The following is a 271,522-nucleotide window of genomic DNA, read 5'->3' as shown; positions in this document are numbered from 1 at the left end:
GCGGGCGCCGGAAGAACGCCAATGAAATTTTGATCGGTTCGTAGATCTTCATTGAGAGCCGGGGTCGACAAACTTTGTGAGCTAAATGCATGCCGATCGGCGGCGGGTGCCTCGCATTGGCGGATGGGCAAGTTTTAATTTGAATAAATAGTGGCGAAAATATGTGTTGATTTTCATTCCATGGGAACGGTTTGTGATACGAGTATACAAATGCACCGTGTTTGCCGCAATGCGCCACATTTGTCTCAGGGCGTCATTTTTGCCGCAAATCGCACAGTTTTGTCGAATATGGTTCGATATGGGTGCAATTTGGTGCAAAGATGCATGCTCAGTCACCGGGTGAAAATGCGCCGCGTTTGCCGGAATGCGCCACAATTATCTCAGGGCGTCATTTTTGCCGCAAATCGCACAGTTTTGTCAAATATGGTCCGATATGGGTGCACTTTGGTGCCAAGATACATGCTCAATCGCCGGGTGAAAATGCGCCGCGTTTGCCGCAATGCGCCACATATGCCACAAAGCGCCATTTCCGACAAATACGATTAAGCGTAATGGAATGGCACGAATAGGGGCAGGGCTGGGAACACTTTAAGTCTGATATTTTAGTACTGATTGGATCCAATTATTCTGTGACCTGACATGACCCGGCGGTGTTGGTAGGGGTAGGGGTAGGGGTAGTGGTAGGGGTAGGGTAGGGGTAGGGGTAGTGGTAGGGGTAGTAGTAGTGGTATGGGTAGTATTAGGGGTAGTGGTAGGGGTAGTGGTAGGGGTAGTGGTAGGGGTAGGAGTATGGGTAGTAGTAGTGGTAGGGGTAGGGGTAGATGTAGTGGTAGGGGTAGGGGTAGGGGTAGTGGTAGGGGTAGTGGTAGGGGCAGTGGTAGGGGTAGAGGTAGGGGTAGTGGTAGGGGTAGGGGTAGTGGTAGGGGTAGGGGTAGTGGTGGAGGCAAAAGCAGAACAGTGGCCCGGGCTGATCCCAGCTGGACGAGAGGTGACCTATGTGACCTGGCCTGACCCAACGTGACCGGGGCTGACCCCTTTGACCCGTATTGACCCCGTATCACCCAAATTTCATCCAACAACGCCCTCAGAACAGTTCTTTTTTAAATTCTCTTCACATTTCCGTCCATATCTATGCTTCTAGACGACACATCGATTTGAATCGAACACCATTCGAAAGCAAATTGGCTGGTGCCGCAATTTTTTCCTACCACGCAGCAAAGCAAGTGGCGCAGCCGCTTGTTTAAATATCCATTTGAGTAGGATTGCGGCTTTTTTGAAACGCTGAGTTTTTGCAGCGAGCTTTTTCTCTTAGGGCCTGCGAGATACCCGCGGAAACACATATCTCTTCAGCATTGCGCGCCACACAGGAATGCGGCTGATTCACGTGCTTTTGTGAGCGAGGTGCTTCCCTCCGGGAGAAATTCGCCGTCCCCATATGCTTAACACGGAGCCGAGCGGCGGCTGACAGGTGGCCGGCTCTCGGGAGATCGGCAGCCGACACTCGAAAAATCGACAAGCCGCCGCTGAATGCGCGTGCGAAGATGAGCGGGGTGCCGCCGTTCCGGAGAGACGGCTGGAAAATTCCACCGGCCGGCCCGGCGGCAGTGTGTTGGGCGGCGGGCGGCGGGGCGGGGTTTCCCCGTCCAGCGGCCGGCAGCGCTGAGCCGAGTCGTTCCCACGGTCTGGCGGCCAGCTGGGTGGGGGCGGGGTGGGGAGTGGGGCGGCCGATTGCCAGCCGCTTCTCCACGGGTAGGTGCTGCCACCTGCGCAGTAGTTCCACTGGCGGCCGCCAGGCCCGTGTGCGGGCCGTGCGCGGTAGTTCCGCCAGCCGCCGCCAGAGGTCACGCGCGTCGTGTCTAACCTGACGAAGCTACAAAAAGTTAGATAACTTTGATAAGAGGGACGGTAAAGCCACAATTCCAACGCTGAATGTTGGGCAAAAGCAAAGGGATCCAACACAGCCATCTGTATTTACTGTATTTACCCTTTTCTGTCAGCGATAAGCCCCAGCAATCGCACCGCTGTAAAACTCGCAAGCTGTTCACCGTGCAGGGTATTGCATTATAACCACCCACCGGCACTCTCTACGTATGTGTAATCGCTTAATAGGTAGGACGCTAAAACAAGTTAGAAATGATAGGTAGGTGAAACAAAATACAAATTGGGAACAAGTATAATTCAAATTACAAATAATTCATTGGAACAAATCAAAATTATCTGAGACCAAGGCAAATTCGCAAAGTCTTTGATCGACTAAAGACGTCTGATTTAAACGTCGGAAAGGAACAAGTTCTTTGCGGTATTTAGGCAAGTAAATACCAAGTACTTTGGCAGGTTTTCAGTACATTAGCAAGTTTTCAGTACATTACCAAGTAGCAGGTGATACAGCAAGCTGGCAGGTACTTTGGCAAGTTCAACAAGTTTTTCGTGAATATCTAAGCTTCTAGACGTCCGATTAACACGGGACGAACACCAATCGATCCCAAATTTTCTCCCTCATACTTTGATTGCCAAAGCGACGCGGAGCGAGCCAAGATATCTTGTTTAAATATCCATTTGACTAGGATTTGGCGTTATTTGAAACGCTCAGTTTTTGCAGCGAGCTTTTCCTGTTAGGGCCTGCGAGATACCCGCGGAAACACATATCTCTTCAGCATTGCGCGCCACACAGGAATGCGGCTGATTCACGTGCTTTTGTGAGCGAGGTGCTTCCCTCCGGGAGAAATTCGCCGTCCCCATATGCTTAACACAGAGCCGAGCGGCGGCTGACAGGTGGCCGGCTCTCGGGAGATCGGCAGCCGACACTCGAAAAATCGACAACCCGCCGCTGAATGCGCGTGCGGCAGTGCTGAGCCGAGTCGTTCCCACGGTCTGAGGTACCCCCAGTTTGAAGATTCGGCCTTAGAATATGTAGTTTTAAATACGTAGTTTGACGTACATCTCGGAAAAGTGAGATACGGCCAGAAATGAGTGTGGGTCCCTCCGTTCTGAAGATTCTGATCGACGCCGATTGAAATAATTCGCCGTGCATATCTCGGCTTATTGACGACCGATTGACACGGGATAAACACCGATCGATACCAAATGGCTCTGTGTGTGTGTGGGGGGGGGGGGAGGGGGTAGAGTGGCAAGTTTTCCTACCCGACGAACCCGGAATTATCCCGAGGGGGTAGGTGTGGGAGTAGAGTCGGGGGAACGGGGGGGGGCGAGTGCAAGTACCAAGTACTTTCGCAAGTACCAAGCAAGTACCAAGTACTTTTACAAGTACCAAGCAAGTACCAAGTACTTATGCAAATACCAAGCAAGTACCAAGTACTTTGGCAAATACCGAGTACTTATGCAAATACCAAGCAAGTACCAAGTACTTTGGCAAGTACCGAGTACTTTGGCAAGTACCAAGCAAGTACCAAGTACTTTTGCAAGTTCAACAAGTTTTTCGTGAATATCTAAGCTTCTAGACGTCCGATTAACACGGGACGAACACCAATCGATCCCAAATTTTCTCCCTCATACTTTGATTGCCAAAGCGACGCGGAGCGAGCCAAGATATCTTGTTTAAATATCCATTTGAGTAGGATTTGGCGTTATTTGAAGTGCTCAGTTTTTGCAGCGAGCTTTTCCTGTTAGGGCTTGCGAGATACCCGCGGAAACACATATCTCTTCAGCATTGCGCGCCACACAGGAATGCGGCTGATTCACGTGCTTTTGTGAGCGAGGTGCTTCCCTCCGGGAGAAATTCGCCGTCCCCATATGCTTAACACAGAGCCGAGCGGCGGCTGACAGGTGGCCGGCTCTCGGGAGATCGGCAGCCGACACTCGAAAAATCGACAAGCCGCCGCTGAATGCGCGTGCGAAAATGAGCGAGGTGCCGCCGTTCCGGAGATCCGGCAGCCGGCGGCCGGCCGACGGCTGGAAAATTCCACCTGCCGGCCCGGCGGCAGTGTGTCGGGCGGCGGCCGGCGGGGCGGGGTTTCCCCGTCCAGCGGCCGGCAGCGCTGAGCCGAGTCGTTCCCACGGTCTGGCGGCCAGCTGGGTGGGGGCGGGATGGGGAGTGGGGCGGCCGATTGCCAGCCGCTTCTCCACGGGCAGGTGCTGCCACCTGCGCAGTAGTTCCACTGGCGGCCGCCAGGCCCGTGTGCGGGCCGTGCGCGGTAGTTCCGCCAGCGGCCGCAGGAGGTCACGCGCGTCGTGTCTAACCTGACGAAGCTACAAAAAGTTAGATAACTTTTATAAGATGGACGGTAAAGCAACAATTCCAACGCTGAATGTTGGGCAAAAGCAAAGGGATCCAACACAGCCATCTGTACTTACTGTATTTACCCTTTTCTGTCAGCGATAAGCCCCAGCAATCGCACCGCTGTATAACTCGCAAGCTGTTCACCGTGCAGGGTATTGCATTATAACCACCCACCGGCTCTTTAACGTATGTGTAGTCGCTTAATAGGTAGGACGCGAAAAGCAAGTGAAAAATGATAGGTAGGTGGAATCAAATACGAATTGGGAATGAGCATAACTCAAATTGCAAATTAATCATTGAAACAAATCAAAACTATCCGAGACCAAGGTAAATTCGGAAGGTTTTTGGTCGTCTAAAGACGTCTGATTTAAATGTCGGAAAGGAACAAGTTCTTTGCGGTATTTAGGCAAGTAAATACCAAGTACTTTGGTGGGTTTTCAGTACATTAGGAAGTTTTCAGTACATTACCAAGTAGCAGGTGATACAGCAAGCTGGCAGGTACCTTGGCAAGTTCAGCAAGTTTTTCGTGAATATCTAAGCTTCTAGACGTCCGATTAACACGGGACGAACACCAATCGATCCCAAATTTTCTCCCTCATACTTTGATTGCCAAAGCGACGCGGAGCGAGCCAAGATATCTTGTTTAAATATCCATTTGACTAGGATTTGGCGTTATTTGAAACGCTCAGTTTTTGCAGCGAGCTTTTCCTGTTAGGGCCTGCGAGATACCCGCGGAAACACATATCTCTTCAGCATTGCGCGCCACACAGGAATGCGGCTGATTCACGTGACAAACTCGGTGGCGGTCCCTCCGTTGCGGAGATTCGCCGCCGACCGCCCGACGACGGGAAAAACTGCCGAGTCTGCCGGCAGCTGCTGCCACCTGGACCGCAGTTGGGGCGGCCGGACCGGTGGCTGCTGCCACCTAGCGGTACAACCGCAGTCTGGCGCATACAAGACCGCAGCGTACACTTATCAAAGCATACATGGAAGTCGTAACATACAACGTTCAAAACATACAAAACAGACCAGGTAGTCGAAACATACAAAAGTGCAGTACCAAGTACATTTGCGAATACCAAGCACTTTCGCAAGTACCAAGCAAGTACCAAGTACTTTTACAAGTACCAAGCAAGTACCAAGTACTTATGCAAATACCAAGCAAGTACCAAGTACTTTGGCAAATACCGAATACTTATGCAAATACCAAGCAAGTACCAAGTACTTTGGCAAGTACCGAGTACTTTGGCAAGTATCAAGCAAGTACCAAGTACTTTTGCAAGTTCAAGTTTTTCGCCAATATCGAAGCTTCTAGACGTCCGATCGTCACCGGAAAAACACCATTCGGTCCCAAATTTTCTCCCGAATCTTTTTATGGCCAAAGCGACGCGGAGCGAGCCAAGATATCTTGTTTAATTATTCATTTGAGTAGGATTTCGGGTTTTTTGAAACGCTCAGTTTTTGCAGCGAGCTTTTTCTCTTAGGGCTTGCGAGATATCTGCGTGCACACATATCTCTTCAACATTGCGCGCCTCACAGGAATGCGGCTGAATCACGTGCGATTGTGAGTGAGGTACCCCCAGTTGGAAGATTCGGCTGTAGAATTGTAGTTTTAAATACGTAGTTTGACGTAGATCTCGGAAAAGTGAGATACGGCCAGAAATGAGTGTGGGTATGTACCTCCGTCCTGAAGATTATGATCGGCGCCGATTGAAATAAGTCGCCGTGCATATCTCGGCTTATTGACGACCGATTGACACGGGACAAACACCGATCGATACCAAATGGCTCTGGGGGGGGGGGGGGGGGATAGAGTGGCAAGTTTTTCTACCCGACGAACCCGGAATTATCCCGAGGGTGTAGGGGTGGGAGTAGAGTCGGGGGAACAAGGGGGGGGGGCGAGTACAAGTACCAAGCAAGTACCAAGTACTTTCGCAAGTACCAAGTACTTTTACAAGTACCAAGCAAGTACCAAGTACTTATGCAAATACCAAGCAAGTACCAAGTACTTTGGCAAATACCGAGTACTTATGCAAATACCAAGCAAGTACCAAGTACTTTGGCAAGTACCGAGTACTTTGGCAAGTACCAAGTACTTTTGCAAGTTCAGCAAGTTTTTCGCCAATATCGAAGCTTCTAGACGTCCGATCGTCACCGGAAAAACACCATTCGATCCCAAATTTTCTCCCGAATCTTTTTATGGTCAAAGCGACGCGGAGCGAGCCAAGATATCTTGTTTAGTTATTCATTTGAGTAGGATTGCGGCTTTTTTGAAACGTTGAGTTTTTGCAGCGAGCTTTTTCTCTTAGGGCTTGCGAGATAGCTGCGTGCACACATATCTCTTCAACATTGCGCGCCTCACAGGAATGCGGCTGAATCACGTGCGATTGTGAGTGAGGTACCCTCAGTTTCAAGATTCGGCTGTAGAATATGTAGTTTTAAATACGTAGTTTGACGTAGATCTCGGAAAAGTGAGATACCCCATATGCTTAACACAGAGCCGAGCGGCGGCTGACAGGTGGCCGGCTCTCGGGAGATCGGCAGCCGACACTCGAAAAATCGACAACCCGCCGCTGAATGCGCGTGCGGCAGTGCTAAGCCGAGTCGTTCCCACGGTCTGGCGGCCAGCTGGGTGGGGGCGGGGTGGGGAGTGGGGCGGCCAATTGCCAGCCGCTTCTCCACGGGCAGGTGCTGCCACCTGCGCAGTAGTTCCACTGGCGGCCGCCAGGCCCGTGCGGCAAGCGGGCCGTGCGCGGTAGTTCCGCCAGCGGCCGCCAGATGGATACCGCCGCGCGCGTCGTGTCTAACCTGACGAAGCTACAAAAAGTTAGATAACTTTAATAAGAGGGACGGTAAAGCCACAATTCCAACGCTGAATGTTGGGCAAAAGCAAAGGGATCCAACACAGCCATCTGTATTTACTGTATTTACCCTTTTCAGTCAGCGATAAGCCCCAGCAATCGCACCGCTGCAAAACTCGCAAGCTGTTCACCGTGCAGGGTATTGCATTATAACCACCCACCGGCTCTTTCAACGTATGTTTAATCGCTTAATAGGTAGGACGCAATAAACAAGTGAGGGATGATGGGTAGGTGAAACAAAATACGAAATTGAATTAAACAAAACTCAAATTGCGAACAATTCATCGAAAACAAATCAAAACGAATAGGTAATTAAATACCTTTGACAAGTCTCAGCATATTAGCAAGTTTACAGTACATTACCAAGTAGCAGGTGATACAGCAAGCTGGCGGGTATTTTGGCAAGTTCAACAAGTTTTTCGCGAATATCTAAGCTTCTAGACGTCCGATCAACACGGGACAAACACCAATCGGTCCCAAATTTTCTCCTTAATCATTTTATGGCCAACGCGACGCGGAGCGAGCCAAGATATCTTGTTTAGTTATTCATTTGAGTAGGATTGCGGGTTTTTTGAAACGTTGAGTTTTTGCAGCGAGCTTTTTCTCTTAGGGCTTGCGAGATAGCTGCGTGCACACATATCTCTTCAACATTGCGCGCCTCACAGGAATGCGGCTGATTCACGTGCTTTTGTGAGCGAGGTGCTTCCCTCCGGGAGAAATTCGCCGTCCCCATATGCTTAACACAGAGCCGAGCGGCGGCTGACAGGTGGCCGGCTCTCGGGAGATCGGCAGCCGACACTCGAAAAATCGACAAGCCGCCGCTGAATGCGCGTGCGGCAGTGCTGAGCCGAGTCGTTCCCACGGTCTGAGGTACCCCCAGTTTGAAGATTCGGCTGTAGAATATGTAGTTTTAAATACGTAGTTTGACGTAAATCTCGGAAAAGTGAGATACGGCCAGAAATGAGTGTGGGTCCCTCCGTTCTGAAGATTCTGATCGACGCCGATTGAAATAATTCGCCGTGCATATCTCGGCTTATTGACGACCGATTGACACGGGATAAACACCGATCGATACCAAATGGCTCTGTGTGTGTGTGTGGGGGGGGGGGGGGAGTAGAGTGGCAAGTTTTCCTACCCGACGAACCCGGAATTATCCCGAGGGGGTAGGTGTGGGAGTAGAGTCGGGGGAACGGGGGGCGAGTGCAAGTACCAAGTACTTTCGCAGTACCAAGCAAGTACCAAGTACTTATGGAAATACCAAGCAAGTACCAAGTACTTTGGCAAATACCGAGTACTTATGCAAATACCAAGCAAGTACCAAGTACTTTGGCAAGTACCGAGTACTTTGGCAAGTACCAAGCAAGTACCAAGTACTTTTGCAAGTTCAGCAAGTTTTTCGCCAATATCGAAGCTTCTAGACGTCCAATCGTCACCGGAAAAACACCATTCGATCCCAAATTTTCTCCCGAATCTCTTTATGGCCAAAGCGACGCGGAGCGAGCCAAGATATCTTGTTTAATTATTCATTTGAGTAGGATTTCGGGTTTTTTGAAACGCTCAGTTTTTGCAGCGAGCTTTTTCTCTTAGGGCTTGCGAGATATCTGCGTGCACACATATCTCTTCAACATTGCGCGCCTCACAGGAATGCGGCTGAATCACGTGCGATTGTGAGTGAGGTACCCCCAGTTGGAAGATTCGGCTGTAGAATTGTAGTTTTAAATACGTAGTTTGACGTAGATCTCGGAAAAGTGAGATACGGCCAGAAATGAGTGTGGGTATGTACCTCCGTCCTGAAGATTATGATCGGCGCCGATTGAAATAAGTCGCCGTGCATATCTCGGCTTATTGACGACCGATTGACACGGGACAAACACCGATCGATACCAAATGGCTCTGGGGGGGGGGGGGATAGAGTGGCAAGTTTTTCTACCCGACGAACCCGGAATTATCCCGAGGGTGTAGGGGTGGGAGTAGAGTCGGGGGAACAAGGGGGGGGGGCGAGTACAAGTACCAAGCAAGTACCAAGTACTTTCGCAAGTACCAAGTACTTTTACAAGTACCAAGCAAGTACCAAGTACTTATGCAAATACCAAGCAAGTACCAAGTACTTTGGCAAATACCGAGTACTTATGCAAATACCAAGCAAGTACCAAGTACTTTGGCAAGTACCGAGTACTTTGGCAAGTACCAAGTACTTTTGCAAGTTCAGCAAGTTTTTCGCCAATATCGAAGCTTCTAGACGTCCGATCGTCACCGGAAAAACACCATTCGATCCCAAATTTTCTCCCGAATCTTTTTATGGTCAAAGCGACGCGGAGCGAGCCAAGATATCTTGTTTAAATATCCATTTGAGTAGGATTGCGGGTTTTTTGAAGCGCTGAGTTTTTGCAGCGAGCTTTTTCTCTTAGGGCCTGCGAGATACCCGCGGAAACACATATCTCTTCAGCATTGCGCGCCACACAGGAATGCGGCTGATTCACGTGCTTTTGTGAGCGAGGTGCTTCCCTCCGGGAGAAATTCGCCGTCCCCATATGCTTAACACGGAGCCGAGCGGCGGCTGACAGGTGGCCGGCTCTCGGGAGATCGGCAGCCGACACTCGAAAAATCGACAAGCCGCCGCTGAATGCGCGTGCGAAGATGAGCGGGGTGCCGCCGTTCCGGAGAGACGGCTGGAAAATTCCACCGGCCGGCCCGGCGGCAGTGTGTTGGGCGGCGGGCGGCGGGGCGGGGTTTCCCCGTCCAGCGGCCGGCAGCGCTGAGCCGAGTCGTTCCCACGGTCTGGCGGCCAGCTGGGTGGGAGCGGGGTGGGGAGTGGGGCGGCCGATTGCCAGCCGCTTCTCCACGGGTAGGTGCTGCCACCTGCGCAGTAGTTCCACTGGCGGCCGCCAGGCCCGTGTGCGGGCCGTGCGCGGTAGTTCCGCCAGCGGCCGCCAGAGGTCACGCGCGTCGTGTCTAACCTGACGAAGCTACAAAAAGTTAGATAACTTTGATAAGAGGGACGGTAAAGCCACAATTCCAACGCTGAATGTTGGGCAAAAGCAAAGGGATCCAACACAGCCATCTGTATTTACTGTATTTACCCTTTTCTGTCAGCGATAAGCCCCAGCAATCGCACCGCTGTAAAACTCGCAAGCTGTTCACCGTGCAGGGTATTGCATTATAACCACCCACCGGCTCTCTCAACGTATGTGTAATCGCTTAATAGGTAGGACGCTAAAACAAGTTAGAAATGATAGGTAGGTGAAACAAAATACAAATTGGGAACAAGTATAATTCAAATTACAAATAATTCATTGGAACAAATCAAAATTATCTGAGACCAAGGCAAATTCGCAAAGTCTTTGATCGACTAAAGCCGTCTGATTTAAACGTCGGAAAGGAACAAGTTCTTTGCGGTATTTAGGCAAGTAAATACCAAGTACTTTGGCAGGTTTTCAGTACATTAGCAAGTTTTCAGTACATTACCAAGTAGCAGGTGATACAGCAAGCTGGCAGGTACTTTGGCAGGTTCAACAAGTTTTTCGTGAATATCTAAGCTTCTAGACGTCCGATTAACACGGGACGAACACCAATCGATCCCAAATTTTCTCCCTCATACTTTGATTGCCAAAGCGACGCGGAGCGAGCCAAGATATCTTGTTTAAATATCCATTTGAGTAGGATTGCGGGTTTTTTGAAGCGCTGAGTTTTTGCAGCGAGCTTTTCCTGTTAGGGCCTGCGAGATACCCGCGGAAACACATATCTCTTCAGCATTGCGCGCCACACAGGAATGCGGCTGATTCACGTGCTTTTGTGAGCGAGGTGCTTCCCTCCGGGAGAAATTCGCCGTCCCCATACGCTTAACACAGAGCCGAGCGGCGGCTGACAGGTGGCCGGCTCGCGGGAGATCGGCAGCCGACACTCGAAAAATCGACAAGCCGCCGCTGAATGCGCGTGCGAAGATGAACGGGGTACCGCCGCTCCGGAGAGACGGCTGGAAAATTCCACCGGCCGGCCCGGCGGCAGTGTGTCGGGCGGCGGGCGGCGGGGCGGGGTTTCCCCGTCCAGCGGCCGGCAGCGCTCAGCCGAGTCGTTCCCACGGTCTGGCGGCCAGCTGGGTGGGGGCGGGGTGGGGAGTGGGGCGGCCGATGTCCAGCCGCTTCTCCACGGGCAGGTGCTGCCACCTGCGCAGTAGTTCCACTGGCGGCCGCCAGGCCCGTGTGCGGGCCGTGCGCGGTAGTTCCGCCAGCGGCCGACAGAGGTCGCGCGCGTCGTGTCTAACCTGACGAAGCTACAAAAAGTTAGATAACTTTAATAAGAGGGACGGTAAAGCCACAATTCCAACGCTGAATGTTGGGCAAAAGCAAAGGGATCCAACACAGCCATCTGTATTTACTGTATTTACCCTTTTCAGTCAGCGATAAGCCCCAGCAATCGCACCGCTGCAAAACTCGCAAGCTGTTCACCGTGCAGGGTATTGCATTATAACCACCCACCGGCTCCCTCAACGTATGTGTAATCGCTTAATAGGTAGGACGCGAAAAGCAAGTGAGAAATGATATCTCGGAAAAGTGAGATACGGCCAGAAATGAGTGTGGGTCCCTCCGTTCTGAAGATTCTGATCGACGCCGATTGAAATAATTCGCCGTGCATATCTCGGCTTATTGACGACCGATTGACACGGGATAAACACCGATCGATACCAAATGGCTCTGGGGGGGGGGGGGAGTAGAGTGGCAAGTTTTCCTACCCGACGAACCCGGAATTATCCCGAGGGGGTAGTTGTGGGAGTAGAGTCGGGGGAACGGGGGGGGCGAGTGCAAGTACCAAGTACTTTCGCAAGTACCAAGCAAGTACCAAGTACTTTTACAAGTACCAAGCAAGTACCAAGTACTTATGGAAATACCAAGCAAGTACCAAGTACTTTGGCAAATACCGAGTACTTATGCAAATACCAAGCAAGTACCAAGTACTTTGGCAAGTACCGAGTACTTTGGCAAGTACCAAGCAAGTACTTAGTACTTTTGCAAGTTCAGCAAGTTTTTCGCCAATATCGAAGCTTCTAGACGTCCGATCGTCACCGGAAAAACACCATTCGATCCCAAATTTTCTCCCGAATCTTTTTATGGCCAAAGCGACGCGGAGCGAGCCAAGATATCTTGTTTAAATATCCATTTGAGTAGGATTGCGGGTTTTTTGAAGCGCTGAGTTTTTGCAGCGAGCTTTTTCTCTTAGGGCCTGCGAGATACCCGCGGAAACACATATCTCTTCAGCATTGCGCGCCACACAGGAATGCGGCTGATTCACGTGCTTTTGTGAGCGAGGTGCTTCCCTCCGGGAGAAATTCGCCGTCCCCATATGCTTAACACGGAGCCGAGCGGCGGCTGACAGGTGGCCGGCTCTCGGGAGATCGGCAGCCGACACTCGAAAAATCGACAAGCCGCCGCTGAATGCGCGTGCGAAGATGAGCGGGGTGCCGCCGTTCCGGAGAGACGGCTGGAAAATTCCACCGGCCGGCCCGGCGGCAGTGTGTTGGGCGGCGGGCGGCGGGGCGGGGTTTCCCCGTCCAGCGGCCGGCAGCGCTGAGCCGAGTCGTTCCCACGGTCTGGCGGCCAGCTGGGTGGGGGCGGGGTGGGGAGTGGGGCGGCCGATTGCCAGCCGCTTCTCCACGGGTAGGTGCTGCCACCTGCGCAGTAGTTCCACTGGCGGCCGCCAGGCCCGTGTGCGGGCCGTGCGCGGTAGTTCCGCCAGCGGCCGCCAGAGGTCACGCGCGTCGTGTCTAACCTGACGAAGCTACAAAAAGTTAGATAACTTTGATAAGAGGGACGGTAAAGCCACAATTCCAACGCTGAATGTTGGGCAAAAGCAAAGGGATCCAACACAGCCATCTGTATTTACTGTATTTACCCTTTTCTGTCAGCGATAAGCCCCAGCAATCGCACCGCTGTAAAACTCGCAAGCTGTTCACCGTGCAGGGTATTGCATTATAACCACCCACCGGCTCTCTCAACGTATGTGTAATCGCTTAATAGGTAGGACGCTAAAACAAGTTAGAAATGATAGGTAGGTGAAACAAAATACAAATTGGGAACAAGTATAATTCGAATTACAAATAATTCATTGGAACAAATCAAAATTATCTGAGACCAAGGCAAATTCGCAAAGTCTTTGATCGACTAAAGCCGTCTGATTTAAACGTCGGAAAGGAACAAGTTCTTTGCGGTATTTAGGCAAGTAAATACCAAGTACTTTGGCAGGTTTTCAGTACATTAGCAAGTTTTCAGTACATTACCAAGTAGCAGGTGATACAGCAAGCTGGCAGGTACTTTGGCAGGTTCAACAAGTTTTTCGTGAATATCTAAGCTTCTAGACGTCCGATTAACACGGGACGAACACCAATCGATCCCAAATTTTCTCCCTCATACTTTGATTGCCAAAGCGACGCGGAGCGAGCCAAGATATCTTGTTTAAATATCCATTTGAGTAGGATTTCGGGTTTTTTGAAGCGCTCAGTTTTTGCAGCGAGCTTTTCCTGTTAGGGCTTGCGAGATACCCGCGGAAACACATATCTCTTCAGCATTGCGCGCCACACAGGAATGCGGCTGATTCACGTGCTTTTGTGAGCGAGGTGCTTCCCTCCGGGAGAAATTCGCCGTCCCCATATGCTTAACACAGAGCCGAGCGGCGGCTGACAGGTGGCCGGCTCTCGGGAGATCGGCAGCCGGTCTGAGGTACCCCCAGTTTGAAGATTCGGCCTTAGAATATGTAGTTTTAAATACGTAGTTTGACGTACATCTCGGAAAAGTGAGATACGGCCAGAAATGAGTGTGGGTCCCTCCGTTCTGAAGATTCTGATCGACGCCGATTGAAATAATTCGCCGTGCATATCTCGGCTTATTGACGACCGATTGACACGGGATAAACACCGATCGATACCAAATGGCTCTGTGTGTGTGTGGGGGGGGGAGGGGGTAGAGTGGCAAGTTTTCCTACCCGACGAACCCGGAATTATCCCGAGGGGGTAGGTGTGGGAGTAGAGTCGGGGGAACGGGGGGGGGGCGAGTGCAAGTACCAAGTACTTTCGCAAGTACCAAGCAAGTACCAAGTACTTTTACAAGTACCAAGCAAGTACCAAGTACTTATGGAAATACCAAGCAAGTACCAAGTACTTTGGCAAATACCGAGTACTTATGCAAATACCAAGCAAGTACCAAGTACTTTGGCAAGTACCAAGCAAGTACCAAGTACTTTTGCAAGTTCAGCAAGTTTTTCGCCAATATCGAAGCTTCTAGACGTCCGATCGTCACCGGAAAAACACCATTCGATCCCAAATTTTCTCCCGAATCTTTTTATGGCCAAAGCGACGCGGAGCGAGCCAAGATATCTTGATATAAATCCTACTCAATATCCATTTGAGTAGGATTTCGGGTTTTTTGAAACGCTCAGTTTTTGCAGCGAGCTTTTCCTGTTAGGGCTTGCGAGATACCCGCGGAAACACATATCTCTTCAGCATTGCGCGCCACACAGGAATGCGGCTGATTCACGTGCGATTGTGAGCGAGGTGCTTCCCTCCGGGAGAAATTCGCCGTCCCCATATGCTTAACACAGAGCCGAGCGGCGGCTGACAGGTGGCCGGCTCTCGGGAGATCGGCAGCCGACACTCGAAAAATCGACAACCCGCCGCTGAATGCGCGTGCGACAGTGCTGAGCCGAGTCGTTCCCACGGTCTGAGGTACCCCCAGTTTGAAGATTCGGCTGTAGAATATGTAGTTTTAAATACGTAGTTTGACGTATATCTCGGAAAAGTGAGATACGGCCAGAAATGAGTGTGGGTCCCTCCGTTCTGAAGATTCTGATCGACGCCGATTGAAATAATTCGCCGTGCATATCTCGGCTTATTGACGACCGATTGACACGGGATAAACACCGATCGATACCAAATGGCTCTGTGTGTGGGGGGGGGAGTAGAGTGGCAAGTTTTCCTACCCGACGAACCCGGAATTATCCCGAGGGGGTAGGTGTGGGAGTAGAGTCGGGGGAACGGGGGGGGCGAGTGCAAGTACCAAGTACTTTCGCAAGTACCAAGCAAGTACCAAGTACTTTTACAAGTACCAAGCAAGTACCAAGTACTTATGGAAATACCAAGCAAGTACCAAGTACTTTGGCAAATACCGAGTACTTATGCAAATACCAAGCAAGTACCAAGTACTTTGGCAAGTACCGAGTACTTTGGCAAGTACCAAGCAAGTACCAAGTACTTTTGCAAGTTCAACAAGTTTTTCGTGAATATCTAAGCTTCTAGACGTCCGATTAACACGGGACGAACACCAATCGATCCCAAATTTTCTCCCTCATACTTTGATTGCCAAAGCGACGCGGAGCGAGCCAAGATATCTTGTTTAAATATCCATTTGAGTAGGATTGCGGGTTTTTTGAAGCGCTGAGTTTTTGCAGCGAGCTTTTTCTCTTAGGGCCTGCGAGATACCCGCGGAAACACATATCTCTTCAGCATTGCGCGCCACACAGGAATGCGGCTGATTCACGTGCTTTTGTGAGCGAGGTGCTTCCCTCCGGGAGAAATTCGCCGTCCCCATATGCTTAACACGGAGCCGAGCGGCGGCTGACAGGTGGCCGGCTCTCGGGAGATCGGCAGCCGACACTCGAAAAATCGACAAGCCGCCGCTGAATGCGCGTGCGAAGATGAGCGGGGTGCCGCCGTTCCGGAGAGACGGCTGGAAAATTCCACCGGCCGGCCCGGCGGCAGTGTGTTGGGCGGCGGGCGGCGGGGCGGGGTTTCCCCGTCCAGCGGCCGGCAGCGCTGAGCCGAGTCGTTCCCACGGTCTGGCGGCCAGCTGGGTGGGGGCGGGGTGGGGAGTGGGGCGGCCGATTGCCAGCCGCTTCTCCACGGGTAGGTGCTGCCACCTGCGCAGTAGTTCCACTGGCGGCCGCCAGGCCCGTGTGCGGGCCGTGCGCGGTAGTTCCGCCAGCGGCCGCCAGAGGTCACGCGCGTCGTGTCTAACCTGACGAAGCTACAAAAAGTTAGATAACTTTGATAAGAGGGACGGTAAAGCCACAATTCCAACGCTGAATGTTGGGCAAAAGCAAAGGGATCCAACACAGCCATCTGTATTTACTGTATTTACCCTTTTCTGTCAGCGATAAGCCCCAGCAATCGCACCGCTGTAAAACTCGCAAGCTGTTCACCGTGCAGGGTATTGCATTATAACCACCCACCGGCTCTCTCTACGTATGTGTAATCGCTTAATAGGTAGGACGCTAAAACAAGTTAGAAATGATAGGTAGGTGAAACAAAATACAAATTGGGAACAAGTATAATTCAAATTACAAATAATTCATTGGAACAAATCAAAATTATCTGAGACCAAGGCAAATTCGCAAAGTCTTTGATCGACTAAAGCCGTCTGATTTAAACGTCGGAAAGGAACAAGTTCTTTGCGGTATTTAGGCAAGTAAATACCAAGTACTTTGGCAGGTTTTCAGTACATTAGCAAGTTTTCAGTACATTACCAAGTAGCAGGTGATACAGCAAGCTGGCAGGTACTTTGGCAGGTTCAACAAGTTTTTCGTGAATATCTAAGCTTCTAGACGTCCGATTAACACGGGACGAACACCAATCGATCCCAAATTTTCTCCCTCATACTTTGATTGCCAAAGCGACGCGGAGCGAGCCAAGATATCTTGTTTAGTTATTCATTTGAGTAGGATTGCGGCTTTTTTGAAACGTTGAGTTTTTGCAGCGAGCTTTTTCTCTTAGGGCTTGCGAGATAGCTGCGTGCACACATATCTCTTCAACATTGCGCGCCTCACAGGAATGCGGCTGAATCACGTGCGATTGTGAGTGAGGTACCCTCAGTTTCAAGATTCGGCTGTAGAATATGTAGTTTTAAATACGTAGTTTGACGTAGATCTCGGAAAAGTGAGATACCCCATATGCTTAACACAGAGCCGAGCGGCGGCTGACAGGTGGCCGGCTCTCGGGAGATCGGCAGCCGACACTCGAAAAATCGACAACCCGCCGCTGAATGCGCGTGCGGCAGTGCTAAGCCGAGTCGTTCCCACGGTCTGGCGGCCAGCTGGGTGGGGGCGGGGTGGGGAGTGGGGCGGCCAATTGCCAGCCGCTTCTCCACGGGCAGGTGCTGCCACCTGCGCAGTAGTTCCACTGGCGGCCGCCAGGCCCGTGCGGCAAGCGGGCCGTGCGCGGTAGTTCCGCCAGCGGCCGCCAGATGGATACCGCCGCGCGCGTCGTGTCTAACCTGACGAAGCTACAAAAAGTTAGATAACTTTAATAAGAGGGACGGTAAAGCCACAATTCCAACGCTGAATGTTGGGCAAAAGCAAAGGGATCCAACACAGCCATCTGTATTTACTGTATTTACCCTTTTCAGTCAGCGATAAGCCCCAGCAATCGCACCGCTGCAAAACTCGCAAGCTGTTCACCGTGCAGGGTATTGCATTATAACCACCCACCGGCTCTTTCAACGTATGTTTAATCGCTTAATAGGTAGGACGCAATAAACAAGTGAGGGATGATGGGTAGGTGAAACAAAATACGAAATTGAATTAAACAAAACTCAAATTGCGAACAATTCATCGAAAACAAATCAAAACGAATAGGTAATTAAATACCTTTGACAAGTCTCAGCATATTAGCAAGTTTACAGTACATTACCAAGTAGCAGGTGATACAGCAAGCTGGCGGGTATTTTGGCAAGTTCAACAAGTTTTTCGCGAATATCTAAGCTTCTAGACGTCCGATCAACACGGGACAAACACCAATCGGTCCCAAATTTTCTCCTTAATCATTTTATGGCCAACGCGACGCGGAGCGAGCCAAGATATCTTGTTTAGTTATTCATTTGAGTAGGATTGCGGGTTTTTTGAAACGTTGAGTTTTTGCAGCGAGCTTTTTCTCTTAGGGCTTGCGAGATAGCTGCGTGCACACATATCTCTTCAACATTGCGCGCCTCACAGGAATGCGGCTGATTCACGTGCTTTTGTGAGCGAGGTGCTTCCCTCCGGGAGAAATTCGCCGTCCCCATATGCTTAACACAGAGCCGAGCGGCGGCTGACAGGTGGCCGGCTCTCGGGAGATCGGCAGCCGACACTCGAAAAATCGACAAGCCGCCGCTGAATGCGCGTGCGGCAGTGCTGAGCCGAGTCGTTCCCACGGTCTGAGGTACCCCCAGTTTGAAGATTCGGCTGTAGAATATGTAGTTTTAAATACGTAGTTTGACGTAAATCTCGGAAAAGTGAGATACGGCCAGAAATGAGTGTGGGTCCCTCCGTTCTGAAGATTCTGATCGACGCCGATTGAAATAATTCGCCGTGCATATCTCGGCTTATTGACGACCGATTGACACGGGATAAACACCGATCGATACCAAATGGCTCTGTGTGTGTGTGTGGGGGGGGGGGGGAGTAGAGTGGCAAGTTTTCCTACCCGACGAACCCGGAATTATCCCGAGGGGGTAGGTGTGGGAGTAGAGTCGGGGGAACGGGGGGCGAGTGCAAGTACCAAGTACTTTCGCAGTACCAAGCAAGTACCAAGTACTTATGGAAATACCAAGCAAGTACCAAGTACTTTGGCAAATACCGAGTACTTATGCAAATACCAAGCAAGTACCAAGTACTTTGGCAAGTACCGAGTACTTTGGCAAGTACCAAGCAAGTACCAAGTACTTTTGCAAGTTCAGCAAGTTTTTCGCCAATATCGAAGCTTCTAGACGTCCAATCGTCACCGGAAAAACACCATTCGATCCCAAATTTTCTCCCGAATCTCTTTATGGCCAAAGCGACGCGGAGCGAGCCAAGATATCTTGTTTAATTATTCATTTGAGTAGGATTTCGGGTTTTTTGAAACGCTGAGTTTTTGCAGCGAGCTTTTTCTCTTAGGGCTTGCGAGATAGCTGCGTGCACACATATCTCTTCAACATTGCGCGCCTCACAGGAATGCGGCTGATTCACGTGACAAACTCGGTGGCGGTCCCTCCGTTGCGGAGATTCGCCGACGACGGGAAAAACTGCCGAGTCTGCCGGCAGCTGCTGCCACCTGGACCGCAGTTGGGGCGGCCGGACCGGTGGCTGCTGCCACCTAGCGGTACAACCGCAGTCTAGCGCATACAAGACCGCAGCGTACACTTATCAAAGCATACATGGAAGTCGTAACATACAACGTTCAAAACATACAAAAAACAGACCAGGTAGTCGAAACATACAAAAGTGCAGTACCAAGTACATTTGCGAGTACCAAGCACTTTCGCAAGTACCAAGCAAGTACAAAGTACTTTTACAAGTACCAATCAAGTACCAAGTACTTATGCAAATACCAAGCAAGTAGCAAGTACTTTGGCAAATACCGAGTGCTTATGAAAATACCAAACAAGTACCAAGTACTTTGGCAAGTACCGATACTTTGGCAAGTACCAAGCAAGTACCAAGTACTTTTGCAAGTTCAGCAAGTTTTTCGCCAATATCGAAGCTTCTAGACGTCCGATCGTCACCGGGAAAACACCATTCGATCCCAAATTTTCTCCCGAATCTTTTTATGGCCAAAGCGACGCGGAGCGAGCCAAGATATCTTGTCTATATTACTATTTGAACAGGATCCGTCTGTTTGTCTGTCTGTCCGCCACGCCGTGTAGTGGGTTCAATTTAGCCGGCCTACAGGGCAGGCGGTATATCGTAGGGGGTTGAAATTTGCACACCTTATAGGTGACAGACCGGGTCAGCGCCTTTTCTAGGTTCCGACTCGCTGGGGTGCACGGTTCGCGCGTGGGGCGCGCTGGAAGAACGCCAATGAAATTTTGATCGGTTCGTAGATCTTCATTGAGAGCCGGGGTCGACAAACTTTGTGAGCTAAATGCATGCCGATCGGCGGCGGGTGCCTCGCATTGGCGGATGGGCAAGTTTTAATTTGAATAAAAAGTGGCGAGAGAATGTGTTGATTTTCGTTCAATGGGAAGAGTTTGTGATATTAGCAAAAAATGCACGGCGCTTGCCGCAATGCGTCACATTGGTCATAGGGCGTCATTTTTGCCGCAAATCGCACAGTTTTGTCAAATATGGTCCGATGTGGGTACAATTTGGTGCCAGGATGCATGCTCAACCAACAGGTTCAGATGCGCCGCGTTTGCCGCAATGCGCCACGTTTGCCACAAAGCGCCATTTCCGTCAAATTCGATTAAGGGTAATGGAATTGCACGAATAGGAACAGGGCTGGGAACACTTTAAGTCTAATATTTTAGTACTGATTGGGATCCAATTATTCTGTGACCTGACATGACCCAGCGGTGTTGGTAGGGGTAGGGGTAGGGGTAGGGGTAGGGGTAGTGGTAGGGGTAGTGGTAGGGGTAGTGGTAGAGGTAGGGTAGTGGTAGTGGTAGGGGTAGGGGTAGGGGTAGTGGTAGTGGTAGGGGTAGTAGTAGGGGTAGGGGTAGGGGTAGTGGTAGGGGTAGTGGTAGTGGTAGGGGTAGTGGTAGTTGTAGGGGTAGTAGTAGGGGTAGTAGTAGTAGTGGTAGGGGTAGTAGTAGGGGTAGTAGTAGGGGTAGTAGTAGGGGTAGTGGTAGGGGTAGTGGTAGGGGTAGTGGTAGGGGTAGGAGTATGGGTAGTAGTAGTGGTAGGGGTAGAGGTAGATGTAGTGGTAGGGGTAGGGGTAGGGGTAGTGGTAGGGGTAGTGGTAGGGGTAGTGGTAGGGATAGGGGTAGGGATAGGGGTAGTGGTGGAGGCAAAAGTAGAACAGTGGCCCGGGCTGATTCCATCGGACGAGAGGTGACCTTTGTGACCTTGCCTGACCCAAATTGACCGGGGCTGACCCCTTTGACCCGTCTTGACCCCATATCAGCCAAATTTCATCCAACAAAGCCCTCAGAACAGTTCTTTTTTTAATTCCGTACACATTTCCGTCCACATCTATGCTTTTAGACGACACATCGACTTGAAACGAACACCATTCGAAAGCAAATTGGCTGGTGCCGCAATTTTTTCCTACCACGCAGCAAAGCAAGTGGCGCAGCCGCTTGTCTATATTACTATTTGAGGAGGGTGCGTCTGTCCGTTACCGAGGTCCCGACTTGGTGGTGCTTTGCGTGGACTACAGGTCAGACCCTTCCACCTAGCCCGTTGAAATTTGCACAACTCATAGATCAAGGATGCGCGACGTGCCTTTGAGGGGTCTGGGCTCGATCGGGTCGTTAGTGAGCGCGTGGCGCGTGCCCTAAAAGTGCAAATTCGCGTCATAGACTTTACATGTATAAATCGGCGTGCGAAATCGGGCGAAAACGGCTAATTTTGGCCGACACGGGTCCGGTCCCCGTGCAATATCTTGGTGACCAGGGGTCCGACCGGCACGGGAAAAACAGCATCGTGTAGATAATTGAACGGGCTATCGAATGGTGTACGATGCAGAGGATGGCACGCGCCACGTGCACCGGAGAGGGCACTTTTATGTGGAAAATTGCGGTTTTTGAGGGATTTTGGAATTAATTTTATTTTTAGGTGACCGTTAAATGGAGCGAGTTGAATCAACGCCTATTTGCAAGAGAAAGGTACCGCCTCTCATATAAAAATTGTGAAAAGCTGATTGATCCAAATCAAGGTGGTGCAAATCACAGGAGAAAATGGTGTTTGTCAATTTTGTGCCATTTTATTAATCACACGGGGTTTGCTGCATAACCTGATACCTTTGGCAATTGAATATGGTACCATTGGATAGAGCATTCAATTCTGTCCAATATTCACTCTTCATTTTTGCATGATTAGCAACAGTATCCTTAAAAATGTAAATGTTCCAAACCATTACATTGTCATTTTTAGGGAAATTCATCGATGGCCCTCAAAAGACTTCACGCCAGTTTTCGAATCATTCTAAAGTAGAACGCATGATAATACGACACGGGCACCTCGATGCGATGTATCTTTTTGTTTTCTTACAAAATGCTTGGCCGTCAAAAAGCAATCGAACGAAATGGATATCTACCAACCAAATCGACACAGACCAACCCAATACCCACGGGTCAAAAAATCCCCCCTTCGCGTTGCGGAGCACGCGGGTAACCCTAGTATGTGACTGTTCGCGCAGCTTTGCAAAGCCTGTGGGTATGTAAGAAGGCATTGAATGTGGTCGAACAACGAATATCCAGCGATGCGTTGCCAAATTGCGCCACAGAAATCGATGTAAAACTCAATGGAGGTAAGTCAGGCCACTTTAGATGAAGAAAGTCGCTCCTTACGGCTAACGCACCAAATTATACCGCATTTGTTTATATCAAATCATTATTTATTTCAACTTACACACACCAGCACACACATTCACATCACATAATGTCCATTGCTGTTAAATCTTCACTGCCGTGGTGTTCAGAGAGCAGTTACATCGGTTGTCAGCAGATTACAGGTAGTCGTATCCGCGGCCCAGGCCAGCGAGGGGCGCTCCCGCCAGTCCAACGCGTCCAAAACGTCCACCGACGAGAGGACCGCCATAGCCGCCGGCACCGACGGAGCCGACGCCGAGGGGGGCAACACCCAGACCGACGGGGCCACCCAGGCCGAGCTGGCCAACACCGCCGTAGCCGTAGCTCTGGCCGTAGCCGAGACTTCCGACGCCCCGGCCGAGACCTCCGACGCCCCGGCCGAGAGCGCCCACTCCGCCGAGAGCGCCCAGGCGGCCGTAGCCGGGACGCAGCACGGACCGCTGGGTGTACGGGTTGACCGGGGTGCCGGCCGCGCGGACCGCTGAGATGCCGCTCACTCCTCCGACGCCGGCGTAAGAGGCGACGGTCGACGCCACCAGGCAGACCAGGATAGCCAGCTGGGGGGGGGGGGGGGTATGTAGTCAGATAAGAAGGTGGTATGAAAACTGAACAGTTCCAGTTGGCACATACATAGAAGATAATATTTAAAAAAAAAACTCCGCATCCTTCCAAAGAATACAAGCTATTCATTAGGCATCGCAAATATGAAAAACTGCCAAATAAAATTGATATTTTGTTTCAGAATGTTGGAACTACACAAATTGGACATTGCAAATAAGTAAGCTGGGTCAATCTGAGTCAGAGCTTTGCGTGAATGACTTGTAAAATATATTCATTGCAAAACTAAAAAAACGAAGAACAAAAAAATATTATGCATGCATAATTGAGCCAAACAGCTCAAATATCATCATCAACTTAAAAATTATTGCAATTAAAAACGTTATCATTCAAGAAAGCCATTCAAAGAGAGGAACGACTATGCATACAGTTCATAAGAATAGTGGTTGTGAAACGACGCTGTGTCGCGCTGTAAGCACCACCAACACATACCTTCATGATTTCTGGAGAATTGTAGCGGTGCTGGAGAGCTGAGATCAGGAGCTGACTGCGGTGAAGTTGGAGGTGCAGGTGGCCTTTTATACCCACCTCATGCGGTGGACCACCCTCTGCAGAATCGCCGCACGAGATGCCCCGCCTGCGCCAGAGCGTGGGAGCAACGGTGCACAAGGTCTGCAGAGGCCGGGCCTTTGTCCCAATCTCGAGGATATTCGTGCGGCGCGGGAAAATTGGTCAGGGTTTTTAATAAGTTGAGATGAAATACAGCTTCAGCTGAGCGATACCAGGAAAGTGAGCGGCATGTTGCAAAATAAAAAGTTACATCCGTTCAGATGAATTGACACGATCCATTTGAGGTTTGATTCATATAAAACCGCAGGCTGTGACAAGACACGACAGGTTACGCAGGTCAGCGTCGTTACAGACAGATGGACTATGAGTCATAAATTAGTCAGGTTATCAGCTGCCGTAATGATCTATTAATCACAGCATCCATGGCGTTCGCTGTCCGTTGGATATCGTCTTTTTTATAAAACATTTTTATATATGTAATATGTACACAAACGCACCAGCGGATGTGTTTGGTGGTAGCATATGTATGCACATTTTGCAAAGCTGACGCACAATGCGCTCTCAGTAACATTCGTAACATGTGCTGCATATAACCGAGTACTTATCACGGGAAGAGTGAATAGTGCAGACTTAAATCTGACTTCGAGTGGCGACCCTTATTACACTGATCATTTAATTCGTTTTTTATCACACCACCTTCTTGTGACAAGGACAAAAAAACGTCTCCCTTCTCGCCTTTCGAACTTCCAAACGATCGTTCGAAAGGATGGTTTAAAGGAAAGCGTATAATAACAATTGAAAAAAAAACACTTTCGGAAAGGCAAGCATAACACGAACACAAGAATCCTAAGTAGGCCTAAGTATGTAAGTAATCCTAAGTATGTAAAAAGTCGTCGTCGTGAAAAAGTCGTGATAAGTCGAGTTTAAGGGAGAGAAAAACTATTGACTTTCGAGACGAAACGATGATGAGTTGATTGCCGGATTTCAGCCAGAATTAGCACTAGGAAGACAGGCATGCTTTCTACCACTTTGCTCTACCATACACAATCGTTCGGCAATCGCGAAGCAAATATGACTCCAGTCTTGCACGACTCCTGTCCATGTACTTGACAGGATAAGGTAACCACTCACGGTCTCGTTAAGTTTCATTAATACATACTTTGCGGTGCGTTCACTGGAGATTAACCGTGCGTTAATTCGAAGGTAACCGTGCACCAATTTAAATTGGTGCACGCGCGTGCAGTGATGACTTTCTCGACTGAAGTTTTTCGGAAGGGTCATTGACTTTATTCTAAGATTTCCCATAAAGGGCCCTTTTTAGTGGCATGGACTAGGTTTAATTTTAATTTAAATTCGCACCGTTAAGCATGTATTAATTAGTTTAACACATGGTTTCCGTGCATAAATGGTTTTAACGCACTCGTGGATGGAATGGAGCACTTGTGCGTTAATGCACTCGTTTCACTCGTGCATTAACGCACTCGTGCTCCAATCCAACCACGTCGTGCGTTAAAACCATTTACACACGGGAAACCATGTGTTAATATATATTAGTAGCGAAATAATTCGATTCAAATGACCGTTGTGCTATGCTTTATCGTGCACCAATAAGGTGCAATGTGTAACTTTGAAAAATAATAAAGTGGTTGAGTTTCCACACTGCAAGCAAGAACAGCCTGCAAACTACTTTCGAACATATTGCTTCATCGGAACCTCAACATTTCCGGTGCGTCGATAGTTAATGAGCTGAACACAGAGCTGCTCCGTTCATATTTGCTAGTTTCCTACCACATGCAAATGACGTTTCCTTTTCAACATCCGCGTGCCCGTTGCCTAATTTTCCCTTGAATTCCCGATCGTCCGTATTGGTGACCATTGTACGGGCCATGTTGCCAAGGTCGCCACCACGATCCAAGCAAGGAAATCTCGGTCAGCGGCGGGGTGGCCGGTGTCGAGCTTCACCGATTTATGATGGGTGTGAAATAGCAGCCAAACAATCAGTTATAGGTATGGTTTTAGTGGCGTTTAAAGGCAAAGTCACAGTGTTGCAAGACCGTTATGGGATAGTTGGAAACACCATTTCCTTCTGAACTCGAAAGCCTAAAATGCTAAATCAGCACAGTGCAATATAAGCTTGAACACAGGGTGTAACAAACCATAAGTAACCGAAATATATACAGTACTTGACGTGTTGAAAAAGAATAGGGTTTTGGGATTGACACCGGTTGCACGTTACAGACTTCTGGCGTTGGTATTGTGTAGGGTAATGAGATTACCGTCCGTGGAATATTATTACCTCCGATGACCTAGAAAATATTCACGCACAACTCATATACCGCACGCACGTTGCTCGCTCTACATACGTTTTCCTGCTCTCATCCGAGCCGATTTTCCTACGCAGACAGATCGTTTACCCGACCCAACCCTCGGAAATGACTCACGGGTAGGAGAAACCACGCAGTATTATCGGTCTATCGGTGAACAAGCCCCGCGCCCGTTAGTCGTCATTCGTTCAGTGATTCGTCAGCACCCATTCATCGTAGAGAACGGCGTGTCTCATAGGAAAACACGCCGAATATCTACAGCTGCACGGTGAGATCAGGACAGCACACATCATTACAAGACTGAGGCGGATCTTCGGCTCACACGGTCCGCACTCTGCAAGATGCAGGGGCTTTAGGCACCGCTAAAACGGCGCCTGTGGCCTACAGACAATGGGGGGGGGGGGGTAGAGATGTGTTGGCAGTTCTGCAACACCACCAATGAATCAGCACTGGAAGCTCGAAAATCTGTATGTACTTTCATAACGCCACCCGATCAAAGAAATAGTTCGCAAAGGCACTGGGTCCAACCACTAAAAGAACGTTCATCAGTGCACACGATAAGATCTTTTGACGCTATCGTCTTCAAGTCGATCATAGCAGTCTCTATATCGTCATTCAGTGTGAGACCTCACTGCAGTGCGTCAAACCGGTTAGGGATGGGACGAAGGCCGTGTGACTGTCTGCCTGCAGAACACAGAGATGACGGAATCCTGGAATCGCAGTGTCGCAGGGACGCGCAGAGATTCACTTTCCTTCACTCTGATTAAAGATGGTGATTGCTGACCTTGACCCTGATTAGTGATCACGCAAAACTGGCTGAGTTTTTGGTAATAAAATGCGCAGAGTTGTAGTTTCCTGTGGACAAGGTCAACTTGTACGCTGAAGTATGTAGAATTCCCGTTATGGGTATCATACAGACAAGGCACGATTTTCTCATGAGCCCATCTTTACATACGAACACTAAAAAAGGAGCCACGTCGACGTGCAGAAAAAGGACGCTTAGCTCTCACAGCAAGGGCGAACAGCTGGTCGAACCGACTGGCCTACCGCCAGATTAACATTCGATAGTCAATGTGCGCGACTATGTGTCAACTAAAATGGTCCCACTGCGCAAATAGCGCTGTACACTTTCAGCATTATAATCAATAAAACATGTTACCCAAATACATTCATTTTCATTTGCATACCCTGCAACACATCACAAAGCGTTTTGATTCCGATAGACAACAATAATATGCCCATTGTAAGAAAATAAAGGTAAGAAAATAAGCCTAAAAGAAGTTTAGGGTGAAGGTCCTTTATTTGACACCTGCAACAAATTTTTGTAAGACTAGCGGTCAGAAACAGTTCATCGATTAGATCTATGCGAGAACAAATGTGGATATACAGGGTGTCCGAGAATTACCCGAATATTTATTTTCTGGCTAAAAGTACGATTGCGCTCGATACTAATGATATACAAGCATCATACTTTTATAAGATATCCCTTAGCTAGAGCTTGGGGACTGTGTGCTTTTGGTGACCGGTAACGACTCGAGTCAGTTATTATCCAGAGTCAAGTAAGAGTAGTCCTTTTCCGTTTTCAGCTTAACCCTCGCCGGACCTATTGGTTTTCTACATACGCGCCGGCCGAGGGGGGGGGGGGGGGCGAGTACGACCCCCCTCGCCGTTTCGCTCCTGGTAGAGCTAGCGCGTCGCGGAAAAAACGAGCGTGTGCGTCGTTACGAGACGCAGAGATTGGTACCCGATTTTAAGGTCCTAGGTCAACCGGTGACCTCTGAGCTCAGGTCAAGTGCCCCAAGGTACGGTTCAGTTTTTGGTGAATAACTTCGCAACAAACGGCCGCAGAGCCGCGATTTTGGCAGCATCGTGTTCGTCTCGCTCAGGCGCGTCGAATGATATACTTTTTGTTCGGGTCAGGTCAACTTGGGGTGTTGACCTCAGGTCAAGGTCAGGTCAGCACCCCCAGGTCACGAAGTTGGTCGGAAAAGGTCATGTCGCATATCATTCGATTCGGCAGGTCTTCCTGAGTCCATTGGTGGCTTTCCCAACTCGCTAGCTCAATTTGATCAAGAGTTATTGACGACAAACTAATATGACCTTGATGACGTCATAAATGACGTCACGAAAGGTCAACATTGCAAAAGTGGCGCATCTAACCTTGCAAGAAGTGCATCAAATCACGATTCTGTGTGCTTGAGATAGTTGGAGATCGTTCCCGGCGCCAGAATAGCAGTTTTTATTTTTCCCCATTGACTTATAGTGGTGAGGTCACGAAAATGACCTGACCTCATATGACCGTTGGGAAAAATCCGAGATATACAAGTTGTGAGACTCATGATGGATACTAGATCCTGCAAGTTTCATTTCCCTGTGACATCTCCTCTGGCAGTGAGGGCGTTGCGAAGTTGCGACATCTGAAGACCGTGCAGTGCAAAGGTCAGGTATGCCAAGTTTCAGCTCTCTATCGCCAGCGTGTTCGGAGCTATCGCGAAAACCCCTATGGGGGGGGGCGGCACCCGCCCCCCCCCTCCCTCGGCCGGCGAGGGTTAAGCCACTAATAGGCAACCATGGTAAATCAACTCCCGTTCTCAACTTTGTAAACGGACTTTCGGCATGGTTTTTGCTGGAGAGCTTCAGCAGCTCATCTGCAAGCAGTTAGGATTGAGCAAAGCGCAATTATATCAGCTAACGAAGCCAGAGAGAGCAAGAGATAAACCTGATTGATAAGCTTGGGCTCGGCCAAAAAGGGCCCTGCACCAGTTGTCAAACGGGTGGTTGTCAAAAATGGACAACAATCGTCACCGATCTAGCTAAAAACTAGCCAAACGATACATCAGGATTATCTAAGAAAATATCAGTCTATTTTGCACCACTATCTTCGACAAAATTTTGGAATTTGGGGTCCTCCGCCTAAAAAAAAATATGCAAGAACTACGGGAAAAGCAGCGAAAATCACTACAATTCATCCCAAAACATAACATACCTATACAACAAAAAAGTATATTGAAGCACACTTTGTGGTCTAACGAAAGTATTCTACCGCCCGAAAAAGGCGTGTGTGAACGTCAGATGGCTACAACGCCCCAACAGCAGAGACGGCCAGGCACCCGTCCAAAATCAAACTGTGAGATATTTTGAGCCACCGTGAACTCATTGAGCTTGATCTGATGGCCCATAGACAACCGCTAGCACAGAGTGCTACTGCGGTAATATTCTACCAGTACAAAAACTGGATGCGTGAACCAAATGGCCATGAAAGGGTTTGTTTTGGAAATCAAATCTGTTGGAAGCCAAAGATCGCGCCATGTTCAGACACAGCTTCTCCACTTCAGATGTAAAAAACGCGGCAAAAATGGTGTAGGCAGAAATTTTTGGTTTGGGGGATAATGCCTTATGGCCTGGGAACACTTTGATGTTAAGTTCATCTTATACGATCGTATTATCCTTCGGCAAGAGGTCAAAGAAGGCCTACACCCAGTTTCGGGAGACCCGTAAAACAAATGAGTCCAGCAATGCTGGCATTTTCCATAATTGTCGGCTGATCTTGTAACAAGTGTATCTATTGCATGTGCTATTTCACAGCCACCCTAGTTGACTATATAGGACGATAAAAAGAAAAAAAGCGCAATCATGTTTGCCTTATTTTATACGCTAATTAACAATGTTCGGGTAATTCTGGGACACCCTGTACGCACAATACACACTTCACAATTCTAGCTTCGCCCTTTTCTTTTGAGTTTATTAGCATATCTCAAGCACTGTCGACGGGTGACCCACCCATTGTGACACTCTTTATGCACAGCAACACGCAGGCATTCGATGCAAAGCATCAACACGGATCTATTTCCTTTGTTACCTTGGTGAGTCTACGGTCATTCATTGTCCTCAGTCAAGTTCATGAGCTTCACAGCCACAATGAGGAAATTTCCAGTTAAATAGTCTGAGTACGCGCCGACAGTGCTCTTTGTCGTAGTTGCAGGCTTATAATTAAAAATTTAATCAGCATGCACTGATTTTCTACAAATAGATAACGGTTACCGGCGGCTAACTACTGTGCTAGCTCAAGGTTTATTTTTTAAATTGGAGTTTAAAATTCTAATGCATTTATTAGCCTAGAACTGATGAGACGCAACAGTATGGTCGAAATCTTTGAAGCTGCGTTTCATAAAAAGGGCGCCGGAACCCTTTACATCTGTGCACCGGTAGCCAAACGGGCCTGTTTCAAACACACCGCCACACTTGGTTGACAACTATGGCTCTGACAATACGGCGGTGGTCGTCACGTTTTCCTAACCGCAGGTGGCTGTAGTCACGATGTTGGTCGTGTACCAGACAGATGTGCGAATGTCACAGACAAAGGAGCTCGAATCGATTGACCTTGCATAAGCAAGCTCGTCTAGACCTCAACCTCTGCCTCAAAATTCCTATGTCGGTGTATCCGTGGTAAAAAAGTAAATTTTAGAACAACAATCACAAACGTTTCAGGTAATGTAAATAGAGTGAATAACCTTATGCTCATGTTATATGTTGCAAATTGATATAATTAAAACTAAATTGATATATTTCGATATTGCACCGTCATCAGAATAAGAATGATTTTTCTATTTCTTTCTTTCTATTATTTCTTTCTATATTTTTCTATATTTTTCTATATTTTTCTTTCTATATTTCTATTATTTCTTTCATCTATTTACATTATTAATCATGCTCAGAAATACCATAGCTTACCTCCAAGAAGTTTCAGGTAATCTTAACACGGTGGACATGATTAATGGGTCAGGGCTTAGCGTTAAGGGTAACGGTGCACGCATAATGCGCAGTTCCACTCAATGCCTCATTTGAACAAAACGGTACAATGCGGTGCGGATCCGGATGCATTTGAGGCCATTTTCCTGGCTACGTGCATCGCCAGCGTTACATTATTTCAGGGTCTTCCGTTAAATATTCTAATAATATCAGTGGGAAAAGAACTGTTAAATTCCTTGCCAGGTATAGCCCGCACGGCTCATGGTTTCCTATACTATCCTATAGGGTGAACAACTGTCTGGTCTCAATCGGGAAAATTATGCATGCATAATTTTCTGATCGGTGCCTCTCAATTTCCTCAAATGTCTTCCCGAGGCGTTCCCCATTGCCCATGCATGAAGTTGAATTCTTAGGTATAGGTTTTTTCTTTCTCAAATCCGTCACAAAATGTTAGAGAAGAAACTATCAATAAAGCATTTGCTCGAAACATGAGCAACGTTTTTTTTAGGCCCGCGGAGCTCGGCGCGAGTCCATCAAACGCCAGTGCGGACCCTCAGGAGTCCGGATACCGCGTGGAGCCCCAAAAAGCCAGTATACTTATAACCAACAAAGGCCCGCATATGATGTAGGCCCCTCAATGCCGTGAAATGCTCTGGAAACAAGTCATCGCAGACGAGAGCACGCCGCAAACCATCAGTGCCGCTCTTTCTTTGGGATATGACCGGAGAGGGAGACCTGGGGCGGCCCCCTGCAGGAGCGCTAGGTTCTCCCTAGAGCGGGAACGGTGATTGGGTAGGTTGCTTGAGCAGTTCCGGCTGTACCAGCGTTAGCTAGTCAATCACTATAGTGCGGCAGGACACAGGGTTGTCCATACCTTATTTCGAGCGAGCGCAAAGTGAGTCTTTTCATTATAACGGAAAAATCTAAGTATGAGCGGCCCTGCCCGGCCCGACCCGGCCTATGTATAACGCGTTTGAGAGGCCTGTATCCTATCTTAACTCAAAGCTAATGTTAAGGTGGGATGGTCACTTTAAGAGGACCGATTTTCCAGCTATATTATTTTCACCTGCCATAGCAAAAACCTAAGTCCAATATAGATCAACGGTAAGAGTTTGTGCACATCTCAGACATCTCGAAGAAGGTAATTCGCTGCTTTCTGTTGTGAGTCGCTGCACCTTACTTAGAACGACGACCTCTCCGCGTAAGCCGAGACCTCAGTTAATTTGTTTGTTTGTTTTGTTGGGTTAGGCCCTTTCGGTCGACAAGACCATTGCAGAGCCGGAAGGATGATAGGAATTAGGGGGAGACATTGGTCTGGGCAGGCACCCTAGTGAGTCGCCGGGGCTGAGCCCGTCCAGAGGACAGGCCACCCAGCCCCAAGGCACTCACTGCACCCGGCTACGGGGTGCGCTCCCTCAGGAGCAGCGGTGCCGCTCCAAGGGAGCAGCCCGCATGAGATAAAGTTGCCTGTCCAGCCCGGAGGGGGGTTGCGGCGTGGAGGAGAAGGATTTTTGTATCCTGAGGATAGAAGCACGGAACGGTGGACCTCAGTTAATCTCCCTGCGGAGAAGCGTTGCTCGGCTCCAGAGAGCTAAATTACCGTAAAACGGGGTGAAGTGAGACAGTGGGGTGAAGTGAGACACAAGATACACTTCTTCCTATAATGAACAGTTTGTTTAGGAACTGAGCAAAACGGTGCAGACTTCCATGAAGTTTGCCCGGAAGTTTGCACCGTTTTGCTCAGTTCCTAAACAAACTGTTCATTATAGGAAGAAGTGTATCTTGTGTCTCACCTCACCCCACTGTCTCACTTCACCCCGTTTTACGGTACGTGCATATATTAAGATGGGAAGGATCGGGACCGAAGTATGGTGTAACGTCGAAGTCATATCTTACTTATTCAGAACCAATGGATAATATGCGTAAATTTACTTAAGCATGGCGCGTGCTTAAGTCTGTCAACTTCTTGGGCATGCCACGACTCATTCTACAAACTGCATATTCCCGGAGTCGGGGTCGAGGCAGTTTGAATAATTCCGGCTCCGATTCTGGCTCGTTGCCACGACTCCGGGCGACTCCGACTCCGATTCCGAATCAGAAACTCTTCTGCATTCTAGTCAGTTTTGGGATACGGTAAAAGTTTAAGTCAGTTTTCAAGCTTCCTTTCAAGTCATCTTGTTTTTACCAGGGAGTGAAAATCTCTTTAGCAGAGTGCATTGGCATCTTCTTATTCAGTATTTTATGCTGAACACTGATGTGGTGTTGTTTCGTGCTTTGAATTTCGATCATACGTTGTTCACGCTTAGACTTGATGTGTGTATGTAGTATGTACCACGCCTTTCATCTCAAGGAGCATGGATCGCATCGCTGAGATCACTGATCTGGGGAAACTGAAACTTGTATCTAAAATATGGTGCTCGAACCGTGATCTGAAATCTGTTGAGTGAACTGCGATATGGTGTTGCTCGCTACAGATATCATGCTAGTTATTTAGAATAAAAATGTCTCCTCGATGCCTTTGGAATTTGCATAAGCGCCGTCACCTGCAGAGGACAGGGAAACGAGTCCCCAATTCAAGATTTTGAACGGGGGCCTCCCTAACTTTTTGGTCTCTTACTAACGCTTGTTTTCTGAAGCTTTGGAAATACGTCTTTGTCATTTCTGCAAAAATAAAGGGGCCGATATCCGAGAAGAAAATGGATGAACGACTGATTTAACCCTCGCCGGACCTATTGGTTTTCTACATACGCGCCGGCCGAGGGGGGGGCGGGTACGACCCCCCCCTCGCCGTTTCGCCCCTGGTGGAGCTAGCGCGTCGCGGAAAAAACGAGCGTGTGCGCCGTTACGAGACGCAGAGATTGGTACCCGATTTTAAGGTCCTAGGTCAACCGGTGACCTCTGAGGTCAGGTCAAGTGCCCCAGGGTACGGTTCAGTTTTTGGTGAATAACTTCGCAAAAAACGGCCGCAGAGCGCCGATTTTGGCAGCATCGTGTTCGCCTCGCTCAGGCGCGTCGAATGATATACTTTTTGTCCGGGTCAGGTCAACTTGGGGTGTTGACCTCAGGTCAAGGTCAGGTCAGCACCCCCAGGTCACGAAGTTGGTCGAAAGAGGTCATGTCGCATATCATTCGATTCGGCAGGCCTTCCTGAGTCCATTGGTGCCTTTCCCGACTCGCTAGCTCAATTTGATCAAGAGTTATTGACGAAAAACTAATTTGACCTTGATGACGTCATAAATGACGTCACGCAAGGTCAACATTGCAAAAGTGACGCATCTAACCTTGCAAGAAGTTCATCAAATCACGATTCTGTGTGCTTGAGATAGTTGGAGATCGTTCCCGGCGCCAGAATAGCAGTTTGAATTTTTCCCCATTGACTTATAATGGTGAGGTCACGAAAATGACCTGACCTCATATGACCTTTAGGAGAAATCCGAGATATACAAGTTGTGGGACTCATAATGGATACTAGATCCTGCAAGTTTCATTTCCCTGTGACATCTCCTCTGGCAGTGAGGGCGTTGCGAAGTTGCGACATCTGAAGACCGTGCAGAGGTTCACTTATGACGTCATAGGTCAGTGACCTGACCTGACCCAAAAATGCGGTTGGTGTCAAAAGATGCGGCTTGGATCAAAGGTCAGGTATGCCAAGTTTCAGCTCTCTATCGCCAGCGTGTTCGGAGCTATCGCGAAAAAAACCCTATGGGGGGGGGGCGGCACCCGCCCCCCCCCCTCGGCCGGCGAGGGTTAAAGATGCCGATTTTCGAGCCCAGTCGGATAAACATGACATGCGCAAGAGTCTATGGTGCAGTCCCGAACATCCGATGGGAAGAGTCGATGTTAACTTCCAGTGAAATCGATAGAACTCTTCTGAACCACTGAAAATACCAAATCATTTCTGTTTCAATGCAGCGTCATTCGTTTCACCGCGACGCGACTGCTGATGCGAATTTAACGGTCAGCTCGGTGTTGGGCAGAACCGCTCCCACTGAAGTGTGTCAGCAAAAATAATAAAATCACACTAGATTTGATGCCAAAAAGATTGGTTGCTAGGAAAGTAGATAATTTATGCTTCGGGAAATACATAAAGGTGACACATCCACCCAGGGAGTTCCCCACCAAAACTGAACACCGTTCCACCCTCTCACTCGGTGCTCTATCGGGCAGACCCGCTTACCCCCAGGGTCTCGCCACATCTGCCGTTGGAAGGTGGGGCTGTCGACGGCTCAGGAAACTGGTGGGCATCCGCCATGGACGGTCGGTCACTAATTTCATCCTCGGTGTCGCATTTCCTGGCAGCGGCGCGCACGCTATATAAGGGCCGGTGTCCTTGTTGGTCACTGTGCAGTGTTCCACCGGAGCGGCACCATGAAGCAGCTGGTAAGTGACATATATCAGAGGTGTGAACATCAAACCATGAGGCATGAACATGCATGGAATGATCAACAAAGCGGAATTGCAAGACTAGTGCAGTGATTGATGAAGCGACGCCAAAAGCGTGATATAAAATAATGCGGAAGGGAGTGACGCAAAGAGGTGTTGTGAGCCATATTTGTTGTCAAGAAACTTGATATGTCTGATGAACTTATGGACTACATTTATTGGACATATTTCACTTTATGTGTATATTTGAGAACTTTTCACTTTATGTGTCGCTGTTTGCCACTCAGATGAGCTTCATCAAGTACGGCTAGAAATGAATGTGTGCCGAAAGCCGATATCTACCGCTTAGATAAACCTATCTCGTGTGCTTTCTAACAAATAAATCGCTTGTTTTCCCTTAGGTTCTGCTTATAGCAGTTTTAGTGACAACAACAATCAGCAATGGCTTCATCCTGGGACCTCTTGGCGGGTAAGTTCGGGCTCCAGCTTAATTTATTGACGGTCTGCTCCTTTTCATAACACATTCATTTTCCACTGTCGACTGAATGACTGTCACCAGGCATTTGAAAAATGATATGCATATGGATCAGGGTATCGGTTTTCGATGGATGGGAACAACGCCGTTCAAGAATGATTTATACACGAGTTAAGCAGCATCAAAACATGAAGACATCGTTAAACCACCAGCGTAATTAAAGACAAAGATTAAGTCTCACAATAACTTGTAAATGCCATACTCTGCTATCAATCAAAATAAGTGTTTCTTGCCCTCCTTACATTGTTTATAAAAAGGAAAAGATGCGTGATATAAGAGACATAATCAGAGCAATTCAAGATAAAATGCGCCAAAAAAGCAAACTTATCGTCGGACCTTTGACTGACATTTTCTAAGAATTTCAGTGCATCGGTTTCGCTGTTTAAGTTCATTTGTTGGTCACGGGCCTGAATGACAGGAAACAGTTAAAAAAAAAAAACACTAGAGGCACTACTTTTTGTCTTTCTTATTTCGAATGTTAATCGTAGTTGCAGCAGCGAAAAAAATTATTTTGCTTAGATGGCAAAGGGCTCAGCCATTCTCTAGCAACGTCTCCACCCGAAACTGGTTAGTCCTGAAAGTCAATTGCTATTCGTGAGCAATTGGCGAAGATGTTCAATAAGTAAGTTATTAAAGAGATGAGGTATGCACACGACAGGATGTGTAAATAAGCCCCAGGAATAAGATAGTCGTGCCCTTGAGCGGCGCAGACACTTTGAAGTTTGAACCAAGCTTTGGACGGAAGCGATCTCACATCTAAACGCTTCCAAAGCGTGGACAATTAGAAAAATATAGCCATTCTCGCTATGAATCATTTGCCATTATGATTATGAATCATAACAGATCGCAGCAGATGCATGACATTTTTCATTGCATCCTCAATTACCGCTGAAAAAGTTAATCAAGCAATCGTTGCAGATAAAAAACGGGTCTGAAGCTGAACCCAGGGCAACGCCTGCCAGAAAATGAAAAAGAGAACATCAAAGTAGCTGGATCAAAATCCAATTTCGCTACCTCAGCATTCTAACATTATCTTGTAGTTTAGTTAGTAACTGGGAGTGGGTGGCTTCGAAGGCCAACCAACTACTCTGGAAAGAAATTAGGTATAAAGCATCTCAATAATAATAACTATAGTAAAAGTAATAGTTATTATGCTATGTGGTATTAACAATAATAATAATTATTATGTGGCAACATGTCTTGACGCCGATGAAAGTTGGTGAGTGTCCAGTTGACAGGTCTGACGTATCCCTGTACCTCTGACCTCCCGATTTGTTTGCGCTTCAGCGTGTCGCCGATCGTGATCAAGGCACCCGAGCCGCCGAAAAAGGAGCCGCCTCCTCCGCCTGTGGTGGTGCACGTGCACGCAGGTCACGGCGGAGGTCACGGCGGAGGTCACGGCGGAGGTCACGGCGGAGGTCATGGTGGAGGTCACGGTGGAGGTCACGGAGGAGGACATGGCGGAGGTCATGGCGGAGGTCACGGCGGACATGGTGGAGGTCACGGACCTCCGCCACCGCAGATCATCATTCTGAAGGGCGGCGGCGGCCACGGCGGAGGCGGCCACGGCGGCGGCGGCGGCGGTCCTCCCCCACCACCGCCTCTGACCATCCTGCCCATCATCATGCCGCCCCATGCGGGAGGTGGTGGAGGAGGTCACGGACCGCCACCAGGAGGACACGGACCCCCACACGGACCCCCGCCAGGTGGACATGGTGGTCCCCCGCCCGGAGGTCATGGTCCCCCGCCCGGAGGTCACGGTCCGCCACCCGGAGGTCACGGTCCTCCGCCCGGAGGTCACGGTCCGCCACCCGGAGGTCACGGTCCGCCGCCCGGAGGTCATGGTCCCCCGCCCGGAGGTCATGGTCCGCCGCCAGGAGGTCATGGTCCGCCGCCAGGAGGTCATGGTCCGCCGCCCGGAGGTCACGGTCCCCCGCCCGGAGGTCATGGTCCGCCGCCCGGAGGTCACGGTCCCCCGCCCGGAGGTCATGGTCCCCCGCCCGGAGGTCATGGTCCCCCACCAGGAGGTCATGGCCCCCCGCCAGGAGGTCATGGTCCCCCGCCCGGAGGACACGGAGGACCCCCGCACGGAGGACCCCCGCACGGAGGACCGCCCCACGGCGGTGGCGGTCACCCGCCGGGTGGCGGTGGCGGCGGCCACGGCGGTCCACCGGTCCACGTGGTCCCGATCCACCTCCCGCCGGGCGGCGGCGGCGGCGGCGGGCACGGCGGTCCCCCGGGCGGCGGCCACGGCGGCTACGGCGCGCCGATGGTGGTGCCGATCCACCTTCCACCGGGCGGTGGCGGTGGACACGGAGGTGGACACGGTGGACACGGCGCGCCGCCCCCAGTGACGGTGATCGGCGGCGGCGGCTACGTGGGCTGAGCGCGCCGCGCGCCCATCAGGGGACTGTTGTGGGGCCTGCATTCTTCTCTTTCACCGTCGACGGAACGCCCGCGGCGTGTGAACCATTGTTACTCATGTTGTCGTGTGCAAATAAATGTCATGACTCGCCGTTGTTAACTCGTGTTTCCTGCATGGCACTGCCAGACAACAAGGTCCATCGCGGTCAAGGAAACTGTACTTTTGGTGGAGTGAGTCAACCAATTATTTTCATCCAATCGCTTCAAGGAGACGCGTAGGAAAATTAAGCTTGTTCTTTGGTGTTGACACAATAAAATTTCAAGGATCAAAATATTTGTTTCTTTTTATTGAGATGAATTGAGATGTTTGGCTTTATTACAGAATCGAAACCACAAACTAGAGAACGTCACAGACTAGAAAACTTGAGGAGATATGCTTTACAAATGACGGGTTTTAAATGCATTTGAAATTGCAAAATGAATCGACTGATTGAGAAACTCAGGTAATTCTCATTCATAATGATACATGTGCATGTCAAAGCAACAACATGCATGTCAAACTGGTGATAGAGGTCATTTTCATTCAATTAAGGCATAGCTAGCAGAAGGCGCTGTATGGGAACCTGATATCCGTTAGCTCTTTCCTGGGAAAATGTACCACACTATTCAATTTCGAAAGTGGCGTGGATTTGAAATACCTTGATCTAGTTATCGCTAGCACTTTTTTATTAAATATAATTCGATCAACTTTTCAAAGTCAGGCCATTAACCTATACAGTTGAACACTAAATCCATGAACGAGGTCAGGCTTGTAGATGTTCATGATTGTAATTAGCTTTGTTTTTCCAAAGATAGCAGTTAACAAAGATAAACTTTGTCCCTTATACATAAGAGTGTTCACCAACAGAACATGAGGTGATAAATATCATTATAAAACTCAAGTAGAAATAAATTATAACTATATAAGTGTTTCCTGCTATACTCATCACGCATAAACCAAAAGATAACGGCCGTCTCGTATTGATATCGCAAGACAAAAATAAAGGTGCCTCGTCTAGATGGCAGCACCAGTCAATGGCTAACGATTTTACAGGTAAACACCGTCTGAACAGGAAAATATTGGCAACGATTTCCTAACGAGACCTTAATCCCTTTGATAACAAGGAAAGGGCATGTGGGCCATTCGCACTTCGCTGAACACTAATTACAAGTGATTGCACTTATTTAACAGTCAATGCCACGGGAGAACTTCTCAAAGTGAACTGGACACAAAAATCGCTGAGCTTCGCATTCATACTTATCATTTATACTGGCGAAATAATGCAACTATTTCTAAAGCAAACAATAAATGAAAATGAATAAAGAAAACGCGCAAACATTATAAAGAAAAATAAGATGTTATGTTTATCATTAAAAGACGTAATAAAAGAGCACTAATCGAAAAATGAGCAAATAAGGACCTTCATCGAACAAATGCCATTTACTTATTGGCGATCTGCCGAAGGTCAATTGGAAAGCGAGCAAAACTACAGGCACAGATATGGCAGGCATAGAAAGCACTATCGCAAATGGAAACTATAATTGTATCGGAACCAGCAACGAGCCTACATACTCCTAGACTGACTATGCAGTATGCACTGGCTTTAAATCCTTCTGATCTATAACATTGATTCGCACAGGTTTGAGGGCGAGACAGAGAGGAGAGGAGAGAGAGAGAGAGAGAGAGAGAGAGAGAGAGAGAGAGAGAGAGAGAGAGAGAGAGAGAGAGAGCGAGAGAGAGAGAGAGAGAGAGCGAGAGCGAGAGCGAGAGCGAGAGCGAGAGCGAGAGAGAGAGAGAGAGAGAGAGAGAGAGAGAAAGAAAGAAAGAAAGAAAGAAAGAAAGAAAGAAAGAAAGAAAGAAAGAAAGAAAGAAAGAAAGAAAGAAAGAAAGAAAGAAAGAAAGAAAGAAAGAAAGAAAGAGAGAGAGAGGGAGAGAGAGAGAGAACATGAGTAGATTGCCTAGAGCTGTCCTATCATGAAACCGACAATGAAGAGGATAATGCAAAAATGTATGCATTTAATAATATATTAATGCGAAGGTCCTGTACCTAACGATTAACTGCTCTTTTTCGGTTTGTATAAGGTACGCTGAATGAACAATACGCGGCAATGTTCTGTGCACCGTTTGAAGTTTGCAATGCCCATTGTTTCCCCGACTGTGAAAAGACGCAACACATAAGCATTGTTATTATTCCCATCCATATTCCGACATCTTTCACCACCTTCCAAAGCTACCTTTCAACCCTTCTACGCTCGGTTTTTGTTACAATCTGTTTGTTATTTGCTACTCATCTGTTATTTACCACATAATAAACATTCATGCATAATAATATACCGGAAAGGAATACATCAAGTGAACGTAGTGTATTCGAAATGTCTATGCTAAAATCGGATTCTTTTAAGCCTGTCTGTTCGCTTTAAGTGCATAAATAAATAAGAAATGAATCGAACTATTACAATGAATAGAGAGTCGAAAGAAACATCCAGATTCAGATGAAAATTTAAAGCGGCCAATGTTATAAGTATTGAGTCCTTACAAGGGCTTTCCATATGAGTGCCTTAAACGATTAGAAAGGCTTAGAAAATCTGACTTATGTAAATACCGGCATATGTCTTTCTTTTTCTCAAGCGACATATGTCTTTCCTTTGTACTACTAGTAGAATAAGACGTCTATCAACAGAAACCTCATCGACTTTAACCCGCGCCGGGCCGGTGCTCCGCGACTTCCGCGCCGGGCCGGGGGTGTGTGTGTCTGAACACCCCCCCCCCCCCCCGTCTAACTCGGCTCCTGGGCCACGTAGCGACACGCAGTAAGCGGAATTTGAAAGAGCGTCAAAAATAATGACGGAAACACTTCGGCCATTTTTTGGAGGCAGGTCAAAGATCAGGTCGCCAGAGGTCATCAAAGGTCAAATGTAGACCATTATAACAATTTTGGAAACTGCCAACGGCGAACTCAGGAACCAATACAGCTACAGCGCCGCGGAAAAGCGCATTCGATAGCCCTTTTACAGACCTTTCTGAGTATGTTCTCAGATTTGACCTCAAGTCAACGGTTTAGCCTCCAGAGGGCAAAAACTGTAAAAATAGCAGTTTTCACGAAAATGGTTTTTCGTAAATAACTTTTGACTCAAGAGAGCCACTACATTACTTTTGGAAGCATCGTGTTCCTCTCGTCGAGACACGTCGAATGAACTATTGTTGACCTTGAAAGGTCATTTGGAAAATTTGACCTCAGGTCAAGGTCGTGACCTGACCGGAATGGGTCATGTTGCATATCAGTTGATCCGTATCGTCGAGCTGAATACATCTGACGTGTTTCCATCGCTTTAGCACGTCTCTATCAAAAGTTATAGCCAAAAAACTGCTGGTGACCGTTAATGACCTGAGATGACCTCAGGGGCACCCAGAGGGGTCACAGGTGCATTTTTACCGATTCAGTGTGTCATGTTTACCTATGAACCGATGTTTGAGAGGGTTTTGAACATCATTCGTCCAAAAGAGGCGCATTTCAATTTTCTCCCATTGACTTATAATGGAGAGGTCGCAAAATTGACCTGACCTTAGGTCACCGATATCAAAATTCCGAGACAAACATTTTGTTCTGTTACTCTTATCAATCGCTGAAAGTTTCAAGGCGATCGTTCAGTCGGTGTAGCTATGACGAGGATTGAAACTTTTTCTGAGGTGAGGTCACTTAACCTGACCTGGTGACCTGACCTTGAGAGCCCTGGGTCTGAAATTTTCACAACATGTGTGGAAGCGATGCATGAACAGGTGTACCAAAAACAACTGCGCCGCCGTTTTTGAGATATCTGTGAAAAACTGCAGGGGAGTGTTCAAACACCCCCCACCCCCCCGGCCCGGCGCGGGTTAATAACCATTTGCTACTGTGCTAAGGAGAATATTTTTTTCAATTCAGTTAAAAATTAAGAGTTTCAGCAATATACTGAGATATCTGCAAAATTTAGATAAAAATTGCAAAGACAATGAATTAACTATCTGAATCGCAAACGATCTTTTTTGTCACAATGTAGAGGCATGAGACATCACGCATGAATAACGACGCGATAAGTATGGAAAATGAATATCATAACACGCACAATGCACAATTCAAAGAAAAAATTGGCCGTCTATTAAAGGGACCCTCCCACCTTCAAAAAAGTTAATGAATTGGCATGAAAGTGATGTCGCTCGGTTCAGAAAGAGCGAAAACGAATATCTACCAAATTTCACCGAAAAATATTCACCGGTTTTCAAGATATTAGACTTTTACTTTTGTTTACTTTTTGGGATCTCCGCTGTTCCTAGCGACTTTATTTGAAAGTGCGGCATTTGTTGCGCGCAAAGCAGCATATACCACCGCGTGCTACAAAACGTTTTAGTCAAACATTTAACGGACGTTCGAGAGCCTGATGACGTCATCAGATTCCCGTAATGGTTAAGAGATAGGGACCACGCTGGTCCCACCCTGCAAGTAAAGGGAAGAAATTTCTTGAACACCATAAAGCTGCGGGGGTTGCGACCAGGATAAATGGTGGTTTCTGAGCCTGGCCGCAAACTTGGCTATCTCAACTCAAAACTAATGTTAAGGTGGGAGGGTCCCTTTAAACCCACTCATTTCACTACCATGATGAAACAGACATCCCCGTCAAATACAACACAATACAAGGAAACAAGTGACATTGATGACAATTCAAAGCATTGATTGCACGCGATTCCGTAAGCAAAGGCTGACACCGAACCGAAAACATCTCCAAAAAGAATCGGCGACACAATGGGAGTAGGCTCGTCTCTCGGAACTCCACTCCCGGCTTAATCAACTCGCAGAATGAGTAGGCTATTCAGCTCGTTTTACCTCTTCAATTACCTGCTCGACCGGAACAAGAGGCTCGGGGTGCCGGCGCGGCACCAGCGACCACTATATACAGTTACGGTCACGTCTAGATCGGTAAAAATTAGCTTCTGAAAAAGTGTGAACAATATGACTCACTGAGGTGCTTCACCCTGCACCCAGCGTACTTTTGTTCGTTTACTCCTAGTGATGCAAACCATAAGCTTATTAACCCTCGCCAGACCTATTGGTTCTCTACATAGCCCCGGCCGAGGGGGGAGGGGTACGACTCCCTCATCGTTTCGCCTTTATTGAAGCCTCGTGGAAGAAAAAGGGCGACTGCGCCGTTACGAGACGCAAAAATTGGTACCCAATTTTAAGGTCTAAAGTCGACCGGTGACCTCTGTGGTCAGGTGAAGTGGCCCAAGGCACGGGTTCGAACTTCGCCAAAAATAGACGCAGAAACGCGATTTTGGCATTATCGTGTTTGCCTTGTCGGGCGCGTCGAATGGTATACTTCTTGTTCGGGTGAGGTCAACTTAAGGTGTTGACCTCGGCTCAAGGTCAGGGCACTGGGCAGAGCCCCTCAGGTCAAAAAGTTGGTTGAAGTACATGTACATCATGTAGCATGTCATTCAATTCGGCAGGTCCTACCAAGTCCCAAGTCCATTGATGGCTTTCCCGACTCGCTATCTCAATTTGATCGGAAGTTATTGACGAAAATCTCTTATGAAGTTGGTGACGTCATAAATAACGTCACGCAAGGTCAGCAATGCAAAAATAAAGTATCGGACCTGACCTTGCAAGGGGTCCATGAAATCACGACTGTGTGTGCTTCAGCAAGTTTTAGAGCATTCCCGACGTTAAAATAACAGTTTCCATATTTCCCAATTGCCTTATAATGGTGAAGTCACGTGACTGACCTGACCCCATGTGAGCTTTAGGAAAAATCCAAGATATGCATGTTGCGAGATCTCTTAAGGATACTAGCCTAGGTACTGCAAGTTTCAACTCCGTGTGAAAGCTCCTCTGGCACTGAGGGCGTTGCGAATTTGCGACAATTCACGACCGTGCAGACTGCAGAGGTTTACTTATGACGTCATAGGTCAGTGACCTGACTTGAACTGAAAATTCAGTTGGTGTCAAAAGCTCTGGATTGAAGTAAAGGTCAAATAGGCCTAATGCCTAATACAAGGTGCCTAATGGAAGGCCAATCAAGGCCTAATGCAAAGTGCAGCTATCTATCTCCGGAGTGCTCCGAGCTATCGCGAAAAAAAAACTATGGGGTGCCCCCCCCCCCCCCACCTAGGCTGGCATGGGAATTTCATCACCACAGATTAAGTTGAGGTCAAGTGTATCAGCTAAAATCTGCTGGAATGACCCTGAATGAATGGCCAATGAATGGACGACCAATGAATTAAACTGAATGAATGACCTGTTGAAGCACTTGTTGTATGTAAGGCATAGGTATAAGTTCTATGAGAAAAAAAAACACTTTTAAATGGCCTCCTTACAATGAAATACCGAAAGATGAAATAATGAAATAATGATTTCATTATTTCAACTTTCGGTATTTCATTGTAAGGAGGCCATTTAAAAGTGTTTTTTTTCATAGAACTGAATGAATGACCAGCTGAACGAAGCTGAATGATTAACTGCTGGCGTCTCGTCTCATTTCATTTGCTATTTGTTGCATGAGAGGTAAATAGAAATCGGCCACCTGTCATTAGTCATTCAGGCGAAGCTGCAATTATGTAATGAAAGCAGAATTGACCCAATTCACACGGAAAACGGTTAAAAAATCGGTCCGGGTTGTATGTACAGTGATCAACACACCACTAATACCGTTGTTTATGAGGTAAATATGGAAAACTGCACATACCAGATGATTCATTCAGCCGTGACAAACAGATGAATAAACTAGAAGATGACACCTAGAAAAACTTATGAAGCTTACCTACAGAACAGCGGAATCATTGCCATAGTTTGGAAATGTAATGCCCTTGACAGCCTGAGGAGAGAAACGTGTAAGCTGAGTGCAATGTGCACCGATGGGCAGGAAGCATCTGCAGTAATGCTAACACTACATAGATGAATGGACACAATCAATTAACATCGTCCGCCTCATGACAAGAACATTGACAAACCATGTCTGTCCCATGATACTAATACTGACAAAGACATAGCCTCTATTTCTGAAAAAAAAAATGCTGCTGAAAATTTAGCCCCCTTTATAGTCTCTTTCATGGCAAGACTGTTGAAATGAAAGCAGCTGTCTAAACTTCTATTGCCCAGGTAAATATTCTATGAAGTGTATGTCCTACCTGACCATTGACAACCAGACAATTGCTAATCACACCATGTTCTAAGTTGCCACTACTGATAAACCAATGCGCCACTACAGCATTCTCGATAGGAAACGCGGTTTCAAGAACCGTCTGCCATTTATGGTATCGCCATTTTGTTTGCACGTGTTGCAGTTTTTTGTTGTCCGATGCCGCATTCATTAGTGTACAGTCACGCCATATAAAGGCCCGGCCGCCCAAACGAGGAGCGCAGTGGCCCCCCAGGCTCCAGCCATGACGCGGCTGGTAAGTCGCACCGCATCAGCCCAATATGACACATGCATCCAGTTTAGCTGATTTTATCATAAACCGTGCTTCTCTCTGTGACACATAGATGTTTAGATATTTTTATTCATAATAAGGTAGCGATTTTTTAATTACAATGCATTCTTTGCGATATCATTTCTAAAAGATGATGATCGATAAAAAAATAAAGTTTTTTTTAATATTTGATATGATCACATATTTCCAGCTAACGTGAAAGCTATATTTTTATACTATCACTACATTGGATCAGAAATGAAAGAGTAACTGAACTGCAATGCCGAGTTAAATTGTCGATTAACATACCGGATAGGTAGTCCGAAACTAATGCCGATTGTCCACTGCAATGTTGCACTACAGCTGATGTTATCTGACATTGTATGGACCTCTGTCGGACAGGTGCTACTGCTCGTGGCGCTCGGTGCCATCTCGGTGGCCGACGGCTTCTTCCTTGGAGGGTGAGTTGAGTGGCGCGGGGAGAGTGGCTCTGCTGGTTTTTAGCATCTGAGCGGTTAACGTAACGCAGAGGGAGGCGCATGTGAGCTTTGATTAAATAAGAAACTTTAAACAGCATCATAAAACATGGCCATGGGTTTATGCCAAGATTTTAGGCGTTCTCGTAAAAAAAAAAATGTTACAGCCTTATGACAGAAAAGTGTGGATGTTTTATTGCCTTTTTTCATTCCGTTGCTCCCGTACCTTTTTCTTATACTATGGTCACTAATGTTGGGCTAATTTTGTTCTTATTGTAAAAGTGTGGCTAAAAATAATAGTTATAAGCGAGGGCCGGGAATTGAATAAGGAGAAAACGAAATAAGAATAAAAGGTTATTCTTTGGAGCGCTCTTGCGAGGAACATCATGAACATTACGGCGAAAAAAAAAACAGAAAAAGTTGACCTCCACTCGACGCTTAAATTATGTTTAAAAAACAAAACAAAACAATTTGGTCTTACCATGATTTAAATGTCGTGTAGAGGTCAACTTTTACTCTATTTTTTACCTCTAAAAATACATTGTCCTAAATTGCATTGATCTGTTTCATGCATAAATACGCTTTATTGGCGCAACCAGTAGTAAAGGAATCTTGGGCGCAACCACCTAACAAACATATTTCATCGCAAAGCGCTACTCACTTCTTTGACTTCATGAAAAGTTTTAAAGTTCAGGGACGCGGCATGGACCATCAAAGAGATAGATGAACGTTCAACATTGAAAAAATATATATAGAAACCTTCTATTGACCCTCGCCGGCACAGGCCATTTTGCGTCCTTCGACGGCAGCACAAGTTGGTACGACCCCCTCGCGTTGAGCCCCTGATCAAGCTAGAGCTACGCGGAAAATCGAGCGTGTTGCCCGTCACGAGAGGAAGCCGATGATACCAAATTTTAATGTCCTAGGTCATCGGTTGACCTTCCAGGTCAGGTCAATGGCCCGTAATAATTAGAAATTAAGCAGCCCGAGCACGTTGGTGCTCGGAATTACCAAATGAATCGCATGAAGGCGACAGTTTTTATGATGCCCACAGGTGCCCAATACCTAATCCAAATTATCAATAAAAATTTCTAGGTCGACAGTGTAAGGGAGTGCAAGACTCAAAAGTTGAGGATCTGATCAACTGTATCCAATGCAATCAATTATCAAGGGATGCAATGCCGAATGCAAACTAAGCCAATGCTCGACCCAGGTTGTTTGGGTTCGGGTTTCAGATGTCGCCGCACTGTGCCGCCAACTGATGTAGGTGGCGCTTGCAAAGCGATGGACGACAAGAAACTACGCTTAGGGATCGACATCGGTTAATTGAGGAAAATTAGCTCTGTTCCGGGCTGGACAGGCAACTTTATCTCATGCGGGCTGCTCCCTTGGAGCGGCACCGCTGCTCCCGAGGGAGCGCACCCCGTAGCCGGGTGCAGTGAGTGCCTTGGGGGTGGGTGGCCTGTCCTCTGGACGGGCTCAGCCCCGGCGACTCACTAGGGTGCCTGCCCAGACCAATGTCTCCCCCTATATCCTATCATCCTCCCGGCTCTGAAATGGTCTCATTGGACCGAAAGGGCCCCAACAAAACAAAACAAAACAAAAAATCTGTTATATTTGCCACTGACAGTAACTGCGTAAGGGAGGGGTGCGGGGTTCAGATCTCCTTGTGAGAACCTAAACTTGGTATAGTGTCATTGGTAGTGCCATGCAAATTGAAAAAAAAACTCTGAGCCATTTATTTTAGCATTTGCATCCTAATCTTGGTATAGTGTCAAAAAACTTTTACCTTTGGCAGGGACCACCCAAGGCATTTGCTCAATAACAGTAGGGTAATAAGTAGGGCAATAATACAGCCAGAGCAAATAAATTACATGAACTAAACAATAAAAACACAGCGCATTTCATTCTCTCCTCTGCAATCAAAAGTGTTGTTGGAATTCCACGGTCCATTGTGAACAAACTCAACATACGAACGGACTTTTGTGGCTTGCTATGTGATCTTACGGTTAACTTTACACACATGACCAACGATCAAGGCCCAATCTAGCAGTATTTTTACACTTATAAGAAAGCCGAGAAGCATTGCAATGTGGATAGGTAAACGTAAACAAATTCTATCGATGGTGATTTCAAACGATAAAATAACCGACGATAGATATTGTTGTTGTTGTGTATCGGTGCTTTAGGGCGCGCCGACTGCAAAGGTCATTTTGCGCCCATGACAATAAATATAAAACGCAATTTCAATTCATAAATTTCACGAGTTAGAACCCGCTTCTCCGTGACTGATCTCCCACTAACTAGGCAAAATGTGTCCATTTCAGCGGTATCATCACCCCGATCATCATCAAGCCTCCGGAAGAGAAGGAGCCCGAGGGCCCGCTGGTAGCCGTGCATGTGCACCACGGGCCGCACGAGCCGCCGCACGAGCCGCCACCCGAGCCGCCCGGCGCTGTGGTGCACGTGCACGTCGGAGGGCATGGCGGAGGGCATGGCGGAGGGCACGGTGGAGGGCACGGAGGAGGGCACGGACCTCCGCCGCCGCAGATCATTGTGCTGAACGCCGGAGGCGGCGGAGGAGGCCACGGCCCGCCGCCGCCGCCGCCTCCGCCACCAGTCATCGTGGTGCCCATTTAGGTGACGCAGTGATGAGCGGATCGGAGATACAAATATGGAGGTGGACAGTGTTGACAAAGGACGCAAAGGAATACGAAATAATGTGGACTGTGAAACGTTTGTGAAGATGTAGACAAGTTAGAATTGGAAATGTAATTACTGACGTTGGATTAGTTACTTGAAAGTAGATATCACATAACAGGACCATTATTTCGACTAATGATTGATTATTGCATATCAAGGACCGTCGAAGCTCTGAATGTTGCACCTGTGCATCCTGTTGCTTTTTAGATTGCAAGTGTAGTAGTACATAAAAGTACCGATGTTTATTGCGCTAGATGTCCTTTTTGGCAAACAGGATTCTTAAAAGAATCAAAACGTGTTGAACTGTGACCATCAATAGCGAGTGGCGTGTTGAGAAGTGTCTGAGACAATGTCAGCACACAGTGTTTCCCTGCATTGTGTGGACTCCGGAAGGCAACTCAAAATGGTTCGCATGCGTTGTGAACTAGCCTTTTTTGTTATTTTCCGCGTCGCACGTTACTGATGAGTCACTACCAGCCATTTGAGTTTGACAGTATTGTATGTGTGCGTGACAGCATGAGGCATATGATATTAAAAACAATCACTGCAACTTCGGCACTACCACGTTGTTACCGTTGCCAATAAACGCTTATTTTTGTGTTCGTTATTTTTCATGGGCCGTGCTTGTCACCATTAACATTTAAGAAAATGGTGTATGGTCTACTCGTATGTGGCAAATGTCAGGAACGGTCTTCCATTTAATAACATGTAGGTAACACATATCGAGGTCCTCCCTGTTGCCTAGTCGATTATGGATAGTTCCAGGGCAGCAAGTTCGAGGCCGGTGAACTCCAGTCTCCACGTCCCTCGCATCCTTCCAGGGAAGGACTCCACCCACATCCTCCCGACTATTAGCGTTTCTATATCAAGCCAGCCGTGCTGGCAACTGGCGAGAGGACCACTCTCGACCCGGAGGGACCGTGTCGCCATCTAAGGGGTGTTCATGCAAATGACATAAAGTTAGCCTCCGCGGAAGGCATATAATATACATTTTTACATACAAACAGCACACTTCACGTTACCTGTAGGTACCTGCGGTACGTTAAACTTTCGGTTAAAATGATCACCGATGAATGGGACGCGGTCAAGATCGGGTGGTCGGTCCGCAATGTTATTTGCACAAGCACCGCAAGTGCGTAATTGACATGAATTGAGGACATGGCATATTATTTCAACAATTAAAGTATTGCTTATCTGGAGTGATAGATTGATAACCGTGTGGCATTTATGTGTGAGCCATCGCGCTAATAAATGGAACTTCTAAATGGCGCCGACTTTATAGTACTTCTATGTCTCCTGAGAAAGAGGAAAAATACCAATCAACTAATCCCAAGTTAATCAACTTTTCCTATCAACTTTTCCTCTCAGCCAATTAACGACAGCAAGAGCGCCAAAATATAAAAAAGACAGTATTTAACTGATAAAACTTGCATTGTCATACTTTATTGTCGGGTTTCAATAAACTAACGTCGATAATTTTACCTGCAGTACCTAACTTTGTCGGGTTTCAATAAACTACCGTCGATAATGTAAAGAGCAAGTAGCATACGAATATATTCAAGTAGCAATTACATATAAATACGCGTATTTATATGTAATTGCTACTTGAATATATTCGTATGCTACTTGCTCTTTACTACATACCTGTCCAATATATCAACATAACGTCGATAATTTTACCTGCAGTACCTAACCGCAGCAAGGTAAGTCATTTCTTGCCGGTCGCTAGTGTAAATACCGTGCATAATAGCCATCTTCTGGATGTTGTTTGCATTTTTGTAAAATAAATTTTATCCCAATGGTTGAATGGGTGGCTGTGTGTCCGGGTGCCCCGCTAGGCAGCTGCTTGTTGCGAATGACACCACGGATCCACCACCTGCCCTCGCCCGCGCCCTCACCGGTGATAACTTGAATCGAATGTTTAACGTACCGCAGGTAGATGGCGGCACGGTCCTCCCGGGTCTAGCATGGGCTAGAGTCGTCTCTAACTCCGTCAGCCTTGCTCCGTCTCTTGCGAGTTGCCAGCTGGCTGAATATAGAAACGCGGGTCAAACGAAGTGGAGCTTCCCGGCTGCGAACTCGCTTCCACCGAGCTAGGTGACGGACGCCTTATCCACTAGGCCACGGGGAGGACAAATTACCTAATAAATATGTATGTCTGCTATAGACTAGAGTTCTTAGTTCTAAGAGCTGTGAGTTCTTGGCTTACCTTTTGGTCAGCCAGCCTACAGGTAAGGTCTACAGCATAGACCTCTCCTACAGTAAAAATAGGTAAACTATTTTTATGAGCACCCACATTTATAAATGAAACATGTCAAGCGTGTATTCGGCAGGAGCCGTTTTCACGACGGCTAGCTGGTACACATTTGGTGCACATCAGTGACGTACCCAAGGGGGGGGGGCCACGGGGGCCAAGGCCCCCCTGAGCGCCTTCGGCGCTCAGGGGGCCCCTCAGGCCCCAGGATATTTTTTAAACACTGGATAAAACGTCTTTTACTCGGAAGAAAAATTGATTACGGAGCGAGCGAAGCGAGCGTAGTCTTTCCTTAGATTAACGGAAATTTCTGAGTATGAGCGGCCGGCCGGCCGGCCGGCCGGCCGGCCGTGGTCACGCTTTTGCGACGCTTATATCTCAGCAACCACTTGACCGATTTACACGCGGTAATTTTTGTAGGGTAGCTTCATTCCTTCTACCAAGTATTGGACTATTCCCGATGCATGTGGGTGACCCCTTATGCACGTGCCACGTGCAAAACGAAGAGGTGTCACTTTTGTAATTGTTGCAATATCTCGGTAACTACTTGGCCGATTGCGCTGAAAGTTGGCATGTAGCTAGGCACCCACTAGGCAATGCATATCCATGTGCCAGAGTTGGGGTGCTGCTGCACGTGCGCACGTGCAGGGGTCGATTCCAGATCTCGAGAACGGCTGGACCGATGGCGCTCAAATTTGGTACATGGTTAGGGACCGGTTAGTAGGGTGCAGTGCAAAAGTCAGTTGGGACCCATTTTGCACGTGCGCACGTGCAGGGTGCCGCTTCCAGATCTCGAGAACGGCTGGGCCGATTGTGCTCAAATTTGGCACATCGCTAGAGACCGGTTAGTAGGGTGCCGTGCACAAGTCAGCTGGAGGTACCCCCTCGAAATTTCGCACGTGCAAGGCTCACCCTCTCGCTCGCTCCGTTAGTCGCCCCAAAAGGCGTTATACTGGTATTAAAGTTTCATTTATGTGCCCTGGGTACCCGAGGGGCCCCTGCAGTCATCCAAGGGCCCCCAGTTTCCTGGGCCCCTGGTCGCCTCGGGGGCCTCTGGTAGCCGGGGGCCTGGTCTCATGGGGGCCCCTGATAGCCTGTGGCCCCTAGTCGCCTAGGGGGCCCTGGTCGCATGGGGGCCTCTGGTCGCATGAGGCCCCTGATCGACTGGGGCCCCTAGTTGCCTAGGGGGCCCTGATAGCCGGGGGTCTGGTCGTATGGGCCCCTGATAGTCTGTGGCCCCTAGTCGCCTAGGGGGCCCTAGTCGCATGGGGGGCCTCTGGTTGCATGATATTGAGGCCCCTGATCGCCTGGGGGTATAGTCTCTCTTGAAAGTATCGCGTCCTGGGCTGCGGCGGCTCAGCGAACTATTCCATTCAGTTTGAGGACCCCAGTAGGGAGGTCATGGCCTGTATCATAAAAAGTACGCTGTAACACGATTTCACGCCAGCGGTAGAAGGAAAACTACTATATGACGCAGGCCCCATCGGCTGACAACTGGGTCAAAACAGGCGGAGGCCGGCCAAAGGTCATGCTCGTATCGCTCTCCCTTGACCCCGTCCACCGCCCCAGGCGGATACCGGTGCCTCTTGGGCTCACCAGCCGGGTGCTCATTGGTGTGCCTTACTGGGCGCCAATCACTCAGTGTGCGTGACGCGTAAAATCACAACGAAGCGAAGTTCCGCCATAACCCTTACTGTGATGAGGCCTTGTGAATGACGTTAACAGGTCATGCGGGGGGGGAAGCCTGGCATAAAATAAGTTTTTAAAAAGAACATGGCTGAACAGCATTTCTTTTCTTTTTTGTCGCCGTTCACTAGCCGGCTCATTAAAAAGAGAGAACTTCAAATATAGGACTAAATGGCTAGTCAGCGAATTGGCGAACTGGCTAGAGAGATAATTTTTGTTTTTGAATCCGCTTACGAGTGCACGTGCAAGCACGGATGCATTCTGTTTGCGGGTGCAACTGATGATTGTTTGGGTATATGGGCACGGGTTTCAGGATTTTACCCCCCCCCCCCCCAAAAAAAAAAAATGTGACAGTCGTGCCGATGACGAGTCAAATTGCTAACTTTGCAATGAAACAAATCTCAACAAATCCTCTGCGAGTAGGGTGGCTTTCGTTGATCACATGCTTAGCTGCCATCACAAGTTACCGGATGGCGACTGCCACCTCCCCCTATCCCTCCGCAATCCGCAACCACTCCCCTCGGCCCGGCCCGCCGCGCCGGCTGCCTCCGCGTGTCAGGCTCCGGTCAGTGCTACCAGCGGCTCTCAAACTTTTCCGCTCAACCGCGGCTGGGACAGGCAGCGCCTGCCCTCAGAGTCGCGATACTTTCAAGAGAGACTATACCTAGTCGCCCAGGGGGCCCCTGGTAGCCGGGCGGCCTGGTCGCATGGGGGCCCCTGGTTGCCTGGGGCCCCCGGTCGCCCCTAGTCGCCTGGGGGACCCTGGTCGCCTTGGGCCCCTGGAAGCCTGGGATCCCCTGGTCGCCTGGGGGTCCCTGATCGCCTGAGGGCCGCTGGTCACCTAGAGGGCCCCTGGTCGCCTGGGGGCCCCTGGTAGCCGGGGGCCTGGTCGCATGGGGCCCCCTGGTCGCATGGGGCCCCTGGTCGCCTGGGGGCCCCTGATCGCTTTGGGGACCTGATCGCATTGGCCCTTGGTCGCCTGGAGGGCCCTGGTCGCCTGGGGCAGTGGGGCCCCTAGTCATCTGGAGGACCTGGTCGCCTGGGAACCCCTGGTCGACTGGGGGCCCCTGGTCATCTGAAAGTACGCTTATCACCTGATTGATCCCAAATCATCTGAGTGGCTACTGGCTACTGGATATAAGTAGTGACTGGAGTAGGCACTCATCTGAAGGAGCCAATGTCTTTCACGGTGCCGGAGATATCACAGAAAAACAAAAAGGCTAAACTGAATACCCCCCAACCTTGGCCCCAAAGGCGTCATTGGCTAACACAGGGATGTGGGTCGATTTGCAGTCGCATTTCCTCCTAAGTCCTATTCCTCCAATTAATACAGAGTGTCCCAGAATTACCCAAGCATTTATTTTCTGGCTTAAAGTACAATTGCGCTCGATTCCTAGTGAAACATATAATAGCCGCGTTTACATAGGGCTAGTTGCCAGATAGTGGAAACTGGAATTATTATACCTACATATCCGGAATCGGAGGATGTTCAGTAATTGAGGCGCTCGCTCATAAAATGCCGTGCGTTTCATGCACACTCCTCAAGCAAAAATATTTTTACTTTCCAATTTTCCACATTTTCTCAAGGCTTAGACCGTTACAGAGACCGTTTTAACCCATTAATGCCGGAATTTTTATTTTTTGATTCTTTAGTTGTCCTTAACAAATGTTAGCCACACGGGTCCCAGTAAGAAAACTGTGCAAGCTTAAAAAAATTGTTCCATCGGTTCTCAAGTTATAAGTACGGGTCATAAATGACCCAACCGGCATTGGCATAGTCACAAATAAGGAGTTATCACGAAAACCGATTTAGCTAGATACCTTATTGTGTATACTGTATAGCGGTCTCAGCCAAACAATATTAAGAGGCACCGCATTGCAATGCTTTGCAACGTCTCATTGACGAGGCCGTTGGTGCCGCTGGCAGGCCTGTGGTGCCCCTGTTAGGCCTCTGGTGCTCCAGAAGGGACACCATAGGCCTGACGGGTCTGTGGTGTCCCTGGAAGGACTATGGTGCCCCTGGGCCCTGACAAGCCTGAGGTGCCCCTGACAGGCTTGTGGAGCCCCTGACAGGTCTGTGGTGCCATTGCTAGGTTTGTGGTGCCCCTGGCAGGCCTGTGGTGCCCCTGGCGGGTCTGTGGTGCTCCTGCTAGGCCGCTGCTGCCCCTGGGTCCTGGCAGGACTGTGGTGCCCCTGACAAGCCTGAAGTGCTCCCGACAGGCCCATGGAGCCCTTTACAATCCCAAGGTGCACGTGCGAGGCTGGTGGTGCCCCTGTGAGGTCGATGGTGCCCCTGGCAGGCCTCTGGCTGGTGCCCCTGGCAGGTCTGTGGTGCCCCCTGACAGACCTGTGGTGCTCTTGCTAGGCCGATGGTGCTCCTGCATGCCTGTGGTGCCCCTAACAAGCCTGTGGTACCCCTGACAGGCCCGTGGTGCCCCTCGGCCGGCCGAGTCGCCGGCCCGCCCCGCGTCACGGCCCCGGACAACCGGTCCGCTCATGATATCCCAGCATCGCAACACTAGGCCTGTGGTGCCCCTAATAGGTCGGTGGTGCCCCTGGGTCCCAGGGGAGGTCATGAGTGACCCATATGACCCCCCTCCTTTGGATCCGCCACTGTGATCTGATCACAACCCCCAGATATAAATAATCGTATAATCATTAATTGCTTCCCTTGTATTCAACATACGAGAAAATTGACAACACTATTGCCGGCTGGGTCATTTATGACCCAAGGATATTCATCGAGGAAAAAAGTTTTCCGATGGCGAAAAGAAGGGCAAAAAGATACATCATGTCTTTTTTCAGACAAGTTTAGATGCCAGGTGGACGATCATTCAATAGATAGTAAAGTGCAAACATAACATAATATTACTTTTTGGGACGGCGCGCCATTGCCAGTGACCGGCGGCTGTGCAGTCCCGTCGTCTTTGGCTCCAGAAACTTCAGTGGACGAGCTCACACGAGTTTTATGCGGCTCCGACGCTCGTCGCTGAACCCACAAATCCAACAAAACACACGCACAGGTTCATCAAAGTGGCACTTGCCTCCATTTAGAAAAAAATGTTAAGATGTTGCTTTTGGGTCATATATGACCCAAGCGGCATTAATGGGTTAATTTACTTTGATGAAGTTGAACGCGAGAAATCACAACCAAATGCTACATTAGGTTATAAAGAACTGAATTGCGTTTTCCCACACACGTGGCGTTTTCTCACCTACGTCTGCAGGAGAGACCGGACCCACTATGCCCCCCCCCCCCACCATCGAAACCCAGCCAGCAATTCGGTTGGGGAAAGTGCGGGGACAGTGTTGGGGAAAGCTTGGGGAGAACGTACAATTCCCCTATCGGATCGGGGAACGGTCCGTGTTCCCCATCCCTTCCCCGACTGTATCGGTAATATGTTCAAAAGACATGGGGAAATCACACCGATCCCCGTACGGGGAAAGAGCAGCATTCCCCAATCAAACCCCACTGTTGGGGTTCGGTCGGGTAAAAGATCAGATTCCCCGTACGGGGAAGGGTGCGTTATCCCCGACCCATTTTCAAGAACAGTTTGATTGGGGAAAAGTAGGGGAACTGTTGAAATTCCCCGCTCGGGATTTTACACTTAATCCCTAGACGAACCCCAACCGCCAGTAGGACGTCATGAGATCGACTTCCAGCATGTAATATAACAAGTATTCAATAAAGAAAAATTGAATCTTGGGATTTGGGAATGTTAAAAGCAGTCTTAGTAGCAGTTCTAGAGCTATAGGCTCATGCATCGATTGAAGGGAGATATAGAAAATAAAAAATATAACGATATAACTATTTTTTATAACCGTTTTCATGACAGGTGATCTGGCGAATGCATCAAACAGTGACCAAATTTGCACCAAATCTCTTCTTCATATCTTCATGTCATATACTTGTTTATTTCAGTGTTTTAATCGAAAATAATGTCTGATAATTTTATCAAATCGGCACCGCATCTGGACCAAATGTCTACCAATTTTGTACCAGTTACCTATCATGAAAACGGTTATTCGCAGACATTTGATTGTAGACATTGGATCTATGTAATTTTCGACCTAAAGGAGAGGAAAAACCGTCTTGGTTTACGGGGCCTGCTAAGCCGTGTGGATGAGGACACGCATACGCCAATACTTTGAACGAACGTTGTTGCCCTTATTTCATGAGGTAAAATCAACTTTGACAACTTTCAGGATCTATGTTTCTTCTCGCACTGCTGTGGCATAAACATTACGTTTTCTTTTTTCTGTCATCACTCATCGCATTGAAATTACAAAAGCATCAAAATTTCAACAACACACTCACACACAGAAATATTGAGCGATGTCAAGTTCAATATACTCGTAAATAGTTCAAAGAGCTTCAAAGTTCTGCTTCACGTAGTAAAATATCTTTAGTTTAAGTATTTACGTGATAAACAAGCAAGGTATCCGTCGCACAACGCCATAATAAGTAAAGGCATCAAGAATAAGTTTGTTTTTATACGACGTTTATTGGTTAACTAACAAACATCAGCAGTTTTATTACACCACACAAGCATCTTTACGCAAAACAGGATAATGTAACAGCATAACAGATGTTTAAATACCTAACTAATATGTTTTCATGCAAAGCAAGTGTATCCATAAGCGAATGAGTGTTGTGTCACACTGGTAATTGCGGTACACATCCAGAGCACCGTTCGTTTACGTCAACCCGTGTAAATTTAGCGAAATTTTGAGCTAAATGCTGACGGCGGCGGCGCCATTTTCGCAATCTGTCAGTTGTGCGCCGGGGACCGCGGGGGCCGGCGGGGGAGTGTTGTGGCTGCAGTGCGCAGAGTGAGTTTGCCCATTCTTGTGACATCAGTGAGATAAAACAGTGCTGTGGTGTTTATCTAGTTGGATAATAGGCTGAGTAATGAGTGAATAAGTGAATAATAAGTGAAATACTGCATTGTGGTCATCGTCTGATAACTGCAATCAAGACCGAGTCGGAAATCTGAAGCGGAGCGACATTGGAGGAGCTGCTGGAAATTATCCAGCTTTGTCGGAGTGCTAAGGTGGGCTTGTAATTTTTCAACTGAGCTGCTGTCGTGTTATGAAAATAATGGATGCACTTTCATGCTTTTCTAGGGTTAATTAGGTATAGGTATGCTAATATTTTGCCAGATAGGCAACAGAGAGCCGATGGCTAATTAAATGAACGATAATTTTGGCACAGTGAAGTAGTGCATACAGATGACATATTTTTTATTTATCAATTACGGGCAGTTGACGGGAGACGGGCGGTGGCAGCGGCCTGTAGCGGCGCCCATGCGTTGTGAAATATTAACTTATATACATCATAAGGTATATACGCTAATCTAACTTTTATTTCCGTCAGATGTCATGTCGATTCTTAATAATAAACGACAAACAAACAAACGTGTTTGCAGCATGGGGTAGGCATTGAGCATCACAATGTTTCGTTGCATTTAGCTAAGGCTCGCGGCTGGCGACAACGTCCAGCCGTGTGTCGCTTGCGTTACAAATTTTGCGGGCCCAACATTAGCTTTACCAGAAAAAATCGTTATAATAACCGTCATATTTGTGTAAATTTACCGCCATGAATTTGTGTACGATTACCACGCGAGTGTTCCTTTTGGTACTTTTTACCAAAAACACATATTTGTGCGTGAATGTAACGCGAGATCCGCGGTAAAGGTACACTGAAAGCGGTTCTCCTACACAATAGTGAAGCACTCCGAAGCTAGCAAAACACACATATAAGTGTTCTTTTACGCAGAAAACGGAGTAATTTTACACCAAAAAAATGTTCCTTTTGGTACTTTCAATTACACCGTTTTTCCGCTCAATATTTCTGTGTGTGCTGCTTACGACTTAGAAGTGTCGCCTCAACGCAGCGAGGGGAGGGGAGGGAGGGGTAGCAACGGCCGGCCGCCGTCGGTTCCGTCCGCACATCTGGTTGAGGGGCGTCTCCTGTCGCCATCTGTCATCGTGAATGGGGCCGTGCCGACGCGTCAGACGGGACGAACGGGGGAAGTCGGTCCAGAGTCACTGCGCCGCGCGGTTGTGTGAGCAAGCCGTGGGCTAGGTACCGCTCCAGGTCAGACAATGGTTGGCACTGAAGAGTGCGGCGACACTACAGAGCTGTGAACGAAGACGGTGAACGGCGAGATGTGGTGACCGCTTGACTGACCTGTGCCCAAAGTCGTGATCTACCGCTGGGGTCAGTGCGTGAGAAGCTGGACTCGGCACCAACGGAGGACGCAGCTCGACGAGGAAGATATGCTGTGTTGGTAATGAACTAAAGCACTTAATTGTAACGAATCTTTCTTTTATAAATTTAGTCCGAATGGTTGAATGGGTGGATTTGAGGAATCAGCCCGCACTAAGCATAGCTTTTTGTGCTGACCCTGACCCCACCACCCGATCGCGCAATTCCAGTTGTATGGCAGAATCCATGATAGATATAAAATGACGATGATACTAACTCAAATTTATTGTAAAAGACAAAGCTTCCGATACACACAATATCTTGATCACTGTCTAGGGTATACAGAATATGACGTAAAAATGACTGAGGTCATCAACCTCCGTCTGAGGTTATCCTTAAATTGCCCGGACAATATAATGTCATCAGCCTAATGCTTTATCGTTTCTGTTCTAGAGGGACGTCTGCCGGTTACGACCGGAAGGTTTCCGACGGGACTTGGCAGAACCCACAACAGCAGTATGAACCCGGCGTGGAGTTAATGCGTAATTGCTCGCATGAGTAACCGAAGAGCGACTTCCAGGCGAAGCTGGTAAGCAGTTTATGGGGGTGGGGGTTAGCTTAGAGCTGTTGAACAACCTGTCCTTCACCCAAGTCTAAAGGCTGAGACACACTCTTTCTACAGCCAGAAAATCTCATGCGAGAGCCCATTAATTAAATACATGAAATCACGATCGCTTACAGGGATGTGCGAACGATTGACGCGATTGTAATAAATACATGTATTTGAATAGGCTTTCGCATTCCATTTTTTTTTTTTTTTGTCTTCGGAAAGAGCCTGTTTCAGCAGCTCTACTAGACATCTCTGTTTGTGAAAGGGACTTCATTGTTATCTTGATAAACTAGCAACCGATTTTAATTGTCAAACGGCGTTCATTTATCTGTCAAGTGCTTTCGTGAGGAACTTCGTAAGGCGTAATATAGACGTAAAACATTTATTACCTAATGACTTTCCTGGAATGAGAAATGTTTAGAAGTACAAATTTCATTATTGAATTTTTATTTCCTGTTTTAATTAACTATTCAAAGTATATCACATTGATTTTTTAAGCACTTTTCGTGAGAAAAAAGTTATAAATAAGTGTAATTTCATAAAATGGCATGCAACATGTTTCAGCGTAAGCTGAAGTTTCCATAAAAGGACATTTCATGTAGTAGCTAGCTGTAAACCTGATTGATATACCTACAAGTGCACATATTTTTGTTTTTGTCCACAGCCGCAGAATTCCTGGAGATGCGCTGGGACATGGATCATAGCAAGGTGGCTCTCAGCGGCAGCTGACCGCTGAGATGTGTCTGAAACAGCCAAAAGGAAGACTCGAGTTGTGGATCCAGGGCACTACTGAACGGAAGGCCGGACCAGCTGTAGGGAGACTACAGAAAAGCCGTCGTTCTCAATCTGCTGAACATAGGTACTCCTACTGCAGAGGATCAACTGGGGTTCGACGTGTTAGAACTGGGGTTAGACCGGTTACCAGTGCTCGTGTTCGTCACCTGTTGTTTGATACTGCTGCGCTGCTGCTGTAATGTTTGCCACCTGCTAAGCGTTCACAATGTATTTTAAGTGAATAATAACTTTTTTTAGTGTTTGTCTTGATTTGTAACGAGTATATCAATTATCAAGCATGTTAACCTTTCATCAAATGAAGGACTCCACATAAACATAGTATAGGCTGTGGTGGTACAGACACATACCATGCTTGGCCGACTGTTGTGTATTGATCTAGTCGTTGAAGCGTCCTGAAAGTCTGGAAATAAACAGGCATGCCCAAATGGATTGGTTCTAATTATTTTCCTGTGTGGTTTTATCGTTTCCCTATTGCGGGGAAACAAGTGGACAATTTTGTTTGTATATAAACAAGTATGTTTATACAAATATTTGTATGTTTACAGACAAAATAAATAGTCATTGTCAATTTTAATGGGACCCGATTTGTTTCCCAGTGCGGTTTTTACTGGCTTCTCCGTACGGGGAAAAAAGCAGACAAGGCAGTAGGGCCATTGCCAAGTCGGGGAACGGCCGGGGCTCGCGCGGGGAAAATGTCTGGGAACGTTAGGGGAAAATCACGGTTTCCCCGATCGGGGAAGGTCTCCAGTAAGTATAAACCCGTATAGCTGGGTGGGGGAATGTGCGGGGCTCGCACAGGATCTTCTTGGGGAAAATGTTCGATATCCCCGTACGGGGAACCGACTTTAACAACGGGTTTTAACCATAGTCGGCGCGGGGGTAGCTTGGGGGACGTTTGGGGAACGCTTGGGTAGTTATACCGTTTCCCCGTACGAATCCCGCACAAAGTTCCCCGTACAAAGTGTCTCAAATCCCAAGCGAACGCTCCGTTTTCCCCAAGAGAACGGTTGGGGTTTCCCCGAGCCTGCCCCAAGCTCGCCATAGGCCTTCCCCGTACGGGGAAGCTCCGATTTGCTGGCTGGGAAGGATCTTCATGACTCCGGGGGCCCCCGGGGAACCTGGGGGGCCCTATACACTGTGGGGGGCCCCTTCGAAAGCAGGTGGCCCCCTCCTGGGCGAAATCCTGGGTACGTGCCTGGTGCACATCTGGTGCAGATCAGGTGCAGATTTGGTCAAATCAGGTTCAGTGTGTCTCTTAGTAGCTATCAGCTAAGGTTACACTAATTGCTTATATGCCTGCTTTGTCGTATTATCAGAGAGCATCATCGATTAAAACACTGAAATAAGTTCATAAAATGAAGATATTTGCTGTAAAAGAGATTGGGTGCAGATTTGGTCAAATTAGGTGCACTCGCCGGATAGACCGTCGTGAAAACGGTTAATATATTGGCAACCGCTGTCGGCATCGGCCATCTTCCATGAAGAGCAATTGTGAAGCTTTGACCAGGCAGTGACCTGATATACAAATTCTCGAAAAAAGAAACTCCACATCTTTCCGTCTGACGTTACATTTAAGTGTATTTATCAATTCAGTCAAACTCATTCCAGCCACGTTATAGGACTAACTGCACATTAGGTTAATTACGTATGATGGTAATACAAATAGGAGAATGATACGGGGTAATTTGTTATTGCATTTTTCCCTTTCTGTGACATATATCGCATTATATCTATCTGTGATTCATCAATTAATTTGTGAGCAGTGAGATCAGTGTTGTCAGCCAGGGAAAATACTGAAGACCACGGTATAAAAATGCATTGACCGTTATCGCCGTCGCCCATTCGGCTGTGATCCGTGATAGACAAGGCAACAGCAAACAACTATTGAGCAGTGTTATAAATATGTATTCATTAAGTCGTCTGAAGGATTTCCGTTCAGGACCGGCGACATCAGACATGGGAACAGTAAACACAGACGGCACTACCTGCATAATCCTATTGTACACGCAACGGGTCGGGTGATGACTCAGGCACTTTCAGGAAGAAGTGCACAATGACATTGAAAAACACAGGTAAATGAAGATCTAATCGGTCGCACTCGCACAATTAAATTAGTATTTTTCTAACGGGCATGAATTTAGCTAGCGTGACAATTTAACCGTAAGCAGCAACCACAGGCGGGGGTCCAGCGCCGTGGCCTCCAGCACCGTGGCCGCCGCCACCGCCCTGGATGGGGATAATGATGGGGGCACCGCCGCCGCCACCGCCGTGGCCACCGCCCGGAGGACCGTGGCCGCCGCCGCCGTGGCCGCCGCCGCCACCGCCCTGGATCGGAATGATGATCGGAGCACCGCCGCCGCCGCCGCCGTGGCCACCGCCGGGCGGTCCGTGCCCACCGCCGCCGCCACCGTGGCCGCCGCCGCCAACGATGGGAAGAATGATGGGCGGTCCCCCGCCGCCACCGTGGCCGCCGCCGCCGTGGCCGCCACCGTGGGGAGGTCCGCCGCCGCCGCCGCCGCCCACGATGGGAACGATGATCGGGGGCGGTCCGCCGCCGCCGTGGCCGCCGCCGCCGCCACCGTGGCCGCCGCCGCCATGGCCGCCGCCGCCGCCGCCGCCCACGGGCAGCACAACGATGGGCGGACCCGGGGGCGGAGGGGGAGGAGGTCCGTGCCCGCCGCCGCCGCCGCCACCGCCCGCGATCAGAATGATCGGGGGAGGCGGGTGTGGGTGCGGCTCAGGGGGCGGCGGCTCGTGGTGAGGGGCGCCCTTGTGCACGTGCACCTCCACCTTGGGTTCTGGGGGCGGCTCTGGGGGCGGCTCCGGCGGCTTGACCACGATTGGCTGCACTACGGGTGATGAAACCACGCTGTGCCCAAAACTGGAAAGGAAAGAGAGAGAACACACGCGTTGGCAAGAATGCAGGTTTCATCACTGAGACATTTCCTAACGATTTTGAAATTGCAGGGTAGATAGTCTAGCCGCACACACGGAAGCACGGTCTGGAGCATGGCCCGCACTTATCCTATGAATCAAAAGAATAAGAATAAAATCAGCAATAATCAGAAGCCTGAACAGTGCCCAGTCGTTCGTTAGCCACGAGGTGTTTTATATAAAAAAACGGGATATGTATTTATGCCCAAATCCAATCAACGTTACTTTCAATTGTTAAATTTGTCAAATTTCGTATACTCTTCAAGTTCCTTTATGTAGGCTCATCCAACAATTTACGTAATTTATTTTTTTTTTCTTCAAATATTCTAGAAGGGTTCAACTTTATCTTAGCTACCATGATGATTATTTCAGTAGCTTTTATCTGTAAGAAACTTTTTGGCAGGACTCGAAACATACGGACGGTCCAAGCGCTAGCAGAACTGGGGAATCAGGGGTATCTATCTTTATCCCGTCCGGACGGGGGACGCGTCCCCAGCAGTGTCTGAACTTCCTGATCATTTTTCTCATCAATTCCCACCTCCTTAGCATATTGAGAAAACTTTATTTTTTGTTTTTGTTTTTTGCATTCTACAGCAGCAAATCAAGAAGCGGAAATCGGTTTTTTATTGAATTTTGAAATAACTATTGGCGTGTACCTACGGTATGTCCGCTCCAGAGTCCAATGCCGCCTTTCTAGATCCGCCAAAGAGATAACAAAAGATCCCCAAAGTTCAAAAGAACAGAAGAATCATCTCTGTCCTGTTTCTATCGTAGACCCTGTCGTGTGAATATTTTTTTCTTGTGGTAGAACCGGATCAAACCATCCGATTAGAACCGCACCCAGCAGGGACTTGAGATTTCAGCAATTTGCGACGGTAACTTTTGCTATAGACATGCTAAGGCAAAGGTTAGATAAATGTTCATTGGACGCGTCTTGACGAGAGAAATGCGATGTGAACTCAATGCTTCAAACAAGTTTTGCGTCGTTTCAGAAAATAGCATTTCCCCTAATGTGTCAATTTCGATCAGTTTTGCCGTCTTTAGCTAACTGATGATATGAGGTCAAATCCCAGGACATTAGTCGAAATAACTTAAAAAGATCTATCGAATACGCTTTTCCACAGTGCCATAGCTCGTCTCATTTCAAGGTTATGAGTCGCATTGTCAGAAAAAAAAAATGTTGAGATAGGCAAAGGTTAATCTTTGATGACCTCTGGTGACCTGGCCTTTAACCCTAGAACGCCTAGGGGGGTTGTATCAACCCCCCCCCCGAGGTTTTTCTTAGCTACACGCCGAACCGTTTCAGAGAGCCTGCTCAAATTTTCAGTACCCTTTGGGGCATCCTTTGCGCAACTTTTGGTAAAAAATTTTTGTCAAGGTCATGTCAGGTCACGGAGTTATGACGTCATAAAGGGAACAACCTCCGGCCAGATTTACGCTAAATTGGAGATTGCTTCACATTGGTACAAATGCCGACTGACCTGACGCACTGATGGATTGTTTTATAGAATCACAACTGGCTGATTTGACATTGGCACAATGTCCGTTGACATTTTGAAGGTCACTAAAGGTCAAGGTAAGGTCATTGACCTCGGTTGACCTGTAATGACTTCTTGCACTTGTATGCCATTTCGGGGTATTTTGATGCCCTGAATTCGAATTTGCTATCCATTTCAGGCATCGTCGGTTGTTTCTTGTAGTTCATTTTGGGTCAGGGTCAGGTCAGTGACGTCACACGCCTGACGTGACCCAATGGACAAATGACCTTGCAGACTTCCGATGCTCCCAACGCATCATTTTTAAAGTTATGACATCGAAATACACACCAAACGATAGAGAATTGATCAAGGATCACGTTAGTGAAGGTTTCAAGTCGATATCTCTTACCGTTTTGCCGCAATCGGCGCGGAAATCTGAAAAAGTTAGATTTTTCCGAAAATTTGACCTTTGACCGGTCATAAGTAGGTCAAATGTTGACCGACCTAGGACCAAAAAATATACCACCAATCGCGAGATCTCGTTGAGAGCAATCCGTTGGTTTTTTCCGCTAAGCTCTACGACCTTCCGTTTCGAAACGCCAGGGGGGGTCGTAACAGCCCCCCCCCCCTGGTCGTTCGTGTTATGAGAAATGGCCTGGTCGTGCGAGGGTTAATTTGCCCTAAAAATGATTCAGATGGTTTCTTCATTATTTTGACGCTCTTTCGAAAGCTGACTACCGCGTTTAGCAAGTGGCCCCAGAAAACACCTCCCCTCAGCATGGCGTGGCAATTCATGCGGTTAACAGCTTTAAGTAGATTCATGAATCACCTTCATATTGCAATAATAATCGTATAAGATATAGCAGTTTTTGACCCAACCAACTTACCCGAGGCTGCCATATCCGAGGCTGCCAAATCCGAGGCCGCTATATCCGAATCCGGCAAAGGGATCAATGTAGAACGCCCGGGCGCCGCTGATTGCCGCCAGGGCGATGGTGAGCAGAACCTGGAACACAGATCAAATTAACATAATATACTGGCAAATACATATAAACATGAATGAAAAATACATTTGAAAATACATCACACAAAATCATGCCAAAATACAATAAAAATATATTCACAAATGCATGACAATACATGACATGACAAGCCCCCGCAAAAACACATAATCAATGATTGAGTAAAACATATGGTATTCCAAGTTGATAATAGGTATTCCACGGCATTTGACCGCTCAATTTTCGATGTACATATGTAGTTCTCTGGACTGCACTTACCAGCTGCTCCATCGTTGGAAACTGGGGGCTCACTGCTCCGTTCCAGGACCGCTACTCCGTCCTTATAAAGGGTGACTGATGGGAAGGAAATGTGAACCATTAAAAAAGTCCACATACAAATAAATGGCCGGCGTATGTCGCGCTAATTTCCTGAAGCGCCGCCGGCTCGCTCAGGATCTGAGGAAGACGTGCCGCTAATATGCTTGTCAGCATTAGTTGAGTGCCTGACGGTTGCGTGAGAACCCTTCAGGACAGTTAGACTGCTGAATAGCGTAAAGGAGGGGTCAAAACCAACGGTCTGCCGTCACGTTGGTAGCGGGACCTCAGGTAGTAACACTTTGTGAGTAGCAGAGCTGCATAGCGGCCCGCTCATGCGACAGATTTCTTTTCCGAGATACACGAGCTTAGTGAATGCGCACTACAAACGGATGTATGGCCGTATGCCACATTCATTTGAAACGTGCTTACACGTCTGTGCATCGACTCGCTTGCTTTGATTCCATTGGAAGTACTTTTTCTGAGTAGCGCAATTAAGTCCGAATACACTACAAGCTTCATCAAACTTCTCTGTTGTGTGCGCACTAGAGTTCTGCGCGGCTGCGATTTTCCAAGCCTAGCCGCCCCACAGCCGTGGCAAACTGTGGGCAGCCAGCCGTCAGCCGGCCGGAGATACTTAAAAAAAAAGCAACGCAATGGTATATAATTAGTTGTTTTTAGTTATAGCATATAGACAGAAACACATTGCAATGGTCTATAGATTCTCAAGCTCATCAAGCATGCCTACACAAGCTTGCAAGGGGACAAGAAAGATAGGTATAGTACCTATGAACAGAAAACAACGAACCAGAATAGAAGCACATGTAGACATCTAATGCTAAGCCATGAAGTATGGTTGTGGGACAGAAGACCAGACCTGGTACTTAACATTATCAATGTTTTGGAAACTAGAACTAGAGTTAATGAACTATTAACCCTCGCCCGCACATGCCATTTTCCCATCCTAGAACGCACATGGGGGGGGGGGTTGCCACCCCCCCCCCGCGCCATTTCGTTCCTGTTGGAGATAGAGCTTAGCAGTAAGACCAAAAAGATTCTTTGGGAAGAGACGAATCCAATGATACCCAGTTTTACCTTCTCAGGTCAGTCATTGACCTTCCAGGTCAGGTCAAACTAAAAAATGTTGCTGTTTTGGGTCACCGTTGGATATCAAGTGTGCTGCTTATCAAATACCGATGACGATGCTGTTTTCTGGTGCCAAGCCAGCTAGAACCTCTTTGTCACACTACCCGACCAGAATTTTGCTGCTGAAGTCATTTCAGGTCAAGTTAGGTCAAGGTCAATTATATGTGTTTGTATGTCTGTGTGTGTCTGTGTGTATACTGATGTGTGCACCGATTGTTTTTGGGTCCATATTACATGAAATCATGATCTGAGAAGCTTTTACCAAAAATGCAGTCAAAAAACTTCAAAAAAAGTAAATTTAGCTTGCCTAAAACGCAATTATCTTAGGTGACCTAGGTTGACCTTGACCCTGACCTTGACCCCTGTACATCGTCGAACAACATGTTCCATGATAGGTAGGAGGTAAGACTGGCAAAAACGGCCGAAATCAGGGTGTCAAAAGCTCATAAGGCCCATGGCAAACGCAAGATGTTGAGAATTGGCCATTTGGGTCATGACATGACCTGAAAAACAAGGTCATATCTCCGAAACCAAAAATCACAGAAACTTGAAATTTTCAGTGGACATCAAGAAAGGATAGAGGAGCAGCTATACGAAAAATCAGCCTTCTAGCTCTAAAAATGTGGAGTGCAGAGCAGAAAGACTACCTGGGGGGGTGGCAACCACCCCGCCCATGTGCGGGCGAGGGTTAAACAGTGATTGCCCTGAAAGTTGAAACTCTTGCTTCTTTCTTACCTCGCATATTTTCTGGGGTGTGATATGCCAGGCTTGAACGCTGAAGCTATATACCTTCTGAGCAAGCGTTTAACTAAGTTGATATGCAAGGCATCAAAACACTAGTGAGCATCAAAGCAACAAAAACATCCTTCATCTATTTTGATTTCTCATGCTGCCCTCAACTCCAATCATGGATGTTGGAGCAACAATAGTTTATTGGGGTTTTCATTGACGTCAATAACAAAGAAATAGCAAACTTTTTAAAGCAGAGAACACCCACCACTACCTCCTGATTTTATATTTAACATCGCACATTATTTCAAAAGCAATCTCACATCATTTTTTTCCGAATGAGTAAGCCGTGGTCCACATTCAACAAATCGTCTACAACACCGTTAACACATACATACCAGACCGCTAAGCATAGTGTGAGCTCGGGGTGGGAGGGAAAATGGGGCCCCGAGAGTACCGGTTAATTGAACCGGTTCGCACCCGGATGGCCCCAGACCGGATCCCCATATAACGACAGGACCCTTCTGGGGTGGGTCGGCTAATGGTAGCCGACCTTCACGACAAAGAGGAAGCTGAATCGAACGCCATAATACCATACAAAATATCATCCTTAGCTTAAGCTATATGGCAGCAATTATGAATACATTAAATCCCTCATCAATGTCATCAAAATCATTCGATTATGCTCAATAACTTAGCATGGTTGTAAACTACAAAGGTTTTCGCTTGTAGCTATTAGCAAAGTCGCGATAAGTGCGATACCATGGTCCTGTCACATAGCATGTCAACGCTTACGCCCTCAAACGGAAGCGAAAGGCCACTGAATGCGCAAAATAACGCATCAGCAACATGGTTATTGCTGTGTAAGCAGGAGGAAAATGTGAGCATGCCTTACAAAGTCACACCACAAAGAGTGCATGAAGTAAGAATGATCATGCAACAGGAAGCACGCGAGCTGAAGTTCTGAAGTTGCTGATGCCCGCTCTTGTAGGCATGTGACATCACCCGTATTTAAAGGTCTAGCTATGTTGCACAAAGGTTATTGGCACCAAACCTAGTGAGACGTGACGGGGAAAATGAGACAAAGGAGAAAAACGTGACATTGAGAGAGAAAGAAAGAGAGAGAGAGAGAGAGAGAGAGAGAGAGAGAGAGAGAGAGAGAGAGAGAGAGAGAGAGAGAAAGAGAGAGAGAGAGAGAGAGAGAGAGAGAGAGAGAGAGACAGAGAGAGACAGAGAGAAACAGAGAGAGACACAGAGAGAGAGAGAGAGTTCAAATACCGGCATTGTATTAAATAAAATGATGGGCGGTTCTATTATCAGTTGCATGATGGCAGCCAGGCTGCCGTAACGTTATAAGGCGCCTCCATTTCGCAACGGAAGCTCGATTCTTGGTAATCATTCATTGCTCCATACATTCACCAGAAAACTGAGCTTCGCTCAGAAGAAAATTGGATATGTCGTCACCACGGGAGTATTCGATCAACGACGCCAAAGATGTGGGAAATGCACTTTCCCATGCCATCAACAGACATAATCGACTCAAACGCATGAGCATGTGAAGGAAAGTACTGATCGACCACGCAAAAAGTACAAAACTCTGTCTAAATGCATCATTGTTGTCACTTTACCTACATCATCAGATTACTCTCGGAACACTGGCTAACAGCATTCGGAAGCACTCCGATAATGAAAAACATCTCAATACCCTTCGCTCCGAACAGTTTTCAGATGTCAATCATAACACGGAGCTCGAGTTCACGGACGCAGTTCGGCTGGAGGAAAATGTCGGCCGTTTTCCGGGATGGATGACGATCCTAAGTTAATTCTCCTCTTCACTGATTGTTAACAATCATTTTAGAATCAATACAAGCTAGAGAACAAATACAATCAATACAAGCTAGAGAACAAATACAGTGCTAAAAATTTGATTAAGATAAATCATCAACGCGTCGCCTTCACCCCGGTAAAGCGTTTGGGCCGCAGTCGTTTTTTTTGCGAGTGTCAAGAAAAACGCGGAGCAAAACACCGCAAAACTTGGTAGAGCTTGTGCACCATCAATTTCGCATCGTATGTACAAATTTTCACCTTAGGTCACTTAAGGTCATGCCACTAGTTCAAGTTAAGAAACCATGCAACTAAAAAGAGCTTGCGATCCTGCCATTCCTACAGCTCCTTTCCACTTTGAAACTCGGTGGACCGCATGAAGTCTGACGGTACAAATACTTGTACATCTCGGATTTTGCATTTCTGCGACCTAGGGCTAGGTCAGATTTGTGATTTCACCATTATAAGGCAAAAGAGTAAGGTAAGTACAAACGCCTCCCACTTTGAGTAAACACTTCAAAACCGTAATAAGCTCAGGTCATCAATACGAATCGGTGTATAATCGGTGTATGCAAAACGAGCTTTCCGGTCAGATCATGACTTTGAGCTGAGGTCAAATTTTGAAATGGGTCTTTTTCAGCTCAAATTATAGCTATCGACAGCCTAAGACCAGCTAATTTCTTGATCTCTCCTTTATAAGCCAGTGGGGGAAAAGCGCATGCCTTATTGTTTCACAAAAACGCGTCGACATGGCCAATTCTAACATTAATAACATTACTCATTACCAACCTCGACTATCTTGATGCCCTGTTTGCTATTCAACAACTTTTACGTCATATGCCCTCATGAAAGGTCACCAAAACGTTTTTGCTAATAACTTTGAACAGAAATGAGCTGCATCTGCGCGCATCCTCTCATTGTGCTCGGCTCGTCAAGCTCAAGACGCATCGAATGATATGTTGACCGTAGTCTATGGTTGACCTTGAGGTCACGTGACTTTCAGTCAATTTTTGGCATTGACCGTTCGAGGTTAACACTTAACGTTCGATGCAGGTTGACAAATGGACCTCGGTGGTACAGTCGTGTACAGGTTGATGGTCCCCTACTCTTTATCCACCGGGTTCCTATGGCTCAGCATTGGCAGCAGCCGCCTGGTACCGGTAGGCTGTGCCGCATGACCCGAGAGTGAAGCGGCACAGCCTACCCACACTGTTTGACACCGGCTCGGGTCGCCTGGTAGAGCGATTTGACCGGACGCTGCGTTACACCGGCTGGGGGGAGGGGGGGGGGGTAAAGGTCAGGCCTGTCTATTTGGCTCGGCTCGGTGGATGAGGCGGGCTGGAGTGTGGTGTGGGGCGGGGGTGATGTGGGGAGGGAGTGAGCGGACCTGGGGCTGGGTGTGTGTGTGGTCACTTGTCGCATAGAACCGATCGTAATCCACCCTCCAAAAATTCGCTTTAGAGATATTCACAAAACCCAGGGGGTTCAAACACCCATCTCCCAAGTGGGGTGCGGAAGGACAGGTAAGGGTCCATACTCCATACGGTCTCCTCATGAATTGCAGCAAAGACAGAAAACAGACCTGTCACCAAATAATCTTTCTGAAAAGTGGACTAATCGCATAGCCTCGGACACAGAAATAAACATCCAGCACGCGAAGCGTCCCGAACCGGGCCTCTCACTACCGGTCAGTTTGACAGTCTAGCACTCCTACGCTGAGCTACACCGGATGGTGACCACGGCCGGGGCAAAGTCTGGCCGGGCGGGCGGCGGGGCCGGGAGGTCGGCAGCAAAGTCAATGAATGTTTTTGTGGCTTCGGGTGCCGATCGCTCTAGCTTGGTGGAATGATGATGGATCATTGGCAAAACTTTCAACGTGGAGTCCCGATTCGAGCCTCATCGGGGCTCCGGCTACTTTTCCGAGTTAGGATCTGGTTTGATTTTAGTGGTTGCGAGCCATTTATACGGTTTTATATCTACATGTCGATTGTCGATTGATTGATTGATTCATTCATTCGTTCATTTATTACATGTCGACATTTAGCATACGAATTGACATCCAGGATCAATCCGATCAATCTACCATTTTCATAAGCGTATTGCCTAAATATCGTGCATATATGTGGCACAAGACCTATGGTTGCCTCGATACCGTGCCAAATCACGTTTTGCACAATGCACAAGTAAATTATATTCGCTGGGTCTTCCGTGCATTGTGCATAGCAAAAACAGGAATGCAGTTGTTAAGCGACGCAAAATGTGCCATGCAGCAAGTGACCACACAACCCGCCCAGCCCCCACGGTCCACCAACACGCCCCACACCACTCCCCAGCCCACGCCAACCACCGAGACGAGCCTCTCCCCCCGCGCTGGTCTGACGCAACAGCTGGTCTACAAAGCGCTCCACCCGGCGACCCGAGCCGATGTCAAACGGCGTGGGTAGACTGTGCCGCTTCACTCTCCGGTCATGCGGCACAGCCTACCGGTACCAGGCGGCTGCTGCCAATGCTGAGCCATAGGAACCCGGTGGATAAAGAGAAGGGGACCATCAACCTGTACACGACTGTACTATTACTACTTACTAGTTTTGCTCTACTTTAATTAAGTCAAGGGCTATTCTTAAAAAAAAAACATCTACATGCCTATGACCCTTGATGCCGCAACTATGACTATGTTGACCCTTGTGACATCATTTTATACCTAAGCTGCAAATAACCTTTGTATGCATTGTAGCCGTTGTCTGTTCGTATCTAATGCCGTCTACCACTTGTCGCTAGTTTGTTTCGTATTCGAGCGCTTGGGGGGAGGAGGAACCCCATCTCTCCGTCGCTGCCGCACTGGAATGAAGTAGGAAGTCAAATCGAATCCTCTGTCCTGATCCCAATCGAAAACCAATGGGGAATCATGAAGGAGGAGCTCAGCAAGATTGAACCAGCTCCCACAAAAAACGGACTTAAGAGGAAACTGTGAAAGGTGTGGCTGAACATCAGCGCAACACATATTGGTCTATGGAATGCCAAAGCGGATGAGAGAATGGGTACGACAGGGCAGGGGATAAATCGGTAAATAACCATGACCCGGAAAATCTTTGTTTATTGAATATGGCCGTGAGCTGATGGAGGGGCAAATAATTTTCGGACACCTGCGTTCGGTGATCCGTCGATAATATTATATTTTAAGGACATATCTGTCTTCGATGTGTTACATCCAATGTTTTTTAGTGGGGGGGGGGGGGAACGAATGAGTAGGTACCTTCCGGAACCCAGTGCGGAAATATATAGGAAAAGTAATATTGAAAAAGCAAAACACGTAAAACTCTCGCCATGTATCTAGACTTTTAGACCTTGACTCCCTAGTGTTGGACACTTGTCCCAGTAACGTTACATAGACAAGTTGTTTCGATGTAACAAGCCAGTTCTACAGTTAGTTTACATTATCATCGCTGACAGTTTTTGATATCGTCTTGTTCTTTCCTTGGAGTTCCCTCCCTCGGCCGCTTTCACACAGTTGTCCTGAGAAAGAAAACTGGTTTCATTTGCCTGAGCGTCTCTCCCACGCCCGGTGCCACACCGACGCGGCTCTCTTTACCGGACCCGGCGGCTAAAGTGTCCCCGGCTGTTTCTGCGGATCTGCGGTCGGTCGGCCGCTTCACGAAACTGGTGCGCCCTCCATCACCTTCCGCTTGTTTGTGTGTTTGTTTTTCGCTCTGTGTTTCCTGCGTCCTGGTCACGCTATATAAGTGTCCGGATTGGTTGGTGGGTTGCTCAGTGGGCCCGGCAGCTCACCATGGAGCCAAAGGTAAGCGGACGGGCGCCAACCGCAGGCTTTCGGTGACCCCCATTGTCCATGATTTATGGCCATTGTCAGGTGTCCAGTTCCGGAATACGGGCAGTGAACAGAGGTGACCGTACGTGACGGCATCCCAGTGCGAGTGTGACTGAAGACATGCCGTAATGGTTCGTGATATTGTGTTCGAATTTAACAAAACAAGGATGATTGAGAATATGTATTGTGGAAGAAAGACGCTGTGGTGCAGCATTGTGAAAGAAAGACGCTGCGGTGCATGCAATTACAAGCACTGTATGACGGTAGAACACGTGTGCCTATCTGCATCAGTTTCGCGGGATACACCACCACCTGGTGAAACCAATGAACCAGACTTCATATGGTCCCATATATCCAGCAACAAGCACAGATACCAGTAGGTACTTCAAGTTGGTCAAATTTAGATAAAAAGGTTATGAAGGAAGAACGGGGAGCCCCCTCCAGATCAACACTATGTACTTACATACTGCACGTCAAAAATTGGTTAAATACTAAAAAAAATATATAACTACTAAAGTACTAAACATCCTCAGCCAAATGTAAGTAGAAAGTACACATTTCACATCCTCGCTCATACAGCCCGATAGCCGTCAACAGTACCGCAAATCATCATCTTGATCGAGCTAGAAAAATATTAAATATATCTAAAAAGCTCTACAAACACAACAAGTGCTTTAATATCTTTCAAAACTGGATATTTTTGGCATATTCTTCGGTGGTGACTGAAAAAGCACGAAAGTTTTATATTTGCAGTGTTTTTTTTTATACAGTTTAACCCGCGAATGACTGGGGGGGGGGGGCTCTACAGAGCCCATCTCCGTTTTTCAGCAATATTTTCTAAACCGCTTGACGGATCAACACGAAACTTGCGGTACCCTCAGAGGCATCAATGTGACACCTTGTGTTAAAATTTCAACTTTCTAGCTACCATAGTTTGACCGGAAATGACGTCAGAGTGACGTCATGTCGGCCGATTTTCATGCAAAACACTGAATTACGGCAAACGCTCTCAAGAGCTCAGTTTTAAAGCTAGATCCATTTTCTTTGCATGAGTGGACTACAAATACACGTAGCTATCAAACTGCTATCTCGAATTTTCGAAATTTTGATAATTTTGAAAAATATTTATTTACAATTTAAAAAAATATATATTTTTTTGATTTTTTTCAAAAAGTTTCTAACTTTTTGCAAAAACCGGAATATATGTGATAGAACACACACTGATGAACTACCTTTGCAAGTTTTAGCCCAATGTCTTCAAAAATAGCCATGTTATTCGCATTATTCTCAAAATTTTACAATTTTATGTTTTTCAAATCCATTTTTCAGTACGTTTTTGATGTCGTACAGCAATATAAATGGCACCATCGTGTTCCTGAGCTCATACTGCATCTGAAAGGTACCTTTTTTGTTGAAAAATTTCATTTTCAAAATTTGACCTTTTCTGACCTGAAAGTGACCTGACCTCCGGTAAATTCAGCTGACAATGACCTCAAATGACACAGACGACACTATTTCCGAAATCTACGAGTAAAATGGGCCATAAAACATGCGTCACGTGACCGATACATGATATACAAATTTTCGTGACCTAGGATGACATGGCCTTGACCTTAAAAATTCAAAGTAAAAGTTCGGTACCCTCAGGGTATCTAAGGCATCCGTCAAGGAGTGCGTAAACCAAAAACGAGCCTGATCGGACCGGCGGTCCGGCGGTCAGAGCCTAAATTGTGAACTAGCAAAAATGTCGATAATTTTTACTTTGACCTGACCTGTGACGTCATCGGTGACCTCGAGGTCAATGAAAATAGGTTTCGCTCGACAGTTTTTCCAGGGCTATCAGACGCCGTTTGAATTTTCACGATCGGCCCAGTAGTTTCGGAGATAGGAGGGGGGGCTCTGGAGAGCCCCCCCCCCCCGTCACTCGCGTTATGGAAAATACCCCAGTCATGCGCGGGTTAACCCGCGCCCCGCTGCACGGTAGGCGATCGGGCCGGTCTAGCCTCGCGAAACCTCAGACACTTTTTTCCGAAAATTGGAAAACAACGCATACAAGTCGACAGAAAATTCATCAAAGATTACGATTAGTGCATTTGCATGGCTCAGGAGACATTTTTTCGTAGACCAAAGTATCGTTAAAGACAGCGTTCCGTAACACTTCATAAGGGGGATAATCACAGCCGATTTTTACGCTCTTTGAATATTTTGCGGAACGATGAAATTGCTAGGTGTTGAGCATCCATTTTGCATGGACAGTGAAATTTAGATGTTTAGACGATTCCGCCATAGAAAGCAAGTAGACAAAATCAGTTCAAAATGTCTTATAATTAGGTTAAATTTTTATATTTTTTTCTACCACTGAGCATTACGTTCACTAAATTAACCAAGCCCAGCAAAAAAAGTTTTACGTGGATGAACTGAAAATAATGCTGTATCGCATGCACTAAGACACTATCTATTAGGGGAGCCAGTGAAAATTTGCAGCCACTTGCAGCCGTGGCATCCAGACACTTTCTTCTTCTAAGGGTTGGCCGTGGCTTGGTGCACTTGAGCACAAGTGGTAAATGCCCCAAAGGGTGTTTTCGCGATAGCTCAAAACACCCAGGCAATAGAGAGCTGCAACCTGGCATACCTGACCTTTGATGCACGCTAGATCTTGTGACACCAATCGCACTTTCAAGTCAGGTCAGGTCACTGACCTATGACGTCATACATGAAGCTCTGCACGACCCTCAGATGTCGCAACCTTGCAACGCTCTCAGTGCCAGAGTAACTTTCACAGGGAGGTGAGACTTGCAGGACTTATTGTCCTTCAGAGGTCTTACAACTTGTATATCTCAGACTTTTCCTAATAATATTTCCTAATAATGTCAAATAAAGTCAGGTTGGTCACGTGACCTCACCTATAAGTCAATGGGGAAATATGAAAAATGTTATTTTGGCGCCAGGAATGATATTCAATTGTCTCAAGTACATGGAATCGTTACTTCATGCACTCCTTGCAAGATCTGATGCTGCATTTTTGCATTGTTGACCTTGCATGACGTCATTTATGACGTCACTAGGGTCATACGAGTTTTTCGTCAATAACTCCCGATCACATTGAGCTAGAGAGTCGACAATGTCACCAATGGACTCCGGAAGGCCTGCCGAATCGAATGATATGCGATATGACCTCCTTCGACCAACTTCGTGATTTGAAGACCTCTGACCTGACCTTGACTCGAGGTCAAGGTCAGGTTGACCTTACGGTGGCCTCACCTAAACAAAAGTATACTATTCGACGCGCCTGAGCAAGGCGAACACGACGATGTCAAAATCGTGGTTCTGCGGCCATTTTTTGCGAAGTTATTTGCCAAAAACCAAACCCGCTGCTTGGGTCACGTTATGAAATGGGGCCTTGCCGGGCGAGATTTACGCTGTTTCATGATATGTATAAATAGGTAGGGCATAGTCGTTTGAATAAAAAATTGGTTTGGAAGCAATTTCCTACGGAGGTACACACCATTTCAATGTCCTACCCAGCTCATACCGTCATAAATTTCGACCAACCCTCAAAAGTATTCATGCGTTATTCGAGCAGCAATTAGGCAAATTGCAAGCTCGCCACAGAGCACAAATCCTATAAGAGATAGTCCTTATTTAAAACATATGCTCATTGGATATTCAAGAAGGTTGCTCCTAAATATTGTGGTTCTAGCTTCAAAAACATGGATGTTATGAATGCCGATAGGTTTCGCGAGGCTACACCGGCCGGATCGCCCACTGTGCGCTGGGGGGCAGAATCTGCCCCCCTCAAGTTTTTCGACAATAACTTCTAAACGCGTTACGCCAGCGACGTCAAACTTTCAGTACCTTATCATACATCAAATTGACACGTTCCCTTAAAATTTGAGCGAAATCCGTCGGAAAATTTTTGAGGAATTGACGTTTTAGTGACGTCATGTTCGCCATTTTCGCCTCAAAAACGGCAAAATTTCAAACGCCGCTAACATCTTCATTTTTAAAGGAATCAAGACGTAACAAAAAAGATGATACGTGATTCCACTTTGTCTATCAAATGGCTATCTCGGTATTTTGAAAATTTTGGATTTTAGCCCAAAATTTTGCAAAAAACCGACCTTTTTGGAAAAATAGTTATCAAATCCAAAATTTTAAGTGTATCGAAAAAAAACGGAATATATGTCAGAGAAGTGGTCAATGTGCACCTACATACCAATTTTTAGAAGAATCGGTTCAAAAATGTGGCAGTTTCGGCAATTTCGACGGCATTGAACACACGGATAATAAATGAGCACAGCCTGGCACTATGAAGTTCACTCCTATATTTCAAAAGCAAAATAAGCGCAGCGCAGTATTTTATTATCAACAACATTATTTTTATGGAATTCTGCTGTCTGTCCAAATGTTTGCTGTTCAGCCAGGTTTTTGGGAATGATTGATTGTTAGTTCAATTAATATGCATATTCTTGTTTCCTTACTTGCTTTCATTTTTACCTCGCCATTGCATATTCCAGACGTAATTATTTCTGTCGTATGTCCTTGCTTTCCAGAACAACACCTTACATAGACTTTTGTGAACAACACTATGGAAAGTTTATGCAGCATTGACCGTTCAAACATAACTCCTTCGACGAAGCACATTGTTTTCCTTGCCGATATCAGCTTCCCTGTCACCAAAAATTTATCATCGATGCCTAATGCACATACTAAGCGAGGGAAAATTCAGAGAGCTGAGGTCGGCACTTTTTTTTTGTCTCAATCGACAGGGGCTTTTCACCTGATCAGCTGATTACAATTACTGCTACAGTTGCAGCCCAGTCGCCCACTTGTGAAAATACGAAATGATTACTGAGGCTACTATTTGATTCAAAAACATTTAAGTTGAAACTTTCACATAAAAATAGCGTTGCCTGATAGCCAACACATTTTATCGGCTCAAGGTGGCCGTTCTCTGCGCGCCTGGCCGGCTATAGATGGCCGTTAAGACGCGCATTTTGCAGGTAATCGTCCAATGCGTGGTGCGCGCTGAAAAGCTGAAAGTTTAAAGGCGTCAGGAGTAGTAAAGTAATGTTGAGTCGTCAGCGCGTGATTTGGCGCCCAACAGCCGCCGAATAACCAGCTGACTGCGCTTCATCGCGCATTCGGCGCTGAACCACAGTCGGCGCGCAGCCCATAGACTCCAATGTTAAATTCAGCGCGTGCTCAACCAGTGAACGGCGGCCTTAGATAAATCGGTAACCGTGCTTTGCTTGAGGCATTTTACTATTTGCTATTCACCTTCATGCCTGCGATAGGTATTCATGGTTTAGCCGTGTTCCCATGATTTAAGCATTACTTATGTTTTTTTTTTTGTAATTTGGAGAGATTCAAGTTAATTTAGGAATGTCTGTTTTGTTCTTGGTAATTTTTATTCAGCAGTCCAGAATTATGCAATGTAAAAATTGAAGACGACTGACAACATACTGGTTTTTGCTAGGCTTGATGTAGAAGGATTGTCACGAAGCGTCTGCATAACCCATTTATGAAAACTGCTATGATAAACTAATTAAATCAAACGCGCAACCTTGTTTTCACTCGGTGGTGGCGGTGCGGGAATGGCTGAGCCAGCCGCCTCTCTGGCGCGGTGTCGCCATCTCAGAGATGTGCCTTGCGGCACAGCATGTAACTAGGCGCTCGATGGTAGTGTCATCTAGCGGCAGCGATATGAAACCGCTCAGGCGGCAGAGGCGGGAGTATTTCAAAAGCATTAGTGTCTCGAATCGAACTGTTGTAGGCTGGATTAAAAAGCTCATGCAGATAGTACACAGTTGGTTTGTGAATAGTTTATATAGTAGTGACTGAATACATAGTAGGGATGAGTCGTCTCTTTGTTTTCTCTCTCCCTCCTCTCCCTCCCTATCTCACTTCCCTCCATCTCTGCCCTACTGATCGTTTAACACGTTTCATGCTATTTTTACAATTGATTATCATTTATGCCTTTATAAGCGTTTCAGCAGAATAATGATGGCAAGGGCACACTTTGCTACGTGAATTTAATTTGCCTTAACTATTTAATTTCATTTGAAATTGTTCTTAAGTTTGATGAGCATCATGCTAGCAAAATCTGTAACGGTAACTTTCTATCTAGACCGTATCAATACGGCTTAAAAATGTAAACAATGCCGGGACATAAGTGAACGAATCATCAAACAAGTTCTCAAAAAGGCACCGGAAATCTTTGACCAGCGCCAACAATATCCTGTCATTGCACATTTTATGCAGACATCCTCTTCACACAGCTGTCACCTTTTCCTCAATCAATGCATCATATTTTCCTTATCGAAGTGCTCACTAACATGTGGCACAATGCGCGATGCTGGGTGCTCATTGGCGGTTCCCATTACCTACGTGTTCCCACGCCCAGTGTTTGATGGAAATTTTGACGTCCTATCCATGCTCCTCTTGGCAGGAACTTTCCCCTATCGCTTTTCTAATAGATATCCTTATTTTGTCATAAGCTGCTGTAATGGATCAGTAGTGCTTCTACGATAGTCGTGAGTGGTTATGGTCGCCGTCAAAGCTGTAAAAGCGAGCATACATATACGGATAGGTCCAGGAAGCCCCTCTGCTTTCTCCTTGTTTGGAGCAACACACTTCATACACAACTCTGATTTTTCATGTCAAAATTTTAACTATCATGGCTACCAAATGCAGAATTCGAATCAAAGCTAACATTGCGGGCATCAGTCTGAAAGAACACCATAATTTTTACTATACTGTCCATTACACGCATCGCACCGACAAGCTCTCCCCTCAGCATGTCCATTGATGTCAACATTTTGCGTTTATCAAGCCAAGTGCACAGCTCGCAGAAGTGTCTCTACAGCTCTGAACAGCAGTGTTTCTATAGTTAGCTGTGAACATTTTGAGATACTTCTACACGGCGCACATGTCGGCTCTGCCGGTGATGGGACGGTGGTTCTTTCTGCTTCAGTAGTTGGTACTCGATTAGTACAATTCGCCTGGTCTGTAGGCTCCCTACCCGAGAGCTTTGGGCTGCTCTTGCTGTTGTTGTTGCGCTGCTGCTCCTGCTGTTGGTGCGACTGCTGCTGCTCTTGTTGTAACTGTCCTACAATATCGTGTAATAAATTGGGACGCATAGATGCAAAATAATGTCGATTGTAAAAGGAAAATAGACATCGTACCTGTCCAGTGTCCACATTCGTTCAATTCCCACGCTTCATTGATTTTGTCTTCCTTTGGCTCTGCTACACTTTTAGATCGATTCTGCTCTTAACGCTGATACTTTCAGTAAAATAGATACAGAAAGATGTGAATGCTAATGTTTAATGTTGGGATGATGATACCGGTAATTGTTGGAAAAGGCCCATGATTATTTGTCGTAAAACTCGAACGAAATATCAATTGTGACATTTGTTTCTAAGTTATTTACATTGGAGACAAATTTTGTCAACTTCTTCGTCTTCGGTCCTATCCTCTTTATACGTTGACAACATGGTAATGCGACGGTGTGAAACGTGTCATAGCCTATAACGATACCTGTTGGAGTGTTGAGTTGCCATACCATAAATTGTAAGTAAAACAAGTAGTGGCACACGCGAAATATGTTTTATTCACACATATTTACAAAGTGGTATTCTTGTATGTATAGTTCGAGTCTACCACGACCATAGACCTATACGGTGTCAATACATTTATTGAACTAATACTGCGCCAAACAATTTGACAGTTAGGCATGAAAACACAACCGGTCCACTTTCATCAGACAAAGCTGTAGTCTAGCAGTGAAACACTGGAGATCGGAATGAAGAAATCGGATTATTATCTACTGTCTACGTCACTACGACTTGTTCTTGAGTCGGTGTTATCACAGGCCAATGAGACCAAAGTGATTTACGGATGAGCACCATGGTTTTCTGCCGCCCTGCCGTTTGCAGGCTCTAGGGCAGTTGAATGACGAGGGGCTGGACGACTGGTGATCCGATGTGGTGATGGAGCAGAGGGGCGCCGCCAATCAGTCCTCCGCCGAAGCTGTAACGACACCGGGCGTTGAAATTCGGCTCGGGGCAGCCAGCCGTGGGCAGGGCACGCGGACTTCCAAGGTCTAGAGATGGCTTGTGAATGAATTGTAGTAACACCAGGGCGGACGATATCTTACCCTGTAGCGAGATCTTTGATGAAGAATCTTTTTAGGACCGTTGCCAACAGTAAATTGAATAGGTTTGCGTCACCATATATTTTAACTGGACATCTGATAACAAGTTAATGAGCATATGTTCAAAACAGTAACATTTTCTGGAGTGTATATAAGCGATTACAATGCTCGTTCCGTCAACATTGTTCGTTATTTCTACGAGGCTAGCCATGCTGAGCTGTTTACTTACAATGGTGAGCCGAATCCGAATCCTCCGAGCCCGAAGCCGCCGAACAGGGGGTCAATGACGAACCCCTGGGTAACCGTGACCACGGCCAGCACCACGACGAGGAAGAGAACCTAAAACAAACACAAACGGGGCGGTGTGGTTCGTCATTCACTGATACGCCTGTATGTATGTATGTTTTTTTTTTTTTGGGGGGGGGGGGATATATTCAGGATAAGGGGATAAACGTACCCATACTCCCGGAAACGGATTTGAGAACAATGCTTTTAATTCAACGGTAATTTCAAATGACGTTAAGCATTTTTCTTTTCAGGAAAGCTTTTCACCTTCATTCGTTGCCTTTTCAGCTGTAATCATCCTGACTTTTGGCCAAGCGTAATGCTCCAAGAGAGGGTCTGAACTCACCAGCTTGTCCATCGTCAGGGACTAGATGATCACTGTACACGGTGATACCCGTGGAGCGCACTTTATATGGCGTGACCAATGTACAGGGAAATGTAGCGCCGCACACTAAAACTCTGGAAATAAACAAAGGAAGGATGTATCACCGATTTCCAGAAGAAAAGGAAGTGCTGGCTTGTCGCGCTCCACCTGGGTTGCGGATAACCGGTGGGGACCGGTGCGGTGTCAAACCCCGGGTATTGTTTGATCGACGGCGGTGCCACAGATGCGCACTATCCTGTTACCAGCTGTTACTGTACCAGTGCACCCCCGCGCTAATGGAACTGATGGGCCGTGGTCGGTTCACATGGGCTGCACTGTGTGAACCGGCAGACACGCAGTTACACGGTCCGGTTACACGTCCGCTATTTGACTGTAAATATGTATACAAGAGTGATTATGTAAGTGAATTTTAGTAATGAAATACATGAACAATAGGTACAGAGGGACAATTTGGCATTGGAATGGTGTTGCCTGGTAGATAGCACAACTTATCGGCCTGGATGGACAGATCGCATTAGAGGCGCCAGCTTGGGTGGAGCATCAGCGCTCTTCTGGCCGTTCGGGTAGAAAACTCCTTGGGCTTTCCGAATCGCAACTGTTAATTGATCAATCATCATTGGTATGCGTGTGGTACGCTACACAATCCCCAGACATTGTTAAGCAGCACATCTAGTAGGCTCTTGCAGCCTGTTAAACATCCCTAATTTTCCACGGCCTACGCTAACACATACCGAAATAGACGTTATCTCGAAATAGACGGACTCATCCGTGATATTTTTCTCTCAACATAAATAGCCGGGAAATGTGTTCCTTTAATCTTTTCGCTGCTATCGCATGCAGTCTTCCTGCTATGCTATGCAGTCTTCCGCAACTCATTAAGCTTGCTTATTGTTGTTATTGATTTGTTTTAATTTTGAGTTCTTTATGTCCTTTATGTGTGCTTGGATTTGAGGTTTCAGTACCGTTTATTTGTTACCATGTATACGCCGCATCCCGCCCACTTTCAGATGTCGGGAACAGCCGCACCGTTAGTGAAGTGACAGATCGGTTGTTTTTGTGAATTTTAGCGATTAAAAGATAATTTATGCTAATTAGGCAGTCATTGTTTGGAAACGTGAACATGCGTTTTCCTCTAACAATTGGTTAATTGACTTTGATTTAGTCTTTTATTTAGCGGTGGCGAACTGATTTCAATAGGCATCATTTTTCTGATAACGGTTTCTTATACCATTTGCAATGGATTTCCACTTTGAATGGACCGTCTCGCATCTCAAGAAATCAACCTTTATGATTTTTAGGCCTTATCAATGGCATATTCTGTAGAAGGTGGGCATCTCAGTTGTGGGCCACATACATGAAAGTTTGTTCACACTTCAAAGCATTGGAAGAATGGTGCAGCGCAACATTTTTTTCTTAAAATCAGACGTAAAGCTTCTTGTGTACTGAGTTCGCCTTCATTCATTGCAATGCTCCATCCAGTTCTCTAATTTGGCATTAGGCTTACGAATACTTAATGTTTTGTAGAACAAAAATGTGAACATAAGCGTGAACTTGTGCGGCAAAATTGCTAGATCATGACTGTTTTAGCAACACTTATCAGTCTCCACACAAATAATTCAGGATTTAATTACCCCTATGCCGTTCGTAAGCTAATTGAGATTCAACGACAGATGCACTGCACAATTTGCTGAGATTGCTATTTTAGCGTGCATGGATTATGGACCTTCCTCTTCTATCAATTGAAATTACGCTATGAGCTGTTGTAATTTCATTACATTGACCTTGTCAATTATAAAATTGTAAATATACCTAGTCTACCGGTCAGAGGGATTGGGGGTCTATGGGAGCTCAACGTTGTAGGACGATCACTCTGCAAGAGACCTTAGACCCGAAACTGTTATTCCAATTCCGACTCTTTAGAGCCAAGACGAGTTCGCGTAGGTAATGATTCACCTTGCACCCGGCAAATGTCCAAGGCTTCTGTCTACTGCGAACGTATTATTGACAGCAATGGTCACCATTTATTGGTTCACAGAAAATGACTATTTCACCCTCGCAAGTCGCAAGTATTCATAGCTATGTAGACGTCGAACACGATCGTTGGCAGGCAGGGCCAGTCCCGGTCGTAAAGGTGCCGCTCATCCAAACCCACTTATCCGGTGAAGAACATTGCTCACCTTTCTACATGTTACCTGGTTCCCACGCCGCGTTGGATCGAATGTGATAATCTGTTTATCCTGACTCAGCTGGGATTACCTTTTTGGCTATGAGACTATGCCGGAATATGAAGAGAGATCTTGGGTCGATGACAATACCGAAGTGACTCATTTCGCAAGGAAACGAAACACTTCATTAACATAGCTTGTTACACAGAACGCATTTGCATTTTCATTTTATCATATTTTAACCCCCGCCAGTCGAGGGGGAGGGGGGCGGGTGCCGCCCCCCATAGTTTTTTTCGCGATAGCTCCCAAACACGCCGGTGATAGAGAGCTGAAACTTGGCATACCTGACCTTTGATTCAAGCCGGATCTTTTGACATCATCATCATTTTCGGGTCAGGCCAGGTCACTGACCTATGACGTCATAAGTGAACCTCTGCACGGTCTTCAGATGTCGCAACTTCGCAACGCCCTCACTACCAGAGGAGCTCTCACAGGGAATTGAAACTTGCAGGATCTAGTATCCATTAAGAGTCTCACAAGTTGTATATCTCGGATTTTTCCTAAAAGTCATATGAGGTCAGATCATTTTCGTGACCTCAATATAAGTCAATGGGGAAAAATAAAAACTGCTATTCTGGCGCCGGGAACGATATCCAACTATCTCCAGCACAGAATCGTGATTTCATGCACTCCTTGCAAGGTTCGATGCGTTACTTTTGCAATGTTGACCTTGTGTGACGTCATGTATGACGTCATTAGGGTCATATTAGTTTTTCGTCAATAACTCCCGATCAAATTGAGTTAGCGAGTCGGGAAAGCCACCAAAGGACTAAGAAAGATCTGCCAAATCGAATGATATGCGACATGACCTCCTTCGACTAAGTTCTTGACCTGGGGGGCGCTGACCTGACCGTGACCCGAGGTCAACACCCTAAGTTGACCTCACCCAAACAAAAAGTACACAATCTCTGCGTCTCGTAACGGCGCACACGCTCGTTTTTTACGTGATGCGCTGGCTCCACCAGGGGCGAAACGGCTAGGGGGACTACCCGCCCCCCTCGGCCGGCGCGTATGTAGAAAACCAATAGGTCCGGTGAGGGTTAAACGATCATTTTAGGGAAAAATGCTTAAAACTGATGCATGATCTTCATCACTTTTGTCTCTTATAAAGTGCACTTTCGCGGTCATAATGACGAATCGAAGGCAACATTAGGCAGATATTTTTCAATGATTGGCGAAAAAAGCTATGTTTATAGTGGAAAAGATGAAACAGAAAGTGAGGAATTCTCATGATTCTATCAAAAAGTTATTTTGATAGAAATATTTTCGTATTATTACTTATTCGCAGATGAACAATCATCCAAAATACCGGCATGGTATCCAAAAGTTTGGTCAGAATTTCACCTTTTCGATGTTTTTTAATCAGAGTGGTAATTACGAGCGAGCACGGAGTGCGACACGGTTTTTTCAATGTAGAAAACTCAGTATAGGCGGCCCGGCCGGACCCGGCCCGTTGAGACTTTTGAAGGGCTCTCAGCAACTGCGCTGGGCCGATTGACACGCAGCCTTTTTATGTTGAGTAGCCCCATCCACTACTGTACCCGTAATTCACTACTCTTGATGCATCTATAGATGCATGGATCACGGATCTCTAGGCTCGTGACCGTCGTAGCACGCTCCACTTGCCAAGTAAAGGGGTCAAAGCTGTTCCGCCGAACTAACGTTTTTGAAAGTCATATCCCAATAACCGCCGCACTTGGCCGATTGACTCGCTGTCATTTTTGTAACGGTTAGCTCCATCCCTCCTATCAAGCATCGGATTACTTGCGATGCAGGTGGGTTACCACCGCTGCGCAATGCGCATGCCACGTGCAAAATTCGTAATTCGTAATTCGTAATTCGTTTATTAGGGCTGATCCACAGGTGGCTATTACGGCCCAGTCAATACAAGCAATATGAGAGTACCTAAGTCACAAAAATCATCATAGTAAAAGACACACAAAGTGTACAATGGTACTAAAAAAACACTCAGGTGGCGACATATCTCTATCGGAAGAACCGCATCTCTGATGAGGAAAACGCATGTTCACGTTTCCAAACAATGACTGCCTAATTAGCATAAATTATCTTTTAATCGCTAAAATTCACAAAAACAACCGATCTGTCACTTCACTAACGGTGCGGCTGTTCCCGACATCTGAAAGTGGGCGGGATGCGGCGTATACATGGTAACAAATAAACGGTACTGAAACCTCAAATCCAAGCACACATAAAGGACATAAAGAACTCAAAATTAAAACAAATCAATAACAACAATAAGCAAGCTTAATGAGTTGCGGAAGACTGCATAGCATAGCAGGAAGACTGCATGCGATAGCAGCGAAAAGATTAAAGGAACACATTTCCCGGCTATTTATGTTGAGAGAAAAATATCACGGATGAGTCCGTCTATTTCGAGATAACGTCTATTTCGGTATGTGTTAGCGTAGGCCGTGGAAAATTAGGGATGTTTAACAGGCTGCAAGAGCCTACTAGATGTGCTGCTTAACAATGTCTGGGGATTGTGTAGCGTACCACACGCATACCAATGATGATTGATCAATTAACAGTTGCGATTCGGAAAGCCCAAGGAGTTTTCTACCCGAACGGCCAGAAGAGCGCTGATGCTCCACCCAAGCTGGCGCCTCTAATGCGATCTGTCCATCCAGGCCGATAAGTTGTGCTATCTACCAGGCAACACCATTCCAATGCCAAATTGTCCCTCTGTACCTATTGTTCATGTATTTCATTACTAAAATTCACTTACATAATCACTCTTGTATACATATTTACAGTCAAATAGCGGACGTGTAACCGGACCGTGTAACTGCGTGTCTGCCGGTTCACACAGTGCAGCCCATGTGAACCGACCACGGCCCATCAGTTCCATTAGCGCGGGGGTGCACTGGTACAGTAACAGCTGGTAACAGGATAGTGCGCATCTGTGGCACCGCCGTCGATCAAACAATACCCGGGGTTTGACACCGCACCGGTCCCCACCGGTTATCCGCAACCCAGGTGGAGCGCGACAAGCCAGCACTTCCTTTTCTTCTGGAAATCGGTGATACATCCTTCCTTTGTTTATTTCCAGAGTTTTAGTGTGCGGCGCTACATTTCCCTGTACATTGGTCACGCCATATAAAGTGCGCTCCACGGGTATCACCGTGTACAGTGATCATCTAGTCCCTGACGATGGACAAGCTGGTGAGTTCAGACCCTCTCTTGGAGCATTACGCTTGGCCAAAAGTCAGGATGATTACAGCTGAAAAGGCAACGAATGAAGGTGAAAAGCTTTCCTGAAAAGAAAAAATGCTTAACGTCATTTGAAATTACCGTTGAATTAAAAGCATTGTTCTCAAATCCGTTTCCGGGAGTATGGGTACGTTTATCCCCTTATCCTGAATATATCCCCCCCCCCCCAAAAAAAAAAAACATACATACATACAGGCGTATCAGTGAATGACGAACCACACCGCCCCGTTTGTGTTTGTTTTAGGTTCTCTTCCTCGTCGTGGTGCTGGCCGTGGTCACGGTTACCCAGGGGTTCGTCATTGACCCCCTGTTCGGCGGCTTCGGGCTCGGAGGATTCGGATTCGGCTCACCATTGTAAGTAAACAGCTCAGCATGGCTAGCCTCGTAGAAATAACGAACAATGTTGACGGAACGAGCATTGTAATCGCTTATATACACTCCAGAAAATGTTACTGTTTTGAACATATGCTCATTAACTTGTTATCAGATGTCCAGTTAAAATATATGGTGACGCAAACCTATTCAATTTACTGTTGGCAACGGTCCTAAAAAGATTCTTCATCAAAGATCTCGCTACAGGGTAAGATATCGTCCGCCCTGGTGTTACTACAATTCATTCACAAGCCATCTCTAGACCTTGGAAGTCCGCGTGCCCTGCCCACGGCTGGCTGCCCCGAGCCGAATTTCAACGCCCGGTGTCGTTACAGCTTCGGCGGAGGACTGATTGGCGGCGCCCCTCTGCTCCATCACCACATCGGATCACCAGTCGTCCAGCCCCTCGTCATTCAACTGCCCTAGAGCCTGCAAACGGCAGGGCGGCAGAAAACCATGGTGCTCATCCGTAAATCACTTTGGTCTCATTGGCCTGTGATAACACCGACTCAAGAACAAGTCGTAGTGACGTAGACAGTAGATAATAATCCGATTTCTTCATTCCGATCTCCAGTGTTTCACTGCTAGACTACAGCTTTGTCTGATGAAAGTGGACCGGTTGTGTTTTCATGCCTAACTGTCAAATTGTTTGGCGCAGTATTAGTTCAATAAATGTATTGACACCGTATAGGTCTATGGTCGTGGTAGACTCGAACTATACATACAAGAATACCACTTTGTAAATATGTGTGAATAAAACATATTTCGCGTGTGCCACTACTTGTTTTACTTACAATTTATGGTATGGCAACTCACACTCCAACAGGTATCGTTATAGGCTATGACACGTTTCACACCGTCGCATTACCATGTTGTCAACGTATAAAGAGGATAGGACCGAAGACGAAGAAGTTGACAAAATTTGTCTCCAATGTAAATAACTTAGAAACAAATGTCACAATTGATATTTCGTTCGAGTTTTACGACAAATAATCATGGGCCTTTTCCAACAATTACCGGTATCATCATCCCAACATTAAACATTAGCATTCACATCTTTCTGTATCTATTTTACTGAAAGTATCAGCGTTAAGAGCAGAATCGATCTAAAAGTGTAGCAGAGCCAAAGGAAGACAAAATCAATGAAGCGTGGGAATTGAACGAATGTGGACACTGGACAGGTACGATGTCTATTTTCCTTTACAATCGACATTATTTTGCATCTATGCGTCCCAATTTATTACACGATATTGTAGGACAGTTACAACAAGAGCAGCAGCAGTCGCACCAACAGCAGGAGCAGCAGCGCAACAACAACAGCAAGAGCAGCCCAAAGCTCTCGGGTAGGGAGCCTACAGACCAGGCGAATTGTACTAATCGAGTACCAACTACTGAAGCAGAAAGAACCACCGTCCCATCACCGGCAGAGCCGACATGTGCGCCGTGTAGAAGTATCTCAAAATGTTCACAGCTAACTATAGAAACACTGCTGTTCAGAGCTGTAGAGACACTTCTGCGAGCTGTGCACTTGGCTTGATAAACGCAAAATGTTGACATCAATGGACATGCTGAGGGGAGAGCTTGTCGGTGCGATGCGTGTAATGGACAGTATAGTAAAAATTATGGTGTTCTTTCAGACTGATGCCCGCAATGTTAGCTTTGATTCGAATTCTGCATTTGGTAGCCATGATAGTTAAAATTTTGACATGAAAAATCAGAGTTGTGTATGAAGTGTGTTGCTCCAAACAAGGAGAAAGCAGAGGGGCTTCCTGGACCTATCCGTATATGTATGCTCGCTTTTACAGCTTTGACGGCGACCATAACCACTCACGACTATCGTAGAAGCACTACTGATCCATTACAGCAGCTTATGACAAAATAAGGATATCTATTAGAAAAGCGATAGGGGAAAGTTCCTGCCAAGAGGAGCATGGATAGGACGTCAAAATTTCCATCAAACACTGGGCGTGGGAACACGTAGGTAATGGGAACCGCCAATGAGCACCCAGCATCGCGCATTGTGCCACATGTTAGTGAGCACTTCGATAAGGAAAATATGATGCATTGATTGAGGAAAAGGTGACAGCTGTGTGAAGAGGATGTCTGCATAAAATGTGCAATGACAGGATATTGTTGGCGCTGGTCAAAGATTTCCGGTGCCTTTTTGAGAACTTGTTTGATGATTCGTTCACTTATGTCCCGGCATTGTTTACATTTTTAAGCCGTATTGATACGGTCTAGATAGAAAGTTACCGTTACAGATTTTGCTAGCATGATGCTCATCAAACTTAAGAACAATTTCAAATGAAATTAAATAGTTAAGGCAAATTAAATTCACGTAGCAAAGTGTGCCCTTGCCATCATTATTCTGCTGAAACGCTTATAAAGGCATAAATGATAATCAATTGTAAAAATAGCATGAAACGTGTTAAACGATCAGTAGGGCAGAGATGGAGGGAAGTGAGATAGGGAGGGAGAGGAGGGAGAGAGAAAACAAAGAGACGACTCATCCCTACTATGTATTCAGTCACTACTATATAAACTATTCACAAACCAACTGTGTACTATCTGCATGAGCTTTTTAATCCAGCCTACAACAGTTCGATTCGAGACACTAATGCTTTTGAAATACTCCCGCCTCTGCCGCCTGAGCGTTTCATATCGCTGCCGCTAGATGACACTACCATCGAGCGCCTAGTTACATGCTGTGCCGCAAGGCACATCTCTGAGATGGCGACACCGCGCCAGAGAGGCGGCTGGCTCAGCCATTCCCGCACCGCCACCACCGAGTGAAAACAAGGTTGCGCGTTTGATTTAATTAGTTTATCATAGCAGTTTTCATAAATGGGTTATGCAGACGCTTCGTGACAATCCTTCTACATCAAGCCTAGCAAAAACCAGTATGTTGTCAGTCGTCTTCAATTTTACATTGCATAATTCTGGACTGCTGAATAAAAATTACCAAGAACAAAACAGACATTCCTAAATTAACTTGAATCTCTCCAAATTACAAAAAAAAAAACATAAGTAATGCTTAAATCATGGGAACACGGCTAAACCATGAATACCTATCGCAGGCATGAAGGTGAATAGCAAATAGTAAAATGCCTCAAGCAAAGCACGGTTACCGATTTATCTAAGGCCGCCGTTCACTGGTTGAGCACGCGCTGAATTTAACATTGGAGTCTATGGGCTGCGCGCCGACTGTGGTTCAGCGCCGAATGCGCGATGAAGCGCAGTCAGCTGGTTATTCGGCGGCTGTTGGGCGCCAAATCACGCGCTGACGACTCAACATTACTTTACTACTCCTGACGCCTTTAAACTTTCAGCTTTTCAGCGCGCACCACGCATTGGACGATTACCTGCAAAATGCGCGTCTTAACGGCCATCTATAGCCGGCCAGGCGCGCAGAGAACGGCCACCTTGAGCCGATAAAATGTGTTGGCTATCAGGCAACGCTATTTTATGTGAAAGTTTCAACTTAAATGTTTTTGAATCAAATAGTAGCCTCAGTAATCATTTCGTATTTTCACAAGTGGGCGACTGGGCTGCAACTGTAGCAGTAATTGTAATCAGCTGATCAGGTGAAAAGCCCCTGTCGATTGAGACAAAAAAAAAGTGCCGACCTCAGCTCTCTGAATTTTCCCTCGCTTAGTATGTGCATTAGGCATCGATGATAAATTTTTGGTGACAGGGAAGCTGATATCGGCAAGGAAAACAATGTGCTTCGTCGAAGGAGTTATGTTTGAACGGTCAATGCTGCATAAACTTTCCATAGTGTTGTTCACAAAAGTCTATGTAAGGTGTTGTTCTGGAAAGCAAGGACATACGACAGAAATAATTACGTCTGGAATATGCAATGGCGAGGTAAAAATGAAAGCAAGTAAGGAAACAAGAATATGCATATTAATTGAACTAACAATCAATCATTCCCAAAAACCTGGCTGAACAGCAAACATTTGGACAGACAGCAGAATTCCATAAATAATGTTGTTGATAATAAAATACTGCGCTGCGCTTATTTTGCTTTTGAAATATAGGAGTGAACTTCATAGTGCCAGGCTGTGCTCATTTATTATCCGTGTGTTCAATGCCGTCGAAATTGCCATGCGTCCTTCTCGACCTCGCTTGGAATCTCGTGCAGCCACATTCTATTCTCGTTTCACAATACAACCGCTATGTTGTAGGAGTATATTAACGGACAATCCAGTGCATACAATCACCACGACAACAAGCCAGCACTTTTTCACATGGGTGCAAAAATGATGTGAAGCCAAACAGGTGTACAATGATCACAAACATTCTAAAATCACCATACTATTGACACGCACAATTTTGTTCAAATATCACGCGCTGAGCGGGCCGGAATCAGACGTGAATACGTGCACCTGTGGCGGTTCCGGGGGGTGCGGGTGCGGTTCGGGCGGGTGCGGCTCGGCCGGGCCGTGGTGCACGTGCACCTCCACCTTGGGCTCTGGCTCCGGCTCCTCCTCCTCGGGCGGCTGGATGATGATGGGCTGTACGATCGGCTGCACCGTGTGGTGGTGGAATGTCGACGGGAACAGACTGGGAGAAGAGAGATCAGAGATAGGTCAGAGAGAGGTCACAGAGAGGTCAGAGGTCAGATACAAAACACAGTTATTTAGAGCATAACAGTATCATAAAACAATCATTAACAAACCTTAAAACTTAACACCAAAGGCGGCCTATCAGACTATAGGAAAAAAACACTAGCGACACAAGACCTCTTGATTTTAACACTAACACAGCTAACAATGATGTAAGAAGCACAAAACCTCCCAATCCCGCCTGCCGAGAAGACTCAGCTGTGGGGAATCCGGTTCTTACCCGCCGTATCCGAAGCTGCCCAGCCCGAACCCTCCGAGCCCTCCGAGCCCTCCGAAGCCACCGCCGTAGCCGAAGGGGTCGATGACGAACCCCTCAGTGACCGCCACCAGGGCCAGTGTCAGCAGGACCTGGAAACACACACACGTGCGGCAGCTTAGAATGTTGTCTGATTTCATATCATCATGTTATCTAAGATGTGTGCTAGCTCCATTGCAAAAAAAAAAATATCATTTTGATGTTCAAGTTCCTTTTTGAAAAAAACAAGCATGGCGGAAGCAGCAAAATGGCATATTTTCCCTTCATGTACATTGTCCAATGTTTAAATCGAAAACTGCAGTTGAAAAATAAGACTTTTGTGACAGCTCACAAATGATGCACAGTTGTATTAATTAAAGCCACTTTTCCATTACCCAAGTGACATTTTTTAGTGAAAAAAAAATTGGAGAGCTATCAATTACATGGCGTTATCATCAACCTCATAACAAATATTGTGTGCCCTAGCATTGAAAGTTGTTAGTATGCCAGAGTGAAGCCAATAAACAGGCAAAATAATGTGCTTATGACAACAACAATCAATTAGTGGGACAATGTCATGAAAATCATCAATTTGACTATTGTTTGGACTGCCTAATCATCGATTGAACAATAATCTGGCAAATACTAAGACAACCAAACTGCAAAACCAAATACACGTCTGGGCACAACAAAGCTACAAAAGGAGCCTGAAAAATAAGATCACAAAAAAATATTTTGCAACATCACTTTACGCAAACGTATTTATACATAGTGAAATGTGAAATTAATTCACCGAAAATAGCATGTTAACAAAAGAGTTGCCAATTAATTAAAACTTAATGTTGTTTTCACACCATCACTTTAATGTCCAATTATCAGCGCGCTGACCGGCCGGGCGCACTTACCAGCTGCTTCATGGTGAGAGACTGGATCGCCACTGCACATTCCTCCGTCCGCGCGCCACACTTTATATAGCATGACTGATGCACGGCAAATGCGCGCTCCAGGATGAAATAACTGCAAACTAACGGAGGACAGAGGGGCGGCCATTTCCTAATGCGGCGCCGCCGGGCCATAGTGCACCGGCGCGGCGCTAGGACCTGTGGCGACCTTGCCTCATCACGTGACCCGGAATAGACGCGACTGGCACCGACGGGCGGGGGCGGTCCCATGGTAGAGCGACTCCCTGGGCCCTAGGGAAAATGCCAGTGTTGAATGGCGGCGCCTGGTAGGGTAGTTCAAGTAGAGCAGTCCGAATTATTTGATCGACTTTGTCGTTAGACGATGATGATACTGTTAAAGGCTAATTTGCAAAGCGGTGTGGGCTCCAATTTATACAACAATGAACAAAAAAAAAAACAGCACATCACCTAATGATGAGTTAAATTGAATTGCAATGAGTTACGCTCATACATTCAGCATATTCAGGTGTATTTCAGTGGCAAAACAGCTTCAGTTAATTCTTGGGATCCACGCGCTTCACATTGTTTCAGAAATGTCAGCCACTCGCTTGAGTGAGTGGACGGCAACAGGTAAAGATGCCGTCGCGGTGCCTTCCAGGAGACGGGGCCAGAGCTGCTGGAAATAGCATGTTAGCATCACCTGCCAACAAGTGTTGTTTACCGGACAAACGGAAATTGCACGTGATGTTTACACTATCGGCAGCGGTGCATGCGAATCCGCTGTAACAGCGTTCCTTGATACGTGTTCTGATAACTCCAAAACAAGGATGATTGAGAATATGTATTGTGGAAGAAAGACGCTGTGGTGCAGCATTGTGAAAGAAAGACGCTGCGGTGCATGCAATTACAAGCACTGTATGACGGTAGAACACGTGTGCCTATCTGCATCAGTTTCGCGGGATACACCACCACCTGGTGAAACCAATGAACCAGACTTCATATGGTCCCATATATCCAGCAACAAGCACAGATACCAGTAGGTACTTCAAGTTGGTCAAATTTAGATAAAAAGGTTATGAAGGAAGAACGGGGAGCCCCCTCCAGATCAACACTATGTACTTACATACTGCACGTCAAAAATTGGTTAAATACTAAAAAAAATATATAACTACTAAAGTACTAAACATCCTCAGCCAAATGTAAGTAGAAAGTACACATTTCACATCCTCGCTCATACAGCCCGATAGCCGTCAACAGTACCGCAAATCATCATCTTGATCGAGCTAGAAAAATATTAAATATATCTAAAAAGCTCTACAAACACAACAAGTGCTTTAATATCTTCAAAACTGGATATTTTTGGCATATTCTTCGGTGGTGACTGAAAAAGCACGAAAGTTTTATATTTGCAGTGTTTTTTTTATACAGTTTAACCCGCGAATGACTGGGGGGGGGGGGGCTCTACAGAGCCCATCTCCGTTTTTCAGCAATATTTTCTAAACCGCTTGACGGATCAACACGAAACTTGCGGTACCCTCAGAGGCATCAATGTGACACCTTGTGTTAAAATTTCAACTTTCTAGCTACCATAGTTTGACCGGAAATGACGTCAGAGTGACGTCATGTCGGCCGATTTTCATGCAAAACACTGAATTACGGCAAACGCTCTCAAGAGCTCAGTTTTAAAGCTAGATCCATTTTCTTTGCATGAGTGGACTACAAATACACGTAGCTATCAAACTGCTATCTCGAATTTTCGAAATTTTGATAATTTTGAAAAATATTTATTTACAATTTAAAAAAATATATATTTTTTTGATTTTTTTTCAAAAAGTTTCTAACTTTTTGCAAAAACCGGAATATATGTGATAGAACACACACTGATGAACTACCTTTGCAAGTTTTAGCCCAATGTCTTCAAAAATAGCCATGTTATTCGCATTATTCTCAAAATTTTACAATTTTATGTTTTTCAAATCCATTTTTCAGTACGTTTTTGATGTCGTACAGCAATATAAATGGCACCATCGTGTTCCTGAGCTCATACTGCATCTGAAAGGTACCTTTTTTGTTGAAAAATTTCATTTTCAAAATTTGACCTTTTCTGACCTGAAAGTGACCTGACCTCCGGTAAATTCAGCTGACAATGACCTCAAATGACACAGACGACACTATTTCCGAAATCTACGAGTAAAATGGGCCATAAAACATGCGTCACGTGACCGATACATGATATACAAATTTTCGTGACCTAGGATGACATGGCCTTGACCTTAAAAATTCAAAGTAAAAGTTCGGTACCCTCAGGGTATCTAAGGCATCCGTCAAGGAGTGCGTAAACCAAAAACGAGCCTGATCGGACCGGCGGTCCGGCGGTCAGAGCCTAAATTGTGAACTAGCAAAAATGTCGATAATTTTTACTTTGACCTGACCTGTGACGTCATCGGTGACCTCGAGGTCAATGAAAATAGGTTTCGCTCGACAGTTTTTCCAGGGCTATCAGACGCCGTTTGAATTTTCACGATCGGCCCAGTAGTTTCGGAGATAGGAGGGGGGGCTCTGGAGAGCCCCCCCCCCCCGTCACTCGCGTTATGGAAAATACCCCAGTCATGCGCGGGTTAACCCGCGCCCCGCTGCACGGTAGGCGATCGGGCCGGTCTAGCCTCGCGAAACCTCAGACACTTTTTTTCCGAAAATTGGAAAACAACGCATACAAGTCGACAGAAAATTCATCAAAGATTACGATTAGTGCATTTGCATGGCTCAGGAGACATTTTTTCGTAGACCAAAGTATCGTTAAAGACAGCGTTCCGTAACACTTCATAAGGGGGATAATCACAGCCGATTTTTACGCTCTTTGAATATTTTGCGGAACGATGAAATTGCTAGGTGTTGAGCATCCATTTTGCATGGACAGTGAAATTTAGATGTTTAGACGATTCCGCCATAGAAAGCAAGTAGACAAAATCAGTTCAAAATGTCTTATAATTAGGTTAAATTTTTATATTTTTTTCTACCACTGAGCATTACGTTCACTAAATTAACCAAGCCCAGCAAAAAAAGTTTTACGTGGATGAACTGAAAATAATGCTGTATCGCATGCACTAAGACACTATCTATTAGGGGAGCCAGTGAAAATTTGCAGCCACTTGCAGCCGTGGCATCCAGACACTTTCTTCTTCTAAGGGTTGGCCGTGGCTTGGTGCACTTGAGCACAAGTGGTAAATGCCCCAAAGGGTGTTTTCGCGATAGCTCAAAACACCCAGGCAATAGAGAGCTGCAACCTGGCATACCTGACCTTTGATGCACGCTAGATCTTGTGACACCAATCGCACTTTCAAGTCAGGTCAGGTCACTGACCTATGACGTCATACATGAAGCTCTGCACGACCCTCAGATGTCGCAACCTTGCAACGCTCTCAGTGCCAGAGTAACTTTCACAGGGAGGTGAGACTTGCAGGACTTATTGTCCTTCAGAGGTCTTACAACTTGTATATCTCAGACTTTTCCTAATAATATTTCCTAATAATGTCAAATAAAGTCAGGTTGGTCACGTGACCTCACCTATAAGTCAATGGGGAAATATGAAAAATGTTATTTTGGCGCCAGGAATGATATTCAATTGTCTCAAGTACATGGAATCGTTACTTCATGCACTCCTTGCAAGATCTGATGCTGCATTTTTGCATTGTTGACCTTGCATGACGTCATTTATGACGTCACTAGGGTCATACGAGTTTTTCGTCAATAACTCCCGATCACATTGAGCTAGAGAGTCGACAATGTCACCAATGGACTCCGGAAGGCCTGCCGAATCGAATGATATGCGATATGACCTCCTTCGACCAACTTCGTGATTTGAAGACCTCTGACCTGACCTTGACTCGAGGTCAAGGTCAGGTTGACCTTACGGTGGCCTCACCTAAACAAAAGTATACTATTCGACGCGCCTGAGCAAGGCGAACACGACGATGTCAAAATCGTGGTTCTGCGGCCATTTTTTGCGAAGTTATTTGCCAAAAACCAAACCCGCTGCTTGGGTCACGTTATGAAATGGGGCCTTGCCGGGCGAGATTTACGCTGTTTCATGATATGTATAAATAGGTAGGGCATAGTCGTTTGAATAAAAAATTGGTTTGGAAGCAATTTCCTACGGAGGTACACACCATTTCAATGTCCTACCCAGCTCATACCGTCATAAATTTCGACCAACCCTCAAAAGTATTCATGCGTTATTCGAGCAGCAATTAGGCAAATTGCAAGCTCGCCACAGAGCACAAATCCTATAAGAGATAGTCCTTATTTAAAACATATGCTCATTGGATATTCAAGAAGGTTGCTCCTAAATATTGTGGTTCTAGCTTCAAAAACATGGATGTTATGAATGCCGATAGGTTTCGCGAGGCTACACCGGCCGGATCGCCCACTGTGCGCTGGGGGGCAGAATCTGCCCCCCTCAAGTTTTTCGACAATAACTTCTAAACGCGTTACGCCAGCGACGTCAAACTTTCAGTACCTTATCATACATCAAATTGACACGTTCCCTTAAAATTTGAGCGAAATCCGTCGGAAAATTTTTGAGGAATTGACGTTTTAGTGACGTCATGTTCGCCATTTTCGCCTCAAAAACGGCAAAATTTCAAACGCCGCTAACATCTTCATTTTTAAAGGAATCAAGACGTAACAAAAAAGATGATACGTGATTCCACTTTGTCTATCAAATGGCTATCTCGGTATTTTGAAAATTTTGGATTTTAGCCCAAAATTTTGCAAAAAACCGACCTTTTTGGAAAAATAGTTATCAAATCCAAAATTTTAAGTGTATCGAAAAAAAACGGAATATATGTCAGAGAAGTGGTCAATGTGCACCTACATACCAATTTTTAGAAGAATCGGTTCAAAAATGTGGCAGTTATTCAAAATTTAATGACGTCACGACACGCATTTTTTTAATGATTTTTTTTTTGGAAGTTCTAGACCTCGTACGGAAACAAAAATAGCACCATTCGATTCGTCTTGAAAAACTGCATCAGATAGACACCTTTTTAGGCCTTAACAACCAACTTCAAAATTTGACCTCACTTGACCTGACCTTGACCTGGCCTCGACCTGAAATTCATCCAGAGGTGGTCCATATCACTTATTGAGTGTGCCTATTGAATTCTATGAGTAAAATGACCCATAAAACATGTGTCGCACATGCCCTTTTCTATATTTTGTTTTTGTTGACCTGACCTTGACCTTGACCTTTGAATGACATTGTATGCAACGAATATTGTCTTGTTAGTCTAAGAACACGTTTTGGGCAATCAGTCGCAGTCCATTCTTCGGCAACTACGATGCAAGGCCGATACTGTAGAAACTTGCATTTTGTACCCTTGACCTGACCATGACCTGACCTCTGACCTACTTAAGCAAAAAAAAAATTGGCTCTTAACCCTATTAGTGGCAGGCTCCTGGCTACCCCATATTAGTGGCAGGGGGGGCTGTTTACGACCCCCCCTTGATATCTCGAGATCTAACGGGCCGATTTTCAAAATTCAAACGGCATTCGATTTCTCTCAACGAGATCTACATTTCTAAAAAAAAAATGTCAATAGGGGGGTAGAGGGGGGTAAAAACGGGCAAATTGCAGATACATTTTAGACTGTTTATCACGGCCAGGTTTCTGAACCAATCTTAACGCAACTTTTGCCGATCGATGGAGAATGAACCAGGAATTCACATGGATCCTAAAAATATGCATTTTCAAAAATCATAGGCGGATACAGATCATTGAGATTGGGGGTACACAAAAAGTATAGTAAATAAGGTTTTTGTTGGTACTGTTTCTAAAAAGGGTGGCAATGGTCTTGTTATGTTACAATTTTCTCATGAGAGAACGACTAAAATTGTATTGGTCATGCATAGGCGGTGTCAGGGCACCTATGTTGGGGAGTAAAAAATAACCCCCCTTTTTGGACGCCTGGATCCGCCTATTATAGCAAAAACGTGTCAAAAGAGGATGCACAATAACTTTGTATATGTTATCACATGATACCTTTCATTCACTGTTCGTAAAACTGGTGCAGCATCGTGATCTTCGCCCAAATGACTCGCTTCACGAATAGGACCCCCCAATTCCCAGTGCTCTGGAGCCGCCCCTGGTAAAGTTATGAACTTGAAATTTTCAGGGAATGTGCCCAATTTAGTTTTAGGAAAAGTCACAAAATTTCAGCATCGTAGCTTCAGCGGTTTCGGAGATATTCCCGAAAAACCTGAGGGGTGGATAAAAACAATCCCCCCCTGCCACTAATAGGGTTAAGATTCGCCTTTTTGAGAGCTTTCGATTGCCGTTTTCCCCGCCTTTCTACGAGCATCGGTTCGGAAGTTAGACAGGGGGCAGAATCTGCCCCCCCCCCCCTCCCCCAGCAGGACGCGTATGGCTGAATAGCCCAGCGGGGCGCGGGTTAACTTCAGTGACATATCCCATCTTAAAAAGTAATAAAATGTTCTTTACCTTTATTACTTTATTTATTACTTTTATTATTATTATATTTTTATTTCTTTTTATACTTCACACTTGTAGGGGCGTCGGATGGATCCTTCTCGGCTTTTCGCAAATAGTTCGCAGAAAAAGCGGCTGCGACAAAACTTCCAGTACTTTCGAGTTCATTAGTTTTACACAAGCCCTCAAAATTTCATGAAACTGGCCTAGGTGACCTTTGACCTGTGACCGGTTTCTTGAGACGTCAGGCCGGAATTGCGGTTCGGCGCATGTCGGCGCACCTTATTCATGTACTTCCAGACTACTTGTGATTAGAAACGTGCCGGCATGTGAAATGTTGGTTGCCTCACGCATTATGGTGGGTCTCAAGGTTACTTGGCAGTCATATAAAGATTATTAACCTTTGCTTACCTCGGGTTTGGTAGTTTTGGTGCCTAAACAATATGTTGTGAAGTTGTCAGTGGTGGTGGTTTGCAACTATCATAACCAGCGGACACCTTCTGGTCGCCCTGACCCGACCTACTTCAAAAGAATGAATACATGTCATCTTTAACCCGCGCCCCGCTGGGGCTTTGGATTTTCACGCCTTGCTGGGGGAGGTGTCTGAACAGCGAACACCCCTTTCCCCATTGTAACTCAGCTCCTGGGCCACGTAGCGACACCCGGTGGGCGGCATTCAAAAGACCGTCAAGAATAATGAAGTAGTTACTTCGGTCACTTTTTGGATCCAGTCAAAGGCCAGGCCACCATAGGTCATCAAAGATCATTTCGCCAATTTTCGGGTCGAGTTTTGACAATTTTCGACAAACCGGCGCATAACTCGGAAACGAATAGAGCTATAACGCCCCGGAAAGCATATTTGATAACCCCTCTTTCTGAAAATTATCCCAAGATTTGACCTAGGTCAAAGGTTTAGCCTGCAGGGGGCAAAAACGGCCAAAGTAGGCGATTTTGCAACGGTTCTCTGCAATAACGTTTTACTCAAAACTTGCACGAACTTACCTTTACCGGCATCGTGTTCCTCTCGTCGATACACGTTGAATGAGCTATACTTTGACCGGTCAATTTGAAAAGTTGACCTCAGGTTAACCCTCGTCGGCACGGCACCCTCGTTGATGCACCCCCCCCCCCCCTAAGGTTTTTCGCGAATAACTCGCGTATAAAGCGGCTGATTGCGACAAAAATTGCAGTACCCTCGCATTGAACACTTTGCACCTACCATTAAAATTGCATGACCCTGACCCAAATGACCTTTGACCTGTGACCTACTTTCCGAGACCATGTTTGGCCGGAATCGCGATTCGGCGTATGTTGGCTCGCATTAGCCGCGCGTTTGCAGGCTTCGTGGTTTCAAACGTTCAAACATGTGATTTGATGTTGCTCACATGCATTAGGGTGGATGCCACGATCACCTGAGGGTCAGGTCAGGTCATTGACCTTTGGTGACCTCGGTCCACTTTTTCGAGTTTCACATGTTTCTAAGCTAGTTTTTGGAGCTGAATTCGAATTTATCAACCATTTGAACATTTATGAAGAAGTTTTGGTACCTTCGTAACATGTTACGAAGCTGTCAGAGGCGGATGACCCGTACTACGAATACCCGTCACGACCCCTACTGATTGACCTGACCTGACCCGACCTGGTCTAAATGCTTAAAGACATCATCTGTGATCAAAACTAACGCGACATTCGTGATCAGCACCCCAAAAAAGAACCATAGCAGCTACACTTTACGACTTTCTAACAGGTCCCAATTTTCCCGACTTTTGGGTCATTGACCTTGTGATGGTTTGAGTGTCACTGGGCCGGCTTGATTGTAGGCCCCTGACTGCGGTCTATGACCCGGGGCGCTGGGTCAGCTGAGTGGCGGTGTGAGAGTGCCGACCGCCGGGCCGGAGCGGCGGCCGGCAGTCTGGAGTTGGACCGGTGCCAATAAAGGTCCGTGCTGAGCCTGGATGTTACAATTGGCGACGAGGTGAATATCGTGCTATGGAAGATGGCTGAAGGCTTCAGTTTAGCCCCATTTGATTTACGCGAAGATGTGTGGGAAGAGTGGTTCGAGAGATTTGAGTTTTACTTGGATGCAAGAAATGTGACTGACAGTGGCAAGAAGAAGTCCTACCTGCTTTCACAATGCGGTAAGGATACCTATTCTGTGTTACGGAGTTTGGTGTCGCCAGGCAAAGTCGGTGACAAATCGTACACAGAAATTGTGACTTTGCTCAATGGTCACTTGAAACCTCGAACGTCTGTGACTGTGGCTCGATTCAAATTTAACACGTGCTGTAGAAAGGAGGGCCAGTCAGTAGCAGAGTATGTTGCTGAGCTGAGGAAGCTGACTGAGCACTGTTCTTTTGGAGAGACCCTGAATGAGATGTTGAGAGATCGTTTGGTATGTGGAGTGAATGATGCTCAGATGCAAAGGAAGTTGTTGTCGGAAGAGACACTGACATTTTCTCAGGCTAACCGGATTTGTCTGTCACTAGAAGCGGCTTCCAGGGACGCCAGGATCATCGGAGGACAGGAGAGCACCGTCAACGAGATCTCTGTGCCGGGTCGGGACGTGACGCCGGGTGGGATCAATGAAGTGCACGCCGGCCAACGCAGTCGCGGTAAGCCATGCCACCGCTGTGGCCGTTCTCATCCGGCCCAAACATGTCGCTACGCCAGCTTCAAATGTTTCAATTGTGGAAAAATTGGACATTTAGCACGCCGTTGTGTAGTCCCCAGAGGGAGCGGAGAACAGTCTCAAACCCGACGAGTGGGCTCCCAGACAACCAGGCTGGTGGAAAGGGACCCGCCCAGACAACCAGGCTGGTGGAAAGGGACCCGCCCATTTCTGACACGAGTCTGATTCTGATTCAGATAGGATTCATACGGTAGTCAACGCCGTTCAAAATGCGTCTCAGCCGGTCATTGTTGATGTTGATGTCGAGGGCACAGTCATACAAATGGAGGTTGACACGGGCTCGGCTGTCTCGCTTTTGAATGTGAAGACGTTTCAGGAGATACATCCGACTCCTGAGTTGAAGAAGCCAAAGTCTGTCCTCAGAACCTACACTGGAGCCAAGATTCCGGTCGTGGGTGAGTTCATCGCGGACGTGAAGTACAACAACCAGGCGAGATGGCTTCCACTGGTGGTGGTTGGAGGAGATGGACCAAACCTCCTCGGGCGCGACTGGCTTGGGAACCTGAAGCTGGACTGGTTCAACATCTTCTCGGTGAGTGGAAGTGATGCTGTCACGGCTCTGAAAGAGAAATACGCTGAAGTGTTCAGGCCAGGCCTGGGTGAGCTCAAGGGGGTGAAAGTTAAACTAGACATTGACAGTAGTGTGGCTCCCAAGTTTTACAAACCGAGGCCGCTACCTTTTGCATTGAAGAAAAGGGTCGATGAGCAGCTAAAGCGAGAGATTGACATGGGTGTGCTTGAACCAGTTGGACATGCAGCTTGGGGTGCTCCGATTGTACCGGTTTTAAAGTCAGACGGCAGTGTCAGAATCTGTGGGAATTTCAAGCTGACAGCGAATCGTGCCGTTCGTGTTGACAAATACCCACTTCCAAGGATAGAGGATCTCTTTGCCTCACTGGCGGGAGGCAAAGTCTTCACCAAACTCGATCTGAGCCAGGCCTACCAGCAGTGCGTGGTGGATGAAGACTGCAGAGATATCCTGACGATTAACACTCACCTTGGACCTCTCAGGTATCGACGCCTGGGCTTCGGTGTCAACTCGGCGGTGGCGTTGTTTCAGCGAGAGATGGAGAAGTTGTTGAATGGTATGCCTGGTGTCTGTGTTTTCCTAGATGATGTGCTCATAACTGGGAAATCCCAGAACGACTGCTTACAGCGCACATCTGCGGTGTTGGAGAAGCTGCAAGATGCCGGACTCCGTGTGTCGGAGAAGAAGTGCAAATTCTGCGTCGACAGCGTGGAGTACCTGGGACACAGGATCGACGCTGAGGGCTGTCACCCCACAGAGGCGAAGGTGAGAGCCATCCACTCTGCGCCAAGTCCCAAAAACGTGTCAGAGCTGAAAAGTTTCTTGGGCATTCTGAATTACTATGCTCGTTTTCTACCAAACCGATCTGAGGTACTGTCACCATTGCATGAGCTTTTGAAAAAGGATGTTTTGTGGGCCTGGGGACCAAAGCAGCAGAGTGCTTTCAATGAGGCAAAAACGTTGATAACGTCGGAACGAGTGCTGGCGCATTTTGATCCAACCGTTCCTCTTGTGCTCACTTGTGACGCATCCTCTGTTGGCATTGGCTCAGTGCTCTCACACAGATACAGAGATGGGTCCGAGAAGCCAGTGGGGTTTGTTTCACGATCGCTATCCAAAGCTGAGCAGAAAATGAGCCAAATTGAGAGGGAGGCGTTGGCCTTGGTGTTTGGCGTCACGAAGTTTCACCAGTATTTGTTTGGAAATGACAAATTCATTTTGGTGACTGACCACAAGCCACTGGTCAAACTGTTCGGTGAGCATGAAGGGATTCCGGCGACAGCATCCGCAAGGATTTCGAGATGGGCGCTACGGTTATCCGCGTACAATTACACGATTCAGTACAGATCAACGACGCAGATAGGACATGCCGATGGTCTCAGCAGATTACCGCTTCCCGTCTCGAAGGAGCGTGACCATGAGGTGTCTGAGATGGTGTGTTTGTTGCAGAGCTTGGAGGAGGAGTTTGCATTGGACTCCTCCCGGATTGCTGCGCTGACGTCTCGGGACACTCTGCTGAGTCGGGTGCGGCAGGCCATAGAGACTGGTGAGTGGCCTGACGAGGAGGACATCCGCTCATTCTTCCACAGGAGAGATGAGCTGTCGGTGATCCGCGGAGTGCTGCTGTGGGGCAGCCGCGTGGTCGTGCCTGCCAAGGCACAGAAGCACGTTTTACACGAGCTACATGAAGGACACCCTGGGGTGAGTCGGATGAAAGCTGTGGCGAGAACATGTGTGTGGTGGACTCATATAGATGGAGACATCGAGCGATTCGTGCGCTCTTGCGATGGGTGCCAACAAACCAGGCCCCATCCTGTAAGAAACGAGCTACATCAGTGGAATTGGCCGAGAAAAATTTGGTCGCGAATTCATGTCGATTACGGCGGGCCTGTGAATGGGAAGTATGTACTGGTGGTCGTTGATGCAACATCGAAATGGGTGGAGGTTGTGTTGACGACTTCTACGTCCAGCGCTGTTACCGTGGATGCTCTTCGTTTGCTGTGCTGCAGGTTCGGCCTCCCGGACACCATCGTCTCGGACAACGGTCCGGCCTTCATCGGGGAGGAGTTCCAGCGGTTCACGAGGAGGAACGGCATCCGTCATGTGAGGACGGCTCCTCACAGGCCGGCAAGTAACGGGTTGGCGGAAAGGTACGTCAAGGAAGTAAAGTATGCGCTTCAAAGATCTACTTCCGGAACCATGTCCGTCAAACTTGCTAAATGGCTGATCAGCTGCCATTCAACACCCAATGCAACAACGGGGGTAACGCCTGCTTCAATGATGTTCGGTCGAGAGTTAAAGACGAGACTGCAACTTCTCAAACCGGACTTGGAACGGACTGTAGAGCAGCAGAAGGATAGACAGAAAGAGTACTATGATATGCGTACTAAAGGCCGTCAATTTCAGGTGTCCGACAGAGTCTACGCCAGAGGCTTCGGGAGCGGACCGGTTTGGTCGCCCGGAGTGGTCGTCTCTCTCCTCGGTGCAACGATGGCGGAGGTCCGGCTGGACGATGGTCGACTGTGGCGCCGTCACTTCGATCAGCTGCGGTCTGCGGGCGACTCTGCTCCGAAGAATCGCACGGAGACGGACGTCTGCGACTTCGGACGGCTGCGGGAGAGGCGGGACCTGGCGGGTGGCGAGCCGGACGAGAGTTGGCTGGAGGACGATCAGCAGGAGGATCCCGTGGTGATCTCGGACCGGAGACCGGCGGCTGACGCCGGCCAGCCTGAGCAGAGCTCGGAGAGTCCCGGAGTACAGTCGTCTCCGGCTGCTCGTCCCCCCTCTGGTGCGTGCGTGTGTGCGGGTGATCAGACTTCGAGTGCGCGCGCGTGTACAGGTGATCAGAGTCAGACTTTGAGCGAAGGGACTGCCACGGGCGTGACTCGGGATTCTTTGGTGTCCCGAGGGCTGTCGGGCTCACTAGAGAGAGCGGAAGGTGTTCCGTCGGTCACACTGCGTCGATCACAGCGGGAACGACGCAAGCCGGACTACTACAGACCCGGTGCTGGGTAGATATGTGTTAATGAACACTTGAGACTTCTGTGTAGCTGTTGTGTTCTTTTCGTTTCTGAGCCAGGAATGGCGTTTGTTGTTTGTTTGTTGTTGTTGTTTTTTTTTGGAGGGAGGTAATGTGATGGTTTGAGTGTCACTGGGCCGGCTTGATTGTAGGCCCCTGACTGCGGTCTATGACCCGGGGCGCTGGGTCAGCTGAGTGGCGGTGTGAGAGTGCCGACCGCCGGGCCGGAGCGGCGGCCGGCAGTCTGGAGTTGGACCGGTGCCAATAAAGGTCCGTGCTGAGCCTGGATGTTACAGACCTAACCTGGACCTTGAAATTGGGTATCATCTGCTTCCTCCGGGCAACACGCTCGCTTTTCCGCGAAACTCTAGCTCGATCAAGGGCCAAACGCGAGGGGGGTCACCAACCATCCCCTTGTGCCGTCGAAGGACGAAATATGGCCTGTGCTGGCGAGGGTTAAGGTCATGACCTGACCGGAAAAGGTCGTGTTGCATATCAGTCGATCCATATCGTCGAGCTGAGTACGGCTAAGATGTTTTCATCGCTCTAGCATGCCTCTATCAAAAGCTATTAGCGAAAAATTGTGCATACTTTTCTTGACCTAAGATGACCTAAGGGACGTGGGCGTGGCGAAGGTCTAGTGAGGTCACTGGCCTCTTGTGACAAGAGCCTTTGTCTCGGTAACTCCCCCACCATCCAACACTGGGAAACTCGAGGCCATATGGCCGGGGATGCGGATACTATGCACAATAAGCACAGTTTCACCACGTGTTATTTTCCATTGCACCGTAATGTGGCACAGGGACCTTTGCTCCTTGGCCTTGAGGCGACACCTCTGGCTAGACTTGTACCAAAAAAGATGCGTCCCTGTTTCGTTTTCCTCGAAGTTTTCCTTCCATGTCGCCAAGCTGAGGATGTAGGTAATGTCCCCCCACCGCTATTAGACGCAAAATGCTCATAAATGGTCTTGATACGGCTTAAATACCGGCGCTTAATTATCAATAATGAAGTGAAATTGTGCTCCCACAGCACCAAACCAAGAGACATGGGATCTTAGCTTCCGCTAAGTCGGGACTGTTTCACCAACCAAAAAAACGTACTCATAATCGAAAGCAGAGAGCAAAGACGCTGAGGTATGTGATTTTCTCATGTATAACGGATCGTGACCAGATCACCTTGAAAGCTACTAGTTCGTAAGCCGGGTACCCTTTGAACAGCTGTGGTTCGCGAGGTAGAAACGGCTCAAAAAGAGCGCCCTGGTGGCACGTCCATTGTCGGTTTTATAGCCGCCATTCAAAGGCCTGTCCTGGCCATCAGGTGGGAACTCAGTACCGTTACTTCTAGTTGTGAAAAATACCGGTTCACTATGACCTCCGCCACGCGACAACAGACTTTGAAATGAACGCAAGTTGCTATAGCAACTGGCGTTCTGTTGGCGGCGGCCATGCATTACGGTGTTGGTTATTTAAACGGTAGTGTTTCGCTCAAGTTTCATTGGCGCAGTTTCATTGGATTACGCAGGCGCAATAGATCAAACCTCAAACCTTATTGCAATAGCGCACTGCTTTGATAAAATAAAAATACTATAAATTTGTTATATAATTAGCAGTGTCAAATGCCAAGTGGGTGTGGGTACACTTAACTTGGCTCCCACGGTCCAAATAACAAAGCCAAGGGGAAAACAGAGAGTGCCACTCCAAAGGCAGACACGGCTACGAAAAACGTTTCAGACTTAGTTCTCATGTATTCAGTATCACAAGGAAACATAAGTAAAAACGGCGGAAACCGTGCCATCGTTAGCACGCATTCGTCATCCGGGATATAGCTTATGCATACAGTTAAAACGAATGTAATGAATGTACAATGCACATGCGTAACAGGGTTAAAGGTCCAAGGAAACGCCAGCCGCCCTGCAAAGTGCGTAGTTCGTAGTTACACGCCAGCATATATCTATGTCGCTTTAAGCGATTCTTTTGCACCGACTGGACCTGCCATTTTTATTTTCCTTTTTAAAACATGGGGCGAATTCGTGGCGCGCTGTGGTGGTTCATCTACGAACACATAAGCCGATCCTTCCACAAGGGAACATTCAAATAAAAAACGAACAGAAATTGAACGGCAAATCTTTCGCAAGTGGGATTTGCGAAAGATTTATTTATTAAAGATTTATGTAAATACGTTCGCTAAAGAACATATTTAGTGCTAAAGTGGCTTATCGTGCATTGTGTGTGGCTTACCACTCGTGTGTGAAAAAGCTGGTTGGTGTTCCTAAATCCCATAGAAATCTTCCTCTCTGTTACTCGTTGAATATTCTTACATGTCCAATGCTTATAGCTATATTAATAGGAGGATTGTGTTCTATAAAAGACCGCTGTGCAGCAACAATGCCATAATGAAAGCGGTCCTGTCAAGTGAGATTGGCCGTGGAGGTATCCTGATCCAAGACTACCAGTGTCTACTCTGGCAGTATGGTCTCATGGGCCTCGATATCAGTTCTGTGAGTCGCTCTGATCCTGTAAATGTGTTTGCGTCACAGTTAAAGCGCATTGTTGAGCGCTGACGTCCAAAGTATGGGACTGTTGTAGTGTGGTGTATGTTCCGTGCGTGCTCACATATGTTTCAAGGATGGAGCGAAATAAAGGGCATTATTATTGATTATTAGGATTATTTACATCCAACGGATCAATCTTGTTAAATCCATAAGAGAGCATAAGTAACCTAGGGACATGAGTTGCTAAATGCAAATTAACTAGCATTAATAAAATGAAAGTCACAGCCAGAAGTTCATGTTGATCAGATCCGTGAAAAGAAATATACTTGGATATCCAATTAATCGATTTCAATGTTATCTCTGAATTTATGTTGTGCAGCTTAGAAAATCTCGGCTGAAGCTTCATTGTTCCGACTACAAGCTCACCACTATGCCTATAATAGCACTTTATTTATCGCGAAATACAAATGGCTCATACTCGGTATTTGTTGTAGGTATTTCTGCTGAAACCACGCCTTCATATGGCACAGCTGCCATACGTGACAGCTGGTCCCGGTGCGTGCGCAAATGTGCGTGTAGGACGGTGATAGTTCCGGCTTCTTTTGTAGTTTTGTAGCACAAGTTACAGTACATACGTTCTTACAAAGAGTACCGTTATCAATCAACGGTCGGCTGGTCACACCAGCACACAGCGCACATGGACACACACAGACACACGGAACGGTACTTTATTCTCCCGAACAATGCCCGTTGCTTTGGTGCCATGTGCGAGACGTCCAAGATGTGGTTTTCCTTTAACAGAATGGATTACGGATAGGCCGTAAAGCATAGCGCTGGCCTGTGTTGCATAATGGCGAAGCGTCCTTTGATGTCAACAATTTAATGTTGTGATCGTTTTATTTGTAGACATGCCTTTTTGTAGTCCGCCTAACGTCTATCTTCCGTTATTTATCTTATCTTCTATTCATCCCCATATTTAACGCACCCATTTGTAGTGTGTGACATGTCAATGTTTCTAAAGGAAACAAATTTTGCATCTCACTTCTTTTGTCACGACACATTAAAATGGCGGTGAGCAGCATCGCTGTTCAACATAGATAGTAAATACGCCATTAACCTTTGACGCCTTTCAAAGAGTTTCACAGACATAAATGCTATATACATACAGAGTACCCACACAGTCACATGTTGGTTGTTGAACTTACTCAAAGAGTAAAATATTTATCGTACAGCCAGTTAACCAAATATGATTGGCCATGATGTTATGTTTTGCCCAGACTATCATGTTGGCATAGCCTGTAACAATGCTGAATAATGTGGACTCAGTAATCTAGCCCATGCGTCGTCCAGAATATTGCATACGAGCGTGGATATACCGCAAAATGCGGTACATCCACGCTGGGGAAATCCATGAGTTCAATGGATTTCGTGCAAACCACAAGTAGGGTCACGTGCGGTGCATTTTTACATGGCTTCTTCGGCGATATCTACACATTAGCTGTCGTCGAGGCTCGGGCATGCAGTCCAACGGGAAGTTCACGCTACAAGACTGTGTATTCGATGAGCAGGTAAGACTGTGCCTAATAATGTTAACATCTTTGTTATCAGCTTCCAATTTTTATAATAAAATGGCAATTCTAATTTGTTTTTCATCCCATTACATTTGTGTGAAACGGGTGAAGGTTAAATGCACGCAAACATGAGTGCTCTACTTTCATGAAATCGTGACCGTAACCCATGCCACATCGTTTCAATGTTGTTTTCCTTCGTAAACAAAAAGTCATGTCTCGGAACACTATTGGGCGAGTCAGGAAGCCCAGCCTTTGACTGTTTGTGTCGTCCGTGGGAACCGTATTCGTTAGACATGGCTGCATTGTTCATGTCGCCATATTCCTGGTCGTTTTTACTTAGCGAGGCAATTACATTTTATTTGGCGTCTCGGCAATCATCTATTGTTGAACAGTCGCAGAAACGTTGCCATAAAAGTCCGTGAGAGATGGCTATCGTTTGAACCCGGTTTCCGGCAGCGAGTTCCAATACATTTTCCGCTTTACATATAAAATGGCCACAGAGCTGGGCACGTCTTTACTGCGGTGCAGTTTCAGATACGGGATCCCAGCACCTCAATGTGGAGGAAAGGCGGGACGAGTATGCTTTAGGCTTTCGTTCGCTGAATTACCTGAATTACATATATCGCTGTTCATCAAAAGGTATATACTATCGGTACATAGTCCCCACAGAATGAGCACTTAACGATATTGGCGACTCAAAGGAGATGCGAAAACCAACTGAAATTATGATCTTTCAACGGCAAAGTTGACTTAGGAAAGGAGGATATTAACCTTTGGATATTAACAAAAGGATATTAACTGTATATGCAATCCACCGCTTTTTACTTTTCTTGGCATCGGAACATTGCTAAGTCAAAGGACAGTCTGTATCAATGTATCCGGGAAGGTGGGCAACAAATGGGAGAAACCCAACGATCAGCATTTGAAAGAAATCGCGAACAAACGAGCACACGTCTTTTTTACTCTTGGCCACGAAACCTTAGCAAACATGTCATAAAAACAGAACCACCTTACCGTCGAGTAACAGAACAATCATTTTATTTGTGGTTGATTGTCTATCGAGAATAGTATGCAAATTCTTCCCATGGGCATCTGGAGACTAGAAGTATATGTAGGTTGTTATCGGTAAGGTAGCATGTGGACATTTTTGGCGCATTATGTGGTGCATACAAGTTATAGCGTCATCTCTTTATGAAACTTCACGGTGCTGAAGCTGAAAATCTTTCATTCACATGGCACTGAAATCCATTCCTGAAAATTGCCGTCACTTTTTTACTTTAGAATCGCCGCTCAATCTAAGAAACAACGCAACGATACATGGAAATTCCTATCACCTCACGCCAAAAAATGTGTATGTGTTCGTCTATCGATCCTTGCTGTTTTCATTTAAGCTTCCACAAGTAACATAGATGTCAGATGAAGATGTGACTTGCGCACGACTATAATTTGAGTGAGCCGAGATACCAAAGCGTTGTAGCAGGACTGGAGATCCGTAGAGGCATCGGGGTCCGCCCTCATGGTCTCTCTAAGTTCAAAGCCAACTGAGCCCATTCAAACAAGTGTGAGATCCTTTCATAATTAGGCCCAAAGATCGAGGTTGGGCCTCTATGAGTAACACCGGTGACCTGATGCGGGAAGAGGGTGTTCTGAGACCAGTTTGGGGGCCTTTCAGGGAAGTGTGGGTCGGGCTCCTCAAATGCAAGTTCCCCGTAACATGGATCCCCACACAGTTTGAGAACTATATACATTCAGGTATTTAGCTTAGCTTCATTTTCAAGCCCTGTCGTAAGCATCAGTCTAGCTCCAGGGACCATATCATCGTGCTTAGGACCAGTCATCGGCTTCCAGATCCCTGCAGGGCACGCGGCCCAGCAGCCAGGCGTCACCCGGTTGGCGTTTGGTCCCCGACATGGGGCATTCCACGATAGATCGACCAAAAATAAATAAAATTTACACCCTCATATTTTATTTTTTGCTTAAAATTGGTCTAATGGGTTGTGATGGGCGGGGAACCCAGCTGTGGCAAGGATTTTTTTCTTCGAACAACGGTTTCCGAGATATAGCCTCGGGCAGTTCCTGGAGGTCACACTGCAACGCTATGTTTGGCGGCTTATAACTCAGAAACTATTGGTTTTCTATGGTAAAAACTTTATATGGTTCAACTCGCAATCAACCAACAAACGTTTTGGCTATCTCGGATTTTCGATTTTTGAAAATTTTGATCACGTGACATCTTGACCTTTTTTCGAAGAGTGACCTTGATATTATCCCAACTGAAAGTCGCAATTTTGTCTGATGACGATTAAAGCCTTATCAATTGTCATTCATATGCGATAATAAAAAAAGTGGCTTTCGGCCTGCGTTGGCCTCAGGTCAGGTCATTTTTTATGACCTTCCCATTATTACGAGCGGGAGCGACAGCGAGATCTCGAGAACAAAGCAAGATAGCGACAAGTGGTAAACGGCACAAAGTACACATGTATAAGGTCTACAATTTTTACTCAGGTCATTTTCAGGTCAGGTCAAAGATGACGTCACAGGGGTAAAAAGAAAGTCTAAATGGCGGCACTACATATATATGAAGTTTTTCTCGAATAACTTTCAAAGTATCCCAGCTATGAACAAACTAATAGCACCATCGTGATCCTCTCATCGATCTGCATCGAAACAAGTGTATGTCGACCTCGAAAGGTCAAGGTCAAAAGTTGACCTTAGGTCACGTGACCTTAAGGTCATCATATATATCATTCGATGGGCCTTGACGAACTGAACACAATGAGCCTATCCGCGCGGCTGTATCTCAAACCTGTAAGGAGTTATTAGCAAAAAAATATTTGGTGACCTTTTAATGACGTCACATGACCCAAGAGCAACGTCACAGTTGACCAAGAGCAAAAAAGGTCTCAAGGTAGTCAAAGTTAGTCGTATATGAAGTCACTCATGGTATATTAGGCAATTCCGACGCGTTTTAGTGTAAAAACAAGGGAGCTGATTTTTCCCCAATTGACTTATAATGGGGTGGTCAAGAAATTGACCTGATCTTAGGTCATCGGTATTGAAATTCAAAACGAACTGGCGCACACAGCCGCTATCCAGGTTCAGAAGTGGCCAATACCCTAATTTTCGACAAATTTTAAAGCGTGCTTTTCTCACATTTTCTGGTCGTAAATTGATCAGACTGTATAAAACATCATCCAGAAAAAATATTACTCATTCTGGCACAGATTGGTGGGCTCCCAAAGTACACCGTTTTGTTTTGCTCCGTGAGACCGAACTTGTGCTGCGATTTTCATGTAAATGTTGACGAGTCTCCTGTCATATTCTTTGCTTGAAAATGCGTAAGTAAGATATCAGCTGAAAGGGGAAAATGTGCGGAATCCATTGGTAACAAAAGTACATCTAAAAAACTTCCCACTCAGTTATTGTACGCTAATTGTTGCACACTTGCACAAAGCAGAAGGGCTTGAGGATTTCAATATTTACATAGGCCTACCAAAAAACGCACAGCGTGCTTCACATCGAGACAACGTCCATAACATATACCGTACAATTGTGATTCATTTGCTGAAAAAATTAGGTCGGCATCACACTGCCGGCAAAAGTTATTGCAGTTCTAGTGACGCTAGGTCGCCGCCCGGCCGACCCCGGTCAGGTCGGCCGGGCGGCGGCCGTGCAGCTGACGTCCGTGCAGTTCGGCAGCTGACCAATCAGCTGCGAGAGAGGAGCGCGGTCCGTCTATGTAATCGCCCCGGCAGTTGCTTGTGCGGAGGGGTGCTCGACGCTCGTGTCGATTGCATTTGTTGGTTGTCGATTGTCGATTGACTTGTGGGTATACTTTCTGGTGACCAATAAATGTTCGTCGTCTTAACTGAATGTAGTCTGATCAAATTCAATAAAGCAAAAAGACATCCAGCCAACAGAACATCGTAAGGATGTCCGATATGGTTGATAACATTCAGAGTTTTGGGGAGCAGCCATCGACCAGAATGAACCTTATTGGCTTTTGTATATATCATTTGCTGTTGCATTGCTTTTGGAAAGTTTCAGTCAGATATCTTCAGAAATGGCAATGTTATCGGCTTTTGCATTTTACCGTAGTCGGTTAATCATAATTTTCGGTATTGCAAAGGCACTTTCAGTACGTTCTTGATATCGAAAACCAAAACGAATAGCATCATCGTGTTCCAGAGCTCAAATTGCATTCGATGCACGTCTTTTTTTGTTGAGAATGCTCAACTTCAAAATTTGACCTTTTTGACCTCGCCGTGACCTGACCTTCATTTGTCGAATGGAAATAGTTTCGAATCGGACGACCCAGATGACATCATTTTTAGATGCTTTTGCCGAAATGGACCATTAAAGATGTGTCGCATGACCTTAAAAATGTATGCATTTCCTTCCATGACCTTTTCCATTACCTTTTGTGACCCATGACCTTTCCATGACCTTTTGTGACCCATGACCTTTTGTGACAAAGTTAGGTTTCGTTTGTCAGCTATTCCTATCAGAAGCCGTTTTAATTTTTATGAACGAGTAGTTTCGAAGACGGCAGGGAAGCTATGCAGAATCCCCTCCCGAGTCACCCACGTTATGGGATATACCCGTCATCCGCGGATTACAAGCAAATATATTTTTACGGCAATGCTGGATCAGCAGGATGCTCATACGCTCGCATACGTGACTTTAAGGTTTACTTCACATATAATAAAAATTTCATGGCAAAATGTCAACTGGTTAACGAGTTATCGCATTTTGGCCACTTCCGAACTCAAATAGCGGCTGTGTGTGGCGCTAGGCGAAAGCAAACACAATGGTGCCTGTTCCACGTCTCTTTCTTTATTAGATCAAAAGGTGCAGCCAAAACTATTTTGACTTCCTTTTTACCCCTGTGACGTCATCTTTGACCTGACCTGAAAATGACCTCCGTAAAAATTGTAGACCTTATCCGTGTGAATCCTGTACCGTTTACCGCTTGTCGCTATCTTGCTTTATTCTCGAGATCTCGCGTCGCTCCCGCCCGTAATAATGGACAGGTCATAAAAATGACCTGACCTGAGGTCAACGCAGGCCGAAAGCCACTTTTTTATTTGCGCATATGAATGACAATTGATAAGGCTTTAATCGTCATCACACATAGTTGCGACTTTCAGCTGGGAAAATATCAAGGTCACTCTTCGAAAAAAAGGTCAAGATGTCACGTGATCAAAATTTTCAAAAATCGAAAATCCGAGATAGCCAAAACGTATGTTGGTTGATTGCGAGTTGAACCATTTAAAGTTTTTACCATAGAAAACCAATAGTTTCTGAGTTATAAGCCGCCAAACATAGGGTTGCAGCGTGACCTCCAGGAATTGCCTGAGGCTATATCTCGGAAACCGTTGTTCGAAGAAAAAAAATCCTTGGCACAGCTGGCTTCCCCGCCCATCACAACCCATTAGACCAATTTTAAGCAAAAAATAAAATATGAGGGTGTACGGCTTTGGTCGATCTATCGTGGAATGCCCCACATATTATGCAATGCACGGTGCAAACTGCAACTGCACTGCACCGCGACTCATAATTCAGAGGCCAACACCCGAAGACCGGAGCCTAGGCTCACGAATGTGGCGCCACCTGTGGCTAGTGAACCACGGCGTGCCTGCCACCTGCTGGCGTGATTACACAGATGAACAGACTGAAACTGAAAGCCGACCAAAGCCGTGTAAAAAGGACAGGACATAAGCTACAGCTGACTGAAGGGAAAGCGATAAAGTTCTTCCCTTTCTCTTGCCTTCCCATTTTTTTTTGTAAAAAAAGTGCGGATCTTGGATTCGCCTAAAGATTTGGCTATATTTGGCAGAGCACTGTCATGAATTTTTACTCAAACAACAAACTGTTGCCTTTTTGCTCAAGCAGTAAAGCCTCTGCTTGATAAACACCTAGGCACAGAATCACACCTAGGCACAGAATCATCTATACCCAAAAAGTTGAACTTAATTTTTATCGGATAAACTTAAGCCATCCTGTAAAGAATCCTGGAGAAGTATCTATGCTCATTTTGGTGTTGAAGTTAAAACAATTCCTATATACTCCAAAGGGCTTTGTAAATGCATTCTTTGAACTTTCCGCATTGCCAATAACTTTGCGAACGTCTTTCTTCTTCCTTGGGACCGAACCATTATGGTTCCCTTGATGCCCCACCAATCAACCCCTGTTCCGGACTGACATCTGGTTATCACCTCCACAGGCCGCTAGTGGCAGCCGGGGTATGAGTGAGCCCCTGATCGCTGTGATTGTGCTGGCGGTTTAACGGCTGGGTGACGTGACCTGTCTCTCGTGACGGGCTGAGCCACGGTGACGCCAGAACTGCTGGTCGCTTCAGCTCAATGGCTCGCTTTTCTCAAGCATTCCATGGCCCAATGATTTTAGTAAGACTAAGCCTTTAGGTCTGATACAATAAACAAACATATAAAAACAAACAAATAAATAAACAATCAAACGAAACAAAGCGACGATGATCTGAGTAGCCTAAGGCCGCGTTCCCACTACGACCGTTCAACATCGTAAATTGCAAGAACGGGAGAAAACGGACGAGATCGTTGATCTAGAGACTTTTCTAAAAAAGTTGAACACTTCCCTAGATCTGGTATACGGGGCAAGATGGGGAAACATCGTGAGACATCGGCAAACGGCTTGGACAAAGCCGGTTGAGAGGAGCGATGATGAAGGAGGGATCGGCACAATAAGCTATTGTAAAAAAAAAAATCAGAATATAGGTAGTTGACGTGGTAAAAGATCCCATGCAACTGAATGAATGATAAAATTAGAAAAACTTAAAAGTTATCAGCGTGTTGAACGTACGCGAGCATGAGAAAATATATCAACAATGTCAACGAAAAGCATTCACGGCTGTGATCGACAATCCATTGACTTTTGAAGAGAAAATGTGTGCAGTTGATATAACTCATTGTGGTTTTGCTGTGAATACCTTCGGGAAGCTGTAACCGATAAATTGCAAGCTCCGATGATTTCTTAACAGTTTATTGTGATTTGTGGCAATCCTCGATAAAACACCTAGCAAGTTGAAGCAGGCTGCAATGCAACTGAATTCGCCGCCACAGGTTCAGCGATTTAGGTATACGAGTACAAGTATGTATATGGAGCCGGCATTCCAACTTACAGCAGTGCTCACAGCTCATGTCACCATCATCATGTGACCACGCCATCTCGTCAGGCGATGCTAGAATTGTATAAAGGCAATTATACTAATATCAACTGAACAGACGAGAAACACTTATGAGTTCAGCAAGGAAACTGACGCCGTGTGCTCAATGAAGATAAACGAGTGTATTCGAGCACAACGGTTCACAGCAGATGGTGGCAACTGTCGACGTTTGTTTGACTCTGCAGTGTGGCGTGGCATTACAATGCAGCGGTCTTCCAGAGGAGAGCTTGGCCTAAGCGTTTGAGATCCCAAGCCTGTCTATTGAATCTACGATGCAACTCTTGGTAGCTGGCGCGCAACCGGGTGGCTACTTTATCTATCTCCGAGATTCTGAGTTCCGGAGCGGTGCTACGAAAAGAGGGAGATGAAGTGCAAGTCGCACCTGTTCTGACATAGCGAGCATCATTCGCTCAAGAGTCGCATGCGATGTGCATAACAAGGACCAGACAGCCCAATGACAATCACATGCTTCGCATGTGGTCATCCCAATCACATGGCGCGGTCCAGATGGCCTTGATCCAGAAGACACTGTGATTGTTTGAGCCTCGAATGAGGCCCTCAGTGACGATCCGACGGCGGAAGCTGCGTGTGTTGAACGAGGAGTGGCCGCCCGTTTGAGGTCATAAGTGAGCGACGACGCCGGTGGCCACGATTGTCGGAAACTCTGCCTTTATAAAGTCTTTAAATACTGAACAAACTCTGCCTTTAGTTTCACAAGAGCAAGTGCTGCTACAGCTATGTATTACTGTTAGATATTGTAAATAAACGTTTGTTATTTGCGCCGCGTTTGCAGTGGCATGACATTATTTTAAGATTCTTATTTTCCAGGCGCTGATGGTAGGTAAATGAATAAATTGCACTGACCTACGGTAAACCTGCCGAAAAGTTGTTATTCATCGCCACTTAGCGCTCGCCTACATCTACATATGCATATAATTAGAGTTATATAGCCTTTATCCGCAAAAATGCACCACCTATCATGCCTTGCTGCTTGTCTTCTCACTTTGAATATCAAGAAACTTCCCAAAAAGGGCTTCCTGCTCTATGCACTGCCTAAAAATGCTTATTAGTGTCATTTAATATCTGCACAAACCTTCAAGAACGTTCAAAAAGTTGAACATTGTTCAACTTTTTGGCGACCTCACCAACCAACCAACATGGGGAGCAAACTTTCAAAACCTTACAAATGTCTCCATCCGAAAACACGTGTCAAATACCCGGTTCCCACCACCACCGGCAGAGATCGTAAAAATGCATGCTGTGATTTTGCCGATCTTGCCGGTTTTCTCCCGTTATTTCACTTTACGATGTTGAACGGTCGTAGTGGGAACGCGGCTTAAGCCTGTAACCTAAGGTCTGCCGTCTGACACAACACCGTTCCGTTCTTCTATCCTCAGGATACTGAAATCCTTCTCCTCCACGCCGCAACCCCCCTCCGGGCTGGACAGGCAACTTTACCTCATGCAGGCTGCTCCCTTGGAGCGGCGCCGCTGCTCCCGAGGGAGCGCACCCCGTAGCCGGGTGCAGTGAGTGCTTTGGGGCTGGGCGGCCTGTCCTCTGGACGGGCTCAGCCCCGGCGACTCTCTAGGGTGTCTGCCCAGACCAATGTCTCTCCCTAATTCCTATCATCTTTCCGGTTCTGAAATGGTCTTGTCAGACCGAAAGGCCCTAATCCAACAAAACAAAACAAAACAAAACAAAACAAAACAAAACAAAACAAAACAAAACAAAACAAAACAAAACAAAACAAAACAAAACAAAACAAAACAAAACAAAACAAAACAAAACAAAACAAAACAAAACAAAACAAAACAAAACACAAGAAACAAACATATAATAACAGACAAACAAACAAAAAGAGAAGAAGGAACGCACGCACACACGAATTGAAGAGCGGCATACTTGCCTTTCGATTTGTCATTCCAAGCAAGATTATAACTGACGGGGGTTGCATCACTGAGGTTTTATCAGGCAAAAACGTTTATTCCACATCAGTCGTCCTGACATATTTTCATTCTTCTGATTTACGTATACCTAATGTTCTCGTAAAATGTTTTGAACTGTAATAATTCTGCTTTGTTGCACACCCAAAGATTTGTCACGATGACGAACATATAGGTCATCACCTCTTAGCATATTGAAATGCTGGGGAGTTACAGAAGTTACTGTTATTTTTTAGATTTTAGCTCCTTTATATCCGAATTAATCTATAAACAAGTTCACCTTTGAAAAGTTTAATGCCTCTGTCTCTGCTCTATGTTGCTGTAACAAATGTAAAAAGTAAATAAACAATTTCTTCTTCTGTGATAGTCTGTTTGGGGACCTCTTGTTCGAGCCGTATAACCAACACGGTTTTTCTTTTCTTGAAGTATGTATTGCAAATTTGACGACAGAATCCAAAAGTAATAAACAGTCGGCCGAGACTTTGAATAACGATACGTCAGGCCGCTACGGCGGTTGGCTTTCGAATGAATCTTTCACAGCTCCTGCTCGGCGTTCGGCGTCGGCCGCTATATTCAAACGTCATACACACACGTCATACATATAGATGTACGTCATATCATAGCACCAATCAGAAGCGGGCTAGGACAGGCGTCGCAGGTGAGGAGTGAGGACCATATAAGGATATTGTAAGTGGGCGAGGGGGCTGGGCAGTAAGTAGGTACAGAGGGAGGTGGAGGACGGGGTAGGAACGAATTTCGTGACCTCTTGTTCGAGCCGTATAACCAACACGGTTTTTCTTTTCTTGAAGTATGTATTGCAAATTTGACGACAGAATCCAAAAGTAATAAACAGTCGGCCGAGACTTTGAATAACGATACGTCAGGCCGCTACGGCGGTTGGCTTTCGAATGAATCTTTCACAGCTCCTGCTCGGCGTTCGGCGTCGGCCGCTATATTCAAACGTCATACACACACGTCATACATATAGATGTACGTCATATCATAGCACCAATCAGAAGCGGGCTAGGACAGGCGTCGCAGGTGAGGAGTGAGGACCATATAAGGATATTGTAAGTGGGCGAGGGGGCTGGGCAGTAAGTAGGTACAGAGGGAGGTGGAGGACGGGGTAGGAACGAATTTCGTTACAACACAACGCGAGGTCCTTAAAGCTGAAATTTTGACCAAAATTTTCGGCTTGGGATACTCCTAATATGATGCATGATATAACGTACACAACACACGACACAACACAAACAACACCTAACACAACAATATACACAGCACCTCAACACACAATTTCCCGTTCTTTTTCGTTGTAGTCCTCGTAGCTATAAGTCTATAGAGTCTTCTTCATTGTCCGCTTACGAAACATAGTCTACTGTCCCACTCGTGCTCATCGATTCGGTTCTCGCTTCGCAATCACTGGTAAAATTCCGCTGCGGGCACATCAGTTCAGGGAGTTCAGAGAGTTCAGAGGGTTTAGGTCACCTTTGACGCTGCTGTCTGACACGTGTTTGTCCGTCCATTGTCCATTGACACCAGATCGTGTGTCAGATGTCGACACGCTGTCGCCAGATGATGTGTCAGATATTGACACATTGACGTTCTCACGTCTCGCGTATTGTTGTGGGTCGTCCGTCCGGTGTCGGCTGACCAGACCACGCGTCAGCGTAGTTTTATCGGGGCGCCCGGACGTGGGGTGTCCGATGCGGGGCGGCCCGATCTCAGTGGCGCTGACTAGCACCGGCGGCGGCTCGACCGAGTGTGGGAGCGCCGCTACTGGTACCTCTGCTGCGGAGAAAGAACTCCTCTGGAAAATATTTGCATCAGGCATCTGCGGATTTCTGAGAAGCGAGGGTTGGAGACGGTTTTAACCATTTTAAGCACGAGGGACTTGGGTCCGTGAGTTTTTCCCGGGGCTTGATATTTGGAGCTACACTTGACGTTTCTTCAACAATAACGCTGTCAGGGGCAGGATTTTGAGCGGATACTTTCTGGGGTCGGATCATAATGGGTTTAAACCAGGGATGCGGAGCCGGAGCCGGAGTCGGAGCCGGAGCCGCCGGAGCCGGCATATTTTGCCCGGAGCCGGAGCCGGAGCCGGAGCCGTGAAACAATATAGCCCGGAGCCGGAGCCGGAGCCGGAGCCGCCAAAAAAGGGGGCGACTCCGGCTCCTTTTTATTTTTTGAAGAGGAAAAAATAATTGACCTAGTTCGGTTTGACAGTACAAGGCAGTAAAACATATCGTACTATTGGTCTCAATATAAGTGCCCAGGCGACCTGTAGTTTTGATGCGGTGAATACCCTCATCCTCGCCACAATGCGAGTGGGGGTGGCGCTGGCTGGGAGGAGGGGTGCACTCGGCCCGAGTTGTGGCGAGGGTAAGGATATTCACCGCATCAAAACTACAGGTCGCCTGGGCCCTTATCTTGAGACCAATAGTACGTCATGGGCCATAAAGTGAATGAAAAAGCCGAATATCCCCAGTATCCCACAGTACGCAATCAACTTCCTGTCTGCTCCTCCCCCCCCCCCCCTCACGTCTATTGCATCCCCAGAACATGAGGGCCGGTCATCAGGTGACGGCCATTGTTTTGAAGCCAGTGCAGTGGACTGCGACTCCCAGCACCGTCTCTTTCCACCCCAATCAAATTTTTCTTCCACCCGTATTTAATTGATTGCATAGGGGATGTACTGAGTCGGAGCCGGAGCCGCCGGAGCCGGAGCCGCCGGAGCCGGACCATTTTACTCGGAGCCGGAGCCGGAGCCGGAGCCGCCATAACATTTCACCCGGAGCCGGAGCCGGAGCCGGAGCCGATTTTTTTCTCCGGAGCCGGAGCCGGAGCCGGAGCCGTTTGAAATTTCCACGGCTCCGCATCCCTGGTTTAAACACATGACATCGGACGTATAGAACAGTTAATAGCACTAACGCAACCACAATACACGTTGTGACCGAGATGGCGGGGATAACGACAGTTTTATTATGCTGCGCATTGCGTACTCGAATCTGTTGAATATGTTCCTTCAAGTTAGACAAATGGACACTTTTGTCCTGAAGTGGGGGAATGAAGTTTACGGCTTCGGGGAGTGAAACATTAGTTTCCGAAAGATCAACAAGTACCGCATTTGACCAAGTATCTATTACAATGTCAATAACTTTTACGCTCTGGTTAAACTTAGCAAAAAGCTGAATTGCCTGGTCACTTCGCAATTGTTGGCGGTGCTCTGCAAATATACTACTGACTTTACTTTTAAAGAGCTTCACATGATGCTCCAGCTTCAATACAAACGTCCATGATGTCCTGGTTTCGATGGGGATGTGAAGAGTCCAGTGGTCGTATGAAGCGTAGAGATGGCCTCGGGGCAGGAAGAGAACGTTGGCCGTTGTCGGAGATGTCAGATAGAACAGGAATGTCAGGAAGAACGGTCTCGCCCACATCTCTGGAACACACACAAACAACTATCAACATTTCGCAAACATGAGGTTAGTACACGAACAATTGAACGGTTCACTGACCGAACGTAAAATGAACAACACATAAATGGCTGTGGCATACTAGCCAGAGTCGGTATATCATTAAACACAATACAACGTGGTACCGCGATTACGTTGTCTTCGGCATACAAACCGGGATCCATATTCTATATAAACACTATAACACCATACAGCCGTTCAGCCTTCATCGTACTAGCTGGGTTCCACAAAATACTGTAGACATTCGGCTGTCATCCGACCTGTAATAACTCAGGGGGCCGGGGAACCTTTTTACATTTTTTCTAATTGTTTGAACATGTCGGTCATCAACTTCTCATGTGTTTTCAGCATCTTAACTAACAGGGCTTCTTTCACACGTGGGTTAGTACACATTTGCTCCTTTTCAATATGTACACCATCGGCGTCCAATTCGTCTGAATCCGATTCGTGGTCTTGGTCGGCACATTGTAATTTTGAAGGAGGGCTACGCGCTTCTGCATCCATGTCGTTCGACTCGGATTCTGTACGGGTGAGTGGTCGTTTCATAGGGGTAGGTTCAATTTCGAATGGATCAGATAACTTTTCCGTTTTCAGGCGCTTTGCTAATTGGGACAAAGGAATATTCTCGTCATCAGAACTATTGTCTTTCGATTTTTCTTCTCTCCATCGTTTTCGCATTTCGGATAACGGCACGTCAAGATCTGCATCGGAATCAGAATCTTCAGGTAAAGGTGGGTAATTTTGTTCACTCGGCGACGGTTTCGCTGGAGCGTAAGTTTCAACAGGGGTTGATATCGAACTGGGGGTTGAATCACGAATAGACCGATCTGTGACTGTTTCAGTATTATGCATTTCTGTATCAGCGAATGAGAACTTTGATTGACGTGGAGGCTGCACACGAAGTGGAACCGGGATAAACGACTTCTGTTTACTTTCGTACTTGCTGTTGATATGATGTGGTTCTTCTGTCACGTTTTCCCAAAGGGTATCTGGATCAGCGAATCTCAAATTATGAACGTTCACTACTTTGACATCGCCAGACAGCTGGTTCTTAATGACAAAGGTTACGTCGTTGATGGCTTTGATAACGCGGTAAAAAGGTTTCCAATGGCACGACAGTTTGGAAGCATTTTGAGTCGCCTCTGTAGGGTTTCTGAAGTAAACCATATCACCGAATTTGATTTTCGTTGGCTTGGCGGTACGATCGTAATAAAATTTGTTTCTCTCGTGACTTTGTACTAAGTTATGACGCACATGACTGTAGGCAGAATGCATGTTTTCGAGCATGGTAGGTACGTAATCTTCACCTTGGTAACGATATTTTGGAGATAAAATGCTATCGAGTGGTAGAACAGGGTCACGACCATAAAGAAGGAAGAAAGGGGAATACTTGGTAGTCTCGTTTTTCGCGGTGCGATAAGCAGACAAGATTGAAGGAAGCTTTGTGTCCCAGTCACGTTGAGATTTACTCACTAACTTTGCTAACATGTCGTTCTGAACTCTGTTATATCTTTCGCATTTGCCGTTCGATTGTGGGTGGTAAACGGAAGTTCGGATATGTTTAATGTTGCTAAAAGTTGTAATTTGGTCTATGACGGCGTTACAAAACTCTGTACCATTGTCTGAAATCATAATCCTAGGACAAGCATGGCGAGGGATGATATGTTCTAATAAAATTTGGGCAACCGTTTCTGCACTTTTTGATGAGGTAGCGAACGACTCTGGCCATCCAGAAAATAAATCGATGACAGTAATAATGTACCGGTTTCCTTGGAAACTTTCAGGGTACGGACCGGACGTGTCTACTGCGATCTGCTCGAAAGGAAATTTTGGGATTGGCATATCTTGCAGAGGGGGTCGTTCGCGTCTGAGCTTCCGCATATTACAGGCGACACATGTTTTTAAATACTGAACAACGTCTCGATATAGACCGGACCAAAAATAACGTGAACGGATCTTGTCGTACGTTTTATCTATACCTAAGTGTCCGCCGAAATATCCTGAATGGATTTCTTCGATGATCAGTTTCTGTAGGGGCTTGGGAATAACTAACTGCAAACCTGGAAATGAGGGGTATTTGGACGGATCAGAAACTCGATATAGTAGACCGTCTTCCAAAATATAATAACGAGACACTACAGCATGGTTCGAATGATTTGGGTCCTGTAGTACTTTGATCAATTGTTGGATCTCGGGATCCTCTCTCTGAAGTAAACCAAGGTCGGGATGTCCTTGCAAAAACTCTTTGAATTTTTCCTTGGGAGGAGCCTCAGGTAACTCACTTCTTTTCACTTCAGTCTCTACTTGAATGTCAGGCGCTCTATCGGAATCAATCACATTCACACTACACGAAGATTCATTATTTACACCGAATGTGTCTACGCATTCGTCGACATGGCACGGTAATGACTCACTAGTCATTAATCCATTTCCTGGGATATCCGTGTGACAATCCTCTCCTGAGGTGTCCAGTCGCGACAATGCGTCTGCAACTACATTCTGACGTCCACTAATATACTGAATATCACATCCATACTCATCTAATATAATCGCCCAACGTTGAATCCTAGCATTCTTCATTTCACTGGTGAACAGGTGCTTGAGGGGCTGGTGGTCCGTCATAATCGTAACTTTACAACCGAGTAAATAGGGACGGAACTTTTGTACACTATATACAATCGCATAAGCTTCTCGCTCGATAGTAGGCCAGCGTTGCTGGGTTTCGTTGAGCTGATGCGACAAATATTGGATGACTCTTTCACCCAATTCAGTCTCTTGGACTAGCGCAGCACCTATGGCGTTTTGTGACGCGTCAGTATATAACTTGTACGGCTTATCCACGTTCGGATATGCCAAAATTGGTGCAACTGTTAAAGCTGAACGAAGAGTTTCAAACGAAGACTGACATGCATCATCCCAATAAAAACGACGATTTTTCTTTGTTAGTTCTGTCAATGGTTTGGCTATCCTTGCAAAATTTGGAACGAATCGCCTGTAGAATCCACACATACCAAGGAATGATCTGACGCCTTTGACATTTGTCGGAGGACGGAGATTTTGTATTGCACTTATTTTCTCGGGATCCGGTTTGATACCAGATGGAGTAACTACATGGCCTAGGTATTTTACTTCTTGTTTCAAAAACTCACATTTTGACATCTTTAATTTCAAGCCAGCGTCTCTCAAACGTGAAAAGACTGCATCTATATGTTCTAAATGTTCCTCAAAGGTTTTTGAATAAATCAAAATATCATCCAAATACGCAATAGTAAATTTGTGTTGAATGCCCCACAGTACCTTATTCATAAGCTCTGAGAACAGACTGGGTGCATTGACATACCCAAAACATAACTTTTCAAACTCGTATTGACCCATGAAACAAGTGAATGCCGTTTTGGCCTTTGACTCGGGATCCATGGCTATCTGCCAGTACCCACTGCGGAGATCTAAAGAAGTGAAATATTTCGCACCTTCAAGCGAAGCCAAAATGTCGTCTATGCGCGGAAGAGGGTAACTATTTTTGACAACGATCTTGTTCAAAGCACGCAAATCAACACAAAACCGTTTTTGTCCGTCCTTCTTGTCTACAATCACAATCGGACTAGACCAGGGACTACGACTAGGGGAAATGATGCCAGCCTGCAACATTTTCTGGATATGCTCTTCTACAAGTTTTCTCTGACTGAAAGGCAACCGGTAAGGTCGCTGTTTAATTGGTGGATGATCACCAGTTTCAATTGTTGCTTTCACTAAATCAGTACAACCTAAATCCAAATCACTTTTTGCAAACAAATCTTCATTTTGGGCCAAGAAGTCTTGTATCTTTTTACGTTGACCTTCGGACACATGTGACAAACGCGCTTTTTGACTTTCGGGGACGTCATCTGACGGTTCACTACACTGGTCACCTTCCTCACTAGCTGTAAATATGCATCCTTCCGGGTCTTCTAAAACTTCCGCAATGCCAATGACTGATCGAGAAGGCAAAACGTAATCCCTACCAGTGGCGTTTACTATCACGACTGTAATACGCTTGTTTTTGTCTACGTGACCTACACTTTCAACCAAACACAAACCAGGTTCTTCTCCTAGAACGGGTGCATTGCTCAAAGGTTGAACTATGCAATCTTGATCTAGCAATTGAACACGGTTGACTAACGCAGGAATCTCTATATACGACTGAGCAGGAATTGTAACTTTGTGAGGCACTCGAACCAAAGATGTCGTCGTTTGGCAAGTCAGACGTTGCGGTCGCAGAGGGATGACGTTACCGTTGAGGTTCATCGTCTTTTGTCCAAAATCCAATTGAACACCGAATGCGGAGAGAAAGTCGTTGCCTAGGATACAGTCGTTTTTCAGACCTTCTACGATTTGGAATTTGAACGGTTGATTAAATCCTGCAATTTTGACTTGTAGTACGGCCGTTCCGAAGTTTGTGAGTCTATGACCAGAGATAGAACGAATAGGAACGCAGTTCCTCGTAGAAAAACCCTTGATTTTCCTGCACTGAATTTTATCAAAAGCTTCACGTGAAATAAGGGATATGTCCGCTCCTGAATCTACTAACGAATAGGCTTTTTGGTCGCTCAGAGATACATAGCACATCGGCGTATCAGGTTTGATTCTAATTTGTGCTGCTTGCGGTCCAGGTTTCTTTGTAGAAACTTTCCGTTTCGGACCGTCTTTCTTTGGCGCGTTTCTGGTCGCTATTTTTCGAGACGCGCGTTCGCGTTTCCCTGGGTACTTTGGGGAGGAGGACGGGTTGAGTTGCGTCGGCACGTACGGCGTACATGTCCAGGTGTGCCACAAGCGATACAGATGGGGGATCCATCTTCGGTCCACTGGTAGTTCGGTCTGGGAGTCTGAGGGGCTTGAGGGGGAGTTTGTACGTTGCCATAGTACGACATCAGCGGGGGTGGAACATCAAAGCGGACTTGCGGGGGAGCTGTCGGGGGAACGTTGAAGTAAGTCTGTGGGGGAGTAGTCGGAGGTACGTTGAAACGCACCTGCGGTGGGGCGGTCTGAGCACGTTTTTGCGGTTTCAGTTTTTGGATGTCGCGAGACATTCGCTGCACTTGGGAGGTTAGATTCTGAATAGTGGTCCGAAGTTCAGAGTCTGTAGCGGACTGAATACCGCTGCAGTCCATGGGTTCGACGTCGGACTGAGGAGGGGAGTGATGGCGGCAGACTTGGAAAGTCCTGTCGGCCTGCTGCTCACTTTCAGCGAAAGCGAGGGCGTCGTCGAGGTTAGTGAATCTTTTCCTGATCAAGTTTCGCGCCAAGCTGTCGTCGCTCACGCCTTTTTGGAACACTTCTACTAGGAAGCGTTGCGCCTCAGGTGCAGAGAGATTTTCGAATGCCTCCGATGCCATTGTCCGCAGCTTTTCAGCAAAATTTTGTACCGACTCACCACGGTTCTGTTTTAGACGTCTGCATTTTTCCGAAGCCAGGTACGGATCAGTCATTTCGCTATACCTTTCCTTTAGTTTGCGTCGGAGTTCCGACCACGTGATTTGGGGGTTTTCTTTTAGCATGCGTGAAGCGTACGCACCAGCGGATCCGTTTAAAGTGATGGTCGCCAAAACACACATACGCTCTGAATCGCAGGTAATAGATATCTGATCCATGTCGTTTAACCATTGGGCGAATTTGGCGGAACCCTCCCCGGAGAATGTTCGGATGTGCTGAGTTAGACCCTGAATACGGAGTTCCTGACAAATATTTTGGAGCGCTTTGGTGATGACTGCCTCGGACATTTTGAAAACTCTGGTAAGTATAAATCAATCAGCGAATACAAACAAGTGGTGTTTATGGAGCGTTGACAAATAAACAGTTCAGTTGACACACGAAATGCGGAGATAACAGTCACACAATGCAAAAATTACACAAATGTACACAGGCACAATAACAGTTGAGCAATCGAAAGCGAAAATGTGGGCGAAGACGTTCAGGGAAAAGATAGGAAAGAGTGACAGCTTACTGTTCGTAGACTTGTAGAGCAATTTCTTGCGGAACCAATTTCAATTCTTGAGTTTTTTTTTATTTAGATCCGGGTCACGGCACCATTTGTAACAAATGTAAAAAGTAAATAAACAATTTCTTCTTCTGTGATAGTCTGTTTGGGGACCTCTTGTTCGAGCCGTATAACCAACACGGTTTTTCTTTTCTTGAAGTATGTATTGCAAATTTGACGACAGAATCCAAAAGTAATAAACAGTCGGCCGAGACTTTGAATAACGATACGTCAGGCCGCTACGGCGGTTGGCTTTCGAATGAATCTTTCACAGCTCCTGCTCGGCGTTCGGCGTCGGCCGCTATATTCAAACGTCATACACACACGTCATACATATAGATGTACGTCATATCATAGCACCAATCAGAAGCGGGCTAGGACAGGCGTCGCAGGTGAGGAGTGAGGACCATATAAGGATATTGTAAGTGGGCGAGGGGGCTGGGCAGTAAGTAGGTACAGAGGGAGGTGGAGGACGGGGTAGGAACGAATTTCGTTACAGTTGCATCATCTCTCCGAAACACCCATCGGTACGGGTAATAAGCAATTCATCTAACAATAAGCAGATAATCACATTATTTGTTATCATTGGTAAGCACAGTCATATCATTGGTAAAATAGGGTCTGTTCCAGCGCCTCCAGTAGAAGTTCTTGACTAGAGGCTCTACCAGAAGCTTTACTGGAGGTGCGGGAGCGCAATCTGGAGACTCCTGGACATTGGTGTCAGGGATACCAGATTAATGATGATAATTCACTCTTGAAAAACAGGCAATTTGTTATTAATTCTAGTAGGAAAGATTAAAAAAAAGATGGAATGTTAACGGCCCCATGTCCTTTGTTTACATTCGTAATTGTCACATGTGCGCCATTATTGTAGATCAGAGCCCCCAGTGACCCTCCAGTGAAATATGGACCTCGCAACTGACTGGAGGCTGCTGGAGGTTTCTGGAGCTTTGGTGAGAGCTTTCTGGAGCTTATTGGAGGCACTGGGATGCTGACTGGAGAGTTCTACATAGAGCTCTCTGGAGGTTTCTGGAGGTTTCTGAAGGCGCTGGAACAGGTCCATAATGTCCAATGACTGTTCAAGCTTTACTAAGACCGCTTTTAAAGAAGTCCACGAGCTGAATTTGCATATGCAATAGACGAAAATGAAAATGTTTCAAAAGAATCATTGAGTCTAGTTACGGAGCGAGCGAAGCGAGCGTAGTCTTTCCTTAGATTAACGGAAATTTCTGAGTATGAGCGGCCGGCCGGCCGGCCGGCCGTGGTCACGATTCTGCGACGCTTATATCTCAGCAACCGCTTGACCGATTTACACGCGGTAATTTTTGTAGGGTAGCTTCATTCCTTCTACCAAGTATTGGACTATTCCCGATGCATGTGGGTGACCCCTTATGCACGCGCCACGTGCAAAACGAAGAGGTGTCACTTTTGTAATTGTTGCAATATCTCGGTAACTACTTGGCCGATTGCGCTGAAAGTTGGCATGTAGGTAGGCACCCACTAGGCAATGCATATCCATGTGCCAGAGTTGGGGTGCTGTTGCACGTGCGCACGTGCAGGGGTCGATTCCAGATCTCGAGAACGGCTGGACCAATGGCGCTCAAATTTGGCACATGGTTATTGGTTAGGGACCGGTTAGTAGGGTGCCGTGCACAAGTCAGTTGGGACCCATTTTGCACGTGCGCGCGTGCAGGGTGCTGCTTCCAGATCTCGAGAACGGCTGGGCCGATTGTGCTCAAACTTGGCACATCGCTAGAGACCGGTTAGTAGGGTGCCGTGCACAACTCAGTTGGAGGTACCCCCTCGCAATTTCGCACGTGCAAGGCCCACACTCTCGCTCGCTCCGTTAGTCGCCCCAAAAGGCGTTATACTGGTATTACGCTACTTGTGACATTTTATAAACTGTCAAATTCAGCAACTCCTAAAAAGTTGCCTACTTAAAAGCGATAGCAATCGATCGCGATATCACTTGTGAACACGCTTGTGGACCAGAACATTTATTTGTAGCCGAACATATACCCAATTCAAGCCAGACACAAACAAATCGTCGTACCTGTTTATCCACAAAATGACACGCATCATAGGAACATTGATCAATAAACCACATAATACTTTAAGGAAGCCAGCATTTCTGCCAGCGACGATGGGACGGCCGTCTTACACATGAGATCGACCAGCTTATCCCGCGTAAACCGGGGTGATGATCGGTGGGGGCGGGGGCGGGGGCGGACCCGGGGGCGGGCCGCCGCCGCCGCCACCGCCCGGCATCGGCAGCACCAGAATCTGCGGCGGCGGGGGCCCTCCGCCGCCGTGTGGTGGCGGCGGCGGTCCACCTCCTCCGCCTCCTCCAACGGGCAGAACCACGAGGGGCGGTCCTCCGGGCGGCGGAGGCGGGGGAGGTCCTCCTCCACCACCTCCTCCCGCGGGCAGCACAATGATTGGTGGAGGCGGCGGAGGAGGTTCCGGTGGCGGCGGCTCTGGCGGTCCCGCCACGATGATGATGGGTGGCGGCGGGTGTGGCGGCGGCTCCGGCGGCGGCGGCTCGTGCGGAGCGCCGTGCACGTGCACCTCGACCTTCGGTTCTGGCGGCGGCTCCGGCTCCGGTGGCTTGATGATGATGGGCTGCACCACCGGAGATACGCTGTGGCTTACCAGCCTGGGAGAGATAGAGACTACGTTATAGACAAATATATTATCGCTATCGTCGACCATGCAAGAAGATTGTCGAAATCACTTGGAGGACTAAAAATTCAAAAGCATAATCTGGGCATATCGAATGGATATTTTATTGCCTACCGTAAATATTGGCCAAAAGCAATACGGAAAACGCATCCACCACGGAATAGCTTCTAAAACTAGTTAATTGTTACTTCCAAAAAAAAAAAAACAGGAGGAACAGCACTCTAATTATGACATGGTGAGTCACTCACCCTCCGAATCCACCGAAACCTCCATAGGGAAGAAAGAAACCCTGGGCGACACCGGTCACCCCCAGCAGGATGGTCAGCAGCCCCTGTCCGAAGGAAGGCACACATTCAATTATCGGGATTTACACAAACATGAATAATTAGTCAACAGCAAAGCATTTGTAGCAATACTACATCATAAGAGCTGGTATGTTCCACACAAGCACACGCACCTCACGTTTCACAAAAAAATCGCACTAAATATGGTAACTTGATCCGAAAGTTATACATCATAGAACCAATAATCCGATATATCAATTGAGAGGGTACACAATTAGCTCAAAGTTTGTCGCCTGGTCTGCTAATCACTCACCAGCTGCTTCATCTTGGGTGGCTGGGGAGCCACTGCACCGCCACAATATGCCATCGCCTGGCTTATATAGTGTGAACAAACGAAGAGGAAACGAACAGCGACCGAAAAATGCCCGTAAACAAACTGGTGGTGCGGTGACGTGGGCACTGTTCCGGACATGTTAACTAGCATGTCCGCAGAACTGGAGGTGGACCACTCCTCGCTGCCGGGAACTACAATAGGACGTGGAAGTCAAAAGGTATCGGGCCGGGCCGGCCGGGCGCTACACCGAGCGCTCTCTTCACGGAATTGGCCTGTGAGGGCGAGTTGGAAACATGAATCATGCTGAAATAAAACAGCGTGTTTGGACGTGTAAAACCTATGATATTGTGCGACTGAATCTGCAAGGCATATTTTTCTCTTGTAGCCGGCTTTAAACGCATTGGAATACAGCCACAGGCTTCGAATAATTAAGGTCATGCGAAACGTCTTTAGAACTCGGCGCTAGTCTTCCCTAGTATTACATCGAGGAAGCTGAAAATACATATCACACAGGACCGGTAAAGTTTCATTCAGGATTGGTTGATTTGTTGAGTTTGCCGCTCGAGACCGACGGTCGAGGGCGGCTATGGTAAAATATAGGAACAATCGATCTGTATCCATTAAGACAATATCACCATCCGTATAAAAGCTAAGTAAAGTTAAATGAAAAAATATTGACATACCTACCAAAACACTCATTGCAAGAACAAGGGCATCTTGATGCATAGAGGAGAGTGGGGCAAAACGGCCACCCGTCGTTTTAGCCCTCCACAGCTGGCGTCAGCTCCAACTTATGGTTGCCAATTATACTTCTCTTCGCGGTCGTTGGAATGAGCCAGACCGGGGTTCCGGTCCATCCCCACTGTTCTGTGATACACGGAAACGCATTTCTTGTCAGATTACTATTTACCAACTGTTTTACGATTTTAAAATGCTGTTTCAATCTAAAGCCGTTTGGAATTTAATTTAAGCGATCTCGTTCATGCAATGTATGGTTATCGTAGATGTCTTTTGGGTACTTTTATAATTGTTATGATTCTTGACCCACTAATGATTGAGCTAGAATATCTTTGTCTCGGACGGTATGTTCGGGGTAAAATGGTCGGGACAAAGTGGCCAGCTCCGAATTGGCCCAAAGTTGTTTCCAGCTGGACCACAAACGTTATTGTTATTGAAATGTGCCGTCATGCATTCATCTCGGTCACTTTTTGGTTACATGAGTTACGAAATAATGTAATTAAATGTTTTTCCGTGAATGTTTTTTCTTTGTTTACCTACGTGGGAAGATGACAGATTAAGCATCCATCTTGATCTTCGTTTAAACCTTGTCACCATCAAATAGGTACTCAAGCTGTACATGATGAACTATTCTGTTTCTCATATCGGGACTTAAGTAGTCGCCGGTATAAAAGGGCTTCTAGCTTCAGAAGATATTAGCGAAACAAATAGGACTATTCCGCCCCCTACCCTCCCCTCACTCTCTCCTCTCCCTCTCCACAGCAGCAGGGCGTTAAACTTAATGGCATTTTTAGTGTCAAGAAGAAAGCTAATAAGGATCTAGACACCTTGTGATTAATTTTCATTCAGTACACAATGAGACTTCAACATCCAACGGCCATTTCCGATGTGGCCGCGAAGGCAAACTGCATCCTGCATCCAAACTGCATCCATCCTGCATTAGTATCATCCTGTATCATATCTTATATCATCCTGTAGCAGGTCAGATTGACGAGTGAAGGATCCATTATGAATATTGCAAGGGGAAGGGATATCCTGAGAGATAAAACTTCAGTTGCACTTCCTGCAGTCCTTATGATAAATGGTGTGTGATCTCGCTCGAGGCTTTCTTGAAGTACTAATTGCAGCGCTATAAATGAACCTTCTCAATCTCATATATGCTATCAAGCCTGACAGCATAAATGACATTAAAAAAAAATAATGTAGGACTTGTCAAAACGTATTTGCATCATGCTGTGCTGCCCACATAATGGTACAATTATGTGATATAGTAATACTAGAATTAATATCGGAACAGTATGATTGATACTGATGGTTGATACAGGATGATTATATGACAGAACAGGTTGATGTAGGAATTCCAATACACGGCGCAATCTGAACATTTTGTTAGATTTAGACAAATTTTGCGAAAAGTGGGTGAATATTTAAGGTGTCACATCCCGCGCCCCGCTGGGGGGGGGGGGGGGCAGAATCTGCCCCCTCCCGTTTTTTGCCAATAACTTCTAAACGCGTTACGCCAGCGACGTCAAACTTTCAGTAGGGGAGAGTGGGGTAAGATGCCCAGGGTGGGAAAGACGCCCCACCCCCTCTAGCGGCGAAACAAAGAATCAAACCTGGAAATTAATGTTCTTAGCATAAAGCGGAAGCCTGCCTTGTTAACTGCACAAAAAAATTGCGAAGCTCAGTTGGGCAACGGCTGGCTGGTGATTGCATGTTTTTTATTTGCTGCTTTCAAAAAAATATTTTGGTGTCAAAACATTGTAAATATCAAAGAAGGTAGATAATTTTTGCGTCCCTTGCTATAGTCGTGATACATTAACATGCGTGTACTGTGTCCCAAACAGTTTATTTCAGGGTGTAGTTTTATGGCTAACAAATTGCACTGATTTAATGGTTACTTCGGTACCTTGGGGTAAGATGCCCCCTGTCCTGATGGGGAAAGACGCCCCCCTAAATTCGTAGGCTGTCCTTCAAGCATCCCGTCAAATCATTTATTACATACTTGTGATTAGAGACAAAAGCCGATCTGGGACTATTGAGAGTCCAGTACGGTCGGGTGCTCCCCATGCCGGTCTCTCGGCCCATACGACTTTTTGGGCGGCATCTGACTCTGAGAGCCCTCACGACGGCCACTGTGGGCCCCTCACGACATCCTTTGAGGGCTCCCACGTTGGCTCCACGGGCCGCGCTGGCATCTGGGGTCCACACGATGGGCTCGAGGGCCCTCAAGCATCATGAAGACCTACAAGGGCCCCACAGTGGTCTCTGAATGCCACCACGGAGGCTTGTTTGGCCGCGCTGGACTATGATGGCCCTAACGATGACCTCTGAAGCCCCTTACGACTACTTTTGAGGGCCCTTACGATGACGTTTGGTGTCTACTGCAGGCTCGAAGGGACTGCTGATTCGTTCAGGCGATTCACGTGCCCATTTATGTCACTTATAGTGCAGGGGGCATCTTACCCAACGCCAGGGGGCGTCTTTCCCACCCTGTGAGGTAAGATGCCCCCTTTCACTTCTTCAGGGAAATACTTAATAGCAAAAAAAGTTATCATATTTCAGGCACGAAGGTGTGATATTTTTGGAGAAAAATGATGTCGGCTTCCGTTGAAACTCCAAGTTTTTGCTTTCCGATCGTCATTTTCGAATAAAATCTGACATAGTAAAACCCTGGGCATCTTTCCCCACTCTCCCCTACCTTATCATACATCAATTTAACGTGTCCTGAAAATTTGAACGAAATCCGTCGGAACTTTTTTGAGAAAATGACGTTTAAGTGACGTCATATTCGCCATTTTCGCCTCAAAAACGGCAAAATCTCAAACGCCGCTAACATCCTCATTTTAAAAGGAATCAAGACGTAACAAAAAAAGGTTATACGAGATTCTACGTCTATCAAATGGTTATCTCGGTTTTTTTGAAAATTTTGGATTTGGGCCCAAATGTTTTTTCTTCAAAAACTGAATTTTGGGGGAAAATAATTATAAAATCCAAAATTTTGAGTGCATAAAAAACGGAATATATGTCAGAAGTGGTCTATGTGCACCTATATACCAATTTTTTAAAAGAATCGGTTCAAAAATGTGGAATTTTTTATTTTATGACATTATGACACACATTTTTTTTTGAAAAATGATTTTTTGGAAGTTCTAGACCTCGTACGGAAACAAAAATAGCACCATTCGATTCGCCGTGAAAAACTGCATCAGATAGACACCTGTTTAGGTCTTAACAACCAGCTTCAAAATTTGACCTCACTTGACCTGACCTTGACCTGACCTCGACCTAAAATTTATCCAGATGTGGTCCATATCACTTATTGAGTGTGCCTATTGAATTTTATGAATAAAATGACCCATAAAACATGTCTCGCACATGCCCTTTTCTATATTTCGTTTTTGGTGACCTGACCTGACCTTGACCTTGACCTTTGCATGATATTGTATGCAACGAATATTGTCTTGGTAGCCTAAGAACACGTTTTGGGCAATCAGTCACAGTCCATTCTTCGGCAAAGTTGCCGAAGTAGTTCTACGGTGCAAGGGATACTGTAGAAACTTGCATTTTGTACCTTTGACCTGACCTTGACCTGACCTCTGACCTACTTAAGCAAAAAATTGGCTCTTAAGATCCGCTTTAATGAGAGCTTTCGATTGCCATTTTCCCCGTCTTTCAACGATCATCGGTTCGGAAGCCCCCCCCCCCCCCCCCCCAGCAGGGCGCGTATGGCTGAATAGCCCAGCGGGGCGCGGGATATACGTCAAAACGATAGTCATATAAAGAGCATTCATTGTTTCGTTTCTTGATGGTTCAAAAAAGCTAGGCATTTTTCTCACTTGTATTCAAAACATATGTAACAAATGGTTTAACCACGGTTTCAACTCAACAAACGATTTCAAACGGCATGAGCAAGAAACGCGACCTAAAGAGGGTGCAATAACAGTTCACACGGTGCATGGCATTGACTTTTTCAAACGCATGACTTGGCGATCCACGTATGCGATGGCACTAAGAACATAAATGACTGAAAACATCGCACGCAGCGTAGTAACCACGAGACCACTGGGCGAAGCCAAACGACCACATTCCTTAGCCGTACGCGATAACGGGCGGGGGCGGGGGCGGGGGCGGACCACCGCCGCCGCCCGGCATCGGCAGCACCAGAATCTGCGGCGGCGGGGGCCCTCCACCGCCGTGAGGTGGCGGCGGCGGTCCGCCTCCTCCGCCGCCTCCGACCGGCAGAACCACAATGGGAGGTCCACCAGGCGGTGGCGGTGGTGGCGGCGGGGGTCCTCCACCTCCTCCTCCAATGGGCAGTACGATGATGGGCGGCGGCGGAGGAGGCGGCTCCGGGGGCGGAGGACCGCCGCCTCCGCTCGCCACGATGATAATGGGCGGCGGCGGGTGTGGCGGCGGCTCCGGCGGCGGCGGCTCGTGCGGAGCGCCGTGCACGTGCACCTCGACCTTCGGTTCTGGCGGCGGCTCCGGCTCCGGTGGCTTGATGATGATGGGCTGCACCACGGGGCTATGGCTTACGAGGCTGCAACATTGGCAGAAGCAAGTCAATATCAGATGACGTGACGAGGAACACGTTCATTACGTAGCGCAAGATAACGTACAGAATAAACAAGCAGTTTATAGTTAAAAACCAGCACCTGCAACCACGAAAAAACTCAATCACATGCTTCCCTTTGGAATTTAGACAGAAACAAACAAATATAAAAATTCCTGCAAGCCTTCATGAAATTATCATCATTTTTAATATGTTTGATAATATGTCCACCGTATCACAAGCTACAGGTGCATTCAGACCGCTGTAGATGCTGCATTCAGATATTAGGCGAATATCACAAATGCTGCAATCAGACCGCTCGAGGGCAATCAACTTACCCTCCATATCCAAATCCTCCGAATCCTCCAAAGAACGGAAAGAATGCCCAGGCTGACGGGGTCAGTCCCAGGATGATGGAAATCAGCACCTGCAACAGGAACACAGAATGTGTTGACATCCGTCGTCGATACTACATAGACTTCAGGCAACCAAGTAACCATATTTGCATGATGGAATTGCCGATCGGTAGCTGACCTTAATGCATGCACAACAATGTCGCATGACTAATTACCAGTAAAACGCCTCATTTGGGCGAAGAACAAACGAGCTAGATAGTGAGCCCTACACGTGCGGAAGGGCGAGAGGATAATTCCAACGGGCTTGTACACTTCTAACCGGTCGCTAGCGGTGTGCCAAATTTGAATGCAATCGGCCCAGACATTCCTGAGATCTGGAAGCGGCATTCTGCACGTGCGCACGTGCAAATGGGGTCCAAACTGACTTTTGCACGGCACCCTACTAACCGGTCCCCAACCGTGTACCAAATTTGGGCGCAATCGGCCCAGCCGTTCTCGAGATCTGGAAGCGCCCCCAGCACGTGCGCACGTGCAGTAGCACCCTAACCGCAACATATGGGAATGCATTGCCTGGTGGGTGCCTACCTGTATGCCAAGTTTCAGCGAAATCACCCCAGTAATAAACGAGTTATTGAAATGGGAACAAATTTGGCACCTCTTCTTTTTGCATTTTGCACATGCAGTGGGCGTCACTCACATACATAGATCAAGAGTATCCGACCTTTGGTAGAAGGGATGCAGCTATCCTACAAAAATTACCGCAAGACAATCGCCCAAGCGGCTGCTGAGATATGAGCCTCTGAAAATCACTACTTTTGCAGAACAACTTGAACACCCTTGACTTTTCACGTGGCACGTGCCACGACGGTCACTGAGATGTATCAAAAGTAGTCAATTACGGGGAAGAACTGCAGGGATGCGGAGCCGGAGGCGGAGCCGGAGCCGGAGCCGCCGGAGCCGGCATATTTTGCCCGGAGCCGGAGCCGGAGCCGGAGCCGTGAAACAATATAACCCGGAGCCGGAGCCGGAGCCGGAGCCGTCAAAAAAGGGGGCGACTCCGGCTCCTTTTCTTACGAGGAAACAATTACTTACCTAGTTCGGTTTGACAGTACAAGGCGTAAAACAATGTGGTATTCAAAATAGCCTTGTTATACAAATACAGAAGCAACGTGTACCTACCAATCCCATCGCCTTTTTTCTTCCACCCGTATTTAATTGATCGCATAGTGGATGTACTGAGTAGAAGCCGGAGCCGGAGCCGCCGGAGCCGGAGCCGCCGGAGCCGGATCATTTTACTCGGAGCCGGAGCCGGAGCCGGAGCCGCCATGACATTTCACCCGGAGCCGGAGCCGGAGCCGGAGCCGATTTTTTTCTCCGGAGCCGGAGCCGGAGCCGGAGCCGTCTGAAATTTCCACGGCTCCGCATCCCTGGGAAGAAGGGATGCGGCTACCCAGCAAAAAAGACCGCAGGCCAATCGGTCCAGCGGCGGTTGCTGAGATATAAGCCTCTCAAAAGCGCTACAGGCCGGGCCGGGCCGGGCCGGGCCGCTCATTACGAGCGAGCGAGCGCAGCGAGCGAAGCGTTTTCAATATAAGGGAAAAATCTCAGTATGAGCGGCCCGGCCCGGCCTGTAACGCTTTTGAGAGGCTTATATCTCAGCAACCGCTGGACTGATTGGCCTGCGGTCTTTTTGCTGGGTAGCCCCATCCCTTCTACCCCGTAATTGACTACTTTTGATACATCCCAGTAACTGTCGTGGCACGGACCACGCGTGAAAATTCAAGGGTGTTCAAGCTGTTTTGCAAAAGTAGTGATTTTGAGAGGCTCATATAGCAGCCGCTTGGGCGATTGTCATGCGGTAATTTTTGTAGGGTAGCTGCATCCCTTCTACCAAAGGTCGGATACTCTTGATCTATGTGAGTGACCCCCACTGCACGTGCAAAATGCAAAAAGAGGAGTTGCTAAATTTGTTCCCATTTCAATAACTCGGTAATTACTGGGGCGATTTCGCTGAAACTTGGCATACAGGTAGGCACCCACCAGGCAAATGCATTCCCATGTGTTGCGGTTGGGGTGCTACTGCAGGTGCGCACGTGCAGGGGGCGCTTCCAGATCTCGAGAACGGTTAGGCCGATTGCGCTCAAATTTGGTACACGGTTGGGTACCGGTTAGTAGGGTGCCGTGCGAAAGTCAGTTTGGACCCCGTTTGCACGTGCGCACGTGCAGAATGCCGTTTCCAGATCTCAGGAACGGCTGGGCCGATTGCGTTCAAATTTGGCACACTGCTAGCGACCAGTTAAAAGGGTGCTTTGCACAAGCCCGTTGGAAGTACCCTCTCGCCCTTCCGCACGTGCAGGGCTCACTATCTCGCTTGCTCGTTCTTCGCCCAAAAGGCGCTTTACTGGTACTGATATTTTTCCGTTATATTGAAAAGACTTCGCTTCGCTCGCTGCGCTCGCTCGCTCGTAATAAATTGTCAATTTTCATTTTTATCAGATTTTGGCATTTACTTTCCACCACCAAGCTACGTGGCCAAAATTATATCTTAATTTATTCATAAAAATATTATTCGTACCAGTAAAAACACCAGCAGAACATTGAAAATTCTACAAGGTTCATAAAATCATATTGAAAAATTCCTTTTTATGCTACCATTAACGCGATATTATTACGGCCCAAAAATATGTTTTTGCCATCGTTTTTTCAATGAGCGTTAAGTAAATTTGGTCAAATCGGGTGGATGTTTGATTGGTTTATGGTGAAACTGTTACAAAATTTGATTTAAATCAGGAAGCTTTTAGGCGCGCTGTGTAATACTTGGCAGTAAATTTAAATACCTACAAATATGCTTGACTATGAACTCGTTATTTGATGCCGAATACCCAAAGCCAGGAATGCAGTATAAATTGTATGCACTGCTCAATCAAAGAGGCATCCAAAGTCCTAACCTCTCATTTACTAGTTTTCTAGGTAGCTTTTTTTCCAACGGAATATTTCAGAACAAAAAAAAAACAGAAAATGAAAACATGGAACAAGGTCCATAGGATGATTTACTTATGATTTGTCACATTTCGTCGGCCATTGTTTTAACCGACAAAGGCAAAACGACGAGTAGAAAAATATTAGAACAAAAGCTTTTCCCTTCTTACTTCTTGAGTAACTTTACAAAAGGTAAGCTCACATAAAAAATGACAAATTCGGATAAACTGGTGCGTTGACATTCGCAGCCAATTCTTATAACGAAAGAAAAAGAGACAAAAACAGTCTTATAGCGCGGACGCTAGAGGTTGTAGGTGGCAACATGGTAAATGGTAGCACTAAACCGCACAAACATAAACTTTCTGTTCGCTTTATCAAATGACAGCAATGAAATTACTCGCCCTGAAATAATAACGTGGCTGACCATAACGAACAAGAATTATGGTTAAACAATCCGATTCAGAGTAGCATCTTCATTCAGAGTAGCATCTTCAGATTTTGTTTGCACACAGTCCTTCATAGGAAAGGCAGAATTTAACTTTTCCTAGTTGCTGTTATTCAATGCTTGTGACTTGTGAGTGTGACCCTATTATTATGTAATGTCATGAATAAATGGTTTATGCAATAACGTCATGCCAACAAGATTCTACCAATGCTGAAACTGCACCAAAAAATAGTACTTATACGACCAGTTCGCGAGCGTACTCACCAGCTGTTCCATCGCGGATGCCTGATTGCTCACTGCACCACCTCTCTGCCGCCTCTCTACGCTTATATAGCACCCAGATCACGCCCGGGCAAATGGGGCACCAATGGGCTGTAAATATAAACACTCGCCTAATGGGTGGTTTGACCAGGTGAACGGTATGGCACAGGACAGCCAATGGGTGAGCTCGGAGCCGCCACTCGGACAGCACGCGGCCATCTGAGAACATGATAACTGCCGAGCCGCGCGGGCACATCGACATGCAGCAGGAAGTTTCGGAAGGCAGTACCTAGTAAGGAAGAAGGCATCGTATGCGAATTGACACCTCAAAATCATTTCAGGTGGCATGTTCAAAGCTTGCATAAATGGCCATCGGAGCCCTTAGATCTAATCGAACGAGTGAGGCGCAAGTGGTTTAAAAAGATAACCTTTGCGAAGGCAGAAAACGCAACCATGTGCTCGGGTCCCCTTACAAAGCCTAAAGGCACGCTTTTCGTCGCTCGCAGTCTCATCGTCACATCGCTGACAAAATCTACCTACATCGTCTGGTTATTACCCAATCAACCTTCCCTAGCACATGATCTCATGTGATATAGTCGGCATTCGTTATCAGCTTCCAACAAGTTTATATCTTCGAAAACCGATCCTTATGGTATTGTTAACATGAATTGCTGCACTCCCATTGCATTACATGAAATTAACCCTCGCCCGCACATGGGGGGGTGGTTGCCACCCCCCCCCCCCCCCAGGCAGTCTTTCTGCTCTGCACTCAACATTTTTAGAGCTAGAAGGCTGATTTTTCGTATAGCTGCTCGTCTATCCTTTCTTGATATCCACTGAAAATTTCAAGTTTCTGTGATTTTTGGTTTCGGAGATATGACCTTGTTTTTCAGGTCATGTCATGACCCAAATGGCCAATTCTCAACATCTTGCGTTTGCCATGGGCCTTGTGAGCTTTTGACACCCTGATTTCGGCCTTTTTTGCCAGTCTTACCTCCCACCTATCATGGAACATGTTGTTCGACGATGTACAGGGTCAAGGTCAGGGTCAAGGTCAACCTAGGTCATCTAAGATAATTGCGTTTTAGGCAAGCTAAATTTACTTTTTGTGAAGTTTTTTGACTGCATTTTTGGTAAAAGCTTCTCAGATCATGATTTCATGTGATATGAACCCAAAAACAATCGGTGCACACATCAGTATACACACAGACACGCACAGACATACAAACACATATAATTGACCTTGACCTAACTTGACCTGAAATGACCTCAGCAGCAAAATTCTGGTCGGATAGTGTGACAAAGAGGTTCTAGCTGGCTTGGCACCAGAAAACAGCATCGTCATCGGTATTTGATACGCAGCGCACTTGATATCCAACAATGACCCAAAACAGCAACATTTTTTAGTTTGACCTGACCTGGAAGGTCAATGACTGACCTGAGAAGGTAAAACTGGGTATCATTGGATTCGTCTTTTCCCAAAGAATCTTTTTGGTCTTTACTGCTAAGCTCTATCTCCAACAGGAACGAAATGGCGCGGGGGGGGGGTGGCAACCACCCCCCCCCCCATGTGCGTTCTAGGATGGGAAAATGGCATGTGCGGGCGAGGGTTAAAGTGTAAAGAAAGCATGCTATCAAAATCAAGGCAGTGCCCGATTTGATGTTATAAAGTAGGTGTAGGTACATACTCGTAGGTACCTACCAAAACAGTATTCTTGACAGATATCGATTTTACCATTCCATAATCCATGCCAAGACACGTGCAGCAAATAGTTCGCAATTTGAAATACAATTTTGAATGCGGACTCATTACCCCGAGCATCATTTTTACATTTGATTGGCGATCGAGGACTGAAATTCTAATGAATGAGTTACAAACAACGCCGAATGCGCCCTCTTCCTTACGGAGAATGAGCCATAGCGTTACGGGTGCCATTCAAGTCCAGGTTTTCCCTATCGCGAAGAAAGGAACTTTTATAAACTTTGTTCATTGTTAGAGAAATGTCTTGTGAAAAACTATTGAAAACAGTGCTCGTGTCTCATTGTGTGGATGACTAATCAGCTGTCTGTGGTTGTTTTGTGCGTTACGTACAGTGGCTAACACCCAATCCCACCAGCTTCCGGTGCTTGGTAGGTGATGATACAAGGAGATTTACTTGATACAGAGACGTTAACTTTATCAGCAAAATAATTAACCCCACATAAGGGCAAAAAACATTCAAAACACGAGGAGAGCATTGAGCTTAGAGGTCTGTGCTCGATTAAAGATCAGTCAAAAAAGCAGACAATCACGTAAATGCATAATCACGCAAATGAAAATGCGCAAATCATGTAGAAACATGTTGAGTATATTGATGAATCTCTAGACTTTGCTCACCACAAAATGATAGCTCGTAACAATGACTATAGAATAACGTCCGTAACGCACGTGTCCGACGTTCATTGGCAACCAAAATAAAACATCAGATCGGACAGGACTTCTCAGAAGGCCCGCCTCTATATCGTGCACCTTTCCAGCTGTGTTATGTTTACGGTGCCCGTCGATGAGAGGATCACGCACCGTTTACTATGAAAAGCTCATATATTCACTCATCTATGCCATTAGTCAGCCTTTGATCGTTATATTGAGAATATTAGCTAAGAACTTATGCAGTAGGGGAGAGTGGGGAAAGATGCCCAGGGTTTTACTATGCCATATATTGTTCGAAAATGACGATCGGAAAGCAAAAACTTGGAGTTTCAACGGAAGCCGACATCATTTTTCTCCAAAAAATATCACACTTTCGTGCTTGAAATATGATAACTTTTTTGCTATTAAGCATTTTCCTGAAGAAGTGAAAGGGGGCATCTTACCCCACAGGGTGGGAAAGACGCCCCCTGGCGTTGGGGAAGATGCCCCCCTGCACTGTATGTGACATAAATGGGCACGTGAATCGCCTGAACGAATCAGTAGTCCCTTCGAGCCTGCAGTAGACACCAAACGTCATCGTGAGGGCCCTCAAAAGTAGTCGTAAGGGGCTTCAGAGGTCATCGTTAGGGCCATCATAGTCCAGCGCGGCCAAACAAGCCTCCGTGGTGGCGTTCGGAGACCACTGTGGGGCCCTTATAGGTCTTCGTGATGCTTGAGGGCCCTCGAGCCCATCGTGGGGACCTCAGATGCCAGCGCGGCCCGTGGAGCCAACGTGGGAGCCCTCAAAGGAAGTTGTGAGGGGCCCTGGAGCCAATAATGGGGCCCACAGAGGCTGTCGTGAGGGCTCTCAGAGTCAGATGCCGCCCAAAAAGTCGCTGTGTGGGCCGAGAGACCGGCATGGGGAGCACCCGACCGTACTGGACTCTCAATAGTCCCAGATCGGCTTTTGTCTCTCATCACAAGTATGTATGTAATAAATGATTTGACGGGCTGCTTGAAGGACAGCCTACGGATTTAGGGGGGCGTCTTTCCCCATCAGGTCAGGGGGCATCTTACCCCAAGGTACCGAAGTAACATTAAATCAGTACAATTTGTTAGCCATAAAACTACACCCTGAAACAAACTGTTTGGGACACAGTATACGCATGTTAATGTGTCACGACTATAGCAAGGGACGCAAAAATTATCCACCTTCTTTGATATTTACAATGTTTTGACACCAAAATATTTTTTGAAAGCAGCAAATAAAAAGCATGCAATCACCAGCCCGCCGTTGCCCAATTGAGCTTCGCAAATTTTTGTGCAGTTAACAAGGCAGGCTTCCGCTTTACGCTGAGAACATTAATTTCCAGGTTCGATTCTTTGTTTCGCCGCTAGAGGGGGTGGGGCGTCTTTCCCACCCTGGGCATCTTACCCCACTCTCCCCTACATTAGTACAGCATAGCGATTATGCTTTGGCGCGCTGATCATGTGTTATTTTACAACTGTCCCCTGTTATTCATTCAAAAAATGGCATGATTGGCCTTTTTGTTCGTGTCGTTTTTCATACCAATCAATCCCACCAACTGCAAAATTTAACCCTCGCCGGCCGAAGGTGGGGGGGGGGGGCGGGTGCCACTGCAGCCCCCCCCCCCCCATAGGTTTTTTCGCGATAGCTCCGAACACGCTGGCGATAGAGAGCTGAAACTTGACATAACTGACCTTTGATTCAAGCCGGATCTTTTGACACCAACCGCATTTTTGGGTTAGGTCAGGTCACTGAACTATGACGTCATAAGTGAACCTCTGCACGGTCTTCAGATGTCGCAACTTCGCAACGCCTTCACTGCCAGAGGAGCTTTCACAGGGAAATGAAACTTACAGGATCTAATATCCATTACGAGTCTCACAACTTGTATATCTCGGATTTTTCCTAAAGGTCATAGGAGGTCAGGTCATTTTCGTGACCTCACCATTTTAAGTCAATGGGGAAAATGAAAACTGCTATTCTGGCGCCGGGAACGATCTCCAACTATCTCAAGCACACAGAATCATGATTTGATGCACTCTTTGCAAGGTTAGATGCGTCACTTCTGCAATGTTGACCTTGCGTGACGTCATTTATGACGTCGTCAAGGTCATATTAGTTTTTCGTCAATAACTCCCGATCAAATTGAGTTAGCGATTCGGGAAAGCAACCAATGGACTCAGAAAGACCTGCCGAATTCAATGATATGCGACATGACCTCTTTCGACCAGCTTCGTGACCTGGGGGCGCTGACCTGACCTTGACCTGAGGTCAAAACCCTAAGTTGACCTGACCCAAACAAAAAGTATATCATTCGACGTGCCTGAGCGAGGCGAACACGATGCTGTCAAAATCAGCGCTCTGCGGCCGTTTTTTGCGAAGTTATTCACCAAAAACTGAACCGTGCCTTGGGACACTTGACCTGACCTCAGAGGTCACCGGTTGACCTAGGACCTTAAAATCGGGTACCAATCTCTGCGTCTCGTAACGGCGCACACGCTCGCATTTTCCGCGACGCGCTAGCTCTCCACTAGGGGGAAACGGCGACTGGCGAGGGGGTCGTACCCCCCCCCCCCCCCTCGGCCGGCGCGTATGTAGAAAACCAATAGGTCCGGCGAGGGTTAAACAAAATCAAACAATCATTGACGAAGAAGTCTTTCAAACATTTTAGCGCCTTTGATTGCGATGCCAGGAGATGTGCTTTTAAGTACATATATACGAAAGAGGTTCCAGAACAAAACTTCCGCAGTACAGTGGTCTATTGTTCTCTTCATGGTAGGTATATTGCTATTGAAACACGAGTTCGGTCGCTTTGTGAGTTCATATTTGATTGTGCACAGTATGCTGTAAAACAACTTCTGCAAAGGTACCGACATTTCCGCAATTATATTTGGAAGTTTTATGGATATTTCGGTGTGCAGTAATGGCCTATAGTTATATATTCATAGGCATGCCAACCAGTAATTCGTTGTTATTGTACAATGCATAACATAATCTCCAAGCTGATCGATCGCCGCTATCAATCCAGTATCAAAGTTCAAGCCATAGAATGCCGGCCTGACGATTCAGTAGCCGGCAAGCCTGCAACCTCGGTAACTTATGTATGTACTTACTTACGTACAATACGCTGAGCTTCCCAGTTCCCAGCCTCCCACACACCACTCGCACTCAAATCGCAATGGCGGTCGGTCTCATTCAATACTGGGTGGAAGACTGGTGAGTCCCTGTCATAGACGACATAACAAGAAGTATACAAGATGGATATTGGGTAGTCAATAGAAGAGAGACGAGAGTGCAATAATCGGTACATCACCGTCAGTCGTTCTCGTTGCCTTGCTCGTGGTTCTGCTGCAGTTTCGCTGCTGACAAGCGCTGAGATCCCCGTTCAGTCAGTGACGTTAGCACTGAGTGGTGCAGGTCAAACAGAGCCGAGACGGCCGGTCACCGCCCGGGGTGACAGCAGAGGGCGGCGGGTCGGGCAGGGGCCGGAGCGGGCCGGTCAGGGCCGAGCCGTGTCGCCACAGTCCCGCGGCCATTGACCAGGCATCTGGCGTTACGCATCCTGAGAGCGAAAATGTTGCACAGGATAGAGGCTGCACGAGAAAAGGGCGCAACAAGTCGCTATATGGCTTGTGAAGATAAACCCAAACGCGTTGAATCCATGTATAAAATCCTAATGATCGTGCGCAATTACACCGAGAAGTAGCGACACTTAAAGCTTCATCGGCCATTCTTCGTGACGCAGTGATGAGTTCATCAACAAACAACAAACTGCACCCTGAATACATAACTGGCATGCAGTATGACAATTGACAACTGTCACTGACATATTTTGGTCAACCAAGCATCTGTCCAGTGTCTTACCTGTCGATGACTCGTCCGCAGACCGACCCGACCGACTGACGCCGACGCCTGCCACTGCTGTGCGTCTTCAGCGCCGCTGTTCATATTCCCTCGGTCTCGTTTGGCCGTAAGCTGACACCCACCTAGACGACTAGCGGTGTCGAATTCCACTCCGCCGACGCTTCGACGAGACGACGGGCGTCGAACGCTGACCGGAGACTGTCGCGACTGACGGGAAGAGGGCGAGGAGGGTGTTCGAGCGACAAACGTTTGTACGAGACTAGGCCGCGGCAAGACTCTTGTCGTGATGAAAGAGATAACTGATGACAAAATTGACATCTTCCCTTGGCCCGGGATTTGGGAACCTCGGGGGTCGGGCGGTGTTGTAAATCCGTGGCAACGCTTACTAGGACAGCACAACGGACGTAGTGATAAGTACCAAAATGTTCCCATTCCCACCATGCGTCACCTTGATTATTAGTAAGATAATGACACTGAACTTACTCTAACTCACGCCTACATATCATAAAAATTATCAAAAACAGTAGGCAAAGAGGAAAAAGAATTTGGCTTACCGATAGAAGCAGGAGCCAAGGCAAAAACAACGCACGAAGATCACAAAGTATCATACGAAAAGTGAAAATTTATAGTCACCGTGCCCGTGGTGAAAATGAGATCAGCCGTTTCGGTCCTCGCAACCGATCTGATCAGTACCTACCTGTTCCAAAGCTCACTCGGCAAAACTGAAACGGAAACTGTAGCGTAACCGGAAACTGGTCACGGAAATAAAGAATAGATAGATATGTTAGAAGTTAGAACCGCAAATTCCAGCACATCTTGAGCTTGAATTGCCCCATGAGATTCTTCAAGATATTCTTCGGAATTGCCCTACGATTTCGACCAGTCAGTATCTCGGCTGTCTTATCCACCACGTCCACCTGAACTAAAATTGAATCGCTTTAGACGGGACCTCAGGTCGTAGCTTTATGTTGGGAAGAAGGGAAGTCCAAACATGACGTATCTGGCTTCGACTGGAAAACGAAAACGAAAAACAGAGTAGAAAAGTTTGAAAGTTGAAAATGACCAAGGCTTGGCATGTACGTAACTCTAGTGAATGACTATGACGTCATCAATGAAAAGAATTGTGTTTTTCACAGTACCTATTACGATGGTTCAAAGCAAATAAAAATTGTACACCACTAGACGAAATAATAAGGATCACAAAAAATATACTTAATTATTTTGAGAAATCCAAGAACTAACTAAGAAAGATTTATGTGGGTGAGTTGCTAGCGTAGTTTAGGATTGGCTTAGGATGACGACATAAACCCGATTCAACGGTGGGTAAAGGAAAATGTATTGTTTACGGTCGAGTTGCAGCTGTTGTTTTTTCGGTTTTGGGTTTTCATAATGAATGAATGTAAGATGGGTGAGGTGGGAGGTGCATAAGTGATAGTAAATAGGTGGGTGAGTATAATGAAATGAGCAATTTTGACATCATATTTTTACTTAGTGTTATGTGCACTAGTTCATATTTTTTTCCGAAGTAGCAGTCGCGTCGTTTCCCCGAAACTGAAGCTGTAGGTCAAGGTTGATGATGATCTCGCTGGCTGACGCTCACGCTTGGTCTTCACAATTCAGAATCATGATTTGTATTTTTTGTCTAATATTTTTCCAATTTTCATCCCATGCTTTGATTTTGTCCATCTAATATGTCAACCTTTTTTAGGTTATGTTGGTTTGCCTGGTCTTAAAAACTTCAAGCTAGACCAATACCGACGGCTCCGGGTTTGCTGCGTAGTCTTATTCTGACCCTAAATACCACTTGGAATCTGCAACAGTTAACTAAAAATTAGTCCTAACATGCACTTTAATTTTGAATCCTACAATTAATAAAGTACAGTTGTTAATGAGTTTTAGGAATATTGTTTGAGTGAAGTAAGTTGTATCATGTCCTTAAGTGTCTGAGGAAGAATAAGCTTGGGAATTGGGATGTATTTTAATGTTAAGGTGAAGTTAGTCCATGCCATTCAATATGGAATTCTCATTCACCGCACCATTGCAAGTCAACATCCAATCCCATAATTCACAAATGTTGTGCACCACGTTCATGAACTTCTGCGCCCATGAAATACAGATACTGTTACATTAAGCTTGTTTGAAGTCTGGTTTCACGGATTCATTTTACTTCAAAGGTGCAAGTTGTCTGTTTTATCGACTTACAGTTTCCGGCTTTGTTATATTTGGATTGGAAACAATTGAAGTTGTATGTGAAGTTGCTATAAGCCTATAGTGAAGTTTCTATTCTATTATCTGGTATCACCATTCACATGTGGCTCTAGTTTGGATTGACTGCTCAAGGGTACTGCAGGAATCTTGACAAAATGTTCTTGATTGTAGGTTGAACATAAAGCATGAACTGAACATTTTGCATGACTTTGTGGTAGTTTAGTTGTTTCAAATGTCAAAGCATAATAGATATTGGAGCTGCAAGCCAGTCTCATTTGAAATGTCAAAATATAATATCAGTCGGTGACACACCAGGGAAATAAGCTAAAATTAGAGCGCTCTATTTATTGCTCCCGCTTCTTCACCGTCTCCCATAGGGTCCTGTGTTGAGCTGGTGTCGAGGCTCTAAAAATGACGCCGATTTTTGCACCCTTCTCACGAAAACCGCTCGGACCGCCTGGAAACCAATTGTTCCGCTCTAAAAATTTCATGATCGACGGGAAAATGAATGAGGAAAAGATTGGTCCTGAAATAATTCTGAACTCCCTGTAGAACATATCGAAATATGTCTGCAAACTAGGAGCATGTCAAAATCGACAAAACAATACAAATAAACTTACCGGGATTTTTTTATTTTCCATGCATCTGTGTATGAAATCAGTCGGTTTTTTGGAAAGATCATCCTCTGTTTAATAAATAATTCCACAATTGCAATCGAGAAAAAAAAACATTTCCGCTGTGACAGCAGTTTTGGCATTGTGCCAGTAGTGTGGCGTGCGCGGTGCTGCGTGATCGTCGGGACGGAGTTGTGAGTATTTTCGGTGTTTTAAATGGTTGATGGCCATTTGAACCAGCTTCATATTATTTCCTACAAATTTTTGCATCAAATTATTGCTTTGAAAGACCATTGAAACCCCTTATCTCTTCATGAAACACGATCATATTCATCGTCGACGAAAATGGCGCGGGACTCCATGTGCATTCCGATCGAAATAAATCGTAAATTAAATAATATTCGATGATAAGTATCATATTCTAGTGACACATTTTCATAAAATAGGGCATAAACTTTGCAAGGAAGTCAACATCGGATAATTGGATTCTTATTTTGCTCACATATCCCTTGTAGTAGTCAAATGGCTCAATTGTTAGATAGATGTAAGTATATGTTTTGGCTTGATGTTTGCTGTGAAACCACCCAGCCACTTGCTGGTTGAGTGGTTTTCTGATAATTACCTGATAATCATTTCTCCTTTTCCTTAAAAGAAACTAAAATTCCTTTCAAAGTAATCCATTTTAAGGAAAGGCGGCTTGCTCATTGGCATTTCATGTTCTTGTTTTGTTATTGCTGGCAGTATTTTGATACAATAATGCAATATGAATTTTTTGCAATAATAAAACCTAAGACAAACTTAGTTAATGCGTCAATCAAACACCGAACAGAAAGATTGTGAGTCCTTGTGACGTGAAGCAGAATATTCTATGAATGTGTTTTATAGAATATGCCAAATATTAAATTAATTATTATTTGATACTGATAGCTGAGCATGTGAATTATGCCACAATATAATTTCATTTTCTGGTTTTGAAATAGCTGGCAGTATTTTACTTCAACAAATGTAATATACATGGAATACATGTTGTTATGTTACCTATTAATAACAGCCAACAGAAGGAGCTGTTTCAGCAGATAATGTTTATACCTTATGCATTACCTTTCTTTTCTGCAGGACCATGCTTCCGCTGGGTGGTCGACATTTGCCTCCTGAAGAAGTTGAGCAACATGAAGACCACCAGATGAGGTGTCTGCAGTTCATGTGGAACTCTGCAGACTACAAGTGTTATGCCAACCACAACCAAAGTGCTGTGATCATGGAGGCATGAACTTCATGACAACACTTCAGATTTGCAGTTGAACCAAAGTGTGATTCAAACCACCTGTGGCATCTCACTCAATGTGTGAACAGTGTGATTATTGTGCAGTGTTCAGCTGCAACTAAGACATTTATTAGTGACTTGTTTTGCAATTAGCCACCAAAAGCATTTTTTGAGCTGGCTGCTGTAGCGCAATAGTGGTAGTGTTTTGTCACTTGTCAAGTTGTCAGTTGTGCATGTTGCATGTTTCTCTTCCCTCGGCCCTCATTATCAGTTAAGTGGTGAATTGGCATCACTCAGTCTCCCCAGATCTCCATTGACTGTCTGTCAACCACCTAACTTGAGATGGTATTTGCTAATAGTGTCAGAAAAGAAGCGATTGTAGACATTTTTAGGAATATGAGCTCCGTTTCATGCGTGTTCCAGGGTTCATTTTGTCACATGTCCCATAGTGTAATAAATGGAATTGGAAACTGTTGTTCCCTTTTGAAGGTACTCGCGGATGCAGAAAGCGTTGGGCCTAATTATTAAACGCACCCTCCTATCAGCGACGCACGAAATCGACAAATATCATCCTTTTTAGAACAGGAGGAAACGAAAACTTGTGAACATAGCTGTACCTACAACAGTGCATAAGGAATTGAAATTCTGGGAGTTTTTGAAATTCGGAGAAACTCAAGTTGTCGACAGGTATGCCCCCTTGCACGTCAAAGACCGCCTAAAAAACAAACGTCTACAAATGAAGGCAGTATTCGTATGTTCGTTGTAATTGCAGCAGCCTAGCAACATGTATTGCGGTCCGATGGCGAATTACACTCGTGCTAAAAAAAACTATGCAGGTAACTGCCAATGCACTTAGGTCATAGGTGAGGAGAGGAAGGGTTATGTCATATGTCAACATCATAGAAATGGCTTCATCTGAGCTGTGCCTATTGTACATAATTCAACCAATCTATGCATTTCGTTTCTTGCAATCTACTCATGCTTTCACTCCAGCTTCAGAGTAATCATCCCATATTGATTTCTATGGCGGTTTGCAATTACTAGCCACGTCTCACCTCAGTTTGGTGGCCCCGCATCGGCCCACTCGGCCGCTCTAAAATTGACTTACGGAGGAGGATGGTGGCTTTTATTTTAGCTTCTCCGCCGACTGCGGGGAGCGCCGTCGCCGAGGTAGGAGCAATAATTAGCTTATGTTAGGGACTAATTTCCACGCTTAATTAACATTTTAATGTTATTTTAATTAATTCATGTTAATCTTTGACGCATTCTCTTTCTATTGATACCATCCACCGGTCTGAGAATTACTGCCTCGCTGCGTAAGGGCCGATAAAAGATCACGCTTTTAGGGGTATCTCTTCAACATGGGGCAGGAGCAATAAATAGAGCGCTCTACTTTTAGCTTATTTCCCTGGTATGTCACCAACTGATATTGGAATGGGAAGCCAGTCATTCTTACCCATAGCAATTATGTATGTAACCCCCTCCATCCCCCCCCCCAAAAAAATCCATATTTGTTGACAGGATAAAAATAAAATGCCTCCATTCTAATCAAAATAAAGGAAGACATTAACCCTATTCCTGGCGGGGGGGGGCCTCAGGAGCCCCCCCCCCCTGAGGTTTTTTGTTTATATCTCCCAAACGCCTTGAGCTAGGAAGCTCAAATTTTCTGACTTTTCCTAAAAGGCTTCTACGCAACATGTCTGAAAATTTTGAGTTGATCTGACCTCAGGTCAGGTCACCAGAGGCGGTTTGGTGACGCTACCTCAGAAAAGTTTGCAATCACGCCAGAGCTAGAGTTTTTGACCGATCAATTTCTTCTCTTCAGGGTTTAGTTAGGGCACCAGTATGTGCAATTTGTATATCTCGGAATTTTGATATCGGTGACCTAAGGTCAGGTCAATTTCGCGACCTCCCCATTATAAGTCAATGGGGGAAAAATCAACTCCCTGTTTTTACCACTAAAACGGGTCGGAATGGCCCCATATACCATACATGACTTCATATACGATCAACCTTCACTACCTTGAGGTCTGTTTTGCTGTTGGGCAGCTGTGAGGTCATGTGACGTCATCAAAGGTCACCAAAGGTTTTTGGCCAATAACTCCGTACAGGAACAAGATACAGACGCGTGGATGGTCTCATTGTGTTCAGCTCGTCAAGACGCATCGAATGATATACATGATGACCTCGAGGTCACGTGACCTAAGGTCAACCTTTGACCTTGACCTTTCGAGGTCAACATATATATCATTCGATGCGGATTGACGAGAGGATCACGATGATGCCCTTAGTTTGTTACTATCTTGACTAATTCGAAAGTTATTCGAGAAAAACTCTCTCCATATCTAGTGCCGCCATTTTGACTTTTTCGACCCCTGTGACGTCATCTTTGACCTGACCTGAAAATGACCTTAGTAAAAATTGTAGATCTTGGCCGTGCGTATCCGATGCCGTTTACCGCTTGTCGCTATCTTGCTTCGTTCTCGAGATCTCAGGGGGGGCCGAATCGGCCCCCCCCCCCGCCAGTTTCTTGTCCCGGCGGAGCCCGCCAGGAATAGGGTTAAAAGGATTAAAAGAGATATTGTCTTCCTACATTGCACCATCCACACTGCAGCTCTGAATAAGATGATGTTTCTGTTAGTACTACAATTGTGTAGTCTGGAGCGCTGTTCGGCGGCCGGCTAGCGCGCTAGCCCGCGCACACATACGTGCTCGTTGCCCCGGCAACGGGCTATTGACCAATGAGAAGCGCGCTACAAAGGGGCACATTTATATGAAAAATCGCAGTGACGTTGCACTTTTCTCGCTTCTCATTGGTCAATAGCCCGTTGCCGGGGCAACCAGCACGTATGTGAGCGCCGGCAAGAGTACTAGCCGGCCGCCGATCAGGGCTCAGGACAACCTTGACTGATACTTTCTCCACCTCTCACAGATGGATGGGGGCTAGAAGAGCAGCAGAATGAGTGGCTGGCTGGCGCGCGGCTCTCAGCGCGGCGAGGCGCTCATGTCCCGGTTCCGGGGTGCCTCGCCACTCAAGGACAAGGACCTGGATGCTGTCGCCTGCTTTGAGAGCTTCCGCATTCACTGGCAGCAGGCATGGGAGATGATGCAGGCACATCAGGTATGCAGCTGACTCCTATAGCGTTGAACCATGCTGCATAAAAAGATATGGCTGAAAGTAATTGTAAAAACCCTCCAGCACACACAATTTCCTTTGCTGACCTTAGTGGTGGTAGCTAGTTGCAGTTACACCTGTTTGCCGCTTGCTAGTCATTCTGCTTTGTTATTTTGGAAATGCCTAAAGACGTATGACTTTCTCGGACTGAAATGATTCACAGACTGGTGACGGCGATCGTAATCCGACCTTCCGGTTGTTGCCAGGGTCCGGACGCCACCACTGCCGACGACGTCAACTGCGTGCTCAACCACGTGGACCAGGTGTGCACGCTGCTCATGTGGGACCTGAAGGACGCCGAGCAGGCGGCCGGTGCCGGATCGGCCGCCGACGGCCTGTCCGACCCGTCCGCGCCGCGCCGACTGCGCATCTTCGACCTGTTCCTCAGCGAGCGGGTGCTGGAGCGTCTGCTGGACTGGAGCGCGCTCTGCGGCCCGTTTGAAGAGCAGCTGCGTCTGGAGCAGCTGCGCATCTACGAGCAGCTGCTGCGCCAGGCGGCGTCGGCGCTGCTGGTGCAGCGCGCCGTGCTGCGCCCGCTGACGTCGCTGCTGGCCGGCTGCCGCGCCGCCGAGCAGCCCGTGGAGCTGCACCGGCGGCTGGTGCTGGTGCTGGCTCAGCTGTGCGCCGCGCTGCACCGCCAGCCGCCGCTGCTCGACCTCTTCCTCGGGCTGGACGAGGACGGCCAGCCGACCAGTTTCAGCGTGTTCGCCATGCTTGTTGACTTTGTGCACCGTGATGGTGTGATTGGGCGCACTGACCGCGAGGCGCTGCTCCTGTGCATGAGACTGTCGCGAGAGAATCTCCAGCTGGCCCAGTATATCGTGCAGCACTCCAACTTCTGTCCGGTAAGAATGGGGCGGGGAATGATGGCCGGATGGGATTCTATTGGACTTACGAGAACATTTCCGTTGTCTAACCTTGCGTTTTCCGTCGGGCAAGATACTGGCCACCGGCCTGAGCGGTCTGTGCCCTGTGCTACCGGTAACTCAGTGCTGCCTTACGCGGTTGTTACGTTACGTTGTTAGGTGACTTACGTTTCCACGCCACTTTACGTTGTTACCTTACGTTATTACGTTTTTCGTCGTTCAGGTGCTGGCAATAGCTGGTCTGGGTGGTATATTCTGAACTGCCGCGGACTCTGTGTTGGATCACGTTGTTATGTTGCACTGTTACGTTCCGTTGTTACGTTACGTTGTTACGTTTTCCGTTGTGTAGGTGCTGGCCACCGGTCTGAGCGGTCTCTACTCTGTGCTGCCGCGGAAACTGCTGGTGGTCACTGAGGACAGGTACCAGCTGCTGAGCGCCGATTCCAAACAGGTGCCCGAGCTGCACAGCTTCGTCTGCTCGCTCGACTTCTGCAACTCTGTGCTGCAGGTGTGTTAGGGAAGGGCTGACTGGGATAGTATTACACTGGCCGAGCAGCTTGACAGCTGCGTGGGAGGCTATTTAGGAAGGAAGATGGTGTCCAAAGCGAGTCAGAGTTGAGGCAAATCAGTCAGCGGCCGCTCCTGATCCGGAATGCTATACCGGATAGCGGAGACGGAAATTGGTCGTAAATGGAGACCGATTTAGCCGTGGACGCTGAATGTGGGCGGAGATGTTGTGATTGATACGGGGAAGCGATCTGAGTTGTGTAATCTCGATCTGAAAATACCCGTCTTGGCGGCGATGTTTTCGAATTTACAGCTTTAGATCTCGGACTATTGATTCGGACTCCGAGGTTATTGTGATGATCCTGGCAAGGCTATTTCGTTCTATTTTAATTTTGCAACCGCTTATTTCTCCTTAGAATGTGGTGCCTGTAACTCTTTAGCAAAATGCTGCTATTCATGGACTTCAACGATGAGTCAGCATGTCAGACAGGCCAGGCCTCCCATCCCGTCTACATTGCCACTAACTATGTTTGTATGTTTCAGGTGTGCCATCCGCTGATTGCCGATCAGCTGTTAGACTACGTGTACCAGGGTTTTCTGGTGTCGGTCATGGGACCGGCACTGCATCAGGTAAGAAACTGAGAACTGATACAGAGGAGTCGGCGAGACGGCTCCCACACGCCCTGGGCGGACGTACCACCCGCATAGTTTGCACCGGGTTCACTGCAGTCCGCACCTGTACAGTGTCAATGTTCGTCGTCCAGTCTAGTACAACCGTTAGCGGTTATATGCGCTATTTTCCCGTCATCCTGAGAGCTTGTTGAATATTTACATGGTGTCCAACATGTGAATTCTTAGGCATTATCTCGGAATTTCCTTAGCTAAGAATTTCACCTGTTTCCCTTTTCTTTCCTTTTATCAAGTTATGTGTTGAACTGGTAACGCTAGACTATAATTGCTGTCGGAACTCAGAAGCGTTGCATATTCGCTGCCAGCTTTGATGACTACTTGGACTTATTTGTACTGGCCGTGCCTACCCTATTAACGCAGGATTGTTGACGATGTTGTTTAATTCCAATTTAATTCGCTCTAGCATATGTACCCCGTCACACACTGCACCAATTCCTATCCCGTGTGAACACACCGTTCACATATTTGCATATTTTGCACCATGTCCATTTCATTTGGTTCTCAAGCCTTCCCATGTTTTACTTCTCATGTTTTCCCTCTTCCGTTCCGTCTCCCATTCTCTCACTTCTCTGTTCATTGTCGTACAGTCTATCCGTCTCTCCCTGCCCTGCTCCTTCTGCCGCTGATCACGTCTTTGATCACCACGTCTTTGCACAGGGGGGCTCTGCCGCCGCAGCACAAGGCGCATCCCCAGATTCGGTTAGTCAGCCAATAGTGGATGATTCGTGTAACCCGGCTGCCCGCCACACTGCCCGCAGGCGTTCTTGTGCTTATTTATGCCCGTGCAACGTAGCGTTACACTAAATCGCATGCTAGCTAAAATATGTGTGCGATTCTGTCTTACCTCCAGGCGATCTCTGCTCATCCGTATGGCCGAGCTGCCTTTCCCTGCTGATGCTACTTTCCCTGCTGACGCGGCAGCCGAGCTGCGAGCTCGGCTACCTCTTCCCTTTTGACGCTACTTGCCTTTCGTTCCTTATAGTAGATACGGCGCATTGCAATGCGGCTGGATCGTGAAGTAACACGGCCGACAGAGCCATGCCAGAGCTAGACTAGATGTAGAAAGCAGTGAATGTGTATAACGCCGTTTTTAGTTTGTCCGCGCTAGTTAAATGTGTTATGGTGCTTTAGCTAGTTGTCACCAATTGACGGTTGCTATGGTTATAGTCCTGCAACTGACCGGGCTCTTCAATATTCACATATGAATTAATAAGGTTTCAATAACTGAATGACAATGCTTTTCGCCTGACGTAATAGCTTTGATATGTTTCCAAAATAATAGTTGTGTGTACTTTGCACAGTTTATTATATTGTTGCAAGCAAATAACAATTTTCCTGTGCTCATTTCATTGCAGTATTTGTTCTGTCATTGCTTCTTTTAACACTTCTGTGTTTTCTAGCTGTTGCCTTTTCCGTGCGATTGGCTGCGGTATTGGTCTAACAAGACGGATGATGACCTGATGATGTTTATGTCGTAGCGTCGCTTGTTTGTTTCATAAACGGAGTCAATGTAAACACGGGTCTAGATATGTTCCTCAACGTGTCTGTACCGTGTCGATGAGCAGCCGTGTAAACAAGGCATCTTGGGTGGCTCCAACGTACTTCGACCCGTTGATTACTATATTGGACTGGAGCCAAATCCCTTTTGGATAAAAACAAACTTTGGTAGCATATCGAACAGCATTGATGCTTGATGCGTCTTTTTTCATCAAATTCCGATGCCTTGACGCCCATATGTTGGTAAAGTGATTATCTAATCCCTTTCGAGGCATTGTACAATGTACAGTGTACACGCAAGTGCAGCAACTTTTCATCGTAGATGCTATTCCGAAATCTATTTTCGTCGTCTTCGTGTGTTCGGAGGACCGTCTTACACCCACCCACATATTTGTCCGTTAGCTGTCTCACCCCACCTCACCCCTCTCGTCTCCGTTCTACAGAACTCGATGGAGGAGATAATTACGGCCACGGCGTACCTAGACCTGTTCCTGCGCAGTATCGACCAGCCGGGCCTAGTGCGCACCTTTCTGCGGCTGATCCTGGCGCACCGCTACGAGGAGCGGCGCATCATCGACACCCTTGTGCAGCGCATCGCTGCCACCTCCAAGGTACGGCGCGGTGCTGGGTTGGAGGGAGGGAGTATGTGGGAGTGCGGAGTGGGGATGTGGGAAAGATAGCCGATGGTTAGCAAAGATGATGGTTACAATTATGTCGACGTTGATGAGAGTCGTCACTCAGACTGTCAATATGAGCAATGAGAATATTGCTACCGATCATGCTATCAGTTTTGATTAGTGGTATCAGCCAGGATGCCTGGGAACTACATGCATTTTATGTTTTGTGTCGTTCCTTGCCGGACGTCATTTCACCCTTTCGTTTTCACCCATCTTTCCACACGCTGCTCGTTTCCGCTAATTAGCCCATTACGATCACCTTCTGCGTTGAGACAGTTGAACACCCACCCACACAGCGACGGACAGAGCTACGAACTATCCGAAGACTGCCGTTTTGAGAACCCTTCCAGCCTGGCCGGCTGGGAACGGACTGTGTGCGAGGCGTGAATAGATCATAAAACTGCCGCCGATCAGCCGCAGAGCCAGCCTCCGGAACGGAACGGTCGGGAACGCGTCGCCTTACGGACCGGTCACGGTCCGGTCGCCGGAGCCACGGTGTTATTACGGAGAGCTGGACAGGCCGGATAGTGGGTGGATTGGGTTGCTGGCCTCGACGTGGGCAGCGGCAATGTTCGTTTGACTTACTCTGGTTTGAGCCGTGTTGTAGACGACTTATGGCTTGGGGTTTTATGGGAAGGATTGAGATTAGCGGCACCGATATATTTTTGAACAGTGAAATATGGCGGGGATTTCCGTGAAGCTCAGGAATCTTATAGGTGGAACCAAGGCTATATAAACCAGGTAGAACGCTCCGGGAAAAAAGTTGGAAACAATAAATTAGTTGCGGCATTCCCTGATGACGCGAATGTGGGTCAGCGGCCGGCGGCCGGCCGCCGCTAACACTGTATGAGGAGGAATGCGCGGAACTTTTGCTTGTTGGTGATTGCGCTAGGCAGTTAAATGGTAATGTTAGGATATGTTTCGAAAGTAAATTGAACAACGCTTCGAACGCCGTCAATGAATTTGCGATACGACGACTATTTGTTTAGTTAGAGCCGGCGAACTTTTACCTTCCGACCCCGCGGGGAGGCGATATGGTGCCACACTGGCGGTTTTTACGATAGCTCAAAATTCTTTTGAGATAAAGAAATGAAATTTGGCATGTCCTATCTTTTGATCAAGCTGGATCTTATGGTACAAGTCGCATATTTAAGGTACGTCAGGTTGTTGACCTATGTTGTCGCTCGTGAGCCTCTGCAGTCTGCACAGTCCAAAAACAACGCAATTTCTGAACACTCGGTGCCAAGAAATCCTTCACAGAAAGATGACACTTGGCAGAAAAAAGAGCTGTCGGTTTCTTACCGTTCGTATGTGTCGTGTTTTCACAAGAGTTTAGTAAGGCCAGGTCCGTCACGTGACCTCCCCTCATAACTCGATAGGATCATAGGTTTACTATCATAGAAGCGTTTATCAATCGCCGGAAATCTTAGCCAATCCCTCTGGACACTGGATCCATATCCACATGGGGCCCTCCTGACTGCCCGCTCCCTCTGAAATCCACATTAACATTGGGCTGCGGTCACGGTTATGTATTGATGCTTTTCACTAACAGAAATACAGCAACTTCAACCAGCACAGTGCACGCCGCCACAACAGTCCGACCCACGTCCCTGATATCGACTAGCTCCCGGCCGGATGCACATACACGGAGCCAATCAGTCCGAATGTGACCTGCAGCTTACAATTGCTGTGTCGCATGGCGCATGGCACAGGACGATTCCTAGCAGCTGTCGGCTGGAGTGGAGAAACAGCACGTTGCGACACACCGCGCCGGCGACAGAGCTGAGAGCTCAGCAGGGCTGGTTGGAGGCTGGAGCCGGAGGTAAGGGCGGACACAGGCACAGACATTGCAGGACAAATAACAGGATGTCAGTTAGGGATATAATTCAAGACGAATGATTCAAGACGGACTGAAATAATACACATTTTGCTCACTTGGATACCCACTTCAAACTTGACGTTTATAGCACCACGGAAACAATGGGCACACAGGAAAGAAACAAGATGAGGGTTTTTTTAACTCAAGGAAGTAAAACATCCCGAAGTGCAGACAAGCACATACTTTTGGTAATAGCTATCAGCTGTCCTACTCCTCTTCTCCTTTCATCAACTACTGGACACATTTGAAGCATCATATATAGCACCAATGTCCATAACAAAAGCTTGCAAGTAGTTTTATGAAGCCAAGGGAAATGTGCCTACATCATGCATGTAAACTCAAAATTACACACGCATGACAAAGGAAGCTTATGTAAAGAGAATAGTTGACAAAAGCATTTCATGGTTAAAATTATTCAAAACTGCACACAGGGCAAACATAAAAGCAGCAAGTGTACTGTTCTGTTATGCTAAGAAATAGTCCAAAACAAAATACAATCTTTACATGTTTGAACTGGTTGTTCTTCTATGCCCCTTCATCCATATCTTGATTACAGATGGGCTGTTACTGTAGGCTGATGAAGTGACACTTGATTGCCTTTGTGCGAGTTTCAGTTGCGCCTCCTAGGTACTGCACTGGAAAGCAGATTGAATTGAATGACTCTGAAAGATAGGAATATAGGCAAAGTTAGCTGTAGTAGTGTCAATGATAATAGACATGACATTTTTGTCCTTTGACAATTGACATACATTTGTTGCAGTACAAAAAGGTACAAAATAAATTGGCTTGTTTCAAGTGCACGCACACTGCACAAAATCGCACAGACATTACACAAGTATATGAAATTGGTACACATAAAACTTGCTGATTAAAAAGGTCAAAACTAGCAATAATAATTGAAGTAACAGTTACAATCACACACAATCATTTGATTTAAAATGACTTGACATAAGTCACAAGACGCAACGCTCCTATTCACTTAAGAAGTTTTTATGCTTTCATTATCCTCCACATATCAACCAGCTTGATACCAGGCTGTGCAATAGTAGGTACATAACCCCATGTTGCCATTTTATTAGAGCAAGTGGGGTTACAACAACAATGCTAATGCCTCAAACCCACATCTGCAACCCGTACTGCAGTTTCAATCACCTTACAAGATCACCTTCTGGCAGTTTGATAGGCAGAATGGTCATTACTACTTTCTCCTCATATTCAACACATATTCCTTATATACAGATACAGTTTAGACCTGGTTATGACAAGCATTTTTGAGAAAAGATATGATGAAAGTCCAAGACAAAGGTCGAGAGAAACAACACCAACATAAAACACCGACTATGTAGCAGTAATACTATCAAACTCATATAAATATATACATGAGTCGATCAGAAATTCACTGTAGATTTCGAAAATGGTGTCAAATGCCACTCAAATACCCCCATTCGCATGTACGAAGCAATAAAACACTGACCTTCAATTCCGCGTGCCATTCTCCATAGGCCACTGTGTATTAAATAACGCGTTCACTGATCGCAAAAAATGAGACCCACATATGACGCGTTTGCTACCAGCCAATCAGCGCTCGAGATGCTGAGCGCTGATTGGTGGAGAGGGCCGTCGTCAGCAGTCCATTACACGTCGTTTTCCTTGAACATGTGCGTGAGCGCTGATGCTGCTCACGGGTTGTTACCATTTTTCGTAATGCTGAAGGCACGGGAGCGAACCCCCCTGGGTGGAACTAATTGCAAAACGTTCCCGGCAGGAAAGCTGAACTCTGAAATAACTCTTATTGGAACACCGCGAGGCGCATTGCTCAAACACATAACATGCTGCATTTCGGTATTCCCCGCTAGTCTGCAGACCATGGTGGCATGTGAAGATGTTTATAGAAGAGCTAAGTTTCCCTTCTCCAACTCAGTTACGGGCGGACTCAGTGAGACATTGGGTGGTATGACGTCACATGTGTGTACACTGTACACTGTACAGTCGTTAGTGATGTGACGTAATCAGCGTCAGACTGAACGCGTGATTACGTGTCGTGTGTGGTTTTGTGTGTTGAAGTAACACATGCATGTTCTCACGTCTATGACCTTGACATTGGGTGGTATCACTTCTATCGGTGGGACGCATAAAACGATTGAGCTTTTCTGTTGCTAGGGGAGTGGTGTTACGATGATACATACAGATGCCTGTTTAAGTCTTTCGTCAGCCCACTTACGTCTGTTTTTCTCTTCTCCGGCAGCTGTGCGTGGTGACGCTCTCACTTCTCCACACCCTGCTGGACCTGAACTGTGAGGACGTGATGCTGGAGCTGGTGTTCCGCCACCTGCTGCCCTGCACACACGTCATGGTCTCTCAGCGGACCCGCGTCAGGGAGCCCGACCAGCACGGTGGGACGGCCCGCAAACTGCTGGAGCTCGTACCGGTCTGTTGTGGCCCGCCGCCCGGCGCCACACGGCCCTCGGAGGTGGGTAAAGGTGACAGCAGTAATGGAAGACAACAGCTCAGCCAGTCCTCTTCGGCACCTCCGGCCGGAGGAACGGCAACGACTCCAGCAATGGCACCTGCTGGGAAGCCGTCAGCGAGACAGCCGCCGAAACAGTCAGCGAAGAAGGCGTCCAAACAGTCGTCCAGCCCCGCTCAGCCTCCGTCTTCGACGGTGGACGGCGCCGCGGAACCGACCGCCTCCCCTGCTCCGGTCGAGTTCGCGCTACAGTCGCACATGAGCGAGTTCTTCGAGTATACCATGGACGCGCGGGCGGGCGTGCGCGCGTGCAGACGCGGCTGTGCCGGCTGGACGCACGCGTATGATGGTGTGCACCCGTCCCCCGCCGATGCGTACCGAATGCTGCGAGCGGGAGACTCGCCACCTCCGCCGGCTGTAGAAAGGAACGGGGAACACCCACCCGAGCCCACAGTGGACGAGACGGGCTCGATTGGGGAGAGCAGTGGCTACCAGAGTTTCAACCCGCGCCTGTCGCCGTCGCCGCCGCCCGGCGCGCCCGAAGACGCGCTCTTCTGGGCACTGGTGGAGCGCGTGCCGACGCCGGAAGAAATGCCGACTCTAGAGACCAGTTGTGCGGAGCTGGATGAGGCCCTGGCCAGTCTTGGTGTGATACCGACAGCTGAAGAGATAAACGGGGACGAGGTGGTTGTAGAAGGACGGCCTCCGCTTCCACTGCCACTCCAGCTAGTGCCCGAAGACGGCGAGCAGGTGCGGGAAACCCCTCAGAGTCCGACCGAGATGTTTGGTCTGACACCTAGCATGGGCCCGTTCCTGGACCTGCTGCTGACGAGGTTGGAGGAAGCGACCACCAACGGCCTCCAGTTGAACCTACAGTTGATGACGGTGCTGACGAGGCTCAGTCTCTACCCCCAACCACTACTCAGGTCGTGTCTTCTGGATCAGTCGATAGTGCTACAGCCCAGCGTTCGCTCGCTGCTGCAGACGCTCGGAAAGCTCAAGCACCGGATCGACGTGGCGACGGCAGCGCTGCCACAGCTCTCTGAGCTAGTACGATGGGCTCGGGCACGACTAGCCGCGCGCGAGGAGCAGCCGGTGGCCGGTTCGGCGCCACCCGCTCCGGCGACAAAGTCTGAGCCGCGCCGACTGAGTCTGAACTCTGTGGCGTCCATGCTGCGGCGCTCACTGGGAGGCTCTGGCGGGGGCGGAGAGCGACCCCTCGAGCCGACCGCTGACGGGTTCCGGTACACCCCTCGGCCGGCCTCGAGCGGCAGCCGGCCGGCGGCGGAGGATGGCGCTGCCCGTCGGCTCGTCACGGCCGCTGTGCTGTTGGAACAGTGGCTGCTCGAACTGGCCGCCGTCTCGCAGGAGCACGCCGTCGCCTGTGAGTACTGGGAGTTCAGCTGCTTCTGACCGGACTCTTAGTACTCTCGCAGTCGGTGAAATGACACTAGACCTGCGGGCGGGCGAGGGTGAGCACCTGACGAGTGAGTTGGCCAGCCGGAGTCGCCGAGTGTCGGAGTCGGAGTCAATTCTACGGGCTGTAGTTGTCCCACTTTTACCCACCTGATCCCGCTGCACGCGTCGCCTGCTCCTCAACACTCACACATCCCTCCAAAGTACACCGTCCCAAAGTGTTACACACTATTTACACACTTCACGCTCACTTTACACTATCCGTGACGGTTTCTTCGACCCCTTCTCAGACCAGTCGCTTCTAAAGGAATCTCGTCGATTGTCATCAGATCTGGGATCGCTTTCAGCCGGTGCACCGTCCCCAGGGTAACTCAATGTGGTGGGTGGCAAGTCATTCATATTTGTAACCGCACTTAGCACAAAGGCATGTCCCATTTCACAGTCGTGTAACATCTTCAGCCGTGCTATTTAAGGCTCACTTCGCTGATCTGTTCTTGCGAATCTCAGTTGCCCAATGTTCTGGCGGCTATTTTGTCTGATATTAACCCGGCAATCTCAGCTATTGTCATGGCTTTGGGCGTCGGTCTTGAAGTCTGTCGGGTGGTTCATAGAGTCGTTATTTGGGCCGCCAAAAACGCATCGTATCGAGTCACAGTGATCGGGCGTTTCTCTGTTTATTTTCTCTGTTTGTTACGCGTGACGCGGTCGCCTGCGTTTGTTTCGGTGTGGGCGCGATGCATTTGTTCAGTGGCCCGTGTCAGGCAGGAGTGTTGTTTTGTGTGACCCGCAGGGGCCGGTAGAGGTGGGTACGACAGTAGGTAGGCGACGACCGGCGTCCCCAGTCGTGTCGTGTGTTCGCGTGTGCTGTGGTCATGTCGAGTCTGCCGTGCGACGCTGCTGCCACCCAGCGGCCGGACGCGGTACTAATCTCAGAGGGCCCGTGTTGGAGTGAGCAGTATAAGATGAGGAGTTTGAACGAACGTTCAGCGAGATGCCCAGTCATTAGAAACTACCCCAGTCGACGAGTGAATAGGTGAACGAAATGGCGCACGAGGCTTGTTGATGATACCTGCTGCTTTCGTGCAATGACTCAGAATTGACCTGAAGTGTGTGCGCTACTTGTGATTATTTTCAAGGAATTGCGAAGTATTTTGACTAGATTGACTTGCGCTTAGCGGTATTAGCGGTTTGCCCCTACGAGACGGCGGCTCTGTACTCGCTCATGTTATCAGGAGGGGGTGGTGCAGACTTGTAACGGTTTATGTGCTGCAATAAAACAATATTTTGCTTATGATAACGTGTTACCTATTCGGTGAACGAAAGGGAACATCGTAAGCGGTTTTAGTACGAGAACAAATAAGCTGGAACTTTGGAGATGTACCCAAATGTCAGCGTATTTACGCTGTTTCTCGAATAGTAAGATATGGCCAAAGCTCTTCATGCTACGTCGCTCTACACAAACACAAACACCCAGTCCCGGATTGTTCGTAGTTCGAAACAATATCTTTCGCCTTTTGCGTGGATGACTAAGATATAGCAGACAGATGACGTGACCCGCAACAAGGCACGGGGCAGTGCGGAGATCCCATCGTGAAATGTCGTAACTAGGATGGGGCTCACGCCCTCCTATATGTTTCCTGGGCCATACAGTGACAACGGGCAAACGATATGTAACATTCAAGAGTTCAAAATGACCGGTGCGAGGAGGGGGAGAAGAGCCTTGCTAAGACTTCCTCGCAAATGCCTCATAGATGTGCTGCCATTTTCGGTACACCTTTGATCTTACCGCACTTGCTTTGAAAATTTCAGACCCTCTGGGAGGAGTGTTTTGAATTCTCCTTCCCTCTCAAATTCGGCTTCTGGGCCTTGTAGCGAAACGCAGTAGGCGGTGTTCAAAAGAGCGTCAAAATTTATGAGCAATTTTATATGGCAAATGTAAGACCACCAGGGGTCATCATGGGTCAGTTTTCGCTTATCTTAACATTTTTCAACAATCGGCGCGTAAATCGTGGACGGATAGGGCTACAGCGCTGCCGAAAAGCGCATATGATAGCTCTTTTTATGCTCTCTAAGAGTGATTTTCTGATATTTGACTCAGTCAATTTAGCCTGCAGAGGGCAAAACCTGTCCATCTCTACGCTTTTATGGCGAAAACTGATTTTCTGCAACAACTTGAGACTCAAAACTTGCACGACATTAATTTTACCGGCATCAAGTTCCTCTCGTTAACCGCGCCGCGCCGGGAGGTGTTTGAGCACCTCCCCCCCCCCCCCGCCCCTGCGGTTTTCGCAGATATCTAAAAAAACGGACTTGTTCGTGCATCTTTTCCGCACATGTTGTGAAAATTTCAGACCCAGGTCGCCTTAGGTCAGGTAACCAGGTCGCGCCAAGTGATCTCACCTCAGAAAAAAATAAGAATGCTCGTCATAGCTACACCGACTGAACGATTGCCTTGAAACTTTCAGTGATTGATAAGAGCAACATTATCTACAAAATGTATGTCTCAGAATTTTGATATCGGTGACCTAAGGTCAGGTCAATTTTGCGGCCTCTCCAAATTATAGGTAAGTCAACGGGAGAAAATTGAAAAGCGTTTGTTTTGCACGAACGTTATTCTAGACACTCTCAAAACATCGAGATGTAGGTAAAATTGACACACTGAACCGGAAAATGGCAACTGTGATCCCTCGTTATGTCCCCGAAGTCATCTCAGGTCACGAACAGAATCTAACAGTTTTTCGCTAATAACTTCTGATAGAGGCGTGCTAGAGCGCTGAAAACGCCTTAGATGTGTTCGGCTCGACGTTGCGGATCGACTGATATGCAACATGACCTTTTCCGGTCAGGTCATAACCTTGACCTGAGGGCAAATTTTCAAGTTGACCTTTCAATGTCAAATTATAGTTCATTCGACGCGTCTCGACGAGAGGAACACGATGCTGGCAAAAGTAATGCCATGGCTTTTTTTAGTCAAAAGTTATTGCCGAAAAAAACGCTTTTCGTAAAAACGGCTATTTTTGGAGTTTTTGTCCTCTGGAAGGTAAGCCGTTGACCTGAGGTCAAATCTGAGATCATTATTCAGAAAGGCCTGTAAAAGGGCTATCGGATGCGCTTTTCCGCGGCGCTGTAGCTCTATCGGTTCCCGAGATAGCCGTCGGCAGTTTCCAAAATGTTGAAATAGTCAACATTTTACATTTGGTGACCTCTGGTGACCTGACCTTTGACCTGACCCAAAAAATGACCGAATTGTTTCCGTCCTTATTTTGGACGTTCTTTCGATTGCCGCTTACCACGAATACCATGTTAGTTTTGAGCACAGATGATGTCTTCATGCATTTAGGCCAGGTTGGGTCAGGTCATGTCAGGTTAACCAGTAGGGGTCTTGCCGGGTATTCGTATTACGTGTCAACCGCCTCTGACAGGTTTGTAACATGCTAAGAAGGCACCAAAACTACTTCGTAAATGTCCAAATGATTGCTAAATTTGAATTCAGCTCCAAAAACTAGCCCAAAACATATGAAACTCGAAAAAGTGAGCCGAGATCATCAAAGGTCAATGACCTGTCACCTGACCTGACCTTCAGGTGACCTTGACACCCACCCTTTTGCATTGGGCCAACATCATATCACATGTTTGAACGCCCGAAACCACGAAAAGACTGCAAACGCGCGGCTAATGTGAGCCAATATACGCCGAATCGCGGTTCCGGCCAAACCTGGTTTCGAGAAATAGGTCACAGGTCATAGGTCACTTGGGTCGGGGTCATGAAATTTTAAGGGTAGGTGTAAAATTGATTAACTCGAGGGTAATGAAAGTTTCGTCGCGATCAGCCGCTTTTTACACCGCGGGTATTCGCGAAAAAAAAAAACGAGGTGGTTTGACCCCCCCCCCCCGCCCTCCTATATCGGGTGAGGGTTAACCTGACCTGATGTCACCGGTATCGAAATTTGGAGGCAAAAATTTTATGCATAATATTTCCCTCATTAATCGCTGCAAGTTTCAAACCGATGTTTTAATCGGTGTAACTGCGGATGTTTTTTTTACGTCTTCCAAGGATAGATATACCTAGATGCATCATTTCTGCGTCGGTCTAAGGTGCGCAATAGGCCTTTGAATCACACCATCACAACGACAAGTCATTCACCACACTCTGATATTTTGTCCTTGTTTACCCGAAGTTCAACGGACAAAGGTAAACGGCCCGTACGGCATCTTTTTGTTCTAAGTCCTCTCTGTCCTCACTCACTCCTCGAACACTATCTCTATCATCAACAGTCAAGGTCACTGAGGCACGATTGCAACCAGCATTTCTCGAGCATTTCGCCTAATCCCTAATCCAGTCCGGGACGCGTGGGTACGGGGCGGAGGAGCTCTTACGTGAGCGGCCTTTGGCTCGGCAGGGACCGGTCAGCGTTGCGACCAGCTGGGAGAGGAACCGGGTGCGGGCCGGTGCAGTTGGGCAGCTGACGGCACCGCGCGCGCACCGGCCGCTCTGTCCCAGTGGCTGGCTGTCAGGGCGCCGTCAGTCCGTCAGGTCGTCCGTCCGTCCTCTGTCCCAGTGGCTGGCCGTCTGTCATTCAGTGAGTCCGTCAGATCGTCCGACCGTCAGCCAGCCAGTTCGTTTGCCCTTCTGTCGTTCTGTCAAAGCGGTTACAGGCGCTCGTCTGTTCGTCTGCGAATCTGTCTCCCCGACGAGTTATTCATTTTGCGTCCGCCGGCAGCAAGTCCATCAGCTCTTTCTCAGTGTAGTCGTGAGCGGCTTTTTCGCATGAACAACTGTGACTGTGCATCAACTTGTAAGCTGCCACGTAGTGGATCTTTCTTCAGACTGCCAAAGAAGATCTGAAGCGACGCTGAACTGAGTGATCAGAGCTGCGAGGCACAGGAGTTAGCTGGCATAGCTCTGTGGTGAGAAATATTCCCACGGAGAGTTTGCCGTCTTATCTTCAGAAAGTGAAACTCGGGTCAATTTTCAACGTCGATTGTTACGACATATCTAGTCGCCCAAGCAAGAGACTTCAGAGATCGCCGGAGACCATGGCGACCTTGTGAATGTGAAGAAACGTAATCCTTAATTTTTCAAAGGATCAATCTGAACGATCAATTTGAAGGATCTGAGCTTGCCCTGGGCTTAAGCGTGTTCTCTGGTGCAACTGTGTGACTGTCGCGACTGTGTGCGAAGAACAAGTGACGACTTTTCGTCACCACGGCTATTCGGAGTTCGTGTGAGAGCGTACAGACGTCGGAGCGGCACGGGATCTCTTCAGACACGCGATGAAGATCACCATGAGGACGACGGTGGTGTTCAGTCTGCTGCTGATGATGGCTACATCCGGTGTCTCCACAAGTCCGGGAGCATGTGAGTACACTCATATCCCGAATACGTTCACTCAATATTGGCTTGCTGTAGCTGCCTTAGTTATTCACACACTTTTCGAATTTGATAGCTTTCAGACAAGGAAAACAAAATTAAATCAACAGCAGCTAGATAAAGCATGAGAATTGAGAGTGCTGACTGCTGTAAAACAACCGAAAATGAACCCATGTCATATGTTTAAATGTCCATTAATGCACATTGCACAGTGCAACTCCACGCCTCTGTGATTGCGCTAAGTGGAATAATGTTGAAATAGTTTCACTCTCGCCTTATTCTAGAAAAGCTGAGGAACGTGTTCAAATCTCTCATCTGGCACCTAGGAGTGTCCCAGTGTTTCCCACTTCGCAAACCCTGCCTCATGACTAATGATGGAAGAATAGAGATATAAATCGTCTGTCCTATATGAAAGCCACACCGTGTGCGATGGGCATCTCCTCATGGGCCATTGAAAACCAAAAGAAGTACATTTTCTCACCTGCCCACATCACAGATTTTCATGCATGCGATCGCATATGGAAAATACGAAAGATATACTTATACTATACGGTGACTAGATTTGCTCGCGTTCGTGTATAAATTTCGATCACGGATTGTTCAGCGTCTAGTGTTAACAACTTTTCGATCATATCATATCGTATCTATAAAATCCCCGAAAGGATGGATCTCCCCCTATACATAGACGTCTAAATGTCGACTTTAGCATGGCTCTGTGGCGTAGTGTCATGGTACAATCATCAAAAGTTAACAGCATAGAACACTTAAATAGTTAACAAATATGCAAGAGGCATAAGGCCTGACTCCGGAGCAGTGTGCCTAAGAATAAGAACAGTATGAAAAACCTCTGTCAAAATTCACACCGGCGAGCTAGAGGCTAAAGGCGACGTGAAAACGCTATTGTCGGCCATGCGTTGGTAACAATCTTGGTAATTTTGGTTGTCGACGAGCGCTAAATGGCTCTCTAGTCGCACCCATATGCTAGGTATTAAGTAAATTATGGAAAACTGTTAAAATATGTTTCGATGCGAGAGGCTGCATAAAAGGCAATGAATTTCGTACAAGTGATAGTTATACGATAAAAACATCATTAGAATCAAATTTCGTAGTGAGTCAGGAATTATTTCATCAACAACATCATGTCAAAGCGCTTATGGCTTATGCCTACATGAGTTGATATTGACTGCCGCCTGATGCATGTAACGCATCGGGCACTTTGACACTAATTAGTGTCCGAAAAATAAGTGAGGATAAGCGTATTGACCTTAGACATCCCTCAGTGAAAACACATCTTTCGCGGGCAATGCGCAGATGAATGACTGATATATCTTTACACGCATATTGGGACCAGCTGACTTTTAGAAGCGCTCATTATGAATGGTTGGTACCTACACACATACATATGTAGCAGAAGGCTCTACTGATACCCCGCGGTACCCGCGATCTCCTGGCAAGACACCTGAATCTAAAGCACTTCCGCAGACTCACTGATCCCTTGGGTGCACCGTTTCAGGGTGATCGAAGATCACATGCGATGTCTGTTGGCTTGGTGACACCCTCCCCGGTTCACATTAACACGTGGCTCAAATTGAGACGACTGCATACACCGATCCTTTCCGCTGCTGGAGGATAGATCTGATGTCGGAAGAGGGAACAGGTTTTGGTGTAACCGAACACCCGAGCCGTGAGCGTTAGGCGTGATAGACATCTGAAGGGAGAGTTCAGAAGTATCGTATGTCGTGTCATCACAGTTCCCAGCGACAGATAAAAACGACAGACGTGTTTTGGTTTTGGCAGAAGTCGCCTATGTATATGGTATGTATGGATTAGGTTTATCCTGTATTCGGACCTGTGCTTAATGCGTTATCATAGCGTTATGTATGAAATGCACGTACGTAGAGCAAAACAGCAGTTATTGCAATAACAAATTAGACAGGAAAATGCATTCACTTACAACCACAACATTTATTTACATTTATTATATACCGGGTGTCCCAGAAAAAAGTACCACATTTAAATTAAAAGTACAAAGAAATATATGCGCGTGACATGCAAAATTTTAACGTCAATCGAAAGCGAGGTTCATGGAAATTGTGTTGTATGGCACGAGCGCTCTGTCAGTTATGAAGCCGTTTAATACTGAACAAAAAACCAAAATAGTCGAATTTTATCTCAAACACGGATGAGCCGTTTTAACACAAAGGCAGTATCGCAGACATTTTAAGGTCCGAGAAGCTCCAACGATTAAGACCATACAGCGTCTGACTGAGAAGTTTCTGGCAGAAGGGTCCATTAGAAACCAGAATGCCGGAAACAGTGGTCGGAAAAAAACATCTCGCAGCCAGGAGGCCATACGGAAGGTCGCAGAGCAGGTTGGTCAGACGCCGAAAGTGTCTGTGCGGCGCCTCGCGTCTAGGATGGGTCTCAGCAAGTCCTCCACTCACAGGATTCTCAAGAAGGATCTGGCCTTATCTGCCTTTAAGCTTAAAGTGTCTCAAAAGCTGTTTGCTGCGGATTTTGAGCAGAGGGAACAATTTCGCAAATGGTTTTTGGAAAAGTGCACAAACAATCCAAACTTCTTGTTTTGTGTTTGGTGGTCTGATGAGGCCCATTTTCAGCTGAACGGGCAAGTGAACCTCCAAAATTACAGGTTTTGGGCGGAACGGTCACCAGAGGAAGTTCTCGAGGCTCCGCTGCATTCCCCAAAGGTGACTGTGTGGTGCGCGTTGAGCGCGCAGGGAATCATTGGCCCATTCTTTTTTGATAATGGTGCTGGCGAGACGGTCACTGTCAATTCCCGGTGCTACCTTACCATGCTTAAACGGTTTTTGCGGGCACTCACAGCGAGGTATGCGGACACCCTGAACCAGCAGTGGCTGCAGCAAGATGGTACAACGGCGCATACATCACGCGCCAACTTGGCCTGGCTGCACGAGTGTCTAAAGGGGCGTGTCATCTCCCGGCGGGCCGCGGTGACCTGGCCGCCGCACTCTCCTGATCTAACGCCCCTCGACTTCTACCTGTGGGGTTATCTAAAAAGTGTGGTGTATCAGAAGGCACCAGAAGACCTAGCGACACTGAAACGGGCGATTCGCGCGGCCATTCGCGCGATTCCACCTTCCGCATGTGCTAGGGTCGCAGAGGAAGCCAGGTGCAGGGCGGAGCGGTGCCTGGCCCAAGAAGGCAGGCACTTCGAACATGTGCCGGTGTGAGTGACAGGAAGGAGTGGCATGGTCCATTTGCAGTGCAAATAAATCTCCATGGAACTGGCTCGCTTTTGATATGCGTTTAAAGCATTCGTGCCGAATAACACAAAATGTATTGTCTAAACAAATGTGGTACTTTTTTCTGGGACACCCTGTATTAAACCGCGAGTAGGTAGAACAAAACTTTTAAACGTCGAGCCGATAGGCGAGACGTTTAAAATATTTTTCTACCTACGAGCGGTTCAATAATTTTATCCCGTACCGCCGATATTTTTCGGGAGCTTAAAGGTAAAAAAAATACATTTCTTATAAAAATACGACATATTTCAGCAGAGCCAGAGACAACGAGTAGCAGAGACAGATGAAGCTTTGAAAAACGGTCCAAACAATGTAGTCAGGGGAAGGAGGCCCAATTTTGGGCCGAATAACGCAAAATTGGGTAGAGCTTAGCAAAGGGTGGTTTCTGGGACAAAAATGACCGCTGAACCCGAATCTGACCGGTGCGCACCTCTAACTAATGTTGCACCACTTCCAGAGCACGTGCAACTGCGCAGTTCTTCTTTTTTGAAGAATGGTACCCTTTTTATATATTTTAAGATAAAACTTGTCGTGTAGTTGTGTTGTATTCCAAAACTTTAATATTATAGTTAAAATTCATTGCATAAATGAAAATTTTAGTTAACGCATATCGCAGACAATCTATGACGTCACTGTGACGTCATTTATTCGTAAATTGACGAGAAAATGAGATGTGACAACAAAACATTTAACTTTATTCACAGGATACGCTCATTGGCGGGTTTAAAATGCATTGAGCATGCTCAGAAAATATCTCCCCGTTGCAAAAAGTAAAAATCGTCTGGATGGAGGTACCATTTTGGCCTACAGGGGGCGAAATCCGCGGAGCGTGCGTTTTTACCCCAAATAGTTTTTGTGCAATAACTTTTGATACAATGCTTGCATGTCGTCCATTTTACCATCGTTGTGATTCTCTCACCGAGACGCATCGAATAGTATGCAAATTGGCTTTGATTGGTTAAGATTATATTTTACCGCAGTTCATGGGCTCAGGTCGATTATCACGCTAGTAAAGGTTATGACCTGACTTGAAATGGTCATGTAGTTTACCAATCGCTTTGGCCGATTATCAAGATAATCGCATGGAAAAAGCTTTCATTGTTCTTATGTGGTTTGATCAAAAGCTATAGCTGAAAAATTGCTGATGACGTTTTCAGGACGCCACATGACGAAATTCAAAGTAAGGTATAGAAGTCGTTCATACATATATGTGTTGGCGCCGCAAAGCATTCGTAAGGCATTGTATGCTTGCGAGATTTTAGAATTAGATGTGTTCTTTACAGGCGTAGTTTTAGTTTATTACGTTGGCATACGTACCTAATAAGGTGGGCGTAAATTTCGTCACAGAGGGTTTCACATGTGTTATGTCCCAAGTTCTTATCAATGTCTTGTGGTTATTCATGTTCTTAGACGTCACATACCCGAGCATTGAAGAACACGTAACAACTAACCGAAGAGAATTTGATTCTGGTTGGTTGTATTTATCTCTTTTGGTAAATACATAGGTATACACACACATGCACAGGCGAACACACATAATGTACCACGGCTACTATCAGGAGGTGTTCGGCTGCCGGCCGCCGGCACGGTGACTCTGTGCACCCTGGGCGGTGGCCTTCGCCCAGGACGTCTGCCTCGTCCATCCAGCGGACGCGTCTGGTCGTGATGATACAATATGTTCCGTCCCATTCTGTACAGTACACGCCACGCGGCATACGCACATAGGTAGTATCCCGAGTGCTTGGCACCGCCGTTAAGTTGTACGACGCCAACCAGCCGGTACGTGAAGTCGCCGGCCAGGTCGACGGAGCAGAGCGACTGGTCGTTCTGACGCAGGACTCGGATAGATGCACCTGTTCCGGTGCGTCAGCCGGCTCTCCCTTCTTCTTCTTCCGCGCACTGCCGGCCGTGCCCTAGGGCGCGGCAGACCGGGGCTGGTCCACAGGTGGCGTGGTCCGCCCCACTCGGTCGAGGAACTCCGTGACGTATTTAGCCGGCCCCGAGAGCACATCCTAGAGGGTGGGGAGCGGCCCCCAGAGCTAGGTTCGCGTTCTTGCGCGGCCAGGCACTCGCATAGCAGGTGCACGACCGTGTCCTCTTCGCCGCACTGTCCGTAGAGAGAGCTGGTGTGATCGGACTAATGTGATCGGTCTGAAATTGACAGGTATGTACGTACATTTTTTTTTTAATATTGAAGATGAAGTCAAAAATAGAACTAAAAAAGAAAAGAAAAATGCTGTTTCATTGCGTTTCCATGCGCATACTGGTGAAAATAACGAGACGGTAAAATGGCAGAAATGTCTACTAGACTTTTAACAGTTTGTTAATCGTCACTAGACGTTTAACAAACCAGTATAACGCCTTTTGGGGCGACTAACGGAGCGAGCAAGAGGGTGGGCCTTGCACGTGCGAAATTGCGAGGGGGTACCTCCAACTGACTTGTGCACGGCACCCTACTAACTGGTCTCTAGCGATGTGCCAAATTTGGGCACAATCGGCCCAGCCGTTCTCGAGATCTGGAAGCGGCACCCTGCACGTGCGCACGTGCAAAATGGGTCCCAACTGACTTGTGCACGGCACCCTACTAACCGGTCCCTAACCGTGTACCAAATTTGAGCGCAATCGGTCCAGCCGTTCCCGAGATCTGGAAACGACCCCTGCACGTGCGCACGTGCAGCAGCACCCCAACTCTGGCACATGTATATGCAGTGCCTAGTGGGTGCCTACCTACATGCCAACTTTCAGCGCAATCGGCCAAGTAGTTACCGAGATATTGCAACAATTACAAAACTGACACCTCTTCGTTTTGCACGTGGCACGTGCATAAGGGGTTACCCACATGCATCGGGAATAGTCCAATACTTGGTAGAGGGAATGAAGCTACCCTACAAAAATTACCGCGTGTAAATCGGTCAAGTGGTTGCTGAGATATAAGCCTCGCAAAAGCGTGACCACGGCCGGCCGGCCGGCCGGCCGGCCGCTCATACTCAGAAATTTCCGTTAATCTAAGGAAAGACTACGCTCGCTTCGCTCGCTCCGTAATCACTTAAACGACATCTGATAATTTTCTCTCTTTGCACGTGAAGCAATGATAAACACTGTCTACGGTGCGGGATAATGTGAGATAATTTTTGGCTACTGTTCTAACCGTTTCGCTGCATGAACCTTGCTTATTTTGCACTACAGGAGCAAAAAGCTAACGGAAGTGCCTAACTTGTTCATTGAGGGATAGGCAAATTACCCGCTTCCGATAGCAAATACCAATTCTGCATTTGTCTCACTTTTCTAATCAAGATTAGATGAAATTACCGGTTCATTAGCCGAATGCAGGCTGCGTTTTATGGTTTTAGTTCAGTGCTGCTTTTAAGTGTCAAACCCGCATGAGGAGTCTTCATCGTTAAAAATCGGAACTGTAACAACGTTACGTGGATAAGGGGATTTGCTTTGATAATTCAATGCCAAGGCCAAGCTAGCTCAGCTTAACCCGCGCCCCACTGGGGGGGCTATTTATAGCCCCCCTCCCGTTTTTCTGCAATAACTTCCAAACCGCTTGACGGATCGACGCCAAACTTTCAGCACCTTCGGCTGCATCAATTTGACACCTTGTGTCAAAATATCAACTTCGTAGCTACCATAGGTTGGCCGGAAATGACGTCAGAGTGATGTCATGTTCGTCCGATTTCGACGCAAAACATTGAACCACGGCAATCGCTCCCAAGAGCTCAGTTTTTAAGCTAGATCCAATTTCTTTGCATGAAAGGACTTAGAATTGACCGCGCTATCAAACTGCTGCTATCTCGGATTTTCAAAATTTTGAAAATTTCGAAAATTTTATATAATAATATTCAAAATTTATATTTTTATATTTTTTTTTCAAAAAGTTTTTGACTTTTCGAAAAAAACCGGAATATATGTGACAGAACGCATGATTATGACTAACTCTAGCAAGTTTTAGCTAAATATCTTCAAAAATGGCCAAGTTATACGCATTATTGCAAAAAATTCACAATTATTAATTTTTCAAATCAATTTTTCAGTACGTATTTGACATCGTACACCAATATAAATGGCACATAGGCGTAGGAACAGGGGGGGCCAGGTGGGCAAGTGCCCACCCACTTTTCGAGGTGGGGGGGCCAACCATGTGTTTTGGCCCACCCACTTTTTACTCGAGGCCCCTCGTCTGGATTTGAGAGGACGTCGTCACCTTCCAGAATAAACAAACTCGGTAAAAATAAGTTCCACGAATCCCCACGCACGGACTCCAAGGGGCCGTGATGGATCCAAGGAGGCCCTCTGTTCATACTTGTCAGTCGAAGCCCCTGAGACTGATGGCCTGAGAGGCCCTAGTGGATCTGAGGAGGCCCCAATATCCACACTAGTCTGGGGAGGCCCCTGACACTGGCGGTCTGGGAGGCCCCTCTATCTACACTAGTCAGAGGTCTGAGACTGTTGGTCTGGGAGGCCCCTCCATCCACACTAGTCAGAATAGGCCCCTGACACTGGCGGTCTAGCCGAGGCTCCCTACCCTCACTAGTCAGAGGAGGCCCCTCTATCCTCAATAGTCAGAAGAGGCCCCTGAGACTGATGGTCTGGGAGGCCTATCCATCTACACTGTAGTCAGAGGAGGCCCCTGAGACTGATGACCTGAGAGGCCCTTATAATCACACCAGGCAGAAGAGGCCCATGAGACTGATGGACTGAGAGGCCCTTCTATTCATACTGGCCACAGGAGACCCCCAAAACTTTCGGTCTGGGAGGTCCATCAATCCAGCACCAGTCAGAAGAGTCCCCTGAGACTGATGGCCTGGGAAGCCCTTATATTCACACTAGGCAGAGGAGGCCCCTGAGACTGATGGTATGAGAGGCCCTCATATTCACACCAGTCAGAAGAGGCCCCCGAGGCTGATGGCTGTGAGGCCCTTCTGTTCATATAACTGGCCACTGGAGGCCCCTGAAACCGGTGGTCTGGGAGGGCCCTCTATCCAAACTAGTCAGAAGAGGCCCCTGAGACAGATGGTCTGAGAGGCTCTTATATTCATACTGGTCGCAAGAGGCCCCTGAGACTGATAGTCAGAGAGGTCCACTCCTAATGAATCTGAGGGGGCCCTCTATCCACATTTACACTTTTCTAGGGAGGCCCCCGAGACTGATGGTCTGAGAGGCCCTTTTATTTATACTGTCCACAGGAGCCCCCTGAGATTAAAGGGACCCTCCCACCTTCAAAAAAGTTAATGAATTGGCACGAAAGTGATGTCGCTCGGTTCAGAAAGAGCGAAAACGAATATCTACCATATTTCATCGAAAAATATTCACCGGTTTTCAAGATATTAGACTTTTACTTTTGTTTACTTTTTGGGATCTCCGCTGTTCCTAGCGACTTTATTTGAAAGTGCGGCATTTGTTGCGCGCAAAGCAGCATATACCACCGCGTGCTACCAAACGTTTTAGTAAAAGATTTAAAAATCGTTAGATCTCCGCTGACGTCACAAATTCTAAGGGGGCATACCAATGCACTAGCCCCTTAGAATCCGAAAACTGCAAGTTTGAAATTCCATATCTCCGAATTAAAGCATTTGTCGATGTTGTGAGTGCCCAAACCGGTATTTGCAGGCCATGGCCACCAATTTGGCTATCTCACCTCAAAACTAATGTTAAGGTGGGAGTGTCCCTTTAATGGTCTGAGAGACTCTTCTATTTATACTAACCAGAAGAGGCCCCTAGGATTGATGGTCTAACAGGCCCTTCTATTTATACTAGCCAGAGGAGGCCCCTGAGACTGATTGTCTGAGAGGCCCTTCTATTCAAACTAGGCAGATGAGGCCCCTGAGAATGATAGTCCGAAGTGTCATGCGGCGGCAACTGGCCGTGGCCATATTTCGGCTCGGTAGGGCCCCACAGAGCTCATGAGAGCACCTCAAGGGCTCATAAGTAGACACGCTTATCCCCATAAGGGTGCCACGCGTGCTTCTGAAGGCTCCTTGTAGGCATCTAAGGGCCCTTTCCGGCTTCTAACGGCTCCACCCGCCTGTGATGGCTCCACACCAGTGTTTATGAGCGCCACACAGCGGCGCCTTTGAGGGTCATACTAGTGTCTCTTAGGGCCCTATATCGGTGGCTCTGGGGGCCCCACACCGGCGCCTCTGTGGGCCACCACACCTGTGCATCTCAAGGCTCTATAGATACTTACATCTGAAGGACCCACACCGACACCTCTGAGGGCCCCACACCAGTATCTCGGAGCTCTGAAGGCCCCACACCGGTGACTCTGAGGACTCACCGGCTCCTGAGAGCACCATGTTGATGTCTAACGGCTCCACAAGGCCACTGAAGGCACCACACAAGCTCTCACTGAGCTCTAATGCCCATGTACCGGCCTCGCCAGCGCATTCATAGCTCCACACCAGCAATTGTAAGGGCTTCACACTGAAGTATCTGAGGGTTCCACACCGGTGTCTCTAAGGGCCACATACCGGCATCTCTGAGGGCCCCATACCGGCGTCTCCGAGGGTCCACATCTGGCGGGCACTCATCAGCGACTGAAGGTCCCACACTGTCGACTCCGAGAGCCCCATCTGCGTCTGGGAGCAACATGCCGTCTCTAAGAACCACGGCGGCTCCTCCGTCGAAAGATGGGCGTCTGCATGCCAAAGGGGAGCGGTTCTGAGACAGTAGGGCACCTACGTGCAATAGAGGGGCGCCTATGAAGCCCATAGGGGTGCCTCAATGCGAAAGAGGGGTACCTCTGAGGCCTACTATATGGGCGTCCACATGCAATAGAGGTCTGCAGACTGCAATTGATCAATGCCATGGGGGTGCATTCATAAGAAACAGGGGCACCGGCGTGGCAAAGAGAGGCGCCTTCAAGTGTCCATAACAGGTTGTATATGCGACAACGGGGCGACTGTGGGTGTGGGACATATAGGGATGTCTCTGATGACTATACATAGGGCGCTTATATGCCAAAGAGGGCGCCTATGAAGCTAATGGGGGCACCTGGGAAACGAGGAAGACATTTGTGTAAGGGTTTTCAGGGGTCATGCGCCGTTTGCGGCAAATAGATTCTAAAAAAAAATCGGAGGGGAGTTTTAAAAATGGTGCGGACTTTCCGCACTGTTCGCTTAAGCGGTTACGCCACTGGGTACATCTGCCCGATCTCTGAAGCTAGATTTGGAGGTCATACTTGAAAGCAGCCATCAGGACGATGCAAAAGTTGGAGGCCCCTGAAAATAGGAGGCCCCCTGGAAAAGGAGGCCCCTTGACAGGGTGGCCCACCCACTTTTCATGACGTTCCTACGCCCGTGAAATGGCACCATCGTGTTCCTGAGCTCACACTGCATCCAATAGACACCTTTTTTGTTGAAAAATCTTAACTTCAAAATTTGACCTTTTTTGACCTGAAAGTGACCTGACCTAAGCTAAATTCGACTCAAAATGACCTCGAATGACACAGAAGACATCAAATTCGAAATCTACATATGACCTAAATGGACCATAAAACATGTGTCACGTGACCGACGCATGATATAATATTTTCGTGACCTGTGATGACTTGACCCTGACCTGAAAATCAAAGTACAAGTTTGGTACCCTCAAGGTATCTAGAGCATCTGTTCACGAGTGTGGAAACCAAAAATGAGCCTGATCTGACTTGTAAGACGGCGGCCAGAGCCCAAAATGTGAACAAGCCAAAATGCTAATAATTTTTACTTTGACCTGACCTGTGACGTCATCGGTGACCTCGAGGTCAATGAAATTAGGTTTCGCTCGACAGTTTTTCCGGGGCTATCAGACGCCGTTTGAATTTTGACAATCGGCCCAGTAGTTTCGGAGTTAGGAGGGGGGGCTATGAATAGCCCCCCCCCCCCCCCCAGTAGGGCGTGTTATACACAGACCCCAGTGGGGCGCGGGTTAATTTAGCTCTACACGGAAAACCTTTTGCTAATGGAATGTGTCGCTTATGTGAATGGGACATTACAGGGAAACAATGGATCATTCAGTGAAATAGAAACATTTCTGTTATTATTTTCGTAGGAGCGCCAGGTCTCGCTCAATGGTGAACGTGAAATCGATAGATGTCAAGCATGTTTATATTTGGCCCCGTTTTGAGTGAAAATGTTAGAATATGTCCCTAAAGGCCCACTCAAATAAACGTTTATTCTAAGATTTATGACTATTTCCAGGTGACTATTTCCAGGCAGGAAACGTCATTAGTTTTGGCACAGATAACAGTAGTACTACTGTTATCTGTGGTTTTGGTAATGTGTCTGGACATTTTTGTATTACATATAGGTACGTTTTTATTGTCCCATGCTTGTTTTGAATGCCACATAAGTATAATGCACGCATGCCTTTTTGCTTCTCACCTAAGTTTGATAACGACATTAGCAGACCCGGTTGTAAGGCATATCGAGAGGGAAAATGATTGCATAGCTAAACTTCATTGCTGACAGTGGCCATCCATAACATACAAGAAGACTGGCTTTTGAACCGATCAGCACAGCGAGATTACACTAATCGCTTCGCTATCCGCTGCCATATCAGCATTTCTTTGCGAAAAGGGACAGCCGACTTAGCTTACCGCCATGAATTTTCTGCGGTCATCTTCAATATGTCAAGGTCAATTGAGAGTTGCTCAACAACAGCGCTAAGATTTAGGTCTGTGTTTCTTCATGCTAGCAAGGAGGTACTTAATCTAGTTTTAAAGCCAGTCACGGACTCACGACCAGTCTAGACTGCGTGATAACTTGTCTCCCACAAACTGGGCGGGTGCCGAATCCAGTTTCCGCAATGCCCGCCGCTCCAGAGGCTGGAAAACGTCTAGAACATGCAACGGGATTACCCCGGTGTTGGCCTTCTCTAGAGCGTGTTTAAAGCCGAGACGTTTACCATTATTCGATATACGCTGGATGCTACCATAAATCGAGGTGCAGGTGCAATTGAAAGTGCAATTGAAGTTGTGATTGAGGTGAAATTGAACACTTTACTCGGATATTGTAAAACAATTACGCATAACATTTGGATTGGTTGACGCCTACTATCGGTGATAAATAGAAGTCCTTCGGCATTCCACCCGCCTTGCGTTATGTAGTATTTGCGTATTTAAGTGAGCAATGTGACACACGTTTCTTAAAATGTTTGTTCCCTAACATTTCTTAAACCCTGCTTTATCAAGTCGAGATACACCAAAGTCAGACTTAATTAGCTTTTCCTGCTCGCCTCAGTGCAGGACGATGACTTGCAAAAGCTAAATGAAGACCTGTTTGGGCATCAGATCAGATAAACGAGAAGGACATTACAATAACGTCACAATAATGTCACAACAAAGCCACAATAACGCCACAACACAATAACGTCACAAGTCATAACTCGATTAGCCATAAGCTCGATAAGCCATAGCTCGCTTAGCGATAAGGAATCTAACCCACGCCTTTCGCCTTATATTCCAGTGGCGGACCGAGTCAAATGCGGCACCTGCAAGGCGCTGGGAGCCGTGGTGAAGGGAGTGGTCAAACTCACTGGTTCCAGCATGCTGATGAGAAGCAAGGCTTACCGTCTCTGCAGTGTGGTGCCCGTGGCGCGCTCCGTCTGCGAGGGCTACATCGACAGCTGGGCGGTAAGTGCGGGACAGGGGATTTTAGTAACGTAATGAATTAGTTGGCTGGGAATTGAATGGATAAGCTGCGTGAAAAGGCAGTCAGGTTGGACAACTGACGTATGACGACTGCTGCTGGATAAATGTCACCGTTGATCATACATGGTTGCTCGCTTAGGCCTGAATGTCCAGGTTACACTAAAGCTCGCTCATGTCTACAGGGACTGTTTCATGTTAAGCAATGTTTAAGAAACGGGTAAGTCCTAAGTGTCTTTGTCTAAATAAGAAATGACAACTTGGTGCTGTCTGACTTATCACACTGTTTCATGCTGACAAGTAAAGGTTTGAATTCTCGCTCGACCATGAAGGACGAGTCCGGATTTGCACATCATATTTCGTCCAAACACTGATAATCTTATAATGCCGCTTTTAAAGCTGGCTTACATGGGCATAATTCGTCTCTTGCGTGTTGAAAATCCGCACTGTGAGCTTCATCATAATTAGTTCTCTTCGCTGCATCTAATTTACCTCTGTTTTGCCCCACCACAGGAGCCGCTTACCTACATCGTTCAGAACAGTAAACTGAGCAGTGCAGAGGTTTGCGCTATCTACATTGACGCCTGTCCTCGGCCCAGCCTGGATATAGACGCCACCCTCTACCTGAGAAAGGACCCGACGCCGGCCGAAATCAAAATCAGGGACTACCTGTACCCGGTGAGAAATAATGGGGATTTTCTGTACGCAGGACGTGTTGTGTTTCAAATTATGTTGGCGAGTGACTTGTTAACGCGTGTAGGAATAACAAACGCTGTCTGGTATAAGAAATTATTACGGATTAAAATGAGCAGCAAATGCAATTATGTAGCTGAGCAAGTTCTTATCTGAAAAGTATAATGAACATGCTTTTGAATGAGCCCGTGATTCGTGACGTTACTCACAATGCGGCACAGCCCAGCATCGCAGCGCCCACTTACATACCTAACATTTGCACGTTGAAGCGTTATATAATGCACAGCGTTTGCAGCAAACACTTTGTCCATGGGGTACCCGCTTATTTTTCCGTCCACCGGAGTTAAATGCAGCGACAATTGTTCTGCCGGATGCACCACATGCGACTCAGGGGTACGATATGTGGGTACCCTAGCGTGAATGAGATCACGATCTCTGTTATATCGTTGCAAGGTGCACTTGATTCAGAAACCGCCCACGCGGCCCTGAACCCACGCCTTTTTGCACTCAATTGCAAAAAGGCGTGGCTCCAAGGCTGCGAATTGGCGGTCTCTGAATCACAGAAAGTTACATTGAATCACTACCGTGGTGGGGCCTTAAGCTATCAGGAAAATTAAAGTTCGTATGTGGCTTATCGGCTTGATCCATACAAGGACGGTGAAGAATTATTCGAGACGGAAGTCATTAGATAGAAGTGGAAAGTCCAAACAAAAATTAGTCCCCGTCACAGGTAGGAATAAGTCACCACGAGTAATGGTATATGCCAAACGGGAACGAACAATAATTGTTCGTCTAATACAAACAAAACATCATGAGCCTTCTGTTCTTAGTAATTTTGATGAAATGTTACGAGTGGTTGATCAGTCCAATCATTCACCGATTACCTTGTAAGCAATATTCATTTGCGTATGTACAGTTGACTACATAATGATGTTTCACTCCTCAAAAGCTTTCAGTTGACTGAAAGGCGCAAAGTTGTTCCGCTTTCCACGCGATTTAGTATCTATGAATGTTGGGCGTTGGGTCACAGCATTTAACTGTGTCACACAGCCCGTGTGATGCGGCACAGTCTACCACTTCAGGCAGCTGACTTTCTGTGAATAATGGAATATTATTCTGTAGTCAACATGCTGACATGTACTAAATGTATCGATATCGATCAATGTCGATCAACCGATATTGGTACGTGCACTGCGAGTCTGGTCCTAAAAGGTAAAGCCCTCTTTGAAGTTGCATGAATCAAAGTTTTTAACAAAAGGAAATATATGTACGAAAGCAAAAAAAAAACGTTTAAAATAACCGTTAGGAAACCTGCACCTCTGCGTAACTATTTTGCTAATTGAGTTTGTCCATTCCAGAGCCCTGCAACTCGCGGTCTGACGGTGCTCCACATTGCTGACCTGCACCTGGACAGTCTGTACCGAGAGGGAGCCGACAACAGCTGCTCGGAGGTACTCTGCTGCCGCGCCGACAACGGTACGTGCTGTGACTGTGATGCGGAATGAGATATAGGCCTATGGCATAGATAAAATCTAGGTTGATAATACAGCAGTCTAATATCTATGACTCTTTGTATCTGCGAATACCTAGTCTGTATATTTGCTGGTAATGATCAAATTGCACAGGCCACAGAACACAAGAGTTTTTGGGTAAATATAATGCCTGAGCAATGCTCAGTGAGCATGGTTCGCCTGATCTGCAATGTTTGATATCCGTGATGCCATGAATTTACTATTTAGTCAAATCAGGGAAGTTTCCAAGCATTCCAAAGAGAATTACAATAAAACCAATGGGCAAAGCACAGTAAATTCCACGCCATATTTCTGCCCCGGTGACATGGGCGCCGTTGTATTTCCTCTCGGTCGGTAAACAATGGGAGGCTGCACGGCACGTTCAACGCTGCAACATTCTATGCCGTGAATTGAAGGGACAATGCTGTTTTTATCATGAAGCTTCTCCCCGTGCAGAGGGCTGGACATGAGACGGAACTTGGCTGCAGCTCCGACTATGGGAAATATTCGATGCAGCTCAGGTCTGCAAGCATCTGCAGAATGTTTTTGATGTCCGATGCAGTATCTATGAATAAAAATAAGCAATCGTAAAAGATTTATACCTACCTGCATATCTGTAAGCACCGAGTAATAAGTTAAGAACGCCAACAATGGTGGAATTTGCTAACGGCATATCGAACTATCGATCTAAGACAAATGCAAAACATCTTATTCTAATCGCTAGCGATGACCCCAAACAGTCCGACCTATGACCGCTGTTCGTCCCACAGGTTTTCCGACGAACGCGTCCCGTCGCGCCGGTCGATGGGGCGACTACACAAGATGCGACTCCCCCTACAAACTGGTCGAGTCAATGGTCCAACACACGGCCAAACAGCATCCGGTGAGAGACAAATGGTTCAACAGACCACCCGAGGGATGTGGGATGCTTTATATACACACGAGTTAGGTTTGCGTAAAATAAAGCTGGCGTATAGATAGCAATTTACATATTTGGATATCTGATTAGATTATGATTTATGACAAAAATTGTTTGCCTACATGACACAGTAAAATAAGGTTGTTCGACTAGTTTGTATCGTGTAAAACTTAATATTAATGAATGCACGTTAAACACATCCGCGGTCGAGCATACAATCCTTTCCCCTCTGACACTTCTCGTTACTGTTACCTTTAGGACGTGGCCTACATTATGTGGACGGGTGACAACGCACCCCACGACGACTGGCGCACCTCCCGAGAGGAGGTGCTCTCGTCGACCAGCAGCATCACGGCGCTGCTGCAGCGCTATTTCCCCGGCATCCCCGTGCTGCCTGTCATCGGAAACCACGACTCGGCGCCCATCAACAGGTGAGAGTTTTAAACTACGACTCGGCGCCCATCGAGAACTAACAGCCACGACTCGGCGCCCATCAACAAGTGAGAGTTTATCACGACTCGGAGGAGTTTACCTTAACCAGTCGCTCAACACTCAGCAATGAGTTGATGGTTGATGAACTCCACTTGGCGTCGACCAACAGATGCAATCAGAGCTTTTCTCTTTTGTAATTTCATATAAAGTCGCCCTGTATTTTGACCTGCCATCTCATAGGAAGCTAAACAAACGTTACCCCATTTATCCGGCAGTTTTCCGCCGAAGGAGGTGTGGAACGCCGGTTTCAGCAGCGCGTGGCTCTACAGCATGTTGGCGAATATGTGGAAGCCCTGGCTGCCGCCCAACGCCGGTGAGTGACGAGTTGGGAACGGAGTGTTTTGTGTCGGGTGGGACATTGGGAGGGCAGGGGAGGCACAAGGGACAGTTTGAGGTGCATAGATTATAGTGGAACATGAGAATGGCGCATTAGACAAGCTGACTTTATTTGACCTTGTGCGGTATGTCTGACGGGCATGGGAAAACCACACTGCAAGAAATGTAAAATATGTGTTACGTGCAGATGGCAGACTGTCCCCTAGAACTGGTCTGCATTCACATAAAAATTATGCACTGCACAAATATACCTGTCTACCAATCAGGTAAATTCGCCTGAGTTGAGCCATAAATAGCTAACAAACAGTGCCATGCGGAATCAATGTGTTTCGTAATATCTTCCACATGGTAAAGCTCCAGCGCACATTAGGAATTCAGCATGTCCTAACAATCCCAACAATCCTTCAGTCGCCATCTATAGCTTTAGCTCTTACGCATATTTTGATCTTACACCATCCTCCTTCCAGCCAAATTCAACCCCCAGGCTTATAAGTGATCGGACCCAATTGTCTCACCCAAACATTCCACGTTGTTCGTTCTACAGAAAATCCCCTCTGGTTCACAAGCGTGTAGCTCGCTGGATGCATGTGACGACACCAGCCATTAGGTAACAGCGACCGGCTCCCATCCGCGGCTCCGTACCTCGAATCGACCGTACCCAATGTTGGCAACACGAGCTGGTTTTGCAGATAAAAGACTAATCCGTCGAAGACAGTGGACTATATACGAGTTGAACGGGGCTCGAGCTAGATGATTGAAACATCTTCAGAATGTTCTTCGGGATTATCCGCGGGCCGCCGTCAAATGGTTTCGGCAGCAGGGCACTTGAGCAGGTGATGGAGTCATTAATCCTCGAGAATGTGTCACTTTATTGGCACATGATGGACTGGCTGGGACCACCAATGTCAAATGACTGTATGAAATAAAGTAATGCTGTCCTATCCACATTGCAGCTATCGATTTTACCCGCAATTTTTTTACGAACGCCAAATTATTTCGCAACTAGTTATACAATCTATTTGTAATTTGTGTCAAACTCCGAAGCGGGAATGAATTTTTTCTGACTGAAACTTTTATATGTTTCCAGGGAAATCGTATTTTTCAAAGACTTTCATTTGAAGTTTTGAATTCATAAAATGTTCATCGCGATTTTTGCTGGCTCGGATACCTATACATAGAATGTAAGCCAAGCTTCCCCTACAAAAATTTACACCAGTTACACTTTCACTACAGCTATGTTACTGTCGTTGCGCATCATACACGGCTTTTTCTGTGGTACCTATTTTCCGCGTTGATAATTTGCGTTTATTTATCGAAGAGCACTCATTATCAATGGTGGTCAGCATACATTACATGCAAAAATGTGCACCTACACGGTAGAAGCGAGAACACAACAAAACATGACTTTTTCATTGCTTATTTTGGTTCGCCGGGCCCGGGTCTTACTTAGCCAGTGTTGAATTGAATTAAAAAATAAGTACGATCGTTCGTCCGCAAATAGGTATCTAAATAACGTCTGTTTATCTGTTTCTCTTGGCTTCAAACTTTATAAATAGCTGGACGCTGCAGCCTCTGCAGCTGACGGTTTGTGGTAGATCACAGTCCCATGATAGAATGCTTATAATTTAGTGGCTCTCAGTGTGCAAAACCAGTTTAGACTGAAAATGCATGAGCAGACCGAGTAACAGTCGGGGTCAATGCCGAGATGAAGGGACTTCTATTTGTCTATGGCAAACAATCACTCTCACTTAAGAGTATGCGATGGCAAGAGCTTAACCTGCGCAAAACGGGAGGGGGGGGGGGGGCTCTATAGAGCCCCCCCCCCTCCTCCCGTTTTTCGGCAGTATCTTCCAAACCGTTTAACGTATCGACACGAAACTCTCGGTACTTTTAGCGGCATTAATTTAACACCTTGTGTTCGAATTTCAACTTTCTAGCTACCATAGGTCGGCTGAAAATGACGTCAGAGTAACGTCATGTCGACCGATTTTTATGCAAAACATTGAACTACGGCAATGGCTCTCAAGACTTCAGTTTTTAAGGTACCAAGACCTAATTTCTTTGCATGAAAGGACTTGGAATAAACGTGGCTATCAAACCGCGATCTCGACTATTCAAAATTTGAAAATTTTAAAGAATATACATATATCTATAATTACAAAAAAATAAAAGAAATCGACTTCGGAAAAAAAACAGAATATATGTAATCGAACCCCCGTCGATGACCTATTCTGCAATGTTCAAGCCCAATATCTTCAAAAATGGCCAAGTTATACGCATTATAAGAAAAAATTCACAATTATAGATTTTTCAAATATATTTTTCAGTGCGTTTTTGACATCGTACAGCAATATAGATAGCACCATCGTGTTTCTGAGCTCAAACTGCATCTGATAGGTATCTTTTTGTTAAAAATTTCATTTTCAAAAATTTGACCTTTTTTAACCCGCGCCCTGGTGGGGTCTGTTTATAACGCGACCTGGTGGGGGGGGCTATTTTTTGCCCCCCCCTCGTATCTCCGAAACTACTGGACGGATCCAAAAAATTCAAACGGCGTTCGAAAGGCCTGTCAAATTTGTCGAGGGAAACCAAATTTTATTGACCTCGAGGTCACCGATGACGTCACAGGTCAGGTCAAAGATGAAATGTTTCACCGTTCACGGGTCTTCTAGGGAATGCGCTATAACACCGAGGAAAACGCATTTTGTCGGGAATCAGCGATAGGGCGTCAGTTGCCTAGTAGATATGTTGCTGTTAGAGGTCACTTGTCATACCAGGTCAGGTCATAGGTCAGGTCACCAAAGGTCACCAAGGGTCACCACATGAACCCAACTTTACTAAGGTTATGCGATGCATGTTTTATGGCCAGTTTTTCATTTCCAACTCAATGGTGTTGGTTATAAGACCATCAGGTACGGTTTAGGTCACTTTCTGGTGGAGGTCAGGTCAAGGTCAGGTCAAAAAAAGGTCAAATTTCAAAGTTGATATTTTTGCATAAAATGGGTATTGATTCGATGCAGCTCGTCACGGGGAGTCTAATGGTGGTCTTTGTTTTGCGCTACGAGGTCTAGAATTGCTGAAAATTGAGTTTGAAAATTTGACGTCATCAATTTTGAACAGTTTTTTCGCTATAACTTGGCCAAAAAAAGAGGTATCGATCTCAAATTTGGTATGTAGATAGCAGGCGGTAAGGACTATCACATATATTCCGGTTTTTTTCGAAATTCAAAAAACTTTTTGGATTTTTTGGCTATTATATTCAAAAAATCTATTTTTTTATTTTTGGGGGTCAAAATCCAAAAATTTCAAAAATCCGAGATAGCAGTTTTGTAGCCCTGTCCATTCTACAGCTTTTATGTCTGAATCATTTTTCTGTATTTGCAAAGCTTTAGGCCTGACAGCTCTTCCCGCGAAACCCTTTTTTGGGTCGAAAACGGCAGAACATGACGTCACTCTGACGTCATTTCCGGCCAACCTATCATAGCCTTTGGAAAAAATTTTGGTCACAATGTGTAAAATTGATGTCCGGGAGGGTACTGAAAGTTTGGTGACGATCGGCGCAGTGGTTCTGGAGATATATCGAAAAGTCTGGAGGGGGGGCAAAAAATAGCCCCCCCCCACCAGGGCGCGGGTTAACCTGAAAGTAACCTAACCTCAGGTAAATTCAGCTTAAAATGACCTCAACTGACATAGACGACATTGTTATCGAAATATATGAGTAAAATGGACTATAAAACATGCGTCACGTGACTGATACATGATATAAAATTTCCGTGACCTAGGATGACCTGGTGTTGACCTGAAAAATTCAAAGTACAAGTTTGTTACCCTCAGGGTATCTAAGGCATGTCGATGCACTGATTGAGACCCAAAACATCCCCTCAATGGTCTTGACAGGGCGTAACGTAATGCAAGGTTTCTAAAAGCCGTCAAAACTAATTTTTATTTCAGCGAGCAACATGTTCCATCTGTCGGCTGCATTCCTTAGCCGGTTCTGTAGCATTCGTGGCAATAGTAACTGCAAGTGTGAGAGTAGCGATTATATAATCGCATCGCGGAGAGCGAAGAAAAACATTCGTGACATGGGTTTGGATATGAGAAATAGAGCCACTTCACTTCACAGCCTGAGTATAACCTTTAAAAAAGCAAACGGGCCTCCAATTTATTTGTTGGATCCAGAAACGTTATTTGGTACTCTCAATATCCATCTTCTTAAAGACCCTGCACCCTTTACTTCTACAATGCTACATGGAATGAAGAAATGATCAACTTTCATGACGTCATGACTCATGTCCCTCTCAGAACAACCAGGGATAGAACTCAAAGGGTCAGACTGGAGGGCGCAACGGCATAAGAAATACCGCATCGCCGGTGGGGCGGTCGATCTACATAAGAAAAGTTTATACATTGGATCGAGAAGTAACATTGAAATTTTACCGTAATTCGCCGCAGGGAGTCTACTATGGAGATGAATGTATGTTAGAGAGCTCCTTTGCAGCTAAGTGTATGAGTTTTACTGGATATTGAAACATACAAACTCGGCCGACTCAGTCTGGCGCGGCGGAGGCGCACAAGACTGCGGGTCAGCACGGCCGCGGCCGGTTCCACGCTGCAATGTCGACATCCCGGTCAGACAGGTCAGTCGGCAGGTCAGGCAGACGGACCAGTCGACGGGGCAGACCGCCGACAGGTAACTGACGGTGGTTGGCGCAGCCTGACCGACCTGCACACTAGCCCTGGCCGGTCAGATGGCCTTGGGGTAGCCGCAGAGCCGACGGAAGCCCGGCGCAGCAGGACGCACACCGGATGGACGAAGGAGAAACCAACTTAGTGACGTGACTTTGCGGGCTAGTGCTATCTGATGCTGGTTCAGTTCAACATCCGTGCTACAGAGTTGAAAATCACCGAGCGCAGACTGACTTTACAGCTTGGTGCTTAATTTGCCCTACCGTCCGTTTAATTTTGGTCTTTTGTTCATTCAGGAGGAAGCCATACATTTGTCATATTCAGGAGGAAAAACTCTACTCAGCCGCGTACCCAAAGACCTTTTCCAATGGCGCAATAAAAAATGTGTGAATTGTTGTGGTCGCTCTACGAATTTCCTAAAAATAGATACAGGTGCCTATTAACATCATAACGCGAAGAGATAACAACTTGCTGGTCACCAAAATATATAAAACAAAACTGCAAAGCTGCTTAACCCCATTCTTCTTAATTCTTGTTAACCTAATGACAAATACAAATCACTATCTCGTGAAAGGCTATCGAGCGCAGTGTCCTTGTTTTGCTCGATTCGTAGAAAGAATGAAGCCATTAGGATACTATTCGATAGTAGCAGATCCCGGTAAAAACAGAATTGATGTTGGATAATTTCGTCCTGACTCCTGACCACCCGTATCGTGTTTTTTTTTTTTCCAGCGGCCACTCTGGAAAACTACGGCTACTACTCCCTGTTGGTGCGTCCCGGCTTCCGAGTCATCGTCATCAACACCAACGTGGCCTACAAACTCAACTTGTGAGTACCGTTGTCCTCACCGTTCCGTGCTTCTATCCTCAGGACACAGAAATCCTTCTCCCCCACAGTCCCCAACGCCCTCCGGGCTGGACAGGCAACTTTATCTCATGCGGGCTGCTCCCTTGGAGCGGCACCACTGCTCCCGAGGGAGCGCACCCCGTAGCCGGGTGCAGTGAGTACCTTGGGGCTGGGTGGCCTGTCCTCTGGATGGGCTCAGCCCCGGTGATTCACTAGGGTGTCTGCCCAGACCAATATCTCCCCCTAATTCCTATCATCCTTCCGGCTCTGAAATGGTCTCGTCAGACCGAAAGGGCCTAACCCAACAAAAAGAAAAAAACGTTGTCCTGACTCCTGAGTGTATGTTAGAACGTCTTGCCTCACTCAAGAATCGGCATGCGGAACAATGGAGGAATCCAATTGTTCTGAGTGGAATTCGTCGATGTTCTCATGATGAGGATGCTTGTTCCACTTTCATTATTTAAACGGTTATATTGTAAAATATTGTAGTCTTGTGTATTGTAGTATCGGTTGTATTGTAGTCTTGTGATAAAATTAATTTATTTTTAGTTACAAAAAAACGCTAAAAATGCAACCTTTGATACAACCGATCCAAATGTTAATCAACCGAGGAACCCATGTTTTGGAGGAAAATAGGTATATTTCAAACTTCCTTAGATGAGCGGCTCTGCTGATGAAATCCCCCGTCTGACGCCCGATCGGCTGATTGTCACCTGTCTGACCTCTAACCCTACATCGTCCTCAGCTGGGTGCTGATGACGGCTCGCGGAGACCCTTCTCACCAGCTGCGCTGGCTCACCGAGGAGCTGAGAGCCGCCTATCTCACCGGTGAGAAATGTCACATCGTGGGCCACATCTCACCGGCCGACCGAGACATCCTGCCCGCCTGGAGCCACATGTACTACAAGATCATCAAAAAGTGAGTGGCACGGAGGGGAACAAAAATGCTGCCTGTTTTAAGTTCGGTACCGGTTGGCGAGAGAATGGTCAAGGTAGAAAATCCTATGCAAGATATTGGTTCGAAATAAACGTTTTCCCTAAAAAAAAATATCATAATGTCCAATGCCCATTGCTTCCAGAGAGGAACTCGTATGCGAATGCAATAAGTCCGTCTTTTGTCGTATTCCCATTCCTTTTTATTTATCGAAAACGAAATGATTTATCGACTCGATTATGCAAATATGCATGGCATGACGTCGATTACCAGTGCCTAAACAATGTTGTCCCTTCTCCAGCTACCGGACCACGGTGCGGGGAGAGTTTTTCTCCCACACCCACGTCGACGAGATCCACCTCTCGAAGGACGACAACGATGAGGCGTTCGCCGTGACGTACGTAGCGCCATCTCTGTCGCCCTGGAAGAACGTGAACCCCGGCTACAAGGTCTACACGGTAGATGGCAGCAGGGGAGCGCAGTCCACCTGGGTAAGGAGCGGAGCCTAGAGTGATTGCTTACGACTGCCTTGAACTGATTGCCGATTGGAACATCAATGTCAACCAAATCATGTTATCTTAAATACCAACTCGGAACACAAATACTAGTATACCAGTGTAGAAACTGGTCGACTTTCCGACCTAGCCTCCCGCCCTCCAGTTACCGTAATCGTTGAGTACCTTTTGAGCTCGTTTGATCTTTATTGTTGTGACCTAGCACCTGAGTTGATCTGTACCTCACAGGTCTTCCCCACGACTCCCTTTGACTTGATTTGACAGTCGCTCTTGCGGAAGCTTCTAGCTCAGCGCCCGAGTCGTCTTTCGAAAATTATTATCATGGATCTGACTGTGACTTATGTCCTGTTATCTACCGACTGGACCCTCTTTTGACCTCACTCTTCCTATCCCCAGGAGGTGACCGAGGTCGCCCGGTGGACAGTGAACCTCCAGGAGGCCAACAAGCTCGCCGGAAACAGTCCCCGCTGGTACCAGCAGTTCAAGGCATCAGAGGAGTACGGCCTAGCGTCACTGTCGCCGCAGAACTGGAGCAGTGCCGTCCAGTCCATGCTGATCAAGGATCACCTCTTCACCAAATATTACAGGTGAGCAGATTGGTAATTTTCGCTTGAAGATTTTTCTTATGGAAAGCGAAAAAGGTAGAAGATAGATTTCTATAGTCTAGCATCTACTCGTTTACTCAGTCCTCAGCTATAGGGCTCCCTGGCGCCACCTATGTACGCGGTACGGTGCTATACGAGGTCTGATACGAGAGCGAGATAGATGCTTGTCACTGGTTAGCGACATATGGTTCAATTAGGTCCAAAGCAAGCGTGTCTAATTCGCTCACCCAATAATCATTGCAACTCACTCGTCTTACCATACAAACGTATCACGTACGAACATCACTCGTCATAGCTTACAGACGTATAAACGTCCAGAACACTCGTCTTACCTAACAGACTATAAATGCCACTCGTGATAGATATAGCCTATGGTAGCCTCATGTCCATGGTTTCGTTTTATTCTCGGTTACCATCCCACTCTCCGTCCCCAGGAACCTGAGCGGTCGAGCGGTGGTGCAGGCCAGCTGTGACGCCGAATGTCGGCAGGAGATCATCTGCAACGTCCTCACGTCCGACCAATCGAGCCAGAGTCAGTGTCAACGGGCGAGGGCCACCTACCAGCAGGCAGTGCGAGAGGGCAGGGCCAACCCGAGGGCGGTGGTCTCCGCCTCGCAGCCGACGCCCTGGTTCTGAGAGACAGAGCGGAGAGAGAGAGAGAGAGAGAGAGAGAGAGAGAGAGAGAGAGAGAGAGAGAGAGAGAGAGAGAGAGAGAGAGAGAGAGAGAGGAGGACGGATCGTTATCCTGAGGTCCTGCTGTAGTGTTTGATGGGACGTGGCTGAGAAGATATATTAGGAATTTTTGTTTTATTGCACCTGCGAGGATAGTTTTAGTTCTGTAATTCTGTCGATAGTGAAAAGTGGAGTAAAATACCAAGGTCATATATGGAATTGACTAGGTACTGACTCCATCTGGCTATCACAAATGTTATTGTGCTGTGGTGAAGCATAGTGAAGAAGCATCGCTTAGCACTTACGATTATATGTATGCACTTGTATACAATGCAAGACCTTCGTCACCTTTTTCTTTAGATTTTACGTAATTAATTTTATTCATTTTTCGGAATGCTCTGAAAGTTCGAGAAACAGCGTATGAATTGTTATTTTGGTATACGTTGGAATGTTTTCCTTTCCTGGGTGTTATGAGAATTAAAGCAAGTTTCAAGTTTGTGCCCCGTAGTAATGGATGATTAGTTAATGCTTTTAGTTGAATGAGAGGTGAATATTGACATGAGTCAATTGTATATCATGCATATCGTTGTTATGCGTCAAGTTTTTTCGTCAGTGACGATATAATGCACCAAATATATGACAATGCACTATGTAAATGTAATGTGTGATGGTTTTTATTAAATACACGCATTCAACGTTCGTTTTGTTGTCACATTAAGAAGAAGAAAAAGTAAAAACGCTCCTACTTTATCGTGGCAGCCACTGTGTACGTTACGAAGGACCAATACCGCCATCCCGGCCACGCAGCCACAGATCGCAACACACAAACGATAGACGTCGACGAGGGTAACGTTTCGTAAGCAGATTTCACCCATCTTTTTACGGTGCTCACTAAAAACACGTACCGGCTGCGCTGATTCACCTGTTGTGACGAAAGGCGCCCGCTGTTTTCGCGCGGTGTGCAGATGTTGTCGGTGTATTGGAGATAGCTGGCTGACGGTAGGGTCTACAGGAAAATGCGCTGGCAAGCAGGGCACGTAGCAGTTTGGTCGCTCGGACGCAGCCGGGCCGGACTGGGCCGGAGATGACTCAGGGGCCGGGTCAAGGTCAGCCTGGTTTGTGGTCTACCGCGCCGGTTGCGTTGTGGTGGCTTTGAGGAGAGTCCCGGCTGGGATGGATGATCCGTCATCTCTGGTGATACAGGTTTTACAGTGAATTGTTTAGTCTCCTGGTGGAGAGCGAAATAGTGAAGCAGTTAATAAATTTAAAATTAGATGTGATTATCGCTAGCCCTCGCTAGTCGCTACGCCCGGTGACATCATCAGAATTAGACGAATGAATTAACCCTCGCCGGACCTATTGGTTTTCTACATATGCGCCGGCCGAGGGGGGGGGGGGGGTACGAACCCTCCCCCCCCTCGCCGTTTCGCCCCTGGTGGAGCTAGCGCGTCCCGGAAAACGAGCGTGTGCGCCGTTACGAGACGCAGAGATTGGTACCCGATTTTAAGGTCCTAGGTCAACCGGTGACCTCGGAGGTCAGGTCAAGTGCCCCAGGGTACGGTTCAGTTTTTGGTGAATAACTTCGCAAAAAACGGCCGCAGAGCCACGATTTTGGCAGCATCGTGTTTGCCTTGCTCAGGCGCGTCGAATGATATACTTTTTGTTCGGGTCAGGTCAACTTAGGGTGTTGACCTCAGGTCAAGGTCAGGTCAGCACCCCCAGGTCATGAAGTTGGTCGAAAGAGGTCATGTCGCATATCATTCGATTCGGCAGGTCTTCCTGAGTCCTTTGGTGGCTTTCCCGACTCGCTAGCTCAATTTGATCGGGAGTTATTGACGAAAAACTAATATGACCTTGATGACGTCATAACTGACGTCACGGAAGGTCAACATTGCAAAAGTGACGCATCTAACCTTGCAAGGAGTGCATCAAATCACGATTCTGTGTGCTTGAGATAGTTGGAGATCGTTCCCGGCGCCAGAATAGCAGTTTGAATTTTTCCCCATTGACTTATGTATAATGGTGAGGTGACGAAAATGACCTGACCTCATATGACCTTTAGGAAAAATCCGAGATGTACAAGTTGTGAGACTCATAATGGATACTAGATCCTGCAAGTTTCATTTCCCTGTGACATCTCCTCTGTTAGTGAGGGCGTTGCGAAGTTGCGACATCTGAAGACCGTGCAGAGGTTCACTTATGACGTCATAGGTCAGTGACCTGACCTGACCCAAACATTCGGTTAGTGTCAAAAGATGCGGCTTGGATCAAAGGTCAGGTATGCCAAGTTTTAGCTCTCTATCCCAGCGTGTTCGGAGCTATCGCGAAAAAATCCTATGGGGGGGGGGCGGCACCCGCCCCCCCCCCCTCGGCCGGCGAGGGTTAATGTTGTGTTTACGGAGCGAGCGAAGCGAGCGTAGTCTTTCCTTAGATTAACGGAAATTTCTGAGTATGAGCGGCCGGCCGGCCGGCCGGCCGGCCGGCCGGCCGTGGTCACGCTTTTGCGAGGCTTATATCTCAGCAACCACTTGACCGATTTACACGCGGTAATTTTTGTAGGGTAGCTTCATTCCTTCTACCAAGTATTGGACTATTCCCGATGCATGTGGGTGACCCCTTATGCACGTGCCACGTGCAAAACGAAGAGGTGTCAGTTTTGTAATTGTTGCAATATCTCGGTAACTACTTGGCCGATTGCGCTGAAAGTTGGCATGTAGGTAGGCATCCACTAGGCACTGCATATACATGTGCCAGAGTTGGGGTGCTGCTGCACGTGCGCACGTGCAGGGGTCGTTTCCAGATCTCGGGAACGGCTGGACCGATTGCGCTCAAATTTGGTACACGGTTAGGGACCGGTTAGTAGGGTGCCGTGCACAAGTCAGTTGGGACCCATTTTGCACGTGCGCACGTGCAGGGTGCCGCTTCCAGATCTCGAGAACGGCTGGGCCGATTGTGCCCAAATTTGGCACATCGCTAGAGACCAGTTAGTAGGGTGCCGTGCACAAGTCAGTTGGAGGTACCCCCTCGCAATTTCGCACGTGCAAGGCCCACCCTCTCGCTCGCTCCGTTAGTCGCCCCAAAAGGCGTTATACTGGTGAATAGGATATGTAAGCAAGTTATGAAATGTTGGTAGGTGCTTGGATTAATTAAGCGCAACAGCAGCAAAATATATGAGCATTTATGATCAAAATAAAAAAAAAACGCTTAGGGGTTAAATTCGACGCGTCACTATCGTCTTCATGTTTTTGCACAGCGATAAAGTCGGTGCATTTGACCGTCAATCGCGAAAAAAATGGTTAACTTATCCTGCACAGATGTTACCTATCGGTATATCGTATGTTGCTGCCGACTTTTCACGTCTAACGGAAATCGTTTGCTCCATACGACCATTCCGTCCATCTTTTGCTCGGTGCATACTAGTCTGCAAACATTTGTTTCTGCTTGGTTATACAGTATACATCAATACTGACCTAAGGCGTTCCCGTGGTTCGCCGTGCCTGATTTATCGTGGTTATCATTCTGCGTCTCCGTCGAACATACGAAACCCCTCTCCACGTCAGTCTGGATCAGCACTGGGATCTTCTGGAGCTGTGACTCACCCCCTTCAGACGCACTGCCACGCAGCTCTCCGCTGGCAGACTGGCCTTATAAGTGCGTCTGCTGACGTAGGAGCCAAGTCAGACATGGTTTCGAGTTCAGGAACCGAGAGAGCGTCAGACCTCCCCTCCCCTCTGACCCGACCGAGGCTCAGCCGACTGTCTGACAACAACCGGGGCTGATTTATCGTTCCGAGGAGAAGGACAAACACACAGACATACGACGACGGCTGCGGCGGGGCAGATCAAGTGATGGAGAGAGGACACTGAGTCACCGGCGACGCCACTGATGACATCAGGAAGGGTCGACAGGCCCGGGGTTTGGATCTACCAGTATGTTCAATAAGTAAGTTCCGTTTTGATATAACTCGTTTATTTTTTGGCACATCTCAACCAAACATGGCTCACGGCTGGACGAACTCGCCCCGCAGGCGAACGCATCGTTCCCATCGCTTGGCCAGGTCCCGGATGGCCGCACGGAAGCTTTGAGTGAGGGCCTTTTCGCCATACTGGTAAAAAGCAGACCCGAGTGCAGACCGCGAGCCGAACCTCCGGCCCCGGAGATTTTTATTCATGTCTGCGAACAGCCAATAGTCACTGCGTGCCGTCGGGAGAGTTATAGGGATGGTGTTAGAGCACCTCGATGCCCTCTGCCTGCAGGGCATCCCTCGCCACGAGGGCACGGTGAGGAGGCGCGCAATCCTGGTGGAGGATGAACCGACCACGGGCCTTCTCGGGGCGGCAACTGGCGATTACTGGCAGGAGATGGTCTCTAATGATCCTGGCGTAGGCTTATGTTTAGGCTTTCTGTTATCGCCTGGACAGTAATCTTTTTGTTGGCCATCACCATCTCCTCCACTTTGGCGACGTCAGTGGCTGTGACCATCGTCCTCAGCCTGCCTGCACGTGCCAGGTCGCGCACGCTCTCCCTCCCCTACCCAAACCTTTTCTTCCGGCTCAGAACTGCGGAATCACTAAGAGCATGACTCCCGTACACATGCGCGAAGTTGGCGTGGATGTTAGCCGCCGGCTAGCCCTGGATAGCTAGGAATCGTATCACTGAACGTTGATCCTCTCGGGTGGCCGATGCCATTTCTAAAGCAGTCTTAAAAAATGGTGTTATTTGATCCGCTCCTTATCGTCACAGAAATGGAATAAGAAGCTGAAAATGCGGTCACTTCGACATAAAGGTCTGAATTCTAATCCCTGAAAAAATCACGTGCGTAGACCGCGTGAATTTTATGTAATTGTTCTCCGGAACTTACTTATTGAACGCACCTAGGGGCGTGGCCTTCTATGGCTATAGTGTCCACCGAGCTTTTTTGTGACAGCAGTGATGCAATGTCATATATATTTCTTAAACAGGGAATATTAATTAGAGGTATTTGTATTCTGTCGATTTCAATGCAAGGGCAGGGGCCAATGAGGAGTTATGACCGGGGCAAAGAAAATTTATCAAACGAAAATAATTACCTACCTTTTCAATTGTTTCTCATAGCCCCAGGCCCAAAACTTTGAGACGTTTTATGACTTAACCCTCGCCCGTAAACGGCGATCTGCCACCTTCGCCCATGCAGGGGGGGGGGGGGTTGGTGCGACCCCCCCTTGGCGTTTGAAAACGGAGCGTCGTAGAGCTTAGCGGAAAAGACCAACGGATTGCTCTCGCCGAGATCTCGCGATTGGTGGTATATTTTTTGGTCCTAGGTCAACATTTGACCTACTTTTGACCGGTCAAAGGTCAAATTTTCGGGAAAATATACTTTTTTCAACTTTCGGCGGCGATTGCGGCAAAACGGTGGGAGATATCGACTTGAAACCTTCACTATCGTGTTCCTTGATCAATTGTCTATCGTTTGGTATGTATTTCGTTTCCCTAGCTCTAAACATGGCGCGTTGGGAGCGCCGGAAGTCGGCAAGTTCACAGTCGGCGGCAGAAATTCGAAAAATCAAAATTTAAATTTTTGAAATCTGATTGTATTTTTGGATTTGGGAGGTCCATTTGCTCCCTATATAAGCTAATATTGCTGCATATTCCCATTGAGGTGACAAGAATTAGCAAAATAGTGGTTCGGGCGCTTTTCAAAAATAGTACCGGACGCTGTTCCTCTTGTGACGTCATAGCTCCGTGACCTGACCTGACCCGGTCAAGTTTCTTATACCATATGATAGCCAATACTTGCGCCAACATGCATGAGAAGTTTCATCACGATCCATCAACCGATGTTCGTACCATCGGCAGGAAACCTCGGGCGTTGGCACTCAGTTTGTGAAAATCCGGCCGGAGGCTGTTCCCTTTGTGACGTCATACCTCCGTGACCTGACATGACCCGGTCAAATTGTTTTTATCAAAAGATGCGCAAGGTTTGCCCCATAAGGTACCCAAAATTTGGCGGCGCTGCGCGCCGCTGTTTTTGCACTATTTCCGAAAAGCCTCAGGGGGGGGGGGGCCGGGGGGTTGCACCAACCCCCCTACATGGGCGAGGGTTAATGAATGTGATGGTTCGTGCTTCACGGTTAGAGAAATTAAATGGTTTTTGCCCCATACAAAATAGCCAAGACGTGTTTTAGATCTCGGAGGATGGATTAAGGAGTTTTGGGATCGCACCGACAAGGGAACCGATTTACCTCGTTATTTAACGCCACAACACAATGAATAAAAGGCACGTCAAAATCGCGACATCAATCAGGCAGGCCATAGTCCTTCCATAGTACTCGTGCCGTAAATTAAACCGGTCTTCCAAGTTCCACCCACGCCCATTCAACCATCCTCGCTACTTCAACCTGCAACCCTGCCCAAAGTACCATGTCATCTTGGCAGTTCGCACTATCGTCAATGTGGGCATCCGGAATCTTCCACGGCATGCGGATGGTCGAGCGGTCAGAATTCCATCGGAATGGTCGAGAATACCATGGAGCGATCGGTCGGTCGACTGGTGAGGACCAGCGCGTGCCGGTTGGTCAGCCGCGGCAGGACCACTGTGCCGCTCCGGTCACATCACCATTCACCAGTCACCGTCCAGCGTGGGGCGATACAATCGTTCGGCGGAGCCGCATCACAGGCGACTCCCTAAATAAGGCTGGCGACCGGCGGCGGCCGGCGCTCGCCAGCCGCAGCCATATATGGTCATCGTCCAGAGAAAGTACGCCGACTGACCGAGACCCGTCGACCCTGCGCGCTGACCCTGCGCAGTGACCCTGCGCGCCGGCCGCCCGGCGCCGCGCCGGTGCTCGCCGGCAGACGCCGCCCGTCGAGTCACCGGCGAGCGCGCGCGAGGGCGAGTTGAGGGCGAGCAGTGATCGGGGGCGGGTGACGACGGGAGTGATTGTGAGGGGGAGTGGCACGCGACAGAACAGGGGCGTGCCGCCGGAGGAAGACAGGAGGTGGCCTAAGATACTGACAGGTAAGTGACGACTGACGGCGAAGTGGAGGGGGATGTGGCTGTTTGTGATGCGTTGTCGGGCTTCCTTTACGAATCAATCCCTGTTTGGGAGCGCTGTCAAATGAATTGATGATATTTACATTTGCCGGTGTGCTTCCCTCGTAAATTTGTTGATGTTGGCTCCCATAGACAATACGTTCTCTTTTGATCGAAAATAATGTATAAATAAACAGTGCTTTATTGTGCTGCAATTTGAAACGATACAGGATTCGCCCACTTTGACAAACAAAAATGCGTTCGATCTCTTGGTATCATTGGGTTTTAGGCCCGGCGAAAGCTGACATGTTATTGACACCAGATTTGATTTATTTACGGTTGCATCGTGCTGCAATAAAATTTAAATGTTTTCATCTTCAATTTATGCGTAACTAGTTCACTCTTACTTTGATTGAACGCTTAATCCAATAAAAAGTTAAAAACTTTTAGAAGGGCATTGGACAGCAAATATTAAATAATATGCTGAGCTAAAACACCAATCCACCCCCAGTTGTCGTATTGTCCCCTCTTCTCCGGGCAGGCCTGTAGCCAATTGTCATGCCTCTCCGTCGTACGATCGGAGGGAACCTTGAGCTGTCGTGTGCCCGGCCCTCCAGCAGAATCACCCCCGTGGCGACGCAATCTAGGTCGACTAGACTGGCGAAACGCTCCCAACCTGACCGCAGACGGCTGACAAATGAACGTTTACTTTACCCACCGGACGTGTGACCAAACTCTGCATGACCTGGGTTTGACCCTGCTGACCGAGACGACCCCGCGGTGACCCGCAGCGACCCGGGCCCTCAAACGACTCGCAAACGGTACGTCGTCAACCCATAGAGTGTCGACAAACGGGGCTATTTCGCAGGATGGGGTTCCTGATGGCGGTTGCATGTCTGCCGGACGCTTGTCTGATAGTCGGGAATAGATAATCGGTCGGCGCTGAGGGCGGTCGTGGGCGGCCAGGAATTGCGACCAAAAGCGGTCGAGAATTCCCCTGGAGCGATGGAGAATCGCTCGACGCTGGCTAGGAGCTATCGTGAGAGATCGTGAGCGGTCGTAAGCGGTCGGGAATCGGTCGGGGTCGTGATTCGACTCGGTGCACCATTTGCCCACCCACCTGCTGTCGCCCTGTAAAAACGTCGACAGCTCGTCTGTGTCGAGCCCCAGTTGTAGGCTGACGATCGATCGGCCCACCTCTGGCAGCCAGCTGAGTTACGGTGTTCACTAGTCAGCCAGCTGAGCTATATGTACGGTGGGGACGGGTTACCGACAGGCCAGTTACAATCGTACCGTACTAGCCGTATTCGCTTATAGAGCTACAGCAGTCATGCGTATTTGGATGAGTGGTGTTATCGGAGCACTGAAGGTCAATTATGACCGGCTGGATAGGAAGGTTCAAGCATTCCTACGTATACCTACGTCTAGTACCTATATAGAGGTTCAAAAGAAAACGATTCTTATGTAAAACAAAAACGTCTTTATTTTATTTGAAAAAAGTTTTGCAAATGATTATGCTAGTGACTTTTATCTACCTATTTAAATTTCGGTGCTGACTATTGACTCGTGATTTATGTGATCCCATTCGTCCCGTGACTCACTATGCATCCCGTGATGCCAACGCGCACCGCCCCACCCTGCTCCGCTGCAGCCTGCCCCTCTCTGTTCTCTCCACCTCACCCCTTCCCTTCCCTTCCACCGCACACCACCATCATCCGCCCCTCTGCCTCCCCTACCGCCCTCTCTCTCTCTCTCTCTCTCTCTCTCTCTCTCTCTCTCTCTCTCTCTCTCTCTCTCTCTCTCTCTCTCTCTCTCTCTCTCTCTCTCTCTCTCTCTCTCCCACATCAACATTCCACCCGTGCAGTGTAACGTCCGGTCTGCACGGGGCTCGGGCGGACCCACGGACTCACGGAAGCGACTGTCTGACCCGCCCCGCCCATCGGTATAGCCCGGTCAGCGGCGGCTGCTTCCGGCAGCAATTACAGAGGTGTGGGATCACCGTCAGTGGTGACCCCGCGCCCCGTGTGGGCCGACTAGTCGGTGATTTGCATCACCAATTAGGCGCCCTACGAGCGGGCAAGCCAACATTCGTGCTGCCAAGCACCAACACCGCCGCTACGGCTTGGTTAAAAGCTGGTTGATTTGCTAAGAAAAGGCAAGCAGCAGTGGAAAACTGGAAAATCCGTGAGAAGCTTTTTTCCGACCCACGATGGACGATGAGACAGATCAAGGAGAAACTAGGTTAGCGGTTACAGCTTCCCTTCAAATCCCGTCGGTCTGTTCCATCCGTCCAGAAAAAAATGACGTCAGCCGTCTTAGCGCCAACCGCCAGCCAGTGGCGACTGGCGGTAGATCATCAGAAGACAAACATGCAGCTAGACTGAACCCAAGCAGAAACCAGCGGCCGTGATTCATGTGAGCAGTAAGGTCTTCTCACATCAGACCATGCTGTGTACACGGGAACGGTCGATGACGTGTGCCGGGATTTGTTGATACGACTAAACGATGTTTATTTATCCGCCACAGTTTCACCCTCAGTTGGGATATAAATCCGCTGTTTCGATCACCCTATAAGGCTTTTGTCGGCCGCACGGCGGAGCTCATTCATGGCGTGGAATCTGCCGGATCCTGCGCGCATCGACCGCCGCTAGAAAGCGGACCGTGTCGCTCACCATATAAGGACCTCCCTGGAGTCCGGGCGATTCTTCAGTCGATGGACCATAACGCTGAGACCGGATCGGTGGGCCGTGCGGGACCGCTGACCGGCGCTGGGTACAGAGTACAGACCGTGTCCATCTGGGGCGGAAACAACCCCCCGCTGACCGCCAGCGCTCTGCTGACAATACCGGGAACTGTGCTGATGTCAGCGCTGAGGCTGAGAGCTGGTTGGGCCGAGCGCTGATAACTGTGCGCCACGTCGGCAAGAAGGAATCAGGTCGGAGACAGGTCGGGGTCGGGTCGGGGTCGGAAAGGGTTCAGGTCGGAGTCGGCCGGAGTCAGGTCGGAGTCAGGTCGGAGTCAGGTAGGGTTCAAGTCGTAGTCAGATCGGGATCTGGCTGGATTCAGTTCAGTTCAGGTCGCTTGGATGTGATAAACCTCAACTTGCTTGGTGCGGGTTGTTTGGACGCTTCTGGCGGGGGTAGGAGTGATGGGGAAGAGGCTGGATAAAACAGACCACACATGTTCACATGCCATTGCCGCAAAGTCGCTAGTCTATTGAACCGACCAATCCTCTCAGCAGACTACTGGCTAGCCTGCCGTTCAACTTACGGAGATTTGAGTTCACTGGAACCGTTAATGCTCGCTCACTGGCGAGAGAAGCGAGCACTATATCACTGACTTTGTTTATTGTTTCTATTACACACAGCTCAATCACTCGGAGCTAGGCGACTAACCCTCATAGTCAGGGGTGATGTGTTTCTGGCACATGGCAGGGATCCTATGGTTGTTGCCCTTCCCCGACCCAGTTAGCTAGACGCGGTCAGTACGTCTCTGTGGCCTGACATGGCCTGACATGACATATATGGAGCCGGATATTTAAGTAAACCAAGCATTTTTTCGTCAGTGCATTCGCATGTAAGGCCTAGGTTAAAATAAGGATATATATGTAATAACGGATAAACGTACCCGACATCGAGTCTGCTCAAGAATAACGATGGCTGCATTGCTACTGTGCTACATTCGAATCACGGTAAGGTTCACGGTTGTGCCTTGGCTTGTCATCAATCACCGTTGTTGCTTGTACCGTACCTGTCTCGAAACACCGATCACGAATCGCGGTCGTACCGTACCCTCCGGCCGGACCGGTTCCTCACGACTTCCAGATACATTCCGTGACCCTCCGAGGCGTTCTCACGGTGGGCAAAGCGGGTCGCTGGCCGCTAACGGCCCGCTATACGGAACTCACATAATTCCCTAGAGCTGTCCGAGTGCATGCAGTGCTGTCGTATTCACTTCCCAATGTTAGGATTCATATTTCTCCTCGCAAACGTAAGCGGTGAAATTGCTTTGTAATTTCATGGGTGGAACTGGTTCAGCTAAAAATGCTAGCGTGATGGAAGCGAAGAAAAGAAAAAGAAGTATCATACAAAAAAAATCAGACTTTATACTCGTACACAGTATGAGTACCTACACACATTATCGCTCGTCCTCAGCACTCTTCTCGCACTGGATTCTGAACTGCAGAGAATAATCGAACCTGTCCAGATGTCTCTGTGCACGCTCTGTATAGATGTCGCTCGCATTCACAAACGTCCAGTTATCATCCACTTGCATCCAGTCGTCTCGGCATGCACATTGCACAATAATTCAGTTTCTGTGAGTTGTTTTGTGTAGTTTATAGCATTGTCTTTCGCTACATTAATTTTGAATTGTTCTTCATTTCTTGCCAGTTTACTCTATGAATTTGGGCCCGAATGATTATTACTGATGACCGGTAATTTTTCAAGTTTTTTTTTAATCATCTTGAGAACGGAAAAAAAAATAGTTATGTCAGACGATAAGTGCAGAGTGGCCAGAGTTGGAATTTGCTATTTTAGTTTGCTAATTGCTATGTGCTTTTGTATTCGGACTTGGTGTGTTTAAACGCATTTCTACTGCTTACCTTTCCCATATTATCTTGCCCATATTTTACATGGAATCAGTTATCAGTCGGCAGTCGCCCGGACTCAGCCTCAGGTCAAGGTCAAGCCAGGACACAGGACAAGGTAGGTTGAGGTTTGACCTGAGCCATATCATATAATATAGCCCCCTATTTCCGTGCTTAATTCAAATATATGTTATCTACCAGTATTTGTTTTGTTAGCTTCATCGTTCAGCTAACTTCAGGCGGCATGACGGCGGTATATCACTTGTATCCCTTATGGGTTATGTCAATTGGTTTCCGCTGCGTATCGACTATTGGTTATTAGATACCTACCAGACCTGCGCGGTGTGATGCTGAGTGCCGAGTGAAAATGTCTTCTTTCATGAACATTGGACAAAGGCAAGTGACATCGCTCTCCGTCAGTTTGTCCCGCAGCTGCATCATCAATGTGTCGGTATCAGTTACGTTGAATTTCCCTGTGATGATGTCACAATGCTGCACTGCACTGAAGTGCCGGCTGGGCTTTTCTCTCCACACTGACGCTGTGCTCTAACAATCAGCAGCCGCATTTTCCGAAGCCGGTCGTGGTTACTGGCTACTGCGCTCGTTGCGGTGCTTATCGGGACTTCATCCGGCGGATCTTTTGTGTACAGAATATATGTGCTCACAAGTCACACCATTGGGATAGCCTGTGACGCTCATCCCCGCTTGACCTCATCTGCCCATTATCTGCCTACGCTGCAGGCCGCTCAATTCCCACCAGCCCCGCCTCCTCTCAAATCTACCGCACGTCCTTCCCCCGGCCCCGGCTATCCCGCTCTCCTTTACAGATCCCTCTGCCATATCGCTCGCTCAAACTACCGAAACTTCCCTCAGACTTCTTTGGCCCTTAGCTCTGGGTCTGGGCCCCTTTCGGGTTAGGACCCAAGACTATCAGGCTATCAGCACCATGGCCCAGTCCATCCTGCCTTCAAATATACCACAGGTTCTCTAGTAGACCCTTAGCTCTTCGACAGCCCCTGCCGGGCTTTTGCATTCCCCATGTCCCTTCCTTCGACTTTTACATTTCCATCTCGAGCACCGAGAGCCGAGCGGAGAGCCCGCTCGGAGCGGTCGGAACGGCGGCGGTTCTCTGGATGCCCGTCACGCATTGCTGATGTGTTATCGGCCGCTACAGAGCGGGAGAGGGGAGCTATGTTGCAATGGTGCGGTACTGCAGTACGGCCGCCCGCCTGTCAGTTACTGGTGCATGTTTGTTGTGCGTTGCAGACCGCCCCTCCCTCTGAATGTGTTTTGGTCTCGTATGCTGGTACAATATTGAAACGAGCAGGAAACGGCTCTTGCTAGTTGCTTGGGAATGGAAATTGGAACGTGATGTTTGCAATTTTTCCTTCTCCATATTACCGTATCTGTCAGTCAAACTGGTGATTTATAGGGGCAATATGTTTTTATTCGAAGCAGCATATCAAAATTGATGACCCGTTTGTTTTTCGGCCGATTTTGGGCTATCCCGGGTCACCTTTCTCCACGATAACTGCTGTTGACTGTTGAGTATGTTCATTTGCATGTTTTGCTTTGAACGAAGTGAATCAGATTATGAGTGTGACGACTGATGACCGAGTTTCGTTCCGCCGATTCATTCGCGGTCATCGGTCTGATTGTGCTGGATACGTCACTCGTTCTGGAATGTTCCGCTGCCACCGGCCCACCCCCACTCTGTTGTCGCAGATGTGGCTCAGCGGAGGCGTGGGCGACGCGCTACCGTGGGCGGAACGCTTCCTTTTTCCAGGAGTGACAAGATGACGTGATGGGAGCAGAGCTGCTGGTTTTCCATCTCCGGGCGGACTGGCTGAGTCGCTAAACCGGACGGTCTGACAGGTTCAGACTATATGTACCTAGCTACTGAGCCAAGCTCGAGCCTCGAGGGTTGGGCTTTGCAATGCACATGACTCCGAAACCTTCTCAAGCCCTCGCGGGTTGTTCATTCTTCCATTTCGCACAATCCCTATAAAGTCACGCCGTTTACCGTGGCGCGGTGATTTTCACTGGTGCGGCAGCTCCAGCCGAGAATACGGATGACGTCTGCTCTGGGTCGACGGTGAGTCAGTCGACGGGGCTAATTTTGGCCCGCGGCGCCGCGGGCTGGCGTCGCGCCGCCGTCGACTCCAGGGAGCTGGCTCAGTCTTGGCCTGCCCCGCGGCGGTGAGGAAGTCGGCTGAGAGCGGTGCTTCCAGTTGCGACGCGACAAAGGAGAGGAAAGAGGTAGTGGCCAGTGGGTGACCGCATTTTGAGCGAGGGAGGCAGTCGTAGGGTTAGTGGAAGAAACAGGTGGGTGAGGATGGTGATGCCTGCCGGGCCAGACTTGCTTTGTTTATTGCGCACGAGACGAGCTGCCTGGGTGGTAAGAGGTGAATTTTGGAAAGAAAGTGCCTTTGATGTGTCGATATTTGCCCGCATCAGATATTGGTTCATGACTTATGACTTCATTAAACATTGTCTTGCAACTTTCAAGTACATCCGGATATGCTTGATTGCTTTTGAGTGCATTTGATAGTGAGTGTTCTTATGCGCCTAACCTTCCAATGCATTTCTGATGTTTTGTTCTCTTTCACCTAAAGGGTCCAACCATCCTGAACAAATCGGTTCACCGTTACACCGATGCGGTTCCCGTCGGACCGGTTCATAAGCGTTTGACCGGTGATCTGGGTCATTGATCTGATAAGATCAGTCTAGACAAAGTGGCCATGAAGTGCCTTTGACGCGCTTCATCATGGTCTGCGATGATTCGACAGTTTCGACCGATCTCCGACGAGAGATCGTGGATATTGGCTGATGGTCAATGGGGAGATGTGGCGCTGGGATGTCACCGTTCTGGGATTCGTGACACTCGAGATCCAGTCGTGTTGCTGCTTGTGCTGATGTCGCTCAATCTCGTGCCGTTTTCTGTTCGTTGTGGCCCGCAATAGTTGAATACTTATTCCTCTCTTTCTCCGTCTTATTTTGTACTCGTATCGCTGCGCTGCGTCTTTTGGGCACATGTAATGAACTCACAAGGGACAAAGCGAAAGCTACTACATGTCCGTCAAGACAGCCCATATTCAGCCCAGATTCAGCCCGGATTCAGCCCAGATTCGGGACACCTCCGATCAAGCTGAAACTCGCACACAATGTAGGCCATGACATGCCCAATCCACAGTCCAAGTCATTCGGTGGCACTCCCAGCCGTTTGACCTACAGAGGTCAGCAAAGGTCACGTGACCCAAATTTGCACAGCAGATTGTGGCCCACCCAGTAGAGCTAGAGCGCTAAAAATGGCACCAATCGACTCGCCAGCATCTAATCTTACTTTCCCAACACTCATTTGCCCTCTCAAGGTCATGCGATGACCTAAGGTCATTTGTGGGCTATGTCGAAAATACACTTGCACAGCAGTTTTCGAGTAGATGGATTGACCGAATTCCAAATCAGAGCACATCATCGGGTAGCCCATAGGCCGTAGTAACTTTCCTTAAAAACCGCTTTTCGATACGTGACCCCGTTTGACCTCGGCAGGTCAAAATGTGCAAATAATCGACACTCAATACGTCGCAGCCCGGATTCAGCCCAGATTCGGGACACCTCCGATCAAGCTGAAACTCGCACACAATGTAGGCCATGACATGCCCAATCCACAGTCCAAGTCATTTGGTGGCACTCCCAGCCGTTTGACCTACAGAGGTCAGCAAAGGTCACGTGGCCCAAATTTGCACAGCAGATTGTGGCCCACCCAGTAGAGCTAGAGCGCTAAAAATGGCACCAATCGACTCGCCAGCATCTAATCTTACTTTCCCAACACTCATTTGACCTCTCAAGGTCATGCGATGACCTAAGGTCATTTGTGGGCTATGTCGAAAATACACTTGCACAGCAGTTTTCGAGTAGATGGATTGACCGAATTCCAAATCAGAGCACATCATCGGGTAGCCCATAGACCGTAGTAACTTTCCTTAAAAACCGCTTTTCGATATGTGACCCCGTTTGACCTCGGCAGGTCAAAATGTGCAAATAATCGACACTCAATACGTCGCAGCCCGGATTCAGCCCAGATTCGGGACACCTCCGATCAAGCTGAAACTCGCACACAATGTAGGCCATGACATGCCCAATCCACAGTCCAAGTCATTCGGTGGCACTCCCAGCCGTTTGACCTACAGAAGTCAGCAAAGGTCACGTGGCCCAAATTTGCACAGCAAATTGTGGCCCACCCAGTAGAGCTAGAGCGCTAAAAATGGCACCAATCGACTCGCCAGCATCTAATCTTACTTTCCCAACACTCATTTGACCTCTCAAGGTCATGCGATGACCTAAGGTCATTTGTGGGCTATGTCGAAAATACACTTGCACAGCAGTTTTCGAGTAGATGGATTGACCGAATTCCAAATCAGAGCACATCATCGGGTAGCCCATAGGCCGTAGTAACTTTCCTTGAAAACCGCTTTTCGATATGTGACCCCGTTTGACCTCGGCAGGTCAAAATGTGCAAATAATCGACACTCAATACGTCGCAGCCCGGATTCAGCCCAGATTCGGGACACCTCCGATCAAGCTGAAACTCGCACACAATGTAGGCCATGACATGCCCAATCCACAGTCCAAGTCATTCGGTGGCACTCCCAGCCGTTTGACCTACAGAGGTCAGCAAAGGTCACGTGACCCAAATTTGCACAGCAGATTGTGGCCCACCCAGTAGAGCTAGAGCGCTAAAAATGGCACCAATCGACTCGCCAGCATCTAATCTTACTTTCCCAACACTCATTTGCCCTCTCAAGGTCATGCGATGACCTAAGGTCATTTGTGGGCTATGTCGAAAATACACTTGCACAGCAGTTTTCGAGTAGATGGATTGACCGAATTCCAAATCAGAGCACATCATCGGGTAGCCCATAGGCCGTAGTAACTTTCCTTAAAGGAAAAGGGCCACCTTTAACATGGGGATTGAAACTGAGATAGCCATCTTGTAGCCCGTGTCCGAAAACCTTGCTGTCTACCTCCATACGGCCGATTTCGGCCTCCATTCGTAGTTATCGGCAATTTTAAAAGAAAATACGCCAGGAATGCGTCCTTATCCCAGGAATGCGTTCTTATCCGACAATACAGCCACCCGCGGCGAGGCTTTGGTTTTTTACCAATCAGCTCCAACCAGCTCAGCTTTAACCAATCAGCTTATCTGACACAATCCGACGAGTCTGTCTTCTGAACGCTGATTGGCTTGAGTGTGACGTCATCGCTATGCCATCATACAGTAGGTGCCGTAGAGAGTATCAACATAGTACCAATATGTTAAATAGTTTTAAATACTTTTTCGCGAATTGTGCACTTCTGGCACCAATTTTAAAAAGAAAATGAAAAATAATAATGTCAAAATGAAAAACAACGATATCTTCATATTTCACGAAGGTGGCCCTTTTCCTTTAAAAACCGCTTTTCGATATGTGACCCCGTTTGACCTCGGCAGGTCAAAATGTGCAAATAATCGACACTCAATACGTCGCAGCCCGGATTCAGCCCAGATTCGGGACACCTCCGATCAAGCTGAAACTCGCACACAATGTAGGCCATGACATGCCCAATCCACAGTCCAAGTCATTCGGTGGCACTCCCAGCCGTTTGACCTACAGAAGTCAGCAAAGGTCACGTGGCCCAAATTTGCACAGCAAATTGTGGCCCACCCAGTAGAGCTAGAGCGCTAAAAATGGCACCAATCGACTCGCCAGCATCTAATCTTACTTTCCCAACACTCATTTGACCTCTCAAGGTCATGCGATGACCTAAGGTCATTTGTGGGCTATGTCGAAAATACACTTGCACAGCAGTTTTCGAGTAGATGGATTGACCGAATTCCAAATCAGAGCACATCATCGGGTAGCCCATAGGCCGTAGTAACTTTCCTTGAAAACCGCTTTTCGATATGTGACCCCGTTTGACCTCGGCAGGTCAAAATGTGCAAATAATCGACACTCAATACGTCGCAGCCCGGATTCAGCCCAGATTCGGGACACCTCCGATCAAGCTGAAACTCGCACACAATGTAGGCCATGACATGCCCAATCCACAGTCCAAGTCATTCGGTGGCACTCCCAGCCGTTTGACCTACAGAGGTCAGCAAAGGTCACGTGACCCAAATTTGCACAGCAGATTGTGGCCCACCCAGTAGAGCTAGAGCGCTAAAAATGGCACCAATCGACTCGCCAGCATCTAATCTTACTTTCCCAACACTCATTTGCCCTCTCAAGGTCATGCGATGACCTAAGGTCATTTGTGGGCTATGTCGAAAATACACTTGCACAGCAGTTTTCGAGTAGATGGATTGACCGAATTCCAAATCAGAGCACATCATCGGGTAGCCCATAGGCCGTAGTAACTTTCCTTAAAAACCGCTTTTCGGTATGTGACCCCGTTTGACCTCGGCAGGTCAAAATGTGCAAATAATCGACACTCAATACGTCGCAGCCCGGATTCAGCCCAGATTCGGGACACCTCCGATCAAGCTGAAACTCGCACACAATGTAGGCCATGACATGCCCAATCCACAGTCCAAGTCATTCGGTGGCACTCCCAGCAGTTTGACCTACAGAGGTCAGCAAAGGTCACGTGACCCAAATTTGCACAGCAGATTGTGGCCCACCCAGTAGAGCTAGAGCGCTAAAAATGGCACCAATCGACTCGCCAGCATCTAATCTTACTTTCCCAACACTCATTTGCCCTCTCAAGGTCATGCGATGACCTAAGGTCATTTGTGGGCTATGTCGAAAATACACTTGCACAGCAGTTTTTGAGTAGATGGATTGACCGAATTCCAAATCAGAGCACATCATCGGGTAGCCCATAGGCCGTAGTAACTTTCTTAAAAACCGCTTTTCGATATGTGACCCCGTTAGACCTCGGCAGGTCAAAATGGGCAAATAATCGACACTCAATACGTCGCAGCCCGGATTCAGCCCAGATTCGGGACATCTCCGATCAAGCTGAAACTCGCACACAATGTAGGCCATGACATCCCCAATCCACAGTCCAAGTCATTCGGTGGCACTCCCAGCCGTTTGACCTACAGAGGTCAGCAAAGGTCACGTGGCCCAAATTTGCACAGCAGATTGTGGCCCACCCAGTAGAGCTAGAGCGCTAAAAATGGCACCAATCGACTCGCCAGCATCTAATCTTACTTTCCCAACACTCATTTGACCTCTCAAGGTCATGCGATGACCTAAGGTCATTTGTGGGCTATGTCGAAAATACACTTGCACAGCAGTTTTCGAGTAGATGGATTGACCGAATTCCAAATCAGAGCACATCATCGGGTAGCCCATAGGCCGCAGTAACTTTCCTTAAAAACCGCTTTTCAATATGTGACCCCGTTTGACCTCGGCAGGTCAAAATGTGCAAATAATCGACACTCAATACGTCGCAGCCCGGATTCAGCCCAGATTCGGGACACCTCCGATCAAGCTGAAACTCGCACACAATGTAGGCCATGACATGCCCAATCCACAGTCCAAGTCATTCGGTGGTTCTCCCAGCCGTTTGACCTACAGAGGTCAGCAAAGGTCACGTGACCCAAATTTGCACAGCAGATTGTGGCCCACCCAGTAGAGCTAGAGCGCTAAAAATGGCACCAATCGACTCGCCAGCATCTAATCTTACTTTTCCAACACTCATTTGCCCTCTCAAGGTCATGCGATGACCTAAGGTCATTTGTGGGCTATGTCGAAAATACACTTGCACAGCAGTTTTCGAGTAGATGGATTGACCGAATTCCAAATCAGAGCACATCATCGGGTAGCCCATAGGCCGTAGTAACTTTCCTTAAAAACCGCTTTTCGATATGTGACCCCGTTTGACCTCGGCAGGTCAAAATGTGCAAATAATCGACACTCAATACGTCGCAGCCCGGATTCAGCCCAGATTCGGGACACCTCCGATCAAGCTGAAACTCGCACACAATGTAGCCCATGACATGCCCAATCCACAGTCCAAGTCATTCGGTGGCACTCCCAGCCGTTTGACCTACAGAGGTCAGCAAAGGTCACGTGACCCAAATTTGCACAGCAGATTGTGGCCCACCCAGTAGAGCTAGAGCGCTAAAAATGGCACCAATCGACTCGCCAGCATCTATTCTTACTTTCCCAACACTCATTTGACCTCTCAAGGTCATGCGATGACCTAAGGTCATTTGTGGGCTATGTCGAAAATACACTTGCACAGCAGTTTTCGAGTAGATGGATTGACCGAATTCCAAATCAGAGCACATCATCGGGTAGCCCATAGGCCGTAGTAACTTTCCTTAAAAACCGCTTTTCGATATGTGACCCCGTTTGACCTCGGCAGGTCAAAATGGGCAAATAATCGACACTCAATACGTCGCAGCCCGGATTCAGCCCAGATTCGGGACACCTCCGATCAAGCTGAAACTCGCACACAATGTAGGCCATGACATGCCCAATCCACAGTCCAAGTCATTCGGTGGCACTCCCAGCCGTTTGACCTACAGAGGTCAGCAAAGGTCACGTGGCCCAAATTTGCACAGCAGATTGTGGCCCACCCAGTAGAGCTAGAGCGCTAAAAATGGCACCAATCGACTCGCCAGCATCTAATCTTACTTTCCCAACACTCATTTGACCTCTCAAGGTCATGCGATGACCTAAGGTCATTTGTGGGCTATGTCGAAAATACACTTGCACAGCAGTTTTCGAGTAGATGGATTGACCGAATTCCAAATCAGAGCACATCATCGGGTAGCCCATAGGCCGTAGTAACTTTCCTTAAAAACCGCTTTTCGATATGTGACCCCGTTTGACCTCGGCAGGTCAAAATGTGCAAATAATCGACACTCAATACGTCGCAGCCCGGATTCAGCCCAGATTCGGGACACCTCCGATCAAGCTGAAACTCGCACACAATGTAGGCCATGACATGCCCAATCCACAGTCCAAGTCATTCGGTGGCACTCCCAGCCGTTTGACCTACAGAGGTCAGCAAAGGTCACGTGACCCAAATTTCCACAGCAGATTGTGGCCCACCCAGTAGAGCTAGAGCGCTAAAAATGGCACCAATCGACTCGCCAGCATCTAATCTTACTTTCCCAACACTCATTTGACCTCTCAAGGTCATGCGATGACCTAAGGTCATTTGTGGGCTATGTCGAAAATACACTTGCACAGCAGTTTTCGAGTAGATGGATTGACCGAATTCCAAATCAGAGCACATCATCGGGTAGCCCATAGGCCGTAGTAACTTTCCTTAAAAACCGCTTTTCGATATGTGACCCCGTTTGACCTCGGCAGGTCAAAATGTGCAAATAATCGACACTCAATACGTCGCAGCCCGGATTCAGCCCAGATTCGGGACACCTCCGATCAAGCTGAAACTCGCACACGAAAAGCGGTTTTCAAGAAAAGTTACTACGGCCTATGGGCTACCCGATGATGTGCTCTGATTTGGAATTCGGTCAATCCATCTACTCGAAAACTGCTGTGCAAGTGTATTTTCGGCATAGCCCACAAATGACCTTAGGTCATCGCATGACCTTGAGAGGTCAAATGAGTGTTGGGAAAGTAAGATTAGATGCTGGCGAGTCGATTGGTGCCATTTTTAGCGCTCTAGCTCTACTGGGTGGGCCACAATCTGCTGTGCAAATTTGGGCCACGTGACCTTTGCTGACCTCTGTAGGTCAAACGGCTGGGAGTGCCACCGAATGACTTGGACTGTGGATTGGGCATGTCATGGCCTACATTGTGTGCGAGTTTCAGCTTGATCGGAGGTGTCCCGAATCTGGGCTGAATCCGGGCTGCGACGTATTGAGTGTCGTTTATTTGCACATTTTGACCTGCCGAGGTCAAACGGGGTCACATATCGAAAAGCGGTTTTCAAGGAAAGTTACTACGGCCTATGGGCTACCCGATGATGTGCTTTGATTTGGAATTCGGTCAATCCATCTACTCGAAAACTGCTGTGCAAGTGTATTTTCGACATAGCCCACAAATGACCTTAGGTCATCGCATGACCTTGAGAGGTCAAATGAGTGTTGGGAAAGTAAGATTAGATGCTGGCGAGTCGATTGGTGCCATTTTTAGCGCTCTAGCTCTACTGGGTGGGCCACAATCTGCTGTGCAAATTTGGGCCACGTGACCTTTGCTGACCTCTGTAGGTCAAATGGCTGGGAGTGCCACCAAATGACTTGGACTGTGGATTGGGCATGTCATGGCCTACATTGTGTGCGAGTTTCAGCTTGATCGGAGGTGTCCAGAATCTGGGCTGAATCCGGGCTGCGACGTATTGAGTGTCGATTATTTGCACATTTTGACCTGCCGAGGTCAAACGGGGTCACATATCGAAAAGCGGTTTTTAAGGAAAGTTACTACGGCCTATGGGCTACCCGATGATGTGCTCTGATTTGGAATTCGATCAATCCATCTACTCGAAAACTGCTGTGCAAGTGTATTTTCGACATAGCCCACAAATGACCTTAGGTCATCGCATGACCTTGAGAGGTCAAATGAGTGTTGGGAAAGTAAGATTAGATGCTGGCGAGTCGATTGGTGCCATTTTTAGCGCTTTAGCTCTACTGGGTGGGCCACAATCTGCTGTGCAAATTTGGGCCACGTGACCTTTGCTGACCTCTGTAGGTCAAACGGCTGGGAGTGCCACCGAATGACTTGGACTGTGGATTGGGGATGTCATGGCCTACATTGTGTGCGAGTTTCAGCTTGATCGGAGGTGTCCCGAATCTGGGCTGAATCCGGGCTGCGACGTATTGAGTGTCGTTTATTTGCACATTTTGACCTGCCGAGGTCAAACGGGGTCACATATCGAAAAGCGGTTTTTAAGGAAAGTTACTACGGCCTATGGGCTACCCGATGATGTGCTCTGATTTGGAATTCGGTCAATCCATCTACTCGAAAACTGCTGTGCAAGTGTATTTTCGACATAGCCCACAAATGACCTTAGGTCATCGCATGACCTTGAGAGGTCAAATGAGTGTTGGGAAAGTAAGATTAGATGCTGGCGAGTCGATTGGTGCCATTTTTAGCGCTCTAGCTCTACTGGGTGGGCCACAATCTGCTGTGCAAATTTGGGCCACGTGACCTTTGCTGACCTCTGTAGGTCAAACGGCTGGGAGTGCCACCGAATGACTTGGACTGTGGATTGGGCATGTCATGGCCTACATTGTGTGCGAGTTTCAGCTTGATCGGAGGTGTCCCAAATCTGGGCTGAATCCGGGCTGCGACGTATTGAGTGTCGATTATTTGCACATTTTGACCTGCCGAGGTCAAACGGGGTCACATATCGAAAAGCGGTTTTCAAGGAAAGTTACTACGGCCTATGGGCTACCCGATGATGTGCTCTGATTTGGAATTCGGTCAATCCATTTACTCGAAAACTGCTGTGCAAGTGTATTTTCGACATAGCCCACAAATGACCTTAGGTCATCGCATGACCTTGAGAGGTCAAATGAGTGTTGGGAAAGTAAGATTAGATGCTGGCGAGTCGATTGGTGCCGTTTTTAGCGCTCTAGCTCTACTGGGTGGGCCACAATCTGCTGTGCAAATTTGGGCCACGTGACCTTTGCTGACCTCTGTAGGTCAAACGGCTGGGAGTGCCACCGAATGACTTGGACTGTGGATTGGGCATGTCATGGCCTACGTTGTGTGCGAGTTTCAGCTTGATCGGAGGTGTCCCGAATCTGGGCTGAATCCGGGCTGAATCTGGGCTGAATATGGGCTGTCTTGATCAACATAAGCTACTACACCCATGGAAGCATGCCACCTACTTAAAGGGTCGGATCCGCTTGGATTGAGGTCATAAATATCAGCAAACAACAGCTTCGCCATCATACATGCTTCGACCCCATCAACAAGATGACCATGCATTCAGCAACTACCCCATTCGGCACATGTTCTTCAGCGCTTGCACCGTGTTGCGATGCATCTTCTGTCTGACCCGGCCCCGGCGACCCGTCCTCGGCCTCGAATGACCCGACCGCGGCTGAGTGAACGGTGCGCCCGGCCGGGCCAGTTTTTACTGTCTGCCCTCCCCGTCTGGTGCCTCGGCCCGGTCGGGCGTCGGGCGTCGCATCGCTTGTCCCCGACGAGCCACGGTCGCGGTTGGAGGGGTGGTGGTGTGTCCCGGTCAGGGGACGAGTGAGTGTGAGGCGGAGGTGAGGAGTCTGACTCATTGCTCAGACAGTAGACGGAGAGGTGGGCTGGTGCCCCAACGTGGATATTTGCCAGTGGCGGCTGTTTTGACAGGTGCCTGTACAGCTCGACAGGTGGGTGTCTCGCTAAGAGTTCGCGGAACGACTCTGAAAATTGATTGCCTGCTCTTCCCTTTTGCTGTTGTTAATCTTCAGTAGCTTCCAGGGAACATGGTAGGTAATTAGTGCCAAGATTAGAGGCTCTTATTTTGGCTTCCAGCTCAGGAATCATCGTGGAGCTGGAAGGTTACGTTTTCCAGTTGATTTGGCACCGAACATCAAACAGCACTCAGGTTTCGTTTGAGTGCCAATCGCATTCGTTTCGTTTGAGTGCCTGTATCACACAGTCGTGCTACATGTCTTGGAGCCACCCAGCAAGATCTTCAAGGATCCTGTACCTTTTCGAAACGCCTCCTGGACAACCCCAGGCTATCTTTAGGCATGGGTGGTTTGCGCTTGGGTTTGATTGCCTTTCCATGTTTATTTGCCCTAGTCTTGGCAGCCCCTGGGATACATGTCGACGGTTTTGTTTGGCTGAGCACACACGCCGACAACAGCAACAGTCGATCAGCCGTCGGCATCCCCAGTGATAGTGTCCGTTTAACACTGTGTGTCCGCTATCTGCAATTTTTCACATTATTTATGTACATTTTACCAGCATTTTAATGTTTCGTTGTGAAGAGTTTCGTTGTGTTATGTGAAGCAGCTCCGTTTTTAGGCTACGAGACCGCATAATCGACTCTCGGATCCCGGTGATTTTTCATAGTAAACTGGCGTCGTCACTGACAGTTCCAAACGGGTGATCATTGGAGCTTTATAACTTTTCTACGTCGTGACCTCGAGGTGCGCCAGGCGGCCCGTCGCGGCCGACACGCCGTCTCGAGGCCGTCGTCGCGAGCGACGCGTCGTTGGCCGGCTGCGGTGTGTAGCCCATCATCTCTCGTCGTGGAGCCCGGAGGCGGCGGGGTCGTCGGAGGCGACGGATGGTGTAGACGGAGACGGCGGCGGCGTGGCGCAGCCCCGCAGTGTTTACTTTGGAAGTTGGCAACTGGAGAGCTCCTCAAGGCGCGGCTTCCATGTGATCCTCTCTGTCTGCCCTGCTTGTCTGTCTGTCTGTCTGTCTGTCTGTCTGTCTGTCTGTCTGTCTGTCTGTCTGTCTGTCTGTCTGTGTCTGTCTGTGTGTCAGTCAGTGAGTCAGTCAGTCAGTCTCTCTCCCTCTCTCTCTCTCTCTCTCTCTCTCTCTCTCTCTCTCTCTCTCTCTCTCTCTCTCTCTCTCTCTCTCTCTCTCTCTCTCTCTCCTTCCCTCCCTCCATCCCTCCTTCCCTCTCTTCCTCCCTCCCTCCCCATCCCGCCCCACTGACATTCACATCATCTCCGGGCTACAGGAAGCGGCCGGCACTGGTCCAGATAGGGCTTCCCATTATGTCACCACTACTGGTTCCGGTTATACACGGCCAGTTCCGGTCGGCCTCAGACCACTGGACGGCAGAGTCGTGGGCGGCAGAGTTAAAGGGACCCTCCCACCTTCAAAAAAGTTAATGAATTGGCATGAAAGTGATGTCGCTCGGTTCAGAATGAGCGAAAACGATTATCTACCAAATTTCACCGAAAAATATTCACCGGTTTTCAAGATATTAGACTTTTACTTTTGTTTACTTTTTTGGGATCTCCGCTGTTTCTAGCGACTTTATTTTAGAAGTGCGGCGTTTGCGGCAGTTGTTGCGCGCAAATAGCATATACCACCGCGTTCTACAAAACGTTTTAGTCAAACGTTTAAAAATCGTTAGATATTTGCGCTGACGTCACACATTCAGAGGGGTATTCCTAAGCATTAGCCCCTCTGAATCAAAATGCTGCAATTTTGAAATTCAATATTTCCGATTTAAGGCATTTCTCGATGTTGTGAGTGCCGAAACCGGTAATTGTGAGCCAGGGACCCCATTTTGGCTATCTCAACTCAAATCTAATGTTAAGGTGGGAGGGTCCCTTTAAATCGGTGGTACCGTGGGAAAGCTGTGGTTCGGCGTTGTGGTCCATTTCGGATGTAGCTGCGGCCAGGCAGGCCACTGAGCCGATGAATTTTCGGGCACTATTCGAAGGCTAAACCCGTAGATAATTCACTGTTATTTTTTTTTTTTTGCATTTGGTCAGGGAGGGAAACAGACCTAGACGTAAGGTACTTTGTTGAGGGTGGATGTCTTATTGGACACACAGTGTTTTGTGGAAAACAATCGAATGTAGGTATTTGTTAATGATATGCTTAGATTCGGTCATTGCCTATATATTTAATATGAAATTATCAGTCCTTGTGCATAAAGAAAATGAAATTTAATCTGCATAACCCATAGAATACGTGATAAGGCGTTTCTAGGAATAAACCCATTCGCACAGATTTATGACTGTTGCTGCGGCGACTGCGGCTGTACCAGTAATTTCTGTGTCAGGCCTGGTCGACCTGTAACCCAAACAAGGTCTGACTCACACGAGTCACATCTAGCCGACACACTCACTCTGGCGCTCTCCTCACAAACACTGGCGACTGTTTGCCTTATAAGGTCCGTCGTCTGAAAATCATTGCCACATGACTCACCCTTGCATAACTCCGGCATGTCCGATGCATACCCAGACGGCTCGTAGCTCAGGGCGGGGCTGCAGCGTCCCCGACAGGCCGCCGTTTTGCAGATGCTGCTGACCTAGCTACATTCGCTGTCTAATGACCCGCACGTGACTGACCGAACCAGCCGCCTTTGATTCTCTGACCGTCTTAGCGAGCTCTGAGCTGTTGTCTGGGGGGAGGGGGTGGCAAGAGATCGGATTTCTGCACCGTCGGTTCCGATGAAAGCGGATCAGAGATGGTTTGGAGGGGCTGACATGCCGCCGCCCCACGGAGGGGTCGAATTTCTCGACCACCCGCCGCTGCGTCAGCCTCGCGCATGACGTCTGTTTGATGGACGCGCGCAAACAGTGCATGGCTCATAAAAGGGTTAGCTCAATCGGACCGACTGAAGCAAACGGTGATGTTTGGTGTCGTTTTACCAGTGTTGCCACAGGCTCGAAATGGACGTTTAGTCTATTGGTCTTGTGGTCACCGGTTTTGCACAGCGTGAGGTTTCTTCCTGGTAAACCGGAGCAACAATCATGAGTACATGCCCTGCAATCTGGTGTCCTGCAATCTGGCTATGTGCATACCTAAGCACTATTTGATCTTGCATCAAATGTGATTATGTCATGCATTCGAATTTCGATAGTGTGGGCATTGGGAACTGATGTCTGAACTAAACTACAGGTCGAAAACCCTTTGGGTGGAGCTCTTCACAGAGCTCTTTCCCTTGGCAGTGGGTTGGGGACGATGCCTATGTGTTGCCCGCTAACCACTGAGCTTCCATTCCACGCATCGTTTCTCTTTCATCTAACACCCGCTGGTCGGACGAGAGCCGGGATTTTGTCCGACGACCGCTAACGGTTTGTTTATGCCAGAAAGCTGTGACAGTCGGGGAGGCTGGCCGCCGGCCAGGGAGGCCCTCCTGAAGTCCTGAGCCCTGTTCTGATAGGGCGGTCCTGGGGTCTCGGCTCTGACAGTTGTCAGATTTGACGGTCGGGTCTCGGTCACAGCCTGTCACGGTGACTGTCAGGGGACAGTTAACGCCTCGGAGGGATGTTATGAGTGTCATGACACGTCGAGTGTCTTCACAAATTATTGGCATGCCAAGTGTAAGTGCATTTGCATTCAATCAAATCTTACTGGTCTTACTGGTCTTACTGGTCGAGCGGCAGCGTCGTTAGCCGGCGGAGGCCCAATAGTTGGCCCCAAGCAGCCTCTGCTCCTCCTAGCTGGAACACCCTGGTCAGCGCCGCTCGGGAGAGAGTACCAGTGGCCAGCTGGCACATCGTGTGGGCAGCGCGGCCACGGGAGGTGGATTTCGCCGCCCAACCCCGCTGCAGGCCTCTCTCGCTCATCCTCCTCTCCTCCCACGACCCGTCGTCGCGGCTGCTCAGCTGTCGATCCCGTATGATGAGTTGGATGTCCTGCGTCCCGAGCTCCAGGTAGTCGGAAGCAGAACCGCTGCCAGCCAGGTGATCGGCTCTGTCGTTCAGTTGGACTCCGGCGTGCCCTGGGCAGTATACCCAGACGACTTGTTGAGGGAGGTCGTGCCACTCCGGAGGAGCCGATCCGCTCTCTAGTTTGCGCAGGAGAGACTGAGAGTCGGTGCAGATGATAATTTTTTATAAATATTTTCTATATATATAAAATATTTATATATTTCTATATAAATATTAGAAATATTTTCCCAAGGTGCTTTGAATGTTCCGTGATGTCCAATGAATCTGGTCCTAATAGGGTTGTGAAGTTTGAAGATTCGTAAAAATTATCATCTCTTTCTCATCCATTCCTATCTTAGGTCTGCACACATCTGTATGCCTTTGTATCTGTTATAAAACACATTTTTAGTTAAATTAAAAATAAGTCATTTTGAAGCCATATCCATTCGATTCATCTCACCAAATCCCTCCCCATTCTTATCCCGACCTACTCCGTTTGCCGGTGGCTGGTGTGACGGAGTTGGTCGGTCCCACCCGAGTCTTTGACCGTCTCCCCGACCCCGGACCGGCTTTCAGTCCGTGTGACGCCAGTCTGAAAGCCCGACCGGCTCCGTCGCTGCAGGCTCGGACGTTTTTGTTCGCATGCCAGGTCGCGGGGTGCGCGGCAGCTGATTCGCTGAGGCGAGGAGACGGGGCGCGACGACCACTGGAAGTCGCGGATAGGCGGAGGCCGATGAGTAACAGTGGGACTGAGACTCGGAACGGAAGGGAGGCGAGATGAGAGATCTCGCCTCTCGAATCGGTATCAGTCGGTGGAGCGAGACCGTTGAGGTGGCAGTGGTCTGAGAGTGTCCGAGTGAGGTAGTGTGTGCTGCTTGATTTGGAGGCTGATAGCTGATAATTGTTGTACGGGTACGTAAAAAAGTGGTTGGATGTGTCCGGAGTAATTTTAGTATGATAGCGAAACTTGGGCCCGGTTTTACCACTTGCGTGGGCGCGGAGTGCTTGTATAAAGACTGCGAAAACTATTTAACCCGCGCCCGGCTGGGGGTCCTGGATTTCCACGCCCTGCTGGGGGGGGGGGGGTGTTTGAACACCCCTCCCTTCTAACTCGGCTCCTGGGCCACGTAGCGATACGCGGAAGGCGGCGTTCGAAAGAGCGTCAAAAATAATGAGGAAATCACTTCGGTCAATTTTTTGGTCAGGTCAAAGGTCAGGTCACCAGAGGTCATTGAAGGCAAAATTTCGCCGATTTCCAGGTCGAATGTCGAAAACTTCCAAGAAGCCAACGCATAACTCGGGAACCAATAGAGCTACAGCGCCGCGGAAAAGCGCATTCGATAGCCCTATTAACGCCCTTTCTGGATAATTCTCTCAGATTTGGCCTAACGTCAACGGTTTTGCCTGCAGGGGGCAAAAACTGCAAAAATAGCCGATTTTTTCGGAAACAGTTTTCCTGCAATAACTTTTGACCCAAGCCTTGTACGAGCTTCCTTTTACCGGCATCGTGTTCCTCTCGTCAAGACGCATCGAATGAACTATAACTTGACCTTGAAAGGTCAACTTGAAAATTTGACCTCAGGTCAAGGTCATGACCTGACCGGAAAGGGTCATGTTGCATATCAGTCGATCCGTATCGTCGAGCTGAACACATCTAAGGCGTTTTCATCGCTCTAGCATGCCTCTATCAAAAGTTATATGCGAAAAACTGTTCGATGCCATTCGTGACCTAAGATGACCTCAGGGCATAAACAGGGGTCACGGACACCATTTTCATGTTCAGTGTGTCTAAACCACTTGTCATTCAGTGTTTAGGAGTGTTTATAATGTCTTTCGTTCAAAAGAGGTGCATTTCAATTTTCTCCCATTGACTTATAATGGGGAGGTCGCAAAATTGACCTGACCTTAGGTCATCGATATCAAAATTCGGAGATGTACATTTTGTACATTCTATTGCTCTTAGCAATCGCTGAAAGTTTCAAAGCGATCGGTCACTCGGTGTAGCTATGACAGACATTGAAACTTTTTATGAGGTGAGGTCACTTCAAGTGACCTGGTGACCTGACCTTGAATGACCTTCGTCTGAAATTTTCACAACATGTGTAGAATTGATGTATGATAAGGTGTATCAAAAACGGCGGCGCTCCGCGCCGCCGTTTTTGAGATATTCGCGAAAAACTACAAGGGGGGTGTTCAAACACCCCCCCCCCCAGCAGGGCGCGGGTTAAATGCAGCAGTGGAATTCTATGGAATTCGCAGGGTTACTTTAGGTACCTCCATAAGTTGTTAATAGCATCTGCTCGTAATCCGCAATCAGGCACCCTCGGTCCACGGAGGTTGATGTTCAAACTTCGTATTGTTCTAATAAATGCCGTTATATTCCCTAAACATTTGCCTCTAGAGTAGGTACCTACCTTATTTCCTGATCAATGGCTACAGCATTGCAATGTCAATGTCATCCCGGCGTTTTCTTTAAATCCCAGCCATTCCAGAATGCCATCCAGCTAACTGCCTAATGGGGGTAACGTCTTCCTTTTCGGGGGTCATTCACTCGGAACGGACCAGTCTCGCCTTTCTTAGTACGATTGGTGTGTCGCCAATACGTAACGGGTCTATTGAGACCAGTAATCACTGGTGACAAACGTCTACGAAAAGTGACGGTGTGGTCTGTGAAATTAGGATGTTTTGAGGCGGGGGTGTCCCATGTTTGCTCGGCCCCATGCTCTATTTGTCGTGGCTTCGTTTTGTTTAACTCGCGTTCAATGTCGGTATAGGTATACCTCATGTTATCAATGTCAACCTAGCAGCGTTGTTGTGCCTCGCACCCTCCCGTGTGCCTGACACTTGCCCGCACCCCGCACCCGCCACTCTGCACCCGGTATTCCTCCACGTGCACCCAGACGGGTCGCGCGGCAGGCGTGACCGACCGGCCCGCCCCCTCCCTCCCCTCCCTCCCACCGGCCAGTGTCCAGCGCCCCCCACCTGACAGTTCACTATTCCCCCACAGACGGCGCCAGTGTCGCTCACCATGGCCTCCAATGGGTTCGAGACGGAGCACGCGGCCAGTGCCGGCCGTGATCCGCCCGAGGAGGAGGAAATGCTGGCCGAGGAGCGCGACCTCGCAGAGGACGCCCAGTGGAAGCGCATCCAGCAGAACACCTTCACCCGCTGGGCCAATGAGCACCTGAAGAATGCCAGCAAGCACATCTACTCGCTCGAAACGGATCTGGAGGATGGACTCATCCTCATCGCACTCATCGAGGTGCTCAGTGGCAAGAAGATGCCCAAGCACAGCAAGCGGCCCACCTTCCGCTCGCAGAAGCTGGAGAACGTGTCGGTGGCACTCAAATTCCTCGAGAGAGACGAGAACATCAAGATCGTCAATATCGGTGAGTGTTGATGAGAGAGGGGCGGGGAGGGTGGGGTGTGTATTCCCTGAGGGAAGGGGAAGGGGAGGGCGAGTGTCGGTTGTGTGTGTTGTCACTTAAGGGGATGGGGAGTGAAACCGTGCGCGGTGTTAGGCTTTATTGACGCCAGAATGTTTTCCGTTTCCGTTATGGTTTCGCGCGCCGCGGGATTATTTTTGAATTCTGGAATGCCGCTAAGCATACCACGCAAGGCTGGGCGCATACATTAGCACCTAGCACAGACGTGATACCCGGATCAGCTGATTTACATACTAATCCCCTAATGCGCTCAGGGCACCATAGCAAAGTTGCTAAAAACGAAAGTAAAACACACAACATCGTCTCTAAGCCCAACCGCTACATTTCCACACTCGGACATTGTTTGCATGAGACATCACCATCGGGCTTTCCTGTGTCAATAGCCAATCGTCTATCGCCCATAAACTGATCAGTAACATAAGCACTAACGGCACTTGGACCGGTGTCTACAACACAGTCGCCCAGTGCGGCGCTGGACTCCCGAGTTTCCCGTTCCTCGGGCGGTGAGCTCACCAGAAATATCGGCGATTACCATCGCTCGGCTGCACCGGAACGACCGGCACTGCAGTCGGGGCAATCACCGGGTCAAATCCGCATTGGTCCGAGCCGTCACTTAGCACAGGCTATCACTAATGCATCAAGAATCATCTTGGGATAGTAAGGATCCATGCATCCGCTAATTTGTCAATGGTTTAGCGGTGTGAACAGGGCCAGAGAACCCGTGTCTGTCACACTCGAGTCCTGTTTTCCGGCATGTTTGCTGTGTGTCTACTGTTCCAACCACCGCTGCCACGCCCGCCACCGTCTGTCTGTTGAACCAGCTACGTCACTGTGACGTCATCGAATCACAGCTACTGGAAGTCGCGGTTGGTAGACCGATGAGCCGGTGAAAATCCGTGGGTCTGAGTGCTGGATTGGCGTAGCCGGAATGGCGAGCATTAGCTGCCTGTGGCTAAAGTAGCGAACAGGTCGTGGTATGAAGTCATCCGACATACCTGGCCATGACGTCATCTAGTGTGCAGATCCAATGTCGTCATAATCGTTCACCGGCATGTGGGTGCTGTGGGTGGATCGATGGTGAAGGCTCGGTCGTTAGCCGATGGGTGGTTCGCTTCCGTCATTATTGTGCTGACGTCATGATTCCCTGTCGTCATGACAGTTCATTGTCTGGGTGATATTGCCCGTTTTTTTTTCTGAGAAGATATCAGCCTGCATGGTATCTCCCGGTATGAGAGCGTAACCGAACATGGGCGCTGGGACTTGACGAGAAATCGTGCCTCTATGGTTAGGTTATCTCGATCGTGTGGCGCTCACTGTTGGTGATAAGTGCTGCTGCCTGCTACCATTCCTTTTTCGAATGGAGTTACTACGACATTTTTTTTTTCAAATTATCGTGCGAGCTTTTTTTCAGTAGAGTAAACATTTTTTTTTTTGTTTCCCTTAAGAAGATAAATCATTTAACTTTATTTTCGCCTCGTCTCGACTTCCGATGAATGCAGACTTTTGACGGTGCAGACCGTCATATTTCTGGAAGGGGATATTGCTGACAGCTGTTGAGGTCGGAAGTCGCGACATCACCTGCGTCCCCTCCCGTACTTGCCGTATAGCAGATCCGGCCACAGCTGTTCGCGCACCTGTCTATATGACGTGCTGAGACCGCTGCGCACTTTCCGAAGCTTACGCTTAGGGTGCGTAAAGTGTAATTCGATAAGTCGGAGCCGACGGAGCCCGGAGGCTTAAAAGCCTAGTAAAGGATGCTTCACGATATAAATTTGATGGCCTCGTGGTGGTTTTGACCAGGCCCAAAGGAAACTAAAAGTTTTCTTTTCATTGTCTTTGTTTATCTCGTTTTTGCAAACTTATCATCTGCATTTTCCTTACGAAAGCTTGCTTACATGTATCACTTTTGTAGCAGAAAATAACACCTTCCGTGGCAGGTGCTCTCCGTAACCTGCAATTAAAGGGACCCTCCCACCTTAACATTAGATTTGAGTTGAGATAACCAAAATGGGGTCCCTGGCTCACAATTACCGGTTTCGGCACTCACAACATCGAGAAATGCCTTAAATCGGAAATATTGAATTTCAAAATTGCAGCATTTTGATTCAGAGGGGCTAATGCTTAGGAATACCCCTCTGAATGTGTGACGTCAGCGCAGATATCTAACGATTTTTAAATGTTTGACTAAAACGTTTTGTAGCACGCGGTGGTATATGCTATTTGCGCGCAACATCTGCCGCAAACGCCGCACTTCTAAAATAAAGTCGCTAGAAACAGCGGAGATCCCAAAAAAGTAAACAAAAGTAAAAGTCTAATATCTTGAAAACCGGTGAATATTTTTCGGTGAAATTTGGTAGATATTCGTTTTCGCTCTTTCTGAACCGAGCGACATCACTTTCATGCCAATTCATAAACTTTTTTGAAGGTGGGAGGGTCCCTTTAACATGCCACATTTAAACGGTTATCTCGATCAGAATTCAACACTACCTCTTTACCGAAGAGGATGCTGCATTCCGTGCGTTCCTCGTGCAGCTGATTCTGCGAACTCCTTTCATCTGACCCCTTACCCTTCCTGTTGCTGGTTGAAATTGACCCGCTCCCGCTTCCTGTCATATATCCACTCGATCCCGTGCCCTGCCGTACCCGCGTTCCGTGTCGCCGTGCCGTTCCGTGCCGTGCCGTCACTGCTGCGCTGTGATACTGCACCAAATATCACCTCTGTCCCTCATACGTGACCAGTCAGTCCACTCGGAGCAGCTGGAATGTATCTGTCGCTCGGGGATGTTGTCTGTCTGTCCTGCCGGGGACCTATGTGTGATCACGTTCTTCGCCCTCCATCACGTCCTCTCGAGGTGTCCACGGCACGTGTGGATTGGACTTTACGCGAGGGCACGTAGATAGAGCTACCGTGTCACACTGAGGTGCAAATATTTACTGTCTGTGGCGAGATTTGATTTGTAGACGGGTTGACAGACGGATTAGAGCGTCTGTCTTGGCACGGATGATGTGTGATTGATACCGTTCCTTGGACTTACCCTTCCTTGACGCCTGTCTGTCATGATGTGTGCTAGGTACTTGACTCCAGTGTGGAGCACTGATTTTGGCCGTTGTCTACTTGCTGTAGCTAAGCGAAGAATTCGCGATATAATATAGCCTCGTTGCTGCAACGCGCCCCGTCACACCAAATCATCAATAATAAGTGAAGAATTCCAAAAATGTTGTCCGTGTCACGATGTCATATGCATGAAGTGACTGACGAAAGCTCGGATCGGTGTCAGTTTTCTTTTTCTCGGTAGCTGAAACCAAACATTGCGGATTCCGATCATGAATGCATTAGATTCCGTTCTCAGAGTGGATGCCGGTATTACTGCGGGATGGAATGTGATGCGGGTATTCACCGGAAGTTGGTCGTTCCGTGCGCATCAATCTCACTTGCAATGCTGGACGTTCATGTTCATCGTCCGATGGCTAAACTTTTCTTAGCGATCAGTCTGAGCTTTTCAAGTCACTTGAGACCTAAATAGGCTCCAAACGGATGCGTGACAACGATAACCAACCATCACATTCTCTACAAAATTGGATGAATACCGGAACTCTGCCGTAACCATTCGTCGTCCTAACCCAACGAATCACCCGAGCACGTGCTGTGCCGTGACCCCATTCAGCTCTGCCGCTAACGATTCGTCGCCAATCGATGCTTCGCTAATGCGGTATGAAATCGATACCGGCGCGGACGTGACGATCCAGGGCATAGGAATCGGTAAGACACGCGATACTACCGTCCAACGTCAGGTGATGTCGACACACGTCACGGTGTCACGGCTCCTGATGTCGCGTCACGGTGGTGATGTGGCACGTCAGGCCGTGTTGGGTGTCGTGACTCAGTGTTCGCCACGGGCCGGGCCAGCCCAACGGGCCACGGGCCGGGCTGGGCTACGGGCTGGGCCGGGCCCCCAAATATCATTAGTTAACGGGCTATGGATGGGCCGGGCCAAGAACTTTGTGCACTATGGGTTTTGCGACTAATGTCAATTTAAGAAAATTTGGAAACTGATGCAAACAAAACCCACTGGGAAAATACAAAAACTAAACCAAATTTAAGCAATGTGAAAGAAAACCTACTTGATATTGAATTTTGGGAATCTTGAGAATTATCCAATATCACATCATGTCACACATAGGAGGGTTTTCATAAAAATTCCGCAACCAAAAAGATCAGAGAATCTCTAGCATCATTAGTTTGTTAATAAAAGTTAAAATGTAGTCATCAGAACAACTTACTTAGCACTACAACTCCAAAAACTAAGAAGCCACTCAACAATGATGGGCTACAGGGCTACATTAAGTTAACACTTATATATGGCGATAGTGAGACAATTCCAACACAGTCTTTTTTCCTTCACCGACGGCTTTTTAACGAACAGAACCTTAAAAGGATACTCACAAAACACACTGTAAGTAACGAGGAACTCTACAGAGTATTTCGCGATGAAAGCTTCTTTAAATGTCCATAAATTTGTCAAAATAAATCACAACAAACCAGCCCCTTCTCAACAAAATGTGCAATCATGGCGGCGGCGCTATGTTTATGTGGCGGCATCTAGGTAGTATACACAACAGTATATCAAATAAATACGTTTTTTAAGTGAGTATCAAGGTGAAAACAAAATTAAACCAATGAAAAATAAAACCAAAATCACGAAGTCTGAAAACTCGAACGAAAAACAAAACAAAAACTTGATCATATATGTTTTATTATACAATTCGTCAGAATCGCTACCTGCCGCAGCTGCGACAACCAAGAAGTGTTCGCTCATTTTCGATTGATGATGATGATGCGTACAAGTCGCAAAAGTACCCAATGACATTTCAAGCTTACCATGTTTTCTGCTTACGCTGCTAGCGATATCCATATCTTGAAAAGAGCCTAACATAAAATAGCAAGGAAAGTAGCAGATAGTTGTCCACAGAGATTCGGTTGACACGTGGGCATGAATTGAAAATAGATTAAATCAGTTTTGCTGATAAATGGATGGATTTTCTCTTTTTTTGGAAGACAGTGCTAAAGTTAGTGTCACCTATTTTGTATGCTTTCTCAGGCTTTTGATATTGCAGCATCTATGGAGTGAATTTAACAGCAAGGTCAATCCCAGACAGATTCATCAATTCCCATAAGTCAAGCTTTTTTTCTGCTGGTAAGTGCTGGGAAGTATAGAGTATGTTGCAAATACTTCCTTCAAGTATGCATTAGAGTCACCAATTATTAATGATAATGTTCACACACATCAGCTTGCAAGATAACTTTACTCATAGAATGTAGTTAATATAATCATGTAAACTTTTTATAGGTGTGTAATCATGACCTAATTGACTGAGGTGCTTGCTGTTACTGTTAAAATTTGTGCCATAGGTGCTTGAAATGATTATATTCATTGAAAAGAAGGGAGTCATGATTGCCATGTTAATATTCATGCAATTTGAATTGTTCTCAAAATAGTGTAATCAATCATGCTTATTATAGCCATAGACTAAGACAATAACTAGATTGCTATTTTTGACGGGCCGGGCCGGGCTGGGCTTGGAATATTTGCCAAGAGCGGGCTACGGGCTGGGCCGGGCTCTGAACCCATGGGCCCGGGCCGGGCTGGGCTGGGGATTTTGGGGCCCGTGGCGAACACTGTGTCGTGTCACGTTGGTCTGTCACTGCTCGTGCGGGGAAGCCGTTGTGGACCTCGCCACTGGTGGTCCAGTCATAGCAGTGCCGTTGGTGCCGGTGGCGATGGCCTGATGACGTCACCCGAGAGGAGTGATGTCACGCTGTGAGCTGCACCCTCGGTCCGCCAGTCGTCACCTTTGTACTCGACCGGCGGCGGTGGCAACGGACGTGCACCAGCCGCACTCCGGCCCTCCACCGTCGTGCTGGCGTGTCGGTGTCCGCCCCCTCTCCTCCTCTCTCCAGTCGCCCTCTCCCTCTCTCCAGCCCGCCCGCTCAGCCACCGCCGCAACCGCAACCAACACCATCCGCTGCTGCAGGCACAGCAGCCGCCGCAACTGCCCTGTTCCACGCGGCCGGCGGCCACACCGCCACCTCTAGACAGGTGGGCGGCGCCCATAGTGACGTCACACGCACCCGTCGGTGACGTCACGATGGCGGGGCCAGCTCCGGCTCAAAGTAGCTCAATGACTGGACGGTCGGACGACCGACCCGACGCTGAGTGGACGGCGGACTAGATGGGCCAGTCTTGACCAGACTTTCACCCATTAGTGTCTTCCATGTCTTTTGTTAGTGACAAGCGTATTGCAGATACGTGCTCTTCAACACCTGTATACAGCGTTGTTTATAGCTACATAGCTGGTGTATAATAGAACTAAACCTTGTTTATTCGTCTCTCAACCTCCTCTAAAAGCCCAGTCGACCTTCATTGACCTCGACACGCTCCTCTCTGGCTCACCCACTCAGAGGTTCACGTGCCTCAAAATTGACCACCCGCTCCAGCCGGGCGAACGGTCATCCATGCGGACCACCCGCCTGTAGAACGACCTCCGGTCTATAGTCGCGGTTTGTCTAATACCACATGGTCGCGGCACTAGCGGTGCTCGGCATTAGCTCTGGGGTCAGCGATCCAGAAGATTGCGACGCGCCTGACCGCACTGCGGTGGCAGGGGAGGAGGTGGTTGCGGAGGCGGAGGGCGGGTGGCGGTGGACGGTGTACGGTGGACGGTGGACGGTTGACGGTGGACGGTGGACGTGGGACGTTGGACGATGGAAGTAGCTTTGACGATTGGCGGTTGCCATTGCCGTGACAGGAAGATGGCTGCGTTGGCAATCATGAAGAGGATCAGGCCGGGACGGTCCATTTTGGATGTTTGGTGAAAACTTGTCGAAGGTCATGTTCAATAGCCACGACTACGAGGCCCAACACTCAGCACTCGACAAGTCCAATTCGTATGACATCATCTCTTAAATTTTAGCACTGCGCTGCCCTGCCTGATATGCAGCAGCTGCAGCCCTTTCTGTTGATCTGTTGTATTTTTGCACCGTGCACAGCAAAGGCTGCACTTCAGAGTGGTAGCACCGAGTGCAAAGTGTCGTGCACGTGCTTGCCCTCAGCCCTGCACGGTCGCTCAGCTCTGTCCGCAGTCAGCTCACGGACACACTTCAGCAGTGCTGGGGCCATAAAAACAGCATTTGTGAAATTAAGAGCGTCGTAAGTTGCCAGGCAATGCATCTCTTTCTAAGAGGAACCAGAGGTCCGGAACATTATATGCTGCCTGAATCAAAATGCGACCACCCACCAACGTGAAATCTAAGATTCGTGTCAAATGCTGGGATAAGACAAAGCTGCGTCGCCAAAAGAACGCCTTTGGCGTACCGTGGACCTATAGCCCATGCCGGTGCTGCTTATCACGTAATGAAGGGCCGTAATTAGCGTGCAGTAATTGGAGCACGTGCTTTTGCACGTGATCGCCGATGGGCGGGGCCTCGTTAGAAGTTCGATTTGATCGGGTTGAATGACGATGGTCGCTAAGCATGAACCATTGATCTTATCAGGCGTTTTGGTCGTGTGTTGAATACGATCGAGTACGTATACCTATGCCATGCCTTTGGTTTGATGACTTTACGTATGGCTGCCTTTTTTTGCAACGGTGAGGAGAAAAACTTTATTTTCAATCCGTCCATCTACCGTCCGTCGCATGTCTAATGACAAGTGTCATTGAGGTGTGTGAAAAGGCTCCCCCACCCCCTCTCTGGGTTAGGTCAGTGAGTGGGCCGAGGGGGCCATCTGGCCGGTGGGTGGCCACACAGCCGGTGGGCATTCAGAGCGTAACTCACAGCTGCTGACCTTACTACCCATCACCTCATCCACCCCCTTTCGAAGTCCACACACACCCCTACGTGGGGGATGTGGGTGGACTTCGGACCACCCTCTCATATGCCCCTCACGCGCGCCCTGTCCCGCCCACCCATGCCCCGCCTCTTGCTCGGTCACATATCCGAATTGCACGAGTATCGGTCGGCGCTGTCCTCAGCACGCACCGGAGCTACTGTGTTGTGTTTGGATGTGGAATGTATTGTAATGCCTAACGGCAGCTTTGCCACCATTCATATGCGGCGAGGGACCTGCCCCGCTTTCAGGACTTTCCACCGGCGCGGCTTAATCCGTTTACCGGTGTTAGATTCCGCTATTTTTGTTTTCAGAACTGTGCTTTGGCATATCTGAGCAGTCGGCTGAAAAACTTTATGTTAGACTTCGGCAGGTCCGGTTGAAATGATGTTTGGTGTGGTTTAGAACTTGTTTGGCTCACGGTTGAATGGTATGAGGACGAATACCACGACCTTCCGAGTTCCGTTGCAAGCTTTTCCTTGACGCTTTATGCATAAAACTATGTGGCCCAGTCCAGATACATTGCACATTGCAATTGCATTGTTCCCTTTCAGTTTTCTGTTTTCTTCATCAGCACCCCTGTCTTTGAGTTCATTTTCCCTAAGGTATGTTTATTGCTCACCTCTGTGTGCACAACCTCGCTGTGAGCGGGGACGGTTTCCATGCCGAGTTTTTCCAGGAATGTGCAGCGCGTTCCTCGGAACAGGCTTACCGCGATGTTTCACCGGACAGGACTCTCCAAAATCCAACTGAAACCGGACAAGACTGATGCGCTTTTCCCGCCAATCTGTCGTTGGTGCGGAGGTTGAAATATTGACGGTTGAGGCTTTGGCTTCAGGCTTTCGGTCGTATCGTTTATAGTGAGGTTATCTATTTTCTATCGATGACTGGACTTCTGTTCTAAGGGCTGAACCAAGCCGCCGTTTTTTGCCACGTCATGGAGATTCCGCTGGCACGCGCTGACACCCATCCCCCCTCGGTAGCCCCCCCCCCTCAGCTGAGTCACGGTAAGGTGCTTCGTGATGCGGCCGGTCCCCGTGGCTGAAGCTTTGGGCGCCAAGCCACTCCCTGTTCAGTGTTCGCCGCAGCTCAACGGGCGGCGAGTCGGGCGTTTGAACGGCGCGGTGTTCAAATGTGAACGACGGTTAGCCGTCCAGCACTGGCTATGGCGGGATCAACTTGCTTAGCTGCATCTCAGTGATGCGATAAATGAAGATGAATGCAGTTTTCAAATTAGTGACCTACCTTTCGTTAGAACTGCGAGTGCTATTACAGCCGTGCATCATTTATTTCGATTTTAGTCACATCTGCAACCAAGCAGCAGTGCACTTCGACAGCACCACAGCAGAAGTCCATTCAATGAGCCGGCGGCTGAGGGTTCCTAACAGGCATCTACTCCCGTTTTTAATGACCGGCTGTCAGGCGGCGAGCAGTCGCCGGGCTGGGGTCAGATTTACTGCCTGTTTTGCTCGCCGCTCGGCTAGTAAACGCACCAGACGAGCTGTTACCGACCGGGTAGAAGCACGTTCGGCCGGCGTGGATTGTGGCTGGGGAGCTGAGGCGGCATCGGTGTATGTTCGTGGGCGTTATACTGGCCGGAGGACGGGCGTAACCCTCTTGCAGCACGCGCTCCGCGCATTCCATGGGCTGCTGCGGAGTGAGGATGCTCTGAACGCTTGAGGATCTGATCCAAGTGGCTGGGTGTCGCAGCCTCCGTTGTGTTATGTTCAAGTGAGCCCGGCTTGTGCTGACTTTTATCTGCTGTCCTTTTTGTTGAGTTGATTTCGAATTATGAATTACTTGTTCATTAGCAAGATGGTGAAGAATGAAAACGTATTTTGGCCGCCTTCTACTTTGTGAAGGCGGCCTTACCGATTATTGACAATCTCGCCCCCGCTAAACGGTTCAAGGCTCGTAACCCGACCGCTCCCCCCGTCACCGAGGCCACAAAGGAGCTCATGGCGCGGAGACGGGCGGCTCTCCGTAGCGGTGACCGGCCCCTCTACAAGGAGCTGAACCGCCGCGTGAGAGCAGCCATACGCCGGGACACCAGCGAGGAAATACATCGGCGCATCCTGGCCAGCGGACGGAGCTCGATGTGGCGCACCATACGACCTGTCATTTCAGCCAAACAGCCGACCAGACCGGCGCCCGATGCTGATGCTGACACCATGAACCGATACTTCGCCAGTGTCGGAACCGTGACCGCCCGCCAGGTGGATACATCGGGTCCGGAGCTGTCGGTGCGCCTGGCGCGCGTGTCCACCGGCCGGTTTGTGGTGCGCACGGTGACACCTGAGAGTTTGGTGGCGACCGTGGCGCAAATGAACGGTAGCTCGGCGTGCGGTGCCGACGGTCTATGCGTGCGGTTCGTTAAGCTCTGTCTGCCGTATATATATCACGTCATCACACATATTGTGAACTCCAGTCTGGCTTCCCACACTGTACCCCTATCCTGGAAACTTACCTATATTCATCCCATCCAAAAGTCACCCAAGTCCACTGAAACATCCAACTATCGACCCATTTCGATCCTCCCAACTATATCCAAGATAACGGAACGAGTAGTATACGAACAACTGTTCGAATACTTCTCGACTCACCACCTACTCCCACCCTGCCAGCACGGTTTCAGAAGCGGTCACTCTACCGACACAGCGCTGCTGACCATGACCGACCGTATATTCGAGGCTATGGACAACCGACAGGTGGCGCTATTGTGTTTACTAGACATGTCTAAATGTTTTGACGTGATTCCACATGACCGGCTGCTCACTAAACTCATGCAGTATAATGTCGATGTGCGCTGGTTCGAGAGCTATCTGTCGGGACACTATCAACAGGTCCTCATAAGCACACCGGATGGGGGTCGTACGCTCTCGAGGCCTCTACTGAACCCGATAGGCACGTATCAAGGATCTGCGCTGGGTCCTTTGCTGTACGCTGTCTACGCAGCGGACATGCCGCTGTACCTCGATGCAGATATTGCCCACGACCGCTGTCTCGTGCAGTATGCTGACGACGTGCAAATGGCAGTGTTTGGTAGGCCCAGTGACGGTGAACTTGTCCCTAGACTAGAGAGGAACCTGGAAGTGTTGTCATTATGGTTTCGTAAAAATGGACTGAAGGTTAACGCCAACAAAACACAGCTGCTCGTCATCGGAACAGGTCAAAATCTCCGCTCGATGCCTCCGACACGGGTTCAGTTTATGGGGGCCACGATTACCGGTTCCGTCACTGTCAAAAACCTTGGCGTAGTTTTCGATAGAAATATGACTTTTTCGGCACATGTGGACGACGTTGTGAGACGATGCACCGGCTTACTAAGCGGACTTAGCCACAGTAGGCACGCACTTCCACCGGATACGCTCGCTACCATTGTACAGGCACTCGTCGTCTCATCGGTGCGCTACTGTATTAGTGTATATGGTGTGTGCGGCACCACACAAATGGCGAGACTGCAGAAACTGCTCAACTTCGGCGCACGCGTTATTTCAGGCCGCCGCAAATACGACCACATCAGTGACGTGTTGAGAACGCTGAAGTGGCTGTCAGCAAAAAATATGCACCTCTACCACTCTCTGACCATGTTAAAACAGATTTTGTCAGCTTGCCAGCCTGAAACCCTGTACAGTAGCCTCGTGACCCGGGGTAGCATTCACCGCCGTGTGACCAGACAGGCTGACATGCTGGAGAGACCTGTAATACGGACGGAATCGGGACGCCGACGATTTCTGTTTTCTGCCGTCACGGGCTACAATGAATTGCCGCCGAGTTTCCACAACATGGGAACGCGAGAGTTCAGGCTAAAACTCCGCAAACATCTTCTGGCAAAACAACAAAACGAGTAGCGCGATGAGTACAAATGTGATGTGAGCTGAGTGTGTGTGCGTGAGTGTGTGTGTTAGTTGTGCAACTGAATCCCGATGTTCCGTTTTTATGACATGTCAATCATAATAGCCATGTGTTCATGGACCGATTGCACGATGTGAATACATACATACATACGTATTTAAGATAACACCACAGATACATTTCGGTAGGTATTAGTCACGACTTAAATTTCATATGCAGGAAACTCGGCATCGTTTACACCGAGTGATTTCATTTCCTCCCACGACGAACCGTTTCCCACTTCCACTCCTAATTTCCGTTTGCTTAGTCACTCCGTGAGGCGGCTACGCTAGGACCTAATGTGCCGACTGTGTGGTTATTGACTGACTTGTTTTCCCGCCGCCGCCCGCTGCAAGGATCAAAGTGCAAGGTAAACCAGACCATTAATTATACCTCGCATCCCGAATGCCGGCTTCGATAGTGCCAACTTCTCTCGCTGCTCGCCAATAGCTATGGATAGCTTCTGTCATGTTACTTGGGTGCCAGTATAATTGGTCTGCTGTCATTCTTCTCGTGCTACCTTTATATTCCTTCCCAAGCTTGGCTTTATCATTATATGTACTTGGGCCAAGCCTTCTCGCTTATCCTCCCCGTCCCGATCGTTTTTCTTTTGTCTCGTCTGCTTGCCAGAGCCCAATGCGTCCGAGCTGTAGGGAGGCATGTGCCCACTGTCTGCTTATGATGACCACTGTCCGTGCTGATGATGACCACTGCCTGTGCACGTGATGGCCGTGCACAGTGCACATTGCACACTGCTCTGCATGACACAAGGCCGTGAGGTCGGACAACGGCCTGCTCTCTCCACGCGCCGGCTTTCTCTCGACCCGCCCTGCTGCTCTGGCCTCCCGCTCTACCAGAGGCCCACTCTGCTCCCTCCGCTCTGCGCCCTCCACTTTGCCTCTGACACCGTCCTGCACTCTATCCCTCACCGTCCTCGCCCTCTGCAGCCGCCCCCGCTCCGTCCCTCCCAGCCTCTGCTTGGCCGGAGGCCCGTCCGCACGCTTCTCTCTGTCGGGCTCTCTCTCTCTCTCTCTCTCTCTCTCTCTCTCTCTCTCTCTCTCTCTCTCTCTCTCTCTCTCTCTCTCTCTCTCTCTCTCTCTGCTGCTCTATGATGTGCCTGTGCTCTCTCGCCTGTCCGCAATATTTGGCTACGAGACTACCTTCTATGTCATCCGTTGGCACACGCGGTCTAAGACTACCTCCCACTCGTTTGCAGGCTGTGCCATCCTACCTGACCAAGCGATTGGTCCTTGAACCTGTCCCACCTCAGACGAGAGTCCTAGACCACAATGGCAATGCTACCGCCCACTCCTCGGCTACCTGTCGCGAGGCCGGTGCACGGCCGCGGTGACCTTGACATTCGTGATTCGAACTGGCCGTCGGGCCGCGCCGAGAATGACTGAGCTACCGCACCCTGAGCTGCTGTCCAACGGCTGTCTGTCTGTCTGTCTGTCTCTGTGTCTGTGTGTCTGTCATGACCTTTCTGTTGCTCTCTGAGGTGGGCGTGAGTGGAGGCATGTCGGTTGGGACGACATTCGAATCGAGCACGATATGCGACACATTTACAGATGAGGCTGGGCAGTGGGCACATTGTCATACAAACATGAACGAGGAATGGCATTGGGTTCGAAAAGTATACGATAAAAAATAAAGAAGTGCTGGCTTCGATTTTTTATAGTTTAGTTACGCATAAACCTTCCGTGAACGCCTATTGCGTAATTTTGCATAGTGTTGGTCAAAGGTCGTGTGTATTTGCTGACGAGACAAATGTTTGTGGTCACGAACCCTGTTAACCTGTGAAGAAGCATTGCTTGCAATTTTAAGCATGTCATATCCGTTTGTCAACATACAAGCGACCAGATTAAAATATAAATAGCATGAATATTTGATTGCTGATCATATTGGACGACCGTTCATCGATTTGTCGTAGATTGCATTAGTTTTGGCATAGATAACATGATTCATGTTATCCATGGTTTTGACTTTTGTCCCTCATTTCCATGACATATCCGTGCGACACAATCTGTTCTGTAAAATTAGTGTTTACAGCATCACATAGTTCTACTAAAAAATAACTGTCGCCTGTCGTGTGACTATGAGACACGTATAGGACGTTTTTCTCGCAAGAAGAGCAAGTGACCGTTGGAATGTTAAGGATGCATTGGAACTCTAGGAATGCCTGGAATGCATTGAAACACGTAAACGAAGTACGAACCGAATCCCCCGAGCCGGATCAAATCGATCGCCAGTTCTGGGTACAGATCGATAACTCAGCCGATCCCGGCATAAATACAGTTTTCTCTGTCACAAGAGCGCGGGTGCATTATGTGATGTAGAATCCGGATCTCAGCTGACGTTAGTGGTGACGTTCATTACCGGATCTGAATTACGGCTGTACTCTCCGAACAATTATCTTGTAGACCTGCTTAGTGATCGTCCTGGCTAGTCTATCTATCATGCCTCCACACCGTATTGCCTATGCTAGACCAGGCTTGGGCTTTACTGGTTTTGCTGGGCTAGACTAAACTAGACTAGACTAGACTTGACTTGACTTGACTTGACTTGACTAGACTAGACTAGACTAGACTAGACTAGAGTAGACTCATGCCCTGCTTCTCGTGGTGCTGTCTCGCTCAACACGTCTTTTATCTGTGCGAACGTCAATTCTCTGGCCGCCCTGCTGATCGTATGGAACCGTTATTGGGAGGTGATAATGATCGACCAGTCGGACATGAGGTGCATTCAAGACAATGGTAAAATTGACAACTCATGAAATGACAGCCCAGTGCAGCCACGTAACGGTTCTTCGTTTGAAAGCTCGGCGGCTTATGAGCGCTACGTGAGCATTGATCAGAATTGGATCTCTTTCTCACGAAGAAAGATGGAAGAGTGTGCCAAAAGAAAAGAGTTACCGCAGAGTTCCGCGCCTCATTTGTCCATTTCTCAGCCCATTGCATTAGCAATGATAGTATCCATCTACACATATGTGCCCTGCCAAGACACAATATTATAGAACACTGATACCTATTTGGAAACAGTGTTATTCAGGAAAGATCTTTTCTGTTATCATGGGCTTATTCATGGCACAACTTCTGGTACATCACGTTTACTACACGTCGGTTTTGGCGTCTCGCTCTCACGACGTCGCCCTACTCCCGTCATGCGGCACCACCTTCTCCACCCGTGTCAGCTTCATCACACGGATCTCACTCGTACCGCCCTCGGTAATGTATGCTAATCAAATGCCAAACTCTCAGACCGGGAGCCGCCCCACCGCGGGGGGCCGGGCGGGCCGCTCCGGATTCTCACCCCGGGCCAGCCCGCTCCCGGGGTGACCAATCTGACCGGCCATGTTCGCTGACCGCTCTACTGACCAGTGGTCACGGTCAGCCTCGCCGGTCAGAGTCCCGTGCTGTGACGGTGCCGTGGTCTGGATACGTAGAAACGCGGCCAAGTTTCCGACGTCGCGGTCTGTCGGTTTGTGGCGTTCGGCATCACTCGTCAGAGGCATTGTGAAGCTCCGACTCCATTCAAGCTTTTAGTTTGATCGAGGTCTGCACTCACATCCTGACAGTGTGTCCCACGATTCTGTCGTGAATCGTGAGTCGGTGCGGTCACCGTGAATTGTCGGGTGATTCCGACTCCACCCAAGCGGTACGACGGCTGTGACAGGCGCGGGAAGCCCAGCTCGTGGGCCGTCTGTGCATAGAGCATGCGTTCACTGATGCGCAACCGAGCGGTACTTCTTTAGCTTGGCGCGCCTAACAAGCGGCGACGGCCGGACATAGCGGAGCAGGGTGGGACGGGACACGACATTGGAACGGAAAAGGACGGAGAACGGGACACGGGACAAAGCACAGACAGCCAGTCAGAGGTCAGGGCATGCACGAACCTAATGTTTGAACTCAGATGTGCCTTGCTTCGCGATGTGGCGGCTTAGAATGTATGTCGGATATGATCCGTTAAATTGAGCTCTTGGAAAAAAACTGTGGGACAACTGGAGGCTTTCATACTTTCGTGGTGTCTGTTCTACGTTTTAGACTGCTCGCTTGAGTCTCTTTGTGGCGTTCGTTTCGTTGTATTCGGTGTTGTGTTTTCGGCTCATTCTCGGCCTTATGCCTTGGTTTATTAGTCATCATGGACGAAGCACATGTTATGATGGTGTTCATATTAATAACTGGCCGATAATTAGATAATTAGGCTCTATCCCGGTGGCCAAAAGCGCCACCTGAGCGGCAACAGATGGCGATTCGGTGCGGTTTCCGTGGGAGATAATAAGCAGTTGGGTGGACTCCCTTCTTGACCAACCCACGTCGAATGATCAGCACTAACATCGAGTTGTCTCTCCGTGTTCCAGACGCTACCCACATCGTGGACTGTCACCTGAAGCTGATCCTAGGTCTGATATGGACGCTGATCCTGCACTACAGCATCTCCATGCCCATGTGGGAAGGAGACGAGAACGTGCCCGGAGAGAAGGGACCCACGCCCAAACAGAGGTGAGAGACGGGTCGGACGATCGGGCTGCGATGGGAAATGAGCTGTAAAGGAAACTGTAAAATGCTTGCTTTACAGTGATATATTGTGCTCTCGCTTTCCAATTAAATAAAAATCACTTTATGTGATATTCAGATCGTTGCCGTTTTCTGTCATTAAACCAGCTTTGAAGTATATTTATCAATTTTTTCTCTATTGCACGAAAACGTAAAATTATGATTGACCAACACGTTTAATATCATTTGAACGATTCACCTTGGAAGAATGAATTTAGTCGACCCTCAGACTGTGTGTGTGTGCCGACTAATACCGGAGAATCTGTTTCCAATCACGTCTGGATCTGAAGCGGCACAATCGGCCTATCCCCGACATCTGTTTATTTGAGTTCGCTCAGAGTCGGCACTGTCGGCATTATGCAATGCGCGGCGTCGGTGGCTGGACCCTTGGCTATCAGAATTGTGTTGAGCTAGCTGCAGAAAGAACGCACTGTTGGCGCCGAAAATTATGCGTGCTGTCATAACATCCTCAGTTTAATGGGCGCTTTGCGATTCACTACGTCATTGTTTAGTCAAATGTCGAGTCTGCTTTATTAAGTCCGTTTATATCATCGTCTGTGAGTTGTTTTCCGTCGCCTTCTCTACCGCTCTCTGCTAATTTTGTAGCGTATACCCTCGTCTCTTGTGATCCAACACATTTGACCGTAAGCCACTACTACCACAATAGCGTGTAGTGTGACGTCAGAGACCCTCTGTGACGTCACTCCTGATCTGACCGATGACGTCACTGTGTCAGGCTGATGAACTGGATCGGCTCCAAGATGCCGGACCTGCCGGTACGCAACTTCACCTCGGACTGGCGTGACGGCAAGGCCATCGGAGCCCTGGTGGACGGCGTGGCGCCAGGTCAGTTGGGGGGTCAAGGTCATGTGGCAAGGGTGTCGGGTCAGTCAGGGTCAGGTCATGTGAAGATGTCAGGTCAGTGGGTGTCAAGGTCATGTTAGAAGCGTTCTGTCAGTCGGGATCAGAGTTTTTCAGGAAGAGGTGTTCTTACCTGAAATGGGCGGAACCGTAGGTGAAATAGATCGGTCTGAGTCTGGCTGAATGTTCGTCTATAATCATACTGCTAGGGGCAAGCTGCACCAGTTCCCAGGCCAGCACAGGGCCAGCCCCTGACAAACTGGTCTCGTTGGGAAGGGTGAGGTCACGCTGCCCAGCTGCCGCCCTTCCCTATGTGCTTCCGCCTTCCGTTTAAACTGATGAAGACAAAGAGATCCATTGGGGTAATCAGCTATGTGGAACCATTGTCTAAATTGGGTGATTGTGGCGTGATGGTTATGCCGTTTCTCGTAATGTGCTACGTCTGGGTTATCCGTTACTCTCACTGAGACGAGCATGCGGGACGTTTATGAGAGAAGTTAACTTACTCCAGTAAATAAGTCGCTTTATCCCTAACCACTTTTCGAAAATGCAATCTGCTTGACCTCGGCTAGTCCAAAACTTATTCTTACAAGTCGCTGTAGGTAAATGTCAAGTCGTTCTATGCCCAGTTCCCCAGATCCAATTCCGCTTCGGGTTTTCGTCCGTAGATACGATCCTCTGATTTTATTCTCTGATTGCTACGGGCAGAACAGCGGTCCTGATCGAACGTTGTAGGATGTACGACACAGAGCGATGATACCATCGTCTACCAGCTTTTGGCCGCGGGTCGACGGGTGCGAACAGGCGACGGGACTCGTCTTACGCACTTCTAACGAGTGATTCCGTAACCCTGCTGCCCTGGTTGGACCAATCGATGATCACGCTTTACGAGAGTATCTGTTGATGATCTTAGTTAGGTGCACTGAGTGATTAAAACGTGACGAGAACGCTTAGGACTTTCTGTGGCCCAGAGAGTGCCGAGTGGAAAGATAACTACGTATACCGTCACAGCCACGTCATCTAAGACCATTGCCTGCTATGTAATTATCAATTTGTAAGGGGTTGAACAATTCGTATGAAAATTTCAATAATCCTCATTGATTTGAAGACGCGTTTCAAGGCGTCTTTGAAAGAGGTATAGTTATTCTGACTCAGCTTGTTAGTAGTGTTCTCGCCATAGTATTAGCCCAGGCAACATCAGTCACGACTATTTGGCATCTGGCTTAGGGTGGCACTTAGCAATAGGGTGAATTTTATGTTATCCGATTTTTAGGCGTGCGGGTAGTTTTCTGGTTCCATTCCCGTAAAAAATAATGTGTGCAAAATGATTTTGAAAAATATTGATATTTAGGGGTCGCGAATTGAGGTCAAAGTTGGCAGTTTTGGGGAAAAAATCAACTTTTTGGAAACTACTTTAAACCTATTTGGAATGACATATGTGGTCATTAAGCGTCATATCCGACGGATTTTGACCTTTATTTGTATAACAATTGCTTATCCTATCACTTCCGGTCGATCGTAGCCAGTCCAGGTCAGGCCAAGACAGGTCTGATCTGGGCTGTTTTACCCATGTCAGGCCTGTTTTTGGCCTGCGACCGGTGCCTTCTCACAGTGGAGGTCATATCCTCTTATAAGTGTGAGGAGTGAACGGACTCTCCTGTTCCAAAGGGAGGACGAGCCCCACAGTTCTATCGGTTCTTGAGACATGCTCCTTTTCTGTCAAAGAGAATGTGAAGAAGTTGGAGTCAGCCTATCGCCGGCGGGGGAAAGCAGAGGCGAGAGTGGACATTGAGCTGCACTGGTTTATTGTGCTTTCGGGATGTTCTTCCGTGGGCGCTTCTTCCGACTCTACATAGTGCCAGTGCCAGCAACAGACTTACCCGGCCGTTGCGGCGCGCACACGGAGGGAACGTCTTTGACGATGGCGACCATGAGAGAGAAACGTCGACTCACACTCCCAAGCGTAAGCGGGCGAGCGGACGTCCCCAACAGTGAACTGGCCTCGACCGGGCCAAACTGCCAAACCGTAATGTGTGAAGAACACGTGAACCTGTTATCAACTGCGGCACGGAACTTCTGATACGACTCCGGCTGAACCGCGAGAGAAGGAGCGTCGACCGATTCTAGGTCCTGGTGATGGGGGGGGGGGGGATTACGGTGGCCAAGCTCCTCGCCGTTCCCAAACTCCCCTTCATCCAAGCACAGGAGGCCATGCTCACAGCGCTGGGGGGCTAGGAACTGGAGAAGCGGAACTGCGACCTTTTGCTTCGACGCCACGACGGCGAACAGCATGCTGGTGAACGGTACTTTAGCCCTTATCGAGCAGAAGCTGGATCGTCCCGTCCTCCAGCTGGCCTGCCGGCACCACGTGTAAGAGCTGGTCCTAGAGAAGGCCTTCTCCACCTGCCGTAGATTCTCGAGCGGCCTCTACATCCAGCTGTTTAAGAGGTTCAAAGGCGGGTGGGAGTTCATGCTTCATTGACAGGATCACACCGGTGGCGTTCGCCGTCGACGACGTTCCGGAGTGGGACAAGGTGCTGGTCAGCTTCCATCGCTTCCATCGCTGGACTATGCCTAGCTCCGGGAAGACTACCGAAAACTTCTGGAGCTATGCGTAACTGCTCTCGGTGGAGTTCCAAGCACGGCATCCGTTTCTCCGCCTCAGAGTACTCCACTGAGTTAGGTGGATGGATTAGGTGGATCCTCCATGTCGTTGAAAAGATCACAGAAAACGCTAACCTGACACCCGAAGATCGACTGCAATTGCTAAGTGCTAACCAGGCTACACACAAAGTGATCTGGGTGCCCGTTACCCATAATACCCCTCCCTCCAATGAGGCGCCAATAATCTACTAAAGAGGAGGAACTGGAGTAGTGGAGTACATAGACCAGCGTTCTGGCGTGGCCGAAGCTGCATAGAATATCAATAAACAATATGAAAATGACAAAGAAATGCCTTATTATCATCCGATTATAGCGTAATAGGAAATTCAGAAGCGATTTTAATGATATTGAAATATGCTACCAAAATCTCAATTTTGACCTTGATTCGCGACCTCTAAACATCAATATTTTCCCATAAAAATTTGCCTCCCTTATTTTTTACGGGAATGGAACCGGAAAACCACCCGCACGCATTAAAAATCAAAAATTGATTTTTAAGTGCCACCCTAATCTGGCTGCTATTGCATTGCGGACGGGGCTTAACGCCCGCTTGTGTGTTGACATTGCAGTCTGCTTATCATACAGACGGCCATACGCCACATGTCACTTCCCACCCCGTGCTCCCCACGGCGTGCTCTAAAGGGAACCGACTTCATTAGTCACTGAATCACCCGGGTATGCTCCACGCGGCGTCAGATAAGCCTGCAAAACTGCACCGGTAGGAGCCAGGGTCTGCTACCGAGGGTGGTATAGGCTAATTTGTAGTGATTAAGAAACTATCTGACCGTCTGGGGAGGCTGGGCAGTGACTGACTGCTCTGTGCATGCGATTGCTAAGACGTCGGTCGGTCACCCGCATGAATGGGAAGGGTGCGAAGGATGAGCGAACACTGCATAAGTTAGGTGAGCACTGAGCACTGAGCGGTGAGCACTGAGTTATGAGCACCCCAGCCTCACCCACGAGAGAACTCAGGCAGTTGTGATGCCAGGGCCCGTTACCTCCCTGGGGTAGAGGGCGAGCGTGCCACGGGCTCGTGCCAACCGTGTACCCCTCCCCCTGATCCCCGGTCCGGCGCCGTCTGGTCCGGCCTGTCGTGCTGATGATCGCCAGCTTTGACGGCGGCTACTTAGCGATTCCAGGAGCGGGCACCGCTGCGGTGACGTGTTGGAAACTTTTTACTCGGATAAGAGTTCCGTAATTATACCTCAAGTGCAAGTGAATTATATGTTATGTCTGCACTTTTGATGGAATGTGGCAAATGCTAAATGTCTTTATTTATGGAGTGAATAACTCAATAGTCGAAAATCCTTTACGAATAGGCAATTTGTCCCCATTGATACTTCCAACCGTAGGTATTCATTTGGAACAATCAAAACCTTTGACGTCGGACCGTTTTGTGACAATTTCCGTTCCGCATTGTCCTCTTGCCCACTCCTACCCCGCCTCACACCACTCTCATTAACCCCACTGACGTGCCACTTAGCCCCTATTTCTCTGTCCCGGTAATCGGCCCCTTTTTATACGGAGCCATTGGAGCCATGACGCGGCACAAGTGATCTGTGACTCCTCTCGGGGGCGGTATTTGAACGGAGCTATTTGACCTGGAATGTGGACTATGCGCCGCTGGTGGGGCCACGGACTTCACCGCTAATGCCGGAAGGGCCGTGGTAGACAGAAGTCTGGAGTGTAATGGTTCCGTGTGATTGACTGGACCGCCGGAGGAGGATGGAATGGATGGGCAATTTAAAGAGAGACATGAACAAATGAGTTGTGAATTTCTCGAGTGTTGAAATGTTGATGCGGGCCTGTAATTTGCACGTAGGTGTCGTAGGTATATTGTTATAGGTATGTGGCTATGCTCGTATTAGCTCGTGTCATCAATTGCTGGGTGCACCATTTGCCAGTGTATTTCCTGTAATTTTGCTATAATACTTCCTTTGATAAGATGCGCAGGGTTCCTCAATTCCTACTCATGTGCTGCCCCGGTGTTAAATGCTCATACTGACGGTGGTCTTTCTTCCTTCCATTCAGGTCTGTGCCCTGACTGGTCCGACTGGAAGCCAGAGGACGTCCTCGATATGTCTCCCTGGTGTGTGTTTTCCGTATAACTGACGGGAACCTATCCCTTTTCTCCAGGTCTGTGCCCTGACTGGTCTGACTGGAGGCCAGAGGACGCCCTCAAGAACGCCACGGAGGCTATGGGTCTGGCCGACGACTGGCTCAACGTGCCTCAGGTACGACGGAAAACGCTAACCGATGCGGAGAGCCGCTCTGTGTACACTGAGCGGCTAGTTAGTGGAACGCTACGCCTGTAGTTAGTGGAACGCTACGCCGGCTCACAAACTAGCGGGGAATTCATTCGCGCTATTGCGTTTTGTTCGTCTACATCGCACTTTCTGCCTGATACTGAGCGGAAAAATACCCACCACGGCTTACTACGATTTATGGCTGTGAGTTCCGTTTGTTTGTGCGCATTTCACTAGGGACGACATGGCTTAAAGCTCCTCTGGACAGTCATACAATCGTAATAAAATATCGCCAGGCTAACCATGGCAGCCACACGTTATCAGCCCCTTTCAGACCTAACTCTGCCTCTCGAACTTACACCCATGTCTCCGCCACATTACAGCTGATCCAGCCGGAGGACATGATTGACCCGAACGTGGACGAGCTGTCGATGATGACGTACCTCTCGCAGTACCCCAACGCCAAGCTGAAGGCCGGCGCGCCACTCCGCGCAAAGACAAACCCCAACAGGTGAGACAGAGCTGAGAGACGATGACCATCCAGTGACCTTCCATGACACCCATTTTCTCACTGGAACACCGAGTATTTCTCACCTGACATGCGCTAGTTTGGGAAAGAACTCGCCGCTGTTTAGCTGGTGAAAAGTGGCTGAGTCGCTCGGCTAGAGGTTGTTGACAGGCCGTTAAGGCCGGTTCACACGCGCCCGGCATGGCCGATTAGCTGCTCTGTTTCGCTGGTCATCCGGTGCTAGAAACGGCCGTCCGACATTCCAGGCTGTGTGGAGATGGACGGCATGTCGTTACTGTGTGAACGGAGCTTTATTGGGGATGTACCGACGTAGGACTGGAATCACAGGGAGGACATATTGACAAAGTAATCGTGATATTGACATGCAGCAAATTAGGCAATTTTACTGCGCGGTAAGTATTATTCTTCATACCTTTAATTGACCATTTGGGTGGCTTGTTCGTAGGTATCAATATTTCACATCTTCGTTCTGTAAGGTTCTCAGCCCCTAAGGACTCAGACTAAGGACTCCGTAAAGCCGTTTTCACTTCGGTTTCCGGCCAGCTGTGACCTATGGTCCGTGACCCGTGCCACTGACGGGCTCTATTTAGTCCATTGAGTCTACTGCGCTGAGTGGACAGCGGGCCATTGGCCGCTAAATTTCCGTGTGTGCGTGACCTGACCACTGGAGCGTGACGGTCACGGGACGAGGCCCGCCGCGCCGTGCCGGTCTGCTGGGCCTACTGGGTGGGTGGTGTGGTGCGCTGGTTTTGGGGAGTGGTAAAGAGGAGGTGGCTTAGGTTTTGACTCATTTGGTCAGCTAATTGGTGTCGTGAATTAATTAGGTTTGTGTGTCCTGCAAAATGCTCGTCTATTTCAATGCTATTCGGCCCATTTTGCCGGCGCAAAAAAAAACTTTCATTGCTTACGTTTCATGGGTAAATGGTGTCTGATAGTAGATGGGTTTTGTGAAATATGACAATTATTTCCGTTTTAGGGTCTAGTAATGTCATAGTATTCTTGGACAGTCTGCTATGGAAGTGTAACAAACGATAAAAATCGATCCGATAAATTACTGGCTGCACTCACATGAAATGGACCCAAACTACCTCCATGATTCTGTAAACGAGCCTGTAATTGTTGACCGTACAGCTCTCCCCCGACTGGCCATCTGACATTATGGTGTCGATTTGTTTCAGTCAATCTGCCATCGGTGCCAGGTACAACAGTGTGTTTGTCTGTCTGTGTGTCGTAGACTAAGTCGTTACCCAACTAACGCCCAGGTTCCCTTTGTGTGCGGTGCTCAACTAAACCGTTTGAGAGTTTGAACTAGTTTGGTCCGAGTGAAATGGTGTGAGTTGTATTGACAGAGTCACTAGTTGAATGGTGATTTTATTAACCAACTTATAATTGCAGCGTAGTGAAAATAACATAACACATATTTTCTGTTTTCGTGCTGAGTTTCAGAAAACAGCGTTGAAACGGCATGAATGAATTCTTACTCAACCATATCTCCGTTTTGAGGTCGCATAGCTTCCTTCCGACCATGTCTCTTCCGCCGCCTGCCTTTGATATCTGCGCTGGCCGCTGCGTCTTCCGTTCTGGCAGCGTCGTTTTGGCCGAGCAGTGAGCGCCAAACGCTGGAGCCGCCCGGCCTTGGAGGGTGGTGCTGTGTGGGGTGGGGCTGGGGGTGGGGGGTGTCTGTGGTCGGCCAGCGACACGGAGTACCCCCCCCCCCTCTTCCTACCCCTCCCTCCGCCGTCCAGACCCGTCCGCTCAGCACAGCCACGATGAGCTGACCGCTGGCCGCTGTCCTTGCTTGGCTGTCTGGATTGTAGGCACGTCTGACCCAAGTCGCAAACAACGACGAGCACGGCCGTCTGGATACGTCCAGAGCACGCCTGGAACACCAAACACGGTCCGAGTACGGCCAGAGCACGCCAAAAGCACGACCAAACCTCCCAACCAGACGTGCTGGCTCGTCAGCGCGTCGGAGCGAGACAAACACCTCACGAAGCTGCCAGAGGGCGGCGAGGGCGTGCTGTGAACCAAAGACCTCAGGGGCGAGGGACAGGCGCGGATTCAAGGGGGGGGCCATGGGGGCCATGCCCCCCCCCCCTTGGCCGATTTTTTTTTCAAAAATAAAATAAAAAGTTAAAAAGTTAAAAAGCTGAAAAGGGGGCCTCCTGAAAATAAAGTGGCCGAAATCCGATGAGTTTTTTTTTACCTACCCACTTAGTTATTTCTTAGAAGACTAGCTGAGAAGACTTCTTTGTTAGAAGATTGGTAAAGCTTTTCATAACTTGGAGGTCTCTTATACTCACAGAGATGACCACTTTTACAGGGCCTCCTAACCTGCACAGAGGGCCTCCAAGCCTGCACAGATGTTGAGATGTTGCCTGAACAGCTAGATAAGCTCAATAGACGCAGTTTTTTTTTTGGGGGGGGGCCAACAAGTGGGAAGATGGGGCCTCCAACAGGTGGGATTATGGGGGGGGCCTCCTGGTTTCTAATGGCCCCTCCCTTGGAGATTTTCTGGATCCGCCCCTGGCGAGGGATATGGAGGGGTGGCAGGTGGCCAAAGGTGACGTCCGACCACAAAGGCCTGACTCATAGGCTGTGTTCTGTCGCTTAGCTTCAACTCCTCGCAGAATTTAGCGGGGTTTATAGCCGACGCTAACTTGCGCATTTGTATTTCGCGGGGTGAGACTGGTTAATCCAAACGAGACTCATATCTCATATCATTCAGGCTCGCCCGTCTGGCGGTCGTTGCCAGGCCGGCGTTTGCGCGCCACAATTAATCCAGCCGGCGGATGACGTCATCGGTGTTCGTTCAGACGGATGACGTCATCAGTGTTCGTTCAGATGGTGACGTCATCGCTGGGTGGCGGTTGGTGGCGGTCGGTTCCCGGAGCGGCGGAAGGCCACGGAAAAATTCCAGCCGCCCTGGAGGGGAGGGGATGTGCTGTATCGGCAGGCGACAGGCGGGCGATGGGTCGGCAGGCGGTACTGGCGGCGGGCGATGGGTCGGTAGGCGGTGGGTGGTGGGAGATGCACGGTGGGCGTTGGACGATGGTTCGATGGGTGGTATGCAGGCGGACAATGGATTGGTATTGGTAGTGGGCTGGTGGGCGGTGGGCCTGAGGTTCGTTGTGGTTTTGGTGGGTAGACTTGTGTCCGGTGGGAAACTAGCGGTAGCTCAGTGGACGATGAACGATGGATTGTGGATGATATTGGGCGATGTGCTGCGATGATGAACGATAAACGATGGGCTGTGGGCTGAGCTCGGAAGCTCGATGGCTTGATAAGTTACGATGTGGAGCGATGGCGGTTGTAGATTATCTAAGCATCATCTATATCATTGAGCACCATCGGTGTCTCAACAACTTGCACGTCTGGTGCATCCCTTATCAAAACCGTCGCACCGTTTGAGCAATGAACGCCATCCTTAAAGGGACCCTCCCACCTTCAAAAAAGTTAATGAATTGGCATAAAAGTGATGTAGCGTGAATCACAAAGAGCGAAAATGAACATCTACCAAATTTTACCGGAAAATATTCAACCGTTTTCGAGATATAAGACTTTTATTTTTGTTTACTTTTTGGGAATTCCGCTGTTTCTATGACGTCACATAAAGGTTTTCTTTACGTCGGCATTTGGAAGCAATAATTTGGTATCAAAGTGCGACAAATATTGCGCGAATGATGCGTTTATCTTATCAAGGTCAGTATATGATGGCCAACAAAGGATTCCAGGACAATTCTTCTTATGGCATTTTTTCGTATCGCAATTCTTCGTCTGCAAATTTTCGTCAGGGCATTTATTCGTATCGGATTACTTTGTCTCGCATCAGGGTATCTGAAAATCGGCTCGCATTTCTTCTTCAACGCAAATATATGCAAGAGTAAGCATTGATGGACAAATAAATGCACCGACGAAGATTTGTAGACGAAGAAATGCGGACGAAGAAATGTCATGCGAGGATTCGTTCGGGTACCATGACATTTATGTGATTTCAGTCAAGGTTCACAGCTGATCTGCTAAATCCAGGGCTGTCTCATCCCTATCTCCGTAACGTGTCGTGTGCGACCAATGACGTCACGGCATTGCGGCGTTCTGATTGGGCGGCAGCTCTGAATCGTCCGACTGGTGGTCCCCGCTCGACAAGCGCACGTGCGCCGACTAGTCATTTGTAGTGGCATTGACGGCAGAAAAAGTGAGGTAATGCAGAGCTCTGAATATACTTGAATAGAGTCTAAGCCGTTAGTAATACGTAAAAACGTCAGAAAGGTTTCTTGTTCGTCTTGATTTGAGCTTTTATGTGATATAACTTTTACCTTAGTGTCGAGGTTGGCAGCTATGTGGGAGAGCCCTAAAGTTGGGTCATTTTCCATAGGATTGCATTACAGCCGTCCCACCCTTCGTACCTGTGACGTCACGGAAATCGCTGCTTCGGCCTAATGAGCATACCATCTATATAGGGCCTTGTGCTAAATCAAGCCAAGAATCCAAACTATCAAAAAACTATAAATATTTGTTTGTCTGTCACAGAGGTCTCAAGCAATATAGGTTGACATATGTTGAATCAAAAATCTACTGCCACAACTCACATCTCCTGCCTTAGTTTATCATTGTTGTTTTAACTTGCTTTCAAGAGAAACAGAAGCCAGTATCTGATATCACTTCAGATGATTGTTTCAAGATCTGAGTTCAAATGGAATTAAAAGCAAGATCAAGATGAAACAGGGATTATTGCTGTTAAAGTAGTTTGGCCATGATACAACAGGCACATAAATCATTAGCCAAATCAAATACTGGTTAGTTTGTCAAGATGTTTGTTGTCTGTCGTCTGTCGAGCTGCTATGAACACTGAACGCTCTCACTCTTACTTTAAAGAGAGTAGTTTAAGTTGAATGGTAGTGAGCTGTAATTAGACAAAGCAGCTATTCAGTGCTCACATCAAGCCAGGCTAGGAAATGGCATCAACTGTGGTGGGAGGAAGCAGGTTCGGCAGGCCTATGTTGTAAACTTCTGTTGTGTCTTGTGTTTGATCAACTGATGTTTTCTGCTCTGTTTTGTGCAGTGATAGTAGCAGGTAACTGCATGCTTGTCAAATTATGTGAATAAACAAATTCATAACATTGCATTTTTCTCTCCATGCAAGGAACAAGTAAGATGTTGTAGAAAATGTAATAGAGGGCTGCATTGCTGATTTCATGCACTTTATCAGAGCTTTATTTAGAATTGCTTTCCTGAAAGCTACACACAGGCCACAGCACTGAAATTCACAATGTCATAGCTTTTGGCAGAAAAAAAGAAAAGACTTGCCTAGGTAAAATTGGCTGAAAGTATGGCAGAGCAGGTCTTGATGCGTATGCCCATCCGTGTGCTTGCCGAAGCCGAACTGACTGCAACACATTAACTCTGACCCACCATGGTGGCTGGCATATCCTGAACTTTCACCACTCTAAACAAGACAACTTTCAGCCCTCAGCATTGTATTAAAACACTGTACATGGCAGTTGACACTCAAAATTTGTTTCAGTGCCATCCACGGACAACATCAGTCGCCATTCACCAGGCCAGTAAAAACAGAATAGATAATAGCTTCAAACCCATGTAGTCAGAGTTACTAGGTCTGCACCTCAAAACAAAATCCAGGTGACATTCACCACGCCAGTAAAAAAACAGGTAGGTACTTAGGTAACGTAACAGCTTCAAATCTGGTAACATGTTGGTCGGACTTAACACTACCATATGTACATGGAATAATATGATACCAAACAATAGTGCAACCATTCTGGACAACAAAAGTGTATGATAAAATTAATTTAGAATACCTTGGCAGCATGATTTACGAGCACAGGCAGGTGTTACCTACCAGCCTTCTCAATACTCGTAAAACCAACATTGTAGTTTTGATTTTACCTTACATGATAACACACTTGGCTGCAATGGCACATTTAATTTAACACTGTGAAAAGACCAGTTATAACCACTTCACAAGCACAATTGCACCTCATGCCGACATCCTTTTCCAAAGACAGTCAGCAGCGTCTTTCGTCAAAACTGGAAGATCAATCCCCTTTCAACTGTTAACATCAAAAATATTTCTTCATGGTGTGATCTCCTATGGAAACCTTGCGGGAAAAGAATTAATGTCAATTGTCAGCTCTTCAAATTTCTTTGGACTTAAACTTGCAGTACCATATCCAGTTTGCTTTGATATTTTGTTTTTCATTCCATGTTGAAGTTGAACACCAAGCTCCAGATATAGCAGGCAGCTTGATCATCTTCGGCCTTGGTATAATATCAGTCCAAGTTCCAGTGGTGGGTATCTTCTAATATTCAAATTAAAATGAAAAGCAATAGGCTTTCTCAGCGCCGACGACGGATTTCACGTTGATAAAAAAGGGAGCTCAAGGTCAGCAAAACTCGGGTTCAAGGAATGGCGGGCGTTGAAATGACTGCTGACGTCATCAACAAACCGCTAATGGTTAAGAGATAGGGACTAAGCTGGTCCCACCCAAGATTACTTTACTACTCGGTCCCACCCTGCAAGTAAAGGGAAGAAATTTCTTGAACACCATAAAGCTGCGGGGGTTGCGACCAGGATAAATGGTGGTTTCTGAGCTTGGCCGCAAACTTGGCTATCTCAACTCAAAACTAATGTTAAGGTGGGATGGTCCCTTTAACACGCGCAGTGGAAGGGGGGGCGGATTTCGCCCACCCCTCCTGTTTTTCGCCAATAACTCGCGCCGCAAACATGATATTAATGTGAAATTCTGGCTACCTGTCCAGAATTGAACTGCGGATCTTCTCGTGCAAGAAATAAAAAAATCGGGTCACAACTTTTCTAGTAAGGCGGCGCGGCGGCCGGCGCTAGCCGTTACGCGCCGCCTGAATTGTAGACTGTGCCGGGGCGGGACGGTTCCGTCTTTACATCGCGCTCGCCGCTCCTTACCGCTGATTATATTCGATTGGCGTCAAATTTTGTGAGAAGACTAAGAAATGTACAGGCAATCTTATGGTCAAAGAATTTTGAAAATCGGCCGGTAACAACTTGAGTTATGAGTGTAAACACAAAATTGTGATTGCCGCGTTTCCCGCGCCCGCCGATCCCGCTTCAGCCGGCGACATCTTACGCTTAGCAGGCTTCTAACTGCCATATTTATTGTTGGATTAACAAGAAAGTCACCATACCTACTCGCAAATGTATGTTCTTTCGTATAGTGAAAGAAAAAAGAAAATCGGCCGGTAACTTTTTGAGTTATCGGCGTGTAAACGCAAAAAAGTCGCTAATATGGCAGATTTGACCACTTTTGACCTCATTTGACCTTGAAGATATTGACCTAGGGTCATGAAATTCACACACAACAGAGTTCCCCTGGGCCGCCAACTACCTAGCTTCAGTGGGAGCTGAGATCTTAGGGGGGGGGCGACATCCGCTCCCCCCCCCCCTTCCACTGGGCGTAGTACTCGCAACCCTTTCACTGCGCGTGTTAAAGACGACAAATATTGCGGCGTTGGCCGTTGCAGGACCGAGCGTAGCGGGGTCAGTGGAATGTTGCAGAGGGGTGACGACAGCAACTGTCAGTGACGTCGCCGGAACCGCCGCTGCTGTACCGTGTCCAATGCCCACCATGCCAAAACTGCAGCCTGCAGACTAGAATGGCATAGCATAGGACCGTCTCTGGTGTCGCTTGCCGTAACTGCATGTTCAGAGGACGTTACCGGCTAGAGAAGAGACTGACTTGTCGCAGACGTACTCAGTAACCTCGCAGATCGACATTCGATATGAGCCGGTGTGTTTGGTAAAATCTCTGCAGTTCGAGCGGAGCGAATGTCTAATTCATGTAACCAGCATTTTTGCTGTACTTTGCCGTGTTACTAACCGTCCCTGCTAGACGTTAGGCGCTGGTCTTCAATCCCAGCTATGTCAGAAACTACGTTGGGACTTAATTAAGAAACCCGCGCCTTTTTCTCTAATGCCTGTTACTTTTGATCCATTTGAATTGTGTGTCGATAACTTGATACACCACTGCAACGGCCTTTTTATAAGTGAAGCGTCAAGCGGATACCGCAATGTCTTCTAATTCGTCTTGATGGTGGGGTATAAGTCCGTTATAACATAAATTATGAAGTGTTATGTGTGGTCCGACTTTGATCACTCAGTTAGTGATGATTTCCCAGAACGGTGCCGGGTCAGCGGTCTCTGGTCGCCTGAGGACACAACCGCTAACCATACAGACGACAGAACCGTTACTGGTCATTATAAACATCCTCTACGGTGGACAGGCTAAATGTTCAAAATAACTACCGTCCGCCAGATACATCTTCATATGTCATCAATTTTCAAAATTTCCATCGATAAGTTCATGCCAAAGAACTTGCTCAGCAGCCCACGTTGTCGGCAGTCCCAGTTATCAGCAGTTGTCAGTGGCCCCAGCATGCTCCAAGATTTCTGGCTTGATCTGTTTTCTCAGCCCATGATCCCTTGCTTCCGTGACTCCCGACCCCCGTGACCTGACCCCTGACCCGTGACCTGCCCTCAGGGTACGCTGCTACGGCCCGGGTGTGGAGCCCACGGGCCCGGTGGTCGGAGCACCCACCTTCTTCACCGTGGAAACGTTCTCGGCCGGTCAGGGCAAGGTCGAGTGCTTCCTGATCCGACCCAACGGACAGAAGGAGCCGGTGAGTGGACGGTGGGATGAGAGGAAGAGAGGAAGAGAGAGAGAGAGAGAGAGAGAGAGAGAGAGAGAGAGAGAGAGAGAGAGAGAGAGAGAGAGGGAGGGAGGGAGGGAGGGAGGGAGGGAGGAAGTGGGATAGGAGGAAATAGTGGAAGAAAGAAAGGAGGGTAAGGGAAGGCTTAGTATAGGGAGAATGAATCCTTTGCTACGTTTTTTTTTTAACGATCATGCTGATGACATACATAGACCTGTGGTCAGTGGTCTATGTGACGTATAATTGTTTCGGTGCTGGACTGGAGTGGGTCAGAAATAGGTAGAAGCTCCCTGAATTCACAGCATTCAGTATTTTGGTATGGTCCGCTATTTTAGTTTGTACGAAAGGCGCTCGCGTGACAACAATGAGAGCTCTGGCTTTGCGTGACCTTCGTGTTTTATTCAGATCGTGGATAAATCTGCTACTTATTTCTGGTGCAGTAATTGGGATTCCTTGCCTTACTTTTTCGTCTACCGTGCTTGAATCTGACCGTTTCCGACTCAATAGCTGAATTTGTTATTTCCGTTGAGTGATACTTGGCTTGATCAATCCGAAACCACATCACCGTTACAATGCTTCGACTCTGCAATCTGCATGGAAAATAACACTGAATCTAGTCACTTCGATACCACAAGCCCATCCAACACATCTTTTCTCCTATTTTCGCTTAGCTCCGCGCCTCGAACTTCGTGGAACATTCGTGGGAGTGCCGTGGTTACATTCTGTTCCGAATCCCTCCTGATTCTGTCCTTTTGGTTCCGAATATTACACAACACGCCTCCAAAAGTCGTTGTAATAGTTCCAACTGCTCCGGTCTTGTTTTGTTGGCTTGTTCTTTGCAGTAAACTCTGTGTAAAGCCCGGTTCCCGTGAACGCTCTCCCGTCCCACCCCACCTGCCGAGTGCAGCCCCTCCCCTCCCCCTCCACCGGCCACCAATGCACGTGCTATGCCTGTCGAGTGACGCTGTCTGAGGGGGAGGGGGAGGGTCACGTACCGCGTTTGACGAGTGGGGAGGGGGTGGGGAGGGTGGCGAGCGGTGGCGACATCTGTTGCTAGCGGCAGGAAGTTGATGACGGCCCCAGGGCTAGTTGATGGGAATGGAAAGCCAGAGCCCTGACGTGAGCTCGCTGATGTCCATTAGAGAATAATCTCTTTGATGTCCAGTATGCTGGATGCCACTCGTGAAGACCAGTGTTCCTGGCAACGTTAGCTCGTCTTACTTCTGCCTCAAACGCTTTGAAATAACTGCAGACTCACTGGTTTGGCTGAATGATTATTGGTCCTTAATGAAATGCCATTTTCATTTATTTTGTAGGCTAGGCAACAGCTAAACAACAGCTGCTTAATGTGTAGCTGTCATTCAAACAGTTGACGATTCACGGGTCTTTCCCAACCTTGATACCAATCAAAACTCACATAAATGATAAAACGAATAACGATGCCGCGAACCCATTAGCCTCAGACCGTGATCTGACTCAGCAGATGGCAGTGTTATCGTCGGCTGCAGACTGGCGTCCTCCGCCCTCAGTATACGATCGCCATCTCTGTCACGACCCGCTGTATGTCGGCCGTGGTGGCCGGGTGCCGTCCCAATCGTGATCTGAACGTGCGGTCGCTGATGATAAGATTCTCTCGCTGGCTAGTCGGGGAACTAAAAAGGGCGGCTGCCGGCTACGTAACGTGCAGGAGTAAAGAAAAAGAGAAAATTTGAATTTGCTTTGAGTTTTCAATCTAGTTTAATGTCTACTACTGCCCATTTGGTGGTTTCGTCGTTCTGGCCCTCGCGCCGTGACAGCTGGCGTTCTGAACCGTCACCTGGCGCTTTGAGCTGACCCCGTGGCGGTTTGCTGCAGACCCGTAGAGTGGTGCCGCCACCGCCGGCGGGGGCGTTTTACCCGTCTGTGAGCTGGTGGGGAGGGGTGGATGGGTGGGAAGGGATTTCTGGAGGGGATGGTCTTCAGTAGAGTTAATTATATCATGAGGCTTAGGGCTTAGATGTTTGCTTTGGTAGGTGGTTGCAGCAGACATATTGCAGGGAAGAAAGTGAAAATCTAAAATGGGACGATAACGTGAAACAACGTATCACAAATATTATGATATGCACTTCATACTAGCATATCACGCTCTTCACAGCATCACATGCAACATAACGACGTCAATTACAGTAACTACTGGTAACGAACTGCTTTTGATTTACCTGATATCCCTCTTTGTCCCACAGATCGAGGCTAAGTTCAACAACGACCGTAACCTGACGTACAGCTGCTCCTACACTCCGACCTCGGAGGGCCAGCACCGTGTCATCGTGAAGTTCATCGGCAACGAGATCCCCAAGTCGCCGTTCTCGGTTCAAGTGGAGGGCTACGCCGGTGACCCGAACAAGGTGACCGCCTCCGGGCCCGGCCTGGAGCCGGTCGGCGTCGTCGTCAGCAAGCCCACCTACTTCGACATCTTCACACACGGTGAGGACTTGGGGAAAAGGGGCTCAAGTGCAAGGATAATGTGGTGTTTTTTAGAGGGCGTTGGTCGATGGAAATGTCAAAAACGTAACTATTTAAATAGTCAAATAGTTTTGTCGTAACCTCATGCGAACCAGGGAATCCAGGATGCAAGCTTCCGGCTTTTCGTGGAACTTGGTAGGTATACAACTCACAGTATTATCTGACCTGGCATTGTTTTGCTCTGCTATTTAGTTATACCGGCTTGTTGCATTCCTTTTTACCTGTAACCTAACATGTAGCGGTAAGCAAATGTATTTCTACTTATGAGTCAAGCCATCAGTTTGTCATACTTTCGGATACCAACGGACAGCACAAAAAGCTGGCGGCATCGCATGTGACATCTCTCGTTTGAATCTTGAAACCGGTCCGTGAGCTTTGAGCGCTGCAGCGTTTATCCAGGAAATCTCAGATAGGCTGCCAGTCCAGTTACGCTAAATACGGGGCGCCGCTGCCGTCCCGGTATGCCGACTGGGGCACGCGCCAGACGTCAACACTAGCTCTGTGTCATTCGGAATGCAACGGTGTGCGATTTGCAGCCCTTCGTGCTATAAGCTAAGCGCTTTTGGGGGCCGTGATTTAGCTGTGGTTTTGCTACCGATTGCATAAGCCAGTGAATTCGGTAACGGACCCGGGAAATAACTTATCCGCCGTTTTTGTTTGCGAAGCGTCAAAAAATGCTGCAGAAGTGAATCATCTATCGCTTCCTGGCATCAAGTCTGGAAGCTTGCACGTTTCGGGCGCATCAAAAGCACGGGCGGGCACCATCACCTCAGCCAAGCCTGGAAAGTCGGAAAGGCACACTAGCGATAACTGTCGGTTATGCAGGTATTTCCAGCGTCCGACCGGAGTTTGCTTGTCGAGCTATCCTTGACACCGAGCCTGACGCTGACCTAGCTGTCCGCCTGTGACCACAGACGCCGGAAAGGGCACGCCTGAGGTCGTCATCCTGGACCCCAAGGGCAAACAGAACCCGGCCATGCTGAAGCTGAAGGAGGTGAAGCAGGGTCAGTGGCGCTGCGAGTACCTGGCCGACCAGGTCGGCATGTACTCCATCAACATCTACTTCGCCACCAAGCCCATCCCCAAGAGCCCGTTCGGCGTCAAAGTCAGCCCAGGTGAGGATTGGAGTCGTTATGTGAATCAGACATTATTGTTTATGCTCATAGACTTCCCCAAGACATTAGGAATATATGTAGAGTTACGGAGATAGCTGTCCATGAGAACGTCATTGAAGCATTTCATATTTTTCATATTTTTCATATTTTATTTTTTATGCACTGATTGCTTTCTTCTTTTCTGCGTGAACAATTTTGTCGTGTTCTGCTTGAATTGTAACACTGCTTCTGATTGGTTGCTCCTCAGCTTGCGACCCGCGCCGGGTCAAGGCCACGGGTCGCGGCCTCCAAAACAAGGGCGTGCGCGTGGGTGAGATTGCCGACTTCAAACTGTGGACGGAGGGCGCCGGAGAGGGCGTGCCCAAAGTGCGCATCATCGGCCCAGGTCAGTCCGGAGCTGCTCGTCTTTGTAGAAAGGGGAGATCATGAGAAAGCCTGGATGACCTTGAATGACCTAAGATGAGCGTGAGAATTGTAACGGGGAAGAGAAGTATGGCATTTATGTGGTAACCGCACTTAGATGTTGTGATTATGATAATCAAATACCCTCGAGATGAGCGGATTTGCATGGCAAAATGATAAACCGCAGTAGTCCGTAATTATTGTAATTGTGCTGTGAACTCGACCGTGAGAAAAAAATCGTGCTGTAGTGCATTCACGACAGCTCTTCAGGTCGTAGTTGTTGATTGTGCTTTCTTGGTACCTGTTTGCATAAAATGGCCGGCGATGCTACTTTCAACGAATCCGACAACCATATAAAATATTCAAGGGACCAACTCTGCTGCAGCAGCTGCTGTGTTTGTTATTGTTATTTCTGCTTCTCCTTTTCATCAACCCTGCTCATTCAAATCATGCTTTCCAACCTCCCAGGTGCAACCTCTCGCCCTGATATTCCACCTGGCTTTCCAGACTTCCCTCCCACCTTTTATATTATCTGACCTAACCTGTGACCTCTCACCCGACCTCACCTGTGACCTCTGACTTCAGGCGGTGCCGACGAGCCGGCTGAGCTGCGGAAAGTCAGCGACTTTGTCTACGAGGGCGCCTACTACCCCAAGCGCGAGGGCCGCTACATCGTCATGATCACTTACAGCGGACACGAGATCCCTCGCTCACCGTTCGAGGTTAACGTCGGACCGAAGGGGGTGAGTGGACTCAGGGATGTTTTCTTGGACGTTGACGGTTTTATGCCGTCTGTTCTAATGCTTAGTTCGTTGGTCAGGCCCAACAAATAATTTTCATAATGCTTCCGTTTTATGGCTCTGTTTTTTATGTCTCTTGAAGGAACATTTCCAGGATTGTATTTTTCTTCCAGAATGGCATTCTTGCTAGCCTACAGCCGCCTGGAACTAGATTAGCTTCCTTGTTGTCGATATCAATGGCAGATAGCGTGTTGGTCATTGCCTGTCTGATCGTCATATTGCGTGTACATTATCACGTGAGAACAATGCGTCTGGTTTATAGATGGTCGCGACTGCCATGGAGCTGCGTTATATATGGGGCGTTCTTATTAACGCTTCTGTATTTGGAACAATAGGTAGGGCTGGAATTGCCACTAGCCGTAAAGTAATATGTAATTATAACATATAAATTATCTCGTATCTTCACTGACTCTGCCATTATTACGTCTGTCACATGTAAGCTCAACACAATTATGCTTTTAATGCTCACTCTAAATAGAAGTTATTCACTGCTCAGGCTCACTCATTCCGTTTTCTTCCCATATTTTTCTCATCTAACCCGACCCCCCCCCCCCCGTTTCAGGAGTCGCGTATCCGCTGCTACGGCCCCGGACTGAAGGGCGGCGTGGTCGGATCACCGGCCGCCTTCACCGTCGAAACCAACGGCGAGACGGGCGCGCTGGGTTTCAGCGTCGAGGGCCCCTCCCAGGCGCAGATCCAGTGTCATGATAACGGTGACGGCTCGGCAGATGTGACCTACCTTCCGACGGCGCCCGGAGAGTATGCCGTGCATGTGCTCTGTGAGGGAGAGGATATTCCCCAGTCGCCATGGATGGCGCAGGTTATCCCCAAGACCGACTATGATGCCAGCAAGGTGAGCGATTTGACGGGAGATTGATTGCAAACGTAAGGGTCACGGACTGAGAGACTTATTAAATAGAAGTTTTTTTTTTAAATAGAAGGTTTTTAGTTTTGCATTTGTGCTGTGACTGCTAGCAGAGGTCAATATCGTAAAGGAAGTGTTCGTTTTTTGGGACTTCTTGAAATATTAACTTTTCCTCTGTCTATTGTTGTTAAAAGTAACCCAATTTAGACTAAAAACAATATGTATTAATCAGTGATCAGTTTTACAAGTTGAAGCACGCTATGGAGGCGGAAGGTTCTTAGATACGTGACTAGACTAGGGGCTTGTCGAACGACATGGCAATGCGAAGCGCCATCTCCTTTGTTCAACTTATCTCTGCTCAGTGCTCAGCTCCCACAGCTCCTTCACTATGTTTTCGTTCTCGCCGTTGTCGGCAGGTGCGAGTGTTCGGTCCGGGAGTACAGAAGGACGGCGTGAGCGTCAACAAGCCCACCCACTTCACCGTGGACACGACGGCGGCCGGCAGCGCGCCGCTCGATATCTCGGTGAGTTGAAGACCGGGGCACCTGCTGCATTTATCGCTCTAAATATGGGTGTACATGTGAAGGACATAAGGTGTGTGTTCACTGTTCTGAACACACTTCGTCGTAATGATAAATGATCTGAACACACGTTTCTACTATCTATGCTTTTCTGAACTCACTCCTTGTTACAGCTTCTGGACGAGGATCTCCGCGAAGTGCCGATGAAGATCACTGAGAAGTCCCCGGGTGTGTTCCACGTCGAGTACACAATCTCCACCAGCGGAAAACACACCGTCATGGTGCGTATTCCGTCCGCTGTAGTGTTTCCGTGCGGAGGAAGTGGGATTGATCCGTTTGAACGAATTTTGTTATTGGTTGTATTGTGTATGTAAAGATGTGTACATTTGACTCGCGTCTGTGATAGTGGTGAGAGTTATTCATAAGTAGGTTGAAGATGTGCAGGGTTAGAATCGTATTTACCACTTCTGTGTGATAAAATAAGGTACCTACCCAATCTACTGAACTTAGACTCGGTTATTCTACTATCCCTTTATGTCTACCATCCCGGCTAACCGGAACTGTGGCCGCCTCACGTCTTCCACTTCACACCCCTACCAAACCATGACATCCCCTCCCATCTCTCAGGTGAACTTTGGCGGCGTGGCGGTGCCTAACTCTCCGTTCCGAGTGGACGTGACGGCTCCAGTGGACGCCTCCAAGGTTCAGGTGTTCGGCCCGGGTCTGGAGCCGGGTGTGCGGGCTCAGGTGCCCACCCACTTCAACGTGGACGCGAGAGGCGCTGGACCTGGTGGGTAACTAACAGGCTTGCTGGACGTTCCTTAAAGTCTTCGCATTTGAATATATCGGTGGTTGCCTTGTGTTGCGTTGAAGTGGATGTCGGTCGCGTCGAGTCCTTCGATTCTGGGGGTAGGGTCTCGTTGAGAAAACCATGCGTGGTCTGCATTTTTAAGATCGTTATTGTGGTTCATCAGCTTTTATGGTACTCACTGGCATGCATTCTTTTTTTTTTTTTGCATTTTCGTAAACAGTACGCTAATGCTCGAACAAACAACATCACTAGCTGAATTTCATTACGGATTATCATCGTCTCTGCCTATTGAGTATCATCATGGCATCACACATCAGACACAAAGCTACAATTCCGGCTGACCCTGCCCCTCCCACCCCCAGCCGAGCTGCGCATCGGCCTCAAGGACAACAAGACCGGCAAAGAGGTGCCCGTACAGCTGACTGACAACGGTGACGGCACCATGACTGCCGACTACGTGTACCCCCGACCCGGCCCGTACACCCTGAATGTGACGTACGGAGGCCGCGCGATCCCCCAGAGCCCCGTCAACATCGAGGCCAAACCCAGCGTGGATACGTCCAAGATTAGGGTGGATGGTGTTGAGCCGAGTGAGTGAGGGGGGAAAGGGGAGGTGATGCATGAATGTCGGTGATTTTTGTGTGTTGGGGGTGAATGCTAGGCAAGAACTTTCATCATTTGTTGTGATTTCGGTTGTTTTATTTGTCTGAGACATCTAAATTGCAATCACAGGTAAATGTTGTGGCGGCTCGTCATATTGTTATTGATCAATGATCTTAGTTTTCGTTCATCTGTCATTTTGAATAATATCAACAAGAGGCTGCGACCAGTGTTTCCAGTCGTTTGTCTCATCTCAAAGCAACGTCATTTATGCCTCCCATTAGCCGGCCAGCTGACCACTCTTCTCCTTCTCCTTTCTCTCCACAGCGGCGTTCCTGAACTCTCCCACCGACATGGTGGTGGACGCGCGCGCCGTGCCCGGCTCCAAGGACGGAAAGGTGACCTGTCCCGTGACCGGCCCGTCGGGCGCGCCGTGCCCCTCGCACGTGGAGCCGGTCGGAGACGGTACCTTCAAGGCCACGTATACACCCACCGAGCCGGGTGAGAGAAACGGGAGGTTAGAGCGGTGGGTGGGAGGAAAGAACACTTTGGCAAGGAGAGGAGAGCCAGGGAGACGCTATACGGGAATGAGTTGCTGTAAAGAGCTGTCAGCGTGCATCCTCTTGATGGGAGCAACGCACGCATTAGCTCGTAGAGGACTGTTTTGTGGGATGCTGCTCAGGTGTCCACCGTCCGACTCAGGAGACCTATCACGCTGTTTTTCATTGTTTAGTGACTGACGGTATAAACTTAAAGTGCCAAAGCTATGGTTAGTAATGACCGTTTTCCTTCTCCTCAGGTCCCCACAAGATCGACCTAGCGTATGACGGCGCTCCGGTGCCCGGCGCGCCGTTCACCGTCAATGCCAAGCCCGGCTGTGACCCGAGGAAGGTCACTGCCGACGGACCGGGCCTCAAAAGGGGCATCGTCAACAAGTCCAACACGTTCAAAATCAACACCCGAGGTCAGTTGGTTGAGGGAGGAGTGATTTCGTCCTAGTGGTATGTGCAATGGATTCGGAGTGAAGTTGTGAAGCGTTGCATCCTGGTAATGGGGTCTGAAATGTGCTCGTGTTGACGCTGCCATGCTAGTATTATTTTCAGACAGTGGTGTTGAGAATATATTTACAGTTCTGGTTCAGCTTAATTAGGTGACGGAATTTCTGTTCATGCAATTATGACTTAACGCCCCATCTATTACTTATTAGAGGTGAATGGGTTTCCATCCAACGCTTTCCTTCCGCTACTTGACGTGTGCCTTCCGCTCACCCTCCTGTAAAATCTCTCCTCCCAGGAGCTGGCACCGGCGGTCTGGGTCTGGCCATCGAGGGCCCCTCCGAGGCCAAGATGTCCTGTGTGGACAACAAGGACGGCTCATGCACGGTCGAGTACGTGCCCACCGAGCCCGGAGAGTACGACGTCAATGTGCGCTACGCCGACCAGCACATCCCCGGATCCCCGTTCAAGGTATGGGACTCGAGGAAAAGGTGGAGGGGGGTAGGAGAGTCTAGGGTAGGTCAGGCGAGGCGAGGTAGATTGTGGTGATTGCTAAGTGGAGCTAGGTGTTTTACTTTTGACCTACGCAATTTACTTCGCACGACACTTTTTTAGTAGATTTTGTCTTTTTCATCGTTATTTTGAATCACATTCGGATTGATCGAATGTTTACTTTCCAGCGTCTTTTTTATCTTAAATCCATTCAAGCAGCAGCCAATGAATCGCAGAAAGGTGTAGGAGGCTCTTGAACTTCACCATTATCAGCACCACCTGTGACCTGGCCCCTCATTTACCGCTCCACCTCTCCACTTCCACCTCCCACAGGTTCCTGTGGACTGTGAGATAGACGTTACCACCCCATCCTCTTCCTCCACAGGTTCCTGTGGACTGTGAGATAGACGTTACCACCCCATCCCCTTCCTCCACAGGTTCCGGTGGACTGTGAGGTGGACGCCGATAACGTTGTCGCCTACGGGCCGGGCGTAGAGCCGGAACACTGCCGCGCCAACGTGCCCCTTACCTTCACTGTGGATGCCACACGGTCTGCGCCGGCACCGCTAGCCGTGGAGGTCAAGAGCGACAAGGGTGAGAGAGCTGGGTGTGCCGGGCGTCTGAGTCGAGGGGTTCTGAGTTTATAATGACCCGGGATCGGTGATTTTGGTTGATGCTTTTTATATTTCATTCAGATTTTACGAAAATCGCGATGTGTCTTGTGCGTTTGCCGATGTCGATGAGCATTGCTAATTTCGGTTGGCGACTTCGGAACATACGATTTATGACAGTTTGTGGTGTCTCCTTAACTTTATCATTCGATTGAAAGTCAAACTAGCCGATTGACGACCCATTTAGCTAGTCCAACGGAGTTACGTCTTCACATACAGCCAGCCAAACCCTGCTAGCGCAGCTGTCCTACTCACTAGACGCCACCTGGCGTCACCACTAGCGCCTCCTAATACCTTTCTCTCCGTCCGTCAGGTCCTCTGCCACGGAAGCCGGTGGTGAAGGATAACGGCGACGGCACGTACGACGTGACGTACCACCCGCCGCCCGAGGGCAGCATCTGCATGCCGAGGGTGACGCTCGCTGGACGCGACATCAAGGACAGGTCGGTGGGCAATATGTGTGTTGGTAGAGGGCAGTACGGTATCAGGTGGGATATTTGCAGTGCGGCTTTCACTGTGGGCTAGTAATGACTAATGAGTTTCAATGATATCGGTATGTAATTAAGTTTTGGCCTACTCTAGGCAGCATATTTTATTTTACCAGGCTGTGGATGCTGAGCACACATTCTACCAGACAACTCACAACTGGGTGGCTAGTACAGGTGCAATGTTATGCGAGGTAGTTACGACGTTTTGATTTGACCGGAAAGGCGGCTGCTCGTTTTGACTCCGCACTGGTTGATCCAAACGTCGAATTCGGTTATGATACGATCTTAGTTCATACACAAACACACGTAGCTTCGAAGTGAACTCGGTAACCTTTTCTGATCTGAATTGCATCGGCCTAGCCTGACCTGCCCGGACTTCCTTCCTACAGCCCGTGGCGTATGCCTGTGAAGCCGACCTGCGAGCCGAACAAGGTGCGCCTGACCGGCCCGGGAGTCTCCAGCAAGGGCGTGCCGGCCTCCCTACCCACCGAGTTTACCGTGGACGCCCGCGACGCCGGCTTCGGCGACCTCGAGGCGCAGATCCTGGTGAGAGAGGCGGAAGTGGAACAGGTGGTATGTGGGGACAGGTCTGGGAGGCGTTGTGTTCTTGGAGAGGACTGGCGGATAGCAGAACCGCTTACAAGGGCTTATACGTAAATGTGGCTTGATGATTTGGCGATTGATTTTTGAGTTGTATCACCTAGTAGTAAAGTTATCTTGATATCACCTGTAAGTGCTCGTGAAAAATTCAAAATATTCATTAGATACATTCATTGGCGGTTAATTATTTTAATAACCGCATTTTGTCATCTTTTTTATTTTGTCACCATATATTTTATTGAACCATCGCTTTCTTACCACTGCATGCGTACACCGACATTTAGGCTAAGATTGAGTAATTTTAACGATTTTTGTATTGGTGACTTCATCTTCGCGCTTGATCATTCTCGCACTCATGACACACCGTGCCTCTCCTCTCTCTCCCAGGGTCCGGACAACTACCCGCGTAAGGTGGAGATGGTAGATAACGGTGACGGCACGTACACGGGCCGGTACACCCCGGACGACTGCGGCCAGTACAAGGTGCACGTCAAGTACGGCGGCAAGGAGGTAGCCGGGTCGCCCGTGCCCGTCCAGGCCTTCGCCACCGGACATGTGAGTTACCTATATGTTGAAGAGTAGGGTGCGGTGGGTTTGGGTACCTAAGGTGTCATACGCCTTAGGTGAATTACGAGTAACGAATGATGATAATTCCGTTTTTTAAGGCTATAGGGTGGAGTTCTTAGTGCCGTCACCTGTAAGAAAACACTTTGGTGCTTGAACTAAAGAGTTTTTATAACTGCATATAGATATAAGGTGTAATTCGCTTTTGTAATTGACGCCGTGGTTTAGGAATTGCATTATACGCGCATCACTAGTTAACCATACTGGTCTCTGTATCAAGAAGTAGTTATATAGAGATTCTAAACGAGACCAGCAGCTGTAAACATGACCATTTCCTCCAGCATCGTATATCTCTGTCGCCTCCTGCTGACCGTTTTCGCTCCTCCACTCCAGGCCGACAAGTGCAAGATCGAGGATAGTGACTACCGCGATCAGGTGCTCAGCGTTGGCGAGGAGTACTGTATTAGCGTGGACGCCAAACAGGCCGGAAACGGAAACGTCACCTGCCGTATCCGCTCCACCTCTGGCTCCGGGTGAGTTCCGGGGAGGGGACTGGGTAGGGGAAGGGTGTTTGAGAAAGGGCTGAGTGTTTAAAATCATAAAATTTAGCGATCTATCTTAGTTATCCTGTTTTGATGAACTCTTGTAATGAAACGCCAACTTGATTTAGTTATCATGCAAGCTCTGCCGTTGTGGATGAAGTTTGTATTGTGCTATGCGACTGTTTGCTCTCAAGACGCCTGTTGTTTTCAACAACAGCGTTCCTTTATTACGTCATCAGTTATGACTAAGCTACGTTTGAACCGTTACAGTGTTTTTGTCAACGGCCTTTGTCTTTTTTCTCTGAACGCTTGAAGCTTGTGAAGCTTAAAAGGGATAAGCTATGGTACGATTGTCTAGACACACGTTCAATAGATTTTGACGCTGTTTTGTTTTCCAGTGACGTGGACATCGACGTGACCGACAACGGCGACGGCACGTTCAATATCTACTACAAGGTGAAGGACGCCGGAGAGTACTCGCTCAACATCAAGTTCGGCGGCCAGCCGGTACCCGACGGCCTCTACTCGTTCTCGGTGAGTCTACCGCTCTACCGGTCTCCACCAGACTGCGAACATTGATGTTCGTCTGTTGGATAGCAAAGTTTTTGGGATGGAATTTCTCTAGCGGCAAAGCTCTGTAGATGGAATTTTTCTAGCATGGCTATGTGTCAACGATTGCAGGTAGGTAGCGCTTGGACGGAAGTTGGTGGAACAACGGCAAGAGCGAAAAAATGTAGCTTTCCTGGGACTTCTTTGTTTCTAATTTCTACTTATAGCTGACCGGTACAAATGTTCCTCCGATAACCCGCCACACCCCCGACCCGACCATTGGTTAAGTTCACTGAGCCGGCCAAGGAACGGCAATCACTCACCTGACGCATGGCTTTAACCGAGAATATACCCCGTGTGATCGCTTGGCAAAGTTCCGGACGTTAAAAAAACGCACTGCCACGTCTGGCATCCGGAGGCTGCTTTTCCTGGCCATTGTCTCACGCAATCTCGGCGCTTCGCCAGACTGAGGGTGGCAGGATGAAGTAGTTTTTGTCCATCAATTCTCGTTCCGGGTTCCTCACTAGGCGTGATATTTATTGGGTGAC

General features: G+C 47.8%; 9 protein-coding genes and 4 long non-coding RNA genes across 16 annotated transcripts; 8 read left to right on the top strand and 5 right to left on the bottom strand.

The window, feature by feature from the left end:
• Window positions 1-21,884: 21,884 nt before the first annotated feature.
• On the bottom strand, window positions 21,885-24,038 carry LOC122389367 (acanthoscurrin-2-like). The gene is made up of 2 exons (XM_043381296.1): window positions 23,397-24,038; window positions 21,885-22,903 (listed from the first exon to the last, which is right to left on the bottom strand). Exons 1-2 carry the CDS (start codon window positions 23,400-23,402, stop codon window positions 22,484-22,486), a joined length of 426 nt encoding a protein of 141 aa, XP_043237231.1. The 5' UTR covers window positions 23,403-24,038; the 3' UTR covers window positions 21,885-22,483.
• A 10,877-nt stretch (window positions 24,039-34,915) lies between these two features.
• Window positions 34,916-37,994, top strand: LOC122389371 (glycine-rich cell wall structural protein-like). Its single transcript, XM_043381299.1, has 3 exons — window positions 34,916-34,927; window positions 35,332-35,399; window positions 36,753-37,994. The coding sequence occupies exons 1-3, from the start codon at window positions 34,916-34,918 to the stop codon at window positions 37,849-37,851; spliced, it is 1,179 nt and encodes a 392-aa protein (XP_043237234.1). The 3' UTR covers window positions 37,852-37,994.
• A 20,343-nt stretch (window positions 37,995-58,337) lies between these two features.
• Window positions 58,338-60,712, top strand: LOC122389366. The gene is made up of 3 exons (XR_006257966.1): window positions 58,338-58,721; window positions 59,093-59,228; window positions 59,914-60,712. It is a non-coding gene; the product is annotated as an uncharacterized LOC122389366 (long non-coding RNA).
• A 20,218-nt stretch (window positions 60,713-80,930) lies between these two features.
• LOC122389365 lies at window positions 80,931-82,201 on the bottom strand. The gene is made up of 3 exons (XR_006257965.1): window positions 82,087-82,201; window positions 81,685-81,794; window positions 80,931-81,331 (listed from the first exon to the last, which is right to left on the bottom strand). It is a non-coding gene; the product is annotated as an uncharacterized LOC122389365 (long non-coding RNA).
• Window positions 82,202-87,418: 5,217 nt separating this feature from the next.
• On the top strand, window positions 87,419-88,689 carry LOC122389364. The gene is made up of 3 exons (XR_006257964.1): window positions 87,419-87,533; window positions 87,826-87,935; window positions 88,289-88,689. It is a non-coding gene; the product is annotated as an uncharacterized LOC122389364 (long non-coding RNA).
• Window positions 88,690-92,136: 3,447 nt separating this feature from the next.
• On the bottom strand, window positions 92,137-94,119 carry LOC122389363. The gene is made up of 3 exons (XM_043381295.1): window positions 93,722-94,119; window positions 92,802-92,929; window positions 92,137-92,519 (listed from the first exon to the last, which is right to left on the bottom strand). Exons 1-3 carry the CDS (start codon window positions 93,986-93,988, stop codon window positions 92,300-92,302), a joined length of 615 nt encoding a protein of 204 aa, XP_043237230.1. The 5' UTR covers window positions 93,989-94,119; the 3' UTR covers window positions 92,137-92,299.
• A 7,998-nt stretch (window positions 94,120-102,117) lies between these two features.
• Window positions 102,118-103,668, top strand: LOC122389362. 2 transcript variants are annotated; one of them, XR_006257962.1, is made up of 3 exons: window positions 102,118-102,343; window positions 102,692-102,817; window positions 103,258-103,668. It is a non-coding gene; the product is annotated as an uncharacterized LOC122389362 (long non-coding RNA). The 2 variants fall into 2 exon arrangements; XR_006257963.1 differs by lacking the exon at window positions 103,258-103,668 and adding an exon at window positions 103,202-103,251.
• Window positions 103,669-103,805: 137 nt separating this feature from the next.
• On the top strand, window positions 103,806-106,387 carry LOC122389361 (uncharacterized protein K02A2.6-like). Its single transcript, XM_043381294.1, has 4 exons — window positions 103,806-104,188; window positions 104,873-105,124; window positions 105,433-105,550; window positions 105,830-106,387. The coding sequence occupies exons 1-4, from the start codon at window positions 103,961-103,963 to the stop codon at window positions 106,138-106,140; spliced, it is 909 nt and encodes a 302-aa protein (XP_043237229.1). The 5' UTR covers window positions 103,806-103,960; the 3' UTR covers window positions 106,141-106,387.
• A 24,747-nt stretch (window positions 106,388-131,134) lies between these two features.
• LOC122389360 (formin-like protein 5) lies at window positions 131,135-132,568 on the bottom strand. The gene is made up of 3 exons (XM_043381292.1): window positions 132,420-132,568; window positions 132,071-132,153; window positions 131,135-131,796 (listed from the first exon to the last, which is right to left on the bottom strand). Exons 1-3 carry the CDS (start codon window positions 132,471-132,473, stop codon window positions 131,319-131,321), a joined length of 615 nt encoding a protein of 204 aa, XP_043237227.1. The 5' UTR covers window positions 132,474-132,568; the 3' UTR covers window positions 131,135-131,318.
• A 4,438-nt stretch (window positions 132,569-137,006) lies between these two features.
• LOC122389359 (formin-like protein 20) lies at window positions 137,007-141,991 on the bottom strand. The gene is made up of 3 exons (XM_043381291.1): window positions 141,778-141,991; window positions 138,072-138,160; window positions 137,007-137,721 (listed from the first exon to the last, which is right to left on the bottom strand). Exons 1-3 carry the CDS (start codon window positions 141,787-141,789, stop codon window positions 137,271-137,273), a joined length of 552 nt encoding a protein of 183 aa, XP_043237226.1. The 5' UTR covers window positions 141,790-141,991; the 3' UTR covers window positions 137,007-137,270.
• A 7,473-nt stretch (window positions 141,992-149,464) lies between these two features.
• LOC122389380 (FHF complex subunit HOOK interacting protein 1B-like) lies at window positions 149,465-166,606 on the top strand. Of its 3 annotated transcripts, none has more exons than XM_043381312.1 (8): window positions 149,465-149,497; window positions 155,074-155,262; window positions 155,523-156,161; window positions 156,532-156,690; window positions 157,233-157,319; window positions 158,037-158,078; window positions 159,320-159,487; window positions 163,678-166,606. In XM_043381312.1, the coding sequence occupies exons 2-8, from the start codon at window positions 155,101-155,103 to the stop codon at window positions 165,310-165,312; spliced, it is 2,892 nt and encodes a 963-aa protein (XP_043237247.1). In that variant the 5' UTR covers window positions 149,465-149,497; window positions 155,074-155,100; the 3' UTR covers window positions 165,313-166,606. The 3 variants fall into 3 exon arrangements, with proteins under 3 accessions (XP_043237247.1, XP_043237248.1, XP_043237246.1); XM_043381311.1 differs by having other exon boundaries at window positions 149,468-149,501; XM_043381313.1 differs by lacking the exon at window positions 158,037-158,078.
• Window positions 166,607-169,761: 3,155 nt separating this feature from the next.
• LOC122389388 (sphingomyelin phosphodiesterase-like) lies at window positions 169,762-196,511 on the top strand. Its single transcript, XM_043381326.1, has 12 exons — window positions 169,762-170,674; window positions 183,420-183,586; window positions 184,115-184,279; window positions 185,653-185,770; window positions 186,576-186,688; window positions 186,983-187,155; window positions 187,432-187,529; window positions 192,971-193,067; window positions 193,831-194,004; window positions 194,321-194,510; window positions 194,931-195,121; window positions 195,574-196,511. Exons 1-12 carry the CDS (start codon window positions 170,590-170,592, stop codon window positions 195,773-195,775), a joined length of 1,773 nt encoding a protein of 590 aa, XP_043237261.1. The 5' UTR covers window positions 169,762-170,589; the 3' UTR covers window positions 195,776-196,511.
• Window positions 196,512-209,604: 13,093 nt separating this feature from the next.
• Window positions 209,605-270,959, top strand: LOC122389385 (filamin-A-like; the record flags this gene model as incomplete). The annotated part of the gene is made up of 26 exons (XM_043381324.1): window positions 209,605-209,670; window positions 226,683-227,064; window positions 243,259-243,400; window positions 244,191-244,300; window positions 249,116-249,213; window positions 249,609-249,736; window positions 250,933-250,953; window positions 258,289-258,427; window positions 260,680-260,920; window positions 261,874-262,074; window positions 262,322-262,459; window positions 263,062-263,219; window positions 263,839-264,129; window positions 264,558-264,665; window positions 264,836-264,943; window positions 265,290-265,452; window positions 265,836-266,063; window positions 266,401-266,574; window positions 266,873-267,037; window positions 267,367-267,539; window positions 267,998-268,154; window positions 268,545-268,674; window positions 269,109-269,265; window positions 269,707-269,874; window positions 270,277-270,416; window positions 270,824-270,959. Coding segments are annotated over exons 2-26 (4,035 nt in total), but the record flags the coding sequence as incomplete, so codon positions are not given.
• Window positions 270,960-271,522: the final 563 nt, after the last annotated feature.

Source organism: Amphibalanus amphitrite, unplaced genomic scaffold (genome assembly GCF_019059575.1).
Source record: "Amphibalanus amphitrite isolate SeventyFive unplaced genomic scaffold, NRLGWU_Aamphi_draft 000356F_arrow, whole genome shotgun sequence".
Lineage (NCBI taxonomy): Eukaryota > Metazoa > Arthropoda > Thecostraca > Balanomorpha > Balanidae > Amphibalanus > Amphibalanus amphitrite.
Note: the sequence above shows the minus strand (reverse complement) of the source record. Positions and strands in the feature narration are given on the sequence as shown.

Excerpts from the sequence above, each read along its gene's own strand:
- LOC122389371 (XM_043381299.1), top strand. Across the intron at positions 35,400-36,752 it reads ATCCTGGGACCTCTTGGCGG|CGTGTCGCCGATCGTGATCA; the intron begins GTAAGTTCGGGC and ends TTTGCGCTTCAG.
- LOC122389363 (XM_043381295.1), bottom strand. The coding sequence starts at position 93,988 with ATGGGACCGCCCCCGCCCGTCGGTGCCAGTCGCGTCTATTCCGGGTCA. Across the intron at positions 92,930-93,721 it reads CTCTCACCATGAAGCAGCTG|GTCCTGCTGACACTGGCCCT; the intron begins GTAAGTGCGCCC and ends GTGTGTTTCCAG. Across the intron at positions 92,520-92,801 it reads GGCAGCTTCGGATACGGCGG|TCTGTTCCCGTCGACATTCC; the intron begins GTAAGAACCGGA and ends CTCTTCTCCCAG.
- LOC122389361 (XM_043381294.1), top strand. The coding sequence starts at position 103,961 with ATGGAGAAGTTGTTGAATGGTATGCCTGGTGTCTGTGTTTTCCTAGAT. Across the intron at positions 104,189-104,872 it reads GTCACCCCACAGAGGCGAAG|AGCTTGGAGGAGGAGTTTGC; the intron begins GTGAGAGCCATC and ends TGTTTGTTGCAG. Across the intron at positions 105,125-105,432 it reads TACATGAAGGACACCCTGGG|GTTCGGCCTCCCGGACACCA; the intron begins GTGAGTCGGATG and ends GCTGTGCTGCAG.
- LOC122389360 (XM_043381292.1), bottom strand. The coding sequence starts at position 132,473 with ATGGCATATTGTGGCGGTGCAGTGGCTCCCCAGCCACCCAAGATGAAG. Across the intron at positions 132,154-132,419 it reads CACCCAAGATGAAGCAGCTG|GGGCTGCTGACCATCCTGCT; the intron begins GTGAGTGATTAG and ends TCCTTCGGACAG. Across the intron at positions 131,797-132,070 it reads GGTTTCGGTGGATTCGGAGG|GCTGGTAAGCCACAGCGTAT; the intron begins GTGAGTGACTCA and ends TATCTCTCCCAG.
- LOC122389359 (XM_043381291.1), bottom strand. Across the intron at positions 137,722-138,071 it reads GGAGGATTTGGATATGGAGG|CCTCGTAAGCCATAGCCCCG; the intron begins GTAAGTTGATTG and ends CCAATGTTGCAG.
- LOC122389380 (XM_043381312.1), top strand. The coding sequence starts at position 155,101 with ATGAGTGGCTGGCTGGCGCGCGGCTCTCAGCGCGGCGAGGCGCTCATG. Across the intron at positions 155,263-155,522 it reads AGATGATGCAGGCACATCAG|GGTCCGGACGCCACCACTGC; the intron begins GTATGCAGCTGA and ends GGTTGTTGCCAG. Across the intron at positions 156,162-156,531 it reads AGCACTCCAACTTCTGTCCG|GTGCTGGCCACCGGTCTGAG; the intron begins GTAAGAATGGGG and ends TCCGTTGTGTAG.
- LOC122389388 (XM_043381326.1), top strand. The coding sequence starts at position 170,590 with ATGAAGATCACCATGAGGACGACGGTGGTGTTCAGTCTGCTGCTGATG. Across the intron at positions 185,771-186,575 it reads CTGCTGCCGCGCCGACAACG|GTTTTCCGACGAACGCGTCC; the intron begins GTACGTGCTGTG and ends TTCGTCCCACAG. Across the intron at positions 194,511-194,930 it reads GGGGAGCGCAGTCCACCTGG|GAGGTGACCGAGGTCGCCCG; the intron begins GTAAGGAGCGGA and ends TCCTATCCCCAG.